Source organism: Papio anubis, chromosome 5 (genome assembly GCF_008728515.1).
Source record: "Papio anubis isolate 15944 chromosome 5, Panubis1.0, whole genome shotgun sequence".
Lineage (NCBI taxonomy): Eukaryota > Metazoa > Chordata > Mammalia > Primates > Cercopithecidae > Papio > Papio anubis.
Window position 1 is genome coordinate 30577115 of NC_044980.1, and position 288358 is coordinate 30865472.

The 288358-nt window shown below is 41.2% G+C and overlaps 3 protein-coding genes and 1 non-coding gene across 15 annotated transcripts; 2 read left to right on the forward strand and 2 right to left on the reverse strand.

The window, feature by feature from the left end:
- Positions 1 to 46181: 46181 nt before the first annotated feature.
- On the reverse strand, positions 46182 to 184380 carry DROSHA (drosha ribonuclease III). Of its 9 annotated transcripts, none has more exons than XM_009208203.3 (36): positions 184248 to 184380; positions 183072 to 183198; positions 181341 to 181406; positions 178059 to 178892; positions 173116 to 173208; positions 167405 to 167515; positions 166939 to 167170; positions 162769 to 162910; positions 160316 to 160470; positions 155931 to 156011; positions 146600 to 146686; positions 144178 to 144264; positions 137221 to 137292; positions 135596 to 135677; positions 134254 to 134328; positions 120816 to 120985; positions 116472 to 116572; positions 114689 to 114788; positions 112444 to 112551; positions 99163 to 99270; positions 96900 to 97038; positions 96152 to 96212; positions 84693 to 84752; positions 83236 to 83335; positions 79015 to 79117; positions 76953 to 77023; positions 70189 to 70233; positions 68539 to 68696; positions 67435 to 67551; positions 66956 to 67061; positions 56197 to 56338; positions 54691 to 54773; positions 54497 to 54600; positions 52293 to 52385; positions 51125 to 51171; positions 46182 to 46593 (listed from the first exon to the last, which is right to left on the reverse strand). In XM_009208203.3, exons 3-36 carry the CDS (start codon positions 181358 to 181360, stop codon positions 46463 to 46465), a joined length of 4218 nt encoding a protein of 1405 aa, XP_009206467.1. In that variant the 5' UTR covers positions 181361 to 181406; positions 183072 to 183198; positions 184248 to 184380; the 3' UTR covers positions 46182 to 46462. The 9 variants fall into 9 exon arrangements, 8 of the variants coding, with proteins under 8 accessions (XP_009206467.1, XP_009206465.1, XP_009206466.1 ...); XM_009208201.3 differs by having other exon boundaries at positions 116448 to 116572; XM_009208202.4 differs by having other exon boundaries at positions 116448 to 116572; positions 183072 to 183289; positions 184248 to 184356.
- A 143-nt stretch (positions 184381 to 184523) lies between these two features.
- On the forward strand, positions 184524 to 209445 carry C5H5orf22 (chromosome 5 C5orf22 homolog). Of its 4 annotated transcripts, none has more exons than XM_021939257.2 (9): positions 184524 to 184730; positions 186540 to 186685; positions 188011 to 188160; positions 190494 to 190923; positions 193156 to 193218; positions 193478 to 193599; positions 196659 to 196725; positions 203233 to 203372; positions 207233 to 207433. In XM_021939257.2, exons 1-9 carry the CDS (start codon positions 184650 to 184652, stop codon positions 207285 to 207287), a joined length of 1254 nt encoding a protein of 417 aa, XP_021794949.1. In that variant the 5' UTR covers positions 184524 to 184649; the 3' UTR covers positions 207288 to 207433. The 4 variants fall into 4 exon arrangements, with proteins under 4 accessions (XP_021794949.1, XP_021794950.1, XP_003899582.1 ...); XM_003899533.4 differs by lacking the exon at positions 207233 to 207433 and adding an exon at positions 207440 to 209445 and having other exon boundaries at positions 184525 to 184730; XM_021939258.2 differs by lacking the exons at positions 203233 to 203372; positions 207233 to 207433 and adding an exon at positions 198937 to 199231.
- Positions 209446 to 251707: 42262 nt separating this feature from the next.
- On the reverse strand, positions 251708 to 251814 carry LOC116275049. Its single transcript, XR_004184023.1, has one exon. It is a non-coding gene; the product is annotated as a U6 spliceosomal RNA (small nuclear RNA).
- A 13821-nt stretch (positions 251815 to 265635) lies between these two features.
- On the forward strand, positions 265636 to 266078 carry LOC101011079 (40S ribosomal protein S26-like). Its single transcript, XM_009208210.3, has one exon. It carries the CDS (start codon positions 265651 to 265653, stop codon positions 266005 to 266007), a length of 357 nt encoding a protein of 118 aa, XP_009206474.2. The 5' UTR covers positions 265636 to 265650; the 3' UTR covers positions 266008 to 266078.
- Positions 266079 to 288358: the final 22280 nt, after the last annotated feature.

The following is a 288358-nucleotide window of genomic DNA, read 5'->3' on the forward strand; positions in this document are numbered from 1 at the left end:
GGGTAGACCCTTATAAGAAGTTAAGACAGAGGCCGGGTGTGGTGGCTTACACCTGTAATCCCAGCACTTTGGGAGGCCGACGCAGATGGATCACCTGAGATCGGGAGTTCGAGACCAGCCTGACCAATGTGGAGAATCCCTGTCTCTGCTAAAAAATACAAAAAAACAAAAAAAAAAATTAGCCGGGCATGGTGGCACATGCCTGTAGTCCCAGCTACTCAGGAGGCTGAGGCAGGAGAATCGCTTGAACCCAGGAGGTGGAGGTTGCAGTGAGCCAAGATTGCACCATTGCACTCCAGTCTGGGCAACAAGAGCGAAACTCTGTCTCAAAAAAAAAAAAGAAAATTTAAGACAAAGAATCACACAGTGGAAAGACCCCATGAAGACACTGGGAGAAGGCGGCCCTGTACAAAGGAGAAAAGTCTCAGTAGAAACCAACTCTACCATCACTTCGACCTCAGATTTCTGGCCTCCAGAACCGTGAGAAAATAAATTTGTGTTATTTAAGCCACCCAGTCTGTGTCATACTTTGTTATGACATCCCCAGTAAACAAATACACTCTACTGCAGAGTTCAGGACCACTGGTAAATAAGGCTGGACACAGCGATGGGGCCAGAGTCAGCCATATTATTGATAAAATCCATTTGAGAACATGGCTTTAGATCAGCAGTCATAGGGCTTGCATGGAATGTATCCACTCCAAACAGGCAGCCTGCCCTGGAAACATGTCATACAGAGGAGCTGAGGAAGTACTCCATGGACGAGGGGAGAGACGTGAAAGAAAGAGGACTCTCTGGGAGGAGTAGGGGGATGGGGAGGAGCTGGGAGTGTTCCTCCTGTCGTTTTTCCTCTGGGTGGGGCAGCAGAAATCCCTCCCCCTCTCTGGAAGTGTGAGAAATAGGAAATGAGTGTCTCCAGGGTCCCACCCCCAGCAGATCTCAAGCTTTATTCTGCCATGTGCTTCCTAGAGAGGTGAAGTCAACTCTCGTCATCTTCACTTGGAAAGGCCATATTCAGCTAAAATGCCACAAGAGGAAATCTCACTTTCCCCCTTCAATGTGCTCATCTTTCTATAGTTCTTTCCCAGGAGGAATGACATCTTCCAACCCTGGGCCAGGCTGTCACTTGGGGTCATCTAGTTTTCTTTCTTCCTGTTTGATGGATTCTTCCTCTTAAATAGCTTGCAAACCTGTCTTCCCCACTCCAGCCCATGGCCAGTGCCTCAGTCAATCCCCTCATTAACCTCCCTGCTGAATTCCAGCCCCATCTTCCCTACTGGCTTCTCTGCCATGTGCGTTCTTCACATCATCACCAAAGTGAAATGCCTAAAAGCCCAGTCGGACCACAACATCCCATAAATTAAAATCCTTCTAGTTCCTGAGAGGTCTGCATGATCTGGCTTCCTCTACCACTGGGCCTAGGCAGAGCCAGGGGGAGCCAGAGTCCAGGGGTCCTCAGACATCAGAGATACCAGGCTTTGATGATGAACAACAGGAAGACAAGTTCTGCACAAGGTCTTGGGGGAATCTCCACTGGCAGTGAGGAAGATTTATCTCCCACACCACTGAGGTGAAACCCCAGCCTCCCTTCTCCCCTCTACTCCTTCCGTCCCACCAGAGCAAGAAATGAAAGAACTGAACCAATATATCCCTCTCTTTTCTGGCATCTACCTGCCCATAGATAAGGTATCATACTCTTAAGACTAAAGGTAAATTTTCATGTAGAGGCTTTGTCCCTGCGGGAGAAAGTGTGCATCCCAAACACCAGCTTAAAGCAGTGAGTTGTTTTAATTCTCAGGGGCAGCCTATGGAAGTCCATTTGACTCTCAGACTAAGCTTTGGCCTCTTAAAAGTTTTGTCAGCACTGAAGATAATTTGTTGATCTCCATCTACCTGACTCTGGAGTTTCCATTCTGAACCTGCTTAAGGAAAAATGATGTCTTTCAAACTCATTGAACCCTAACAGTTTTGAAGGCTTGTGATTCTGCCCCTGGGTTATAGGTCTGTGATGTTAAGAGATTATAAATGGACATGGTAGGAAATGTCACAGTTAATGTTTGCTTATGAAAGGTATGAATTATAGCAGAGGCCCCTTTGATTGTCAAGCAATTAAGGATCATCTGTGTCAGGGGCTTGCAGTCTTTATCACTCACTGTTTGTGGAGTCTGTTGCTCTCCAAAGTCTCCTCCTCTTGAGTTCCCCGTTTTCATCAATAATACTACTTTCTTGATAATCACCCAACATCAGAGCTCTGTCACTATCCTCCTCCTCTAATTCTTTCCAACGAATTTGTTAGCAAGCCAGGAAGATTCTGCATCATTCCATCAGCAACTTCCACTTAACTGTCACCTGTCATTGTTGCTTCTCATTGGAGTATTACAATAGCTTCCTAACCCGTCTCTCTAAATTTTGTCTCCCTCTTCTGCAGTTCATCCAATTCATTGCTAGCAGATTAATACTTCTGAAGGGCATACTTGGTTGTCTTTCTCCTATTCAAAAACAGTCAAGGAAAGGAAAGCCCTTCACAGTAAGTTCCAACTTCCCCCTTCAGCTCTGTTTCCCAACATTTTTGTATCATTGACTGGCATCACCATCACACAGCTCTACACTTGTCTGCCCTTTTGCTTTTGCTGATATGTTCCTACATCTGAGGATATCTTTTTTTTACCCTGAGATAGAGCTTCGAAAATAAGTAGAAGTAATAGGCAAACCACAACTATTTTGTGAAATCTCTTATCCTCCCAACCCTGACAAAAGGTTGAGCTTTTCTCCCTTTTGACACCATAGCATCAGAGTACTTTGTGCTTTTCTTACCACATTCATTTTACTCCACTACTGCAGACATATATCGATTCGCCTCTTCTGTCCAACGGCTCCAAAATTTTCTTTGGACAATTGTTCCTTTCCTATTCTCAGGCATGTGGTTTGGGTGGAATTTGCTTCCCATTGTTTTTGAGCAAAACATACTGCTTCCTATCTCCTCCTCTCTTCTGTTTCAGAGTCTTGATAATTTGTTTAGGGAAGAAGGTAAGACTTGATTAAGAACCACAAGGCCTAAGAGATATTGGCTGGGACTTTGAGAATAAGAGCCTCCATTATCTTCCAAAAGAACTCCAAAAAGACACATCCTCACTTTCTCAGATGTTGTAGTGAGGGTGTGAGGTCTAGAATTGCACGAGTCATTTTGGTGGCATGAGGGGGGCCAGCCCAGAGATAAATCGGGCACATAGAGGAGGGGACATGAGCTAAAACAGTCATGGAGAAATTGTGGTATTTTGAACCTCTGGGTAAAACAGCACTTTGAGCCAGGCCTAATTTTGTACTTTTCAATTAAGTTGACAAATTTCTAATTTTGTGTAAGCCCATCTGAGTTTGGTGTTCTGACTCCAGCAACAAATCTTCTGTCTTCATACTAGACATATGTTATCTTTTTGTTGGGATAGTTTAAATCTACCGTAATGGATCTCACAGTGCCCCTTACATAGCAGCTTTTTAATAGATCTCTTTTAATGGGATTGATTTGTGCAGTGGCAAAAAAAAATGTTTCCATGAACTTAGGCAACATTTTTGAAAAGAAAATAGAATATTCACTGTTTGGTGAATTGAATTGGATACACTGATACTTACTAAAAACACATTTTATCAACAGATGGATTGTGGAAAATAGCTTGCAACCCAGTCTTTAAAATTTCTGGTTGTTTAGGAAAGTAGTCAGAAGGTTCTTTTCCTTACAGTAGAGATTTTGTAAAATAAAAGATAATTCTCATACGTCATCTACAATAATAAAAACCTCCTGAAATTTGATTATCTAGGCCATTTCTATATTTAACTAAAATGGCCTAGACCATGGATAGAAATGGAGGCACATACATTTTTAATAACAAAAAATAAGGGTTCTGAGTTTATATGCTTAACTGCATAGAAAACAATCTATTATAAATTTCAAAGGCCCCAAGGGCCATTTCCAAGGCTTCCAAAATTTATTCTAGGTATGTTTTATCTTAGAGGCTGGACAGAGATGGACTCGCTGATAAATGTGTGGCTCCAAGTAAAAGACTAACTATTTAACTGAGTCTCATTCCTAGAATGCTGGAGTCTGCACAGAGGTGGAGAAACCAGAATAGTGCAGACTGCTATTTGGGTTTTCTGTTGCTGAATAACAAATTACTATAAATTTAGCTGCTTAAAACAAAACTTGTTTATTAGCTCATAGTTCTGTAGGTCTGGAGTTTGGCACTGCATAGCTGTGTTCTCTGTGTAGGGTCTCACAAGGCTGACATCAAAGTGCTGACTGGACTGAGTCCTTCCCTGGAGGTTCTAAGTCATTCATTCTGCCTCCAAACTATTCACACTATTTACAGGATTCAGTTCCTTGAAGTTGTAGAATAGAAGTCCCTGTTTCCTTGCTGGCTGTCAGCCAGGACTACTTTCAGCAGCTCAAGGCCACCCACATTCCTTGGCATGTGGCCTCCTCCATCTTCAAGCCAGCAATGGTGTGTCAAGTTGGGTTTTTTCCTTTTTTTCTTTTTCTTTTTAAGACAGGATCTCACTCTGTTGTACAAGCTGGAATGCAGTGACAGGACCACAACTCACTGTAGCTTCACCCTCCCAGGTTCAAGCAGTCCTCCCCACTCAGCCTCCTGAGGAGCTGGGACCATAGGCATGAGCCACCATGCCCAGCTAATACTTTTAGTTTTTTATACAGGCCTTGCTATGTTGCTGGGGCTGGTCTTGAATTTCTGGCTCAAGCCATTCCCCCACCTCAGCCTCCCAAAGGGCTAGGATTATGGGTGTGAGCCAGTGCATCTGCCTCAAGTCCCTCTTGTGCTTTGAATTATTGACTTCCTCTGTCTCTGACCTCTAGACCCAAATTTGAAGGGCTTATGTAATTAGGTCAGGCCCACCCACATACTCACCCTACCTAATATCAACTGATTTGGGAGCTCCGCAAAACTTCCTAGATCTGCAAAACGTCCATAGCAGCACCTAGATTAGTGTTTGATTAAATAATTGGAAGGAAGTATGTGTACATCAGGACAAGGAGTCTTGAGGGGCATCTTAAAATTGCCTATCATACTTGCAGTAATCAAACATCAGCCCCCTCCACAACAGGCCACCAGATCTCTTAAGGAAATAACAATTCTCCTGTAGCTTGGGTTTTCTTCTCAATCTGGACTAGCCTGGGTCTCTCTATTTCCCCTCCCTTCCAAGTGATATGGAAATCAAGCCTTACACCCTTCTCTTCATTTCCTCTCAGATTTGTCTTTGTTAGCTCAGGCTGCCATAAGAAAATGCCACAAATAAATTTATTTTCTCACCATTTTGGAGGCTGGAAGTCTATGATGAAGGTCCAGCATGGCTGAGTTCAGGAGAGTGCCCTCTTCCTAGTTTGCAGATGGCCCATCTTCTTGCTAGGTTCCTCATGTGGCAGAGAGACTGAGCAAGCTCTCTGCCGTCTCTTCTTATAAGAACACTAACTGTATCATAAGGGCCCCTCCCTCCTGACCTAATTTTAACCTGATTACCTTTCAAAAGTCCCATCTCCAAACACCATCACATTGGAGGTTAGAGCTTCAACGTATGAATTTTGGGGGGGACACAATTCAATACATAGCAGTATGAAAATAACAAAAATTTCACTCATCATGCCAGAGATAATGAACACTTTGAGTACAAGGCTGTCCCAAACCATACAGAAAAAAATATGTATTTTTGTCCTACCACTTCTTCCAGCCTGTTCTCCCACTCCACGCTATTCCCCACAAACAACGGCAAAATGTGTCTGGAGACACTTTTCTATCTAAGCTGGATTCAGAAACGTGTGCTCCTAAAATAGGCTTTTAACTCTTCAGTCTCAAACATCTACATCCAGGTTAGAGTTGACTTCAGCCTAGTCCTGGAGAACAGTTCCCCAAATGTTTTGACACCAGGGACCTGTTTCATGGAAGACAATTTTCCATGGACCGAAGGTGGAGGATGGTTTCGAGATGAAACTTTTCCACCTCAGATCATCAGGCATTAGTTAGCTTCTCATAAGGAGTGCACAACCTAGATCGTTCACATGCGCAGTTCGCACTGGGGTTCATGCTCCTATGACTATCTAATTCCCCCAGCTGATCCAACAGCAGGCAGTAATGCTCAGGCAGTAATGCTCACTCACCTGCTGTTCACCTCCTGCTGTGCGGCCCCATTCCTAACAGGCCGTGGACCGGTACCAGTCTGCAGCTGGAGAGCTGGGGACCCTTGCAATAATAGAATGAAGGGTGGGCACAGATTTACATCTCATATAGACTTTCAAAGTAACAAGTTTACCATTATGGCTCTTGAAAATTACACTACTTTGCAAACAATGATTCTTTGCATTAGTTTCCTATCTCTGCTGTCACACATATCCACAAATTGAGTGCCTTAAAAACAACACAAACGTATTATCTTCCAATTTCCAAGATGAAAAGTCTAAAATAGGATGGCAAAGACCACATTCCTTCTGGAATCTCCAGGGGGAAATCCATTTCCTTGCCTCTTCCAGCTTCTAGAGACACCCTGTCTGTATCCTCATCTAGTGGTTCCTTGCTTGCACTGCTTCTATCATTACTTTGCTTTCTCTGACCCCCTGCCCCTCCCCTACTCATAAGGACACTAGCAATGACAATGGCCCACCTGGATAATCCACAATAATACTTCCATCTCAAGATCCTTAACATAATCACATCTGCAAAGTCTTCTTTGCCACGTAAGGTAACATATTCATGAGTTACGAGAAATTTGACGTGGACATCGTTGGGCGGAGGCCATTATTCTGCCTATCACATGCCTTGTTTCAGTATAATGACTCTTGTATCCCAAAACGTAATAAATGAGATATACGAAATCATATTCTGAAATATATGTTCAGGCAAAGCCATATTCACCAATTTACTCAGTTCAATGGTTTCTAGTTATAGAATATTGACTGGAAAAAATCTGAATTGTGCGTGTTTAAATGTTTAGTTTTCTGTACATATAAACCGAGTAAAAGAAATGAAAAGGTGGCCTCTTCCACTATCTTCAGTCTGTTGCACCCTTGCACTATTTCCACATCTTCCAAAGTGCTGTCATGTTTAGCTCTATTTTGCCCTGAAGATGTTTGTGCTTAAACTTAATTTCAAATGCAGTTTGAGTGCAGCATAAACACAAGTCCCAAAATGGTTGAAAAACTGGTGAAGAAAGTGGTGCAGGGAAAAATATATATATACACTAAACCTCCATTACATTACATTTTATGTGCAAATTCTATGTGCTTTACAATTGTTGTTTATTAACTATTTAATCTTGTTTTCATTATCCAAATGATGTATTTATCTCTCTGAGAAAATTGTTTGTGAGAATTTCAGGTGAGGACAGAATTAATTACAATTAACAGAAATATTTTTCATGTAATAGCTTTTCACTTAATGCCAGGAAAGAATTTAAGCTGACAGAAGGGTGTTAAGGGTATTTGCTTTGAAAAGTTCACCCAGAACAAAAGAACCATCTTCTTTCTCTTTCCTCCTTCCTTCTTTTCTTTCTTTTCTCCTTCCTTCTTTCCTCCCTCCCTTCCTCCCTCCCTTCCTCCCTCCCTTCCTTCCTTCCTTCCTTTCTTGACAGAGTCTTTCTCTGTCACCCAGGCTAGAGGGTAATGGCATGATCTTGGCACACTGCAACCTCTGCCTCCCGGGTTCAAGTGATTCTTCTGCGTCAGCCGCCCGAGTAGCTGGGATTACAGGCATGTGCCACCACAGCCGGCTAATTTTTATATTTTTAGTAGAGAGGGGGTTTCACCATGTTGGCCACACTGGTCTCAAACTCCTGACCTCAGGTGATCCACCCACCTCGACCTCCTAAAGTGTTGGGATTACAGGCGTGAGCCACCCCACCCAGTTGAACTATCTTCTTTGGAAAGGAACTCTGAGACCTCCACTGAAGTAGACAACTGCTGGCAGTTTTTAAATGGCAGGTTTTCCAACTTCTTCCCAGACTTCAGAAACCCTAGGGCTGAATTTCAACCACAGCACCTGTTAGAGGTATAAATATGTGCATGGAATTTGATTTTGATTGATCCTCATTCCATAATGTTGGCTCTGAAGAAGTTTGCTCCTGGGTGGCCAGATGAATGGCCAGAAAGCAAAGGTGGTTTTCAGTTACTGCATTCTAGCAAAGCAATCTACCCCCAATGCTTCCAGGATACTGTCATTGGGAAAGCAAAATTGCACTGGAAAGGTGAGAAGCTCCTATTCACCTCTTCTTCCTAGTCACATGAAGAGAATTTTTTCTTTGGTAGAACCATGATATCATTGTGGGACAGCATGCTTTTAACTGTAGTGCCATGGGTTGAAGATATTTTTAGAAAATAAATCTCAGCTCATTTTGTGACTTTTTTGAGTTCCGTAAATACTTTCAAGGGACATCAGACTGAAATGTTTAATCACACTAATTGTTCCTACCAGTCCTAAACCAATGTGGGATATATACGTAACCCTTACTCACCTCTCCAGCCTCTAAGAATGAGCTCAGTAGCATGTTGAAAGGGGTACTGCATGTACTGCCTGAAGCACTGATTGGGGAGTGTCATGCATATCACTCATTCACCTGTCCCAGAATGTGTCTCTACTCTTTGGTTCCATTAGCCCAAGAAGATAATGAAGGATGTTGGCCAGAGTTGTAGGTACAAAGAACACCCAGACAAAGAAGTGATCTCAGTGCACAAAGGGCCATTTGCTTGACAACACTGCAAGGGTTTGCTGGGCTGTCTCCTAGACCTCCATAATTCACAGTTCTTCATTCCACGGCCATCATTTGTTTAAGCATGGGTCACATGACTTCAGGTTTCACTCATAACTTCCTATACTCCGTCAGTCCCCTGCCTCTGAGCGGACATGGGTTTGTCACAGACCATGACTTTCAAGTCCTCTAACTGTACTTCCAAAAGCCAAGGGCTGAGTGAGAAAAAGATAGTGATTGATGGGCTAGAGCTCAAGCTAAACCTAGTGGGGTATGTGTGTATAAGCCTTGAGAACCACTCCCACTACATTTCACAGAAGACAATCCAAATTCCAAATGTATCATCCCAAAGCTCCAATTGCCATGGCACAACCTTTGATACAATCCCAATAACTATTTTTGAAAAGCCTGTCTATCTAAGCTTTGCATGTTATTTGTCCTTCTATCTTGTCCATCATGTCTATTTCCTATTGTTCTGGTGGTTGCCATCTTTGCCCATGGAGTCTGGGAATTCTCGCAGAGCTCTGCAAAACCTCTTTATGATGCGCAGTATTTCATATTCTTAGAACACTTATCAGAGGTATTTTTATCTTTAGTATGCATATTCTATTAGCATAGACCACTGCAGCATATAGCACAAACAAATCACACAGAGGCTCATGATTATTTTTTTCTAGTTTAATTAATATAAAAGTAACATGGGTATATTGTAAGAAAAAAATCAAATAGGAAAAGACAATCTATGATGGAAAGAAACAGTCTCCTACCTTCCCCCCAGTTCCTCTCCCAAGAAACAACATCTTAACTGTTTGTTATTTAATTCTTATACTTGTTACTTTCAAAATACTGAATAACATGCATATGAGATTTCTGAATGTATCAAATTTATATTTAGCCTATTGTCTCCCAGAAATGAAAGATGAGGATTTAATTAACTTATACAACCATCCTCTCCTCTCCCACCTTTTCCTCCTTCTGATATTTGATGTATTATCATTTTTACTTCTTTGGTTGTTTATCTTTAATTACTTTAAATAATATACTTATGCCTCAATTTCTTTTGTAGCAGGTTCAATTTTCTCCAGCCATGTTCTTGGACATTTTTTTAAAAAAGATTAACTTTATTTTCTGTAACTAAAAGACCACATTTTACCAGCTGACATAAACCTTAATCATTGTCGATTCCAAGCAAGCTCAGTCATTTTACATTTAAACTCGATACAGTCCAGCGGAATTCCTCCCTTACCTCCCACTTTCCTGGGAGGGCAGTTCTTTTCTGGGGGATTTATGTGGTGCCAAAGCACTGGGGGGAGGTATCCTAGGTAGGTATGCCCTATATAGATATGGTTGACCTCTGTCCTACTTGGCATCTCCTGATGTTTGGTCATTAACATCTCTGTTGACATCCGCTGAGCTGTTCCAGGCACCGCCATGAACTCTGGTTATTAGTTCACGTGGTTTGTATCATCTGTGTTCTCATAAAAGATTCCCTTCAGATCCACGCACCATCTTAACCCTTCTGTGACCCTTTAAGGGACATGAACAGTTCTCCAACTGTCTTCTGTGTCTATGGGGACACAGGAATCTCAGCAGGGCTGGCTTATGCCCTCCCCTGAGCCTTGGCCCTCCCCACTACAATTCCCATGGTACACTCTGTTAGGAGGTGGGGGCACTTCTGTGAGGCTTGTGTTTAGCTTGCTGCCTCTCAGAAAGAGGTGTACTGCTCCTTTCTTCTCTTATTCTTTTCGAAACTACCCTCTCCCATTACCGGAAAGTGGTCCCAATCCAGATGCCAAGAGAGGGTTCTTGGACCTCTCTAAAGAAAGAATTCAGGGCAAGTCCATAGAGTAAAGCGAAAGCAAAGGAATAAAGAATGGCTACTCCACAGGCAGAGCAGTGGTATATGCGGCTGCTCGACTGAGTATACTTAGAGTTATTTCTTGATTATATGCAAAACGAGGGGTAGATTATTCATGAGCTTTCTGGGAAAGGGGCAAGCAATTACCAGAACTGAAGATTCCTCCCCCTTTTTTTTTTTTTAATTATTTATTTTTTTTATTTTTTAAAAATTTATTTATTATTATTATACTTTAAGTTGTAGGGTCCATGTGCATAACATGCAGGTTTGTTACATATGTATACTTGTGCCATGTTGGTGTGCTGCACCCATCAACTCATCATTTACATCAGGTATAACTCCCAATGCAATCCCTCCCCCCTCCCCCTCCCCATGATAGGCCCCGGTGTGTGATGTTCCCCTTCCCGAGTCCAAGTGATCTCATTGTTCAGTTCCCACCTATGAGTGAGAACATGCGGTGTTTGGTTTTCTGTTCCTGTGATAGTTTGCTAAGAATGATGGTTTACGAACGCCATGGCAATGTCAGAAAGTTACCCTAAAAAGGGGAGGAATCCAGGGACATGGATGCAGCTGGATTCCTCCCCTTTTTAGGGTAACTTTCTGACATTGCCATGGCATTCGTAAACTGTCATGTTACTGATGGGAGTGTCTTTTAGCATGCTAATACATTATAATTAGCATATAATTAGCAGTGAGGACAACCAGAGGTCACTTTCATCGCCGTCTTGGTTTTGGTGGGTTTTGGCCTGCTTCTTTACCACATCCTGTTTTATCAGCAGGGTCTTTGTGACCTGTATCTTGTGCTGACCTCCAGTCTCATCCTGTGACTAAGAATGCCTAACCTCCTGGGAATGCAGCCCAGTAGGTCTCAGCCTTATTTTACTTAGGCCCTATTCAAGATGGAGTCACTCTGGTTCAAACGCCTCTGACACTCCCACTCCAAGATTGGGGTTGGGAGCTGAGGGTGGCCAGGATACAAGCAAGCCTCAAGCACTTGCTTTCCCCCTGACTCTGTAAACCTCTATCCTTCTTCCTCACTTCAGGCAAACCAACCTTTATGCCCTAATTCCTTCAGAGATTTTTCCTTGGCTACTTAAAACAAAGCTTTTGGAATTCAATGACATATTTCTTTCTCTTGCAAGCAAAAGCCTTTGGATTTCAAGAAAATAAATTTCAAAAGCACACTTAGAATTTCAAAAGCCAAGAACTTGATTAATGCACGTAGCCTTGTCGGCCCTCCTCTAGAATGCCTCAGCCTAAAATATTTTATTAAATAGGGAGAAGATCTCAGGATTAAAAAACAAAAAAAATGTGGAGGTAGAGGAGCAATGATTAAATATTAAAACAGGCAAGATTCCAAGGACAGAAGCCAGTTTCTCAATCCTACCGTATGTAAAACAAGGCTATTAGCATCACTGTCCTTCATTCCTTCCTTCCTTCTCACTCCACTTCCTCCTTTTGTGTTATTAGCCAGTTGCTGTTCAGTCTCAAGTAACAGAATATTTCATTTATAATGCCCTAAATAGATATGGTTTAATTTACTCAAATATCAGTAAGTTCAGGCAATCCAGAACTGATACAGTGGATAATGATGTCATGAGAAAACTAGACTCTCTCTCACTATACCCTCTTTGCACACTGGCTTGTTGTCCCATGGCTGCAAGATGACTGCAGTTCTAGGAATTACGTCTGTGATCCAGGCAGCAGGAAGTGGAAAAGGGAAGAGAGGGCCAGGGAAAGCTGCATCAGTTACCTTTATCAACTAAGCAAATATTTTTCCTAGAGCCATTTCCTCCATAAATTTGTTTGTGTCTTACTGGCCAGAATTGTGTTGTATTGCTACCACTAGCTGTGTAGGTGACTGAGTGAGTATTTACAGTTAGTTACTCCCTCTACCACAAAAGCAAATAACAGCAAAGGGGGTTGTAAGCAGGTGTTGAGTAATCCAATTTATAGTGTCTGCCAAAGTCCTCCCTTTGGCTTCTCAATATTTATGTATACTCATAGAACGTACCTTACCCCACCACCAAGGGAGACAACCACAGTCTCATTCAGTTGCTGCATCAAGCTTGAAGTCCACAAATTACAGAAAAGCGGTCCCAATCCAGACCCCAAGAGAGGGCTCTTGGATCTCACGCAAGAAAGAATTCAGGGTGAGTCCATAGAGTAAAGTGAAAGCAAGTTTATTAGGAAAGTAAAGGAATAAAAGAATGGCTACTCCATAGACAGAGCAGCCCCAAGGCATCTTGGCTGATACAGGTTACCTTGGACTTTCTTTTCCATGTGGCTGATTTTTGCCCATGACTGAAGGGTCTTCCTATTTTTTCCCATGACTGATGATGTTCATTCTTATTTAACAACAAAAACCTGGGGGATAGGTGTAGCTTTCTTCTGCCATTGTGTGAGTAGTTCTATATTCCAAAAGGCTCTCTTGGAGGGAATTCTGACCGGGAAGTCTATTCAAATGAATGAAGCATATCAGTGACCGTTTTGCTTGAGCCTGCTTTAGAATAAATGAAGGGGCAGCCTCTGTTAGGCTGTAGGTCTACCACAGGCACTAGCACACAGCTAGGACCTTAACCTTTCCTTAGAGTTCAGTTTTGTTTTACAAAATACCTGCTCTGTTTTTGCTGATTGTTTGGATGGTGGGTTGGTGAGTTGGTTGGTGAGTTGGTTGGTGGGTTGGTTGTTGGTGGGTTGGTTGGTTGGTGGGTTGGTTGTTGGTGGGTTGGTTGGCTGCTTGGTGAGTTGGTTGGTGAATTGGTGAGTTGGTTGGTGGGTTGGTTGTTAGTGGGTTGGTTGGCTGGTGAGTGGGTTGGTTGGTGAGTAGGTTGGTTGGTTGGTGGGTTGATTGTTGGTGGATTGGTTGTTGGTGGGTTGTTTGGTTGGTTGGTGGGTTGGTTGTTGGTGGGTTGGTGAGTTGGTTGGTGGGTTGGTGGGTTGGTTGTTGGTGGGTTGGTTGGTTGGTTGGTGGGTCGGTTGGTGGGTGGGTTGGTGGATTGGTTGGTTGGTGGGTTGCTTGCTTGCTTGCTTGCCTGGTTGGTTGGTTTACAGATAAGTCTTAGGCATTTTGCCATTCTGCATACAGAGCTGTGAGAGAGAGCTGTACTTTGTACCCTGCATGAAACATGCCCAATGGGAAAACCAGTTCATGTTCACTTTCTTGATTCCATAAACACCCACATGTATTCATAGTAAGTAAAGTTTTAACAAAATTCCTATGAGAATTGCACCCACCTATGTAGTTGTTCCATAAGTTCTTTAATTAGTGCCCCTTACTCCTGTTCTGTCCTATGGTTTGATGTAGAACCGAAAGTCTCTTCAAGGTTCTTGGCTCTTATTTGCTCTGCTACTTCCCATAGCATGTTCTGGGCTTCTGTCCTTTCACACAGTTCTATTATCTTTCTATCTCCCAGAAATTTATTAAACTAATGAAACTTTCTTATCTATTGGCTACCCAACTCTCCTTGCCCTTATCCTGGCCTTCTCACTATGGGTTAGCAACCCCCAGTGGGCTTTGGTGACTCAAAAGGCAAACACGTGCTCAACCTGCCATCTTCTAACCAAAGCACATGTTTTAGAGTATATTGTGTTACACTCCTGCAGAGCATTTCTGAAAGAATGCATCACACGCTAATAATATCAATATCAAAGTCAAATATATTAAGTCAATGTCTGAGATTGGAATCCAGTTTTCCAAAGCTCCAAAAGTTTGAGTGGTTTGCAGGGAGTTTGATGGCATCTGTCTTTATATCATGGCCACGGACAGAACTTGGAAAAAGTTTTACCACTAAAACTCACTAAAACTTCTATGAACTCAAGAAAGAAAACACTGGCTATGTACAATGATGACTGTGATCTTTTAAATTTATCTCAAATAGCAAACCTATCAGTCATGGTAAGTATTTCATTACTTTTTAATTCAGTTACATAGTTTTAATGCCTAACTGTAAAATAATACATGACTCTGTAGAGGAAAAATGAAGTTGAAGTAGTCTACGGGATTTATAAATCCAGTCCTTGTGATTGGAATAGAGTTTGACAAATGGGTCTCCTGGAAACTCTTTCTTTCATTAGCAATGTTACTACGGCAACATGAACAGCAGGCCTGATTTTAGGAGAAACTAATCTCTAAATTTGAATTCCCATGATACTTAGATGGAGAGAGGAGATAGAAGAGATATTCTGAATAATTATTTTTAAGATTCCAGAACTATCATCTGTGCATTGTCCCAGCTTCCAACCTCCATTTCACAAATTTAAGTAGGACAGAGTCTAAGGGTTTGAGACAAATCCTGGTGCATTGGAGAATGCCACAAACTATGTGGCAAAACTCCATAGGATACTTCAGCACAGAAACAAAGGGTGGTGTCTGGAATTGTGGGTGAATTGTTTAACCTCCTGCTCTAATGAAGTACCTAGCAACAGGAGAGGATAGTGAAGGTCCAGAGGGCAACTAGCCTCCTTCCTCATACTAAACACTGCACAGTGAGCCTCAGAGTCATTCCTCCTGCCTGGGGAGCCTGGCCCTCAGGGGTGGACTTACAGTCCCTCTTTGCTTGCAGTCAAAGTCCAAAATTAACTGTCCCCTCTTCTGGCAGCAGCTGCCAGCTGTTCTGGTCATACCATCTCTACCATCCACCGCCTTTCCCCAAGGCTCTGACCTTAGTGGCTGCCTTTTCTATAAAAATCAAGCATTTCTGATCACTGCTATACTTTGTTCCCTGCATGAAAAATGCCTGATGAGAAAACCAGTTCACGTCCACTTTCTTGATTCCATAAACACCCACATGTACTCATGGTAAGTAGAGTTTTAACAAAACTCCTGTAAGAACTGCATAGATGCAATACTAAGTAAAAATTTTTTTAACCTGTCCCTTAAAATGTTTCCAGTGTGGACATATTTTAAAGCTCTCCAGGTGAGAGAGCAACTACTTATTTGCAAGGTGGTGCTGGGCACTTATTCCCCTACAGTCACTTGATGGCACATATTTATCTCATTACACTTAAATGGATAATGAGATGTATCCAAAAGAGAAAAGACCACATGGGAGGAAATTCTGCGTGAGACTGTCACAAAGCAACCTAGGCGGAAAATAACAGACTATTATGAAATGCTAAACTGGAAAATAAGTACCTGAACACCACATTTGCAGTGTAACGGAGATAGAGAGTGGAACTGAATGTTTAAGCTCTAATCAATCTAAAAAAGAACACCCAAACTATTCAAAACAAGGTTGGAGACCCATTTGAGTTGGCAGAGGGTTTGCTTTCAGTGAGTTGGAGTATTTGCTGCTCAGGTTTAGATTTCTTGTGTTTTTGCAGATGTTCATTGTAACTCCTTTTTCTCAGAGACTAATACTTATTCTTAAACAAATAGTGAGTGTGTGTGTGTGTTGTCTGCAAAGGGAAAAAAGAGCCAGTCGTAGTTCATGACCCTGCTTACACATGGTCAAGATGGCAATAGCACATTCCTGCAAGAGCTTCACCAACTATTGCTTTGGTTGCCTTTTCACACCTGTGATTTAAACTGTTCAGTCAGCTAAAATGGATAACAAGTGACCTGGTGCAAATTACTGGAATTGGCAGGACAAGCTCCAGAAAGCACTCAGCCAAATGCCTCCGTACTTCTATTAGACAACCCACAAATTCTTCTGGGAACAGGCCAGAGACCCCTTTGACAATGAGCATTTCTGATTCAGGGCATCTTGAAACCCATCTTCAAGTGAAGTGAGAGCATTACTTGAGAAGTGAGTCATTTCCAGGGCTGAGGAGTAGCTGTGCTTTTAATTTATCTATTGAGCTTCAGTCATGATGAGTAATAATCCTATAGAAAATATCAGTTCTTCACTAGGATGTCCATACCCTGAAGCAGAGGGAGTGGTTTGCGGCCTTCCTCACAGGACTCAGGAATGCCAGATTTTAAAGGGCTAAGAATGCCCACAGACCTTTTACATTCATGCTAATGCAAGAGAACAGTGAGACTTGGTACCTAGTTTTTGAGTTTGTTGATCTTGTTTTCTCTGGTAAGCACACTAAAATATAATTCATAAATGTGTTATTGATTTATAAGAGTGAGGAAAATTGAGTGTTTTTTGAATGCCTTTCATCTCCCATAATTAAATTTCTGAGTGTGTTGATGCTCACAGGAAAGGAAGGAAGGGAATGGAAGTTTTCTGAACAATTAGCAACATCTGATCGTATGTCCTGGGCTTCACACACTTTATCACATTTAATTCATACACCACTCTAGGAGATATTTGGTATTATTACTTCAATTTTGTGGACAAATTTAGCTCTCTAAGGTCACAACGTTAGTAAGTTTTGTATAAACTTTCTGATTTCAAAGACTATGCTTCTCCCATGATCTTTTTCCTTCAACCAACTCAAAACTATTATCTAGGCTGGTTGCGGTGGCTCACGCCTGTAATCCCAGCGCTTTGGGACGCCGAGGCGGGTGGATCACGAGGTCAGGAGATCGAGACCACGGTGAAACCCCGTCTCTACTGAAAATACAAAAAATTAGCCGGGCGCGGTGGCGGGCGCCTGTAGTCCCAGCTACTCGGGAGGCTGAGGCAGGAGAATTGTGTGAACCCGGGAGGCGGAGCTTGCAGTGAGCCGCGATCTAGCCTCTGCACTCCAGCCTGGGCGACTGAGCGAGACTCTATCTCAAAAAAACAAAAACAAACAAAAAAAAACTATTATCTAAAAATAAAGTGGTAATTTTTCTTCTTGAACCACCTTAAACATGAAAACACCATTGGTTGTATTCTTGTGGATTACATTATATTACATTAAGCCATGAAAGATCAGAGAAACTCATTGTCTTATTCTTTGTTTTATTTTTTGTGGGTGCAGCTTGCTTCTTTCTTTTATAGATTGAATTCAGGATTAATACTCAGTCTACTTCCAAGGTAACCCAAAATAATTGACAAACTAAAGCACCATATTACATTTACATCATAAATAGAACTGAGTTGGTCCAAAGGAACTAATTCATTCATTCATTCAGTCATTCAACAAGTATATATTAACTAAGCACTTCTCTGGGAGTCATCTTACGAGGACCAAGATTAACCTATTACTATACCTAAGTATGGAGTAATATCCTGGTAATAAAGGAGAAAGGGAAATATGATATATTGCAAAATTTGCATATTCTAATAAGTTAAAACTATATTGGAGGCCTCGCATAGTGGCTCACGTCTGTAATCCCAGCACTTTGGTAGACCAAGGCAGGCAGATCGCTTGAGCTCAAGAGTTGAAGACCAGCTTGGGCAACATGGCAAAACCCCATCTCTACCAAAAATACAAAAAAGAAAAAATAGCCAGGCATGGTGGCATGCACCTGTAGTTCCAGCTACTCAGGGGTCTGAGATTTGAAGATCACTTGAGCCTGGGAAGTCAAGGTTGCAGTGAACCGTGATCATGCCACTGCACTCCAGCCTATGTGACACACTGTCTCAAAAAATAAAAAATAAATTTCACATAAGAAATAAATGATTCCCAGAATAAAAAGTAAATTAGTCATATGGATCTTTATAGAAGGGACATTGAGTAACCCAGTGGATAAAACCAAAACTGTCATTTGAAAAGGACAAGACATGGTGTCCAAATAGATAGTTCTTAAATCGATCCTCCATACACTTATGGTTTATAGGAATTAAACTCTTAGTCATCAAACAACATGGATCAATAACTGGCACAGAAAAGCATTTCTGAACCATCAGACAACAGTACAAGTTTTCAATCCCCACATTACAAGGGAAAAGGATCTTCCCCCCCACAAATTTGTTTTTTCAAAAGTGAATTCAGTAAACGATGATACCAATCATCTATTTTTTTAAATGCTATGGTCTGCTGTCAAAAGCCAGATATGCATTACATTTAAAATATTCAACATAAAGCACATGCATTAGGGATTGTTTAGATTTTGTTTCGTGGGGTTTGAGTGACAATCCAGGATACAGGAAAAGGAGGGAAATGCCACAGACATTTACAAAGAGTACCATTCATTTCTTTGCAATAGAAATGATTCTTCCAACCTCCAACAGGACCCTACCTACTTTTTCCTAATTTGGAATTGAGAAGGGATAGAATGTAGTGAACAATTCTTCCAAAAATGCAAGAAAATACTATAATACAAATGTAATATCACAGTAAGATGAGGTCTGTGGGCAGACCTAGAAAAGTCTGTTTCCTGGTTCTTTTCTTCTTAAAACATGACTACTTTTCTGAGACCTCTCCCTACTTGACATTCTGCAAGCATTTGGCATTTTTGACAACCCCACTCTTTTTTTAGCCTTTGTCCTCATTGCTTTTAAGATGTGAGTGCTCTAGTGATTATCAGCTGCTCTTTTGGACCACGCCTCTCACTCTTGTCCTGGTTTCTCTCAACAATATACCTGGACTGTTACGCCCCAGTGCCCCCATCTGAAACAACGTCATCTGACCCTCTGCTCTGCTCAATCTCAACTCTTTTGAGGAAAACTTATTCATTCCTATTGTTTCCATTGTCGCCTCAATTTCTCTATAAACATGCTCTTTTACAGAGCTGCAGCTCGAGCTGTGTCATCTGAGCTTCTGGCATCTCAAACACAACATGGCAGAAACAAAACACTCGCTGGCACAGTGCCTCGTGCTACATGTCATAGAGCAGGTAGCATCATCGCCATTCTCCGAGGTACGCAGATAAATTATTTACACGTTGTTAGTTTTGCCGCAACAGTTTCTAGAAAGGTTTTAACCCCTTTTGGCTATGGAACTCTTTGAGGATCCAATCAAAGCCACGTGTCCTTGTGGTGATCATGAACAGGAGCCTCTCTGCTCTCCCGGCTGCTGGGCTTAGACACTGAGCGGCTGCATTGGCACCTAGCCTCTGCTTCTGACAGCCCGTTCCCAATCACTAAACACAGCAGGAATACTAAGCACAGCCATTCCTGGAAGATAGAGGCTCCTCCAATGGGTAATTTGCCTGGAGGATTCCCCCTTAACCCTCCTTCCTTCTATCTCTGAGAGCTCTCTCAGCCTCTCCCAGCATCCTCTGTTTTCTCCCACAGGCATTTCTCCTGTGAAATGTCTTGAATGTTTAATCCCATCTTGGCATCTTCGCTGGGGGATGCTAGCTAGCAGAATCCTCTCCCCAGTTACATTCGTATGTGACTTCCACAAAATTTGATACATAACCTTTGAGATTTGTGCAGCCCCTCAGTCCACCCATGGGCCTTGTTGGGATCACTGAGCCAACGTGTTAAGAGCCTTGTGCTGGGACCGGGCACGGTGGCTCGCGCCTGTAATCCCAGCACTTTGGCAGGCCGAGGCAGGCAGATCACCTGAGGTCAGGAGTTCGAGACCAGCCTGGCCAACAAGGTAAAATCCCGTCTCTACTAAATACAAAATTAGCCACCATGTTGGTGCGTGCCTGTAATCCCAGCTACCCGGGAGGCTGAGTCACGAGAATCACTTGAACCTGGGAGGCGGCAGTTGCAGTGAGCCAACATCATGCCATTGCACTCCGGCCTGGGCAAAAAGATTGAAACTCTGTCTCGAGAGAGAGAGAGAGAGAACCTTGTGCTGGAATCTGCCCTTTTCTTTCCACCTGCACCACCTCTCCCCTACACTTCTAGTTCGGGCTTTCACTTGGTACTTAGCACAGTCTTAGAATTTATCTTTCACCTCCAGCATCCCTCCTTTCCAATCCATTCATCATGGTCCTTCCAGAACTTTTTTTCTAAAGAGAAACAAAATCTATTTTCATCACAAACCACCAACTGCTTGTCATTACTTATAAGATGGCCCTCAAACAAGGTTGTCTCTGCTTCACCCAACCTTCTCCTTCCCCACCATCACCCCTCTACAGCCACAAGGAGATTCTTCTCATCCATCAGGTTGCTCTCATGCCCTAAAATGGACTTTCCCATGGTTTTACCAATTAAAAATTCTTCTCTTTCTTTTAGACCCAATTTGACTGCCACCTCCTCCCTGAAGTCATTTTCTACCTTTCTCGCAATGCTCATCACAAATGGTTCCATGAGAAGCTGCCTTTCCCAGTACCCTGTAGATTCCACAGACGATTTAGTCATCGTTTCCTCCCACACACAGCAGTGCCTTTCCCAGAGCAAGTGCTCAGTAAGTATTCATTGACCTGACTTCCACCCAAATGCATGGAGAATAAACTCAAGGCACATCGCATGGGCGTATAAGACTTTCCATAATCCTGTTCCACATAGCAGCCTCCCAACCCATGGCAAGGCTGTCCTCAAGAAGCCTCACACGATGATTTTTGTGCTGGCAAATTGACCACCATCCAGTGTCTGATACTTAGTCTCAGAAACCAAAAATGGATCTTTCCCGTTAGCCAAACTCCTTGGTATGATGTAGAAAACCAGAAAGACAGTTTACCATGTCACGCTAAGCAATTCCTGTTAAGGAGACTAGAATACTTGAAATGTCTCTGATCAGCACTTTTCTCTCCATAAGCAAATCTAGAAGGAAGGCTAAGTTACAATCAAAAGAATGCATGACGAGTATAAAAAGAGAAGAATTGGATTAATGGAGTATTTAATAACATCATTTATTCACTCCTTTGTTCATCAAATTGAGCATCTACTCAGGCTCTCTGATGCTGCCTCTCCTGATACTATGGTCTTCTTGCCAATGAAACCAAAAAATTAGAAATCATTTGGCTAAAACTCAGTCTTCGAGAGCATTAAGACAAATACCTAATGCATGCAAGGCTTAAAACCCAGATGACGGGTTGAAGAGTGCAGCAGACCACCGTGGCACATGTATACCTATGTAACAGACCTGCACATTCAGCACATGTATCCCAGAACTTAAAGTAAAATAAAAAATAAATAACATTTTTAAAAACTCCCTCTTCCCTGACAGGGTTGGATGGGGACAGCCAAATTTCATTTGCTAGGCTCCTTAGACTGGCTAACCCTTCTTCTAATTTTTTTTTTTTTTTTTTTTGCTATGTGTTAATTTTATAGATCGTATCTTGTTACAGTGCAATCCCCTGGGCCAGGGAGCAGCATGGCTTTTAGGGTGGCCTTGTGTATCTATGCTCTGACAGATTATGCACTGGCAGGCTTCTTTCCTCCAGTTTTTAGAGTGCATCACTGTGGCCTCCTTGCCATCCTCCTTGCTATTCTCCTTGCTATCTTCCACTTGTCCGCTTCATGGAGTTTGCATCCCAGCCAGCCTGCTAGGTTTATCCTGAAAACACACCTCACTCGGCTCTGCTGTAGTACATTCTTCTTACCTGGACTTCCCTCCCCCTGTAGCGCTCCAAAGCCTGCCCTATACTTCAAGAATCAGGTCAGACTACAGTTCCTTCATCTGTTCCCTCCAATTATTCCATCCCGTTTACAAATCCTCCCTTCGTAGAAGGTCCATACACACTGAATGCCATGTATTGGTCATTTTACCCTGTGCTGCCAGAGCTTTTATTTAACCCTCTGTTGAGTGAATATAATGCACCATCAGCTAAATCATAAAATGTTTAAAAGCATGGATATTGCCTTATAAAGTAGCCATTCAGAGAGCCATCATGCACTTGCAGAAACAGAGAATGTCTTTCCCAGTATTCCCCTGCTGGGGCTCTCTGTCGTCATGGTACTGTTCCTCCTAGAAGATTCCTCATGGCTAAGCCCCACTCCAACCCTGTCATTCTTCTCACCATGTGCCCTTCTGCTAAAGTCTAGGCTTAAACTTTACTGGCCCCACCCCCTGCCTCCTGTCCCCAGCTTCTGTCTTGCCCCCACACTTTTATTCTTTCTTATTACCTTGGAAACAATTTTTTCCTGCCCCCAACCAGCTCCGTGGAGCACTCTGGCCTCCAGCCTGGGAACTGTAACCTCAGGCTCCCCATCTTCCACCGCACCTGTGCCTCTACCCCCCCTCAAAAAATTGTGTTCTTGCTGAATGTGCTGCCCTTGAAGTAACTATTTCCCACCCTCCCTCCCCAACCCTAGCTGAGAGGAAATCACCACTGGAGAACCCAGAAGCATAACAATAATTGCCCCTTCCAAGTAGCAAGAAGTTACTTAGTCTTCTCATCAGGACAAGATTTCCAACTCTGTTGCCTCTGCAGGGATGGATTTGTGGATCCTGGATTCTGGCAGCCGTGTGATCAGCACCTTGGCTAGCACCAGAGGTCTCTGGCTAAGTGCTGGGACAGCAGGGATTCTCCTAGGCCAAGTCCATGGGGTTCAGGCCAGGGATGATCAATCATCAGGCAAATGTTCCAGGACATGAAGTGTATTATAGGTGCTCTCCAGGAACAGGTACCCGGCCATGCAGGACTAGGAGAGGCCCAGGGCAGCCCTGATTCTCACATGTCCACCCACTGGCAGGAGCTGACAACTGTGCACGACTAGCTCTCAAAGGCCCAGCTGCATCCTGCCGCCTCCTGCTTCTGTTGAGTCTGACAGCTACAAGCAAGAGTACGGGAAAGCAGAAGACAGGAAGACAGGTGAACTCATGGAAGACGGAGGCAGAGGGGGAAGTAGAGGCTCTGCAGACCCCATCATGGAGAACAAGAAACCAGTGGGAGCTTGTCAACTTCAGCCTTACCCCAGGACGCACTCTCAACCAAGTTTACTCTCTGAACAGCTCTGAAACTATTGGTTCAGTCGTGGCTGAACCAATAGGAAATCAAGGGAAATGGCACTTACTTATTATGCAGTCGTGGGCCAGTTCCCCAGATGTCATTATTGCACTTCCAGGCCTTTTGCTTGGAGAAAGAAACAGACTGAAAGAGACTTCCGAGACAACAGCCAGCAAAGAAGCTCACTGCCTTTTGAAGGGGTTCTCCTCCCATGGGAGAAGAGCTGCTCTGGTCATTTTTACAAGTTCTAGCTGGCCAGGCAGGGCCCTGGCTGAGATCTTATTTGGGGACTGATCCTCTACCCTCTTCTCTCCACAAATCAGTGAGCTTTCAGGGGAACTTGACTCCCACCAAACATGAGGATTTAGGACTAGGGAAGCTGGCAGACAATGGGATCCCCAGTGATACCCCTCAGATGTGGCACAGATATTCTCAACCACACCTCTGTCAATGGTATTGGTGGCTTTTAAAGGGTCTGTCCATTTTTTCATTAAAAAAAAAGACACAGTATTAAAAACTTGCCTGGAGTCAAACAGCTAGTAGGAGGCAAAGCCGGGTCTTGAGCTTGGTTTGTCAGGCACATAACCATTCTACATTACCTTGTCAAGGTCAAAGAAATTCTTTTCTGTTTATTGCCTTACATCTATTTTAATGGGAATCTTTCAGAAATGAAGCATTATTTCCGTAGATCTGAAAATAGAAAACACTGAAGATGTTGACACCCCCTCATTTCTATTCCCTAGCCACTGAGTGAAAACAGCGGTTTCCTTTCAGCAGCTGCTGTTTTGGTGTAATCCCAATTTAAGTTACTAAGCTTCAAAAATGCACCCCCCTGTCCTGCAGGCCTTGATGACAGGTGAAGATGAGGAGATGGAGGACTTAGCCTGCACTGCTTTCTTTTTTACTTTTTTTCTTTTTCTTCTTTTTTTTTTTTTTTTTGGAGACAGAGTCTCACTCTATCACCGAGATTGGAGTTCAGTAGCACAATCTCAGCTCACTGCAACCTCCATCACCCCAGTTCAAGTGATTCTCATGCCTCAGCCTCCTGAGTAGCTGGAACTATATGCATGTGCTGCCACGCATGGCTAATTTCTGTATTTTTAGTAGAGATGGGGTTTTGCCATGTTGGCCAGGCTGGTCTTGAACTCCTGACCTCAGGTGATCCACCCGCCTCGGCCTCCCAAAGTGCTGGGATTACAGGCGTGAGCCACCGCGCCTGGCTTTGCACTGTTTTCTTTACATCACTTGGTTCCCCTCTGATGTTCCCCAATGCACACGCCTGGGCTTGAATATTTACACAGCTGGTTTCCACCCAGTGCTGCCAACTTTTGTGCCCAAGTTTCACTTGTATAAGCGCCTTTTTGCATGAACACATCTCTCCTGAGTTTCCTTGATTGTTGCCTGGGCAGTTCCTTCTTGATGGAAACTCTACTACCAGTGGTTTCTTCATAGTCCTGGGTGCAAACTATGTTGTGCTTCTATGATCCAAACATTGCGAGAGGCCAGGTGCTTACTTTCTGTTATACCCTATGGAAGGGACTTACTATCAAAGCAATCTTTTTCTTTCTTTTTTCTTTTCATTATCCTCTTATTTTTGGTCTGCCTTTGGTGCATATCTGTTTTTCTTCAGATGGTAAAATCTGCTTCCTGCTAAAACATACATTTATTTATTTATTTATTTATTTATTTATTTATTTATTTAGAGATGGAGCTTCTTGTTGCCCAGGCTGGGGTGCAATGGCATGATCCAGGCTTACTGCAACCTTTCCCTCCTGGGTTCAAGCGATTCTCCTGCCTCAGCCTCCCTAGTAGCTGGGATTACGGGCACCGGCCACCATGCCCGACTAATTGTTTTGTATTTTTTTTTAGTAGAGATGGCATTTCACCATGTTAGCCAGGCTGGTCTCGAACTCCTGACCTCAGGTGATCCACCCACCTCAATCTCCCACAGTGCTGGGATTACAGGCGGGAGCCACCGCACCCAGCTTAAAACATTATTTAATCTTGAGCTTACCAATAAATTTATGATCAATTTTAATGTGTATCATGCATGCCCTAGAAAACAGCATTTAGCCAGGCCTTGATGCAGAATTGTTATCATGAATACACAGTATTTGATTTTTTTATAAAATATGGTTCTAGGTCTATAATTTTTTTTAATGTTAGAAATCTGGACCTAACCTAACCTGTCACTGGCTCCAGCTATGTCTCTAGCTATTCTGAGATATTCCTTTTCTTTTTCTGCCTTCGTACATACACTGCTTCCCATCTGAACAGCAGGAGAACTCAGACTTGCACACTTGTTGAAAAGCCTGGACAAGAAGAGTTAGTCTGAGAGAGAAACTAAGGAATTACATACCTGACTTTATTTGAGGCAGAGCTTCCTAAGTGAGGCGCTTTAAAACTCACTTCTTTGGCAGGGCGGTATTTTGGAGAGTTGGAGATGTAAAGCCGATAAGTGAGTCTCCCCTCTTTAGGTAATCCCACAGCATCCCAAAGGAACAGAGGTGACCTTTTGTTTACTGACAACCGACTCAGACTCCTAAAAGCCACCATCTACTTGAGGCCTTTCCTTGAAAAGACCTCACCTTTCTAGTTACGCTAGTGGTATTTTAGCTGAGCAAAAAAATGTGTGAACAAAAAGGACAGAGATATAATACACAGCCATTACAGCTTTACTCCCAAAACTACATTTCAGTCAGCAGAGTGTAAATGACCCCTCTGTGAAACCCAGACACATCTGGTGTAAGGTATCATTCCAATTCATTTGGGTAATGTTGGGCCTAGGAGATGTTCCTTCATATTTCTTTTGTGTCAGTCATCTCTCGTATCTTGACTTTCTTCTGCTAGTCCTGTCCACACATGCCTTGCATTCAGACTAGAGGTGAAGATTCCATTCAGAGTTCTCTTCCAAACGCTGTGGCTTCCACTCTAAAGTACCATGACTAGAGTAGAATAATCCTCACAGCCAATGATTTATGGCCCAAATCCCTCCAAATTACATTCGATAACAAGTAAACCTTTCTGATTCAGAGGCCCTGTGGTTAATTAATTATAGGACCCAACTAAAATCATTTTTGGCAGATGTTGTACAAAATGTAACTGGTACATATCCAATTACATAAAACAGGTACATTTATTTAGAAACTGAAATAAGGACATCTTTCAATTAATGCATCCTGGCAGAATCAAACTGCTTTGATCAAAACTATGTTATCTTTGGGAACATTATCCAGGTTTTATATGGTCGTTGAGGAGAGCTAGTAACAACTGCTCTAACGGTTTACAGGCACAAAGTTTCTTCTCATGCTCTGTAGAGTAAAATTTTCAGGGCTTCATTAATCATTTTCTCAATCACCAGAAAAGCCCCAGAACTATTTCCCAAGAACAATTCTAGCTTTCTGCATTTTGTCTCCGTGAAGTGGTCAAATAGCTATGAATCCAAGTAGATGCCATACTTTGCCTACTCACATTTCATTAAAAAGTATCAAATTTCCATGTTTTCTTTTTATTTCCAAAGGATAGAGTTCCATCCTCAACTGACGCACTGTCTCTCTAAAATATAAAACAGTGTCTGAAAATATAGCCAAACTATCAACTGGCCAATTGTTATCAAAACCACAGGTTAAGAAAAATGATGTCAATGGGCAATTATTTAAAATATATAAGATAGGTTGAGTGTGGTGGCTTATGCCTGTAATCCCAGCACTTTGGGAGCCTAGGAGTTTAAGACCAGCCTAGGAAACATAGTGAAATCCTGCCTCTATTAAAAAAAAAAAAAAATGACCCAATGCCAATGCCATATAAAGTCTATCCCTTGATCCAACTTGACATCAACACAGTTCGGCACAGAACAGAACTGAGCCCTCTGCAGAATTCCCTTCCCTGAGCTGTATTGTAGGTGTTAAGGCCCTGGCATTGATCAACAGACACTAGAAGAAAAGCCTTATGACACTAAATGCTATGTTTATTACAGGAATATTGCTTGAAGACACTGCCTTCTCGGTCACTCAGTGCCTCCTTTATGACCCTACTGTGAAGTGAACTTTGGAATTCATGCTAACGTAATCTATAGCCACCCAGAGATATATAAGCCTTGTTAAAATCATAGGTGTTACTTACTCCGGTTTGCAATAATGGGTAGATTCTTCCAGTCCAGATATCAATATGATGGTGCCTGGAGGAGCTCCTTAACTCAGAACTTTATGGATCTATTAAAAAGACCAGTGGGGACTGTATACTTTATACGATATAGTAAACTGGAACCTCAGTTATGATGACTCGTAATTCTGGACAACAGAGTTGGGATATCAGTTACCAGACCTGAATGAAAGGCTGGTTGGGGCTGTATTTTCTCCTTCCTCTTGCTTTGTTTCACTCTCACCGAAGGGTGTGTTCCTTCCACACCATTCTTGCTCCACCATGTCTGAGTTGGAATTTTCTTTCTGGTTTCAGAGCACTTTCCCTGAGATTCTGTTTGCTTTTTGGTCCAGTTTACTTCACCTGCAGCCTTTGGCAATTGTTGGCCAGGAGGCACCTCTGCACGTGCCTTCTGCGAAGTTCATTTACAAGCCCAGAAATAGCAAACCATCCCTTTCTTCCCTTGGTGTCCCCAGTCCATGCCCTCCATTAAGGATTGTTCTTCTTGGGCAACACTGAGATAATGGGAAGGGTTTATTCTGCTTCTTCTGCCTTGAAAAGTAATGTTTTGCTGATTCACATTTTGGGCAGAATTTGGGGGCACTATGACAGTCCTCTGACTAACTCTCTGGTGAACAGCTACAGGTCTCTGGTGATCCTACAGTTTCGGAAGGTCCTGGCTGAGCAATTTTATTCGGTGTGATGGGAGAGGAGTGAGGGCTTTGGTGCCTTCAGACTTGGCTCTGAATCCTGACCTTGCCTCATACTGCTTTGTGATCTCAAGCAGGCTAGGTAACTCTCTGAGCCTTGGTTTCGTCATCTACAAATAGTACTTACCTTGGCAAGGTTGTAGTAAGGATTGCAAATTACTGCTTCTGTGGAACAAAGGACAAGGCAGAAGATAAAGATGGAGTGGAGGGAAGGTAGGGAGGGGAGGCAGGGAAGATAGACCTGTATGCATTTATTTTCAATAAGAATGAAAAACCACATCACCGTGTTTTCCTTTTGACTCTCAGGAAACTTACAGATAAATCTGATATCCAATTTGAACAGTAAAGTAGACAAAGTCTTCTGACCTGTAATTTTAAATGTTTATTTCTCCTGGATCTTTTGTTCCTACTTTCACCTATTCCTGGATGCTCATTTTTAAATCATTTTTTTATGGTTCATTATTTTGTGTGGCTTTTTTATGTGAGTTTTGAGCTTTGCCTGGGGCTTGACGAATGTCTGGAATCTTTTCCGGGATGAGATGTGGTATATATAAATATGTACATTTAGATGTGTTGCTGTGAACATTTTTGTGGCACTATATAATAATCTAATCTAGAAAGTAAGCTCACACCCGGTCTGTCTTAATCCTCCTAATGACCCTGTGGGATAGATGTTATGAGCTCCAGGGCTGAGATGAGGCAACTGGGCCTCTGTGAGTCGCTTTCCTCAGATCACTTAACCTCTCCCAAGGGTCAGAATTTGACGTGCAACCCAGGTCTTTTGAATCCCAACCCAAAGCCTTTTCTTCTGCTACTGAACTGACTCTCTGCGGTCATAACCCATTCAGGTTTGCTACTGGGCCTAATAAATAACACTGATAACAATAGCACACATGTATCACCCACCTGCTATGCGGTGGACATTTTACGTGCATTATTGTATTTAGTGCTCCCCACAAGCCAGTGGCATAGCTACTGTGTTATCCGCCTTTATAAACCATCGGCCATGCAAAAGCAGGCTCCCCAAGGTCACACACCCAGAAGGGGAGGACTGGGGACTTGAACCCAGGTTAGCTCAACTCCAGAGGCCTTGCTCTTACCCACTACCATCCAAGGGCATCAGTTCTGTCACTGAGTGACACTTCCTGGGGGTAGTGTTCAAAGAACGCCGGGCCTGTATGATGTCACCGTGTGGCTGTGATAGAAGCAGACAGCAGCAGCAGGCTGTCCCCGCTTCCCTGACCTCTCCCCAGTGGGCAGCCGGATCACCTTTGCCACTAACCTGCCGCGGCTCATTAAAGCCTTAGGCCTCTGTGATCTCCTTCGGATCTGTGCGAAAGGGTCACAATCTCAAGCTTTGTTCAAGCTTTCCTTTGCCGCCTGTTTTAAGACCTTGACATATACGATAACAAAACACGCATACGAGGACTGGCCCTTAGAAGCATCCTGGGACTGGTTTTGGAAGTCTAATTATTACCTTGAAGTCTATTCTTTTTATCTTTTGGATTTATTCCGCTTTTACAGTCTTTTACCTTAAGATATGCTTTTAGGTTACAATAAACAAGGCTAAATATTTCTGGAAATATTCAAAGAAGGACGTGTTTCTTTTTCATCTTGATATGTGTGCCACTTCTTTTAATGTTAATAGGATTATTTTGTTTTCTTGGTTGGCTGTCTACCCTCTCGACCGAAGCTCCAGATCTGTCTTCTTTCAGGCTCTATCCACAGTTCCTAGCAGCACCCGTGGTCCTGTCTCTACCCATTCCCGGATGTCTCATCTTAGGCTGCTCCACAGCTTCTTGAAGCCTTGGTTTTGTTTATTTTTTGTTTGTTTGTTTGTTTTTTCTTCAATCATGAAATAAGGATAACAATGACTCTTTCTACCTCTCAGGTTGTTATGAGGCTAAAGTGAGATATTGTATGTTAAAGTGCTTTGGAACCACACATTGCCATAGAAAGGTAAGATCGCCACATGGTCCCTGGTGCAGACTTCTGATAAAGAGCATGTGCTTAAGGAACATGCCAACAGTAGTTACAAAGGCATCTGGGCCTGCAGCCTAATTACCTGGAAGAAAAGCAGAAAATTCTGTAACTCTATCGTGTTGACTACCCATCATGAATCACAGGCATTGATTGTGGAACTGAGGTTTTGATGACCAGCATTTTAATCCACATCACCATGATCAAGTCTGCAGGGATGATGGGCAGAACACAGTGTTTTAGTGCAGTTTCCTTTATGGTGGCAGTTTTCAATCTTCTTAGAGCAGGTGTCAGCAAACTATAGCCCCTGGGCCAAAGCCAGCCTGCCATCTGTTTTTATATATTCTGCAAGCTAAGAATTGCTTTTACATTTTTAAATAGTTGAAAAAAAAATCAGAAGGATATTTTATGGCATGTAAAAATGAAATGGAATTCAAATGCCAGTGTGTATAAAATTCTGAATGTTATCAATAAAAATTGGTGAAGATTTGTCTTATTATTGTTATATAAGTACCTACATAATAGTCTCAATTTTGCCTGTTGGCCCACAAAGACTAAAATAAGTACTATTCAGGCCGGGCACGGTGGCTCACGCCTGTAATCCCAACACTTTGGGAAGCTGAGGCGGGCGGATCACGAGGTCAGGAGATCAAGACCATCCTGGCTAACACAGTGAAACCCTGTCTCTACTAAAAATACAAAACAATTAGCCAGGCGTGGTGGCGGGCACCCGTAGTCCCAGCTACTCCGGAGGCTGAGGCAGAAGAATGGCGTGAACTCGGGAGGCGGAGCTTGCAGTGAGCCGAGATCTCACCACTGCACTCCAGCCTGGGCGACAGAGCGAGACTCCATCTAAACAAACAAACAAAAAAATAGTACTATTCAGTCCTTTATACACACCGTTTGTGGCCACTGTCTTAAAGCATTCATTCGGTACTCTGAATCCAAAGCATTCAAAATCCTCATCTGTTTGAGCATCAGCATGCCACTCTAGGGACTTAATGTGCTGAGACTCTAACAGACAGATGAGATCTATTCAGAGAAGGCTGAGACTTGGGGACTGAAAGAGCAGAGTGGTCCATTTGGGACCCAATCGGGATGGAAATGACCAAAAAGGGAAATGGGACAGAGAGGAGGAGAGAGATGGAAAAAGCTAGCAGGGGAAGAAAGCAGCTCCCCAGGCCCTTGGCGATGTGACTCAGCTATGGCTAGACCATGTGTGTGCTCTCAGTTCACTTGGTCAGTCTGGATGTTGGACTCAATGCCTGTTTATTCTGTTGCTTACTTCCATGATTGAGCAATAGGTGTTTTACTGATGCTCTCTCCGAGGAGGCAGAGGGAGTCTGCCCTGCTAAACATGTAGCATTTCGTGCCCCTGCCATCGCTGCCTAAGCTTTTCTCTGCCACGCCCCTACCCCATCCCTCCTCTGCCTGGATGGCACTCTCATTATCTGGTTTCCAGCCTCTGAAAACCAGTGGGCACCATTCTCATTCTCTTATTCTCACGCCTTCCCGCCAGGCTTTTGGTTTCTCTTTTCCTTCCTGTGCCATTTAGCATTGTCCTCCCAAAAGCAATCCTACGTTCCCTACCTTCATTGCTTAACTCTGCCTTGAGGTTTACCAGCAATTTGTCTCCCTGGGGAGTGAGCTATAAATGATGCATGAGGTTTCCCAGACCCAGTGGACACTGAGGGGTGAGGTGGTATTTGGGGCACTTCTGGGAGCTGTTGGGCAGCATTGGCAAGGGCTGCTGAAGACAAAGAGCATGGCTGAGAAAAATGGAGGCCCCATGCTAGAGGAGAGGAGAGACCAAAGCAAAAAGAAGAATTTCCCTGGCACCTGCCAAGACCAGGGCACAGAGTTGAGTACTGAAAAAAAAACTGGAAAGGTGACCCTAGAAGTAACCGTGATTGTGCCAGGCCAAGATAAAAACAAAAGTGCCGTGACTCCAGGGGGTGTGTGCACACCGAGGCTGTCCCGTCACTGTCAGGCCTTTATGGAGTCTGCAGTCTACATGTGCTGTGTGTGTTGTGCAATATTGCAACATCAATTACGCTTCTTCGTGTAGCTTTACTAAGAGCGATGGACCCAGGAGGGCTGAAAAAGTGGAGGGAGGTGTACAGATTGCCACTGTTCCGTGCAGTGGGTAAATTCACCAAGCGACTTTTTGATGAGGAAGGACGCATTCCCAAAGGAACGGGGAGAACAACTGAGCAGGATGAAGTTAGCTGAGCGACGGCCACCTGTGGCACCAAGGACAGAATGTCACTGATGACTTCCCGACAAGTGCCCTTTCCTGGGAATAATCTATTGTGAGAGAATGAAAGCTTATTCTGCCGCCAACTCCTTTAAGCAGAAATGAAGTCTTAGTGAGTAAAATAACACTGATTAGCACGGCACTGCAGAGCAGCCTCAAGGGTCGGATTTCACATCCCCCTTGGACTTTCTCTTCAGGCAGTTAAGCATTCACAAGAAAATCCCTTCTCTTTATGTGGCTTCTTCAGCCGCATCATTCGTGAAACAATTTTCAAGAGAGGAAACACAATGAACCACCACGTTTGTATTTCTCTTATCTGAGATGCCTCTTGAAATTTCCAACTAATCTTGAACATGGTTAATTTCTCCCCACCCTTCACGCCTCAACCATTAATTTTTTTTTTTAAAGGGAGAGAAAAAAAAAAAAAGAGGTCCCTTGTGTTACTCAGTGAGAGTATGTGATTTGTAAGTTTCTAAAAATCCTTCCAGCCCTGCTTATTTTGACAAAACTACTTAACACTTCAAGCAATGAACTACAGGGCCTAAAAGTATAATCTGCAGAGAAAACCTTAATCCTCTATAGTAACCTATTTGAATCTCCTCAAACACATTTCCGTGTGTAGGCCCAGAGAATTAAGTCAATTGTTTGATCTGAGAAGAAAGGCAATTAGGGCTCTCTCTTGATCTTTCTGGTTGAATTCTAGTCAGGGGCAGCCACTGTTCTCCACAGCTCCATTTGAGACCCCTATTATTATAATAATAGAGGTGAGCATTAGAATCGCTACAGTTGAGAGTCTCCCTGCATTTTCATTATAAGTTGTTTTATCCGGGAGTTTCAAATCATGATGGGCTAATATTCAGCATACAAATGATTAGCTAGCGCAGGTCTGGTTTTTCTTGTTTTGTTTTTTTTTTTTAAACTTCATTTACAACTTCTTCTTTAACCTGACAAATATTTCAGCAGAAATGAAAGAAAACTTCCAGAAGCAGCTACTGGGTGATGGGACAGCAGTGCTCATTCACTGCAGGGTTCCTGGCAGGGGTCTCTTCAAAGGGATGTCTCTGGGGCCACTGACAGTGCAAGAGAGAGACTGAGAATCTAGCTGGGGTAGTCTCGAGGAAAAACTGGGAGTTCTGCCCTCACTTGCTTACTCAGAGCAGCTCCCAAGTATCTACATGGGAACAGACCAGTGACAACAATCTAGCTGGAAATGAAAACTGGAGACGTGTTTACATAGTTTGATTATATAAGATTGAATGGAGATCACTTGTCCATAGCAAAGAATATTAGAGAGGGAGTTGTTCCTGGAGATGATGGGAGTCGGTGACTCAAGCCTGTCCCAAGCCACCCGATAGTGCTGTCACTGATGCCTAAGCCTTTCCTTGGGTTTCTGGAGCTCTGTCTTATCATCTAAAATAATGCTACGGGAGCTGTTATTCAGCTGCTTTGTCCATTTTATATGAGTTCCCTGCCTTGAAGAAGTGGAAAAGCCAGAAGACAGGAGAAGACAAGCTCCCCTGCTTCCTGCCAGATTCCACCAGGCTGGTGGGGTCTGTTTTAGCATTTAGCTCGCAGTCAAATCCAACGCAGAAATCCAGAGAGGGTGAACCTGCTCCTGTCTCCAGGGGGTCATTCTCTGCCTTAGCCGAGTCCCTGCAGGAGGGTTGCATCCAGGAAGCGGGAGTTCTGCTTTAGGGCAATTGAGGCTTGTGGAAGAATGGCAAGGAATGCCTGGCTATTTTTACTCAGCGAACAGTAATGCAGGGCTCATGAAGAGCCAGGCACTGTGCTAGGAGCCCATGGTTCCGAGGTGGGTCAGTGATGATCTTGTCCACCAGGGGTTTGTGGCCTAGTTGGGGAAGATGGGTAAGCCAAGAGACAGCGACAACTCAGTATGAAAAACGTGATTCAGGAAAGAGCCCATGAATATACACTGAACCTGGCTTTAAGGTCCAGAGGAATGTTTGCAGGAGATAGTGCCTGAGCTGAGGCCCGAAAGACAAGTAAAAAAATAATCAGCAAGGAGGTCGCCTATTTCAGGCATTGCCAAGTCCTGTAGGGGAGAGATGCAGAATGTATTTAAATATCTGCAACTGGCCAGGTGCGGTGGCTCATGCCTGTAATCCCAGCACTTCGGGAGGCCGAAGTGGGAGGATCACTTGAGCCTGGGAGTTCGAGACCACCCTGGACAACACGACAAGACCCTGTCTCTACAAGAAATAGAATAATTAGCTGGGTGTGGTAACACACACCTGTGGTTTCAGCTACTCAGGAGGCTGACGTGGGAGGATCACCTGAACCCAAGAGGTCAAGGCTGCAGTGAGCTGTGATCATGCCAATGCACTACAGCCTGCGTGACAGAGTAAGACCCTGTCTCAAAAGCAAAAACAAAAAATCTGCAACTGGTTCTGTAAGGCTGGGCTGAATATCTGCTCATGAGGCAATTAATGCCATCACAAGGAACTTGGGCTTTATTCCACAGGCTGTGGGAAGCTCTGGGTTGTTGTTTTGTGTTTTGCTTGCTTGTTTTTGTTTTTTTGGAGACAGGGTCTTGCCCTGTTGCCCAGGCTGGAGTGTGGCGGTATGATGATGGCTCACTGCAGCCTCAACCTCCAGAACTCAAGTCATCCTCTTGCTTCAGCCTCCCAAGTAGCTTAGACTACAGTTATGTGCCACCACACATGGCTAATTAAAAAAAAAAAATTAGTAGAGAAGGGGTCTCACTTTGTTGCCCAGGCTAGTCTCAAACTCCTGCACTCAAGCGATCCACCAGTCTCCACCTCCCAAAGTACTGGGATTATAGGCATGAGCCACCATGTCCAGCTGACAGAATATTTTAAACACAATAATAACATGAAGAGATTAGCTGTTTAGAAAGAGAACTGGTGTGTATTAGGTGTTTTGGGGGGAGTTTTGAGACAAGGTCTTGCTCTGTTGCCCCAGCTGGAGTGCAGTGGTGCTATCATGGTTCACTGCAGCCTCGACCTCTCAGCCCCAAGCAATCCTCCCATCTCAATCTCCCCAGTAGCTGGGACTACAGGTGCATGCCACCACATGCACCTTTTTGTATTTTGTTGTAGAGACAAGGTTTCACCATGTTGCCCAGGCTGGTCTCAAACTCCTGGGCTCAAGCAATCTACCTGCTAAGTGTAAGCCACCATGCCTGACTGGAATACATTAGTTTTCTATTACTGTGTAACAAATTTCCTCAAACTTAGGTGCTTAAAGCAACATCTCTAGCCTGGCCAAACTGACATATAAAATTAACCATCACAATCATCTATTACCCCAAAGAATTTGAGAGCTGGCACTATTGAAATAATTATTTTGGGGGGCATGGAGGGGGAGAGAATCATGAGATACACATTTGCCACAAATTTTGAACCTAAGCCTTAAAATCAAGACTTTATATCAAATACAGATGATAAAGGGAAGAAAAAGTAAATGACACCACAAGAAAGCAATGCATCATATGCCGAGTGTGGGACAGACTGTGGGACAACTGGCCCAGTTTCTTCAACTAGTCATGAAAAAAAAGGGAGTAGAGAACTGTTCTAGATTCAAATGACCTAAGAGACAAAAACCAAATGCAATGTGTGGATTTCTCTGTTTTGCAAAGTGCAAGACAGAGATCAAGAATCTAGTTAGGGTGGTCTCAAAGAAAAACTGGAAGTTCTGCCCTTATTTACCTCCTCGGGGCAGCTCCCAAATTTCTACATGGGAACAGCACAGCAACAACTATCTACTGGGAAATGAACCTGGAGATGTGTTTACAAGGCTTGACTATGTAAGATTGAATAAAGATCATTTGTCCATAGCAAAAAACACTGGAGAGGAAGTTGCTCCTGTAGATCATGGGAGCTGGTGAATCATTACTGGAACAAACTAGCTGTACATGTGAATATGGACCTTTTTTTTTTTTTTTTTTTAAAAAAAAAAAAGACAAGAGTTTCGCTCCTATTGCCCAGGCTGGGGTGCAGAGGCAATCTCGGCTCACCGCAATCTGTGCCTCCCAGGTTCAAGCGATTCTCCTGTCTCAGCCTCCCGAGTAGCTGGGAGTACAGGCATGCACCACCACGCCTGGCTAATTTTTTGTATTTTTAGTAGAAATAGGGTTTCTCCATGTTAGTCAGGCTGGTCTGGAACTCCCAACCTCAGATGATCCACGCCCCCTTGGCCTCCCAAAGTGCTAAGATTATGGGCATGAGCCACTGTGCCTGGCCTAGACTGATCATTTTAAGTTATTAAGGAGTTTTTTGTAATTTTGTTAGGTGTCATAATGGCAATGTAATTAAAAATAAATATATAAAATGTTTGGCCTGAAAACAAGCTTTGTGTCCTGGGGAGTATGGTGAGGTAGAGTCAACAGCATGGCAGACTAAAGTCACCCCTGAAGATTAAACTGATCTCTCTACCCTTCCAGAAGAAATGAGTCACTCTCTCTTCTATGACCCTCTATATGGCACCTTATATTCATGGATGTATGTTGTTTTCTTTTTGAACTAGAGAGCTCCTTGAGGACAAGGTCTCTGCTTTTAACCTTCCACGCCCAGGATATAGGAGATGTTACAAATACTGATAAAATAAATCACAGAATGCAACCCATCCCTAATTCATAAGAATTTGTTTTATATTTTGTTATATTTGTTATATTTTAAATTTGTTATATTTTAAATTTTCTTTTAATCTAAGAGTAGGGGCATTTCTGAACCACAGGTGAACAAGTCAACATTAAGGAACTATATTAGCCCATTCTTGCACTGCTATAGAGAAATACCTGAAACTGGGTAATTTATAATGAAAAGAGGTTTAATTGGCTCACAGTTCCTCAGGCTGTACAGGAAGCATGATGCTGGCATCTGCTCAGCTTCTGGGGAGGCCTCAGGAAAACTTACAATCATGATAGAAGGCAAACGGGGAGCAAGGTGTCTCACTTGGAGAAAACGAGAATGGAGGAGGTGCTGCATAAATGATATCTTGTGAGAACCCACTATCATGAAAACAGTACCAAAAGGATGGTGTTACAGCATTCATGAGAAATCCACCCTGCATTAGTCCATTCTTGCACTGCTATAAACAAATACCAGAGACTGGGTAATTTTTCAGGAAAAGAGGTTCAATCAGCTCACGGTCTGCAGGCTGTGCAGGAAGCATGGCAGCATCCACTTCTGGAAAGGCCTCAGGGAGCTTTTACTCATGGTAGAAGGCAAAGCAGAAGCCAGCGCTTCACATGGCTGGAGTAGGAGGAAGAGAGGGTGGGGAGGTGCTACACACTTTCAACTAAATGTAGGAAGAACTCACTATCACAAGAACAGTACCAAGAGCGTGGTGCTAAACCATTCATGAGAACTCCACCCTCATGATTCAGTCATCTCCCATCAGGCCCCACCTCCAACACTGAAGATTACAATTCAACATGAGATTTAGTGGGAGACACAGATCCAAACCATATCACAACCCCATAATTCAACCACTTCCCAATGGGCCCCATCTCCAACACTGGGGACACAGATCCAACCATACAGTTCCACCCCAGACCTTCAAATCCCATGTCCTACTCAAACTGCAAAATACAATCATCCCTTCTAAACAGTTCCCGAAAGTCTTATTTCATCATTAACTAAAAAGTCCAAAATTCAAAGTCTCACCTGAGACAAGGCTAGTCTTTTCTACCTATGACCCTGTAAAAAAATAAGTTAGTTACTCCACAATACAATGGGGGTATAGGCATTGGGTAAATACTCCCATTCCAAAAGGCAGAAATTGGCCAAAAGAAAGGGTCTGCGGGCCCCATGCAAGGCAGTAGGGCAGTCATTAAATCTTAAAGCTCCAAAATCTCCTTTGATTCTATCTCTCACATCCAGGGTGCACTAGTGCAAGGGGTGGGGTCCCAAGGCTTTGGGCAGCTCCACCCCTATGGCTTCTCAGTGTTCAGTCCCTGCGCTGCTCTCACAGGTTGTAGTTGAGTGTCTTTAGCTTTTCTATGTGTAGGATGCAGGCTGCTGGTGACTCTACCATTCTGGGGTCTGGAGGATGGTGACCCTCTTCTCATGGCTCCACTAGGCAGTGCTCCAGTGAGGACTGTAGGAGGGGGCTCCAACTCTACATTTCCCCTCCACACTGCCCTAGTAGAGGTTCTCCATCATGGCTCTGCCATGGACATCCAGCCTGTTCTATCCATCCTCTAAAATCTGGGTGGAGGTTCTCAACACTCAGCTGTTACACTCTGTGCATCTGCAGGCTTAACACCACATGGAAACTGCCAAGACTTACAGCTTGCACCCTCTGAAGCAGCAGCCCAAGGCATACCTGGATCCCTTTTAGCCACCAGCGGAGCTGGAGCAATTGGGCTGTGGAAAGCAGTGTCCCAAAGCTGTGCAGGGCAGTAGGGCCCTGGGCCTGGCACATGAAACCATTTTTCCCTCTTAGACCTCTGGGCTGTGATGGAAGAGCCTACCAGGAAGTTCTCTGAAATGGCTTTGAGGTCTTTTCCCCATTGTCTTGCCTATTAGCACTTGGCTTTTTTTTTCACTTATGCAAGTTTCTGCAGCCTACCTGAATTGTTCCCCTGAAAAAGGGCTTTTCTTTTCTACCACATAATCAGGCTGTCAAATTTTCCAGACTTTTACATTCTGCTTCCCTTTTAAGTTCCAACTTCAGGTCATTTTTTTACTCATGCATATGAGCGTAAGCTGTCAGAAGCAGCCAGGTCACATCTTGAATGCTTTGCTGCTTAGAAATTTCTTCCTGGCTGGGTGCAGTGGCTCACGCATGTAATCCCAGCACTTTGGGAGGCCAAGGCAGGCCGATCACCTGAGGTCAGGAGTTCGAGACCAGCCTGGCCAACTTGGCGAAACCCCATCTCTACTAAAAGTACAAAAACTAGCCAGGCATGGTGGCGGGTGCCTATAATCCCAGCTACTCAGGAGGCTGAGGCAGGAGAAGCTTGAACCCAGGAGGCAGAGGTTGCAGTGAGCCGAGATCGCACCACTGTACTCCAGCCTAGCTGACAAGCACGAGACTCCGTCTCAAAAAAGAAAAAAAAGAAACTTCTTCCACCAGATACCCTAAATCCTCACTCTCAACTTCAAAGTTCCACAGGTCCCTAGGGTAGGGGCACAATGCAGCAAAATTCTTTCCTAGGGCATCACAAAAGTGACCTTTTCTCTGGTTCCCAATAAGTTCCTCATTTTCCTCTGAGACCTCCTCAGCCTGGCCTTCACTGTCCCATATCACTATCAGCATTTTGGTCAGAACCATTCAACTAGTCACTAGGAAGTTCCAAATCTTCCCTCATCTTCCTATCTTTTTCTGAGCCCTCCAAATTCTTCCAACCTCTGCCTGTTACCTAGTTCCATCGTTGCTTCCACATTTTCAGGTATTTTTACAGCAATACCCCACATCTGGTACCAACTTTCTTTATTAGGCTGTTCTTGCACTGCTGTAAAGAAATATCTGAGACTGGGTAATTTATTACAAAAAAAAAAAAGAGGTTGAATTGGCTCACAGTTCCACAGGCTGTACAGGAAGCATGATGCTGGCATCTGCTTGGTTTCTGGGGAAGCCTCAGGAAACTTACAGTCATGGTGGAAGGCACAGGGAAAGTGAGGCGTCTCACATGGTGGGGGCAAGAGTGAGACAGTATAAGAGGGGAGCTACTGCATACCTTTAAACAACTACATCTTGCAAGAACTCACTATCACGAGAACAGTACCAAGGAGATGATGCTAGACCATTCATAAGAAATCTACCCCAATAATCAAACCACCTCCCACCAGGTCCCACCTCCAACACAGGACTGTGATTCAACATGAGATTTGGTGAGGACACTGATCCAAACCATACCAGGAACACATCAGCATTGGCTCAGAATAGCATTCAGTGACAGGTGCGAAAACATATTCATCTGGTTGGACTGGCAAATATTTTATTCGTGTTGTTAAGTACCTGCATCAAAGGGTGGTATCATTTAGGTTGACACTAGCTGCTATAACAGAGAAATCCCCAGACTAAGTGGCTTAACATATAGATACTTGTTTCTCACTTACACAGTCTAAGTAGGACCCCCCTATCAACAGAGGGGAAGGGGTAGGGTGGGGTATGAGTGGGAGACTGCTCCATGCAGCCATTCGTGTGCTCACTGGTGGTGGCTGTAAAGGTCACTCTCCCTGGGTATCGAGATCTTCTAGCCAACAAATCAGGACAAGAGGAGGAAGAAATAGCAAACCTGCTTCCTAACACCACAGCCTTAGTTCTTTACATTCCTTGGGTGGGAGCTAGCTAGCCACTCAGCCTCAATGAAATGCAAAGATACTGAAGTGTAGTCTCCAGTTGGGCCGTCATGTTCTGACAATAATTCTACAAGGGGAAGAGAAATCTTTGGGGGTCAAGTAACCATCTCTTGTGTAGGTTGTCCTTTTTTTGTTTGGTTGTTTTTTGTTTTGTTTTGTTTTTGAGACAGAGTCGCTCTTGTTGCCCAGGCTGGAGTGCAATGGTGCCATCTCGGCTCACCACAACCTTTGCCTCCCCAGTTCAAATGATTCTTCTGCCTCAGCCTCCCAAGTAGCTGGGATTACAGGGATGCACCACCACACCTGGCTAATTTTGTATTTTTAGTAGAGACAGCGTTTCTCCATGTTGGTCAGACCGGTCTCGAACTCTCAACCTCAGGTGATTCACCCACCTCGGCCTCCCGAAGTGCTGGCATTACAGGCATGAGCCACTGCCTCGGCCTCGGCCTAGGTTGTTCTCTTAAATGATCTGATATTTATAAGAAATATGATAATACCTAATATGCTTATCTTTATTTCATCTTTCATGAGATAATAAGTAATGAGTCTGGTGATGAATTTTGGGGCTGGTAGCTATAAGGAGTATTTCTGCAAGGCGTCTGTAAATATGTCTTTACTCCCAGTTCAGAACAATCACCTGAAGAATTCACAAGGGGTCTTCATTTTGTACAAGGTAGTTGTAGAGAAATTTCACAAAAACTTCACAAACTTATGGAAGAAGATGGAAATAATTCTTTAAAAGCCTACTGGTTTAAGAAAATCTCATCTAGTGATGAAATAATTCAAAGGAAAGTTGAGTTCCTTCGCCAGTATAAATTTATGTAATGTATTAAACCTAGTTTCAAAGCAATATGTCATTGAAATGGTTTTCTGTCTTCAGCCTGCAAAAACAATGCCCTCCCTTGTAGAAGTACATATGCCACTGATTTTTCTGTATCTGTTTCTAATCTATACTTCAGCCCAAGCATCTTTGTTGGGCTATAAAACCTTATATGAAACTGCTTGTTAAACATCTCCACAGAGCCATTCTACAGGCCCCTCAGGTTCAACAGAGATAACTAAACACCTTACTTTCTAATACTGCTTCTTTGTTTGAGACGGAGTTTCACTCTTGTTGCTCAGGCTGGAATGCAATGGCGTGATCTCAGCTCACTGCAACCTCCGCCTCCCGCGTTCAAGTGATTCTCCTGCCTCAGCTTTCTGAGTAGCTGGGATTACAGGCATGCACCACCACACCCCGGCTAATTTTATATTTTTAGTAGAGACAGAGTTTCATCATGTTAGCCAGGCTGGTCTTGAACTCCTGACCTCTGGTAATCCACCTGCCTTGGCCTCCCAAAGTGCTGGGATTACAGGCATGTAATCGCAGTGCCTGGCCTAATCCTGCTTTTCTAAAAATAGTTTGCATCTTGATTGCACAAAAAGTGGCCTGGTGCTCTCTCGCTTCCTTTCTCCTATGCTAGTGGTTCTTGACCGGGGTCATATTGCCCCCAGGGGATATTTGGCAATGTAGAAAGACATTTTCGGTTGTCACAACTAGGGGAAGGGGTGTTACTAGCACCTTGTGGGCAAGGATTCAGTTAAACACCTTACAATGCAGAAGAGGGTCCCCCTGCTCCAACAGAGAATTATTGGGCCCCAAATATCAACAGTATTAAAATTGAGATACCCTGCCATACCCCATGACCTGTAGATTTTTCTCTCCTATGTGTCTCCAATCTGTTCCATTCCAGCATCCATATTCCCAATGCCTTGTTTCAGACCATCACATCTTTCATGGAACATCATAATAGATTTGCTACAATCTGAGTGTTGGTATCCCACCACACTCCAAATTCGTGTTGGAAACCTAATCACCAATGTGGCATTAGGTGAGGACTTTTGGTATGTGATTAGGTCAAGAGGACAGAGCCCTCACAGAGATTAATGCCCTTATAAAAGGCCCAGAGGGCAACCTTGCCTCTTCTACGAGGTGAGGACACTGCAAAAAGTGGGCCTTCACCAGACAGCACATCTGCAGGGATCTTGATCTTGGACTGCTCAGCCTCCAGAACTGTGAGAAATACATTTCCCTTTTATAAGTCACCGAGTTTGTGGTGTTAGTATTTAGTTACAGCAGCACGAACAGACTAAGGCTCCTAACCCATTTTCTTGCCTCTCAATCCTGTTGCTTCCTTGGAAAGGCATGTCCTCCCCCACCTTGCAAACTCCCTCTCATCAAGCTTCAGTGAACTCAAGTATTAACTCCTCTGTGAAGCCTTCCCTGCCTGGGCTACTTTCCCTTCTTTCCTTCCCTGTTTAGAAGCCCTTTGTCTGCGCACACACACCATCATTTGTCTCCCCAGCCAGACCCTAAGTGACTTGTGAGAAGAAACCTTCATATTCAGCCTCTGTGACCAACAGCACTTAATACTCAGCTGAGTGAATATTTGAACACACACTCTTGCTGACTCTTCTAGTCAAACTGGAACATGTGAGAACATTGGGTCTGGTAGGAGGCGGGGCTGGAATCTGTGGTCACAGGGACCTGCTGAGTTGGCCTATGTGGCTAGCTAGTTACAGAATTTAGTGTCGGCCTCACTGTTGCTCTGTAGAACCCTGGGAGCTAAGCTGCACTGATGTGTGTGGCAGGTTCTACTGCAAGAGGTACTTTAGTATTTTCTGGACTTGACTTCTCCAGGTTTCAAGAGCCATTAATACGGACAGAGAACTTGAAAAGGGTCAAAGTGCTACAGAGAGTAAAAGTCAAGGTCCAACAGAAATTCCTGAAAAGCATGTTGGCTTTGACATTATTTTTATGCAATTCAAGAGTAGTAAAAGTGCTTATTTTAAAAAAATTCAACTATTTCCCTGGCTTTTTTGCTTTTGCTGGCAACATTCTCAAGGCCATCAGCGTTCTTTTCCTTCCAGTCCTGCTGTCTGCTGCTCATATAACTTAAATACAATGCTCAGAAAGAGCGCACCAAATAGGGTGGTAGATGTACCAAAACCAACATAGCTCAGAAGTGAGCTCTCTTGGCCAGGCGCGGTGGTTCATGCCTGTAATCGTAGTAGCGTGGGAGGCTGAGGAGGGTGGATCGCTTGAGGCCAGGAGTTCAATGCTGGGGTGATCAGACCCAACACCAGGTCGTGGGGGCAACGAAGTTCGGCGGAGTCAAAGGGTTAAGAAAAAGACAGTTTAAGAGAGAAAGGTGGGACACCAGGGGGGCCATCGCTATTGTGGAGGCTGTGAAGGCCCTGAGCTCTGGGAGCCCATGGTATTTATTGGTAATCCAACAAAGAAATAGGTGGTGAGAATGTGGCAGTCAAAAGGACACGTTGCATTAAGCACATGATTTACAGCTGTGATGGTTTATCATTTATATAGAACTTGTTCTGCTACTTGAGATAATGGGAATGGGAACCTAGGAGGGCTAGAAGCAAGGAGCCAGCAAGTCTAGACACATTCCAAAGGACATTATGCAAGCCCTGCCTCAGTTTTCCTCCCAACACTCAGCTTTTTCCCAAAGGTTCGAGACCAGCCTGGCCAACATGGTGAAACCCCATCTTCACTAAAAATACAAAAATTAGCCAGGCGTGGTGGTGCACACCTGTAACCAGCTACTTGGGAGGCTGAGGCAGGAGAATTGCTTGAACTCGGGAGGTGAAGGTTGCAGTGAGCCAACATCACGCCACTGCACACCAGCCTATGTGACAAAGCAAGACTCCATCTCAAAAAAAAAAAGAAGAAAAAATGAGCTCTCTCTCCTCCTTCCCTAGTGATCTCCTGGCATCACTGGTGGGGAGGAAGGGCATCAGGACAAGCTTTTTTTTTTTTTTTAAAGGCACCACCTTACATTTTTATAATTAGCAAATGAAGACATCTTAGAGGTATCTCTCTCTCCAATGTGTGTGTGTGTGTACACACCCTCAAAAAGGTATGTGGCAGCACTGTCTATGACAATAAATTGCTTACAACCTATACATTTTTTATGAGATTGGTTAATACAGTATATCTACAATTGGCATATAATTATGATGTGCATTACTATGTAGCCGTCAACAACTATGTTATGTAAATGTGAAATCGATGCACAAAGATATTCATATTATTTTAAGAAGTTAGAAAGGCTATGGAAACCATATGTATGGTATCCTGTTGTTAACACATGAGTGCATGTGTGTATTTAAGTACAAAGACAGTCCAACAGGACATAATTCTCTGGGTGATGGAATCATAAGTGATTTATCTTTCTGCTTATGCTTTCTATTTTTTCCGTAATAGTTTCTAAGCAACATTTGTTTCTTTCTCCTGCTAATAAAAGTAATATATTTTTCAACTTTTTTGAGACTGAGTCTTGCTCTATCACCCAGGCTGGAATGCAGTGGCGCAATTTTGGCTCACTGCAACCTCCGCCTCCCGGGTTCAAGCAATTCTTCTGCCTCAGCCTCCAGAGTAGCTAGGATTACAGGCACCCACCACCATGCCTGGCTAATTTTTGTACTTTTAGTAGAGATGGGGTTTCACCATGTTGACCAGGCTGTTCTCGAACTCCTGACCTAAAGTGATCTGCCCGCCTCGACCTCCCAAAGGGCTGGGATTACAGGCCTGAGCCACCGTGCCCAGTCCATTTGTCAAAATTTTGACAATACATATGTAACATTTAATATTTATACAAGAAATACTTCCAGATACCTGAAGGGTTCACTTCGTCTCCTCTTTCCCATCTTAAATGATACCTTTGTAGGGAGAACTCCTCAAACACCTCATTGAAAACTGCAAACACAAGTCCCTGCTTTATTTCTTGCCATTGGGCTCTTGGTCTGTTGTGAGTGTTCCTGCATTAGCACTCAAGCTCCTCAAGGACCTCTTCACTGCTATAGCCCCAGAGACTAGAGCAGTGTCTGATACATAGGAAGCATTCACTATATATATGCTGAAATGATGAATGAAACAGATTTGTTCTACAAAGAAGTTTTGCCTTTATTAATAAGAAACCAGTGATATTTAGTTTTAAATAACTTTTTAAAAAATATCATGTCTTTTAATGTCATGTTAGCCTTTTACTGCAGGGCCCACTTAGAGAGGCTGATAAAAGCTCTAAACCCTCCTCCTTCCTGCTCCCCATGCCCTCTCAAATCTCAAACACACACAGAAAATGGAATTTGGTATTGGGAGGTTTTGACTTCCCTGAAGTCTGTTCATTACCTTCTTAAAGGTTCCACTAACCTCAGGGTGAGAGCACTTGGTTTAAAGTGTGGCCTGGCTTAGAATCATGATTTCTCTCCTATTCTAATGATTCAGAGAATCTATGTGACTTGAATCATCAGTCTTTCCTCTTCTCCCATTAGCCAATTACTTGTTAAACGGATTCCTTCTACAAAACACTCACTGCTTAGAGACAGGTAAGTTCAATATTTGCAGCTGAGAACTTGATACAACAGCCACCAGATGAAAGCTGAACAATCTACTTAAAAATCCAGAGATTTGAAAAAGTATAGATGTTACTAGAGCATAGTCAAAATGTCTAGTAAAGTCAATTTTTTACTTGTCAGTTGAAAGTCTAGGGTCACAATCTGGGACAGAGATGGAAAAAACAGGATCTATTCCACATAGAATATGCTTCTTGAATTTTATTATTTAAAGAGCAAAACAAAAGGAAGTAATGCACATTCACCAAAGTCAAGTTTTCCATTAAAATAGAAGAAAAATCTAATCCTTTGTAATAAAGACCATCCAGCTAAAAACAGATCATTAAAACAATAGCAATTTGACTTGTATTTTATTTCAATGAGCACACTTCATTCATTGTCTGTAGGAAAACTAGGCTAGGTCTCAATAGACAACAGTCACAGTACTGAGCAAGTAAATACTCCACACTTGCATGCCCTCCTTTATTTCTTGATGTCTTCAGTCTCATCTGGCTCTCTCTCTTGATGCTCTCTTTCCCACCTCATTTCTTTTAACTCTTGTCTGTACTTCCGTTCGATGAACCGCTTCTGATGGGCCATCTGGGGAAAATTATCTGACACAAGGAAATATATTTTATATTTAATAAAGGATAGCCACTAGTGCAAAGAGTGATGCAACTAAACATATACACATACAAATATACATGCATATGAAATGTGTATAATTATATTTCGTAAGGCACAAGATAGAAAGTTGTTTTCTTCCCTTATTCTTTCATCACTCAAAGACACATCAGAAGTCTGGATAAGCACCCCCATTGTAAATTTCAATATCTGATGTGAACTTGAGTATAACAGGCACCGAACATACAGAAATGTCAAAACACAGACATGTGGCTTGGGAATGTTACTAAGCAGGTGCTTTAGCATCACTCTCCTAGCAACAGGTGACTTTCAGGGAGAGATGAAAGGATACAGTAAAATGGAGTCACAGTTTTTGAAAAGCTCAAACTAAAAACTTCAAACAAATGACATTATGACACCATTATTTACCAAGAATTAAAGTCTCAGAAAAGAGCAAAGAAAGATCAGGTGGACAAAAAGAGGCCACATTCTAAGTCGTATGTCTGATAGTGGTAGAGCCCGGTCTGGCTGTATCACCCAGGCTGGAGTGCAGTGGCGCGTCTGCGGCTCTGCAAGCTCGCCCACCGCGGTTCCGCATTCTCCTGCCTCAGCCTCCGAGTAGCTGGGGCTACAGAGGCGCCCGCCACCGCCCGGCTAAGAGTTTTTGTATTTTAGTAGAGGCGGGGTTTCACCATGTTAGCCAGGATGGTCTCCATCTCCTGACCTCGTGATCCACCCGCCTCGCCTCCCAAAGTGCTGGGATTACAGGCTTGAGCCACCGCGCCCAGCCCTGATAATTAATTTTTAAGCTTACAATGACGGGCCCAAAACTGTATCTGCAAAAGTAACTCAAGTAGAAAACTTATTGAGTCAAAGCGGACATGTAACTTCATGTTTCAAACACATGAAGAATCCAAGATGTAGGAGAGCATGGCATGCTTGGGGGCAAGTTCATTTATTTCCTTTAAGGATGATGCATAATGAAGTCGATCTACATATAAGACAGCAGGCCCCTCATCAGTGATCTTGCTCTCCATGGTTTCATTTACCCGTGGTCGACCATGGGCTGAAAACAGGTGAGTAACGTAAAATAAGATATTCTGAGAGACAGCAGACACAGCATACAATCAAGAGTACATTCACACAACCTTTATTACAGTATGTTGTTACTGTCCAATTTTATTTATTGTTAATCTCTATCTAATTTATAAATTACATTTCATCTTTCAATTAAATTTTGCACATGTAGGAAAAAATACAGCGTACATAATGTTCAGTTTTAGGCATCCACTGGGGTCAAGTATCCCCCAAGGATAAGGAGAGATGACCGTATAATATATCCTAAATTCTTTTTTCCCTATTATATTACACTATCCCTAAATTGTATAGTGTACCATCCTCACAGTAGGTTGAAGAAAGGACAGGGTAGTAGGAAAAGCATCTGAAAGACAGGTGGGGAATCAGCAAAGACCTGATATGTCTGAGAGTCAGAGATTGATTGAATTAATTAATTAATGTATTTATTTAGAGATGGAAACTCACTCTGACGCCCTGGCTGGAGTGCAGTGGTGCAATCTCGGCTCACTGCAGCCTCCGCCTCCCAGGTTCAAGTGATTCTCTGCCTCAGCCTCCCAAGTAGCTGGGATTACAGGTGTGCACCACCATACCCAGCTAATTTTTGTATTTTTAGTAGAGACGGGGTTTCACCATGTTGGCCAGGCTGGTCTCAAACTCCTGAGATCCTCCTGCCTCAGCCTCTCAAAGTGCTGGGATTACAGGCATGAGCCACCACACCCGGCCCAGAGATTGATTTTTAAAAAAAAAAGGAACATGACATCTGTATTTTGGAAATAAAACAGTAATAAAATCCTATTCCTGAACTGATCAAATTTATTCCTTATGTAGGTTTCAAATATAACTACTTTTTAAAAAATAAATCCCACTGAGTTAACTGTAAAGCAAGTCTCTAAAAAATGAACTCTATTTCCTCAGTAGTACAGAAGTATGTAATAATCCCCAGTAAATTCTACTGTAAAATCAAATTTGCATTTGAAAAACACAACTCAGATTTAACTATTGATAAAACTTTTTAAATATATCCTTATGGCCTTTATGAAGCTATACTACATATATATGCAGTGTAAATGTGTGTGTGTGTGTGTACATACACATGCACACACACACATATACCTAGACACTTGAACATTTAAAATCATTTTCCTATCTACTCTTTCGGAAAGTACAGTATAGGTATGTATTTAATAAGGGTATGCTTTCTTATTCTAGTATAAGCATTTTCTCATATCATTAGTTTTTAAAACCACTAATGGATACAACATTTGGATATAGCAAGGGTTGGTAAACTCCTACCCACAGGCCAAATACAGCTATCCATCTGATTTTATAAATAAAGTTTTATTGGTAGACATACCCATTAAATAGACACACTCATTAGTTTGCATACTGTCCAGGCCAGTGGGCTACAATGGCAGAGTTGAAGAATTGCGACAGAGACTGTATGGTCTGGGAAGTCTAAAATACTTACTATCCAGTCCTTTACAGAAAATGTTTCCTAACCCCGGGATATACCAAAATTTATTAAATATTTTCCTACTCTTAAACACGTAGTTTGATTTTTTTTCCTGCTATTTATAAATCAAGTTGTCATGATTCTCATGGTACAAACTTTTTTGGAGAGGAGGGGAAGAGACAGGGTTCTCACTCAGTTGCCCAGGCTGGAGTGCAATGGCATGATCATAGCTCACTGCAGCCACAAACTCCTGGGCTCAAGTGATCCTCTGGCCTCAGCCTTCCAAGTAGCTGGCACTACAGGTGCATGCCACCAAGCCTGGCTAATGTTTTTTGGGTTATTTTATTTTTTAAAATTTTTTGTAAGGACAGGGACTCACTATATTCCAGGCTGGTCTCTAACTCTTGGCCTCAAGTGATCCTTTCCTTGGCCTACCAAGGGTATGAACTTCTTTAAGGACCTGCTACATACTGCCCAATTGCTTTCCAGTAGTTTAAACAACTCACTCCTATCAGTATGGATATGCAGGCCTGTCTCAGAACAGGTGATCTCTCCAGTACTGTTTTATAGTCGAAAACAAAAAATGGAATCTCACTTTTATTTCACTCTGACTGCAAATTTATATGTACAATGGATGAAGTTCCTAATAGCCAACTTAAAACTCTCTGTGAAGAATCCATGGATGCTGGACCCTGGCAGTACCACCTTCTGTTCCCACTAACCTCCCTGCCCCCGAAGAGGAACCTTTATCTGCTGATTTCCACTTGGCTCTTAGCCTGCTTGCCTTTCCTGGAATCTCTCCCATGCCTGAAGATTCTGGGCCTCTTCACTTTTAGCTTCCCGCACTGTGCTGTCTGCTACCTCATTTAGCAGGGTACTTGAAGCATAATAGAATTGCACTGTCATGTTGTGCCCACAGGTTCTGCTGTGCAGCACAACAGACCTCAGAAGAAAAATCCCTTGCACTTAAGCCTTCAGTTTACAAAAGACTATGCAATTTCCTACAAGGTCAATCATGTAATTGAAGTTTCTTCAACCCACGCATCCCACTCCTGGGAACCTATTCCACAGAACTAAAAAGCACCAATATATAACATTTGTTGGTAATGATGATTAAAAAAAAAAGTGTCCACCAATAATAAAAAGGCTGAATAAAATATAGCACACCTCTAGCAGGAAATATTATGCAGCCAATAAGAATGAATTGGAGCTGTTTTCTATAATCTGCAGGGCTGCTCATGATACATTATTGAGCAAAAAAAGAAAGGTATAGAGAAGTATGTAATAACAGCCCATTTAATAAAACAATGGCCAAAAACAAAAAAGAAAAAACCTTCACATGTATTCTTTTCTGTTACAGGATTTTAGAGAATACAGAAATGTATGAAAGAAAACACAGACCAGGCGCGGTGACGCACGCCTATAATCCCAGCACCTTGGGAGGCAGAGGTGGGTGGATCATCTGAGGTTAGGAGTTCGAGACCAGCCTGGCCAATATGGTGAAACCCCGTCTCTACAAAAAAAAAAACAAAAAAATTAGCTGGCCATGGTGGGAGGCACCTGTAATCCCAGCTACTGGAGAGGCTGAGGCAGGAGAATCACCTGAACCCGGGAGGCAGAGGTTGCAGTGAGCCGAGATTGTGCCACTGCACTCCAGCCTGGGCAACAAGAGCAAAAGTCCATCTCAAAAAAAAAAAAAAAAGAGCAAGAAAACACAGCAGGTTATTCACACAGGTCACCCACGCTGAGATTAGGACTCTAAGCAAAAAAGGAAAATGCAAATCAAAAAGCATTCAGGAATACTTTCATTTTTAAATATAAGTCCATTTTAGAATGTCTCACATTCTACTATATTCTCTGTGTGAAGAATAATTATGAAGAAAACAAAATCACATTTTATCAGTACTTACCATTTTTCTCCCTCCTCATTTTCTTTCCATAAAACACTCATTACATGATGAACATAATTATAGAAAAAGAAATAGGCTCACATTTTTCAAGGGCATCCATTGCTGCTCCCATTTCCGCTTGCTGAATACTATTACATAAAATAAAAGTAAGATACACTTTAATTTTGAGATCCTTTTTTTTTTTTTTTCCAAAAATGCAACGTATGGCTACAAATTTTTCAGGCTGATTTTCACGTTTGGTGCATAAAATTTCCTCTGATTACTTCCACTGTCACACACTGAATTGCACAGATAGGAATATACACAAGAGCATGCAGAAATGTCGTTGATTTGCACAAAGCCTCCTTAAGTTATTCACTCCACACTTTAATACTGCAATAAAATGCCTTCCATTTATATTAGGTCTGAAGTATTTCATACTTAAGTTTGAATACCCTCACTGTAAAGTTTAAAGAGGAAAAGAATAAAAAAAATATATAGACAGGTTTCAAATCATTTCTCAGTTTAAGATATAGACTGGAGGGTTCAAAGAAAGGTGATAATATACATAATTCTTTTCACCTAAAGATGCTAGCATTTCTACACAGCTCAGGTGAGTAGTAGTAAATCAAATGTCTAACAGAGCTGGGCACGGTGGCTCATACCTAAAATCCCAACACTTTAGGAGGCTGAGGCTGGGAGGGGGGACCACTTAAGGTCAGGAGTTCGAGACCAGCTTGGCCAATATGGCAAAACCGTCTCTACTAAAAATACAAACATTAGCGGGCGTGGTGGCATGTGCCTATAATCCTAGTTTCTCGGGTGTCCGAGGTACAAGCAAAGGTTGCAGCGAATGGAGATCATGCCACTGCACCCCAGACTGGGCAACAAAGTGAGACTTTATCTCCAAAAAAAAGTCTAATGGCTATGTCATGTGCGACATGACACATCTTACATGCACAGCTTGCATCAAAGTGCACTCTGCTGGGTAACTAAAACTAGGCAGGCCGTCTTACCAGGTAATGTGGTTTTCTTAAGGTAGCTAAAGCCCCTTACACAATGGTATTCCCATTGTCCAGGGCTGATTCAGGGCTTGGCTTTGAGACAACTATGTGGGGGCATTAATCCCTGGAATTCACTTTGCTACTACTCTTGAACATTTTCTTCTCTGAGTTGAAAAAGACAGATGATTCCGTTTGGAGACACCAGCTAGGGAATGAGACACACAGGATGTTCATTAAAAGCAATTCCAGGTATTTTCTTCTCATACCTTGGTCCTTTCCCACAGCCTATTCTTTCTCCCTTGAAATAAACAGCCACAGTGTAGGTTCGGGCATGGGATGGGCCCACTGTCTGCAGAGTCCTGAAAGGGAAAAGAAAGAACATTTATTATGGTAAAGTGTTATTTGTCATGGTTACTATGAACTATGAGGAAAACCATGTACTTACTGCCTAGACAGAGGAAAGTAAAATAATAGGAAATGTGAAAATGGCAAAAAGGTAAAAAGCGTAAGTTTTTGATTTGCTAACCCGACAAATATCGAGAGCGTTTAAAATAGAAATTCTTAAAAATTCTGCATTGCATTTTAATATTTCTTCCCAAAGTAGTAACATCCAAAGGCTAACAGTGAAGTATAAAATATTTTTAAAGAGTTTCTAAGTGTGCATATTCATAAACTTTTATCACGAAAAGAGCGCCAGTCTATTGTTTTTCAGTGCTAATCACAGCCTAAAACAATAAATATTGGGGTAATACACTTCAAGCCACATCTAATTGCTTTCACATCCTTTATGGATTCTTTCTAATGTCTGGTATCTTATCTAAAAGATCAGAAAATGTATTTAATTTCTGAAACATCTGAGATCACTTCAAAGGTATGCTTTAATGCCAAGTACACAACACAATCGCCAAAAAAACAAAGCTCCAGGTACTCTGGATTTTAATGGCATGGTGCAGACTTCAAATGCAGTAAAACTGATAACTTCATGGAAAAGGGAAATTAAAAGTAGCCAACAAAGATAATGGAATGAACACAATAATCTTAAAAAAAAAAAAAAAAAAAAAACCATGTAAAACAACCCCATGATCTTGATAAAAAGAGCAAACTCATCTTGTACTTTCATTTGGGGGATTGATGAGAAGGGAGCATAGCAATTTCCTTTGTGTTCATACGCTCCATGGGATGAATGTGCACGAGTGGCTTCTTGAAGGTAGTACTTATTACAGTGATCACGCCTGTGCTATGGAAAGTTTAGCATCCTCATTTTATTTATTGAACCTTAATTATCACTCGGATGAGGAAATGCTATGAGCCTTTCATAGAATACAGTTTGGATATTCATTATGCTTATTAGGCACATAATAAAGTGCTATTTCTAAACATTTGGGGCTTTTTTTCCCCCAATAAATAAAGGAAACATTGTTTAGCAGTGACAGCTTCTTGGCATAATTTATAGTAGCTTGCGGTGGGGTGACTCAACCTCTTCTCCTGGCCTTCGTTTTTCTTTAGCAAAAAGGCCTATAAAGTGTTGTGACTGTTAAATAAAAACATGTGAAAGGACTGAAAATTCCCAACTGCCAGTCTAATGTTTTTCCTTGTGTATTATGAAATTTGAGAAAGTCCAAAGGGGAGCTTTTACTCCATACAGAACACACACACAGATGTGTACGCTTGCAACTGTGTATGCAGCCACCTGGGGTGAAACAGTTTTGAAATAATCTTTAAACATCCTTAAAATCACATACCCAGACAATACCTTGAGATGCAACCCGCCTATTTCAATAATCCTTTCATTTTGTAATTCCACTTTGAAAGCATCTTCTTAATCAACCTATGTGTGTCTCAAGCTACTCTACTTCAGAGCTGAACCTCCTGTTTTCATCAAAACGGGTATTAAGTGGTGTAGTGACCCACTACTTACCTACATTCCTTTTTAATGACTTTTGGCTACCACTCAAAGGATAAAGATATTCAAAGTACGTGATGGCTTTTGATACACATTCTGAGAAGAAAAGTTCCAAGTTGAAGCTAATAGGGGTTCAGGGAAAGTGCAGAGAGGCACCCAAATATTGCTACAAATAATCATACATGATCTTCTCATCTGGAGGCACAGCCCGGCAGAAGTTACAAGCAAGAAGACAAATATACAAATGTATATAAAAATCACTGAATCCAAATTTTCTTTTTCGATCTCATAATCTTAGTTTGTCTCCCTCTCAGGCAGTAGTTCACAGAGATTTTTAGGAATGGGAGAGAGCACAGAGATAATGGAGTGGGACCCACTTATTACAGCTAAGACTGAGAGCCCCAGCGAGTTTCCCTGTGGGGCCCAAAGTCACACTGACAGTCAAGAAGTCTGAATCCTGGGCTCCTGTCATGATCACCCCTCAATGACTCGTTCTTCAAGGCACATGGAAAGTCAATTCTAGGCATGCTGGATCCAACCAATGGCCTGCAAGCAGCAAGTACTTACTTGTACAGAGGAATGTCTGGCTCTTTTCCTTCTGTCCTAAGTGTCAAGCAACACTGCTGAAGCTGGGATTTGGGGTCATTCCAATCCTGATTCAAAATGAACTCCTGTGGAAGTCCCCAAAAACTCTTTAGTAACGGGTTCTGGAATCACCAAACATAAAGCAGACCACTAATTCAAACTTTATATGAGCTTACTTTCAATCGTGGAAAGAAGCAGACATTCATGAAAGTATGAACATATTCCAAATCCTTATCAATGTATAGCGCTGCAATAAATGCTGGGGAAAAAAGGATACTTTAAAATAAACCACAATCACTGCCATTTATCAGAAAGAGTAAGAGACCTAGACTTTTAAGCAAAATTTTAGTAACAGTTTCAACTTCCACGCCCTCTTTGTTTTTTAGCATTACCATTTCATCTTTCCCCACTTTTTATCATTAATATCAGAGCAGCAAGAGATGTGTAAGATGCAAATCATAGAGTACAAAAACCAAACTGCATTTAGCTAAGGGCTAAATGGTTAGTTTAAAAGGTACACAGAATGCCGCTGTATATCAGGGAAAACGTGCTATCTGAGCACCCAACCCTGTTCACATCAAATAAGTCAAAATACTACTTGAAGATTAGATATCATGCCAGAATATGCACATTCTTGGGTCTGATCATTGTCAACACCAATCCTGAGATCCCCTGTTTTATAAGGATTCTGTTAAATTTCATGAGCAGAAATGGGATAATTTATAGATTCAATCTGCCCAAAAAGAGAAAAACTTACTACTGATCTTAATGACAACAGTATGTCAAATTTTGCATGAATAAATGGTGACCCCCTAGGATGACTTCATTTAAAGGTACCTCAACAAAGCAAACAAATGGTGGATTTTCAAAAGAAGGAATAAAAATAGCTTTCATTGAGCTAAAAAAAAAAAAAAAAGTGAGAATGATCTCTCAATTTAATTTTTATGTGATTTTCATCTTTAAATTACTTTTCTTTCATTGAAAAAGAAGTTCTTTTAAGTTGCTTAGTCAGAATGCCTTTGCACTTTGTAAATAAGCTGGTTTTGCATGGCAGACTTTGATACTTGAATATAATTCCAATTGTCAAAAATACTATAACACTAAAAAAAAAAAGTTCTAAGGCTCAGTGAATGGCCCACTTATTTTGAAGTAATACAAACAATACAACATGTGTATAATCCTTTCATTAACTATAATAGGATTATTTACAATGCTACCAGACCATATCAGAAACTGCAAAAGATGACATTTGTCCGCAGAGCTTTGCACTCATTCAAAACAATGGATAATAGTTTCAGTATTTAGTGAATAAATTACCCTTCTTTCTTCTGTGCCCCTATATGAAGGCTGCTGGGTGGCAAAAAGGTTCTGATTCACAACAACTGATCTTCATATCCTATTACTGTTTCACACAAAGGGATGTGGTAGCTGAGTGTTAGGATGGAGGGGTATGTGTAGGGGGTACGCTGAGCATAGATTGAACATAAAATTCACTATTCACATGTCTTAGTTTCAAATTATTTTCCTTCAGAAAAGCTTTGGTAAAAAGCATAAATAAAAATTAAAATAGCAAAAAAGGTTTCTTTAGCCAGAACATAATAATAATGAGGAGGAGGACAAACACGGTTACTTGGACTTAAACTCTGAACCTGAAGGTTGAGAGAAAAGTGTGTGGCACTCACATTCCAAAAGGTCCGCCAAGGTCTTGGTGCGAAGGGCCACGGGCCTCTTGGTCTTGTCGTTGGTTATGGCATACTCCTGCATGCCCAGCTCCTCCGCTACCTTGGCCTGAGTTCTATTATTCACCAAAGAGCTTCGCAACAACTGCCCAAAAGGAATGGGGGTACATTGAGAACACATTTCATTTTTGACCTCTCTGATTCCTGGGTTGGACCCAACCAGCCTGAGAGGATCTCACTGACGGGGACACCAAAATAAGTGAGGTCTAGGTCCTCAACCATCACCCAGATGACGGTGATATGCTCCATGCCTGTCTACCCTCTCCTTAGTAACATGCTCCACTCTGCTATACTGGATTTTTACCTTACTAACATAAATGGCTCATTTACTTCTTTAGAAGCAGTGGGGCAGGGTTGTGCGGGGGACAGGGATGTATAGTATGACTTAAGGTCATAGCTTCTAATAAGTTTAATGCTACTAAATGAGGAAGCATTAAGAGTTCTAAAAATCAATTTTATTAAAGTATAACTTACATTCAATAAAATGCACCCATTTTTAGTGTACAGTTAGGTGAGTTTTGAAAAACACGTACGTTTTTATCACTCCAAACAAATTCCCAGCATCTCCATGCAGTGAATCCTTCCCAACCCCTGTCCAGGCAAACTCGGCCTGCGTTCTGTTACTGTACATTAGTTTTAAAGGATTCTTTTTTTAAAGTCTAAAATAAGCTTCAAGTTTCATGGCACTGATGCTAATTTTGATATTATAGGACTTAAGTGAGGTTTAAGTAAATATTATGAAAAGATTTATTTACATTTTTACTTTTATTATTATTTTAAAGATTTATGGTATCTAGCTTGAGTCTCAGTTTTTCATACTGATATCCATTTTTTTTGAGACAGGCTCTTGCTCTGTTGCCTAGGCTGGAGTGCAGTGGCGCTCCATCTTGGCTCACGGCAACCTCCACCTTCTGGTCTCAAGCTATCCTCCCATCTCAGCCTCCTGAGTAGCTGTGACTACAGGCGCCTGCCATCATGCCCAGCTAATTTTTGTATTTTTTTGTAGAGACAAGGTTTCACCATGTTGCCTAGACTGGTCTCCAACTCCACAGTTCAAGTGATCCACCCACCTTGATCTTCTAAAGTGTTGGGATTTACAGGCATGAGCCACTGCACCCGGCCCATACTGGTATCCTTTGTCTCTAATCAAATTAAAATATAATTTTCATATTTCAACTTTAGGAATTCAAAACAAAAATTTCTACTAGGAATTTCATCAGACAGCTAAGAGTCCTCCAAGAATTATCCAACTAGTAACATTATACGCTGCATGAAAATTATGCAACGAATCCATTATAGAAGTGTCCATAAAACACGTATGGTTTAGGCATTTAACACTCATTAACCACTCACTAGGGAAGAGGAGAGGAGGACAGCTGGGAGCAAGTAAGTACATACAAAGATGGGAACTCACCAAACAAAAATGGAACATAATCATCCCTGATCTCTTAAGATTTGGGAGAATAATGCATCTACAACTACAACTTTTCTTAGAATACATATAACAAATTCTTGGTCTATTAAAAAACTTCCTGCTAAGAAACATTCCTGAAAACAGGGACGAGGAGCAGGAAGCAGCTGTGAGTTGTGCTGGTATTCCACTCCCTGCTGTTCCATGTCGCACTTTCTTTATTAGATGCAAGTTTTATGCTCTGTGGCTCCATGGTGTCAACAGAGCTTATGAAAATCAAGATTTATTCTCAGTGTCTGATAGTGAATCCTTGACAACAGATAAATAAGAAACAATATGTTCTTAATTTGTCTGACAATGATTCATGAAGCAGAAATATAACTTGATCTTCATAAGCCATGCTTGCTGTTGAATTTCAGACTATTATTCTTTGCCTGTCTCTGCTTTCTTTCCTTCTCCTATCTCCCCCTTAGCCCCATCTTTTCTTCAATATAGAGTTTCACTGAAATTAACATCCATAGAGGAGCTGAAAATTAAAAGGCTAGCATATAACATTAATAGAAGACCCAACCAGTAAAGAGCCCACTAGCCTAATATCTTGTAATTATGGAATAATTGAGCTGACAGTGATATATCTTTTTTGGTTTGGATTTCAAATGGGGACGGGGAGCTTTCCTAAAGTAGAGTCTGTGGGGGAATAGGATGGCTACTATGGGAACAAGGCTATGCTGAATAAGTTGAGTCCTCTCCGAATATATGCTGTCGGTATGGGAAGAAAACTCTTTAAGCCATGGACATGGAATGTTCATGCCTCAGATACAACAAGCCCGACGTACACATGAGCACACACAAATTATGACACATCACTGGCTGCCAGGCCCCAGCTGCCACCTTCCAGTGTCAGGGCCCCTCACTCAGTGCTGTACTGATGGGGAAGGAGGAAAGCAGTGAGGATGGAATCAGAAATGCTTCCAGTTTTATTTCAGACAAGCCCTGACAGGTCTGAAAGCAGAAGGGTGGCCAATAATAAGTGAGATCTGTACGTTTTTGCCAAAAACCCAGAGGCTGAACCAAAAGTCAGTGGGGGAGAAGGAAGCTATACATCATCCATATTCTCATCGTCAGTTTAAATTTAGAAAATGAGTTGAAAAGAGAGAAGACCTTGCTCTTTACCTAGACAAGAAAGTCTGAATGGCAGTTCTCTAAATGACAACTTTCATCCTTGTCCTTTGCTGAACTCTACTTCATAATGAATCATGTTATTTGCCAAAGAACACGACCCAGGGGGATGAGCAAGAAAGAAAACCTGAGGTTACAGCAGTTCAGTGCACCAGTGGTGCAGGCCAATTACATGCCAGGCCCTGTGCTGACAGCTGAAGATCCTGAGAGGAGCAACATGCTGCTGCTGCCCTCAGGAACTGACACCCTCCTCGGAAGTCACATGCAGACTGGCTGTTGCAATGCACTGTGGTGGCCGCAGTGCCAGCACAGAGACTGCAGGTATACACAGGTGCTCCTCTAGACCTCAGCCTTCCAGGGAGGCCTCCTGGAGGAGGGCTGACATTTGAGTAAAAGCATTTCAGGGCCTCATTTCCCTGGCTGTACCACCAGAATCGTAAGGTGCTTCTGAGAAGCTGGTGCCCAGGCTTCTTTCAAGAACCAACGAATCAACATTTCTGGAGATCTAACTTTTGAAAAGATTCATGTAGGTGGATTCCGATGAACACAGAATCAGAACTGAAAAAGACTGAGTCAGCCAGTTGAGAGAAGGGTGGGAAAGGGTTTCCAAGGAAGAGAGAGCAGCTATGGCAAATGCAAGGGGCCATTACACAGCGAGGTGACTGCTGGGTGGACCTGGAGGGGAAATTAGAGCCAGGTGAGGAGAGCTGATGCAGTGCGGCTGGCAGGTGATGTAAAGAAGCCTGAGCTTTCCTGTAGGGGAAGAAGAATCCCAAAAGGTATCAAATGGGGGCAGTTGTGAGGTAACTTTTTTTTATTTTACGAAGATTATTTTGGCAGAAGGATTTAAATGGGGGCAAGACATGAAGTTGAAAAGCCTGTAGATGGTGACATTATAAATTACTATTTTACAAAGAGGAAATATCTATATATTTTAGTGGAAATCTAGAAAATAAACCTTAAGCACCCAATTGAGCAGAAAACAGTTATCAGACTATTTTGCAAACAATGCCTTATATTAGAGATAGCAAAAAGCAAAATATTTCGCACCAAGTTACCTGGGTTCAAACTGTGGCTCTAGCACTTCCTAGCTAAGTGACCCTGTCTAAGTTATTACATCTCTCTGAGCCTCAGTTTCCTCATCTATAAAATGGAGAATGTAGTGCCTAGCTCTCAGGGTTGTTTTGAGAATTAGAGTGAATGACATATAATCTAACTACAATGACTGGCACATGATAAACACAACAGAAATGTTAGCTGTTGCTGTGTTATCCACAACAGCATCATCACAATTAGACAAAATACGTTTGCTCTTCAGTTATGGGGAAAAGTTTCTAGAAAATTCCAAGAATTCCTCTGAATTTGTTTTCAATGTAAAATGTTTTCGATACCTGTCCTGTCCACTCACTGTCCTCAAAATTCCCCATTTTACCAGGTGCTAACCTGTCCTTAACAACTTTTAAAAAAATACTTCCAAAAAGACAAAGTTTAATTTGAAATCACCAGAAATGACTAAGAATGCTATACTTAAAGCTCTCTGTAAACCTGAGAAAAGGACTGCTGAATTCCTGGTGCAATGTCACAGACCAATGTAAATATCCCAGATCTCAAACTCTGGTATTGAGAATCCAGGATGTTTTCTATTATCCCAGCATAGCACTCTTTCATCATTACTTTAAACTTTCATAAGAAAAAGATTTATTCATTTAAATAAAACATACATATTGACAATCTTCCTTCAAGTTCCCTATTTCACTCTTGAATCTAAAGAGAAAAACCACAGTTGGCAGATGAGCTACCAAAGAGGGCCACCTAGTGTAAAATAAGCAGACTGTGATTTATTATTTTGAGGGCTTTAATATAAGAACACGGGGTGAAAGCAGAATATACTATTGAAAGTGACAGTGATATGCCACACAGGTCTATTATACCGAGAGTGGTCGCCAGATGGTCTCCATTTCCCGTGATAACTAAAGAAAAGGTACATAAATGCTAGCAGGCAAATACAGGTCAGATACAAAGAGCCAAATTATGTCAGTGACAGAAATCCTCAAACAGGAGGCTGTGGAATCTATCTTCTCAACGAGATCTTTTAGATAAAATACCTGTTTGTCTGAATGATTTATGCCCAGTGCTGTGTGGAAGCAGCAGGGCAGGATTAGATCACTGGTTCTTGAGCTTTGTATCTGTAATCCTTGCTCTCTTTCCCATTATCCCAAATCATTAAAAACAAACAAAAACTGTAGGTTTATCACCACTATAGTGCATGCCACCATTGGGTACAGTGCCTTGCACACAGTAGGCATGGAGATGAGCAACTATTTTTACCACTCACTAAAGGCTAAGAAAAGAAGAATGATACAGAGGAGAAAACTCCTATGGCTAAAGATTTCCAAGTGTTACATGACAGGCATCCTGGCCTGTGTAAATACTTTCTTTGAGGCGTTCTCACAATTTATACTTTGACCCTACTGCATACACCATCCTAAAAACTAAAAACTTCAGCATGTGAAACAGAACCTCTTCCCTCTATAGCCCAATGCAGACTCAATTATCCTAGAACAATTGGATAAGCCTAACACTCCTTCCCGAGTAGGCCTTTTTGAATAGCCAACTTACAGAACAGAATGTTTTTCCCCATCAGCGTTCAAAACTTGAAAACCATATTACATTTGCTCAATTGTCCTTATTCCCTTTAAGTGTGCAAGGGAATGGCTCAAAGCTAATTAATGCCTCCCAATGTGAATTACTGTAGCTGTGTGCTCTTTAATCACAATAATGAATCATCTGCCATCCCCCCACCAATCCAACTGCAATAAGTAATCCTCTCCAAATTTTAAATTAATTTTAATCCTTAGACACTCATAAGTAAGTCCTCTGCTTCTTCCCTTATACATAAAGCAACAGTCCACTTCCCTCCAGTGCCACTGCCTCTTCCCTCTTGACTTAGCTGACTGCACAATCGTCACTCTTTTATTTATTTAGCAAAGATGTACTGAGGGCCTATCATATGCCAGGATGAACAAAAACATGCTCTCAAAGAACTTCTAGTCTACTGGGGTATGCAAAGTGAAGTAAAGGCCAGGAAGGAAAACAACACAGAATTTTGATGGGGAGGGGACCAAGGGTGGGGAAGGATGGTCAGGGAAAGTTTCCCCCACATCCAGAAGTCACACCAGAAAGGACATCTAAAGGAACAGCAGAAGATACCAGGCACATGAGAGTAAGGGCTAGAACAGAACAGCTTCTGAGGGAGGAAGAGCATACACAAAGGCCTGCTGACAGGAGGAGGCCTGGAGAAACGCAAACAGCAGCCCAGTACAGAGGTGCAGAGCGAGAAGAAGAGCCTGTGGTATGAGGCTGGGCAGGCGGGCAAAGCCAGACCACCCAGGGCTTTGCCTGTTCTTTAGAAACTATCTGAAGAGTGACCGGGCGCGGTGGCTCAAGCCTGTAATCCCAGCACTTTGGGAGGCCGAAACAGGCAGATCACGAGGTAAGGAGATCGAGACCATCCTGGCTACCCCGGTGAAACCACGTCTCTACTAAAAAATACAAAAAACTAGCCGGGTGAGGTGGCGGGCGCCTGTAGTCCCAGCTACTCGGGAGGCTGAGGCAGGAGAATGGCGTAAACCCAGGAGGCAGAGCTTGTAGTGAGCTGAGGTCGCGCCACTGCACTCCAGCCTGGGTGACAGAGCGAGACTCCGTCTCAAAAAAAAAAAACTATCTGAAGAGCAACTGTAGAGAGTTAAGCTGGGATAGGATGATCATTCAGTCAAAGCATACTTGCTGAGCACTGATATGCCAGGTACTTCCCAGGGACCCAGGAATCAGGAATGGAGAAAACAAACAAAAATCCTGGTCTTCACGGAGTTTACACTCTGATGGGAGAAGGCAGATAGTAAACAAGTACATTACATACTATATGCTAAGGAGGAAAAAGACATGAGAGGTTCCAGGCTGAGGAGATGTGCTAGGGACAAGGGGAAGTGGTTGTCTATTTATTCAGGGTAGGTTAAGGAAGGCTTTATTGATAAGATGACATCTGAACAGAGACCTGAAGGAGGTGAGCAATTTGGCTGTATAGACTACCAGGAGAACAATACTGCAGCCAGATAAAATGCACGTGCAAAGGCCCTGGGGCAAGGGCTTGCTTAGTGTCCTGCAGGAGCTGGCATAGAGGCCAATGTTAACAGTCTATGAAACAGTCAGAAACAGGGAGCCAGTTCATATAAGGTGACTGTAACAACATTGTCTTTTACCCTTGAGATAGGAAGGTTTGAGAGGTTTTGTGCAGAAGAGGAATGTAATCTGGGTTCTCTTTAAAAATGATCCCTCTAGATGTGCTGAAAATTGACTAGGGCCCGGGGGATGAACCAGTTGGGAGGTTATGGCTAATAATCTGGACTACAGTGGCGCAGACCAAGTGATAGTAAAAGTGGTCAGAATCTACACAAAACTTAAAACAAATTTACAAGAAAAAGGAAAGAGAAAAGGCCAAAGACACAAATTAGGAAGTAGTGTAAAGATGTATTCAAAGCCATGAGACAGACAGAATGAGATCAGCAGAAGTTGACAGAGAGGAGGTCTGACGACTGAGAACTGGGCCACTCTAATGTTAATAGGTGGGGAGAGGAAGAGAAACAACCAAAGGGGACTGAAGATGAATGGCTGGTGTCGTCACAGTGTAGTCACTGTAGATGAAAGGCCAGTGTAGATTTGTTGTGAAGAGACTCCCTTGACTGCAGCATGTAAAATGGATTGAGCAGGGGCATGAGTTGACATAGGAAGACCAGGGTAGGAAGCTGCAAAAATGACTTCACAAAGGCCTGAGATCTGGGCCTCTTGAAGGATTTCTGCCTGAGAGGCTGTCCATCTCTCAGATAGAATTCAAAAATGCCCGTAAGAACAGCAAAGGCAGGCTTTTCAAATATTAGGATACATCCAGGAGAAACCTGGGGACTCCAGGAGCACCCTCCTCTCACGGGAAGATGCTGCACTGCCTTATGTTTTGCATGAACACAACCTTCAGATTCCTATCCTTTGCAATTTAATAAATGTCACTTCTTTCAACTGGGTCTCTATCAATCACAGTGTGTGTGTGTTTGCGTGTCTGTGTGTGTCACACACAGAGAGAGAGAGACAGAGAGAAGAGAGTCTTGCTCTGTTGCCCAGCCGGAGTACAGTGGTGCAACCACAGTTTCTGGGCTCAAGCGATCCTCCCACTTCAGCCTCCCGAGTAAATGGGGCTACAAATGCATGCCACTCTACCAAGCTAGTTTTTTTATTTTATTGTAGAGATAGAGTCTCATTATGTTGTACAGGCTGGTCTTGAACTCCTGGGCTCAAGCAGTCCTCCCAGGTTGGCCTCCCAAAGTGCTGGAATTACAGGCATAAGCCACCATACCTGGCCCTTGTGATGTTTTGATAGTTATGCAGAAATTAAACTGCAGTGGTCCAGGTGAGTAAGGATGGTAAGGAGGATGTGGGTGACAGAAAAAAGGTCATAAGAAAGAGGATAAATTAAAGAAATACTTGAGGAGTAAAACTGTCAGGGCTTGTGAATGGACTGGGATATAGAAAAGGGAGATAGAGAGAGGCATCCAAGATGCCTCCTAGGTTTCTGACATGCAACACTGAATGGGTGGTGCCACCGTTCAATTAGGGAATATTGGACGAGGACCCAGGCAGGAGACTATAAATTCGGTCTTACATGTGTTGAGACATTGAGAAGGCAGCTAGGGCTGGAACTCAGAAGGCAGAGAGAACTGAAGAGATCAGTTTAGAAGTCATCTGCCAGTAAGATGAAACTGATGACATATATTGAAAGGACTGGTAGCAGAGATTAAAAAGAGAACATGGCCTAAGAATGAGTGTTTTAGATATGGACTGTTTATTAGCCATAAGACTAAGATGTGTCTGCAAAGCAGGCTGAGAAAGAGTAGCTAAAGAGGTAAGAGGAAACCCAGCAAAGTGCACCGTGACAGAAGCCAACAAAGCTTGTATTTCAAGGAGGAGGGAGCAGCCATGTTAATGCTGATGGGAGTTGGTATCTGTTAGAATCTGTGTTTAGCTTATTCTTTGTCTTTGTCTTGCCCGCAGATCTGCTGGTCCTGATGATTTCTACCAAAGCATTCTGTGAATATAATTCAAAAAGCCTTCACATAATTTTATCATTTGTCAACACCATTCTAATAAGCTAGTCAAAAACTTTCTAATATTAAGACAGCAGGGCTGTCAAATTCATTTTGGATAAAACTACACTTCTGGCATTGCAGTGATTTTGGAAAGAACACAGAACTAGAGTCTCTCATCTAATCCTAGTTTTACCTTTCTCTAGATCATGGGCAGGACTCATGCCTTTCTGAGTTTTGGTTTTTGTTCAATGCTGGGGGTAGGGGAGTGGGGTGGGAGGAGAAATGTATGCAGTGAGCAGGTGGGAAACAATAAACTTCCCATCTCTGTAAGATCCTAGAGTTCACAATTAATTTTGTAGGAATACCAGGGGAAATGTGTGTATTTAAAGCAAACATTTTCAAAAGTGGCCTCTATAGGGCCCTAAGACAAATTACTACTTCAAACTATTTAGTTGGTTTGGCGATTTCTCAGGCCAACCAGATACTCTGACACGTATGAAGTGTCAGAGGATATTGAACATGCAATGTATTGTTTTTCTAATGAACAGTGAGATACTAGACAATAGTTCATTTCTCAAAAATGTTCACATTTTCTTATGAATTTAATATTGTCATGAAAAACTCTTTCTTGTCCACCTAAAAACAGTTAACTTTAAATGGTAATCAAACTGTTAATATAAAAAAGAGTACTGCTGATTCCTCAGCACTTATGATGGAACTCAAGAGATACTCATTGAGTGAATGAATGCTAGGCTTAGAAATTCCACTGAAAAATGACATCTAAACAGCCAAGTCACCATATTCTCTCTAGTTCCAATATTTATGTCTCGCATAAACTATTTCCAGGGCTCACAGTTACAAAGATAAAATCCTATTCAAAGCAGAACACACATAAAAACCGTACAGATGCAAAGTTTGAAAGACTTGTTATCTGCTTCAACATAATAAAGACAGACTGCACTAAGTATCTTGTAGTGTACCAATATTTTTCTTTGCCCAACAAAGTATTTGCTTTCTCAATGTCCAATCCTCAAGAGACTTCTCAAAGGTTACTCCTTGTGCCTTAAGAGATTATCATGACCTCCTTCTGGACGTTTTGTTCACTATTTCAGGATATTATTGACTGGTTTTACAGAGTAAAAAAAGTATGCAGCAAATAAAAAAGCTCACGAAAGTTTTATAAAATGAAACCAAAATTAAGAGGCATGGGGACCATTTCACTTTGTTTACAAATCAAACTTGTCTCTGTAACTCCCTTTCAACTCTGCCATGGTCTAACCAAACTAAGTCCCTACTGCCTCTCAGTCTTCTCATTGTTTTATGCCATGCCTTTTTGTTCTGCAGTCCCAGTGTGTGTACTGCCCTTGCATAGACATTTCTTCCCACCAAATCCCAATGGCCAAATCCCAACCGTCTTTAAAGCCTCAAACATCGTTATACCCATGAAGCTTTCTTTGAACTCCACAGATAGAAGAAACCTCGTATTTTCCTAAACTGCACAAGTGCAGCAATTTACCTAGGCTTCTTTATAATAATAAACATGTTCTACCTTGCATTTAGTTATAGTAACTTATGCTTTCTATGGTTCCAGGTTTATACATGTGTATCTATTTACATGTATAAACACATGATATATAGAGAGTATAGTCTTTATTTTGTGGTTATTTATTTAAGCTTTAATCTCTAATAATTTTTAAGCTCCTTGTAAACAGACTTGGTGTCAATTTATCTTTGCTCCTTCCATGAGGCCTAGCTCAATATTTTGCAGAGTAGGCGGTCAGTAAATAAAGGAGTATAAAATGAGCTCTCATTGCGTATGTGCTTTGTATACAATTTGCAAAATGAAATGAACAAAGCCATATGATAAGCTAAAGTCACTAAGAGTAAGAAATCAATCACATAGATATATATTTGACCCCTCTAATCTTCACTCTGTTTTACAGCAATCTTATTGGAGGAAGTGATTTAACAAACTCACAGTTAAGTGTCCTTCATGATGATCTGGGAAATGAATGAATAAGTACTCTGTGGCTACCAGTTGCATTATGGAGTCACCTAGGAATTCCATTCTCTGATTGTGGCCTCTGGAAAAAGAAATATCAAAGTAAAGGAATCAATAACCATTTATGGATTTCAAAAAAAACACCCAGAATTTTTAAAAAGGCATGACTTAAAAAGACAATGTGTTCATTTTGTTTTAAAGCACAAAACCAAATACAATTCCCTAAGGACCCTCGATTGAGAAGAGATCTGAGTTAATACAGGTTGAGTTTTAAAGAAGAATAAAGTGAATATTATCTAAGCATTAAACGATTGCCAAAATCAAGACTGGTAAACACTGCCTGGTCAGAAGCTGAAGAGCATAAATTGAAAAATCAAGCATAATACAAACAACAGTCTTGAAAGAAAGCAAACAGGTCCAAGAATTTTCTTTGCTAAACTTATTGAAATATATACTCTGGCCGGGTGCAGTGGCTCATGGCTCTAATCCCAGTGCTTTGTGAGGCTGAGGCAGGTGGGTCACTTGAGCCCAGGAGTTTGAGATCAGCCTGGCAACATGAAGAAACCCCATCTCTACAAAAAAAAAAAATACATACATACATACATATATATATATAAATTAACCATATATATATATAAATTAGCCATATATATATATATAAATTAGCCGTGTGTGTGTGTGTGTGTGTGTGTATATATATATGAATTAGCCAGGCATGGTAGCACACAGCTACAGTCATAGGGGACACAGCTATAGTCCCCAGCTACTCAGGAAGCTGAGGCAGGAAGAGTGCTTGAGCCCAGGAGGTCAAGGGCTGCAGTGAGCCGTAATCATGCCACTACATTTCAGCCTTGGCAACAGAATGAGATCTGTCAGAAAAAAAAGAAAAAGAAAAAGAAAAAGAAATAACATACTCCATTATTCAAAGCTGGAATCCAAATTTAAAAACAAAAAAACTATGATAATCTTTCATCTTTATAGTTTAAAGAGAGTTGGGAATATTTGGTTTGGAAGAGGGGAGTAAAAAAATGAACAAAAAACAACCCCAAAGAAGTAAAATTTTGCTTATTTTCTTAATTGTTTCACTAGCTCACCTTCAAATCATTCATCTACAGCAGGGGTCAGAGAGCCACATCCAGCCCACGGACTGTTTCTAAGGATAAAGTTTTACTGGAACACAGCCATGTTCACTCATTTCCATTTCATCAGTGGCTGCTTTGATGCTACTACAGCAGAGTCGAATCACTGCACACAGGCCACATGGCCCACAAAACCTAAAATATTTAGTATCTGTCCCTGCTGGGAAAAAGTTTATACTTTCTTCACTTTTCTCTTGCAACTTCACAGGGAAACCAAGATGCATGACAATGGAACCAACAACACTGGATTGGAGCATAACCCCGGGTCCACACTGGGGTCTGTCTGCTCACCCATCTCGCAGTGTGACTTTCCTGGAAATATATTTGAAATCCCAATTCCTTCGAAGGGCATGCTCCAAAGGTCTGGGACTGCCTCGTCTAAATGGTCACATTGGGACAACATGAGAACTTTTCACTCACAGGGTCAGATGGTTAAATCCCACAGTTCTCAATGTGAATGCCCTTGCCAGAAGTCGAACATGAGTAAAAATTACTCCAATTGCTTCTTCAAACTCAGTAAGTTTTTGTAGAACTGGAGAAGTTTCAATAAGTTGTCTATCAGTATTTGGCTCTTGTAGCTACAGGAAAATAGAAATAAATAAAAATCATTTTTTTCACTTTTGGTTATAAGTGTAATGATCAATTCTAGGATGGTGTTTTGTAAAATTCCTTCTCCCATAAGCAAAAATTTCTGAAATGCCAATAAAGCACAGAAGTTCCTTTCTCATCTCTTTGAATGGCAAACAAATCTAATATTTAAAGAAGGTTCAAATAATATTTTCCAATCTTCTATCAAATTTCAAGGCCAAGTACTGTACACAGATAGTTCAGAATCCAAGTATTACACTAACTCTCCAAGGAGATGCAAGCTGAAGAACAGCTGGTAGAGAATATATATATCTAGTAAAACAATGGTTCTCAAACTCTAGCATGCATGTTAAATGCAGTCAGCTGGGCCCTGTCCCCAAGGTTACTGATTTTCTATGTCTGGAATCAAGACTGGGAATCCACCTTCCTGACATGTTCCCAGGTGATGCAGATGCTGCTGGTCTGGGTCTGTCCTTCAAAAACTACTGCATTAAAGTAATTTGACTACTGTGTTTCCTAGGGACCAACCTATTTTGGCAATGAGAATCATTAAAACAGAATTCAATGTACATTGGAGATTATTATACCACTAGACAGGTGGTGCTCCAACAATGAGCCTTTAACAACTGGCAGAGAGCAAATATGAAAAGTGTGATTAAAATGAACATTTGCAACAACTTTGGGCACTCATGTATTAGTAAAACATTTTTAAAGTAAGCTGAATTAATGTCATTTCTTACTGTAAAGCCTCTTATGAGAGTTCAACCACTACTGATTATTCTTATATTTATTTTATATACATATATAAAAATATGTATATGAGGATACATATGCATGTTTACATATATGCATATATCCCAAAGTAAAACGAAATAAAAGCAAAGAATAGTAAGAATTCTTAAACCATCCGGGGAAATAGGTGTCATCACCATAAGTAGGGCTTTTAAATTCCAAAATCTTGATTGAAAAGCTATCACATTGTACTCATTTTTAAATTTATAGTAGGTTTTATACACTCTGAATTGAAGCTTTACATATCTAAGATCCAGATCAGATTATACTTTAACAATGTTAATTTAGTATTTGTTCTACTTTTTTAGTATCCTCAGATTTGCTTCCATACTATTAACACTTTCCCTGCAATAGCAAGTGTGTAGATACACTGGAGTCAACATTTTACACTTTGAATATCACCTTTTGGTGGTGGTGGGGCATCCATAACTACACAGTAGCTCTTCCTTCCTCGTTGAGGGAGGATGACTCCCAGTGCTCCCCCTACCCCTTTCCAGACCACATAAACACAATGCATGGGTTCATTCTACTATTGTTCCAAAGTTTCCCAGGTCTGACACCTCAGCTTAAAGGCATAATGCCACTGAAGATAATCAAAAGATAAAAGTGGGAGAGGAAAAAAAGGCAAAGGAAAGTAACATGAATAGTTGGAGTCATAAAGCTCACTGCAGACAGGGAGGTCATACTTACTTGGAGTGGGTGGAGAGGATAATTGAGCCAGACTTCGCGCAGGTCCTGGAAAATGGAGTGATGCCTTTAATGCTCAAGGGAGCCATTTAACGCACTCTAGAGTACTAAATAAAATGTCTTTATTTGAAATACTGAACTATTTCAGAAGCTGACTCCACTTATGGCAAATTCAGTAGTGCTGGCAAACTAATTTTTTTAAAGTGTATTCACCACTCAAACTGCCTGTAGTGGCTCTAATTAGCCTATTAAGCTAGGGGGAAAAAGAGCCACCTCTACTCCCACAAGTCAGACACCTTTTAAAACTAAGTTACACATTTGCTTAACCTAATACACTGCACTAAGCTGCTCTTTTAATCATATTTTTTTCTTACCATTATCCAGAAATGTGCATCAGCTGTGCCTTTTGTAATTAAAAATAATTTCAAATGTCCTTTATTTTAGGCACTAATTCATTATCATCTGAGCTATTTTAAGATGGAGTGGAAAAGGCCCCACATCATCTTCATAAGATCTTATGTTTATGAGATCATGCTTTTACAGTGGGTCACTACAAATCCTCACTTGAACTACTGGAATGAGTGAATTTTATGGAAACGCCTAGTACATTACTTTATCCACTGAGTTAAATCTAGAGGCAGTTATAAGGATAACTTCCTCAGGATTAAAGTGCTTTTCCTTTAGTTTCAGACTCTAGGGAGTCTCTGACTGAATTTACTTGCCGACCTTGATGTTAGATTTCTGAAATAAATAACAAAAAAATTCTTTAAGAGGAAACTTGTTTTTTTTTTTTTTTTTTTTTTTTTTTAGAGGGGAAGAAGTATAGGAAAATTTAGTACCACTTGTAACACACAGGGTGATAAAGTAAAATACCTAGTATTTCTTGTACTACTGATATCTTAATAAAATACACTCAGGATTTTTTAAATAATATTTTTTAAAAGCACTTAAACATCAAACTTTCTTTGGGGCACTTTAAAGGACTTCTCTTAACCAATTCAGAAGTCTTTCCTTTGAAATCTCTGTAGTGCAAATTATATTGATTGTTCTTACCTTCTTACAACTTTCTCTCAATACTTTTTTTCTTCCTCCTTTTACCCTAAGTGGACATTTATCAAACTTCAGCCCCTTGCCTGACCTATTCATTACCATTTCCACTGGAGAATTCCACTATTTTCAATGCTTTACTACTTCAGTTTGGATTACTCATTCATTTCTGCTGCAGCACTGACGTCTTACCTAAGCTCCCAGTCCATAACTCTAAATATCACATGGGCACCTATTACCCCATATGGAACATGACCAAATGATAACTTTTCACCTTTCTCCTTAAACTAGAGCAGCTGTTACAGAAGATGGCAGGCTCAGGAGTCAGGCTGCCTGGGTTCAATCCTGATTCCATCTTGGCAAATCACTTAACCTAAGCTTCCATGTCCTCAAGCTGAAGACAAAGATAATTGTAGGACCTACTCGAGCTGTTCTCTGACGAACACCCTGAGCAATGCACTCAAAGTATTAAACCCAGAGCTGGCCCACAGAAAATACTACTGTTAATAATGATGACAACAACAATGATAAACAGCTATCTCTTCCAACCAACCCCAGTGTCCAAGGCTCAAAATTCCCAGGGATCTTGATTCACCTTTCTTCTATCGCCTTCATGTCTTATACTCAAACAAGACTTTGATTTCTCCTTTCATGTCTGCTGCCACCCATCTTGGTGTAATCGCATAACACCCCATGACCAGACTAATGCACCTGTCCATTTCCTCTCTTCTACCCCGTAGACACTGAGATAGGGTTCTGCTGCACCTTGGTGTCAGTGGAAATATATTGAAAAGATCTAGACTGGAACCCCAGTGCTACCATTTATTAGCTCAAGGACCTTAGGCAAGGTCTCTACCTTTAGCTGGCTCTTCTGGAAAATATTCTGATCAGGTCATTTGTTCATGCAACATGTTTTTACTGAATATCTAGCCCTGTCCTAAAGGGGCCTACTGAGAAAGAATGAAGGTAAATAAGTGCAATTTAATACATTGTGGTAAGTCTCATAATAATGAGATAAAAACATGTAAGTGCTAGGAAAACTGCCTGTAGGTGTCAGATAAAGCTTCAAAGAGGAGATGACTCTTCAGATGTGTCCTGAGAATATGAAGATTTTGGCCAATCAGTAGAGAGTGAGAATCAAAAACGGGGCACCAGAAACATACAAATAAGAAGTCTTAAAGTACACAGGCACGAAAAGGTGATTCCTAGTGAATGACACAAAGAGGGATTTAAAACACAGCTGAGAGTCAGATTATGAAAATTATTAAATGCTATGTTATGTAGTATATAGAGCTTGGGAAGCTGTAACCAAAGATTTTAAGCAAGAAAGGCCATAACCAAATCTGCACATTGAAAAGAAGACAACACTAAATGTGGTATGAATGATGGACTGGAGCAGTGGGAGATAACAGCTGGTTAAAGAGTTCAAGTGAGAAATGAGGAGGACAAAAATGAAAGCAGTAGGGTAGCAATTCAAGAAATATTAGGGTCACAATTGATAGAATCTTGCAATTGATCAGATAAGAGGAGAAGAAAGCTTAGGGACAAAAATAAATCCTAAGGTTTCTGGTTTAGAAGATAAAAATAAGGAAAGAGGAACATGTTTGGGGGTTAAAAGTGATGGGTTCAATATTACACATGTTGAAATGAGGTATCTGTGGAACACCGATGAGAAGGTGCCCAGGGGCAACTTGAAAAGACACTTTTTCCTATTTCTGGAGCTCCAGAGAAAAGGCCTGAGTCAGAGGTACTGGTACAGATGTGTAAAGAAAAAAGGTGTGGAAAGCAGGGCACAGGAAAAATCACATTAACACCACTCTATCTTTCTAAGCGGGCTATTAACATAATCAAAATGAAACAATGGATCTGAATGTACTGGGTCAAACAAGAAGAGTTACACAAAGACCAAAATACAAAACCAGCAACACTGGGGCTGAAAGAGTAAAACTCAGTTCAGGGTGAAAAAGAAAAAACTAGCCCTGCTGTTTACAAGGCTGAGCAGACAGGCATAGATAAAGCCAGCAGCAAAGTGAACAGGAAACAATGTTTCCCTCAAGGTCTTGCAGCTGCTGAAAAATGCCATTATGACCCTCTGACTAAGGATCACTGCAGACACTCAATCTCCAAGCTGCCCTTGCCTTGTGACAGCACCCAATCCCAGAGTGATCTCTTGCTGCTCCTAAACTGGCCACAGCCAAGAACCTCCTGAGAATTATTCAGCACTAGCCCAGGCCTCACAAAGGATGTCTCTCTCCACCCCTACAACACAGCCAATCCACCTGACTTTGTTGCCTACAGGTTTGTCCCTGGCTGTCCTTGGCTGATTAGGCTTTCATGACGCCTTATTCAAAAAAGAATTACATTGGTTCACTAACATCTCTCACATGCTACAACTAATAGGTGGAAACCAAAATGGAGATGTCAAATGAGTTAGTGTCCAAGTTTGTGTACTTCAAAATGCTAGAGGAAAACCCATACATTTTGAGCCTTGTACAGTTTCACAAAAGACATACTAAAACAAATTCTGAATCTCAACCACCCCATTTGTAAGATAATATTCAGACTCTGCTTTTAATCCAGTCATTTACTCACTTCACTCTTCTAACAAATATGTATTAAACGCTGCACATGCCAGCATTGCACTAGGTACTGGAAACACAAGATAAGCTCACTAAGTAGACAACTGGGAGAGAGGCAGTTTAAAGAGAAAAGAATCTAAACACCGACTGATGCAATTAAAGACGACAAGTAGAAAACTGCAGCAAAACAGAACAACAGAACACAGTGGACTGGGGATGCAGGTAAGATGGAAGAAGGGGACAGGGAAGAGGTCAGGGTGGGGGAAGGAGTCTAAAGGGTCTGGGGGACACAGAGGCAAGATGGCAGGAAGGAAAAAGAGCAAAGAGGTTGCTGAAATGACCCACAAAAGGTGAAGGCCAGAACAAAGAAAATTTAAGATTTGAGAAAAGGTCTTAAAACACAAACCATCTGGTACAGATGCAAATCAAGATGCACATGTGTTTAGATGTGCAGGACAAAAATGGGGGACACAGAACATCTCTAGATAATCTTCCCATAAGGAGGAAATTCACACATAAAAATCACATATCTCTAGAAAAACAAATACAAAAATCAAATTCTCAGATATGAACATTGTCCAGGTCATATTTTCCAAAACTATTGATCCTTTTTTAAAAAAACTACCCAAAGTAATACAGTAATAACGTCTGACAGCCATTTAAGCTGAAGGTTTCACAGAGGCTTAAAACTGGCTTCCCGTGTACTTTATTGCTCCACGAGGGCTATTTCATTCAATTATAATGACATTTCAATTTGGAATACAGAGTTGCTTCTCCCTTTAAATGTTAAATTGACTTGTTTTGGTGCAGAAAGCATCCAGAGTGCTCTATTATATGCAGGATTAAAAAGGTATCTCTGGCAATATTAATAGCTTAATATTTAAGTTAACAACAAACTATTTTAGAATCTATCATTTTTTCTTAAACTATAATTTGCTTTTTAAACAAGTACTTTCATATTTATGACAAACCCACAGCCAATATCATACTGAATGGGCAAAAACTGGAAAAATTCCCCTTGAAAACTGGCACAAGACAGGGATGCCCTCTCTCACCACTCCTATTCAACATAGTGTTGGAAGTTCTGGCTAGGGCAATCAGGCAAGAGAAAGAAATCAAGGGTATTCAGTTAGGAAAAGAAAAAGTCAAATTGTCCCTCTTTGCAGATGACATGATTGTATATTTAGAAAATCCCATTGTCTCAGCCCAAAATCTCCTTAAGCTGATAAGCAACTTCAGCAAAGTTTCAGGATACAAAATTAATGTGCAAAAATCACAAGCATTCTTATACACCAGTAACAGACAAACAGAGAGCCAAATCACGAATGAACTTCCATTCACAATTGCTTCAAAGAGAATAAAATACCTAGGAATCCAACTTACAAGGGATGTAAAGGACCTCTTCAAGGAGAACTACAAACCACTGCTCAGTGAAATAAAAGAGGACACAAACAAATGGAAGAACATACCATGCTCACGGACAGGAAGAATCAATATCATGAAAATGGCCATACTGCCCAAGGTAATTTATAGATTCAATGCCATCGCCATCAAGCTACCAATGAGTTTCTTCACAGAATTGGAAAAAACTGCTTTAAAGTTCATATGGAACCAAAAAAGAGCCCGCATCTCCAAGACAATCCTAAGTCAAAAGAACAAAGCTGGAGGCATCACGCTACCTGACTTCAAACTATACTACAAGGCTACAGTAACCAAAACAGCATGGTACTGGTACCAAAACAGAGATATAGACCAATGGAACAGAACAGAGTCCTCAGAAATAATACCACACATCTACAGCCATCTGATCTTTGACAAACCTGAGAGAAACAAGAAATGGGGAAAGGATTCCCTATTTAATAAATGGTGCTGGGAAAATTGGCTAGCCATAAGTAGAAAGCTGAAACTGGATCCTTTCCTTACTCCTTATACGAAAATTAATTCAAGATGGATTAGAGACTTAAATGTTAGACCTAATACCATAAAAATCCTAGAGGAAAACCTAGGTAGTACCATTCAGGACATAGGCATGGGCAAAGACTTCATGTCTAAAACACCAAAAGCAATGGCAGCAAAAGCCAAAATTGACAAATGGGATCTCATTAAACTAAAGAGCTTCTGCACAGCAAAAGAAACTACCATCAGAGTGAACAGGCAACCTACAGAATGGGAGAAAATTTTTGCAATCTACTCATCTGACAAAGGGCTAATATCCAGAACCTACAAAGAACTCAAACAAATTTACAAGAAAAAAACAAACAACCCCATCAAAAAGTAGGCAAAGGATATGAACAGACATTTCTCAAAAGAAGACATTCATACAGCCAACAGACACATGAAAAAATGTTCATCATCACTGGCCATCAGAGAAATGCAAATCAAAACCACAATGAGATACCATCTCACACCAGTTAGAATGGCGATCATTAAAAAGTCAGGAAACAACAGGTGCTGGAGAAGATGTGGAGAAATAGGAACACTTTTACACTATTGGTGGGATTGTAAACTAGTTCAACCATTATGGAAAACAGTATGGCGATTCCTCAAGGATCTAGAACTAGATGTAGCATATGACTCAGCCATCCCATTACTGGGTATATACCCAAAGGATTATAAATAATGCTGCTATAAAGACACATGCACACGTATGTTTATTGTGGCACTATTCACAATAGGAAAGACTTGGAATCAACCCAAATGTCCATCAGTGACAGACTGGATTAAGAAAATGTGGCACATATACACCATGGAATACTATGCAGCCATAAAAAAGGATGAGTTTGTGTCCTTTGTAGGGACATGGATGCAGCTGGAAACCATCATTCTGCGCAAACTATCGCAAGAACAGAAAACCAAACACCGCATGTTCTCACTCATAGGTGGGAACTGAACAATGAGATCACTTGGACTCAGGAAGGGGAACATCACACACCAGGGCCTATTATGGGGAGTGGGGAGGGGGGAGGGATTGCATTGGGAGTTATACCTGATGTAAAGGACGAGTTGATGGGTGCTGACGAGTTGATGGGTGCAGCACACCAACATGGCACAAGTATACATATGTAACAAACCTGCACGTTATGCACATGTACCCTAGAACTTAAAGTATAATAATAATAAAAAAAAAAAAGAAAGAAATACCGGATCATTAAAGAGCAAGCGTCCAAATAGCTGCTTGGCTTCCTCCAGGCTTCCCTCCAAGTAAACAGCTCCTAGATGAAAAACAGAGAATGCCAAAAGAGAGTCTCCATCAACAGTCAAAGAAAATGACCTATCTCTATAAAAAGCAAAAACGCAAGCCAAAAACCACTCACAGAAAACAAATCAACATGTTCAGAAGCAATTGTCTTAAAGGTGACATATTTCCTCTTTTTGCTATGCTTTGTGTTACAAATTAGACTGAAATAATACGAAATTCAATTTACTAAAATCTAAATCTAATATTGTAAGTAAAAGAGGCCAAATATTAACTATCATGAAGGGTAAAGGTATAAACCTTACTAAGGGAACAATGCACAAATACTGGACTTTAGTAAAGAAAATGTTCAGTTTTATTTTATGTATTTATAGTTTACGTTTCAGATCAAATATATATAGATACCTAAGGGGGAAAAAAAAACCTGATAGACAAAACCTGAGTCTAGATCAATGAAGACATCTGCAAATAAAATATCAGAGGAAGCTTTACCTTTAATTTGGAAGCATTGGGCACACACACTCATGAATCATAACCAGGAAGTACTATGGTAACATTTTAACTGGTATCAATTACAATGGAGTAGTCATATTTTCTTGAAATCAAATGTTTACACTTGTCTTCAGAAAGGCTGCTTTTCCATGTAAAATGTTAAGGCACTTAGTTGCCAGGGCTTTTGACAACTAAAGACATTTATTATTTATTGACAGTTGTAACAATGATAGTCAAAGTACAGTGGTAGTAACTGTTGTGGTTGGGGAACCACTTATGTCCTGGGTACCATGCAAAGCATTTCCACATTCTTATCTTCACTAGCATGGGGTACCTCAGTCAGAGGACGTTAGAAAAGACTTAGAGGATTTAGGTTTATATTAGTTGATATGCGGGGACAGCTTAAGGAAGTAGAACTTTGCTCTGGATTGGATGCTGCCGGAATCAGATATTAAGATCATTACGACAACTCTGCAAGGTAAGTGACACCATCTCCATCTCACAATCTCACAGATGGGGAAACTGAGGATCAAAGAGATTAGGTAGCTTGCCAAAGACACAGATCTGATAAATGATGGAACAGGAAATTGAATCATGTCTGACTGGTTCTGGAGGCAATGGTAACACCAACTGTCAAAAATATTATGTGTATAGAGCAAAGTAATTCCATGCGACAAATTCTTTGAAAATAGACATATCTGTGAAAAACAGACATAGCTGTGAAAAGACTGCGGATAATTATTAAACATTCTCTTGCCACTATCATAAGCATGAAACTACAATGAGAAGCTTTTATATTCATTTTCAAAGGAAGAGGGCAAAAATGATAAGAACAAAGCCCTTTGAAAGCTAAAATGTACTTGATCATTACCTTAAAAAAAAAATCAAATTGTCAATCTACTGTAACATTTCACTGTAAAGCAAACATACTTGCAATCACCAGCTAATTAACTCTTCATAACTTTCCTGTACCAATGGCTAATTCTGGTTACAGTCAAAAAGAAGCCAAGGAAGTAAAGTGCCTGAGTGAGGAGTGAATCAGTCTTGCTTCAAGTGAATCAATAACAGTTATACAGACTCAAACCCTGGGTAAGGTTTTTAAAATGTGGTGTTTTCAAGATGTTTAAAACAGAAATATTACAAATAGTTTAATCAAAAGCAACAATGGAGTCTCTCAGCAACCTAATCTGTTCATTTATGTATGTGATCCTGACTCAAATCTGGAAAGTAATCCATCTCCATATTAATTCACCTCATTTCAATTCATGAAATGCTAAGCATCTACATGACATCAAGACACCAATTCAGGCAGTAAGAATGGAAAAAAAAAAAAAAAAAAGAGGCATGTTCACTGCTCTGAAGGAACTGAAATAACTATAAGGTGGTAGGTGTCATACTAGGAACGTCCTGTACTTTGGGAACAAGTAATTCTGTCCCAAGTTTCCACATAAAATTTTATGTGCTCTCCAGACTGTTTAGACAAGCAAGAAAGTAGACTATGAAGAGAGAAATTACCTATTAATGCTTCAAAACAATTGGCCATTGCATGTCGAAGGTCCGATTCTCTACAAAGGTCAGGCCCATGAGCATACAGCATAAATCGATCCAGTTCAAGTTTCTACAAAATTCACAATGACAAAATGTAAGAAAGTTTGCCAAAATCTTAACTATAGGAACTCCCCATCTCTTGCAGAGGGTTGGTGTGGAAACGAGATGGGGGCAGGGGAATGGTTACAAATCCATATGAGTATATTAAGAGACAGTTTAGTTTAACATGCATTAGAAGTCCTATAAATACAGTTCAGTTTTCACCAACTCAATTCTTTCCCAAACAGGCTTCTACAACCTCCACTAGTTCAAGCAGGGTTCAGAATTGATCAGATCTGAACTTTCCAATTCCAAGTTCAGACCAAGCACTAGCCCAGGCTGGAATAAGACTCTGCTATGAGACCATAATCCCCTGGGTTCATCCAATATGCCTATGGAGAGAATTACAAACCTAACACAAACTTCTGAAAGTCAGTTTTACATCTTTGACTCAAGTCACGTGGTACTGACAATGTCAGCACCATAAAAAACAGATTTTTTTTTTTTTTTTTGAGACGGAATCTGGCTCTGTCGCCCAGGCTGGAGTGCAGTGGTATGATCTTGGCTCACTGCAACCTCTACCTCCCGGGTTCAAGAGATTCTCCTGCCTCACCCTCTAGAGTAAATGGGACTACAGGCACCCGCCACCACGCCCAGCTAATTTTTGCATTTTTAGTAGAGACAGGGTTTCACCATGTTTGCCAGGCTGGTCTCAAACTCCTGACCTCAGGTGATGCAGTCACCTCAGCCTCGCAAACGGCTGGGATTACAGGCGTGAGCCACCACACCTGACCCAAAATAGATTTTTATGCGGTAGAGTGAGGATCCTCAGAAGACTTCAAAATGCCTTACACTTCTAAATCTTTATTTTTATTTTTATTTTTTGTGAGGATTTGGGGACCCCGATATCTCTGCACTTGTGTCCCCCTTATGAGGTTTCCATACTCATCTCTCTGTGGGTTCAGTGAGACCTTCTGAGCAATGAATTGGATTGATCTTAAGGGCTTTGAAAATAGCACTCGTAGTGCTTTGTGTTTCCTTTTCTGATTTGGCCTCAAAAGAGTTTAGAGCCAAATTTGTAGCCCAGTTCTAGGTGTAGGACTGATGAATATGTCAGTGTGTACTAACTTTACCTCTGGATTCATTTCACTATCTTACTCATAATTTTCCTTTACTTTGATCTCTGTGGCTGCTTATTTCTTATCCCATGGCATTACAACATACAAATCAATTCCAGCCTTTTAGAACTAGACACAACGTGAAAGAATATTTTTTATACAACTCCTGAGATTGAATAAATGGAAATCATAATTCTTTCCATAAAAAAGAGACAAACATTGCATAAATATGCAATAAATCCATTTCCTTTACCATGTAATTCAATTCAACAAATACTAAGCAATAACATGCCACATAACATGGAACAACTCACAAGTCAATGAACAGCCTAGGACAATATGAGTTCCACCAGTCCTCAGACAAAAGACATAGATTTTGTGTGTCTCAGTATGTATCTTAAATATCCATATTTACTCATAATGGAAAAAGACAAAGACAATAAAAATAAGACATATATGCTGTAGTATTTTGTACTGTTTGAAATCCGTGATTATAAAATACACTCAAATGAGTTTTGACTACCACAAATGCAATAGCAGAAAATATCTTTTTAAAAATTGATCCCAAAGTGCAAGAGTTTATACTAGAATATGTAAATTTCATCTGTTTCACAACTTCACTGGGAAAATCTAATTGTTTGCTACCTCTGGAGCCCTGCTTGCGAGCAGACTGCAAGCCATATTTTATCTTATAAACATCTACTGTATTCTGGAGTGCTGCGATGTGAATTTCCTTACTTCTTCTAGTCTCTACTCTATATCCTTATTTTTCCATGTAGGCATTAGTACAACTTTTTTTTTTTTTTTTTTTTTTGAGGCAGAGTCTTGCTCTGTTGCCCAGGCTAGAGTGCAATGGCGCGATCTAGGCTCAATGCAAGCTCCACCTCCAGGGTTCACGCCATTCTACCTCAGCCTCCGGAGTAGCTGGGAGCAGCTGGGACTACAGACGCCTGCCACCACGCCCGGCTAATTTTTTTGTATTTTTCAGCAGGGACAAGGTTTCACCATGTTGGCCAGGATGGTCTCGATCTCCCGACCTCGTGATCTGCATGCCTCGGCCTCCCAAAGTGCTGGGATTACAGGCGTGAGCCACCGTGCCTGGCATCAGTACAACTTTTAAAAAGAATAGAGTGGTATACTACTGTTTATGTGTTAAAATGTTCATTAGTCTGGAAGGTGACCTAGAGCTTTCATTAGATTCTCAAAGGGGGTCAACAATTCTCCATCAATTCCCTCCCCTCCCAAATGGTTAAGGACTACTGGTCTAGACAGAAGAAAGGTGGGACTGCCACAGGCTTCTGCTGCAGCCAATGGGTGCTGAGTACTATGGGAATGGCAAGTCTTGGGCTTGGTGGAAGAAGACCACATAGAAACCCCTGAAGGGAGAAACTAGCCACCTCTGTCATTAGTCATGGCTTTGTACAGCACCCAATGGGTTATATAATAGCTTCTGTTTCATGCTACGGCAATTCCCTACACTTCGTAAATATTCTCCCTATAAGTGTTTGAAAAATAATTATGCCATTCCATTACATCCTAAACTAAAAACAATAAGGAAAGGAGTGACAACCTACTTATTAATATGTATTTCCAGTGGCATTTACGTGAATGATCAGGAAGCATTGTGACAATTAAATCAACCAATCACTTAAGCAGTTTTACATAGAGTTGTGAAATTTCATTCATTGTGAGCCTGCCAAAACCAAGTTAGCTTGCCTGGTTGCTTACAGGTTTTCATTAAGACATCAGTATTTACTTTCTCAAATGCCACCAAAACCAGTTCCAAGCCTACCACTGTAGCTACAATGATGATGTTATCACATAAAATAAAACTGTGTTATTGCTAATACATAAGCTAAAATTAACCACATTTTGAATATAATTAATGCCTTGGCAAGATCAAATTAAGAAACCAGTCATAAACCTAGGATGAGCTTTACTCTTTCTATCAAAATCAAACTTTTATATCAAAATGAAGAAAAGACACAAATTAGGCAAAACCCACAAAAGTTTTTCCAGTGGCTCCTCAGTGTTTGGGGATTTAAGAGCCACCACTCTACCTACTATTAAATAAACCCAAAGGTCTATAAAAATGTAAGGATTTATCACAAGAACATGGGTCGCATCAATAAAAACAGCCCCTACAAAATTATTAACATCTTTGTGTAATTACTATAAACAAGTATTATGCCTAGCACTTTATAAATGATGTCATTAAAGCTCATAATCTCATTTAATTCTCACAACCAGGCTGTGTGCCAAGGGCTAATGTCATTTCCATTTTACAGATGAGAAAGCAGAGGCTTGGAGAAGAGAACAACAATTTGTCAATTTGTCCATAGCCACCTGTTTCTAAGAGAAGGAGTGTGGACTGGAACCCTGATGAGTCAGTGCAAGTGTCCATGTGCTTATCAGCTATGATTTATTCTAATAAGACATCATATGGAGATGGAAACATCAAATCAGAGCACGTTTATCTGAATTATAAAAAGGTTCTGTTAGTTACTGAGCTAAGTCAATGAGGCTAGGGGAACAGCCTAAGCCCTAAATCTTAATAGGATTTGTGATTTGGGGGATTCTCAAAGGTGTAGAAAGTACCCCTAGTGGATAAAAAATGGTCTGTAATCTTCTGTTCAAAACTATCATTCGGCTTGTTAACATAAATTAGAAACAAATGTACTACAGAAATATTACACAAAGGGAAAATACAGCATATTTCATTTCTTTTGCTTTGTTCCCATGTTCCTTTTCCTCAAATGTTTAACTCAGTTCATGCACATCTGTCAAATTTTTCTTCATCTGTTCTCAAGTTACCTCACTGTGGAGTTCATTAGCTGCTGGTGAAACTCACTAAGGTAACAAAACTAGTAAGACTGGATCCTTAAAACCCAACAAAAAATACTTCCTGGTGTGTAAAATATTAACACCCCTAATATATCCTAAAGAGTTACTTATTCAAATGCAAAATTATGCATGGGCCGCAGAAGAGCATGTCAGACATAACTACAAATGCTGCAGATGTTTTCTGTACCTTTGCTAGCATGGCAAGGTGCTGATTCTGAACAATGGCAGTTCGATAGGTTGCTAATCCTCCTTCTTCCAGACTAGGAAACAAATAGTACAAATGGACACTACAAAAAAAAAAAAAAGGAAGTACATTAATAAATACGCATCACAACATTCTGTCTGTGGCTCTGAGTCACAGAAACTGGGCTGGCACACAGTATCTGTGCAATGGATATCAGCTGAATCAAACTAAAGGATCTGATTAAAGTCTTTGAAAGTTAAATGGTAAGAACAATATATTTGAATGTGCTTAAACCTAGAAGGCACCATTCACTCATATGTTCACATTTATTTCTGTTAAAAGGTTTCTCTGAAATCTGTTCTCTGATGACAACAAAGAGCAGAATAATCAATTACACACTCTAGGAGTAAACACATTTAATACTAAAACTTGGGAGTGAAACAAATGCTTTTCCTTGGGCTATGTGTGGCCCCTGGAGAGAGGAGTCCCTTCTCCTGATTATGTCCATCTTGTGAAAAGAAATAACCTAAAGAGAAAAAAAACAGCTCAAGAGAGTTCCAAGAGAAGCATGTATTATCTCCCTTTAAAAGAGAAATTGTGTCAGTATAGAAAAGCAACACACACTTTCCTGCCCCTATTTCGTTTCTTTTTTTTGAGACAGAGTCTCACTCTGTAACCCAGGCTAAAGTGTTGTGGCACAATCTCAGCTCAATGCAACCTTCACCTCTCAGGTTCAAGCGATTCTCCTGCCTCAGCCTCCCAGGTAGCTGGGACTACAGGCACGCACCACCACACCTGGCTAATTTTTGTATTTTTAGTAGAGATGGGGTTTCGTCATGTTGGCCAGGCTGGTCTTGAACTCCTGACCTCATGTGATCCACCCGCCTTGGCCTCCCAAAGTGCTGGGATTACAGGCGTGAGTCAGCGTGCCTGGCGTCCTACCCCTACTTTCAAATTAAGGATCCTAAAACACTTCTGGAGAGAAACACACACACACACACACACACACACACACACACACACAAATCTGGTCATTAAAATTACTTGTAAGTTTTACTTCCCTTGAGATCAGAAAGAGTAAGAAAGGGATCAAAGACAAATCCTAGACGTTGAAATGACATTTTAAAATATCATCCCTTTCTTTACAAATTGAATATAAGCTCTGAAGCATCTAGACCAAGACAAGCTGATCTCTTGTGGCTGTAAGCAACTTTAACATATACTTGACAGGACAGAGACACCAGCCTTTCATCTTGTAATCTCACTCATTACAGCATCAGTGAGTGCGAGTTGTCAGGGCAAGAGCCACAGACATGTGGCTTTTGAGCTCGACAAAACAGATAAAATACATGGTGTATCAATGCCTTATTTGGCTAATTACAAAGAAAGCAATGTAATAAGTATGTTACCTATAAAATGTAATTATTGAGGAACTGTAAAAAACAAAAAAGCCTAATTACCTGGTCAGAAATTCAACAACAGCATCACCCAGGAATTCCAACCGCTCATTGTGGTTAATCCTACAATGGGAATTAAGAAGATTACTTACTATAGCATACTAACACTCCCCCCCACCCCCGCAAGAAAAGAGCACATGAGGGTTAGCTCCTTTAGTAATCAAACCACCTTCCCTATTCCTCATAATTAAGAGCACAGACCACCATCTTAGCCCAGAGGCACCTGGCACCTGCCTAATGGGAAGGAGGGGTGCACTCCTTCACACCACGTGGGTCAGGCTTTCTACCAGGGGGCTTCCTTCCCCTGGGAACCAGACTTAAAGCATCCAGAGCCTTCAAAGTGGTATCTCACTAACAATCGTGAGTATTTCCTTACTACTATCAGGTAGAAGACAGAAGAACACCTTCAGTGGATTTTCTGACCACTGAAAAATTCGTTTTGATACAATGTCCTAAAGCCAGTTCCACATCACTCCAACTCTACACTCAACCTAGCATCTGAAGTCCTTCAAAATAAGTGTAATCTACGTTTTCAGCCTCGTTACCCACTCCTATCCTATCCTATCTACTCATCGGGCCCTGCTCCAAAACCCCTGCCATTCTCTGAAAGAGGCATCACCTAAGACACTCAGTGTGCCTCTTCAGGCCAAGCTCCCTGCCACCCCAGAGCCTTCTACTCTCTCCCATACAATGAGCCACGCTGAAAATCTACTCACCCCTCAAGGCCCAGCAAAAATGTTATCTTCTTTATGAAGCCCTGCCCGATGCCACTCATCAAAATTAATACTTCCCCTTCAGTGCACAGATTACACTTTATTTACACTTTAATTATATGATGAAGTCATATCTCACAGGCTGTTATTTTCTCATGTCCGCATACAAGGCTGAAAGGACCAAGAAGGTGGCCCATGGAAAACCTCCTCCTGCGTCTCAGTGAAGCCAATGGAGCACCTCCTCTCAGTACTAACGTGCTTCTCTCACTGCCCCTTTGGTTGAGCACAGACATGACATGAAGTGATTTAGGTTTTCAACAGGCCACACTGGCTGCTGCTGTGTAGACACAGAGTGCAGGACACAGAAGCACTGAGGGGAGGTTGCAGCAGATGCAAGGAGACTTTCCCACATGGGAGGCTTAGGCTAGGGAGGTCACAGTGGAGACGAGGGAAACCGTCACATTTGGGATGTATTTTGGAGAAACAGCCGAAAAAGAATTGTTGATAGCTGGAGTTGGGATTTGGAAGCTAAGTGAAAGAAAAGAATGAAGGTCAATGTCTAGGCTTTAGCTTAAGTAGCCTGTGAGAAGTGGTGCTATTTACTGTGGAGGGGAGGACCAAAAGGAAAACAGGTTTGGGGTAAAAGCAAGAGGTGCATTTTGGACGTTAACTTTGAAGTGCCCATCAAATATCCAAATGGAAAGATCCAGTAGAGTGCTAGATACTAACTTTCTGCTCATGGGCTAGGACAAAGTTGCTAATGAATCTTTAGAGTTGGTCAATGTTAGACAGAATTTCAGGTGATGAATCATATGACACCACTTGAGAGGATGCAGCCAGAGGGAAAAAAAGGTGCCAGGAATGAACCCAGGGAGTGCTGAAGTTGAGAAGTCAAGCAGGAGGGAAGCCAGAAAAGGAGACCTGGCCAGGGAGGTAGGAGGAAAAGGAAGTCAGTATGCTCTCCTCAAGGACAGCATGTTATCCTGCAGCCATAGGGAAGAATGTGTTTCAAGAGAGAAGTGGTGAGCCATGCCCAATGTTGCTTAGACTCAAGTCAGATGAGAACAGACCACCGATTCAGTCCTGTGAAGTCACTGAGGCCCTTGATAGGCTATATGTGAAGTGGTGGAGACAAACCTGCTTGTGACTACAGTAAGCTGGAGAAATAATAAGTTGTATGGAATTGTATAGTAGCCCTCCCATACCCATGGTTTCACATTCCACAGTTTCAGTTACCCCTGGCCAACCACAGTCTGAAAACATTAAGTGGAAAATTTCAGAAATAAACAATTCATAAGTTTTAAATTGCATGCTGTTCTTTACCGCATGGTAAAATCTTGTGCTGTCCCACCCTATCTCACCTGGGATAATCCCTTTTTCTAGTATCTCTATGCTGTCACTTAATAGCCATGTGGGCTACCAGATCGACTGTCATAGTATCTCAGTGCCTATTCAAGTCATCCTTATTTTACTTAATAATGGTCCCAAAGCACAAGAGTCATGATGCTGGCATACTGTTATTTATTTACTTTTTACTTTTATTTTAGGTTCAGGGGTACCTGTGCAGGTTTGTTACATAGGTAAGCTGCATGTCATGGGGTTTGGCATATAGAAGGCATGTTGTTATAACTCTTCTATTTTATTATTGTTGCTGTTAATCTCTTACTGTGCCTAATTTATAATTTAAACTTCATTATAGGTATGTATGTGTAGGAAAAAACACAGTACGTATAGGGTTATGTACTATCTTTGGTTTCATGCATTCACTAGAGGCCTTGGAAGGATAAGCGGGGGGATGACTAAATATGAGGAAGAACCTGAATGTCTGATTCAAGGCTGGCTGCTGAAAGAGAAAATATGAGTCTGGGGATATACACGGGGAGAAAAACCAAAGGGATGCACTGAGGAGGGAAGGAGGACACATAGAGTCCCTGGGGTCTGAGCAAAGACAGCAAAGGACAGGCTTGGGCATGAGCAGAAACTGGCCTCACTAACTACAGGGGCTTTCTTAAATCTCTCTGACACCAAACCACATCTCCCCAAAAAACTCAATAGCTGCCTGTCGACTCTCAACCTATCTGGCTTTCAAGGCCATTCTTTATCTAGTTTCATCATACCCACCCCTTTTATCTACTTTTAACAGCAACTTTCAACTCCATGTTGATCAACCTGCACAACTATACCATGCACATACTATCCCCTCTCCTTTCCCTGCTACCTCTCCCAAATCGCACTCATTCCTACAGCCAACTGGGAGGCCGACCCTAAGTACTGGAGCTTCCAGGGGTGCGGGCTAACTCCCACCATCCCACCCCCATTCCCACAGAACTTTAACCCCTATCACTCCATTTACAACAAAATTAGATCATATCTGTATTATTCTGCTTCATGTGTGCCAGTTTAATTTCCATATGTAAAGTATCCCTATAGTTTCCATATATAGTAGAAAATTTAAAATATTTGTAAATTATTCTTAGCTACCAAATCATCTACTTAGAAATTTAAGCAGAACTGCTATCATTTCACTTACTGCATTAGTAAGTTTATTCTTCTACCCTACTATTCCTCCACATTTTGGAATTTTACAGCAAATAAAAGGTAATAGGAAAAATCTGGTAAGTTGTGAACAATGAATAAGTGATTCTGAACCCTCCTTTCAATTTATGGCCTTTAATTTATGTGAAAACATCATTTTTGGAAAGCAATTACAGGTGAAGCATCCATAATCCAAAATCCAAAGTATTCCAAAATTTGAAACTCTTGAGTGTCAATATGATGCCACAAGTGGAAAGCTCCACACCTGACCTTATGTGACAGGCTCAATAAAAACTTTGTCTATACAAAAGTATTAATAATGTTGTATAAAATTACCTTCAGGCTATGTTAGTCTAAACCCATCTGGTTTTCAAGGCCATTCCAAGGCCATCTTATATATATTTCATACATATAAAATATGTATGAAATATAAGTGAATTTCAGTTATAATTGTGTCCTATCCCCAAGATATCTCACTATGTATATGCAAATATTCCAAAATCCAAAAAAATCTGAAACACTGCTGGTCCCAAGCATTTTGGATAAGGGATACTCAACTGTAATAGCCAATAATGGGAAATGAAAAAGAGAGACAGAGAAAGAGAAAATACATTCATATCTAGCTGACAAATTCATAATCTCATAATTCAGTTAAAAAAAACGGGGGGTGGGGGGAGGCCAGGTGTGGCTTATGCCTGTAATCCTAGCACTTTGGGAGACTGAGATGGGAGATTGCTTGAGGCCAGATGTTCAGGACCAGCCTAGGCAACAAAGAAAGACCTTGTCTGTACAAAAAATTAAAAAATTAACCAGGTGCGGTGGCACATTCCTGTAGTCTCATCTACTCTGGAGGCTGAGGCGGGAGGATCACTTGAGCCTGGGAGGTCAAAGCTGCGGTGAGTTATGATTATACCACTGCACTCCAGCCTGGGTGACAGTGGGAGACCATGTCTCAAAAAAAAAAAAAAAGCAGTAGGTCCTAAAACAAACTTTTCTTACTTTTACCAAATATATACTAGACTTTAAAGGACTTTTTTTTGTTGCTACTCCACTAGCCAAGAGTGACTCAAAAGTTCCACAGTGGAGTATAACACATTATATTAACAAAAAAAAATTTCAAAACTTTTCAATACTGAGATTTTGCTTTCTGTCAAATACACCAGAACTTCAAAAGCATCTGCCATCATTCTTGGAGAAAGCATCAAGAAATAGAGGCATGATTTAATGGTAAGACGATGTTAACTCCTAAGTCTTCCTGCAATTTCAAGAAACCTATTAAGCTACTGTCCTGGGTAAGGATAGAAATAAGAAAGAAATAGTGAGTTTTAAAAAATAAATTCTTTTTCATGAGCCAGTAAAATAAAAATGCATTTTCTGTGGCACAGGCTTTATCTTGTTCCTAATAGTGCAAAGTACTATACAGAAAAATCTTCACATGGAAAGCAAGAAACTGGGGGCAAAGGAGTTGGGGACAAACCATATTTGGATGTCTAATGCATTTTTAAAGAATAATAAGACATTTGGCCAAATATGACAATAAGTCATATTTGGTATATGCTTGAAGTCAAATATTATTTTAAATGAAGTCATACTGGCTTTAAGTTTTACCTTAATTTCTTTTATAAACTTTCATGGAGACAAAAACTATGTCTAGCGTTTTAATAACCACAAAGTTGGATTATTATTCATTTTGTTGAAATACAAGGTCATGGTTCTAACCAGGTTTATTCAATAGAGAGTCTGCTATTTATTAAATATCCAACATATGTTTTTCTGTATCTACATTATGACTAAACTCTGGCAATAAGCCATAAATAAGAATGGGGATTAAATACCACTTTAGTTTATTATTATACTATACAATTCCTAAGCCAATGGTTTATCTGGAAAAATGGGAAGAGTGGGCTGCTAGTCCTCATAGCAGTAGCAAATCTTTTGTTCCTTCTTTCATTGCTTAGACTTTCTTTAATCACCCTCCTTATAAATACTAGCAGGTTCCAAGATGAGATGTTTACTGAGCAGTAAACACTCCATTTGTTTTTAAGAAGTGAATCAACAGAGGCATTATGAAATGTAGATTAACTGTAACATTTATACAGGACATTTTGTCTGAGGAATGCACTTTATAAAACACAACAATCTCCCTGTAACAGTAAGTACTGTAAGGTGCCATTCACTCCAAGGAAAGCCATCTCGGGATAGGCCAAATCCAGTGAGGGTAGGCAGAATCTTTCGCACTCTGGCATCCCAAGCCTCAAGCAGTGACTCAGAGAGTAGAGCTAGAGGGGGCCTTGGAGGTCAGTGGGAACTTCTACCCAATTCAGGATTCCTTCACCTCACCGCATCTGCCTGGACACTTGTAGGGAGGACAGGCCACAGACCCAGTAGATCTGAAACTACTGGACTTGGGAATTAACTTGAAGCATTTAGGGTGGTAAATTCATTCAGTGGAATTTATATATATTTAATATATATTATTGTGCTTTTAATGCAAAATATACTTGCAACTACCATTTCCTTAAATACAGAGACATTAACAAATAGTCCATATGTGTCTCTCTGTTGGTCCAATAATTTTTTTTTTTTTTTTTTTGAGACAGAGTCTCACTCTGTCATATGATCATGGCTCACTGCAACCTCCACCTCCTGGGTTCAAGTGATTCTCCTGCCTCAACCACCCGAGTAGTTGGGATTACAGGAGGCCACCACCATGCCTGGCTGATTTTTGTGTTTTTAGTAGAGACAGGGTTTCATCATGTTGGCCAGGCTGGACTTGAACTCCTGACCTCAGGTGATCCACCCACCTTGGCCTCCGAAAGTGCTGGAATTACAGGCATGAGCCATAGTGCCTGGCCAAGATTTTTATGCAATATATGTAGCAATGACTCTCCAAAAGAAAAAAAAAAATCAAATCAAACCAAGGCAGCTTGATTTTCCCCTTTTTTCCATTGCTACTCTTCTGGCCCCTCCTTCCCAAGGGTCTTACTGATAATACATGGATTACTTGAATGCCACCAAATGCCTAATCCTTCAGACACCCTTTTTGTGGTAATAGTTCATCACAATTTGCATGAATGAATTAAATATAACTATTCAGCTCACATTTAGTTGGTTAAACACTGACGTTTTTAAAATTATGGGTGGCATATTCGCTTGAGATAACAGCATCATAAAAGTTAATTATTTTGTAGTTTTCATGGGCAGCCAGGCTATCAAGAATTATTTATTAATTTTAAGGCTTCATGCCTTTTTTGTAAACCCTAGCCCAACCCAAATGAGATTAAGAAAGATACTACCCAGCCATTTAAACTGCTGACCATAACCCTTCTTGATCCCCACCGTTGCCCTATTTCTAGTCAATAAGTAAATAGCCTGGGATAAAGTAGTATGATGAATGGCATTCCTTCCTTTAATACTTATTTACTGAGTACTTGTTCTGTGAAAGGTCCTAGTTACAAAGAACGGAGAGAAAAAACATGGGTAGGACCATAGAACTTCAAAATCCTTACAGTCCAGTAAAGAAAAATAGCCCCATAACACAATTATGGGTGCACAGAAGAACAAGAATATGTACCATAAAATAAATACCAGCAGGATTTGAGCCGGATATTACAAGGTTACATGGGCATTACAGAGGAAGTTTTACAATGACGATCAGCACACAGGGAAGGGACAGGGTATGCTTGACAACCCAGGTAAGCAGCTCTGTCTTACTTGGGTCAATCTGTGAGAAGCTGTGCCCAGCTGTGGACTGCTAGCTGATAGCAGTCAACTAGCAGCAGATCCTGGCAGCCAACGCCAAGAGGCTCTCTCTGAACAGACACTTGGGGTCAACTCTGCATCAGCAAAAAAATCATATTCAGGGCAAGAGCCTCTCAACACAAGCAGCAAAGGCCAAATGTCAAAGGACAAGAGAGATTATTTGTTTATTCTCTGTCAATATCATTTTCAAAATGGTAAATTCAAACATCACACAGTTTCTCAAGCGTCATCCCTTCTGCCATGGTAAGAAAGCCACCTGTTTGTAACAGAGCAAAAGAAAACATAAATCATGGGGTTCGAATGATGTTACCAAAAGACATAATTTACATACCAACAACTGCGGTAGGGGAAGATGAGACAAAGACGATTTAAAGCCAGATTTTCATCATTGAAAAGTACATGTCTATGGTGTTTGTGTAGCCATGTTAGAGGGCTATGGGTATTTAGGATTCTGCTTATCAAAATACAGACTTTACAACATCACAGGAAAAGAAAACTACAAACCAGTATCTTGTGAATATAGACACACAAATCCTAAGCAAAATACTACCAAACTGAATACAGCAGCACATGAGAAGAATGAGATAACCAAACTGAATACAGCAGCACATGAGAAGAATAAAACCATGGTCACACCATCCCCAAGGGTGTGATTAAGAGCTGTTTTAATTCATTCTTTTCTGATCTTAGACTCTCACAGAATATCACGTGAGGTGTATGGGCAGATGATCATTTTCAAACAAGAATTTTAAAGCTCTATCCTGCTTTTCCTTTTACCTCTTGATTGAAGAGGTTTGGTTTATGATAACCTCAAAGGCAACAACTCAAGGCAAGTCAATTTTTTAAAAACCTGACAAATGAAGGAGATATTGGAAAAGGAAGCCATGTCAGCCATTGCTGGCAATTTTTGTGGAGGCCAGTGGGCAGCTGAAGTAATTGCCTCAATTTCCTGTCACTTCCAACCCTACTCTGTCCACCTTTAATCCATCTGTCTGGATCCCCAGAATGATAAGCATAGCTATTCCATTTTCCAACCCCCCATCTTAAAAAGAAAGCCACCCTCAAGTAATTTCCTCTACTGGCTTTCCAAATAGAACCTGCTGTACCTCACACACAAAGATAATCCTCCTTGCAAGCAACCCCAGAACCTCATCAGCCATTAAGCATTTGCTTCCATTCAGTTGTCAAACTGTGTTAATAAGTTTATATAGACCTACGCCATTCCATTCCCAGATTCTTCGAAGGCCTCAAGACCACACATAAATGAGAATATCAATATGGGAAGGTATCTTATAAAACCAGGAAATTAAATAAGAAAAGCTAACGTACAAAACTTTCTGACTCGTTATATGAGGCTAGTATTACCATTGTAATGAAACTAGACAAAACATCACAGGAAAAGAAAACTACAAACCAGTATCTTGTGAATATAGACACACAAATCCTAAGCAAAATACTACCAAACTGAATACAGCAGCACATGAGAAGAATGAGACACCACAATCAAGTGGGAGGCATTCCAGGAAAGCCAGGTTGGTTTAACACCCCAAATCAATTAGAATAAGAGAATAAAATGACATGATTATGTTAACAGCTACGGAAAAAGCATGTGACAAAATTCAACACCATTTCATGATAAAAACACTTAGCAACTAAGAATAGAAGAGACCTTCTTTACTCTGATAAAAAGCATCTATAAAAACCCAACAGCTAACATCATCCTCAATAGTGAAAGACTGAATGCTTCCTACTGAGATTAGGAAGACAAAGATCTGCTCTCAATACTTCTATTCAGTATTGTACTGAAGGCTCTAGACAGGGCAACTAAGTTAAGAAAATGAAATTAAAAGGATTACACAAGAAGAAGTAAAACTATTGCTATTTGTAGATAATATTAGTTCATGTATAAAAAAATCCTAAGGAATCCACTAAAAAACTATTAGACCTAATAAACAGGAGCAACAAGGTTGGAGGTCATAAGACCAATACACCAAAATTAACTGTATTTCCATACACTTTCAACGAACAACCTGAAAATGAAATTAAGAAATCAATTCCAGGCCGGGCACAGTGGCTCACACCTGTAATCCCAGCACTTTGGGAGGCTGAGGCGGGCGGATCACGAGGTCAGGAGATGGAGACCATCCCGGCTAACACGATGAAACCCCATCTCTACTAAAAATACAAAAAAAATAGCCGGGCATGGGGGCGGGCGCCTGTAGTCCCAGCTACTCAGGAGGCTGAGGCAGGAGAATGGCATGAGTCTGGGAGGTGTAGCCTGCAGTGAGCCGAGATCGTACCACTGCACTCCAGGCTGGGCGACAGAGCAAGACTCTATCTCAAAAAAAAAAAAAGACTCCATTTATAACAGCACAAAAAAGAATAACATACTTCAGAATAAATTTTGCAAAAGATGTGCAAAATGTATACTCTGAAAACTATAAAACATTTTGAAAAAATTTTAAAAGACAGATAAATGGAAAGACATCCAAGTTCATGAATCAGAAAACTTAAGATTAAGATGGTAAGCCTGGGCAACATAGCAAAAGCCCTGTCTCTATGTAAAAAAAAAAGAAAAAGAAAAAGAAAAAAAAAGGTTAAGATGGTAATCATCAACCTAAATGCCCTTCAATGATAGACTGCATAAAGAAAATTTGGGGCCAGGCACAGTGACTCAGGTCTGTAATCCCAGCACTTTGGGAGCTCAAGGCAGATGGATAACTTGAGGCCAGGAGTTGGAGACCAGCCTGGCCAACATGGCGAAACCTCGTCTCTACCAAAAATATAAAACTTAGTCAGGCACGCTGGTGCACACCTGTAATCCCAGCTACTCAGGTGACTGAGGTGTGAGAATCGCTTGAACCCAGGAGGCGGACGTTGCAGTGAGCCAAGATCATGCCACTGCACTGCAGCCTGGGCAACAAAATGAGACACTGTCTCAAAAAAAAAAAAGAAAAAAAATGTGGTACTTCTACACCATGGAATACTATGTAGCCATAAAAACAAATGAGATCATATCCTTTGCAGGAACATGGATAGAGCTGGAGGCCATTATCCCTAACAAACGAACACAGGAACAGAAAACCAAATGCCACAGATTACATGGACACATAGAGGAGGACAACACACAATGGGGCCTTTCGGAGGGCGGAGAACGAAAGGAGGCAGAGGATAAGGAAAAATAACTAATAGCTATTAGGCTTAATACCTGGGTGATAAAATAATCTGTATAACAAACCTCCATGACACAAGTTTACCTATGTAACAAACCACACTTTAAATAAACATTTTTTAAAAAGATGGTAATGATTTCCAAATTGATCTATAGAATCAACATAATGCCTATCAAAATCCCTACTGACTTCTTTGCAGAAATTGACAAGCTAATCCAAAAATTTGTGAGGAAATGCCATAAACTCAGGATAGTTAAAACTTCATCAAAAGTTTTGTACTTCAAAGACCATCATCGAGAGAGAAAAGACAACTCACAGAATGAAAAAAATGTTTGCAAATCTGATAAGGAATTTGTATCTGAGAATATATTTAAAAACTATTATAACTCAATAATTTAGAATAACCCAATTAAAAATGGGAAAAGGATTTGAACAGATATTTCTCCGAAGATGAACAAATAGTCAATAAGCACATGAAAAGATGCTCAATTTCATGAGCTCTGAGGGAAATGCAAATCAAAACCACAATGACATAATACTTCATATTTACTAGAATAGAAGGGCTAGAATAAAAAAGACAGACAATAACAAGTGTTGACAAAAATGTAAAGACATTGGATCCCTGCTATATTGCTGCTGGGAATATAAGATGGTGCAGCCACTTGGGAAAACAGTCTGGCAGTTCCTTAAAAGGTTAAACAGAGTTACCATATGACCCAGCAATTCTACTCCTAAGTGTATACCCAAGGGAAATCAAAATATATGTCCAAACAAAATCTGTACATAAATATTCACAGCAGCATTATTCACCAGCCAAAAAGTACAAACAATCTAAATGCCCATTAACTGAAGGACAGATACATAAAATATGGTATGCTCACATCATGGAATATTATTTAGCAATAAAAACAATGAAGTATTGACACATACCATACTATGGCCAAATCCTGAAAACATGCTAGGTAAAAGAAGACAATTGCAAAGAACTGACTTACATGATACCTTTCATATAAAATGTTCAGAAGAGACAAATCCATAGAGGTTGAAAATAAATTGGTGGTTGCCTAGGACTGGGCAGGCTAAGGAACATGGGGAGAGATTACTAATGGGTACCGGGTTTCTCTTTGGGGTAATGTCAATGTTGCAAAATTAGATAATGGACATGGATACACAATTTTGTGAACTTGCTAAAAACCCTGAATTGTATGCTTTAAATGAGTAAATTGTATAGTATGTGAATTACATATCAATCAAGTTGTTTTTTAAAAATCAACTTTACCTTGAGGGAGTTGGGTCATCTTGGCCAAGGCGTGACATAATATTTATCAAGGTGTTAATCCCTATTTAAAATAAAAACAAATACACAAGTAAATACGGATAGAAAAATTATAGGACCATCATATTACAGTAGAAAAAAATTATCTCATGTCAATGTGATTTTAAAAGATTTGGAATCTACCTGTCTAAAAGTGTAATAAACAATTATTTAAAACACTGGATAGGAAAAAGAAATTTTTCTAAAAAACTCATCAACCCTTATTATAGTTCTTGCTCAAAGTAAATATTATAAAAGAGTCCATGCGGTGGCTCTAGGCGCGGTGGCTCATGTCTGTAACCTCAGCACTTTGGGAGGCAGAGGCGGGTAGATCACTTGAGGTCAGGAGTTCAAGACCAGTCTGGCCAATATGGCAAAACCCTGTCTCTAATAAAAATACAAAAAAACTAGCCAAGTATGGTGGCATATGCCTGTAATCCCAGCTATTCAGGAGGCTAAGGCAGGAGAATCGCTTGAACCCAGCAGGCAAAGGTTGCAGTGAGCTGAGATTGTGCCACTGCACTCCAGCCTAGGTGACAGAGTGAGACTCTGTCTCAAAAAAAAAAAAAAAAAAAAAAAAAGAGTCAGTAATCACTAGAATATGAAATGGTGAAAGAGTCACCCAGAGAACCATTCCTAGAAGCGAAATAATTTACAACAGAAAACACAGGCCAAAATAGGATCTTCACATCTTAAAATCATCCAGACATACCTTTCTTCCGCATGTGCATGTGATGAACTTTTCTGTCTCCATATTTGGGCTGCCGAATTCCACAGTTAGACAAAGAATTCCTGGCATGATCAGGATTCATTCCAAAATTTAAATGATGACTTGGATGAGTCATGGCCAGCTAAAATTTCAATAAAATAAGTTCAGTCTTTAAAACAGCATAAACTAGATGCAATGGTTCACACCTGTAATCCTAAGGAGGAAGGACCACTTTAGCCCAAGAGATCAAGACCAGCCTGGCAACACAGTGAGACGCCATCTCTACAAAAAATAAAAAATTAGCCTGGTGTGGTGGCACGTAACTGGAGTCCCAGCTACTCAAGAGGCTGAGGTGGGAGGATCACTTGAGCCCAGGAGGTCGAGGCGGCAGTGAGCTATGATCACACCACTGCACTCTAGCCTGGGTGACAGAGGGAGACCCTGTCTCAAAAAACAAAAACAAAACAAAAACTCAGCATGGGGGCACCATCTTTGTATCATCCTAAATTAAGCAGGAAAGGGAGCTGTCTGTCCATTTGAATTTTAAGCCCTGATCTTTCCATCTTATCTCCCCAAGTATCTGCAAACAGACGACCTACAGAATGGCAGAAAATATTTGCATACTATATATCCAACAAAGGACTAATATCCAGAATCCACAAGGAACTAAAACAAATCAGCCAGAAATAATAATAATAATAATAAAATAATAATCCCATTAAAACGTGGGCAAATGACATGAACAAACATTTTTCAAAAGAAGATATAAAAATGGCCAACCAACATGAAAGAATGTTCAACATCACTAATCATGAGGCAAATGCAAATTAAAACCACAAGGAGATACCACCTACCACTTTGCCCCAGTCAGAGTGGCCATTATTTAAAAACCAAAAAACAGCAGGTGTTGGTGTGATGCAGTGAAAAGGGAAGGCTTATAATACACTGAACTTTATATAAGCTATATGAATTACTATAACCTCTACGAAAAACAGTATGGAGATTTCTCAAGAAACTAAAAGTGGATCTAACACTTGATTCAGTCCTCCCACTACTGTGTATCTACCCAAAGGAAAAGAAGTCATTCTACCAAAAAGATACCTGCACTTCTATGTTTACTGCAGCACAATTACAATTGCAAAGCTATGGAATCAACCTAAGTGTCTATCAACTGATGAGTGGATAAAGAAAACGTGGGATACATATACCATGGAACACTACTCCACAATAAAAATAATGAAATAATGTCTTTTGCAGCAACTCAGTTGGAACTACAGGCCATTATCCTAAGTTAATTAACTCAGAAACAGAAAACCAAATATTGCATCTTCTCTCTCACAAGTAGGAGCTAAGCTATGGGTACCCAGGGTCATACAGAGTGGTATAATGGATACTGGAGACTCAGATGAAGAGTGTTGGGAGGAGGGTGAGGGATGAAAAACTACCTATTGGGTGTATGTACACTATTCAAGTGACAGGTACACTAAAAGCCCAGACTTCACCACTATACAATTCATCCATGTAACCAAAAACCACTTGTACCCCTAAATCTACTGAAAAAAATTTTTAAGTGACCAAAACAAATTTCCAGATCTCTGACGCAAGCCCTGTTCTGGAAACAAACGTAAAAACCCACATCTTTAGGTTGAGCGCAGTGGCTCACACCTGTAATCCCAGCACTTTGGGAGGTCGAGGTGGGCCCGGCGGATCACCTGATGTCAGGAGTTCGAGACCAGCCTGGCCAACAGGGCAAAAGCCCGTCTCTACTAAAAATACAAAAATTAGCTGGGCATGGTGGCGGGCACCTGTAATCCCAGCCACTCAGGAGCCTGAGGCAAAAGAATCGCTTGAACCCGGAAGGCGGAGGTTGCAGTGAGCTGAGACTGCGCCATTGCACTCCACCCTGGGCAACAAGAGCAAAACTCTATACCAGAAAAGAAAAAAAAAAAAAAAAACTACATCTTTCAGAGAAGTTAGAATTCTCAGCACCTGAAAAGGAGAGACATAAAGGAGGAAAAGCGGAAGAAGGTACTCAGATTTGACAAATTTCAGTTTTAGTCAATTTTTTTAGGGATGATCTCAAATAAATGTGAGAGAATGGGCTGGAAAGTAGCAGAGGCAACCAGGGTAGAGCAATGGAGAGAACTATGTTTTTATCAATCCCTGTCACTTCCCAGGATAGAAAACCCAATGTACCACTTGTGACGTGCAAGATGAATTACTCCTATCTTGTTATGACGTGAGTTTACAGGAGAATAATTCTTACCTGTAACAGACAACGATCTTGGAAAGTATATCCTATCAACTTGTCCAAATGCATTAGGCATTGATGGTAGCGGATATGATGGGTCAGAACAGGTAACATCATTGCATGCTAGAAAAAAAAAAAAGTATTCAATATGTTTAACTTTATAAAAACTTATAAAGTCACTTCATTTGTTTTACAACAAGTCAGAACCATTTTCACATTCCAAATTCCATCTCACTAAGTCCTCAAACAGCTTATTGGCTTCATGGCATTCAGAGAATCCTCTGTGAGAGACTGTAGCTGTTGAGAGTATACAGTCTCTAGAATCAGAATGCCTGGGTCCAAATCCTGCTCTGCCACTTATTCACTGTGTGACCTGGGGCAAGTTATCTTACCTCTCTGCTTCAGTTTCCTCATCTGCACAATGAGAATAATAAATATACCTACTTTCAAGGACAGCTAAAAGGATTAAAAGAGGAAATACAAAAATCTTCTTAGAACAAGGTCTGTTAGCCCTCATTCCATTAGGAATAGCCCTGGTTCTATCAGTATTCAGCAGGGTAGCTTTGAGTAAGTCACATGCATTTCTGTGCCTCCTTGTCTACCTTTAATTAAAGGGGAATGGATTAGGATTCATTCATTTTGAAACTTTTTTAGGCTCAAGATATTTTTGAGAATCCAAGAAAAATGATTCTTTCCCCAGAAAAATGTGCTTGTGCACAAACATGCAAAAGTTGTACACAATTTTAATGGGTTCAAAAACCCCCTGAAGCCCATGATTATCCTTTAAGAGCTTCTCAACCAGATATGCCACCCTAGGTTTAACATTTAATGATCTAACATTCTGAAGACAATTTTTAGAAAGACACCAGTACAGTTAAGGTACCCAAGGACACAGAATTTAAATTTTTCCTTCAATCTCTTTTCATTTGGCTATAAATTCCTTATTGGGAGATAATTTCATGGAAGGCATATCTTTTTCTTTTCCTTAATACTGTTCCCAAGAACACAAAAGAATGTAGGGAGTCATTCTTATTCATCAGAACCTGGAGGATGGACCCAGCCCACAGAATGACTGACATATGCTTTATATTATTTCAGTCTTTGAAGTATTTTAAGCTAGCATTGTTTAAAAGTACATGAAAATGGATTTGCTTCAAACTATAGAAATTAGTTATGTTATTAACTTATAAAGAAAGATTCATTCTACCAAATAGGATCTCTAATCAACAAAAAATCTTTCTTGCCAGTTCAATTCAGTAAGTATATAATTGAGCACCTCCACGTGCAAGGCCTTACAATATGTGTGGGAGACAGAAAAGGTGAAGACATTGTTTTTGCCATTAAAGCTAGAAATATGCCATTAGAATTTTAATTATCAGCACTTTAACCACTTTGTTTTTATAAGTGCTGTATTGATAAACACAACAATATGGAAACAACATGCACAATCAAAGTATAATAGCTTTCCAGCCATTTAAACTGCAGGAAGCTCAAGAGTTGATGCTAAAAACTCAAGGTGGATAGGACATGGGTTAGGACATGAAGACTACTCAGTGCAACTGCCTTTTCTAAAGCATGAACTCAACCTGGTGAATTGTATACTTTCTTAATATTTCCTATGAGACATGAATCGCTGCCTGTCAGGAAAATAAAACCCTCTTTAGAGTCTGCTGATTATTTAAAAATTACCTTTTTTTTTTTTTTTTTTTTGAGACAGGGTCTCACTCTGTCACCCAGGCTAGAGTGCAGTGACACAATCATAACTCACTGCAGCCTCGACCTTCCAGGCTCAAGAGATCCTCCCACCTCAGCCACCAAGCCCCAGCAACTGGGACTACAGGTGTGCAACACCACACTCTGCTGATTTCTGTGTTTTTTGTAGAAATGAGGTTTCGCCATGTTGCCCAGGTTGGTCTTAAACTGCTAGGCTCAAGGTATCGGCCTGCCTCAGCCTCCCAAAGTGCTAAGATTACACAGGCATGAGCCAGTGCACCGGGCCCGAAAATTACTATTAACTTTAAGCCCAAATCTGTATCTTTGGAAGTTTTACCCCTTTAACCCGAGTTCTACCCAGAAACAAAATGCATTTAATGGCAGGCTTTCCACATCTTGTTTTAGCTAACCTACACCTTACTACCTTACTTCCTTTAACTTTTTCTCATGTAAAACAGCTTTGAATCCCTTAACCACTTTCTCTAAATCTGCTCCAAACAAAGCCTGTTTCTCCTTCCAAATAAACCTTTTGTGAGTACCATGGAAGGGTATAGATGACCCATCTCCATCTTGAATCCCAGACATCAAGTCTCAGTGTTACCTACAAGACTTTAAATTTCTAGCTCAGTTTTTAAAAGTATCAGTCTTCGCAATATTAAAATACAATCATCTTTATGTCTGGCATCTTTATGTCTGCCAACCGCTTTAATTAAAAAAAAAAAAAAAAAGAAACTCAAATTCTCCCACAAAAATAGAGCAACTAGACTAGCAAAATGAAAGACCAATGAACATTATCTACATAAAAACTAAATGACAAGGTACCCCCTTGAGTCCCTAACTAAGAGTGGATGAGGAGAAAGAGCTACGTCTCAGCGTCTGTGTGAGAGAAGAGACAGGCCCTGATAATGGAAGAAACTCAAAATTAACAACACATGTTCACCGGAAATAACCCAAACTGGAGAGAGCTCTGCCGAATCTAATTCATTAAGTGAACATGGGAGGACAGTCTAACTGTGCTGAAGACACCTGAGACCTACAAACACTGAAAACAAAAAAACAAAAGGTGAAGCTCCCTACAAGTAAAAGCCCCACAATGAGGAGAAAGTGCTGGGAGTGCAAGCCACATTTCGCTAGAGAGGGATAATGAAAGGCAAAAGAGAGAAGGTCCAGACAAAAGCAGAGGAGAGAAGCGGAGGGGGCAGATCTTAGTGTGAAGCCATATTATTTCTTTTATCACTGCAAAAACAACAGGAGGAGGAGCTCCAGAACCATGAAAAACTATCCTGGCTTATACCCCCTTTCTAAAAGTACAGGAAAATATTTCATTTAGTTTACTTAATTTTTAAGTTTCTTAAAGAGCAACAGAAAAGAATCATGATCAAATCCCATTCAAAGATGTTTCTAAGAAGAGGAGTAGAATAACATCCTTGCTGATAATAAAAACATTCCAGAGGCTGGATGCGGTGGGTCACGCCTGTAATCCCAGCACTTTGGGAGGCCGAGGTGGGTGGATCACGAAGTCAAGAGATCGAGATCATCCTGGCTAACACGGTGAGACTCCGTCTCTATTAAAAATACAAAAAATTATCTTGTTGGCGGGCGCCTGTAGTCCCAGCGACTCGGGAGGCTGAGACAGGAGAATGGCATAAACCCGGGGGGAGGAGCTTGCAGTGCGCCGAAATCGCAAGACTCTGTCTTAAAAAAAAAAAAAAGAAAAAAGAAAAAATTCCAGAGAAACATACCAATAACCTTCTAAGCAAAGAAATAAAACCATAGGAGGATTAACACAAATTACAAATAAATATTACATAAATTCGGAAATGAGATTAGAGGAAAGGAAGATTTGAAAAGAAGTGACAAAACTCAGGAAAAAGAAACATAAAAGGAGATAACCACTTCAAGACTAAACAAGAAGGAACACAAAATCAGATTAACCCAATGAATAGTGCTTTTGAAAAATAGAAACGAAGAATTCAAGAGAAAATGATGGATCCAGAAGAGAAGCAAAAAAGATATGACACATATATCTTATAAGAAGATATAAGATGCAAGAAGTAATTACTACTTCTTGAATGAAGAATTCAAGAGAACATGATAGATCCAGAAGAGAAGCAAAGAAAATATAAGATGCATATAAGTGGAGTACTTTAAAAATGAAAATAAAAGAAAATAATGAAATGTGTAATACAAGAAAAAGAAAACTTTCCTGAGATAAAAGACAACTTGAAAGTATATACTGAAAGTATATACAGCATACCTGAAAAAATTAACTGAAAAGAGCTGAGACATATTCTAGTAAACTATTGGTTTCTAAAGAAAAAGAAAAAATCCTTTCGGCACTCAGACAAAAGGACCAACTCACTTAAACTCATATTGTTATCACACTTTTTTTTTTTTTTTGAGATGGGTTCTCACTCTGTTACCCAGTTTGGAGTACAGTGGCATGATCTCGGCTCACTGCAACCTCCACCTCCCAGGCTCAAGTGATCCTCCCACCTCAGCCTCCCAAGTAGCTGAGACCACAGGTGTGCACCACCACACCCAGCTAATTTTTTGTAGAGCCAGGGTTTCGCCATGTTGCCCAGGCTGGTCTCAAACTCCTGAGCTCAGGTGATGCACTTGCCTTGGCCTCCCAAAGTGCTGGGATTACAGTCGTGAGTACCTATACCTGACCATATTGTTACCACACTTTTGACAGCTATGTTTCATGCCAGAAAACAATGAGAATGTATTTAAAATATTAAAGAAAGAAAATGTGATCCACAGATTTTATATCCAGCCAAACTGACCGTTAAAATAAAGACCACAGTCAAACTGTGAGGAACATGCAGAAACTCAAGGACCACTGTTTCTATAAGGCCTTCTTGAGGAATGGTTTAGAAAATGAGCTTCAGACAAATGAGAAAGGGGAGGTGGGAGATTGACAATGACATATGATCTGATGATTACTTGGAAATATATTTTTATTGGTAGATAATCACAAAGGAGTCAATATAAGAAATAATTAAACATTCTAATACTGATTAGTACAACCATCAGAAAACAAGGGAGAATAAGAAATATATAAAGAGTAGGATGAGTTTGCTGCCTGCCTTATTAACTTGCAACAAAAGGATATCACTTCAAATTAGATGCCAGGTGAGAGAGAGGATTATGGGAAGAAGCAGAGAGAAGCTACTTTTACTAAAAGACAACAAGATACACACACACACATACACATACACACAGAAAGAAAGAGAGGTAAGGGAGAAATGTAATTATACTATAAAGCTGTCAGTATAAAGGTAACCATTAGAATAAAAATACAAGTCTTCCTGAATACAAAGGATATAAAAAGGAAAAAAACAAAGCCAATATAATGGATTTCATAGTACCCACTAACATAAAACAGTTTTACAGACAGAAAGCCGAACATATCAATAAGCTCTACACATTGCTATGGAGTGACCTCCCAGACACATGGTTTGTTGTTATTGTTGTTGTTGTTACTGTTGTTTTGTTTTGTTTTTTAGAGATGGGGTTTCACTCTGTCACCCATGCTGGAGTACAGTGGTACAATCATAGCTCACTGCAGCCCCAAACTCCTGGGCTCAAGTGATCCTTCCACATCAGCCTCCTGAGTGGCTAGGACAACAGGTGTGCACCACCACACCTGGCTAAGTTTGCAATCCTCCTGCACTGGAGGAAGCACTGGAATTTATGGTCTGAGCCATCACACCTGGTCCAGATACATTGTTAATTGAACAAAATCTCAGTAGAGAAAAGTGTGTTTAAGATATCACCATTCATACAAGAAAGAGGAAAACAAACAAAAATACATATATATTTGCTTATATAAAAATAAAAAATTAAGCCTTTTTTTTTTTTGATGGAGTCTCACTCTGTTTCCCAGGCTGGAGTGCAGTGGCGTGATCTTGCCCCATTGCAACCTCTGTCTCCTGGGTTCAAGCTATTTTCCTGCCTCAGTCTCCCAGGTAACTGGGACCATAGGCACACACTACCACTCCTGGCTAATTTTTTGTATTTTCAGTAGAGATAGGGTTTCACCATGTTGGCCAAGCTGGTCTCGAACTCCTGACCTCAGGTGATCTGCCTGCCTCCGCCTACCAAAATGCTGGGATTACAGGAGTGAGCCACCGCATGTGCAGCCAGATCAAGTCATTTCTTTTTTTTTTTTGAGACGGAGCCTTGGTCTGTCGCCCAGGCTGGAGTGCAGTGGCACCATCTCGGCTCACTGCAACTTCTGCCTCCCAGGTTCACACCATTCTCCTGCCTCAGCCTCCCGAGTAGCTGGGACTACAGGCTCCCGCCACCACACCCGGCTAATTTTTTTTTTTTTTGTATTTTTAGTAGAGACAGGGTTTCACCGTGTTAGCCAGGATGGTCTCTATCTCCTGACCTCATGATCCACCCGCCTCGGCCTCCCAAAGTGTTGGGATTACAGGCGTGAGCCACCGTGCCCGGCCACAAGCCATTTTTAAAAGACAGTTACCTATCGGGGGTGGGTGGCAAGAAAACGATACAAGGAACAAAGATAGCAGTTAGACTTAAAAAAAAAAAATACACTTGACTTTGTAAATCTGACTGCAGAGTCATGCGAACATTTTACATAATTATAAAACAATCTTTAATTTTTAAAAGGAATCTAGGCCAGGCACTGTGGCTCATGACTGTAATTGCAGCACTTTGGGAGGCTGAGGCGAGAGGATCACTTGAACCTAGGAGTTTGAGACCAGCCTGGGCAACAAAGCAAGACCCCGTCTCTACAAAAAATAGAAAAATTAGCCAGGCATGTTGGCACACAGCTGTGGTCCCAGCTACTAGGGAGGCTGAGGTGGGAGGATGTGTTGAGCCTAGAAGTTCAAGGCTGTAGTGAGCCATGATTGCAGTGCCACTGTACTCCAGCCTAGGTGACACAGCAAGACCCTGACTCAATCAATTGGTCAGTCAGTCAATGGAACCCTTAAAATCAAAAGTAAAATGAAACAAATGAATTCTGTGTATCCAGTTTGTGGCATAACCACGAGATACAGAAAACTGAGTATAAATCTCCAGTGAGATACAGCTACAGATAATCAAAGACAAAAAAGAACAGTCAGTCCCCAACTTACAATGGTTAAGACTTAAAAATTTTTGACTTTACAATGACATGTAAGCAATATTAATTCAGTATTCTCCTCGACTTATGATAGGCTATGTCCCAATAAACCAATCATAAACTGAAAATTCAACTTATGATATTTTCAACTTACTCCAGGTTTACTGGGATGTAACCCCATTGTAAGTCAAAGACCATCTGTCCTCCCAAACAAACAAGCAACTATTTTGCATCACCATATTGGTGGTGGTGCTGTTAAATTGTTAATCTGGGACTACTAGTTGTGCTTTATGGAATAAATCAAACGAGTAATTTTTGGTGCTGTCCCACAGGATCTGTATCTCAGGGTAATCAAATAGTTGATGAGGAAAAGATCCTTTTTTAAAAGTATTTTAAGTAATAAATGAAGAAAGACAGAATTAGAATATCATTTTGGCAGACCTTAATTAATTACTGGGTCTAAGTAAACGATCCATCGATGACTGATAATGTCACATACAAATAAAGAGAGTCCTCACCACTACCTGTGAAAATATCTTGCAAAAAAACTGAACTTAAATTTGGTCAGTGCTATTCAACAGAGCACTCTACGATGATGGAAATATCCTATTATCTGTGCTGTTGTAATGGGCAGTAGCCACATATGTCTACTGAGCACTCAAAGTGTGGTGAGAGTAACTGAGAGGCAGAATTTTTAATTTCATTTAATTTATTTAAATTTAAATAGCCACATGCAACCAATGGTACTGGACAGTGCAGTTTTAGATCCAACTACCAATTTATAGGAAACACAAGGGGCAGAAGTACCTGGTAAATGACACCAGAAAGTTGCAATCAGCAAAACTCAGACTACACTGTAGGAACTCTATAGGACACATAACCCAATTTCTTCAGCAACAGATGTTTGCAAGGGAAAAAAAGGAGAAATGGAATGAGAACCTACAGATTAAAGAGACTTAAACAACATCAACTAATCACAATGTATAGATCTCACGTGGACCCAAATTTAAACGGACTAAAATAAATTTAATAGATGAGAAAAATGTAAACATTGACTAGGTATTTGATGATATTACAGAAATGCTTTTGATAACAGTCAAAGCTAAGTGATAGTTTACGGAGTTCATTATACTTTTCTCTTTCATCTTGTATGTTTTAAATTACTCCTAATAAAATATAATACTAGCCAGACAAGGTGGCATGCACCTGTAGTTCCCGCTATAGGAGGTTGAAGCAGGAGGACTGCTTAAGCCCAGGAGTCCAAGGCAACAAGGCCAGAGTGCGCTACTATTGCACCTGTGAATAGCCACTGCATTCCAGCCGGGGCAACACAGCAAGACTCCCATCTCTTAAAAAAAAAAAATTCTCTATCAGGTCAGTTAGTCTTTAAACAAATCTTTCCTTTCTTCATAAGCAGCACTATGCTCCAATTAAAAAATCAAGTATCTCATACAGACTAAAAATCAAAATTCCTTTGTTAACAATAACTATGAAGCCATTGCCCTCAAACACTCCGTCTTCCCTCTGCTACAAGATCTAATTTAGAAAATACATCCTTCAACTTGCTGTCCAAAGTCTGTGAATCCCTAGAGATGTTACTTTTCACTGTTGAGTCATTCCTTGACAAATCATTGAGCAAGAGAATCAGATAGTTTGATAATGCATGGCAGCCTTCCATCCCATTCCAGATGGCCACTCTAGGAAAACAGCACATTCATTAATTAGTCCAAATACAGCTCTCTGTCCACTCAATACAAATACCAACCACCACGACTCAGCTTTCCTCAAAGGCCAACAGTTCTCCAGGCACCTGTGCTTCCTTTCTTTTCCTTAAGAAGTTACAGTGTCCCCGCATTTGGCATGAGTCTCCTCCTGGTGATGTGACTGTGATGGTGTAAATTCTTTGCTCCTTTTTTCATGTCTTCCCAGTTAGTTTACTGATTTCCATGGACCACCTTCTCAGTATAGCACAGGGTCCAGGCGTCTCCCTCTACAGAACATACCAATTTAACCTCAGTGTGTGAAACCCTTTTCTTAAAAAATGCAGGTCCTATTGCAGCATGTTGCTTTTCTTCCTCTTCTGAGTCATTATGCTGAATTTTTTAGACTCAGATTCAGGTTTTGATTCCTTTTTCTTCCACATTACCCAGAATTCACTCTAACAAGCAGCAACACAGAAAAAATTATTCAATGATTTATCTACAAACATAGTGACAGGTCCATATTCGGTTCACATTTAATTACAAGTTATAGCACCTACTCCTAGGTTTTCAATCCTCTTAACACTGGCTGGGGCACCAGATAGAATTTTCTAATCTCCTAACAATCCTTGGTAACTTCTCTGGTTGGGGAAATGTACTTCCAGAGGGAGATGCTGGTACTGAGGTCACTCCATCTCAGATTTATCGCAATGGTTTCCACCTCCTGCAGCCACCAGATAGCATCTCAAGGCTTTTACTAGCAACCTACTAGCAATTATTACTAAAAAACAGTAGGTTCTATATCAATGAACTACTGAATACAGAGAAAAACTACCAAGGATTTTAGATAAATCCTTTCTTCTAAAAATTAAGTATGAGCCTATCTGTTCAAAGACTTTGAATAATCATAAAATTATTCAAAGTATTCGATATATAAATTCACTTAACTGCTATTTCCCAGTCAATTAGATTTTTATTCTTTATTACCAAAAATACTAAATGTTTTTATTTTGGAGGTGTTAAACTGCATTATGATATGCCACCAGCTTATGTGAGGAAAACACACCAAAAGAAAACATTTATTCTAATATAAGAAATTAAATATCATTGTAAGCCACAGCCAATTCCACTTGTAAAAAAACAACAAAAACACTCTTGGTCCCTTTCTCAAAAAATCACAGCTTTTATTAAACATCATCAAAATCTTTACATTAAGAAAAAAGGCCAAATAAACAATAAAAAATGTTAACATATATGACTTGTGACTAGACAAACCTGCACTGGACTAAACATTTATTAAGGATGCAAAAAGACCCTATCCTAAAAATATGACTAAAATGGCTTCTAAAATATATTCAGATGTTTGGTCATTAATGCTACATGATAAAACATTTTGTCTGATTTCTTTACAAGAAAACTAGGGGGAATGGCTTTGCTGCCTTCATTGTTCACTGAAGGAATTTCAAGGTTAAAAAAATTCAAACAAAATGTATGGCAAACATCAATAATTTAAGGGCAACTGTTCAGAACCTTTGTGTGATGCATGTAAAATACCTGAGAATTTTAAAACATAAAAATTCCAGGAAGAGCTAACATATCATCTGTGGCAAAAACTCTTAGTTAAAATGTACCCAGAGGTTCTCTACTTGTCAAAGGTTTTCTGTAAGATGTATCAGTAGAAAGGAAGACTTTCTGACCGTTAATATGCAATAGGACCGACTAAGAGAAAGCTCAGTGAGAAGAGTCAAGGGAGTTTCAAATTACTAGCACTGAAGGCTTCACCATGGAGCCCATGGCTTGCAGAGTCAGTGCTTTATTAATTCCCATATTCATAAAAAGAGTTACCACTTCAAAACAATTACAGAACAAGGAAAGGTGTAAATAAATGTAATGAAAATATTCATTGCAAAAATACTTATTTTGAGCCAAAAGTCAATTACACTAGTTTACTTTTGGTATCTTCCCCTAAACCTTACTGTAGGGTTTTTTTGTTTGTTTGTTTGTTGGTATTTAAAGTTTGAACTAGGTTGCTCCCGTGTCATGAATGAGTTGATGAACACCTCCAAATTTCCATATGTTGATGTTTTAAGCCCAATGCAGGTAACAATTTACTTTCTCAACCCCAAGAATATTCACTGATGGTGAAATAATATTTAATATGTCAAAATAAACAGATACTTCAACTGTTAATCTCACCTTGAGAGCTACAGAATGCCTTCAGGATAATTTGATTTTGGTGTGTAAGGAAATATTTCACCAAAGCACAAGGTTTTTTGGTTTTAATAGTTCACTCTCAGCCCCCATGTTGCCACTGTGTAAGATTTCTTTCTCTTCCACTTCTATGGACTTCTCAGGTAGCCTGCTGGCTCATTTTCATTTATTTATATGCAGACATATTTCTTTTCAAACCATAAAGCAATTCCTTCTGTATTCAGTATATGAACTTAGAGGCAACAATTCACATTTTTTTAATCAAGTCATTTACATATGAGGGTAATTTTATCAAAATCTGAAAAAGACTTCCATTCAGAGGACCAGAGAATGGAAGCATGGCTTCTAAACAGATGGCAGTTCTCTCTGGAAGAGTGAGAGTTCTACAGAGGGAGGAATGATTATTAGATCATAAAGCATTCACCTTCGCAGGGGTTTAATCAGGATCCCTTTTCTTCCACCAGTTAGGCAAGGAAACTGACTGAGTCCTTTTACCTACCAACCTCGAAACAGAATATAGCATATCACACAGCAAGAGACAAGATCACTTACTCCTCCAGCTGCTTCTCATCTAGCTGAGGGTAGAGGAAGACATTTGTGATATAGCTGAAGAATACAAAACTGTACTGCAACAGATAATTCAGCATTCTTGTTTGCTTTACAAAAAGAAAAAAAAAAGGCTCAAAGCTTCAGAAAAAGAAAAAGATACTGTATTCAGTGGCCTTAGGGACTGCTACAGGAGGTGGGGGAGAAATCAAGTAAAACAGGATACACTCTCCACTCCCATCTCCCACTAGTCAATCAGGCAGTTACTCTTTATCTTTTTACAAATAATGGCTCTAAAAGGGTTTTGTATGAAAAAAATTACTTTGAAGTTAACCAAAAACACAAGTTCAAAACTACTAACTAGAAGGTCTGGAAGGTACCGTCTAGTTCTTAATGCTCAACAATTTTATGATCTCTTAGATAATCAACTCTGATTTATCACTGAGATCATCAAATGTGGAGCAAACTGTCTAGGATTCTGCTCACTGTTCTGATGATGTCTACCTTAGGATGACATTATGTTGGTTTTGGGGAAACACTGACAAATAGAAAAACCGGGTGATACAGCTTCAAACGGCCCTGAGAGAGAATCAATGGAAGTAAAATATTCATCTAAAAGTACTGACAGTCATAAGATATTTGTCAATTGGTAAAATAACTGTGGACCTGATGAAAACAGCTGGTTACCACTGTAGATGATTACCCTGAAAATATCTGGCAATATTACACCAATAGCAGTTCATCTTAATGCAAAAATAGTTAGCTTTGGGCCGGGCGCGGTGGCTCAAGCCTGTAATTCCAGCACTTTGGGAGGCCGAGACGGGCGGATCACGAGGTCAGGAGATCGAGACCATCCTGGCTAACACGGTGAAACCCCGTCTCTACTAAAAAATACAAAAAACTAGCCGGGCGAGGTGGCGGGCGCCTGTAGTCCCAGCTACTCGGGAGGCTGAGGCAGGAGAATGGCGGGAACCCAGGAGGCGGAGCTTGCAGTGAGCTGAGATCCGGCCACAGCACTCCAGCCTGGGCGACAGAGCAAGACTCCGTCTCAAAAAAAAAAAAAAAAAAAAAATTGTTAGCTTTGGATATCGCTTAGTAAATTGTGTAGCAATACTTTTAAATTCTGCTAGTCAATATAATAATTAAATGCCAAACTGATTTTTTAAAAAATTCATTATGATGAAATGAACACTAAGAGGAAGCTAAGAGGAAGCTGCTTGAATTTACTGTAACACATGCTACCATTGAAACAAATAAATGGAAGCCTGGAAGTATTCTTCCAAAAGGATGAACACAGCAAACTGCATTACCTGACCGTAGCCTGTGTACTCATTTCCTTTACTGTAATTCTCATGGACTTCATCCAATATCAATTGTGACAAAAGAATCAAGTGAAAAAACAGAATGTGCTGGTTTGGGGGATCTTTAATCACATATAAATTCCACCCATAGGAAAAACAAAAATGCTTATTAGTCAGTCAGTTACATATAGCAGAAATGTTATTCTATTGAGTTCACCCAAAGAAAATATATTATCATTTGGTTCAAATATGAAGTATACACTGATTCTGTTCATTAATGCCTTCATTTCTCTGCAATATAAATTGCAACATAAATTTGAGTCATCGGTCTAGAAAACATACACTTCAGGAGTCTGCTTGTAGGGCTGCTGGATTATCTCTTTTGTACAAGCACCTATACATGTGCTGCAAATAGGCAGATGCATGAGCAGATGCATGAGAAGGACAGACTTACCTTCATCGAAAGAGAAGAGACTGAACTGAACACTACTAAGTAAGCTTCTCCCCGCCCCAATACCTACAAGCACAACATACACACACATACCAGTGTCAAAACAGACAATGAAAACAAAATCCAAATAATAGAAAACAATTTATAGTTGGTATTCCATTTAGCCTCAAGGTAGTATTTTCTACAGAACATTCTCAATTAAGAAACCCTCAGTACCAGATTTGTGTTAAAGGAAGAAAAGTATGGGCATAACTGTGTCCTCAGAAGTGTCCCCACCTGACAGACATCAGAACGGATGCCAGTTTTCCAGAATCCTTGGCTACTTAGCTCCACTGTTACTTCTCGTCTCATTGTGTTCTTCTGCCGTATTTTTTGGAGTGCTTCCTAGAAAAAAATTCATTATGAGTAACACAACTGCTATATAGCAATAGTAAGCCAAACATCAAGCATTAGAAAATAAGTTGGATTCATTTACTACTACCCTTACATTCAGATACTCAAACCTCTTCATACAAAATTACAGTATTTTCTTTAAAATGGAGGCTAGAATGCTCAGAGCTTGGGGTATAACGCAGCCCAGCCTTTCTTGGCAACTAGATAAGAAAAAATCTAAACCAAATCTACCATTCTGGTATTTTTGAAAAAAATATGCCCTTTCATTGATAAAGGAAGCAAAATGTGGTTTGGGATTTGAAATCAGCATGTAAAATTTTTATCATGCCTCATGTTAAGTATTTACATCTAAGAAAGACAATCAGTAAATTCTTTTTTTTTGAGACAAAGTCTGGCTTTCTCGCCCAGGCTGGAGTGCAGTGGCGCGATCTCAGCTCACTACAACCTCCACCTCCCAGGTTCACGCCATTCTCCTGCCTCAGCCTCCCGAGTAGCTGGGACTACAGGCGCCCGGCACCACGCCCAGCTAATTTTTTGTATTTTTAGTAGAGATGGGGTTTCACCGTGTTCGCCAGGATGGTCTCGATCTCCTGACCTCGTGATCTGCCCACCTCGGCCTCCCAAAGTGCTGGGATTACAGGCATGAGCCACCGCGCCCGGCCACACAATCAGCAAATTAACCTGAAACCCACATAATTCTAACAGTTGCCTTCTAACTTGCAAATCCCTTATAAAAACCCTTGCTGTAAGGGCATATTTTATACAAAAAAAGACTACGATCCAAAATGTCACCTGTGAGACATGATCAGGAACTAACTCTTCCCTTTCACGGTCCTTCGAATAATTGTAAAAATAATTGTATATTTGTATGCATGTAATTGAATCAAAATCTCATAGGAATTCATAACAATAGGAACCACCCCCTACCCTCACTATTGATTAAGTTCCTTTTACAGGTCACATACCACAAGAGGCCCATTAAACGGCGTATTTCGTGGAACTACCTTTTTTGTTGAGTGCAGCAACGGAGGAACATTTTAGTCAGCCTCTCAACCTTAGTTCCCTCCTTTATAAACAGGCTGACTGGCTTAAATCACAGTAAGTGACAAAGCCAGAATTCAAACACTTTTTCCACCTTCAAAGCTTTGCTCTTACACAACCCCAGCAGAATAAAACTTCTGAGACAAAAATCTATGTTGATACTGAAACCATTTTTTCTTGTAATTAAAACTAAAACATAAGTTATCCTGGATTACAGGGATACTACTACCCATTAGTAAGGAAATATGGAATTTGGGATATGAAACCTTACAAAATAAGTTTACCATGCTAAACTGGCAGACCAATGGAAGACAATCTTTTCCAACTTTAAGACCAAGAAATCTGAGTAAGGCCCAATGTTGTATAATGTGCAACCAAATTAAAGATAAAAGGCTGATTCATCAAATTTAAGCTTTAATATCTATAAAAGATATGTTTGATTCCCAATGGTAATAATCCATTAAGAAACTGGCATTTTAGGAGCTGATATAGATAGGATGTTTTGGCACCTCCAAATTTCACATTGAAATATGATACCCAATGTGAGAGATGGGACCTGGTGGGAGGTTTTTGCATCATGGGTGGATCCCTCATGAATAGCTTGGTGCCTTCCCCATGGTAATGAGTTATGTGAGATCTGCTTGTTAAAGAGAGTCTGGGACTTCCCTCCTCCCTCTCTTGCTCCCTCTTCTGTCATATGATGTGCCTGCTCCCCATCCACCTTCTACCATGACTAAAAGCATCCTGAGGACAACCCAGAAGCCAAGCAGATGCTGGTGCCACACTTCTTGTACAGCCTGCAGAAACGTGCACCAAATAAACCTCTTTTCTTTATAAATTACCGAGTCTCAGGTATTCCTTTAGAGGAATGCAGAACAGACTAATACAGGGATAAAAAGGCTCCCTTAAATACTAAAAGATTTCTTTAAATCAATTGGTATAATAATGTGGGGAGAAGGGTAAAGCATGATTTTTTTTTAAACATATTTTTCCATCTTGTACCAGAAGTACAGAGTGATACAACAATCGTGAAATACACCTGAACCACATCATCATTAATCACCTAGGAATGGAGTTTGATACAGACCTCCCTCTGTGCCAGCTTCTGTTTATCAGTTTGTTTGACTTTGGGACTATTTGCTAGGAGGTGGCGAAGTTTCACATAACTCTTCCACAGTTTTTGGTACCTAAGGAAAAGGACAGGCAAACATCTCAGGTAAACAGAAGGTAAATCTAAAGTGCAACAAACTCAGTTATTTTAAGAGGCCTCTTCAAATCATACATTACATTCTTTTGATTATTCTTAATGGCAGAAAGCTGTCATTCTAAGGAAGGTTATGACTTTGAGGTTGAGAGTCGGGATGGACAAAAGTCAACTGGAACCTGGTGATTAAGTTGATTATTGCTTATTTTGGTTGGAAATGAGGTGTGACTATATGAACGAATCTCTGGAAAGAATTCCAAAGGCACAAAAACACCTCAACCAATGGAATCATCCTGTTTCTCACTGTTACCTCTTGAAAATAACAGATTTTATTTAAATATATACTTTCTGATATTTATTGACAGACCCCTTCTTTAATAGGGAGCCTGTCAGTTGCTGAACTACTTATACCAAATATAAGAGTTGAAGAGTATTAGAATAGAGAACTCCATTTGTGCCAAAACCCAAGCTACATAGCTATATCCATTTTTCTACTGGAGAGGGTAAAAGACTAATGGTGTATACCAATTTGTATTTACCATGACAATATAAGCATATTTGTTGTAGCCAAATAAGTTATAACCTAGACCGGTGTAAAGGATACTGTCAAAGCGTCCTGGAAATGAAGCGAATATGCAGTCCTTTATCAATTCACAGTCCTGCCATCTGAGAGTCCATGAGAGCCTCATCACATTCTACTAACATTTTTCTAACAAGAAGGGATTTTCCAAAGATTTTCTGTCGTATTAAAACTGCTCCTTTCTTGGCCTTAGCTGGGCCTCTCCTTTTTTGAAAACTTTTTTTTTTTTTTTTTTTTTAAAGAATGGAGGAAAGAAAGAAGTACTTACACAGTGCCTGGTTCACTGCTTCATATTTTTATCCAAAGGGGGAAAAAAAAGAACAAAACCCTTTAGCCTCTTCTAATATATGTCAGCCAGAACTGTATTTATGAATTGAAAATCTCCCATGCCCTTTTCTCCCACTATGAATCCTTTTTTAAAAAAAAAAATTAAGTCAGGAAGCTGTTTGTGTATTTAGCAAGGTAGGAAATCCAAACAGTCCCAAAGAATCTAATGGTAATATCTCCATTCCCACACATCCTGAATCTTCTCCCAGACAACACTAACATGCCAGTTGGAAAAATCAAAATGTGGAAAGTTACATCAATTCTTAGAGTCAGAAGTCACGGCTCCTACTTCCAACACAACCTTGACTTTGCATGTGATCTTGAACTCTTAAGATGCCCCCAAAAAGAGAACTCTGCATAAATTCGGCAGTGCTAGGAACCAATATGTGCTACTTTCCTCTAGAGGGCACTGAAAAAATAAAAAATAATTATTATTATTATAAGGATGAATAAGGAAAAAGTTCCTTAAAGTTTAAAAACATACAAGGACTTATGTTGATCAAGTTTGCCAAAAATATTCTGTTGAATAATAGTTTCTTGCACTCAAATATGTAGAGAAAATAATTCTTCAGGAGCTACCACAATTGTTTCATTTGGGTAATCTAAACTGGAAGCATGGCTCATTTCAGGTCTTAATTTTTGAAAAGGAAACATCCACTACAGGGTATTTCTCTGCTAATTCAGCTGTTAGTAGAAGGTGAAATTGGCTAAGACAAACACTGAGAAATATCTTACTGTGGGTCTCCTGCATAACTCAACTGTGCAGGGCGTATCCCAAAGTGGACGATAATCGGAAAAGTAATCACATCAGGGTTGAACTGTTCACGATCCAGTTGATCGATACGGACAGAGCTTGGTTTCTAGAGAGAAAAATCAAAGCCATTTATTCCCATAAGAAGTCTTTATGTATTGACTTTAACCTAAGTAGGGAAGGAATAAATTGGACTTTTTTCTAGGAAAGCCTTGTCCCCAAAGGGAAAGGTCATTTAAAACCCTTTAATTACAGCAGCTCTACTATCTAAAAACTATAATGTCATCCCTGTAAATGAGCCTATGCCATTTGGCATAATGAACAATGATTTTGTCCTTTTTTGCAGTCCACATAGAAACCTTTAAAAATTAAACTTTTAAAAGGACACCTAGTCAGATATAACTTTTCCTTAACCTCTCCGAAGGCACAGGGGAAGGATTCCACATCACAGGCAGAGCCTGTTCTGCTTTCATTTCACATTTCAGGATTGCCTCTATTTAAGTTTTTCCCCCCACTTTTTCTCAGTGGATCTTATGTATTCCTTTAATTCTACATCTTTAAGTTAGATAGTACAGTGGTGCAAAGGCCAAATAGTTAAGCTTCTCTTATTATGTCCATGTAGGACATTTGTGTATTTTAACAGAGAGCCTCATATTTTTTTCTTCATGTCTAATAAAGGAAGAAGTGAATGGCTCATTCCTTCTGGATCATTTGTGAAATGGCTTTCATCTTGAAAGCTTAAATTTATGAAAAGATGGTAAAATCACAGAGAACAGGTTTCAGCAACCTCCTTATAATCATCTCTCAGGACAGTCTCAATTAGAGACTCAATTTTTACTAGCACACCGTAGAGGCTGTGGCTCAGTTGCTTTGGAGGCTGAGGCTGTAAAACTGATTCACACAGAGGCCAATAATCTTCATTCTGTCCCACAACAATGCCCAACAACTAGAGTCTGGGTGGCTGCCTGGTTTCTCTGGGACAGAGGAATTTCAATGCTAAAATCAGGAAATCTCTCAGCAACTGGGACAAGCTGGTCACTCTACCTGCAACTGTGACACCAGCCAGCCATCTGACAAATATTCAACGAGGTGTCAAAGGGGATAAACTTGGGTGAATTCATCCACATTACTTAAAACACTCAAACCTTTGGGAGGCCAAGGCAGGTGGATCATGAGGTCAGGAGTTCAAGACCAGCCTGGCCAACACAGTGAAACCCTGTCTCTACTAAAAATACAAAAATTAGTCGGGCATAGTGGCGCACACCTGTAGTCCCAGCTACTCAGGAGGCTGAGGCAGGAGAAGCACTTGAACCCAGGAGGCAGAGGTTGAGGTTGTGGTGAGCTGCGATTGCGCCACTACACTCCAGCCTGGGCAACAGAGTAAGACTCTGTCTCAAAACAAAAAAAAAACCTCAAACTTTTTAAGTGTCATTTAATAGTCAAAATTTCACTAGCTTCTTGAAAGTTGGTCTCTGCTCTCAAAATTTGAAAATCGAAAATATTTTATTCACATGTAACCTAATATAAAATTAATTAAATGCCCATCAACAGTAGCAATGTGCTAGGTCAAAGAATTGCTTTCATTATTTTGTACAACAAAACAGCAGGATACATTTTTAGAAGGGGAACTGTGGAATAGAATGCTATTGAATTATTCATGTTTCTGTGATTTTAAACACTATGCCATGGTACCAACAGAGGAAACAGTGATTTAAAATATGTATAGTATCTCTAAATTTATGGCAGGGGTTGGGGGAGCAGGAAATGAAATATATTCTAGACTTCAGCCATACCCTATAACATTTATTATACCATCTTTGTGTAAGAATAAAAAACATTCTCACTAATGACAAAAGTATTCCTTGGAAGATTAATTATTTTAAGTTCTGTAGCAATAAAGTATTTAGTGTGACCATAATGGCTTGAAAAATTTAATAAATTTTCCAATATTCTTGCCATTAAGCAATCTTTCAAAGCAAGTCCTACAGAGGATGAAACGTACTGTGGTGTCTCCCTTGTCATATGAGTAACTTGCACACTTCTCAGTAGGATATTTTCATAATACTGAGTTTTCAGATTTTTTTTTCCTCCTTTAAGCATATCTTTAGATAAATACTATAAAATAATTAACTTCAACACATTCCTAAGCCTGACACCAAAACTTCCAATATAAATCTTTCATACTGACTAGGTCTGACTTCATGTTTTTAATACTGGCTTTACAGCATCTCAAGTATTAACGGTTAATCATGCCAATAATTTCTACAATTTCTCAATTCCTCAGAGATCTTACTGTTTAGGAAGCACCCCCGGCAAGCCTATCCCAGTGATCTCTCCTAAAATGAGTCTTTCCTGATGGGTCCATAGGCTCAACCACTCATCAAAGACTCCCTTCATATGTTAGTGGTCTTTGGGTTTTCACCTGGGCAAGCATCATACATTAGTTTGGTGCAAAAGTAGTTGCGGTTTCTCCCATTACTTGTAATATACCTTCAGGTATATATACCTTAGGTATATAACAACCTAATATATAACGTCCCTAGCACCTGGCTCATATAATAGTCCCTCAACAAATTAGTTGAATGATGATCATGGTGATCATAAACTTCATCTAGGTCACTGGCTCAAAAACAAGCGACGAGAAAATCAAACTGTTTGAGGATTTTTTTTTAACTACAGAAAACTAGACCTCACTGCCTGGAGCATATACGGTAGGTATATCCTTAAGCCAGGGTATCCTTAAGTTTTTTTTTAAACTCTCCAGCTGATTCTAGATTTCAGGAAAACGTAACTATACCATGGAAGGAAGCCCAGGGTGAACGTGCTCCCGCAGTGTCTACCACAGAACATGGAACTCTCTAAGTGGAACCACCCAGCTGAAACTGGACATCTCCCACCACCATCACCCCATCCTCTGACTCAGCATGAAAAATGACAGAGGGAATATCAATATATACAACTGTTTTAAGAATAAAAATAGAATTCACAGTCTTACTCTGAGAATGTTATTACTTCCATATTTCTTTTAAAGTTAATAATTATGTGGCTTAACAGTATAACAGTAAAAATTATATGAATTTTTGGTTTTAAACAAGTTTTATGTTTAAACATATTTTTATTAAACAACTTTACTTTCTGGATTTGTTTAAAAGAATCCATACTAGCCAGAATGTTTTATTTGCAAATAGCAACATTTTGTTTGTGCAGATGTTACTGTCATGCTACAAAAATTTGATCCAGAGTTTTTAGTTTATGAATCAAAGCTATTAAGCAATTGGCAGCTTTTTAGAAAACAACAGCTTTGTTAAATAGATTATTCCATTTATTTTCATGGAAAATTTTAATTCTTCATTTCTATAAAATTTTATCCTTATGCCAATATGTAACTATTTTATGAAACAGTAACACTATTTTAGAAGGAAAAAAATTGTCTTATATAAAGAAAATGTTATGTCTTTATATAAGAACTAGTTTTCTTTTCATTATCTCCTTTTAATATTTACATTTTTTACTTCTAAAATTGAACATTAAAAGCTAATTTTAAAACAAAAAAATCAGCACCCAAAGAAATGGAAAATATTTATAATAATTATGGTGAAGGATCAATAAAAAAGAATACTACAAAAAGGTTCAGACAAAGGATATTAATAGGCAAGTATCAAAAGAAAACATGAATGGGCAATAAACATTTAGAAATCAAAATAAATACAAAACTGAACTAAGTAGTTTCCCGCCCCAACCCCATCAAATTCCCTTAGTATAACCAGCATGAAGATATGGTTGCTCTCATACGCTCCCAGAATACAAATTTTACAGCCCTTCTGGAAAGCAATCTGCAACATGCAGAAAAATGTACCTATCTTCAGGTAGAATACATTTACTAAATTAGGTGAATTTAGTAATTATAAAAAATTTTATAATTTTTTATTAATTTATAATAAAATTTTTATAAATTTTTATTATAATTTATAATAACCACATTACTGTTCTATGGCCACTATATACACAGGCATGCATTCACTCATTCATCCAAATATTCATTCATGCAACAAATATTTATTGAGTGCCTTTTATGTAACAGCCACTGTTCTAGGACCTGAGAACACAGCAATGATGGAAACAGCCAAAGCCTTGCCTTCCTGAAGCTTATAATGCAGTAGAATTATAAAAAATTTAGTAATTCACCTAATTTAGTAATATTTTCTTATTTATGGTTATAGAAAAAATTATCCAAGGACAAGAAGCACTGAGTACCTAAAACTTTTAAAATGTGCTGTTACTGTTTTCATGAAACATTCAGATCTGGAAAAGAAGGTACTCCAGCCTCTGAATATACAGATACCAGAACATACCGTCCCAGGGTTGGTAACAATCATGCCTTTGCATTCTTCTGCATATTTCTGCCACTCCAGCTCCTCCCACTGAAGCATATTGGCAATCTCCTCCTCGGGCACCAGGGCTTTGCTGCACCTTAACAAGTACAGGAGAATCTGGTGCATGGACAGCACTTCCTTTCCTCCATCTTGGGTGGGAGTGGACAGAAGGGGAAAAATAAGGCTACTCAACTTACAGCAAATCAACAACTGAATAAGGAAAAAACAAGACAACGGAGGAAAAAGAGCACGTACAAAAAGGTAATGTAAAATTTACACTGTTTAACCAGGTGCCAAATAATATGAAAGCCATTTGTTTCATTGATGAACTGTGCTCATAAAGCATCTCGTTTACTAAATTGGCAACAACAACATTATAAATGATAAAAGGCTCCATTTGTGAGGTATGAATATAAAAAAGGTGCCTATCTAAATAAATTTAAAACCACCTAACATAAAGAACCATAGTTTATAATATACAGAACCATGTTATGTCTTAAATATTTTATCATTCTTTCTGAGGTAACAGATGAAAGCTCTTTAGAAGTGATGTTACCATCTTAAGGAAATTCTAAGCTTTTGTGAGATATTTATGAATGTCTTCAATAAGCTATTGTTGCATTATGGTCTAATTTTTTGGTGCTAATGTGCTGCACCTGCCATGATGAACAGAGCCTGTGCTAATATCATGGAAGATCATTATGGGGTTAGTACATGGAAAAAATACCAAGTGTTCTGAGGCCTACAGAAGCATATAGCACCAAGTACAGGGGATAAAAATAACAAAGGGCATCATTCAAATACCTTGGAAAAAGCCAATTAATCTAGTACTTAATGAACCAAAGACATCCACTTCATTTGGGCATTAATGTGGGGTCAGAGGCTTCTGCCTTCTCTTTGGACTTAACTTCTGGACCAACATGGGCAACCATTTGATACCTCTTTTCTTTGCCTACTCCCACCCAAACAAATGACAAGAGCCCTGAAGAGGACAATCGTTACCCTCTCCCAGGTCATGAGATATGCTATTAACAGTAGTACAGGACCAAACACTTCAGGGAAAAAGAAAGGGACCAAGAACACAAGATGGCAGCAAAGGGATGGCACAAAAGACAGTGTCCTCCTTGGTCAGAGGAATTAGTGTACCCAGTTCGAGTCTGAGGCACTAAACAATTTTAATGCGAATTGCTGTGGGCTAAGAACTTAAACAAGACTGCATGTCTGAGAGAAAAGAGAGTAGGTATCAACATCTCTATGTGAGCTGTGTTACTCCAACTGAGATGTTACCCTGGAACTAGACCACATTGTTGTTCTACAGCCACTATATATGTAGGCATGCATTCATTCATTCATCCAAATACTCATTCATTCAACAAATATTTATTGAGTGACTTTTACGTAACAGCCACTGTTCTAGGCCCTGAGAACACAGGAATGATGAAAACAGTCAAAGCCTTGCCTTCCTGAAGCTTACACTGCAGTAGAAAGAGACAATAAAAAAGAGCTACATAAAAGATCGGGTTGAGATGAGTGCTACAAAGAAGAATCAAACAGGGCAAGGAACTAGAGTTGTATCTAAAAGGATGGTTAGGAAAGGAATCTTCTGAGAGGTTTCATGTAGGCAAAACTTGAAAGGAGCAAGGGAGGCTACCATGCAACAGTCTGGAAGAGGAGAAGAAAGAGCAAATGCCCTAAGGTGGAGTGGAACTGTTGTGCCCAGAAACTGCTAAGAAGCCACTGTGGAAGATGTGAAGTGAGAAGAATGTGAGAGAGGCAGCAGGGAAGTCAGATCTTACAAAGCTTTACAGCTCATTGAGAGCTCTGGAGTTGACTCTGAGATGGGAGCATGTTTTTCACCATATGTGCCAGGCACTGAGTGGTCCCATGTCAGCACCATTAGGGAAAAAAATGCCACAAGCTCTAGGCGCTCAAGAAGCATATAGGCTAATAATGATAGATCACAATGGTTCCTAAAGGAATCTTTGTAGATAACACTCGGAAAATAAAGTTCTCTCAATCAAAGTTCTAAAGACACTGTGCTTCTAAAAATATATAATAATTGTCCAAGAAATGACAAAGTCACAAAATACATCAACCCACATTACGATATGTTCTATCTACTAATTCACAGCAGTGACATTTTTTTATGCCTCATTACAAAGCAACCGCCTTAAACACAAAAGTCATCATTAATAAGCAAACTTGCATAGTGTTATGGACTCAATGTTTGTGTTCCCCCAAATTTCATATATTAAAACCCTTTTTTTTCTTTCTTTTTGATTCAGGGTCTCTGTCACGCAGGCTGGAGTTCAGTGGTGCAATCACGGCTCATCACAGCCTCAACCTCCTGGGCTCAGGCGATCCTCCCATCTCAGCATCCCGCGTAGCTGGAACCCCACCATACCTGGCTACTTTTAAAATTTTTTTGTAGAGACAGGGTCTAATTATGTTGCCCAGGCTGTTCTCCAACTCCTGGGATCAAATGACCCTCCCACCTCAGCCTCCCAAGGTGCTGGGATTACGGTGTGAGCCACAGCACCCAGCCATATATTAAAATCTTAACCCCCAGTATAATGATATTAGGAGGTGCGGCCTTTGGAGGTAATTAGGTCATGAAGGTAAAGCCTTCATAAATGGGATTAGAGACCTTATAAGAAGGAACATGAAAGAGCTTGCTTCCTCTCTCTTTTATCCACCAGGTGAGGATATGAGAAGATGGCTGGCTGTGAAGCAGTAATAGGACCTTCACCAACAACCCAACCACAATGACACCCTGATCTCAGACTACCAGCCTCCAGGGCTGTGAGAAATAAGTGTTTGTTGTCTAAGCCACCAGCCTATAGTGTTTTTGTTAGTATAGTTCAAACGAAGAAACATGGATAGGGACATATTTCTCTGAGTCAGTCTCAAAACACATTTCCAGCTGGGCATGGTGGCTCATGCCTGTAATCCCAGCACTTCAGGAGGCTGAGGCAAGCAGACTGCCCTAAGCTCAGGAGTTCAAGGCCAGCCTGGGCAACATGGCAAAACCTCTCTCTACAAAAAATACAAAAATTAGCCAGCATGGTGGCAATGGCCGGTGGTCCCATCTGTTCAGTAGGCTGAGGTGGGAAGATCACCTGAGCCCTGAAGGTTGAGACTGCAGTGAGCCGTGACTGTGCCACTTCACTCCAACCTGGAGAACATAGTAAGATCGTGTCTCAAAACATAAAATAAAATAATACAAACATATTCCAATCCACCTGCATGTGACATGTGTTCCTCAATCAGTAATGTTCCTCTCTTTGCTAAGGAGCCCAGCAAACCCCTAATACCCGTCTCTCAGTCTGAGTCCATGATAATCGCTAATCTTCTAAGGGGACTGAGGTGAACAGGTGGATGAGAAAATTCTAATGCTAGAATGCGTTGCCTATACACTTCACGTGCATACACACCGAACAGCAGGAATAAAAGAAACCTAGAGAACCTTGGAAAGAATCACCACACTAACTAGGTTCACAAAGAACTAAGGAAAGAGGAAAATAGTTTTTGGCTTATAATGCCTATACTTGGTGAGATTACTTAAGAGTACCAGGGACTTTAAGGACACAATAGGGGTCTAAAATACCGTAAGAAGGAGCAGAATGTTGCTTTGTGTAAGGATTAGAAAAAAGATTCATATTTTCATGGGGGGAGAGGAGCATGATGGAGGGAGTAAATATACACAGGTCCAGGTATATAAAACAGCACTAGAATCTCCACGCATGCATTTACAGTTGCCTGACTCCATGGCACTTCAGATAAAAGGGAAATGGACTGGGGACAGCAAATTTAATGTGAAAAGACTTTTAAAAGAGCTAGTGGGAGAGAGGAATACTTAAGACTACAAACCAAGACTCCCTTAAAGGCTTCAATTCTGTAGAAAATGATTAGCATAGATACTGTCCAATTTAGGAAAGGCATAACTAGATTAAGAAATAAGGCCATTGGCTGGGTGGGGTGGCTCACGCCTGTAATCTCAGCACTTTGGGAGGCCAAGGTGGGTGGATCACCTAAGGTCAGGAGTTCAAGAGCAGGCTGGCCAACATGGCAAAACCCTGTCTACTAAAAATACAAAAATCAGCCAGTCATGGTGGCGGACTCCTGTAATCCCAGCTACCCAGGAGGCTGAGGCAGGAGAATCGCTTGAACCTGGGAGGCAGAGGTTGCTGTAAGCCGAGACTGTGCCACTGCACTCCAGCCTGGGTGACAGAGTGAGACTCCCTATCAAAAAAAGAAAGAAAGAAAGAAGATCACAAGGTGCTTATATGAATGCCAGTTATCCATCTTCTTATTTAGGTGCAACGCTAATGATGAGGCAGGAGTGAGTCACATAGCAGCATAGAAACTAGACATAATTAAAAATACACACATACACACATCAGGTGCAAAGTTAACAACACTGAAGGAGAAACCACAAATCCATGTTGAAACCTGCTAAATATTTTAAATGGCAACTAAGCCTTAAAAGAGATTTTATTTACCACTATAAAAAAGTAGAAACTCAGGGCAGATAACCTGAGGTGAAAGGTATCTCAAGGAAGGTGGACTGAGACTCTGCTCCCTGTCTGGTTTTGGGGTTCAATTTCCATGGAAAAGTAGGAGGAGATCCATAAATTAGAGACTCCTGCCAGAGCCCGCAGGGCATGAGCTGTATCTCTCACACTCAGCCTGGCAAAAAGACACTCCATAAACATTTGTGGAATGACTTTCTAAAGCAGACTAATAACTTGGCCACTTGCACTCAGGCTGCCATGAATTCACTAATGTTAATGAATTGGCTCTTTTGGTTTGTCTGCTTTGCCACTTGTTTATGTTGGGGATTTATGGAGCCATGTCACTGAGGGCTAGGAAGTAATTTTTATCTTGTTGGCTGAAATAAATAGGACATGATATAAATGAGAAATGAGAGCGGGTAAGCTAAGGTTAGCAGGAATTCCGCCAACTCTGGGACTGGAACCGTGACAACAGCTCATTATTCGGGAAGAACTGGAGTTTGTGTTTCAGGGAATGAATCTGGACAGTCATTAATGAACTGACAGACTTTATAAACTGTTTCTTAGAGACCCAATTCTCTCAGTTTATATTGCTTGATTATTTATATGGTTATTTGGGGAGGGGGATAATTTGTTAGGGAATCTGTATTAAGTATATGGCTGCTTATAAGAGTATTTCTCAACTATATAGTACTCAACTTTAAGAAATACAAAAATATTATCCCCTTTCTCTACACTGACAGTAACTGTATGACTGCATTTCTATGTCTTCTGGATATTCCCGCCGAGACATCCTAATAATCTTATTTTCTAAAACATGTATTAACAGGTCTTTTCTAAATTTTCCAAATGTATATTAAGTTGTGGTACTAATAGATGGTTTTGCAAACTACACTTGCCTCCTGGAAATTTTGCAATACTCTCCCACCTCCCAGCCCCCTGCCAGACACACCTGAGAACTACTGCTCCAAATGGGGCAATTTCAAAGAATCAATTTTCTAGACAGTCAATTTGCAAAACTGATTCAGGATTTGCAATGCTTTACTAGGGCAGTAATATAAGCAATGAGTAGGCTTTCCCCTAAGCGTGATCTCACTATCTTGAATTATGACCTACTTTTGCCCCAGTTACACTCAGAATAAAACCTTATACTCAGTCTAGTTCATATCAACTATTTTGCGGCCAAAGGTAGAGAGTTGGATAGGAAAGAAACAAAACTTTGAGAAAAATTTTTAAATCTCAATAAACTGATTGCTCTATGATTTGGTTTCTGGTAAACTGGTCAGCACTGAATAATCCTTGGTTTAAACTATCAAGCTTACTTTTGGGTTAAAATTGCTTAAAGCAACTGGGACAGCTATCTTCAAAATGGATAAACTGAAGAAATAGAGAAATATGATGATGACTTATAAAACTCGAATTTTCAGTTAGATATTATAACAAACCGACATAAATAAAAAGCAAGTAAGAATAAGAAGACCACAAAATACTTGAAAAATGTGGAAAGCTACTCATTCTCAAAGAAGTTCAAGAAACATGCAAATAGTAACATCAGACTTTTTGCTTATCAGATGGACTAAACCAGGAATGTCCAATCTTTCAGCTTCCCTGGGCCACAATGGAAGAATCGTCTTGGGTCACACATAAAATACACTAACGACAGCTGATGAGATTAAAAAGAAAAATCGCAAAAAAACTCATAATGTTTTAAGAAAGTTCATGAATTTGTGATGGGCCATATTCAAAGCCGTCCTGGGCCATATGTGGCCCCTGGGTTGCAGGTTGGACAAGCTTGGACTAAACTGTAAAAGACTAGTAACATCCTGGCCAGGTATAATGGCTCATGCCTTTAATCCCAGCACTTCAGGAGGCCAAGGCGGGCAGACCTGAGGTCAGGAGTTCAAGACCAGCCTGACCAACATGGCAAAACCCTGTCTTTACTAAAAATGCAAAAATTAGCCAGGCATGGTGGCAGGTCCCTGTAATCTCAGCAACTTGGGAGGCTGAGGCAAGAGAATCGCTTGAACCTGGGAGGCAGAGGTTGCAGTGAACCGAGATGGCACCACTGCACTCCACCCTGGGCAATAAGAGTCAGACTCTGTTTCAAAAAAAAAGACTCATAACATGCAGTATTGGCAAGTGTATAGAAAAAGAGTACTTTCTGTTGGTCAGAAAGAATACTGTTGGTCAGAATTACAAATTGGTATGTCCTTTCTAGAGAAAACTTGGCCAACATCATTCTTAATTTAAAATGTGCATACTACCTTAACATGTAATTTCACTTCTAGAACTCTACCTTACAGAAACAAACAAATGCAACAGGATAGACATAGACTATTTCTGAAGCATTTATATGAAATGGGGAAAAAAATGGAGAACCCCAAAATATTCGTCACCATAGGAATTATAAACAAATTAATGTCTATCCATACTATAAAATGCTAAGTATGTATCAAAGAATGAAGCAAAGCATTTACAGTACAGAGAATGCCTGAAGTATCTGAGTTAAAAAAAAAAAAAAAAGGAAGTTGTGTAACATATTTAGTATTCCACTTGAAGAAAAAAAGCATAATTCTCCTCACAGCAGTTAAAACAATACAAATCAAGCCATTTACAGCATTTACTCATTTTCACATGTTCAGAAAGAAGTGTTCACTGTTTTTACTTTACATACTTTTGTACTGTTTGTATACACACACATACACACAGACAGAGTCAATTCAATCAAAAGCAAAAGCAACACTTCCATTTTCTAAAGAAAGAAATTGTTCTTTTCAATAAATGGTGCTGGGTCAATTGGATACCCACATTGAAAATACTGAGTTTTGACCCATATCTCATACCAACTGTGAAAACAAATTCAAGACTGATTACAGTTCTAAAAGTGAAGAAATATAAGTGAGTATCTTGACTTTAGCGTAAGCGAAAATTTCATAAATATGACACAAAAAGCTCTAATCATAAAGGAATATGTATCTATAAATTGGACCACATAAAAATTAAGAATGTCTATTCATTAAAAATCATCATTAAGAAGATCAAAAAGCAATCTGCAGAGAAGGTATTGGCTATATATATATACATATATATATGTATCTGTCAAAGAACTCGTATACAGTATATATTTCTAAAAACCTAAAAAAAAAAAAATCTACTTTAAAGTTCATATGGAACCAAAAAAGAGCCCACATTGCTAAGACAGTCCTAAGCCAAAAGAACAAAGCTGGAGGCATCATGCTACCTGACTTCAAACTATACTACAAGGCTACAGTAACCAAAACAGCATGGTACTGGTACCAAAACAGAGATATAGACCAATGGAACAGAACAGAGTCCTCAGAAATAATACCACACATCTACAGCCATCTGATCTTTGACAAACCTGACAAAAACAAGAAAAGGGGAAAGGATTTCCTATTTAATAAATGGTGCTGGGAAAATTGGCTAGCCATATGTAGAAAGCTGAAACTGGATCCCTTTCTTACACCTTATACAAAAATTAATTCAAGATGGATTACAGACTTAAATGTTAGACCTAAAACCATAAAAACCCTAGAAGAAAACCTAGGTAATACCATTCAGGATATAGGCATGGGCAAGGACTTCATTTCTAAAACACCAAAAGCAATGGCAGCAAAAGCCAAAATTGATAAATGGGATCTAAATAAACTAAAGAGCTTCTGCACAGCAAAAGAAACTACCATCAGAGTGAACAGGCAACCTACAGAACGGGAGAAAATTTTTGCAATCTACTCATCTGACAAAGGGCTAATATCCAGAACCTGCAAAGAACTCAAACAAATTTACAAGAACAAAACAATCCCATCAAAAAGTGGGCAAAGGACATGAACAGACACTTCTCAAAAGAAGACATTTATGCAGCCAACAGACACATGAAAAAATGCTCATCATCACTGGCCATCAGAGAAATGCAAATCAAAACCACAATGAGATATCACCTCATACCACTTAAAATGGCCATCATTAAAAAGTCAGGAAACAACAGGTGCTGGAGAGTGTGTGGAGAAATAGAACACTTTTACACTGTTGGTGGGATTGTAAACTAGTTCAACCATTTTGGAAGACAGTGTGGCGATTCCTCAAGGATCTAGAACTAGAAATGCCATTTGACCCAGCCATCCCATTACTGGGTATATACCCAAAGGATTATAAATCATGCTGCTATAAAGACACATGCACACATATGTTTACTGCGGCACTATTCACAATAGGAAAGACTTGGAACCAACCCAAATGTCCATCAATGACAGACTGGATTGAGAAAATGTGGCACATACACACCATGGAATACTATGCAGCCATAAAAAAGGATGAGTTTGTGTCCTTCATAGGGACATGGATGCAGCTGGAAACCATCATTCTGCGCAAACTATCGCAAGAACAGAAAACCAAACACCGCATGTTCTCACTCATAGGTGGGAACTGAACAATCAGATCACTTGGTCACAGGAAGGGGAACATCACACACCGGGGCCTGTTGTGGGGTGGGGGGAGGGGGGAGGGATAGCATTAGGAGATATACCTAATGTAAATGACAAGTTAATGGGTGCAGCACACCAACATGGCACATGTATACATATGTAACAAACCTGCACATGTAAACATATGTAACAAACATGTACCCTAGAACTTAAAGTATAATAAAAAAGAAAAAAAAGTTCCTGAAATTTAAAAAAAAAAAAAAAAAGGGAAAAAGGCTGATATTGCCCAATAGAAAAACGGGCAAAAGACTTGAATGGACACTTTAAAAAAAAACACTCTCTAGGTACCCAATAAGTATATGAAACGGTACTCCATTGTATTAGTCATTAGGAGAATGCAAATTAAAATCATAATGTGATACTTCTGAACACACATCAGAATGGCTAAATTGACAAAGAAAAAAATAAATGCCAAGTGGTGAGAATGTGAAATAACTTGAATTTTCATACACTGTGAATAAGAAGGTAAACAGCCCAGTCACTTTGGAGAACTGAAAGTGTCTACAAAGCTTAATATACACACACCCAGAATTCCACTTGGTATGGTATATATGTAACAGAAAAATATATATATGTGCTCACTAAATGATATGTACAGGTCTTTGGTGAACGTACATATGCTATTCAAATATACAGATTCAGATATATAGTGAATATATGTACATATATAGGAATATATAACATGAATATAAATGTCATGAATATATACATACACACACATATATATATACTGAAAATACCCAAATGTCCATTAATCATAGATAGGTTTATTTTAATTTAGTCATCCCATGTAATACTACATAGTAGTGAGAATGAGCCAACTACAGTTAAGTGCAACAGGATATGATTCTGAAAAACATTAAACAAAAGATGGAAGCAAAAGAGAATATAAAATTCTAGTTTTCATAGTTCGAAAACAGGTAAAACTAATACATGGTGTTTCAAGTCAGAATAGCGGTTACCCTTGAGGGTCTCGGCAGCGACTGGAAAGGGGTCCTAAGGGGGTTCTCTGAAGCTACTAATCTTGATCTGGGTGCTGGGTGGATGGTCATATTCACTTCGTAAAAACTCATTAAGGTCCTATATTCATGATACATGCAATTTTCAGGATTTATGTTACAGTTAAATCAAAAGTTTACTTTATAAAAATGAGAGATAATACCAAAGACTATTTGAAAAGCACACTCACTAGTAACCAAAAACATGAATATTTAGATAAGGCATTATTATGACCAATTAAATAAAATCTGTAAGCAAGTATTTACTGAGTCCCTGCTACGTGCCATAAAGTATGTTAGGACTAGGGATACAACAAGACAGACAAATGTTTACTCTTCAGCCTCATGTAACTCACCACTGAAATGTTTTAAAAGAAAGAAAGAAGAGAAGAAAGATGAGCAAGCCTAAAATGCTAAAAATGAATAATAATGCATTTTTCATGGCAGCACAAACTGATGTTATTCTTTTGACAAGAAATTTGGCACTATATATCACGATATTTAAAAATATCCATCTGCTCAATGAATTATTAAAAAATAGATGCAAATCGTATCTAGTAGATGACAACTATGTAAAAAATACCCTTATGCACAGAAAAAAATGAAAATATATATATCAAAATGTCTTTTTTTTTTAATTCACCATTTTCTAAAAGATCTTTAACAAGGTCACATTATGAAAAACAAATCAACCATAATTTCCTATCTAATACCAAAATGCATTTTATATATTAGATATTTTTCAGTATCCTTCAGGGTCTTCCTAACATGCATATTTTCAAACGGGAGTCTAATGAAAAGGTAAACCCTGTTTAAAAACAAATCAATAGACCTTTTTCTTTACGACAACCTAAATGTTATCCCTACATAGTTATGTGAGAGTTGAAATCCCACAAAGTAAATATCCAACATCAGATTTTTCTTTAAGGAGATTTTAAAACTGCCCACTTTCTCTCAGACATCTGTTTGGTCATAAAATGCCTAGAGGAAAGTAGATATAGAAAGGAAAAGGCTTTTCAGCAAATTCACTCAAACACCATTTTCTAGTAAGTTTACTGCTGAAGCTCCAGTCTAAAATCAAAAGATTCATTCACCAGAAGAGAAGAAAGGGCATCTCAATAAAACAAAACCAGATATAAAGAGGAGAAAAGCTTTTGAATGCATTTCTAAACAAAATAAACATGAGGAGTAATACTAAAAATCTGAGTAATGCTAACCTAAAATAAACTAAGCCATTTTGACTGTCTGGACTGAGGAAACAGTATCAGGAAAAAATCTTGACAAAAATCTAAACCAGACAGAGCAGAAACTAAAGCCACACAAGAGGAGTCAAAGAGACAGGAGGAAAGTAAGGAGCACCCAGGCACCAGAGCAGGGAAGAGACTAACACTGAGGCACGTCCTCTGTACTTGGTCTGCAGGAGGCTGCCTTTGGCATCGGCAGCTGCAGTGGGCTAGGGACAGTTAGAGGGGGTCTGGCACTGAAGCAAAACTTGGTTGTGAATGGACAAGGGCACTGGAGAAAGCCAGACTCTGACAGGCTCACTGCAGGGCTCTCAGGCATGAGGGAGACAAGGGTTCCTGACCGAGGGAGACAGGGGCTCCTGCCCATGGGAGGACAAGAGGCATAAGGAGGACAGCATGAACACAGGATTGAAATTCTTTAACTGCTGATACTGGGTGGAAAGGTTACACAAAGAAAAGATCCCCAACCAAGATTATAGACCGCAGATTTATAGCAGCAGCTATGTTTTATTCTCCAGTATTACTGAGCGGCCCACACACAGAAGAAAAGGCAAGCAGTTGGACTGATGACATTAACCTGGAGATGGTGGCCATATAAGCAGCTGAGACAGCTAGGACTGACAGGATAAATGTCAGAGCACAGGACCTGGTGGGGAAGGCAAAGGAAAGTAGCCGTACATAAGGAGAAGATGGAAGATCCAAGTAGAAGCAAAAGGCAATAGGGACACGAGAGGCTAGACTGAAGGATGTCACCAGAAAGTGAGACACTGGAGTCAAATTCTAGGGAGAAATTAACGTAGGGTGGTGGCGTGGTCCAAGGTTTTTTTTTTTTTTTTTTTTTTGAGACGGAGTCTTGCTCTGTGGCCCAGGCTGGAGTGCAGTGGCGCAATCTCGGCTCACTGCAAGCTCCGCCTCCCGGGTTCACGCCATTCTCCTGCCTCAGCCTCCCAAGTAGCTGGGACTACAGGCGCCCGCCACTGCGCCCGGCTCATTTTTTCTATTTTTAGTAGAGACGGGGTTTCACCATGGTCTCGATCTCCTGACCTTGTGATCCGCCCGCCTCGGCCTCCCAAAGTGCTGGGATTACAGGCGTGAGCCACCGCGCCCGGCCTAGTCCAAGGTTTTTATCTTAAGATTAAGCGACTGAGTGGTGACAATCATTACAGTAGAAAAAGTCAAATAATTATATAGCTCAGGGTAGAATCGTAAGTGAAGTTAACCAGGCTGGTAACAGAACCTTGTAGAGAGAGGAAACCGTAAGCCAGATTTCACAGCACTTGATAAAGCAGGTAATTGACTAGGAAATAAATAAAGAAGGAGTGGGAATAGGGTGGCAGAAGCCTCAAGGAGAAAGATTTTGCAATCAAAAAGGCAACCAAAAGATTTCATTAAAAATATATATATATATATATAATTTTTTTTTTTTTTTTTTTTTTAATTTTAGAGACAAGGCCTTGCCATGTTGCTCATGCTGGTCTCAAACCCCCACTGGGCTAAAGTGATCCTTCCTTCTCATCCTCCCAAATAGCTGAGACTATAGGTACATGTCACTAAACTGACTCTAAGCATTTTTAAAAATACCAAATATAATGCCAAATATTACAGTTGGATTCTTTTTAAAAAATTAGAAAAGTTAAAATATTGCTTTTAAAAACTGTCATACATTTCCTTATATATTTTATTGGGAGAAAAAATTATTTTATATCTTTTTTTCACTGCAAAATGAATTCAAACACATGTCAAAAGACAGGAAAAAAATCACTATAATCCTACTACCTTAATGCAACTATTATTACAGTATCTTTTGCGGCACAGTTATAATCATATTACATTTAAAATGTTATTGTTTTCCAATTAGCCATATACATTTTTTAAGCCACAATCATTTTTCCACATTAACACATCTGCATGATGTTTTGTCAAGTAGATTTCTAAAATTTATAAATCCGTTCTTCCGTTGTTCATCTAATTTGGGCTACCATAATTTATGCAGGGACATAAATCCACATGTATATTTTACATTTCCATGCCTAACCTGAGAAGTAGATAATTAACAGTACCTAAGGTGGGAAAGTTGTCCCTGAAGATTGAAAGGAAAACGGCAAGCTTATTTTCAGATGCACTATCTCACCAGGTCACTGACAAGCCAGAAGATTTACCTGGAAGAAATCTTACAAAACGTGGCATGAAATGAAATCTTGGGCAGCAGGGAGGACTGTCTTCAAACAAAGGACCTGAAGCAAACAAATGAGAGAAAAAAAAAAAAAGAAAAGAAAACTCAAACAGTCTTAAAAAACAAGCACTGCAACTTAATTTCTAAGATTTATGATAACCACAAAAACTACCACCAGAAATAAAGGCATAAAAAATACCACCACCTCCTGCCACTCCTCCTCAGTGGCTAAATCAATCATTGGTAACTGCCACAAGTACCCAAGGACGACTGCAATGAGGAGACTACGCGAAGGCAAGAAGAGGATGAAAGCCCCAAGCGCAAATATATATAGTAAAATTATTTTTAAAATTCAAAGTTATCAAGACTAATTATAATTGAATTATTACATGATATAATGTGACTATGTGTTCATTCTTTCCCATTTTAATCACTACACTAAAAAATGTTGAGAAATGCTATCAGTTTGAAAAGCCATTCATCAATAAATAAGTAACTGTTTGTTAGAATACAGATACTTCCAAAAGAGTAAGCTACTATCCAAGAACCAAGCATCAAGTCTTTGAATTAATCTAGTTCACTCTAAGTATCTGCATGTGTGCATCTGTGTGTGTGTGTGTGTTTTTGTTTTTTGTTTTTTGTTTTTTTTTGAGACGGAGTCTCGCTCTGTCGCCCGGGCTGGAGTGCAGTGGCCGGATCTCAGCTCACTGCAAGCTCCGCCTCCCGGGTTTACGCCATTCTCCTGCCTCAGCCTCCCAAGTAACTGGGACTACAGGCGCCCGCCACCTCGCCCGGCTAGTTTTTTGTATTTTTTAGTAGAGATGGGGTTTCACCGGGTTAGCCAGGATGGTCTCGATCTCCTGACCTCGTGATCCGCCCGTCTCGGCCCCCCCAAAGTGCTGGGATTACAGGCTTGAGCCACCGTGCCCGGCCTGTGTGTGTGTGTTTTAATGACTAACCAAAGTTTTGCATTTAAATAAACTTCCATCTTAGAAGATTTATTGCAGCAAAGTTTACTAGATTTAAAATATTAACTAATGGTAATTTCCCAGGTACACATATATCGAGGTAGTTACACATAATAACTGGTATCATCTTTAAGCTGCTACCAGCTAATAATAAGCACTGTCAAACTGTATAAAGTAAAATCCATAGAAACTTATTCATGTCAAATGATAACAAGCATTCCTGTGAATAACACTTTTCTCTGGGTATTTAAAAAGTAAGAGAAATTTCAACTATCTCCCTACAATTTTTATAAGAGTTTTCACATATACCATAGCATTCTTCTATAAGCATTACTCTCTTCTTTAAATCCTATTACTCACCTTTAAGATTCCAGTCATACAATTCCAAAATATCTCTGAATAGGAACAGTGAAAAGAGTTCAAGCCCTTTCACACAAAAATTCTGAAAAATAAACCAAAATTAAATTACTGTAAATTGGCAAAATATGTATTAATTGAAGGTTCAACTTGTTCTTGTCAAGTGTCTTTAAAAATGTCTGTTAAAACTATACTAAGACCATATAGTTTTCTGAAAAGTTTAGCCACTGATCACTAGTTTCAGACGGAAATGAAATAGACAATAATGCCATTAGGATTCCTTAATGTCAACTTAGCCCTTCTCAGTATACAAATAAAATGAGAAATTTTTTAAAAAGTAAAGTCTCACTTATATTAATATATTTTTCTAATTCAATTATAAACTGTGTGAGAATCTTCTGAGGATGTTTTGTTAATTCAGATTACACATATGCACCTGATAGGCTTGTCCCCGACCCCTGCCTCACACATCCAGAATAACGGTCATGGAGTTACAAAAAAACAGAGGTCATGTGTACCCAAAAAGTTCAAATTCATAATGAATGCAAATAAAGGGCTAAGAAAAACTATACAACTCTGCACCAAAATTTCTCCTGTAAACAAGCTAAACAGATGATATATTTGCAAGTGAGACTTATCTCATAATTCTTCCTCCTACTTGTTTTGCTCGGGGTTCATAAATTACCCTGCGTGAGATCACGCCAAAAGTCATAAACTTTTACAATAGCAAATGAAGGTATATGACCTTAAAAACCAAAAGGAAGTTAAAAAAAAAAAAAAAAATCCCTTCTAGAGCAGAAGAATGAAGGGGTGGTTCTTTTTATTTAATTCTTTTTGAAAGGAAGGTACAATGAACAAGACTTGCTCAGAATGAAACAGGTGCCAACTAGGCACACATGTCATGCCCATCAATTTCCCCCTCCATGCTCCCTGCCCATGACAGAGCTGTCCCATTAAACAAGGTTTGTAAGCAGAGCCAGGGGCTCCGGAAATTGACCCTGACTCCAACACAATGGTAAGTGCACAAGCTTGTTTGCTGTCTAGTTGTTATTTCTTAGTATGATTTGTCGGCACCACTAAATTCAAGATCAGACTATGAATCATTCTGAGATTCACATTAATCTTCCTTTGGAATTTTAAATCTCTTGCATGTATTTAGATAAATCTGCTGCTGAGCACCCGCAATGAAAAACAATTAGGAAAAATATGTAAATATATGGGAAGAAAAATGAACCAAGCATTGATCTTGTCATTGGAGATAATGAGTGAGATGATTACAACAGCTATCAGATTGTTTCACTATTCCAATCTCCCCTCTGATAACGACCAGTAACCAAAATCTGTCCCCTACGTAAAAGAAACTAGAAACAGATGTAAAGTTAATATCAGCAGATTTAACACAAGGAGAAATGGGTTCAAAAACAGGTCAACAAGTTGAAAATTGGCCTGAATTTTAACCTTGATATTAGAGCTACATTTAACTGACTCTTTCAACAGTGAATATCATGATACTTTAGAGATATTCCTGGCAAAAGCCAGATCTGGCCAAGTTCAATGCTTTAAAATAGTAGTGTGGAATAAGCAAAAGAGCAAACGACATCAAACCATTACACAATCTTTTCCCTTACCTCTGGCATCATCTCTTCAATGAAATGAATCGTGTAGTCTATGTTGAATCTAATTACTTTACACAGTGGAATCTGCAATAAAAAGAAGTGAGGTTCAGTTCCCCAACATCTCCCTGCAGGCTCATATTACACACGTTTGTTACCTGACCCAAAAGGCCACAAACCAAATGAGAAGGCTTCACCTTCATCTCAGTGGCTAACAACACTGCACATGAAGCCTGACCACAACTGCTGGATTTTAATGACAAGAACCTAGCTGTCCTGGCCTCTCCAAGAAACCTGCATAATGTAGTGCTTAATTAACAGGATTAGCAGCAGCAACACAAACATAACAAGAGCCCATTAAAACCACACATATCACATCTAAAGAATTAATAAAACCATAACCATAAACATTTCTGTTTCTCAAGTTTTTAAAATATTTTAGAATCTCTGGCTCCTTAGGCAGATCAGGGATAGTAGGGTGATAACTCATCAATTATGGATTCATAGGTCACTGAAAACACCCAATTCATGCTGCCCAGCTGGTTCGTGAGCAAAGGCAATTGTGGTAATAAATATAATAATAACAAGTGATAATAAAAATAATAATAGCTAACATTTTTTGAGCCAGGCACTGTCCCAAATGCTTCACAATATTCATTCATGTAACCATCACAACATCCCTATGACATAGGTTTGGCTACCATGTCCACTGAACAGTGCAGGAAGCTAAGGCAGAAGTACCATCCCTAAGATAACAGCTAGCTCAGTGACTGGAAAGTCTTCCTCTAGACCCCAGCTCTTAGCCACTAGAGTATACCCTTCTCATTACCTGTTCTAACACTCAGGATACATGTGAAAACGAAGGAAGGCTAAGCATAAAATAAATCCACACCTATCTTACTTTACCAATGTATCATCAGACAATTGCCTACTGCCTACAAATAATAGGTTTTCCGTAAATATATTTTGGAATGAATTAAAGAATAAGAAAGGGAGGGAGACAGATTACTGCAGAGAATTGGCTGGCTAGCTGGGGAAAATAACAGACTCAGAAGTCCCAAAGATGCGTTAACTGAGTTTTTCTGGCTGCTTAATCTGTCCATAAGATGATTTTATATAGATGTAATCATTTTCATAAACCATAGCAATCAGAAAGAAACAAACTTTAATTCTATCAGTGAAAGGGATGGTAAGAAAAACATAAAAATAGTCTTATAATGCCATCTACTGGAAATCTTTTTCTGAGATACAAAGTTTAGTTATTGGGGGCTTTTCCTTTTTATTCTAAAGAACAGTGGTTAATTTGAGTGAAATTCATAATAGCCATTATCATTTTTAAGTTCTACTTTGTTCTTATAATCATTTAAAAATATTTAAGAGTTACAAAATTTTGCATGATTCAACATATTTTTAAAATACCTATTCTTTGCTAACAACTACATTAGATTCACAGGTACTCTAAAATAAGTTACGGGTCCTATCTTAAGAGGTAAAGATGTATAAGAAGAAAGGCATGTAAGTAAATACAAACAGAATACAACGCAATGTAACTTCTAAGTTCAATTAAAAAACAAACAAGCAACCAAAAAAAGTATAAAGTGCAAAAGAACCAAAGAGGAGGTAACATATGAGTTGCCTTCAGAGATGGGGAGGGGCTGGGCACGGTGGCTTATGCCTATAATCCTAGCACTTTGGGAGGCTGAGCAGGGTGGATCAACTGAGTTCAGGAGTTCAAGAACAGCCTGGCCAACATGGCAAAACCCCGTCTCTACTAAAAATACAAAAATTAACTGGGCATGGTGGCGGGCATCTATAATCCCAGCTACTCGGGAGGCTGAGGCAGAAGAATCGCTTGAACCCAGGACGTGGAGGTTGCAGTGAACCAAGATCGTGCCACTTCACTCCAGACTGGGCAAAAGAGCGAAACTCCATCACAAAAAAAAAAAAAGATGGGGAGGGGAGGAATTTTCCAGGCCATCCAGAAAAAGTTGAGGCAGAGCAGCTGTTTAGCTTCTAGCAAAATGGAGGAAAGGGAGCTGAGGAAGGAAGTAGTAATTTCACGGTTCAGACAGAAGTACGTGGAGAGAGAGATGCCAGGTGATCTAGAGAGGAAAATATGAACTCTATTATGCAGCCTTTACAAACCATGTTAAGGTCAGGGCTTATGGATATATGGCAAGAAGAAATCATTCAAGTACTTTAAGTTAGAGATTATCATCATCTACATTTCAGAAGAGACACTGTGGAAACAGTGTTGGAATGGCTTGTAAGGGAACAAAGAAGACCAGACTGAAGTCTAATGCAATAGTCCAGGAGCCAAATGAAGGGAAGACTGGAAAGGAAGAAAAAAATTTTAAACACAGGAGATATTACTGAAATATACAGTGACCATTCTGATGTGGAAGGAAGAGTGAAGAAAGAATTGAGGATCATTTCTGGGTTTCTGGCTTAAGTGACCAACTAGGTCACTTAATTCAGGAGGGTGTCCCCTGAGTACCTCAAATTCAATATGCAGGGAAGATGACGCACAGGTTGAGGGTAAAGTATCTGAGGAAACATCAAGGAGGTTCATTTCAAAAGGCAATCTAAAATGTGAGAGTGGAGTATTAATACAGAGGTACATGTCACAGCTATAAATATTGATCTGGTGGGGATCAGAATATGCATGGGTGGAACTGAATTACTCAGAGAGTACATAGGAGAGAAAACAACGGGAGCTCTTGGGAATTCTCAAGAGGTAGGCAGAAGCAAATGTGCAAACTTTCCTCCTTGCTATCATAGGAAAAAGCACCCTGCTTGATGATTTATGCATGTACAGTCCTTTTCTTATTTCATTTTAAGTAAAATCACTTCTTGGAATTCCTTCTCTGACCTCTTCTCTTTGTATATACTTTATTTTCTTTTGGGCTTCCATCCATATCACCAGAGCCATTCTCAGACACACAAATTTGGAAAGGCAGGATCTCCTCATCTATTCAAACTGTGATCTCTCTAAGTGTCAAGGAGAGCTTGTTATTTTGCTACACAATGGTCAACCAAAAAACTGTAATTTCAAAGATCACCAAAATACCTCCCAACAAATGCCATCAAATAATATAAATGACTACTATCATGTTTGAATACTTAAAAGAAAAGACTATCCTATACTGACTTATACTCCTATCTCACCCTAGCAAAAAACCCAAAAAACTAAAAAACTCTCCAAACCTCCATCTTCTAACTCTATTATTTCCACATACTGATTGACCAAATCCAGGCGTCAGCAAGTCCACTCCAAATGGGAAGCCAACTAAAGTGGGAGGGAAATGATCCAGGGGTTTTCCTGTGCTTTTGGGAATATGACAAAATACTATGTAACTCATAAATATATCTTACATTTTTTTTCTTTTTTTGAGACGAAGTTTCGTTCTTGTCGCCTAGGCTGGAGTGCAGTGGCGGGATCTCAGCTCACTGCAAATTCCTCCTCCTGGGTTCAAGCGATTCTCCTGCCTCAGCCTCCCGAGTAGTTGGGATTACACATGCCTGCGACAACGCCCAGCTAATTTGTGTATTTTTGGTAGAGACGGGGTTTCACCATGTTGGCCAGGTTGGTCTCAAACTCCTGACTTCAGGTGATCTGCCTGCCTCAGCCTCCCAATATGCTGGGATTACAGGCATGAGCCACTGCACCTGGCCCTTTTTCTTTTTTTTTTTTTAAGAGATGGGGTCTAGCTCTGTCACCCAAGCTAGAGTTCAGTGAGGCAATCAGCTCACTGCAGCTTCAAACTCCTGGGCTCAAGTGATCCTCCCACATCAGCTTCCACAGTAGCTGGGACTCAGGCCATTTTGAACTCCGGGCCTCAAGCGATTTGCTTGCCTTAGCCTCCCAAAGTGCCAGGATTACAGGTGTGAGCCACCGCACCTGGCAAATACACATCTTTAAAACTTCAGATAAGTTGTCAAAGCTCTTAACATCAGGTATTATAACAAATGTGCTACATAAAAAGGTAAAATTCTCCCAGAATGCTCTATACTCAGCCAACAAGGCTTTCAATCCACTTCAAGACCTTAAGAGAACTTGTAGAACTAGATTTGGTGGAGATTCTATCATTACCATCATTTGCATGACATTCTTGCTGACATTCTCTCTCTAGCAAGAAAAGGAATCAGACTGGTAAAGCAGTTTAACAATTTTTTTCCTTAGGAGGCTATTTCAAATTCAAGAGGCCTTTGATGGATCTAATTCCTATGAACTATACAACACTCAGCTTAAAACTCAATTTATTTTTATCAGCATCTCTAATATAAATGATGGGGTTTGTCATAGAATACAGTTCTCATCGAGAACTTGAACATTTACATAAAACATATGCTGAACGGCCAGGCGCGGTGGCTCAAGCCTGTAATCTTAGCACTTTGGGAGGCCGAGACGGGCGGATCATGAGGTCAGGAGATCGAGACCATCCTGGCTAACATGGTGAAACCCCATCTCTACTAAAAAAAATACAAAAAATTAGCTGGGCGTGGTGGCGGGTGCCTGTAGTCCCAGCTACTTGGGAGGCTGAGGCAGGAGAATGGCGTGAACCTCGGGGGCGGAGCTTGCAGTGAGCTGAGATCTGGCCACTGCACTCCAGCCTGGGTGACAGAGTGAGACTCCGTCTCAAAAAAAAAAAAAAAAAGAAATATATATATATGCTGAAGTCAGAAATTTTTTCTGTCCTTTTGTTTTATAATGACAGTAATGACTGTGACTAATTTAGCATCAGTGGCCTCTCAAGTCAAACCTTGTGCTGGGGAACGTTTTTAAAAATGATGTTTTCTATTCACTTTTGCTATAAACCTCAAACTACTGTTTGTTTTTTATTAAAGTCCGTATTTTTTAAAAATTATGTCTGATTCTCACTAAAACCCCAAGCATTGCTATCATTAATGAAGTTCAAAGAATTCACTTGTCCAAGGTAAAAAAAAAAAAAAAAAAAAAAAAAGGATTAGAAGATTCAAACCCAACTCTGTCTGAAATCCTTTCCAAAGAGAGAAGTGCCAATACTTATTATGTGCCAAACACCAAGATAAACACTTTTCATGTGCCATCTTATTTATTTTTCACAAAAGCCAATGAGATTGCTCCAACTAATACCCTCATCTTACAGATGAGAAAGCCAAAGCTTACACAGATTGAAATGTCAAATCACAGAGCTATCACTAATTTTAAACCCTGGTCTCTCTAAAGCCACACTGCTATCCTTCTTTGTTTAAGGTGATCCTAAAAGTCAAAATAAGATCTCTATTAATTCTAGGGAATCAAGAAATAAGATGAAGAGTAGTTTTAAGTATTTTCATGCTAACTAAATTCTGTGTATTTATAAGCCCTTTGTGGGGAAAAAGAGACAGGCAGTAGATGGTTGGGGGTGGAGGGTAATCAACTCTAAGGCTACGAGATTTGGTGAAACAAAGAGTTTGAAAGTTTGTGACACTTAAAAAAAGAAAAAAAAGCAAAGAAATCATGAAAATTCAGAAACCTCTTAGTACCTTTCCATAAAGATTATTTAACAATGGCCTGATATTATTGCTTTTCTATATTTCTTTATTTATTTGAGACACAGTTTCACTCTTCTGCGCAGGCTGGAGTGCGGCAGCACGATCTTGGCTCACTGAAACTTTTGCCTCCCAGGTTCAAGTGATTCTCATGCCTCAACCTCTCGAGTAGCTGGGTTTACAGATGCACACCACCACCCCTAGCTAATTTTGGATTTTTAATAGAGACATGGAGTTTCACCATGTTGGCCAACCTGGTCTCGAACTCCTGACCTCAAGTGATCCACCTACCTCGACCTCCCACAGTGCTGGGACTACAGGCGTGAGCCACCGTGCCCGGCCCATATTATTGCTTTTCTACATTAGTGAACAACAGATGGTCCCCCTTGAAGAAAAACGTAATATATATTATCAAATGATTTTATTTTTACATTTACAATGTAATCATCTTCTCAAAGAAAATTCTCTAGAATAAAAAATACTGTGAAATAAAGAAAATCTCATTAGGAAAACAATTTGTCTTAAATTAGCATCACTGCTATGGAATCATATCTACTTATACGAAAAAAAATGACAAAAAAGGCTAAGGTAGGGCAAAGATCTGAGTCTTAACTGTACTCTCCAATGGAACTGAATTTCATCTGTGAAGTAAACAGTACTAAAATAATTTTTCAAATTGCAGATGTAATTTCATGTAACCAAACCAGAAAAGGTTAAACAACATTCCATTTGATGTGGATATATAATAGCTACAATTCAGTAAGTTCTACAACAGCATCTGTACTGGGTCAAGTACACTGCCACACATCTCTTCCTGTGCCACTGCCAGCCAATTCACTCTACATCCAACTGGAGTAAGAAAGACAATTCCTGGGACTGCCAGCATGGAGATTGAAAGATTCTGACTCATGGATCAGGAACTTCCATTTGAACCAATTACCAACAAAGCAGACTTAATACCTGTATAAAAATATCATGAATCCATATGTCAAAGTCTCTTGAAGACACACTCCTGGGATTCAAAAGCAGAAAATGTACTTCATGAATTCAGGCTCCAAATGTCCTGAATAAGCTCTGTTTCTTTTGCTCAGAGACTAAACAATGGCTTCTCCTTAAAACTTTCCAACTTTCTTTTGAAGGACAACCAACCCAAAATAGCTTTAACACATTACTCCACAGTTTATCCTCCTTTTCCAAGCTTTCACACTCTCAAAATGTTACTCTGACACATGTTTACTTACAGCATTTAATGCAGACCGAACCTGTGACTCATTAGCATAGACGTCACACTGCCACCTGACGCACTGCTGCAGACTTCCTGCAGCTCATTCACGTTACAGAGGGACGCAGAGGAAACGTTTCTTAGGAGGCAGATGACAGGAAATGTTTTGACTTTTGGAAAGAAGGGATGAAGGAGGTAGAAGGAAAGAGAAAAGCAGCCAACTAGCACATACTTACATTGGTCAGGGGGGCATGTGCAAACATAGAAAATCCTTCAAAGATATACTCGTGATCATCGTATTCTATGACAGTTGGCCTGTCAGTCTAAAAGCAAACAGAAACATGAACCCCAAATTAAATAAATGACACGGTTTGCATGTGCAGAAATCCATCAGGACTCAAAGAAACCAACAGAACATAAGGACTTCCTTTCAGACACCAGAGAGAACTTTATACAAAGTTTAATTTTACATGAAATTCTCTGGCTTCAGATAGTAAGTATAATATTTACGTACTTAGACAATTAATGATGTAATATTATGGGTGCCATAAATAAATAAAAGGCTATATTAAGCTTCATTTTCTAAGAACTTGTTTTATTTAATCTCACAATACTACCAGTTCTGTTCTTAATGAACTATGTTTCTGAACTAACAGAAGTCCTAACAGGAGCAAGGTAAATAATACAGCTGACTCAAATGCGAAGTGGAAAAAGACTCAGCATCATAGAGTGGAGACTAGCAACAGCCTAGAAGTCTCTGAAAGACCTCTGGGTGCCAGAAGGTCAACCCCTCATAGCTCTACTCCCAGCCTCTCCAAGAAGTCAACCAACCAAACACTGCAAAAAATCAATTCCCATACAAGTTCAAAGGCCTTAATTCCCAGAAAATTGGATTTGTAACTAAATAATACATATATCAATCTAAGCATGAGGGACTCTATTCCTTATGCCATTCTTATAATCCAACATTGTGTGTGTGTGTGTGTGTGTGTGTGTGTGTGTGTGTGTGTGTGTGTGTGTGTGTGTTTGAGATGAAGTCTCACTCTGTTGCCTAGGCTGGAGTGCAGGGGCATGATCTTGGCTCACTAGAAACTCCGCCTCCCAGGTTCCAGCAATTATCGTGCCTCAGCCTCCTGAGCAGCTGGGATTACAGCCATGTGCCACTATGCCAGGCTAGTTTTTGTATTTAGTAATGGGGTTTCACCATCTCTACTAGGCTGGTCTCGAACTCCTGACTTCAAGTGATCTGCCTGCCTCGGCCTCCCAAAATGCTGGGATTACAAGCATGAGCCATGAGGCCCAGCCATTTTTAACCTTAAATGCTAAATATGGCAATAATTATTAAGACTGATGGCCTATAAGACAAATTTCTAACACAGATACTAGATTTCATTCTTTTAAACATTATCTATTAAGAACAACTTGGAATAAGGGGGAACAAAAGAATATCGAAATATGTATTATTTGTTTTGCCAATATTATTGTTAATTTATATTTGAAAAACTTAACAAAGACGGTCTAAATTAAATAAAAGAGAGCCAGGCACAGTGGCACATGCCTGTAATCCCAGCTACTTGGGAAGCTGAGGCAAGAGGATCACATGAGGCTGGAGTCCAAATTCAGCCTGGGCAACAAAGTGAGATCTCACCTCTGAAAAAAGAAAAAAATAATGAGCAAAAATGGTATAGCCACTTTGGAAACAGTTTGGCATTTCTTCAAAACATTTTTTGTTGTTGTTGTTGTGCAGGCTGGAGTGCAGTGGCGCGATCTTGGCTCACTGCAAGCTCTGCTTCCTGGGTTCACACCATTCTCCTGCCTCAGCCTCCCGGTAGCACAGGTAGGTGCCCGCCACCATGCCCGGCTAATTTTTGTATTTTTTAGTAGAGGCGGGGTTTCACCATGGCAGCCAGCCAGCACATACAACTAACTTTTTATATTTTACCCCAGTAGAGGCCGAGGATTTCACCGTGTTAGCCAGGATGGTCTCGATCTCCTGACCTTGTGATCCGCCCACCTCAGCCTCCCAAAGTGCCGGGATTACAGGCGTGAGCAGCTAGGCCTGGCCGCTGTTCACTAATTTTAAGGAGTGTGGGCGGTGGCGGTGGCTCCAAGCCTGTAATCCCAGCACTTTGGGAGGCGAGGCAGGCGGATCTGAGGTCAGGAGGTCCCGAGACCATCCTGGCTAACTGCAGGTGGCTCGTCTCTAAAGCCTATACAAAAATTAGCGGGCGAGGTGGCGAGCCTGTAGTCCCAGCTACTTTTCGGGGAGGCTGAGGCAGGAAAATGGCAGAACCGAGGCCGGAGCTTGCAGTGAGCTGAGATCCGGCCACTGCACTCCAGCTGACAGGCCGAGACTCCGTCTCAAAAAAAGAGATGTGGAAGTGTTCTATATTTTCTTCCCACTCCATAGCTCCAACATTGTTGGCTACTATGAATTTGGCTATTAAGTGATGCCAACAATATTTAATGAAAAAAAGATATAGTAGTATAGTGAAGAGGAAGCTGAAAGAAACATCATCGTGATAAAGATCAATTTCTGAACATAAAAATATTTTTCAAAGTAAGAACATTTAAGAACGGAATCAAGAACTTTAGCCTATTCACATTTTACTCTATTTACATTTTAAATGATATGCATGTGATTCTTCAGAAACTTACTAAAAAGTTCGTAGGCGGGGAGACTGTGATCCGGTAGTGGAAAAGTCTGCCAGCATTGTTGGTCATAGGACGACAGGGCTTGATAGCCTGAGGGGAAAAAAACAAAAATCAGTTTACAAGTAAAACAACAGAGTATTTTTACTTAAAAATATATTGTATTTCTTAGATTCACATCTAACAAAAGAGATTTTATGTCTGTTCCTTCACAGACTGGTAGGAAAGAACAGTACTGGCTTTGCCATACCTAGACCAGTAAAAAAGGGCTGGCCAGTCTCCAGCTCTCAGCGACTTCCTCAGGTGCTGGTGAAGCAGGGATGTCCAATAAGGCCATAAATGTCTGAGGGTTTGGGGGCCTCCAAAATACCGTGAACTTAGCAAATGAGCAGTTATGAGGGTGCCGGGGGACACCCGCTGGACCACGAGTACACATAGGGGGCCTGTCCTTGATGAAGACCTGGTGTTCTTCCATCTGACGTGGCGAGTAGGCCACGTCAGTTGTAACGAGGGTCTGAAGGAACTCATGAGGCTTGCCTGAGATGGGCCCATTTGGGAGTCCCCTTTATTGCAGCTGCCAGTAGAAGTAGCTCTGACCTTGCTGCAGACCGCTGGACTGCATCTCGTCCTGTGGGTGATGGGCCTGGGAAGCCCAAGGAGAGTGATGCCAGCTGTCAGACCTCTGGCTAGAGGGTGCCAAGTTGGGGCTGGGAGAGGTGTGAGCTGCAGCTGGGAACACTTGGCTGGGTGGTTGTGTCTTGGCATTTTCCAGCATGGCAAGGGCCCATAGAGCTTGATTAACTTCGGAGGCCAAGAGAGCTCGTTTGGCCTGTGATGGGGCTCCCCTTAAAAACAACTGTAAAGTAGGGCCAGGCACAGTGGTTCACGCCTGTAATCATAGCACTTTGGGAGGCCAAGGTGGGAGGTCTGCTTAAGCCCAGGAGTTCAAGACCAGCCTGGGCAACATGGCAAAACCCTGTCTTCACAAAAATTAGCCTGGTGTGGTGGTGCATGCCTATGGTCCCAGCTACTCAGGAAGTTGAGGCAGGAGATCACTTGAGCCCAGGAGGCGGAAGTTGCAGTGAGCCAAGATTGCACAACTGCACTCCAGCCTGGGTGACAGAGGAAGACCTTGTCTCAAAACAAAAACAAAAAGAAAATCATAAACATTTGGCTGCAAGGTGGCCTATACAGGGCTCTCCCAGCGGTGCCCCGGTCCCATGGAGGTGGCAGCTGCATAAACCCACTGAAGCATGCTTACATGTTCCTTCCTGAACTTTACACCAGCCACTTTCAGTCCTTGATGGGGAGGTTCATGCTGAGGTGTGCTATTCTCCAAGTCATGAACAGCCACTGCAGCAGAGGACAGGGACAGCTTATGGCTGTCTGCTCTATGCCCACAGCCCCATCAAGTTGTGCTTCCTGGATAAACTTGACTGGGTGTTGAAGTCATGAGAGATCTTACCATCTTTGGAGATAGCTACCATCATATTTTTCAGTCTGTGAGTTACAGACCACTTCCCGTGTGATACACACAGTACAGCCAGTGACAACTTTTTCACTGAGTCCTTGCATCAGGTCTTCAAGGAGGCTCTGAATTTCTGTCCTTGACAAAGGGTAAACCTCTTTGCAGACTTCTACGGTGTCTGGGGCGTGCTTCCTCATCTGAGTAGGTTGTGGAGGTGACAGCCACTGTCCTAACCATGACCCAAGTGGTGACTGGTAATGCCTGTAGTGCAACCAATGGTTATCCCGCAAACTCAGGATCATCATTCCACAGCTTGAAGGCCTATGGATCAGCCAGGCCAAGTGATGTGACTCTTGAGTTGAGCCTGTGTGACTGGAGTATGCGGCACGCAGCGGGCATCTGAGGATGGAGCACATCCCTGGAGAAGCTGCGCAGTCCCATCAGGAGTGCAGAGGGGATAATGTGCCCTTCAGTGATTGTACAGACTTGCAGGGGATCATCTTCTAATTCCCCTACTGGCAGACAACAACAGAGAGGCTTTCTGCCGATAAACCTGACCTACGACTTCCTGGCCTATGGTGTCACAATCACAGGATCCTTCAGGCTGAGATGCTCCTCTGGCACAGCAAGGGCTGGAGACACACCAGCTGGCAGTCAGCTCTTGAAGCCAAGGGTGTCCCTGGCATCCAGACCGTCCTCTTCCACTTGGGGGCCTGTCCCCCCTTACTAGGGGCCTGGAAGGATCTTAAGAATAATTTTGGCAGGTTTTGCCTGGTGGCAATTTCCATAACAGAGGTGGAAAGTACACACAGTAGGTAGCAATTGGCCAGAAAGCAGAACAAAAACTGCCAGACCTGCTGTGGAATAGTCCATAGGGCTCACCCGATAGCTGGATCAGAGCTAACTCTCACGATTCTCTCATAGAAATGAGTGCCACTACTCACCTGCTTAGGCAAATCCCATCACCATCCCCAACTGTTGTGTTGGTGGGTGGGGTGTTTCCAATGGACCTAATTAACCAGCTCTTTCAGGAGGGACTTCTCCCTTTCCATCTGATTCTCCTCAAAGATAAGTCTTAGTCACCAACCGATGCTCAAGCAGTTTGTTCTGCTTATTCTCTTACAAGACGGACAGCAGATGCAGGCCAGATACAGCCAGGGAGTCAGATGACCAAGTCACCAGGAAGGTCTTCATCCGGAGACCAGCCTCAAGTTTGCAGGATCCTTCTCCTTTACTTATACCTGTATTCAGTCCAGATCAGTTACCAGATGTCTCTTTTCTGAAAGGAGTTTAAACTATTCTTATAAGGGGAAACTTTGTTTTAAGACTTATGAAAGCTGCATCTGTGCCGAGGTGGCCTTGTCTCCTGGAAATCTCCAGGCTAGGTTGTAGACTGCTGACACAGGCTGACACGGACAACACTGCTGACATGGAGTATCAGCCCTGTGAGACACCTGAATGAAGTTATGGCTACCCTTAATCTTATAGCCACAATATGCCACTTACAGTATGCTCCAGAGCGGGTTCAGACCACAAGATTTAAGGATCTTTCTAGATCTACAATCCTATGACCATCTTCCTTTTACTTGTAAAATAACACAATAACTGACCTTTGGTTACACTTATGAATAAACTGAAAAAAAAAAAGTGGGGAAATTAATCTGAGAACTAACAGCAGTGAGAGTTAATAGGAAATTTTAAAAGCTGGAAGGAATAAATATGCTGGGTAAAAATCAAAAAGGTCAGAAATGAAGAAAGCATGAGAGGTGGTGGAAGAGAATATGCATGGATCTTAAGACGGGAAAAAGCTGGCCAGACACGGTGGCTCATGCCTGTAATCCCAGCACTTTGGGAGGCCAAGGTGGGCAGATTGCCTGAGGTTGGGAGTTCAAGACCAGCCTGACCAACATGGAGAAACCCTGTATCTACTGAAAATACAAAATTAGCCAGGCGTGGTGACGCATGCCTGCAATCCCAGCTACTTGGGAGGCTGAGGCAGGAGAATCACTTGAACCTGGGAGGTGGAGGTTGCCGTGAGCTGAGATCAAGCCATTTCACTCCTGCCTAGGCAACAAGAACAAAACTCCATATCAACAAAAAAAAAAAAAAAAAAAAAAAAAACACAAGAAAAGGCAAACAAAGCCAGCAAAAGAAGTGTGCTGTGACAGCATCAGTTGTGATGGCATGATTGGGTGTACCTGTGATAGACATGGGGATGTGCCGCACAGACCCATGTTCAAGGAAAGACTTGCTGCCTGGCTGTGGAGGGCACAGATAGCAGGGAGCTTCCAGCTATAAGCTTCTTCAGGATCTCTCTCCACTGCAGATCTCCCTCCTCTGACCTCAGGCATGGCCCAACATCAGGTACTGAGCAAGGCAGAGGTATAAAGGCCCAGCCATTTCAGCCCAACTCAAACGGGCAATATGCATTCCACAGATCACCCCCAGGCTGAATGCAGCTTTCAGTTCAGCCAATCCTTCTGTCCAATCCTGCTTCCACCTTTCGTTGATGCCTAATAACCATCATGCACCCAAAACTCCATCTTAGCATCTGCTTCTAGAGAACCCAAGATGCAGCTGTTGGTACTAGGAGTGACCCAAGAAAACAGCAAATAAGATGGTGTTTCGGAGCTCAATCACCTCCCAACAAGCAATGAAGATGCCATCACTAGTGGTAAGCGGAACACAGACAACCCCTGGCACCAGATGGCGAGCAACTAAACTTGAAAGATGGTGAATTAGAAGCTGTACACTGGAAGCAGGCCAAACACCCAGGTGTTTAAAAATGGTAGCTATAAGAACAATGGTTATGATCCTTCGGGGATGGATGGCTGTCGCTAAGCACCACTGATGCTCTACCATAGTCCCCAAACCTTAGTCTGCCCAGAAATCACCTGGAGGGCTGGTTAAATCTCAGAGTGCTGTTCCCCACTCCCAGTTTCTGATTCAGTGGCTGGGATGGGCTGAGAATCTGCCTTTATAACAAGTTCCCAGGTGAAGCTTGTGTGAGTGTCAGTTGGAAGCCTTCACTTAGAGAACCACTGCACTATAGAAGTATAACAGCAGAGGAGGAGAAAAGACTATTGGAAACCAGATGTGAAAGCCAGAAGAAACTCTCACTACCTACAGTGGGAGGTCACAGCAAGGACCAAGCCTAAGGCTTACCTGTGAGAGTGGCTGAACCTCAAAGGCAATTAACCACGGTCAGGGCCCAGGAAACCAGAAATGGGGACACTTAGGTTTTGACTCCCCAGATTCCTCTAAACCGTCTGACTGCAGAGATGGCACATCCCTCCCAATTAAGAGCAACCGCTCAATTGTGCCAGAAGACAATGGAAGAACCTGCAAGGCAACACTATGCCCCCTCACACACCCCTCAACCAGTCTCCCCCCCAGGCCAATACCTATAATTGGGGTCATTTCAGGGCCCCAAATGGGGAAGTGCTGGAAGGCAACAGATTATATTTCAAAAGAATTGCAGGAACTAACTAGCATGTAGCAACAGCCAGAGAAGTCTGCAGAGGACATGATAATGAGAGCGCTTGATCAACAGGGCCAGAACATAAAATTGTTTAGAGAAGAGTATATTGACTTGGGAGTACTCAGGATACACCACCACCAGGGTATGTTGAGAACTCCCTACTAGCATGGCTCCTAAAAGCATGAAGAAGCAACAACCCACACTGAGCAAAGCTGAAATACCAGAATTGCCGTGGTAGACAGTGGAGGAAGGAATTCAAGGACTCAAGGAAGTTAGAATGGATACGGTATCTTTGGCTGGAAAATATGCCAAACAATCGTGTTGCATGGGAAGCCCCAGAGGACACACTAAAACGAATGTGCAGGTGATAGGAGCACAAACATCATGAGGAAGATCAGTGGCGACCTCCTCTGCAGGCCAGGGCTGACCACAAAAGTGGTCAGAGAGCAGAGCTCGCCAGCAGTAACAGGGATGACAGAATCCTGAAACAAGAGATGCCAGGTGATAGGGCTAAGTACTGGAAGCCAGGCCACAGTGGCAGCCAAGGGGGTCTGACCCACAAAGGTCATGGAAATAGTTAATAGAACATGGTGTCCTTGGGTACAAAACAAGTGGGTAACCAACACGAGTACTACTTAGTTTGTACAAACATAAGAAACCAGGAATGGATAACCAAGAGACTGAAGGCAGGACATTCCAATAAACAGTCACACTATTCCTTGCCCAGTTCCAGACCTGATCACATTTTTTGGACTGAAATCCACTGACTAAAGAGGTGGTCAGATCCCAGGAGGAAGGACTCTGTAACAAAATAACAAGCAAAAACGGCCTTGACAACCCTGTCATTCCCCAAAGGGGCTTATGGCCATTTACCTGGGGAGCTGTACACTGGGAAAAGAAGAATAGCAGACAGTTCAAGCCATGTTAGATGCAGTATCTGAATCATCATTGATACTTGGAGACTGGATACATCACTATGGTTCCCCAGTTAGAGTAGAGAATATGAGGCCAAGGTAATAAATGGATCTTGGTCAAGGTCTGACTTACAGTGGGTCTACTGAATCACAGATCTACCCAGTGGTCCTTACCCTGGTCCTTGAATGTACCACTAGAATTGACATTCTTGGCAGACCCAATGTGCTACTCAACACTGGGTCCTTGACATGTGGAATAAGAGCTATCCTAATGGGAAAGTCAAGCAGAAATGAAATTACCACAACCCCCATCAACCCAGGCATCAAAACCAATATTACACTGGAGGGATAGAGGAGATTAGTGCCACTCTTAAGGATCTGAAGGATATAAGGGAGATGGTACCGGTCCTATCTCTGATTAATTCACCTGTCTGGCCCCTGAAGGTCCTGAAGGATAACTGCAAACTACCACAAACTCAACCAAGCAAGAGCGCTGAGTGTAGCTGCCAGGCCAGGTGTTGTAGTTTAGCTGGAGCAGATATAAAGTATGTGGCAACTGATTAGGTGAATGGGTTATTTTCTATCCCAATCAGAAATAAGGATCAGAATGGTTCACAGACATTTATAGTTTTGCCCCAGGGCTGTGTTAATGCTCCCACCCACTCATAATACCAAGGAGTTCCCAACCGTCCAGGCACACTGCAGAACCTGCCCCTGCTGAGGACAGCCCATGTGAGAAAGGGCCTCAGCTGTTCCAGGCTAGAGTATAAGCAGCACTGCTGCTGGGGCCATATGTTTCAGCAGATCCTACAGTGTTGGTGGGAAAAGATGCCAAAAGGAATCTGTGGCAGGCCACATTGGGAGAATCACAATGCTGGTCCCTGACGTTCTGGAGCAAGACCTGCTATCTATAGTGAAGACGTATGTGCCTTTGAAACTGCAGAACCTCACACTGCTCCATTACACCTCTGACATGATGATGATCAGGCATGTACGCATGCACCGCAGTGGATGTGAGATTAGCCCTACAAAGATTTAGGGGCCTGCCACAGCCATACAATTTTTAGGAGTCCAGTGGTCTGGGGAATGCCAAGACATCCCCTCCAAAGTAAAAGACAATTATTTTATCTTCCACCTCCTACAATGAAGAAAGCACAACACCTAGTGCGCCTTTTCAGGCTCAGGAGGCAAGAGAATGCACAGGTAGAAACACTGCTCCTATCCACTTACAGAGTGGCACAAACAGCTGCCCCTGCTGAGGACAGCCCATGTGAGAAAGGGCCTCAGCTGTTCCAGGCTAGAGTATAAGCAGCACTGCTGCTGGGGCCATATGTTTCAGCAGATCCTACAGTGTTGGTGGGAAAAGATGCCAAAAGGAATCTGTGGCAGGCCACATTGGGAGAATCACAATGCTGGTCCCTGACGTTCTGGAGCAAGACCTGCTATCTATAGTGAAGACGTATGTGCCTTTGAAAGAATATTCCAGATGTGCTACTTGGCCCTGATAGAGATGTAAGGCCTGGCCAACAGATACCAGATACACATGTGGCCAGAATCACCCATCATAGGCTAAATTCTGTCAGTCCCACCAGGCAATACGGCATCAGCAACAATCCATCAAAAGGCAGGCATGGTACTGCCACAGTCAAGCATACCCAGGAGCCAAGAGCACAAACAAGCTGCCTGGGCAGGTGGCCCGGATCCCCACAGCTCCACCACTGTTGCACCAGCTCCCCTCCCTCAGCTGATGACCTAGGGTGTATGGATGAAAGCAGAGGAAAAAGCCCAAGCTTGGTTTACAAATGGGTCAGTTGGCAAGAGTGGGTGAGCCAAAAACAGATGGCACTACAGCCTCATTCTGGGATGGTTCTGAAAGAGCGCTGTGGGGAAATCTCTCCCAGTGGGCGGAGTTTCAGGCAGTGTACCTGGTCATCCACTTTGTGTGGAAAGAGAAGCGGCCTGAAGTTAGAATAGAGAGAGACTCATGGGCAGAAGCAAGTGGTGGCCATGCCAGCTGGTCAGGGGCCTAGAAGAAAAGAGGACGGATGAGAAGGTCTTGGGGCAGAGACTTGCAGGTGGACAAATGGAAGGGAGCATGACGAGCTCTATCTCACACATGGAGGTCTGTCAGACAGCACCACCATGGAAGAGGTACCAAGGCACCAAGCAGACAAAATGACTGGGGCAGTTGGTGCCAGCCACCCCCTGACCTCAGCCACCCCAGAGTGACAGGAGGGGCACATGAATGAAATGACCACAGCAGCAGAGAGGAGGCTTCCCATGAGCCCAACAGCATGGACCCCGCTTATCAAGGCTAAGCTATATAATTAAGCTAACTTCCACTGCCAAACATCCAACTAGCCAGATACAATGACCCACGCTGAGTCCCCAGAATGAGACCATTCTTCCAGGAGACCAAACTGTCACCTGCCTTTCCTGCCTACGGGTCCCCAGCTGGCACCACTGCCCATCTCCTCTCCCTTCAAGGAAGAGCCTGCTGTCCAAATGTTCACTGTGTAGTCAGCACACAGCCTATAGCTATTGGCTCCTTCAGGGTCAGCCTCAGCTGCAGAGCCCCCTCTCCCAGGGTCGTGCCCTTCCTGGGGCACCTTGCTGTGGGGACTGAGACAGATGGGGGTATGACGGCCATTCCAGCACAACACACACAAATTCTGATAAGCCAGGCCTGATCAGACCCACATCACAGGGGAATAGTTCCCACCTCTGCTCTTTTCCTGTCACAGGTGTTGATCCCTCATCAACATCTCAGAGCTCCCAACCTGAGGCATGTGCACAAACGCTCACAAGATGCCACCCTGTCCCACAATTGCTCGCTACACTTGCCTACTTTCAAAGACAAATGAGCAGAAGTGATGCAAGTATTTCAAATTATCAGGCACCATCTCCTAGTCTTTATTCCCATTATTATTGAGCCCTCAAACAAGTTTTAAATAGAAATTAAGGTTTTATGTATACTGTGTTTAAATATAATGCGCTGAATTATAAAGTGAGGAGCCTGGGATTAACAAAAATAGCTTATAAAAATAAAAGATAAAGGGAACAAATGAGGGACAATAATTGAAAGGGACAGACTAACAGAGAGAAGACATGCGCCTCAGAGCACTTTAGTAAGAGCGTCTCTCCAGGGCCATTCATAGCCACTTATGATGAAACATAAAACTATAATATGTACAGTTGAAAAATACTTAAAATGGGAAACACATATCAAATACACCATGCCTATTTTAAATAATAAAACTACTAAAACTTTTGTTAATGTTTCCTCGAGAACACTCCCCACTCCACCCCCAAAACCCAAGTGCTTTCCTCCGCAATTATCAGTAACAGAGACTATCAGGGAATATGAAGAGAATTTTGATGGTATTATTTCATTTATGGGGGAAAGAACAGCAACAACATCTGTCGACTTCTGGCTTCTCGGCATTTACAAACATAATAACCCAAACCAGTTACCTCTTCTCCAGGATAAATGCTGTGCCTAATTCCTGTGCGTCTTGCCTTTGCGCTGCATTTGCAGAGTGGTCCATCATTCATCTGTCAGAAACACAATGTAATTCGTTTTTATTGGAGGGAAAAATCCACACCATGCACAATGATGCCTCTGAAAATGTGTGGGTTTTAATGTCATGAGCACTGAAGCTCTGAGAGGCTGTCACGGTTAGAAGATTAAACGGATGTTCCAAAACCAATAAAGCTGCAAACTCTCTATATTGTCTGATAAAGGGAAACTGTATGACAACCCTGCATTCCCGAGTTATTTGTGCAGCCAAGCAGAAAATATCAATGTCAGCACACTGTTTGCCCCCATCTTCTTCTACCAATTCCCAGGACATTTTTGTTTCCCTATTTCTTATCTCAAGAAAAATGACTCTTTCACAAAAGCAAATTTTATATCCTGGAGGAACACATAGAGTGTTTTGAAGGTGACCTGCGGATTCGATGTTTTGAAAAGAGAAACTGTAAGGTACCTCACTAGCAGAGAGAAGAAAATGCTACTAAGCCAGAAAAACTTCCCCCACTGGTCAGGTTAGATTACATCTCTTTCCCTGAATTTGTTTTAGTGCCACAAACTCCGCCCACAAGGCTCCACAGGCAAGCAATTCTTCAAAACTTCTGGAACGGATGAGTGCTAAGCAAGGGGATGATAAAGAACAGCGGGTCCATGTGCTCAAGGAATATCTGTTCTAGACAGGAGAACAACATATATATGATATGCTTCATAATTTAAAAGAAAAAAAAATCACTCGAAAGTAGGTAATGCTGGGGTGTCAAACAGATGGGATGGACAAGAAAACAAGAGGGCTGCTGCACTAGAGGCACCAGCACCCATCAGAAAAGGAGAGAAGGCAGGAAGTCCACGTCATGCTCTGGGCCACGAGATCCATCTAAATAAAATGGACCATTTATGTGGGGGAGAAGACCAAAAGAAGCAGAACTAACATCAAAATCTGAAGGGCCTCACAAGCCAGGTTCATGAGTCTGGTACAGATGGTAATACTGAATGAAAAACAAGACCAGAGCTCAGATAGGGAAAATGAAGAAGTGGAGTTCCATTTCTCTTTCTCTGTAATAATTTAAAAATATAGGCTGGTCAGAGTGTAATGGTTTTTACAAATAATTGATCACAGCCAGTTAGACTTCTTCATTCCTTCTCCACTCCCACTGCTTCTTCACTTGACTAGCCTTAAAAGAAAATATATATATACATATATACACACACATTTCTTTAAAGTTATTGAGATTTATAACTCAGTATGTCCAATTAAAATGTAAAAGTCAGTAAGACTTTTTGAAAAAAAAGTGTTAAAGTAAAAAGCTGTAACTTTGCTTTAGCCTCTTGGAAAATCTAAAGATCCAGGTGGTATAGCAGAGGAATAATATTACTACCAAAAAGAAAGATTCTGTTAAGATATTATCTAAAGTAACAGCTGGCAAATAAGAGATGTAACAGGATTTCATCAAAAGTCATAACACGGCTGTGCACAGTGGCACACGCCTGTAATCCCAGCACTTTGGGAGGCTGAGGCAGACGGATCACCTGAGGTCAAGAGTTCAAGACCAGCCTGGCCAACATGGCAAAACCCCATCTCCACTAAAAAAACACAAAAATTAACTGGGCGTGGTGGCGGGCGCCTGTAATCCCAGCTACTCATGAGGCTGAGGCAGGGAGAATTGCTTGAACTAGATATGCAGAGGTTGCAGCGAGCTGAGATTGTGCCACTGCGCTCCAGCCTAGGCAATAAGAATGAAACTCTATCGCGCAAAAAAAAAAAAAAAAAAAGTTATAACACACTCCTAAGGCCGGGTGCAGTAACTCATGCCTGTAATCCCAGCACTTGGGGAGGCCAAGGCAGGCAGATCACTTGAGGTCAGGAGTTCAAGACCAGCCTAGCCAACATGGTGAAACCTCGTCTCTACTAAAAATACAAAAATTAGCTGGGCGTGGTAGCACAAGCCTGTAGTCACAGCCACTGGGGAGACTAAGGCAGGAGAATCACTTGAACCTGGGAGGTGGAGCTTGCAGTGAGCTGAGATCACACCACTACACTCCAACTCCAGCCTGGGCAACAGAGCAGGAGTTTTTTGGAGACTCTGTCTCAAAAAAAAAAAAAGAAAAAAAAAGTTATAACACACTCTTAATGCCAGTCATGACTTCCGTGATGAAAAATATAAAAAATTAACTTAGTGCTCACTGATCTCCAGGGAAGTGGAGACATCCTACATACTTGCCTTTTATCAAGGTCTGGGATCCTACATATTCAGCCCTTCACAAGGCTCAACTATACAGAGAACACAAAACCAGTAACACTAAACAGCATTACAGAGACTGTATACAAAGCACTGTTGAATTTCTGATAGAAACAGGTATCCACAGAAATCAGTGTAGAGGCTTCTTGTGAAACAGGAAAACAACAGTCAAGTAAAAAGACTAGAGGGCCAGGTGCAGTAGCTCACACCTGTAATCCCAACACTTTGGGAGGCTGAGGCAGGAAGACTGCTTGAGCCTAGGAGTTTGAGACCAGCCTGGGCAACATAGCGAGACCTCATCTCTACAAATAATTTTTTAAAACTAGCCAGGCAGACCAGGCGCAGTGGCTCACACCTGTAATCCCAGCACTTTGGAAGGCTGAGCCAGGTGGATCACCTGAGGTCAGGAGTTCAAGACCAGCCTGACCAACATGGAGAAACCCCATCTCTACTAAAAGTACAAAACTGGCCAGGCGTGGTGGCGCATGCCTGTATTCCCAGCTACTCGGGAGGCTGAGGCAAGAGAATCACTTGAACCCGGGAGGCAGAGGTTGCAGTGAGCCAAGATCGCACCATTGCACTCCAGCCTAGGCAATAAGAATGAAACTCTATCTCAAAAAAAAAAAAAAACAAAACTAGCCAGGCATAGTGGGGTGCCCCTATAGTCCTAGATACTTGGGAGGCTGAAGCAGGTGAATCGCTTTGGCCTGGGAAGTCAAGGCTCCAGTGAGCCATTATTGCGCCAGTGCACTCCAGCCAGAGAAGCGGTGTGAGACCAGGTCTCAAAAAAAAAAAAAAACCATATACGGAGGAAGTTTATTTTAGGGGGGACAAAAATGTCCTAAAATTCAATTGTAGTGATAGTTGTGCAGCCCCATGAATATACTAAAAAATGCTGGATTATAAATTTGAAGTACAATTGTATCATATGTAAATTATAACTCAACAAAGCTGTTTAAAAAGAAAACCAAGTTTTAAAATGCATTGGCAGTTTTGCAAACATTTCTGCTCGATTCCAAGAGAGTAAAAGGAACACACAAAATACATTTCTCCCAGACATTCTATAAAAAAAAGATGGATAGCTGTCGTCTAACAAGAACCAGGAGAAAAGCATTTTAATTAATATAGAACGTTATAAATTTACTCATGAAATATAAATTTTAAATTATCTTTTTATAGCTATGCTTTATTATGCTTCCTAACTTTACATGCATTAAAGATACAATTTTTGTACGTATTATATATCTGTGTGACACAAATCTTTTTTAACAATGCTAATTTTATTATGTATTACTTCATATTAAGACAGTAATTAAAAATAAAAATAATGGCCGGGCACGGTGGCTCAAGCCTGTAATCCCAGCACTTTGGGAGGCCGAGACGGGTGGATCACGAGGTCAGGAGATCGAGACCATCCTGGCTAACACGGTTAAACCCTGTCTCTACTAAAAAATACAAAAAACTAGCTGGGCGTGGTGGCGGGCGCCTGTAGTCCCAGCTACTCGGGAGGCTGAGGCAGGAGAATGGCGTGAACCCGGGAGGCTGAGCTTGCAGTGAGCTGAGATCCGGCCACTGCACTCCAGCCCGGGCGACAGAGACTCCGTCTCAAAAAAAAATAATAAAAAAAAAAAATAATTATGTCCACCTATTATGTCATTAGCTCAAACATGCTTAACAAGGAAGAGAACTTGTGACTGTTACCAACTAAAAAAAATGAAATTTTATAGGACTTATTTACTATTATGCAGCAAGATACCTTCCAGGTGAACTACTTCTAAAAAGACCTCCCAGTTCTCTCTCATCCTACCATGTGTCTTCTTCCATCTACTCCAAGTTTAATGAGGCAGGGCCATTACTCCTTTCCCCAACACGGAATTTACAAACATCATCAAAAATGATTCAAGGGAAAGCTGCTCTGGTACTTATGCTTTGGAACTGAACCCGAAGCTGAAAAAAAACAGCTCTGAAGGACACAAGCCTGAGAGTAAAATTCAGTTTCAATACAAGGCAACATGCATCTTCTGAGCCCAGAGCAATAACCGTTATGTCTGGGTTTGCAACCTTCACAGCAAGGGCATAAAAACACGCACCTGGCCTGGATCGTTGTACCAAAGTTCATCATGAAGCCGGTCAGGGTGGGCCTTTTTGCGTTTGATTTCTGCAATGACGTCAAAAACTTCAGAGTCTGAGCTGCTAGAACAGGTGCTGTCCTCATCAGACTCACACTCGGATTCACTGGAACTCTCTAACAGGGGTTGGGAGAAAAACACAGAAACTGATGGAATTAACAAACTGGGTTTTTTCTTTTCCTTTTTTTTTTTTTTTTTTTTTGGAGACAGAGTCTTGCTCTGTCACCCAGGCGGGAGTGCAGGGTGTCTCACTCTGTCACCCAGACTGGAGTACAGTGCATGATCTCAGCTCACTCCAACCTCCGCCTCCCAAGTTCAAGTGATTCTCCTGCCTTAGCCTCCCGATTAGCTGGGATTACAGGTGCCCACCACCAGACCCAGCTAACTTTTGTATTTTTAGTAGAGACAGGATTTTGCCATGTTGGCCAGGCTGGTCTCGAACTCCTGACCTCAGATGAAACGCCCGTCTCAGCCTCCCAAAGTGCTGGGAGTATAGGCATGAACCACCACATCCGGCTGACAAACTGGTTTTTGTGGAGACTTCCAAATGACCTAAACCTCTAAAGGTAAGAAGAGTTCTTTATTCTTCTAGAAAATACTTAAGGGCCTACTCTACACCAAATACTCTACTAAGCAATACCACAAAAAAAAAAAAAAAAATAGACAATGCTAAGTCACAATCTAGTTGGGGAAGCAAAGAAAATAAACATCTTTAGAGAAAAAGTAAGACTCAATGAGCAATGTCAGATAAAATGAAAAACCATAGTAGTAGTATGTAGTTTAACACTTGAGCTATGTAATGATCCACAAAAGGGCTGTTTCACTGGGATCCAGAAAGGCTGGTGATAATTTCAAAGAAGGAGCACATGTGACCCAAGCACTGCAACGGGATGGGAGAAGCATGATAAGGAGGAGAGAAGAAGAAAGGAATGAAGAGGGAGCACCATAGGCAAAAGCATGGAGCTAAGAATACAGTGGACTAGCTAGAGCGCGGGCCACACAGAAAAACACTGGGAGGTTAGGGCTGGGAGTGCTGAGAATGACACAGTGAAGGCTGGGAATGCAAGACCAAAGACTTGACATTTTTTTCCCTCAATAACAGCAAGAGAAGATGTTAGTCCTTAAAGTGACTGAATAAAAACAGACACAGACTTACGCTAACTGAAACAAGCCAGTCACAAAAAGACAAATATACATGATTCCACATATATGAGATACCTGAGAGTCAAATTCATAGAGAAAGAAAGCAGCATAGTAGTAATAAGGGAACAGGGAATTGGGGTCTGGGGAGTTATTCCTTAACAGGTACAGAGTTTCAGTTTTATGAAAGGAAAATAGTTCTGGCAACTGGTTGCAAACAATGTCATGTTGAACCCTATTGAACTGTATGCTTAAAAATGGTTAAGATGGTAAATTTCATATTATGTGTATTTTACCACCATTTTTTTTTAAAAAGACCTAGAAGTTAATCCTACATAGTGAGATTCCATCACTACAAAAAGAAAAATAATTAGTTTTTAAAATAAATTAATCCTATAAGAGATTAACGTAGTAGTAGCATAATAAAATCCAACATGGAGTTGTATTTACATGTACTGCATGAGATAGATGCTACTGTCATCCCTATTTTACAAATGGGAAAAATCTGAGATGGAGACGAACTTCTGGACCAAGGTCACATATCAAGTAGGTCGTAGAGCAGGGATTCAAACCCAGGCCATCCAGCTCCCGACTCAGGTGTCTTTGCCCAGTATGGATAACTGCCTCTCAGCATGTGGGATGTCATGGAGGTGGGCAGATGAGAGCCAGAGAGAACATGCAGGTAAATGCACACTGAATGTCTCATCTGTGCACGGCATTCTGTTAGGGTCTAAGGATACAAAGTGGTAAAAAGTAATTTCCATCCTCAAAGATCTCACCACCTACTTGGAACCTCAGAACATACAAATGAAAAAATAGACCACTTTATGAAAAAGCTATGCAAACTGTCTACACGAGTGGAGAGAAACCTTCAAACAGAGCTGGGCTATAGTCGTCGTTTCCCTCATCAAACCAGGCACACCTGGCAAAGGAGAGGGCCAAGGAAGGACGTCTGTCCTCATGAGAGGCAGGGGGCACAGGCTCCTTCTTTTGGAAAGATGCTGAACTCTTCTGACTGGACAACTCTCCAAGGGGCACCCTTGTTGGCAAGCCTTGCAAATGAGATCACGGCTGTATTCTGCCAAATATAACTAAGGAAAAATATGATCAAAAAGAAGGAAGTTCCACTTCTATGTATCTTACTGACTGTAATTAAGAAAAATAAAATGAAAAAGAAGAAATCTCAATGTGGGACTCTCAAGGGTATTTCCCCAAAATTCAGGAATGAAGCTATAACAGCAACGGTCTCAGACTAGTTAATGACTCTGACTCACCTAAATCTTCATCGAGCTTCGTCTTCGGAGGTTCCCACGGAGGCCGAGCAGCTTTGGCCTTTTCTTGCCTGCTCCCCAACTCCTCCTCAAATTTGTCATATAAGTCACGAAGCCTACTTGTTCCAACTACTGTAGAATCTCCCTTTTAAAAATAAAGGATCACTATTAGGAACTATATCAATAACAACCATATCAAAGATATGTAAGATCTCACAGGAAATCAAAGCATTTTTAACAGCAAGATGCTATTCTTCAACCCTCAATTTAACAAACATTTAAAAACAAAACGCTCAAGTACTGGCAATCATACTCTGAATCAAACACACACTTATCGCTGACACAGTCCTCAGGTAAATGTGCCTTGCCAACATTCAGAAACATTAGAGCAGGCCAGGTGTGGTTGCTCATGCCTGTAATCCTAGCACACTTTGAGAGGTGGAGGTAGGAGGATTGCTCGAGGCGAGGAGTTCAAGACCAGCCTGAGCAACATAGCAAGACCCTAACTCTATGGAAAAGAAAAAAATTAGCCAGGTGGTATGTGCCTGTGCTACTTAGGAGACTAAGGCAGGAGAACTGTTTGAGCTCAAGAGTTGGAGGAAGCAGTGAGCTATGACTGTGCCACTATACTCTAGCCTGGGTGACACAATGAGACCTCATCTCAAAAAAAAAAAAAAGAAAAGAAACATTATAACAGTTCATCTACGCCCTCTTAACATGACATTTTTAAAAAAATCATGACCTCAGAGAATTGTAACAACTGACACCAAATACCCTCCTAGGGAATGTACACTTCCTACTGAAAAATCACTGATAATCTGTCTTCTCCTATACTAATCCAACAAGGAACAAGGAATATCATATATATCCTCTTTGTCTCTCTCTCTCTCTCACACACACACACACTCATGCCTTAAACACGAGGATATAAACATGCACACATTCTCTTTCACACACACACACAAACACATAGAACAAACATGGGACTCTACGAAGCATTCCTAGAGGAAATTTTCCACTTTTCCTCACTCATTTTCCAGGCTGAAAATCATTTTACATGTCCACACTCTGACTTAGTAGCCTTAAAACGTAAAAACCAGACCTGCCAAATGTAAAATTAAGGCAAATCATAAAATCTGGTACCCAGAAGAAGGGATAATTCAGGCCGCATCTCATTGTTGAGAGTGGCAATGCCGGTATAGCTTTGACATCCTCACCACCTTCTCTGCACCACAGATGACAAAACTCAAAGGCAAATGTCAGCCTTTTGAGTTTATCAGTCTTCCTCCTACACTGGAGTTTCAATATACTCGTATAAATATGTAATAAAAAAACAACCAGCTCTGCCTGTTTAAACTCCCTGAACTTCAGTGTCTTCATCTTTATTGTTTTAAGAATAATAACACCTATGGCAGCCATTCTTTCCTTCTTCCTAATAGAAGCAGTATTCTATCAGATTTGGGGCAGAGAACTCCTGATCTCTGGGAAGGTAGACTGAGCCACCCACCCCCCCAAAGATGTCCATGTCCTAATCCCCAGAAATTAAATATATATGTTAACTTACATGGCAAAACGGACTTGCAGCTGGGTGGACCCAATCTTAGCACAGGAGCCCTTAAAAGCAGGGAACCTTTGCCAACAGGGGTCAGAGATGTAACAGAAAAAGAGGCAAGAGATATTTAAACCATGAGAAGGACTCAACCACCATTACTGGCTTTGAAGACAGAGGAAGGGATCCACAAGTCAAGGAATGCACATGGCCTGGAGGAACGAAGAAGTGCCCTGACCTTACAGCCAGCAAGGATACAAGGTCCTCTGTCCTCCAGACACAAGGAACTGAACTCTGCCAGCAACCTGAATGAGCAAGAAAACAGATTTTCTCCAGAGCCTCCATAAAGGAACACAGACCTGCTGACATCCTGATGGAGCCAGTGAGACCCAAGCTGGACTTCTGGCCTCCCGAGCTGTGAGAGGACAAATGTGTGTGGTTTCAAGCCATGCTGTTTGTGGAACTCTGTCATGGCAGTAAGGAAAAACAAATCCCTGGGGTAGGCATGTCACATGGCTCTGGTAAAGGGATGGAAGGGGAGTCAAGGGATGAAAGGAGAGCTTGGGCAAGACACTGGAAGAATGCTCATCCAACATGCCCTCTGCATCCTGCATGTGGGGACACAGGTGTATAAGGACCTGAGGCCTGCTGGTCCTGCATCATCCTGCAACTGTGGAAGATGCTCAGGAAGACAGCAGGGCCTGCCATCACTAAGCCACTCAGTGAACACCAGGCATGGCCTCCCTCCAGGTACCTTATCATGAGAAGAACAAACCCAGCTTGTTTAAGTCCCACTTAGTCAGGTGTTATTACTCCCAGCAGCATTTCTAACTGACAGAAAGACCCTCTTGCCAGGGGTATTTTCAGGGTTAACTAAGACAACATGAGAAGCATGGACTAACGTTCTGGCACCGTGAAAGCGCACAGTATGTGAGCTTTCCCTTCCCTATACCACATCAACTATGACTTAAAAGCCTGCTCTAATTTGTCAAATAAAATATCACACCACTATGAGAGACTTCTCAAATCCTTTGTTTCCAAAAACACAGAAATCTCAAGTTCCCCACAGATCGAGTCCAAACAGAAGCTATTTTCGGCCGGGCGCGGTGGCTCAAGCCTGTAATCCCAGCACTTTGGGAGGCCGAGACGGGCGGATCACGAGGTCAGGAGATCGAGACCATCCTGGCTAACATGGTGAAACCCCGTCTCTACTAAAAATACAAAAAACTAGCCGGGCGAGGTGGCGGGCGCCTGTAGTCCCAGCTACTCCGGAGGCTGAGCCAGGAGAATGGCGTAAACCCGGGAGGTGGAGCTTGCAGTGAGCTGAGATCGGGCCACTGCACTCCAGCCCGGGCTACAGAGCAAGACTCCGTCTCAAAAAAAAAAAAAAAAAAAAGCTATTTTCACAAAATTCCAAACAAAACCCTCTCTTATCTCTTACCTAATCCCATGCACTAAATCTAACATCTGCAACTTTTCATGCCCTAAATCTGTACATGAGTTCATTGATTAAATGAATGAGATGTCCACTCATGCCTACTCTGTGGCAAATATGCCTAACAGGATGGAGGCATAATGCCTAAGGGGAAGAGAGGAAGAGGGGAAGAGAGAGCAAAAAGGAGACAGGGACAGAAAATAAAATGGAGATGGAAGAAAGAAAAGAGAAGTGAGCATGTAGAGATAGTGGTGGAGTCTGCGATGGCAATGTACCACCACAGGCACCCCAGCCCTGGCAGCATATGCTCTAGGAGTCCTCCCTCCAGCCCATTAAGGGTGACAATGGCTCTCCCTTTCTGCAAAACTAGCTGATATGCATGGGCAACTTCCTAGGGTTGGTGCTCTTTTGGTCAAGGATACACTTCGAAGAGACAAACTCAAATTCTTCCTTATTTCTCATTTTGGAGGAAAAAAACACATACATATACACATACACACCACAAACTGCATAAACTAGTTACACATGAAACCTTATGAAACCACCAGTATCAAGACTACCAGTATCATTAAAAATGTAAAATAGGCTGGGCACAGTGACTCACACCTGTAATCCCAGCACTTTGGGAGGCCAAGGCCAGAGGATTGCTTGAGCTCAGGAGTTAGAGACCAGAGTGGGCAACAGTATGACCTCATCTCTACTAAAAAATAAATAAATAAATAAGCCAGTCACGGTGGCTCGTGTCCCAGTAGTTCTAGTTACTCAGAGGGCTGAAGTGGGAGAATCACTTGAGCCTGGAAGATCAAGGCTGCAGTGAACCACGATCGTGCCACTGCACTCCAGCCTGGGTGGCAGAGCGAGACTGTCTCAAATAAAAAAAAATTCATTGTAAAAAGATACTTTAATTAACCTACTGCACTCTTGGCCTTTCGCTTTTTAAAACAGCTTTTGTCTGTAATAGTGATTCTCAACTGGGGGTGATCTTTCCCCCCAAGGAACATTTAGCAATATTTGAAGACAACTGGGGAGGGGTACTACTGGCATCTAATAGGCAGAGCCCAGAGATGCTGCTAAACATCCTGCAATACATAGGGCAGTCCCCACAATCAAGAATTATCCAGCCCCAAATGCCAATAGTGACAACACACAGAAACCCTGGTCTACAGCTTGTCTGCTACTTCGGACCTACCACCTGATCCATGGGGTCACTAGAGTAGTAGTTTTCTGAATGAGTGCATCGAATCCACACAGGCTTAAGAAGTTCTTCTTCCTCCTCCTCATTCTTGTCAGGCGTGGTCTCCTCAGGCTCTTTTTCCTTGATTGAGGTATAGTTCTTGTCTTTGCCAGAGCTCTGGTTGTCACTCCATCGGTCTTTTTCTTCCTCCCAACGAGCTCTCTTCTTCTCCCTACTTGGGGAGCGACTTCAAAAGAGGGCAAAGGAGATTAATTATTAAAAATACTCTGCCATTATAAAAACTATTCTATTTCACCTACTTGGTGCATTTTTCGCCTAAAATACGAATACCATGCCAAATCACCATGTGTACTTTTGTTAAACCAGTGATTCCCAAATACCAGTCTGGTGGCATCAGAATCACCTGAAGTTTACTTGTTTAAAAATACAAATTCCCAGGCCCCACCCCAGATCTACTTACTGATTCACAATCTCCAGGGGTGGGGCCCAAGAATCTGTATTTTTAATAATCTCCCCAGGTAATTCTGGTGTGCATCCAGCAGGTTCAGGAACAACCGATAAACCATAACTCCTAAAAGAAAAACATATTTGCGAAATGTTTGGAAATGTCCACGTATGGACAATTTCAGAAATGAGAATACCAGTTTTGAATCCTCCACATCTGTCTTTGCCAGGAAAAAAAGACTTTAAAATTTCACAAAACAGGGTCTCAATATGGCCATAAATTTAGCCTGAGGACTATAATTATAATCCAAGAATGAACCAGTTATGTCATCCCTAACTATGTCTCTGGAACCCCAGTGTTGGGCATTACTACTTGGCGAACCAACACTTTGCCTAATTTTGGTCCTCACAAATATTAATATTAACTCAGTCAATAAAGAAGGATGAAAAAACAACTCCATCTCCTTGACTTCCTGGGGCTTGAAATCTGCAAAGACCCATCCGATAGATGTACTTGGAGGGAAAAACCTATAGGATCAGCTGGGCATGGTGGCTCACGTCTGTAATCCCAGCACTTTGGAAGGCCGAGGCGGGAGGATCACTTAAGCCCAGGGGTTCCAGACCAGCCTGGGTAACATGGTGAAATCCTGTCTCTACAAGAAATACAAAAATTAGCCAGGCATGTTGGTGCACACCTGTAGTCCCAGCTACTCAGGAGGCTGAGGTGGGAGGATCACATGAGCCTGAAAGGCTGAGGCTGTAGTGAGATATGATCGTACCACGCACTCCAGCCTGGGCAACAGAGCAAAACCCTATCTCAAAACAACAATGATAACAACAAAACCTATAGGGTGGATTTTAATTTAAGCCCAAGAAATTTAGGTAGAACACAGAGACCTTGAGAATCCAGCTAAGTAGAAAAACTGCTTTGTAAGCCCAGCTGGTAGCCTTCACAGCTCCACTAACAAAGTTACTACTGTCCATGAAAGTTTACATCCAGATCAAAGTAACAAGTATTCTCATTAACTCTACCACTAACTTGTAATTTTATAACAGGCAAAGTCTGTATGTATATATGTGTGTGTAGGTATGTATACTTGGGGAGGATTAGAAAGAGTATATATATTATTTATACAACTTCTAAACATTACAATATGCATCATTAGTTTTGTTACCAGAAAAATTACTGTCAATGTACATTCACTGTAGAAAAAAATAAAGCACAAACATAAACAAAAATAAAACAAAAACCACACATAACACCACTCAGAGGTAATCACTATATTTCACAAATGTTTTAATGTTATAGCCTGACCTTCTCATTCAGTAGTAAATCAGGAACAGCTATTTCAATAATTCTATATTTGGAGCATTTTTAATAGGTGTATTATTATTCTAAGTATATACCATAATTTAACAAATTTAATAATAGTCATTTAGGTTAACATTTACTTTTCTTCCACCATAAACAATGCTATCATGAACACATTTGTGTTCTTTGCACACTTGTCAGATTCTTTCCCAGATGTATACTTTTTAAGGCTTCTCTCTAGTTTGGTAGTACTTGTTTAGACTACCATCAAAACCACATAAGAGTTCCCATTTCCACACATCCCGTCACCACGGTTATTTTTCATCTTTGCCATTCTGATGAAAAAGTATTTTCATATAATTTAATTTGAAATATTTTATCAATACTGAAATGAATACATTTCATGCTTACTTCTTTTGTGAACATTCTGGTCATAGGCTATGCAAATATTTTTAAAATTATGATTAGAGTCTTTCTTTGTTGAAACAGTTTTCATTAAGATATCTGTCCTCCCTCTGTCATATGCATTGTAACTGTTTCCAGTTTCTTGCTTTGAAATCTGTTTGTTTGTTTGTTTGTGGCTACATACAACTTTTATAAAGTTAAATCTAGAGATCTTTTTATGCTCCCTGCCTTAGTATGCTTGGAAGTCATTTCCTATCCCAAGGTTAAAAAAAGATTTTATATTTTCATCAGTTACTTTTAATACAATTTTTAAATTCTCTCTCTCCAAGGTGTAAGGCAGAAATCTAATCTCAATTTTTCCTCCAAATGGCTCACCAACTGCCAATTTCTCCTCTGATTTGAAAAAAAAAATATTCTTTATCACATGTAACTTTATATATTATTTATTAGGTGTAATATATATTCTTGAATGTTGCTCTACAGTTGTTTCATTGATCTATTTAACCTGTATCAAACTTTTTCAATTATTATATATTTCCAGAACATTTAATACTTCCAGAGTAAGTATCCTTGCATTACTATTTATCTTCATTATCCTAACTTCTATCTCAAGGAAAAGTTAAAGAGTCATTACGAAGTTCTAAAGTCAGTATTCTGGGTCAGACATGGTGGCTCATGCCTGTAATCCCAGCACTTCGGGAGGCCGAGGTAGGAAGATCACTTGAGGCCAGTAGTTCAAGACCGACCTGGCCAACAAAGTGAGATCCCTATCTCTTTTTACATTTTTAAAACTACAAAAAAAAAAAAACACAGTACTTTAACTGAAGTTACAATAAAATTATAGATTACAGTCATGTGTCACTTAACAACAGAGATACATTCTAAGAAATGAGTCCTTAGGTGATTTCATCACTGTTCAAACATCACAGTGTGCCTACACAAACTTAGATGGTATAGCCTACTACATGCCTAGGACAGGTGGTATAGCCTGTTGCTACTAGGCTACAAACCTGTACAGCATGTGACTGTACTGAATACTGCAGGCAATTATGATACAATGGTAAGTATTTGTGTACCCAGACACATTTGAACATAGAAAAGGTCCAGTAAAAAAAATAAGGTATTATAATCTTTGGGACCAGTGTTGTATAGAGTCTGTCACTGACTGAAATGCCATGTGGTGCCTGATTATATTGTGAAGAAAACTGGTATTTTTACAACATGGTTATCCACTACAGGAACAGGACATACCTTCCTTTCACTACATCACCTTCTTTGTCATCAGCTACATTTTATTAGTTTTCTTCCCATTGGTCCTATGCATTATAAGATGCTTAATTAATTTATTAATAACTTTCCATAGTGAATTGTAAATTTAATTTTTCTTTGCATTACACTTTCTAACCAGGTAGTCCCTTTTATTAAAAAGGCTATTAAATACTGTCAGGTAATAATGGCAACTCTAGTGGCTCTTTTTTGTTTGTTTTGGTGCTTACTCTGAGGCTGGCACTCTGCTGAGCACTTTACTGACATTTCACATTTAATCCTGACAGCAACCCTAGGAGGCAGATATAAACACCCCCTACAAAGGAGGAAACAGCCTTGAAAATCAGTCACTTATCTAATATGATAAACCTAGGAAGTGGTAGTTAAATGCTAATATGGTTGATATAGACATTTCAGCATGTTCTGAAAAGAAATCCCACCAAATGTTTATTATTATTGCCAAGAAACACAGGCAAAAGACATCCTCACCCATCCTTTTAAGCAGGCGTTGTGAATGATGTAATGAATGGTCAGGGTCATCTGTTGTAAACATCACTTAATATTTCTTTTTAACACTTTGAGAAGGGCATTTCAACACAGAACAAAAGATCTTTTTTAGGTAAGTGTCTCAGGCACTCCAAAATTCAAAATCCAAACTCCCAACGTTTCTTCTTGCCACTATGCTATAGGGCAAACTGGTAACTTTTCCCCTTCATAGTTTTCCATCTCTCATTTTTATTTTCTACTGCATTAGTCAGAACTCATAGAATTCAAGTCTACCTTCTCTGTAAGCTACCAACCATTAGAGAAGAAACCATTAAACCGAGGCTATTTCCAGCACTTATACCTTAAAAATCACCCACCTCAAATAGGTCCTCAATGATGTCCACTGACACAATACCCTCACTTTTCTCCTATCTCCTCTCCTTCTCCTCCTCCTCAGGCCCTCTTTTCATGCTTCCTAATTAATCCCATCTAATCCATGGCATTTCATCCTTCCTAATTAATCTCATCTAATCCACAGCAATATGTAAGTGTCCTATCAAACGCACTTACAGCACTTAACTTTCCTTTTCCTATTAAGTGGGGGCCTTTGTTAATGACTCTATCACCCATACCAGTACAATACCCGGGACACACAAACACACCATGTTTTTAATTAGCATGTTGATTGTATCATAAGGATATTCAGTAACAATTATAAGCAATGGGGTCACCTTGCCTTTTTTCAAATTTGTATGGGAAAGGCCTGCAGGTTTCAACACCACATTTGACTCTCTGGGGTGGTATCCATCAGGTTCATCATGAGCTAGCGTTCTTCATCATGTTAAAGACGTCTGCTAATATTTCTAGTTTACTAGTTTTTACGCACAAATGGATGTTGGTTTTACTTTAAATATCTAAAAGGCAAGTACTGAGATAACCCTACAGATCTTGACACAAAGAATACAGATTTTCTAATATTAACTTTTCTATCCATGCAGTCTTGGAATAAACTCTATCAGTTATTTTAACAAACTACTGAAAACATTTGCTAATATCCTAATTAGTGATTTTATATCCATATTTGTAAGAGAGATTGCTGTGTCATTTTTGTGCCATTTTTTTCCCTTGGTTAGGTCTTGCCATCTGGTTTTTCCTGCTACCACAGAACGATCTGAGCTTTCCTTCCATCTTTTTTTAAGTGTTCAAGATCACTTTAAAACTTTTTTTAGAGGTGGTGCAAAGTAAGCTTTTTCCATTTTTTCCAGTTATTGACCTATTAAAGTTTTCTGCTTCTTACGTGAAATTATTTTTGTTTTCTTAGAAATCAACCCATCACATTCAAGTTAATTTTTATACTGTTTTAAATTTTTAAATTTCCTTTCATTCCTGTAATAATACACTTTCTCAAACCTAATATTATGTAGATTTTTCTTTTCTTGATTTCCCACTTTAAAAATTGTATTTGCATTTACTTACAATATAGTTATATCACTATAGTTCTGTTTTCATTTCATTAATTTATCTTTAAATACCTTTTTCTGCTTTTCTTAAGTTCCACCAATTTCTATAGCCAAGTGCTCAGATAATAATTACATATATAGTTACCACTTATTTGGCACTTACTTCAGGCCAGTTCTAAGTGTTTGACATGCATTATCTCAATGACCCCTTATCACTCAAGAAGGTACATATAATGGTCCTTATCTTACAAACAAAGAAACTGGTAACTGTGCCCAGTAATAAAGTTGGGAAAGCTAGTAACTGACCCCGAATCTGTCAGATTCTAGAGTGCTGTTATTCATTACCATTATATTAATGTAAGACCAAAAATTTTACTTTGGGATATAGAATTGATTACACCCTTTAAGTTGTGGGTGATAGCAATCTCAATGTCATTTTCTAATGAAAATATGACTGCAGTTTTGCTCTTTTTTTCTGAAACATGTAAATTTAAGAGCATAATTATAAATTTCCAAGGTTTTCTAAAATTATTAATGTATAGTTTTATAGCACTGTGGTCAGAAAAAGTGGTCTGTATAATTTCTAATTTTTGGAAATGTATCAAGATTTTCCCTGGGCATAATCAATGCATCTTGAAAGTAAAGTTTTTTAAATTAAAGGCTGTTTAGCTTTTCGCAGGTCACCTTGGACAGACTCTGAGGCCATTATGAAGACTTGGCTGCTGCTCTGTACAAGCACAAAATTTGAATTCAAGGAGATAATCCTACGACTTCTTTCAGTGTCAACTCCTTGCTTACCTTCCAGATCTCTTATACTCTTTTTTGTAGGACCTTTCCAGAGATGGTGATCTTCGGTTGTCTCGATGCCTGTGTCTCTCCCGTTCTCGCTCTCTTAAAGGAATTAATACACAGAGCTGTTTTCAACAGAAAGACTCAAAAACACCATCTCTTTTCACTGAATTCATCTTCTAGATAAATGGACCACATCTATGAATTTTTCAGGCACTATTCACTAGGGGACATTTTTATGCCTTCTTAATTTATTAGAGGATAAAGGAGCTTTTCACTTTACAGAAGTTAACTAACTTGGACAATTTTTGCAGTTTTCTTTAAAGAAAGCAGTCATACGTGATGCTATGCAATAATGGGAATCTTATCCTAATCTTCCCTTAAGACCTTGCAATCAGTCAATCCTTGGTTATTTAACCTAGAGGGAAAACTCTAAAGAACTCCACATCCTATTGATTTCTAGAAAATGCTCTATCTCACCCATCAAATAAATATAAATTATAAAGCTTTTATAGTGAAAATTAGGACAAGATTCTATAATGAAAGAGTTCTTAATGCTTATGGCTTATATGCTTGAGTTGTAGTTCCAGCTATCACTAACCTGCCATGAGGCCATGACTAAGTCACTTGAATGCTATTTTTCATCTGGAAAAAAACTAAATGGAGATTTTGGGCTTACTTAATGTAAAAAAAATAGATGAGGAATTTTTAAAACCTTCCAATGTAAAACTGGGGTTTAATAATATTAATAGCTTTTGAGCCTATTTAACAATGAGGATCTAGAAGAGAAATCTGAACTCCCGTGTGACTGAATCAGAACTACAAGTCTAAAGGAAGTAACCTTCCAATCTTAAAATAGGAAAAATAAAATGCTAGATTAACCTGAGTCCAGAAAGAAGACCATAAAAATGTTTGAACTCAAAAATATTCCCCAACCTATCGCCAAACAGAAATGTCGATACATTGAAAATAGAACTTACAAAACTGACAGAGATCAGTGAGTGCTTAAGTATTAAAATAGAAATTGTTTTCCACTTAAAGATTCCCCTGTTCTAAAGGAAGACTCCTTTGAATAATGTTTCTGATATATACACAATCCTCAGATATACACCAGCTGACCCAAATAAAGCAGTCAGAGATTCGGATTCTACATTCTTCATCTCATACATTTCTAAAATCACAGTTTACATTTGGGCAGTAAATTTTAGTTATTGTATAGAAATTAGTGAACCACGCCACATGTCAAAGATATATGTAATTTGTAATGACATGGCTGTTGAAAAGAATAATTGCCTACATTTCTAAATAAAAATTCTAATTAGAGAATATTTCTAATTTTTGTTTTTTAACATATAGCCAATAGAATTTTGCATTTAAGAATAACACTTCTAATGATGATTAGTACCTCTGAGTGGGTAGGACCTGAAAAGACCAATTTGGATATAAATAACATTAGTAACACTATTAAGACAAATTCATTTAAAGCAAGGAAAGCTATGTTTGTGTTACTTTTCCCAAGATGCTTCCTCGTTTGCAAACATTAAGATATTCCTTAGGTACATTAGGCTAGTTCTCCAATAGCTACACATTTACCGTTCCAAGGACAGCGGTGAGAATTCCTGCGTGGTAGTGCTCCCCAGCTAGTTGAAGCCCAGGGCACACTTCCTTACCACTCTGCTCAACAGTGTACTTGGTGCACTACATTTGCCTGTAGCGATTTCTTTCCTTATCCCCTGGAGTAACTTTCATTTTTCATGACAACAAATATATATACCCACTTCTTCACAGACCTTTTCTAAACACAGTCCACCCTAAGACAATCTTGCAATTATTATTCAACCACATTTTGGAGGCAGAGAAAAATAGGGAAGACAGAATTTGTAAAAGGATAGATTCACTTACCCCAAGAAGCAGGGGAGGAGCAGCCAGAGAACAGACTATAGAATTTGCATAAACTTAACACAGTCCAAATTTATGAAGATTCCGTTTTCCCAATATACTTCTAGAAGGTATATTAGGACTTCATGTGCTCCATGTTTGTTTCACAAAAGCATGTCATATAAGACAAATGGCTGATATTCCACCTAATTAATATCCCAAAGGGAGCCAATTCTAATGTAGCTATGCCACTAGGCAGCTCCAAAACAAATTCCCCAAGCACATTATAAAACAACTCGAATATAAATAAAGACCATTTTAGAAAGATATAGATCCTCATAGTAAAGGAGTGTGGTTTAGAATAAATCAGGTTAGAAGTAATTCTTACGACACTTGATTTTACTGAGATCCTCAATTCACAGGACATTCGAGTTTCTTCAAACAAAAACATAACTCAAAGTTGAAGACTTGATGGAAAAATTTAGGATTTACAGCAGAGCCCTGACAACTCCTCTAATTACAGCATCTCAAAACGGAAGGGGAAATAAAACACTATCTAGAATGCTTGCTGCAAAATGTTTCCCCAGAAACGAAATTATTAACAATTACTTTGGAGTCTGAAGAGAACTATTTACAAACTATTTACCTATTACTCTTTCCAGTTTACGTTTGCACTACAAAACTATCATAAAAATGATAGTAACATTAACTGTCACATGCCAGCCAGGAGTGGTGGCTCACGACTATAATCCCAGCACTTTAGGAGGCCAAGGCAGGCGGATCACTTGAGGTCAGATGAGACCAGCCTGACCAACATGGTGAAACCCCGCCTCTACTAAAAATACAAAAATTAGCCGGGCATGGTGGCAGTGCCTATAATCCCAGCTACTCGGGAGGCTGAGGCAGGAGAATCGCTTGAACCTGGGAGGCAGAGGTTGCAGTGAGCTGAGATCGCGCCATCGCACTCCAGCCTGGGGGACGAGAGCAAGACTTTGTCTCCAAAAAAAAAAAAAAAACTATCACATGCCTATGACTCTGCCAACTCTGTGATGTATTCTGTACATCACAGAATATTGACCAGAAACAGTAGTTCATGCTGAAAAGATTTTTAAAGTCTACCAACTCTCACTCAGCTTTGGCCCACCAGAAATCAGTCATCCCTACAAGAAACACATTCCCTTCTACCTTCTACCAGGCCACCAGGGAGAGGCAACAAAGCATTTTCCTTCTGAACCTTCTAAGCACTAATCCCTCTCTTCAAGGCAGAGAATGACCACTATCATTTAATTGACTGGCAAAATGTTTAGTCAGAGCCAAATTGATAGAGCCATGAGAAAAGTGTGGAAACAGATGTGAATTGTTGCTCTTGTTTGGCAGAGCAACAAGAGCCAAGACCAGCTCTCTGCAAACCCATAGTGAAGTCACTTGGTCTGGGGAGCTCAAACACTTTCAGCACAAAAGTTCCACAAGACAATGAAAGTAAGTACACTACTGGGGAAAGAAAGAGAAGCACCATTATTAGCTTGACAATAGAAGACCTCAAATCTTCATCAACGTAAGAGTTCACCAAGGCATAAATAAACATTAGCACAATTGATATGTGTCTTTTATTTTTCCATATAAACCAATGGTTCTTAGGCTTTTGGGGTAACAGACTCACACCCTCCTCTTTAAGAATCTGATGTAAGCTTCCTTATAGAAAAACACACACACACAAAAGTTGCATATAACTTCAGAGTATTTCTGTAAGCCCAGCTAGAATCCCAGTTTTAGAAATGCCTCCTTGAAACCTTATTTCTCTCATATTTATACATATTTGGTCTTTTGAAAAAAGAAATGTAATATAGAATAAAACAGTATTTTTTAACTACAACTTTCTTCAGTAAGAATCCATTTCAATGCAACAAAATCAGATTAAAAGCAATTTTGGGCCAGGTATGGTGGCTCACATCTATAATCCCAACACTTTAGGAGGCCGAGGTGAGTCGATCACTTGAGTTCAGGAGCTCAAGACCAGCCTGGCCAACATGGTAAAACCCTGTCTCTGCTAAAAATACAAAAATTAGGCCAGGCACGGTGGCTCACACCTGTAATCCCAGCACTTTGGGAGGCTGAGGGGGGCTGATCACCTGAGATAAGGAGTTCGAGACCAGCCTGGCCAACATGGCAAAACCCCGTCTCTACTAAAAATACAAAAATTAGCTGGGCGTGGTGGTGCACACCTGTAATCCCAGCTACTCAGGAGGCTGAGGCAGGAGAATCACCTGAACCCAGAGGCAGAGGTTGCAGTGAGCGGAGATCGCGCCACTGCACTCTAGCCTAGGTGACAGAGCGAGACTCCGTCTCAAAAAAAAAAAAAAAAAAAATTAGCGGGGTGTGGTCGTGTGTACCTGTAATCCTATCTACTTGAGAGGCTGAGGTGAGAGAATCACTTGAACCAAGGAAACGGAGGTTGCAGTGAGCTGAGACTCGCCATTGTACTCCTGCCTGGACAACGTAGTGAGACTCCATCATAAAAAAAAGAAAGAAAAACACTAACTTTCATAATGTGTAAATAATTTTACTTCATTTTACAAAGAAACCAACCAAGAAGGCAACAATGTACAATAAATTTCCATTTATCCTAAAAATCAGAAAGTCCTGCCTGTTACCTAATTTGATTCTTTATTAACATGCAAATCGCCAGTTCCAAAAACACTCAAATGCTATAACCTGATATGATGATCACACTGAACATAATTTAATCTATGCTAACACAGAAAATACAAGATCTTTCAACTCATGGGATCATCATTAAAATGCCAACTGTATTATGCAGAGTGAAAGTCTTATATTAACTGAAATGAATCTACACTGATATATTTGGAATGCTTTTTAAAAGCAATTTTTTCTGACATCAACTTATTTACTTGTCAGTTGTTTCTTCCTCTTGAAAACAGAGTCCAAAGTGTGCTTCCTTTCCTCATATAAATCAAAATGCACTACTGGACCCTTTCGGTTTGGTTGCCATAAATGGAGAATGACTGTGTCTGGGCCTCTGTAGTTCATTAAAGAACTACACACAAGTGGTTTACCTGCTCCGCTCGTAGCTGCGGTGGCGAGATGGTGTTCTCCCTCGGTCATAATCAATTCTGTACCGGCTGTCTTGTCTTCTCCTGTCGGGACTGCGGCCTCGCTCCCGCCGATCCAGGGACCGATGCCTCTCACCTCGCCCATGACTGTGATCTCGGTGCCTGTGATCATCATAGTGTTTCAGCCTTTCTGGGGACCTTCTCTCACTGGGAGCCTTTGGGAGTGGGTATGGAGGGAGATGTCTGAAATGAGGACTACTGCTGTTATTAGCACTGGGCAAGAAAGAACTAGGGTTGTTCTGGAAACTATTAAAACTGGGAGGTGGGAAGTTGTGGTGAGAATAGCCCGGAGGGTACTGATAATTAACCTGCTGCGGCATTACTGGAGGGGGCGGGGGATGAGGCATGGAGGGAGGGGGCATCATGAAGGGGAAAGTGCCTTGTCCAGGAGGTGCCCCAGGGACTGGGGGGTTATTAGGACAAGGCATTGGTGGTGGCATGGGAGGAAAACAAGGAGGAACTGGGAAGGGATGCCTCATCTGGTGGTTGGGGAAAGGAGGCCTGATTGGGCAGGGGGGAAGAGGGCCTTGTGCTGATGGAGGCATGGGTGGGGGGAAGGGTACAAAGTCTGGTCGTGGAGGGAGAAAATTAGGGGCTGGAGAGTTTGAGAAAGTGGTGGAAGGGACACTTGGAGGTTCATATTGATATTGCACAGGAGGCTGCTGAGGGTGAAGCAGTCTTAGATTTTGGGGCCTAAAGGATGGTGCTGAGGGTCTGGCTCCATGTCCTCCTCGTCCTCGGGGACACCCTCGTCCCGGGTGGAATGACATTCTGTGACTTCATGGCATAAAAGAAAAAGGGAAAAGTTTTTTTTAAAAAATAATCCTCACTATGTAAACAGGGTTTCACAAATGCCTGACCATCTTGATGAGCAACTCAAAGACCGCCTAGTCAAGCCACTGGAATATACCACCCATTTAACACTGAGTTCCTGCTAATATCTGAAACCCTCATGCTCAATAAACTCCTCTTCCCCTTTCTTGGCCACACAGCCCACTGCCATGTTTAGTCCCTGGACCGACCATTCCTTAAAGCTGCTCCATTTCCAAAATGACGAATTCAATATCCCATTGTTCACCATTCGCTATTATGCCTTTGCTCAAGTTCCCCTCTGATCTTGACCTCACAAGAACAAGGGGGCTTGCCTCCCCAGACCCCACTCCCACTTCCAAATGCATATTTGGGATTACCACCCTCCCTCTGCAATCCTCCACCTCTCCCTGCTACCAGACCCATTACATCAGCATTTGAAAGTGCTTGGGTCTATTCCAATATAAAGTACTTTCGTTGGCCTCCAGGTCTCCCTTGACTTTGCCCATTCTTTGCCCTTCCCTTCACAGTCAAATGACCTGAAAAAGTTGCTACAGACTGAATGTTTGTGTCCACCCCAAAATTAATGCTGATGAAACCCTAATGCTGATGTGATGCTATATGGAAGTGGCGACTCTGAGAGGTAATTATGATAGGATTAGTACCGTTATAAAGAGAGGAAGAAAAAAGAAGCCCCCGCCACCCACCCCTTGCCAGGTGAGACTACAACAAGAAGGCAGCTACCTACAAGGCAGGAGGGCATGCATCAGAAACCTGGCTGTGCTGGTACCCTGATCTCAGACTGCCAGCCTCCAGAACTGTGAGAAATAAATGTTTACAGTTTAAGTTACCCAGTCTGTAACATTTAGTCATGGCAGCCCAAGCTAAGACAAAACCGTATATACTTCCAACTCACTCCAATCCAACTTCAGCTTCTACCAGCACTCCAATAAGTGACATGATCAGTGTCCACCTTGTCTTGAAAACCAAAGGTCATTTTCAATTACCTTGCTTGATCTCTGTGCAGCAATCACCCCAGATACCTCCCTACTTGCCTCCCTAGCCCCCACCCCCATGGATGCGTTTCTTGGCTTCCTGACATGACGCCTTCACTGTGGCCTTCCTACTCCTCAGGCTGTTCCTCCTGGCAGTCTCCCATACCAGCTTCTTCTCTGCTAGCGGGACTTTAACCCTCTGGTATTCCTGGGGTCTAGCCCAGGCACTCTGCTCACTCTCTCTTCCAAAGTGATGCTACCCACCTGCACTGCTTCAATTAACACCAATCTGTCAGTAACTCCCAAGTTACACCTTTAGCCCACAACTCCTGAGTTCCAGACCCACCCTGCCAATTGCCAACCCCATCTCTCTCCTTGAGTGTCTCACTGACTCTGCAAATTCAACATACCATATGCTAAAAGGAATTAATGACCTTCCCCTCTAAGACAAACATTTGCTCTTTTCCTAGTATTTCCTATCTCAATAAATGACACCATTAATGGTCCTAAGACATATACCAGGGAATCATCTGACTTGTCCTCCCTCACCCCCCATCCTTAGCTAAAAATTTATTTTAAAATTGCTATCACTTATACGGCAACTATCCCTTCATAAAAAAATAAAGAAAAAAATCCTATTGTTTCTGCTTCATAAATATTTCCTGAATTCAACTACTTCACACCATCACCTCTTGCATGGCTATTACAATAATATCCTTGCTGGCCTTTCTATAACCACTGTCACTGACCCCAGGGCTTCGTTAGGTTCCTTGCTCTCACAATCCTCTGTGCTGCTTCTTGGCAGGTCCTACAATAATTACAATCCACCTACTAAGGACCTAATTCCACCTTCTTTTTTTTTTTTTTTTTTTTTGAGATGGAGTCTTGCTCTGTGGCCCAGACTAGAGTGCAGTGGCACGATCTCCGCTCATTGCAAGCTCCGCCCCCCAGGTTCATGCCATTCTCCTGCCTCAGCCTCCCAAGTAACTGGGACTACAGGCCCCCACCACGACGCCCAGCTAATTTTTTTGTATTTTTAGTAGAGACGGGATTTCACAGTGTTCGCCAGGATGGTCTCGATCTCCTAACCTCGCGATCCACCCACCTCGGCCTCCCAAAGTGCTGGGATTACAGGCGTGAGCCACCACGCCCGGCCCTAATTCCACCTTTAATGTCTGCCTGCACCTCGGAACTGCAAGCGCTATCAGGGTGGTGCTCTGGGATGTCTATTAACTGTTCTGGTCTGGCTTCCTAGCCCTGTGCATGGCCCTCTGTTGTATTGTGCCCACTGCTGAAAGAATGAGCACATCATCCCCTCTCCCCATGTATCTAAATCCTTTCCACCCTCCATAGCCCAGCACCAATGTCTGCTCCTCTCTCGGTTCTCCCAAACTACTGCCATTCCCATCACAGCACTCACCATGTGTTGCCCTGCATCATGACGCACCGCCTGGGTATGTCACATCTTCCACAGAGAATATAAGCTCTAAAAAACAGAAAGAATAAAACAGACATAAATATGTTTCCCAAACTTCCAATGCTACAAAATATTTCTGCAATTACCATAACACTGATTTTGCAGTTTCCAATACACTTAGCCTACTAACAAAATTCAAAGTATGTTGAACTGTATTAAAGTTTCCAGCTAAATTTTTAATGTCCTTAAATTTTAAAATGTCATTATTACCAGTTTTGCCAACTCAAAACTATCAGCAGCTAAAAAGACTTATATCATAGGCATAGATCATCTCTAATTTGTTAAAAGACTTGGGAAAAAAATCATTTCCCCTCTCCCCCTTCATACTCTCACTTCCTTCATGGTAAAAACATGTAGGCATAGGCCGGGCGCGGTGGCTCACGCCTGTAATCCCAGCACTTTGGGAGGCCAAGGCAGGCGGATCACAAGGGTAGGAGATCAAGACCATCCTGGCTAACACGGTGAAACCCTGTCTCTACTAAAAATACAAAAAATTAGCCAAGCGTGGTGGTGGGCACCTGTAGTCCCAGCTACTCGGGAGGCTAAGGCAGGAGAATGGCAAGAACCCGGGAGGCGGAGCTTCACACTCCAGCCTGGGTGACAGAGAGAGGCTCCGTTTAAAAAAAAAAAAAAAAAAAAAAATGTAGGCGTAGACCAAACACAAAAATCACAGTGCGACCAGCATTCAAATTCAAACATAACCATAATCTTGTTAACACAACAGTTATGATTCTTGATTTTCATTTTCAGTTCCTCCCACAGAAAAACACTGTAAACATGAATGATTTTCCAAATACTTGAACTTCAGCAAAACATTAAAAAAAAACTCACATAAATATTGAGTACAAAAAGCTTTAACATAGAAACATTTTCCTAAAGTCTTTCTAACTAAAAGTCTCACCAATAGAACTTAACTATGTAGACTTTCAAATGGCCAATGAAAATAATTTCAGATTATCTTAGCAATCAGTGTGCTTAATAAATAATAGGCACCAAATAATATCTTTTTTTTTTTTTTTTTAGAGACAGAGTCTCACTCTGTCCCTAGGCTGGAGTGCAGTGGTGCAATCATAGCTCACTGCTGTCTCATACTCCTGGGCTCAAGCAATCCTCCCATCTTAGCCTCCGAAACAGCTGGAACTACAGGCGTGAGTCACTGTGCCTGACTCCTGACTATTATTATCTAGTCCAGTACCCTCATGATAAACCTAGGGCCCACACAGGTGCTCCTGAGGCTACTTACCGCCAACAGAATCAAGTTGAAAGCCTGTGCTTGGCATTTAAGGCCCTACAGACTCTGCACCCAGGCTTGTTCTCCAGTACCTTCCCCACAAAGACCCTACTACCCCATGTTTTCCCAACGGATTACCATTCGAGTACAAAGAACCAGTTAGTTCTTTGCTCCCGTTCTACTTCTAAAATTTCTCACCCTAGGCAGAGGTTGCAGTGAGTTCAGATCGCACCCATTGCACTCTAGCCTGGGCAACAAGAGCGAAACTCCATCTCAAAAAAAAAAAAAAAAAAAAATCTCCCAACATATGAATCTGCCCAGTGATTTTTCTATCTATCTACCAATCTTAAATGCCACCTCCTCTATGAAGCCCTTCCTGATTCCCTTAGGTAATCCCATTCCGTCTAGACTTAGTCTATACTTAATTCTTCTACAGCACTTACCAGAGGCTGCCTCACATCACAGTGAAGTATGCACATGTCTAACTCCTCCACTAGATTATCAGCTCCTTGATGATATGGGTTGATTCACAGTCATTTCTGTATCCTTCACATCCCCAGGAAAAGGAACCTACACACAGTTGGTGGTCAATATATGTTTACTGTCTCACCAATAGTATATGTTTCCATGTTGCTACTGTACATTTCCCTTCCATGTATCTCTGCAACAGAAAGCAGACCTTTTCACTGATTCATGCAATATTTAATGAGCCATACATGGGAAGTACTATCCCTGGCCTTGTAGACTCAGAGATAAGTAAGACACACAGCCTGTAGGATTCAAGGAACTCAGAACCCACATACAAGTATTTTAAAATTACTTGCAAAATAATGCAATAAACACACAAAAAAGAGGTATGTTCAGGGCTTAAGGGAACACAAAGGTGTGTGCTGCACCTAGGGGTGGGAAAAGTCATTGTCATGAACACTCTTGCACAGTGTGAAACCGCCAGATCCTCATGGATGTTTCTGTAGTTAGAAAATCTAAAAATACTAATCATGAAATTGACCTATTGAAGGCATAGTCCGGCTATGTTGTGGATGCAGACTTTAATTCAAAAGTCAAGGAATTCACTGCAACTGGAAAAGTAACTCTTTTCTCCGTCTGTCTCTTCTCGGTTGCGGTTTGGAAGCAGAGACACTGAGGGAGCTGTCTTGAACAGTTAACACAGCCAGGAACGTCAGTGCATGTAAAAAGAATTGTAAAGTGTGACTACATTTTTACTGAGAACTCCCTCTTTCCCCAGGTGGATCTGCAGGGCAGTCACCTTCATCCTGATTCGTAACTGCATATTTACTGTTTGCATCTCCCGCCAGACGCTGCGCCCCACGAGGCAGGCGCTGAGCTCAGGATCTCGCTCCCCTCCGAGAGCCGGACGGCCCCAGGCCTGGACCATAGTGTGTGCTCCACAAATGAAGGAAAGGTCTCCTTTTTCACTTCCACCTACTTGCGGGATCCAGGCCTAGGGTCGCTGTTTTGCCCTTAAGCTGCAGATCTGAAGTAGGGCTTCCCGACCCCAATTCCCGGACGCCTTTCACCCCAGCCCCGGAGACTCCAGCCCCATTTAAATCCTGACACTCGGAAACTCTCTTTGAACACTTGCAAGGTCCCCTTTTTACCTATAAAAGGCTCTCGGGCCACGAGGTCGCCGTCAGAGAAAAGCCAGGCTACTACTCCAGGCACCAAGACAGTGGCGCCGCCCGCGCCTCCGGAACAGGAAACCGAGGGAATTAAAAAGCAAACCTGAGACAGCTGGGCCAAGGGAGGGAAAACGCTTCAGCCCACCACAGGGCCTTGTACGCGGTGATTGGCGCGTCAATGAAAGCGATGGACGTCTAGACCAATCGTCAGCAAAGGACCATTTGGAGCCCGCCCCCCTCCTTCTACGTCCTCCAATCCAAAAACACAACCGGGTGAGGGAGCGCGTCCGCCCGGAGAGGGAAGGCCGGGTTGAGGCGCCGGGTTTCCCGGGTCTTTTCCAGCTGCCACCGCTTTGCTGCAAAGCTGACGGGCGCAAAAACATGAGTGACTCCGCGGGAGGGCGCGCTGGTCTTCGGCGTTACCCCAAGCTCCCAGTGTGGGTGGTGGAGGATCATCAAGAGGTGAGTGGACGGCGGCCGGGCTCTGGGGCAGAATCAGCGGAAACCGTGACGCTCAGAGGGCCAAGCAGACGGCGCAACCTTAGCATCGGAGGCCAGAGAGTCTGGCCTCCCGATTCAGTTAAACTGCCCGATTCCGTTGCTGTGGGGAGGACCCCAAAACAACTAACTAGGAAGAATGAGAACTGACATTTATGGGCGCTTCCTACGTGTCGGGGCAACTTATTTACCTCGGTTTGCCCCCAAATCCCAGGACCAAACAACTGGTGGCGTCGGGATTCAAACCCGGACACGCTGGCTGCAGAGCCCTGTGACCGTAACCTGCAATTAACTGTGGCTTCCAAGTGTCTCCTGGAATCGCCACCACAGCCCTGCTGTTTAGATGGGAGGCCTTATGCTTGAAACGTGGGCTCTGATCTGAAATGGGGACAGTAATCGTAGGACTCACAGGGCTGTTAGGAGTATTATTGTGTGCATATTGTGTTTAAAACTCTTTTTTCTTTCTTTCTTTCTTTTTTGAGACGGAGTCTCTCTCTGTTGCCCACACTGGAGTGAGTGGCGCGATCTCGGCTCACTGCAACCTCCGCCTCCTGGGGTCGAGCGATTCTCCTGCCTCAGCCTCCTGAGTAGCTGGGATCACAGGCACACATCACCGTGCCCAGCTAATTTTTGTATTTTTAGTAGAGAAGGGGCTTCGCCATGTTAGCCAGGATGGTCTGAACGTCTGACCTCACATGATCGGCCCCCGTCGGCCTCCCAAAGTGCTGGGATTACAGGCGTGAGCTACTGCACACGGCCCATATTATGTAAAAAAATATATATTTTAAGACAGTGCCCTGCATAGATAAACACTAAAAGGGGTTTCCATGTTTATGGCCGTGCTGATCTACAGTAGCTAAATTGGTGTCTTAATCTAGACTTTTCCAAGTCAACAAAGGAGGCCCATGGATCTAATAAATTTGTTTTAAAGTAGCATCAGTAGGCTTGGGATGGGAGGCGGTTTTATGGATGTTAAAACATAAGAGGGGTTTACTGATAGTGACAGTTAATAGGAGAGGAAGATAGGTTTCTCAGGACCTGGATATAGTGTCTATGACCTTGAGAGAATGAGAAAGCCTAGGTTAGACGGTGCTTTCAAATTAGGTATTAAACCTAGAATTAGAGAAGATGTAAGAGGAGAAATGGCCTTTATGGACCACCTAGCCCAACTCCACCATTCTAAGGGTACCAAAAAGACCCTAACCAGTCTGGACAGCAGAGCGAAATCCCATCACTACAAAAATAGAAGTGAAAAAATTAGCCGGGCGTAGTGGTGCATGCCTGTAATCCCAGCTACTCAGGAGACTGAGGTGGGAGGATCGCCTGAGCCCAGGAGTCCAAGGCTGCAGTGAGCCATGATCACACCACTGCTCTCCAGGCTGGGTGACTGAGCAAGACCCTATCCCTTTTTAAAGGAAAAAAAAAAATACTTTGAGACCTAGGATACCTTGAACACCTAGTTAATGTTAGAACAGGCATTAAGCGGTAGTTTGTTCCTAAGCCCCAGTCCTGGTCTGTTTCCCCACATGACCCGTTGAGTTGGAGGTGGCAGCAGGAAGGCAGCTAGAGGTGCAGGTTGGAAGTTCTGAGGACAAAGTAATGCTGGAGATTATTATCATCTGCACCATCTACAATAAATTTTATCTTTTTCCACTTTTCAGCAACATAATATGCTTTCAATTATGTGCATTACTTAGCATTTTTCAGTCTGCAGTTGAGTGTGTGCTCATGGTTTCAGTGTTAATTCTGATTGTGTGCCTGTGTCTTTTACAGGTTCTACCCTTTATATACCGGGCCATAGGCTCAAAGCATCTTCCTGCCAGTAATATAAGTTTTTTACATTTCGACTCACATCCAGACCTCCTTATTCCTGTGAATATGCCAGCAGACACTGTGTTTGATAAGGAAACACTCTTCGGGTAATATGTGATTTTATTCATGGTCTTTTGTGTTTGAAGTACAATTTGCGGTAGATAATAAGTAATTATAGGAAATAGACTTTGCAAAACTCATGGGTTTGGGGGTTTTTTGTTTGTCTTTTTGCCTTTTTCATTTTATTTAGAACAAGTGTTGACAACTTTCTTAAAGAGCCAGGTTAGTGAATATTTTAGGTTTGCTGGCCATATGGTCTTTGTTGCAGCTATTTATCTTTGCCTTTGTAGTGTGAAAACAATCACAGGCACTGTGTAAACAAATGACAGTAGCTGTGTTCCAATAAAACTTTATTTACAAACTGGGCATGGTGGATGAGCCTGTAGTCCCAGCTACTCAGGAGGCTGAGGTGGGAAGATCACATGAGGCCAGCAGTTCCAGGCTGTGGTCAAGCCTGTGGATAGCCTCTGCACTCCAGACTGGGCAACATAACCAGACCCCATCTCTTAAGAGAAACAAACCAAAAAAACTTTGTTTACAAAAATAGCCTGGCCAATGTTTAATCCTTTTAATATTTGCCTTTATAGAGACCATTGGATTCTCATGTCTATTTCTGCATTTAATCCATTGCCATATGTTGTTTTGGTTGAAAACTATGATGAAAATTCAGGCTTTCACAGACATGTAATTGGAAAAGGAAAGCGTATTTTCATAGCCTCTTCAGATAATTGTGAATATTCTTTGATAGTGCACCAAAACTTGAAAAGTAGTAGTTTTTTAAAGCTTATTTGAAATGTAGAATTCAGCAATTCAGTATCAAGTGTGAATAACCATAGTTTATTGATCACTCCTTTCAAGATAAATGGTGTTCACCTCAAATTTCAGTCACAAGTGCTTTTTGTTGAGACAACTGTTGTGCTTCAAACTACATAGCAGGAGAGCTTTCTGTGCATCTCTCATTTTGTCACACAGAATATTTTAAAATGTATACTCAAGATGGAAATTTAATAAAATCAAGATGTTCTCAAATGAAACTTTTATATTTATTTATTTATTTATTTTGGCAGTGCTTGGTAATGAGGAATATAGTAACTACTAACAGTTTGGTGCTGCTGCCTTAATTAATGTTGGAACATTAACCCACCAGTGCCTTTGTACCATCTTTGCAAATGTCAATAAATGAAAACAGGAAATAATACCTTAGTATTTTCATGAAAATAGTTTTGTAATAGTGATGTCCCTGAAAAAGTCTCAGGAACCATTCAAGGGACCACACTTTGAGACCTGTGGTCTTAAAATGTTGTGGATGAAATTACACTTGGGGGAAAAAAAAACACCTTTAAAGTTCTAATGTTGTCTATTTCTTTTCCAGAGAATTAAGTATTGAAAATTGGATTATGCCTGCGGTTTATGCTGGCCATTTTTCACATGTCGTATGGTTTCATCCCACATGGGCTCAGCAAATCAGAGAGGGAAAACACCACTTTTTAGTAGGTAAAGACACTTCTACCACAACAATCAGGTAATTTCCTCATATTTGTGAATATGGACGTGATTGAATGTTTCTTATTTCGGATTCCTATAATAACTTCATAAGTCTGTGCACACAAATAGGATCAGATTAAGCCTCAACTTCTCCAAAGAGTTCTCAAAACATGAAGAACAAACTTTTAAGTCTCTTGATGTTCTTCATGTACCATTTATATTTAGTTGCTGGTCAAATTAGATTTTGAATGGGATCTTTATCCTTTGGAATTTGGGCTTCATTGGTGATTAACTCCTTAAGCCATTGAAGTATTTTATAGATTTATATATTCAGTAGTACATTTTACTGTTTCCTTTCAATGTAACTGTTGTCTGCTGAATTTGCTGCGGTGGCTCACACCTGTAATCCCAGCACTTTGGGAGGCCGAGGTGGGCGGATCACGAGGTCAGGAGATCGAGACTATCCTGGCTAAAATGGTGAAACTCCATCTCTACTAAAAATACAGAAACAAAAGTAGCCAGGCATGGTGGCGGGCACCTGTAGTCCCAGCTACTCGGGAGGCTGAGGAGGCAGAATGACGTGAACCTGGGTGGCGGAGCTTGCAGTGAGCCAAGATCGTGCCACTGCACTCCAGCCTGGGCAACAGAATGAGACTCCATCTCAAAAAAAAAAACAATAATTAGTAGTGAAAGGGCAAAATTATCTCACTTTGATTTTTTTATAAATCCAACTGCTGAATAAGTAGATTTGGGGCTTTAATTTTCTTGATTATAATATAAGTAGTTTCAGATAAGTACTTAATCTAAAGTAAGTTACAGTATCCTCTGACTTGAGATACATGTGCAACTGTTTTTATTGTGTAAGCTATGTAACCAATGTTTTGTGTATCTTGTGATACTATAATACTTTTAGAAATGTCAATATGTTCTTGACTTTAAAATTCTCTTGTAATGGGATAAATATTTTAAGCATTATAGCCATAACATTCTAGAACCTTAGGGATAGTAGAATGAAATGGTAATACGTTGAAAATCAGATGGTCTTCCTTATTGAAAATGATACTTTATTTCTAATTTATTCTTAATGACACAATTAACTTTTGTAGTATATATTCTTATCATTCACACAAATGGCTTTGTTGTGATATATGAAAATTGTATTTATTTCAGATATAATTCAAAAGAAATAATTAAGACTCAGCATATAAATATTGTACATACTACTGGTATGTGTGAAATAGTAGTAGGGTTTTTATTGAGTACTTCCGTGGGTAGGCCTGATTTAACCTACAAAATCAAATAATTTTCAGCAATCTGACACAGACATTTGAAACTCTGTGTCTGATTAACAATTTTGGAAGATTTTGATTCATGATTTTGGTTAATCCTGCAAGTAAAACTTTATGGAATAGACACATATACATGTAGGTGTTTAGTTTGACAAATATTTGTATGTTTGTATGATAGGAACATGGGAAAACTGCTGTTATTAAAAAGAATATTAATTTAGGTTGGGGGATACAGCCTCATCTTAGGGTTGTACAGTTTTAATAAGCTTGGACATTAGTTTTACTATGTCATTAATCTGTTTTTGGAAAATAGCTTTTACAGTTTACAGCTGTGTATGCTGGGAGAAGGCAAGTGGGAAATAAATATTAACCATTATTTTAGGTGGGTAAGGCATGCCTCTAGAAGAAGTATTTGGCTTCACTGTTTATTTACCTAGTCACCTTTCATATTGAAAATATTACGGTTATATAGAAATTAACAAAGCTGTAAAATATGTCGGGGAGTTTCTATGAAGAGAAATTATTTCCAGATGAAATTTTTCTCTTCAATGATTTTTTGGATAAAGATTCAGCTGGTATGAGAGAGAACAAAGGAACACTGGCTTAAACAAGAGTTTATTCTTATATTAGAATTCAGTGTACACAGTCCAGGCCTATGTGGCAGCTCTAGAGTTTGGGGAACCCTAGTTCCTTCTATCTTTTTGCACCACCGTCTCTAGAATACTGCCCTTGTCTTTATAGTCCAAGGTGGCTTGCCACCTCTGTGTTCATATGCCAGTCAGCAGGAAACAGGAGAGCAGAGCTCTGTATGCTTTTCTTCCATTCACAACCACTGGCCTGAATTTAATCACATGGCCACACCAGGCAAGGCAGACTGAAATGTAGTCTTTATGTGGGGCAGCTGTGTGTCCAGCTAAGAATTTGAGGAATGCTATTTCTACAGAAGAACAGGAAGTACAAATACTGGAGACTGCTCTCAGTTTTTGTCAAATGGGTCCATTCTTATATTTCTGCCATCCCATAGTGAAATGTCAACTAATTTTCCCATTCTTCTTAAAAATCGTTTTTTCCTCTGATTCAGGGTTACAAGTACAGATCATTACTTCCTAAGTGATGGTCTGTATGTACCTGAAGACCAGCTAGAGAACCAAAAACCGTTACAATTGGATGTAATTATGGTAAAACCTTATAAACTCTGTAACAATCAAGAAGAAAACGCTGCAGTGTCTTCTGCTAAGAAACCAAAGCTAGACCTGGAAGATTCGGAAAACACTGCCTCTACTAACTGTGACTCTTCTTCAGAAGGACTGGAAAAGGACACAGCGACACAGAGAAGTGACCAGACTTGCCTAGAACCATCATGTTCATGTTCTTCTGAAAATCAGGAATGCCAGACTGCCGCCAGCATTGGGGAGATTCTGGAAATTTTGAAGAAAGGGAAGGCATTTGTTTTAGATATTGACTTGGATTTTTTTTCAGTGAAGAATCCCTTCAAAGAAATGTTCACTCAGGTAAATATTATATTTTTAACACATAGATCTTGAGAATTGTGTGGCTTTTCTCTAGATGAGGAGTCAGCAAACTCTTTAAACAGACAGCTAGCAATTATTTTAGGCTTTGGGGTTCACATTCTCTACTAATACCCTTTTCTGTTGTTTTCTAAACCTGTTGAAGTTGTATATACCATTCTTAACTTGAGGGCCATACAAAAACAGGCTCTAGGCTGTGGATTGCCAACTCCTGCTGTAGATAGTATTCATTATTTTGCATTTATTAATTGGGGTAATGTATACATGGGTGATGGATAAAAATTAAATCATACAGTACAGGTATATACAGTCAGCCCTCTGTATCCGTGGATTTAATCAGCCACAGATAGGAAATATTCAGAAAAAATAAAAAACAACTAGAAATAACAATACAAGAGTAAAAAATAATACAAATAAAAAACAATACAATATAACAACTGTTTACATAGGATTTACACTGTATTAGATACCATAAGTAATTTAGAGATGACTTAAAGCATATGAGAGGGTATGCATAGGTTATATGCAAATACTACACTATTTTATATCAGGGACTTGAGCAACCACAGATTTTGGTATCCACAGGAGGTCCCCGAACCAATCCCCCACGGATACCAAGGGACAAGTGTACATTGAAAAACAGCACTCTCTTATCCCTATTCCCTCAGTTCTTTGTTTCAGAAATGAATACTGTGGTCAGTTTCTTGTGTATCTTTCCAGAGATATTCTATATATAAATCCTGTGTAACGGATTATTCCTTAAACAGTGACGTGCCTGATTACTCACCTAAATATTTGTAGTAAATATTTGTAATGAAAGTTTCTAGAAGGTTACATAAGAAATTCAGTGGCAGTTATTCCTTTTAGAGTGCTATCAGGAAACCTGGGAACACTTTTAGACCCTTTGGTACAATAGACTTTTTTTAAAACATGTATTACACTCTATTATTTAGTGGCAATTTTTAAAATATCATTAGGAAAGACAGGTGTTCATCTTTTTTTTTTTTTAAGAGCATGTTCAGGCTGGGTACAGTGGCTCACACGTATAATCCCAGTACTTCGGGAGGCCAAAGCAGGAGGACCACTTGAGCCAAGGAGTTTGAGAACAGTGTAGGCAATGTAGCAAGACTCCATCTCTATGAAAAAAAAAAAAAAAAAAAATTTTAATCTAGCCAGGCCTGTGGTCCCACTACTCGGGAGGCCAAGATGGGAGGATCACTTAAACCTGGGAGGTCAAGGCTGCAGTGAGTGATCACACCCCTGCACTCCATCCAGCCTGGGTGACAGAGCAAGACTCTATCTCAAAAAAGAAGAAAAAAAAGAAGCATGTTCAAAAGTAGGGGAGTTAAGTTCTATTGTTACCTCTACTGTTTATTAGCTATATGATCTTAGGAAAATTACTTAATCTTTCTGACCCATAGTTTCTTCAAGTACCAAATCAGAATAATAGTCATACCCAACTCAGGATTGTTATAATGAATGAATAAAGCGCTGAAGATATGCCACAACATTGTGCTTAATGAATTTTAGCTCTTGGGTATAACCTCTTTCCGAGAATACTGCTAAATAGGATTACTGGGGCCAGGTGTACCCACCTATATAATGGATCCATGTAGCTGTGCTAAACAAGGGGAAACATTATCCTACAAAGTTTGTATAGCAAACCTCTTTCTCCCCTTAGTGGAGCCTCCTGACCGAGGTTCTATGTCTTTGACATTCTGCCTCCAGTATTGCCTTTGTACTTCAGAGTTCTCTTCTGTTGTTAGAGAAATGGCTGCAAAGTGGACATGGGGAGTTCTTTGTTGTTGTTATTAAAGATACGTATATTTCCTGTAAATAGCTAAAGTCTGTTTATATCCTAGGACATGCCATTTATATAGTGGAATATTATTTAAAATATTTTCATGTCATGACCCATTAGCCACCAAGTATGCTTCCTTAGGTAATTTTTACATAGTATTGTCATGCCTAGCTGGATAGAGTTGCCTTGAAGAAGTGATATTTACAATAAAATAAATTTTACAATATTTACAATAAAATTATTACGATAAAAATCAAAAGTATACATTTTGCCTCATTCTCCCATACAAACTTTTAAATAATTATCTAAGATGTTCTTGTATCACAAGCAAGGCTGTCTCTTCCTTAAAGCATATCATTAAAAATTTTTAACTTTTTTTTTCTGGTATGTGGATTTTTTGTTTTGTTTTCCAGGAAGAGTACAAAATCTTACAAGAGCTGTACAAATTTAAGAAACCTGGCACCAACCTAACAGAGGTATCCTCTATTTGTTTCTTTGGGGTTTTATTCATTTATCATATAACTAATAGTATCTTGCAAATTACTACAGTGATCTCAAAGACTGCTCAAAGTGAGTGTGTGTGTGTGTGTGTGTGTGTGTGTGTATTGGCAAAGCCCATGGTTAGTCCTTGAAAATTATGTTTTAACTAATAGAGCCAAGTTTTTTTTGTAATGGAATGTTGCTCGTTTTTTGAAAGAATAACTATGTAATCTCAGCTTTTCAATGTATTTAAAGGAAGATTTGGTAGATATTGTTGATACTCGAATTCATCAGTTAGAGGATTTAGAAGCCACTTTTGCCGATTTGTGTGATGGTGATGATGAAGAAACTGTACAGAGATGGGCTTCAAACCCTGGGTAAGACTCTCAAACATTTTTTTCCCCCAACTCTACTAACTTTCAGTCCTAGATATGTTCCTAAATTTGCAAGATACATTGCTTTTAAAAACTTAGTATTCAGCTACTTGGGATGCTGAGGTAGGAGAGGATCACTTGAGGCCCGGAGTTCCAGACCAGTCTGGGTAATGTAATAAGACCCTGTCTCTAAAAAAAAGTTTTTTAATTAGCCAGCTATGGTGGCACCTACCTGTAGCCACTACAGCCGCTGCTCCCAGCTACTTGGAAGGCTGAAGTGTGAGGATTGCTTGAGCCTAGGAGTTTGAGTCTGCAGTGAGCTGTGATCATGCCACTGCACTCTATCCTGGGTGACAGAGACTTGTCTGAAAAAAGAAAGAGAAAAAAGAATTAGTATTAAATTTCAACACATTTACTAACAACAGTAGACATTATTGAGTATTTTCTGTGTACCCTTTATCTAATATTTTTCCTTGCCTTATCTCATGTACTCCTTACAACAGCCTTATGGTTTTATTCTTATTATGTCAATTTTATAGATGAAAAAACCAAGGTTAAGGAAATTGGCCAAAGTCACATAGTAAGTAGGCATGTTTTTAGTCTTTGTGCGGTAGCTGCCCCTAAATATGAGATACTGTACGAGGTCTTAAAGAGAATTAAAGATGAGTAGTACATAGGCATTCCCTGTCCTAAGTAGAATAGGAAAAAAATACTAATCTAACAACAGAAAAGTAAATTACTTGACAAGTAAATTACAATGCGAAAACTTGGCTGGGCTCAGTGGCTCACACCTGCAATCCCAGCACTTTGGGAGGCTGAGGCGGGCAGATCACGAGGTCAGGAGATCAAGACCATCCTGGCCAACACGGTAAAACCCAGTCTCTACTAAAAATACAAAAAAAAGAAAGAATTAATCGGGCATGGTGTCAGGCGCCTGCAGTCCCAGCTGCAGGAGACTACAGGAGGCAGGAGAATGGAGTGAACCCGGGAGGCGGAGCTTGCAGTAACCGGGGTCACGCCACTGCACTCAGCCTGGGCGACAGAGTGAGACTCCATCTCAAAAAACAAACAAACAACACACACACACACAGAAAAACCCCAGTGCAAAAACTGACATGTAGGAACAGTATTTGAAGGCTAGATTCTCCATCAGGTCATTTATTTGACTGACTGTTCATATTACCTTGAAAGTGTGAAGAGAGTTCTTTTTGAGTGAAAGCCTTTGGTATTGAAGCTGGCGTGAAAGAATATTGGCATAAATATTACAGTGATTTTTCTCTAAAATAAGTCTTAAATCATGTAATCTCAAACGGCCAGAAAACTAAAATAAAACCGTCAGACAAACCTTTTGGTCCCCATGAGCATAGGAAAACCAGAACTAGCTTATTTTAAAACTAATCTCCCACAAACTGTCATATTATTCTCTGTAGTGTAAACAAAAGAAAATCAGTTGTAAGGTAGCAAGATAAAATGGGAAATTAGAATCAATAATACTTTAGGCCAGAACATGAACAACCACTAAGATTTGTCATGTTATGGTTATTAAAAATAATTCAGCAGATCTCTAGAAGAATATGGAAGAACCTGGAACAGTGGTTGCCTCTGGGGAAAGGAATTCTATGGCTAAATGACGAAGTATACGAGTGAGAAATTATTTCTTTTGCTATGTGCATGTATTATCTATTCAAAATACTCATTGTAATTTTTACTTAAAATATTCAGAAGCATCCCTAAAATGTAAATATCATAAAGCTTTAATTATTGACACTAACAAAGCAGTGATGTGGAGGAATAATTCACAGTAATATTAATCACATCAGTAAGTATTGATTAGGCACTTTAACATCAGTTAATGGCCAGGCATGGTGGCTCACGCCTATAATCTGAGCACTTTGGGAGGCCAAGGTGGGCAGATCGCCTGAGCTCAGGAGTTCGAGACCAGCTTGGGTGACATGGTGAAATCCTGTCTTTACAAAAAAATACAAAAAATTAGCCAGGCATGGTGTCATGCACCTGTGGCCCCAACTACTTGGGAGGCTGAGGTGGGAGGATCACTTGAGGTCAAGGCTGCAGTGAGCTGAGATCGCACCACTGCACTCCAGCCTGGGTGACAGAGGGAGGCCCTATCTCAAAAAAAGAAAAAAAAAAAAAAATCAGTTAATGCTTTTTCCTCTTCAGTATAGGGTTCTAAAATGATTCCTTCTTTTTTGAAATGATAGAAGAGGGAGATAGAGAAGTAAGTCACAGGACAGGAGTCTTCCTAGAAATACTGAAAAATCCTATTATTTTGTTATTTCATGAAGTCTCAAGCTAAGTTTAAAACTTTAACAACAACAACAAAATAAGCCTGGGAACCTTGGAATCCTAAGTCTAGCCCACAGACTTCCACTGAAACCCACTCTGCCTACTGAGCATGCCCGGTTAGCTTCTCGTCACCAGCAGAGAGTTCTAATACAGACTTGAAGATATGATGAGACTGCAACAGTAGTGAGTTTAGACTGTGCTTGGTATTGAAGGGAGAAAAAATAGCATAAAGGAAAAGTAGATGACACTGAAAGAAAAGTCTCCCCAAACTAACCATGACCCTAAAGAGCCAGACCCTCGGCATAGAGGCTTCACTATGTCTAGGGAAGTGAGGTGGTTGGTTAGGGTCCAGAAGCCTAGAAAATGTCATTAATAAAAAGGAAAAAGTAACAGGACAAGTGGGCAAGCAGGCAGGCCTCCATGCCTCCTTTTTTCTTTCTTTTTTTACTCCCAGCAAATTAGTGAATATTTGTGGAGGAGGAATTAAAACACTAGAAGCATTAGCCAATCAGAGCTTCCAAAAGGTCCACCTAAACTTAATACCTTAAAAGCATCAATGGTTATATCAATGTTTTGGGTAAGAAAACAGGAAACATTTATTTCTTAATATTTTAAGATATTTGGACAGCATCTTTTATTTCCCAAGTACCATATGAAGCATGTTATTATGGTAAATGTTAGTATAATGTATCATTTACTATTGTCATTTTAGTTGCGGTGGTTGTGATGTTTAATTGAGTGGGATTGCTTTTTTCCAGAATGGAATCACTAGTTCCCCTTGTACAGAGTTTGAAAAAACGGATGGAAGTACCAGACTATGAAATGGTAAATATTTTATATTAACATGTAAAATTGACCCTTTGTAAAGACAATTTTCTGGGTAGAAGAATTTGCTTTTTGTTAAAGTGGTTCGTTTTTGTTTGTGTTCCTGTGAAGTGTGAAATAATTATTAAGAAAAGAAATGAGTGAAAAAAATACATACATTGAAACAGAATACTGTTTTCCTGGAAAAGTTTTCCAGGAAAAACATTTTTTCCTCAATTTTACTTATGAAGCAAAAGTCCTGTGTATTTTTTTAGTTTTGTCTGGGGTCAGATCTCTCTTCACCAGACAAAAGAAAAGTACACAATTTCTAAAATGGTCCATTTTTTATTGATGACTATTTATACTCCCTTCCTCCTTCCTTCTTTTCCTCCCTATTTAAAAACTTTTCTGTTTGTAAAAACCATAAGAAAAGAAAAAAGAGAGAGCTGTGACTAGCACGTTTTAAATGTGTTAGCTATTTGTCAACAGGGTTCTGAATGCTATAGCCAAAGATACTTTTAGTCATAATTTATTTGTATATCATTTTGCAGTCTTTGAAGCATATATTTTCCCATTTGACCTGGTACTTGAGATGAGAAAGCTACAGCTTAAAATATTCAAGTGTCCAGGCGCGGTGGCTCACGCCTGTAATCCTAGCACTTTGGGAGGCCGAGGCCAGCAGATTACGAGGTCAGGAGATCGAGACCATCCTGGCTAACAGGGTGAAACCCTGTCTCTACTAAAAATAACAAAAAATTAGCCAGGCATGGTGGCAGGCGCCTGTAGTCCAAGCTACTCGGGAAGCTGAGGCAGGAGAATGGTGTGAACCCGCGAGGCAGAGCTTGCAGTGAGCCCAGATCGTGCCACTGCACTCCAGCCTGAGTGACAGAGTGAGACCCTGTCTCAAAAAAAAAAAAAAAAAAAAAAAGTTCAAGTGACTTTTCTCAGATTTGATGCCAGGGCTAAGACTTCCAAGTCTCCTGCCTCTTAGTGTGGTCTTTCTCTTACTTCAGTAAGCTGGGTTTGCATATTTTATTTACTTATGGAATACAGTCAGACCACTTTGACTAAAACTGAAGTATTGATTTAAGTATTGATTGCATTTATAAGAATTTGCTGGTATTCTTTAAAATAAGAGATATCTGTTTTCACACTGCTGATAAAGACATACCCAAGACCAGGCAATTTACAAAAGAGATTTAATGGACTTACAGTTCCATATGACTGGGGAGGCCTCACAGTCATGGCGGAAGGTGAAAGGCATGTCTTACATGGTGACAGACAAGAAAAGAGAGATTGTACAGGGAGACTCCGGTTTTTAAAACCATGAGATCTCGTGAGACTCATTGACTATCATGAGAACAGCACAGGAAAGACCCACCCCCACAATTCAATCACCTCCCATCGGGTTCCTCCCACGACATGTGGGAATTGTGGGCGTTACAATTCAAGATGAGATTTGGGTGGGGATACAGCCAAACCATGTCATTCTACCCTTGGCCCCTCCCAAATCTCATGTCCTCACATTTCAAAACCAGTCATGCCTTCCCAACAGTCCCTCAAAGTCTCAACTCATTTCAGCATTAACTCAGAAGTCCACAGTCCAACATCTCATCTGAGACAAGGCAAGTCCCTTCCACCTATGAGCCTGTAAAATCAAAAGCAAGTTAGTTACTTCCGAGATACAATGGATGTACAAGCATTGGGTAAATACAGCCGTTCCAAATGGGAGGAAGTGGCCCAAACAAAGGGGCAATGCAAGTCTGAAGTCCATCTTCAGTCAAATCTTAAAGCTCCAAAAAGATCATATTTGACTCCATGTCTCACATCCAGGTCACTCTGATGCAAGAGGTGGGTTCGCATTGTCTTGGGCAACTCTGCCCCTATGGCTTTGCGGGGTACAACCTCCCTCCTGGCAGCTTTCATGGGCTGGTGTTGAGTGTCTGCAGCTTTTCCAGGCACACGGTACAAACTGTCAGTGGATCTACCATTCTGGGGTCTGGAGGACAGACAGTGGCCCTCTTCTCACAGTTGTACTAGGTGGTGCCCCTAGGGACTCTGGGTGAGGATCCAACCCCACATTTCCCTTCCACACTGCCCTAGCAGAGGTTCTCCATGAGGGCCCAGCCCCTGCAGCAAACTTCTGCCTGGGCATCCAGGTATTTCCATACATCTTCTGAAATCTGGGCAGAAGTTCCCAAACTTCAATTCTTGACTTCTGTGCACTCGCAGGCTCAACACTAACTGGAAGCTGCCAAGGCCATCTGAAGCCATAGCCCGAGCTCTATATTGGTCCATTTCAGCCATGGCTGGAGCAGCTGAGACACAGGACACCAAGTCCCTAGGCTGTACACATCACTGGGACCCTGAGCCCTGCACATGAAACAATTTTTTCCTCCTAAACCTTCAGGCCTGTGACAGGAGGGGCTACCGCAAAGGTCTCTGATATGCCCTGGATACATTTTCTTTATTGTCTTGGGGATTCACATTTGGCTCCTCGTTACATATGCAAATTTCTGCAGCCAGCTTGAATTTCTTCTCAAAAAATGGAATTTTCTTTTCTTTCACATTGTCAGGCTGCAAATTTTCCAAACTTTTATGCTCTGTTTCCCTCTTAAAACTGAATGCCTTGGCCAGGTGTGGTAGTTCACGCCTGTAATCCCAGCATTTTGAGAGGCCAAGGCGGGTGGATCATTTGAGGCCAGGAGTTCAAGACCAACCTGACCAATGTGTCGAAACCCCTTCTCTACTGAAAATACAAAACTTATCTGGGTGTGGCAGGACACACCTGTAATCCTGGCTACTCAGGAGGCTAAGGCAAAGAATCGCTTGAACCTGAGAGGTAAAGGCTGCAGTGAGCCGAGATGGTACCACTGCATTCCAGCTTGGGTGACAGAGCAAGACTCCATTTCAAAAAAAAAAAAACTGGATGCCTTTAACAGCACCCAAGTCACCTCTTGAATGTTTTGCTGCTTAGAAATTTCTTCCACCAGATATGCTAAATCATCTCTCAAGTTCAAAGTTCCACACATCTCTAGGGCGAGGGCAAAATGCCACCAGTCTCTGCTAAAATATAACAAGAGTCACCTTTGTTCCAGTTCCTAGCAAGTTCTTCATCTCCATCTGAGACCACCTCAGTCTGGATTTCATTGTCCGTGTCATTATCAGCATTTTGGTCCAAGCCATTCAACAAGTCTCTAGGAAGTTCCAAACTGTTCCACATTTCCCTGCCTTCTTCTGAACCCTCCAAACTGTTCCAACCTCTGCCAGTTCCAAAGTTGCTTCCACATTTTCAGGTACCTTTTCAACAGTGCCCCACTCTACTGGTACCAATTTACTGTATTACTCTATTTTCACACTGCTGATAAAGACATACCCAAGACTGGGCAATTTACAAAAGAAAGAGATTTAATGGACTTAGTGTTCCACATGGCTGGAGCAGCCTCACAATCATGGCAGAAGGTGAAAGACACGTTTCACATGGCAGCAGACAAGAAGAGACAGCTTCTCTGCAGGGAGACGTCTGTTTTTAAAACCATCAGATCTCTGACCGGGCACGGTGGCTCACACCTGTGATCCCAGCATTTTGGGAGGCCGAGGCGAGTAGATCACCTGAGGTCAGGAGTTCGAGACCAGCCTGACCAACATGGAGAAACCCCATCGCTATGAAAAATACAGAATTAGCAGGGCGTGGTGGCGCATCCCTATAATCCCAGCTACTTGGGAGGCTGAGGCAAGATAATCGCTTGAACCCAGGAGGTGGAGGTTGTGGTCAGCCAAGATTGTGCCATTGCACTCCAGCCTGGGCAACAAGAGTGAAACTCTGTCTCAAAAAAAATAAAACCATCACGCCTGTAATCCCAGCACTTTGGGAGGCTGAGGCGGGCGGATCATGAGGTCAGGAGATGGAGACCATCCTGGCTAACATGGCGAAACCCCATCTCTACTAAAAAATTAGCCAGGCGTGGTGGCAGGCACCTGTAGTCCCAGCTACCCTGGAGGCTGAGGCAGGAGAGTGGCATGAACCCGGGAGGCGGAGCTTGCAGTGAGCCGAGATGGTGCCACTGCACTCCAGCCTGGGTGACATAGTGAGACTCCGTCTCAAAGAAAACAAAACAAACAAAAAAAAAACCCATCAGTTCTCCTGATATTCATTCACTGTCATGAGAACAGTGCCGGAAAGATCTGCCGCCATAATCACTTCCCACTGGGTTTCTCCCATGACACATGGGAATTGTGGGAGTTACAATTCAAGATGAGATTTGAGTGGAGATACAGCAAAACCATATAATGAGCAAAAGAATATTTTGGTGAAACCTGAGCAAATCCAAGACTTACACTGTTTTGTTTAACTTTTTTTTTTTTTTCCAGGAGCATACATTCAAGTTACCCTGAATAAATGCTTCCAAGACCTACATTTTATTTTTTTTTTATTTTTTTTTTTTTATTTATTTATTTTTTTTGGAGACGGAGTCTCTCTCTGTCACCCAGGCTGGAGTGCAGTGGTGTGATCTTGGCTCACTGCAAGCTCCGCCTCCTGGGTTCACGCCATTCTCCTGCCTCAGCCTCCTGAGTAGCTGGGACTACAGGTGCCCGCCACCACACCCGGCTAATTTTTTGTATTTTTAGTAGAGACAGGGTTTCACCGTGGTCTCGATCTCCTGACCTCGTGATCCACCTGCCTCGGCCTCCCAAAGTGCTGGGATTACAGGCGTGAGCCACCATGCTCAGCCAAGACTTACATTTTTTTAAAAATGGTATTTAAGATTATTACAAGATACTTAAGGTTTGAAAATATTTTGAGGCCAGGAGCAGTGGCTCACACTTGTAATCCCAGCACTTTGGGAGGCCAGGGGTAGATCATTTGAGCCCAGGAGTTTGAGACCAGCCTGGGCAACATGGCAAAACCCTGTCTCTACAAAAAATACAAAAATTAGCCAGATGTGGTGGCACACGCCTGTAGTCCCAGCTACTTGAGATGCTGAGGCAGGAGGATTGCTTGAACCTGGGTGGTTACGGTGAGCTGAGATCGTGCCATTGCACTCCAGCTTGGGCAACAGAGTGAGACTTTGTGTCATATTTAAAAAGAGAAAGAAAATGCTTTGAGCTCATACAATATTATCAAATATGTCTGCAGGCAGGTCTGCTTTAATCATTACATTGCATCTGGATTTTTTTCGCTGGGTGGGTTTGATGTTTTTTGGGGGACAGGGAATGGCTAGGGTTCAGTCACAGATTATATAATCAATTATGATGTGCCTACAGCTGCAGAGATAGAACGCTAAATAGTTTTACCATTTTGGCAAAATGAACATTCAGAATTCATCCTTTTATCACACTGACTGATTATTGCCAGTTAAATTGTTGATGTGTATCCAGAGCCTCTAGTAAAATAGTTGATTAGTGTGTTTTTTCATGCTTTGCACTTGTATACTCTAGGCAAAACTATGACATAGTTAAGTTCCATTTTTCAAAACATTAAAGTTAAGGTTGCAGAATGGTAGTGTGTGAGCCACTTCTAACTTTCAGGCAAGTTTAGTTTAGTGCTAAGACTGGACATCATTCATTTAAATTTAAAACACATATGTAGATAGCAGTAGTCTATGGTTACACATAAAGGATACACAAGAAAACAGTTGGTTAAATAAGGTAAGACAAATATATTTTATCTTGTATCCTCTCAAAGCTTGGAATATAGTATTAGTTGCATGTATTAATATTTTAAAAGTAAGTAAAATAATGTGTTAAAAATGAGATGAGAATATTGTATAGAGTTTTGTATCAACTTTTTATTTATTTATTTTTTTTGATACGGAGTTTCACTCTTGTTATCCAGGCTAGAGTGCAATGGCACGATCTCAGCTTACCGTAACCTCTGCCTCCCGGGTTCAAGTGATTAGAAGCTGGGATTATAGGCATGTGCCACCAAACCCAGCTAATTTTGTATTTTTAGTAGAGATGGGGTTTCTCCATGTTGGTCAGGCTGGTCTCGAACTCCTGACCTCAGGTGATCCACCCGCCTCAGCCTCCCAAAGTGCTGGGATTACAGGCATGAGCCACCATGCCTGGCCTCAACTTTTTAGAATCTAGATGAAATGGATAATTTGATAGAAAATGCGAATTACCAAAATTAACTCAAGTAAAGACCAATAATCATACAATAAAGAAGTAAAGAATTATTCTAAGAAGAGGCATCTGGCCCAGACAGTATATAGGTGAGTTCTACCAACACTTCAGAGAGCAGATAACTTTTATGACATAGAAACTGTTAGAGAAAAAATAATCCCAAAGCATAAAGATATTAAAAAATAAAAGTTTGTCATATTTAAGGTGTTGGATAGTCCAGTTACCCTGATTTGATCTTTATATGCTAGTATGAATGTATTAAATTATCACATATACCCTGAAAATATGCACATCTTTTATGTATCAATAAAAGTAAAGATTTGTCAATAAGGCCATTAATGATTAAAGAAGCTTATAAAAACAACTGTCATACAGTGTAATTTTTAATTGTCTTATTTTCAGGTTCACCAGGCTGGTTTAACCTGCGATTATTCAGAACTTCCTCACCATATCAGCACAGAACAAGAAATAGAGTATCTTATTCAATCTGTGCATTATTTACTGAAAAATTTACCAAATCCTACTCTTGTGACAATTGCAAGGTAAGTGTGTTCGGTAGAATAATGGCAAACCAGAGATGTGCACATCCTAATCTCTGGAACCTGTGAATGTGTTGCATTATATGGTAAAAGGGAATTCTCAGTGTGATTAACTCAAGGATTTTGAGATGAGATTCTCCTGGATTCAGCAAGTGGGCCCAGTGTAATCACAAGGGTCCTTAGAAGAGAAAGGCAGGAGGGTCAGAATCAGAGAGAGTGATTTGAAAATTCTGCCCTGCCGGCTTTGAAGATGGAGGCCACGAACACAGGCAGCCTTTAGAAGCTAGAAAAGGGGACAGATTATGCCTGGGATCTTACAAAAAGAATGCAGCCCTGTTGGCACCTTTATTTTAGGACTTCTGACCTCCAAAAGTATATGATAATAATTTAGTGTTGCTTTAAGCTACTAAGTTTGTGGCAATTTTTTATAGCGGCAGTAGGAAGCTAATACAATTTCTGTAGGTAAATGTAATGATTACTAATAAAATAATACAATTTTTTTTACCTACTCAGCTCAAAATTTAGATGTTGTATTTTCTCTTCCCTGGTTTTTTTTGTTTGTTTGTTTGTTTGAGAGGAATTTCGCTCTTGTTGCCCAGGCTGGAGTGCAATGGCACAATCTTGGCTCACCGCAACCTCTGCCCCCCGGATTCAAGCAGTTCTCCTGCCTCAGCCTCCCAAATAGCTGAGATTACAGGCATGCACCACCACGCCTGGCTAATTTTGTATTTTTCATAGAGACGGGGTTTCTCCATGTTGGTCAGGCTAGTCTCAAACTCCCGACCTCAGGTGATCCACTCAACTCAGCCTCCCAAAATGCTGAGATTACAGGCATGAGCAACCGCACCTGGCCTTTTTCTCTTCCCTATTAGTGATGATATGCAAACAATGTAGTTATTGTTATCTTGTCTTTGCAGTTGGTAAGATTCAGATGAACACAAGAATTCTCATTTCTGTGTCCTACCAATTAATATTTAGCTGCTGCCATGTTTTAAATTTGAATATAATTGCTGAATAGTTATAACAATTTAATAATGCTTTCCTATGTTAATTTTTGGGCTGGTTTTGTATGGAAGTATGAGGTTCTAAAATAAGTACTTTAAGTACTCAGGCTAATAATACGTAATTCATGACAAACATTTTGTAACATCCTTTTATCATTCTGAAACCTCATATAATGTAACCTACCTATATGTAATTTAAATATATATAGATAATATTCATAATATACATAGATAATATACATTATATATGTAATATAACCTACTATACACATAATACCTATACACATAGGAGGAATTAAAGTAATTGATAATAAAATATATTAAAATGCCAAACTAGACTCACATATTTAAGATATGCAGTTAAAAATGTACTATAGCAGTTACACTACATGATGTAAATGTAGCAGTTACAAATGCAGATACCATGTGTTGACCAGATGCCATAAACAGCACTGCCATAATGACATTTTTCAGTCATTGAACAGCCTCTTCATAAGGATCTGCAGTTAAAGTCCAGTCTTTCCCCAATTTACAGAGTAGTTGCATTCCTGGAAAATTTAGTTCATATTTAATGCATTTTTAAAAAATACTTTTCTATATAATAAAGTGTTCAGTTCTAGGCTGTATTAGTCTGTTTTCATGCTGCTGATAGAGACATACCTGAGACTGGGCAATATACAAAAGCAAGAGGTTTAATTTAACTTATAGTTCCACGTGGCTGGGGAAGCCTCACAATCGCGGCAGAAAGCAAGGAGGAGCAAGTCATGTCTTACATGGATGGCAGCAGGCAAAGAGAGAATGAGAACCAAGCAAAAGAGGTTTCTCCTTATAAAACCCTCAGATGTCATGATATTTATTCACTACCACAAGAACAGTATGGGTGAAACCACTGCCATGAGTCAATTATCTCCCACCAGGTCCGTCCCACTGCAATGGGAATTACGGAAGATACAATTCAAGATGAGATTTGCATGGGGACACAGCCAAACTATGTCATAGGCTCAAAAAATTAAAAATCACTTTTTCACTTACATGAGTACTCAGTAGACTTTGAAAACATTCAAGACACGGGACAGCTATTCATATTGCAGGATGATCCTGCCTGTTGCAAGCCCTCTAGCAGCGCAGTCCTGTTGTCCCAGTCCCCTAAATGTCAGTAGCGTCCCCTATTCATTGTGTCAATCAAAAATGTACTAAGAGATTTTCAAAACACCTTCATGGGAGTAGCTCCCATCAAGAACCATTCTAATAGTGTTTAAAGAAGTCAAAAATTGGCCAGGTGCAGTGGCCTCACACCTGTAATCCTGGCATTTTGGGAGTTGGAGGTGGGTGGATCGCTGGAGCTCAGGAGTTTGAGACCAGCCTGGGCAACATGGCAAAACCCCGTCTCTACAAAAACACACACACACACACACACACACACAAAATTAGCTGGGCGTGATGGCATGTGCCTGTAGGCCCAGCTACTTGTGGAGCTGAGGCTGCAGTGAGCCAAGATCACACCACTGCACTCCAGCCTGAGTGACAAAATGAGACCCTGTCTCAAAAAAAAAAGTCAAAAATCTTTCCAAAAGTATTGCAGTACGCTTTATTTGTTAAGACTTATAAATTGAGTTTTTACATATGACACTTTAAAGTAGGTCTTGCTGAGCATAGTGTCTTACACCTGTAACGCCAGCACTTTGGGAGGCCAAGGTGGGTGGATTGCTTGAGCCCTGGAGGTTGAGGCTGCAATCAGCCATGATCATGCCACTAAACAACAAAGGAAGCTCTTGTCTCAAAAAATAAACTAGGCCTTTGTCCATATGTATATGTTAGTATTTAATAAAGTTTCTCAAGCCAGACCTGGTGGCCCACCCCTATAATCGCAGCACTTTGGGAGGCCAAGGTGGGCAGATCACCTGAGTTCAGGAGTTCAAGACCAGCCTAGGCAACATGGTGAAACCCTGTCTCTACTAAAAATATATAAATTAGCCAGGCATGGTGGCAGGCACCTGTAATCCCAGCTACTCAGGAGGCTGAGGCAGAAGAATCGCTTGGACCCAGAAGGAGGAGATTGCAGTGAGCCAAGATTGTGCCACTGCACTCCAGCCTGGGCAACAGAGCAAGACTATCTCAAGAAAAATAAAAAATAAAAATAAAGTTTCTCTATATTATTTTTTGTGTCTTAAATTTTCACATCAAGCCACAAAAATAGCCTGGTTACCAGAGTATGGAGTTTATCAGTGGTCTTACAGATTATCTCTTTAGGTTTGAAATACTTGTACTAAGGAGTAGGCCAGATAACTAATTCCAGTTCCTTCTATAAAGATTTCTGTGCTGCTCTTCTCACTCTATCCTCTAGAAGGCTTTATTCACCCTTATCCAGAACTAGGAGACACTGGTTAATCCAGTTGTAATTGGCAGCAGCATTGTAACTGCCCAGTGCAACTCAGGTTGTAGTTGGTAAGTTCTGGAAAGACTCCCAAAATACAGATATCTGCCCCAACCTACTTTGCTCTTTTCTGCTTCCTACTGCCTAGGAAAGTAAATCCAACACCAGCACATCGCCACATTTCACTTTGGACCAAGCCGTGGATCCTTTATAATTTTGTGGTTAACAAATCATTTTTAGAAATAGAATCCTTTTATCAGTTGGAAAACCTCGACTCTCATCATTTCTAGCCCTAGCGCACACATAATAAAAGATGTCTCATCACTAAGATACTAAGCCCCTGTATTCCCAAGCAACATCTCACTTTCAGGCAAACAGTGGTCTAGCAATCAAGCACTAAGGCTCACGCCACATTTCACCTTGCACAGGTTAATCTCTTTGTTTCAGATATCTTTAAAGGGATACTGATTGTGCCTCTTTCATAGAATTGCTGTGAAAATTAAAGAACATAATTTATGTGAGGTGCCTAACATAAGGTAAACCTTTACTAGCTTTCAACTTTGATATTGATCCAAAATTCAGCACACCTTACTTTCTGTTTTACATTGAAATCAACACATGCAGCTTTTCCTCACAGTATGATTTTATCCTATGTGTATTTTTCTTCTTTCTCTTTCTCTTCTTGGTTCTAGGTCAAGCCTGGATGATTACTGTCCTTCTGACCAAGTTGACAGCATTCAAGAAAAGGTCCTTAATATGCTACGTGCCCTCTATGGAAATCTAGACCTCCAAGTGTATGCAGCAGAGTCTTCTCCATCTTGAAACAAACAAAACATTGGGCTCCTGTTGTATCTTGGTTTAGTAACAGGCCTTTAATTAATTTATTTGTAAATGAGTCTTCCAGAGAACACTTTTTATATTAACTTTCAATTGAAATCTTTCAGATATTTTGAATCTCTAAACAACTATTTTCAGTTGTGGAATGATGGTAAATTTTTTGGCATCAAATCTAATAACCCCAACTGATAGAACTGTTGTTTATCTGTCTTCCTTAAGTATTTTTTTAGGGTTTTTGTTTTTTCCACTTTCCCCCCAGGTCTATTGGACTGTATGAGATTCATTCATACTTCATTTATTCATTGAACTAATATTTATTGAGCACTTACATGTACCAGACATTATTAAGTGCTGGGGTATATGGTAATGAACAGAATAGACAAGGCCCCTGCCCTTTCAGGGGAGACAGATGAGAAATAAATTATGGGTTATGAAGGAATGGACAACAACAGGCATGTCTTAGTACTTAAGACACCCTGGCCTTATAGGAAAGTAACATTCTCTTTTTTTTTTAATTTTATAAAATTAGAGATGGGGTCTCACCATGTTACCCAGGCTGCTCTCGAACTCCTGGGCGCAAGCAATCCACCTGCCTTTGCCTCCCAAAGTGCTGGGATTACAGGTGTGAGCCACTGCCCCAGCCAGAAACTAACATTCTCAAAAGCTGCTATGGGAAAAACCCACAAATTTGCCAATCCGTGAAATTATCACAGGAAGTCTACCTTTCCAAGGAATTTGGCATTGTGGTCCTGCTCTTGCCAAATGCTCTCCAGCATTGTTGGTATCAAGGTGGTCTGGTTGAGTAAACTTGACCAAACAAAAATTAACTGTTTTTTGCTTTTCTGATTTTGTTTTTGTTTTTGTTTTTGTTTTGCTAATCAAAAAAGTCCTTCAGGGTCTTTTGTGCCTCCAGGCGGTCGTTGTAGATCAATAATACAGTCCCTAAGTGCCACTTTATTGGCAAGTCTGGATTGATACTTTTTTCAGATAAACCAGCTTTTTATGTAAATAGTAAGGGAAAAAGTTAAATCTTTAATTCTGACCTGCCATAAATACCCAAAGATATAAACTGTCTTCCACCACCCCCTTCATGACTGAGACATCCTTCCTGAGTCACTCTTGTCATGAAACTGGATTTTCTCAATTTGCCAGTCTTCTGATCTTTAGTATCTCTTTAGTTCAGTAATTTTTACCTACCTACTTGATTTATTTTCCTTTAAAAGGTGAAATGACATTTAAAGAAAAACAAACACCCATCATTCCTCAGTCCCAACACAGCAGTTCTTTTCACCCTTGCATGTAACTTTCAGGCCACATGTGTTCCTATAGAGTTGCATGTAGCTAAAATTATAGTGTGCTGCCTGACTTTGTGCTAATAACCAAGGACACACATTATCATTGCCTCTCAGTGGATGGCACCTGACCCCATTTTTCCAAGGATTCTATTTTCCAGTGAATTTTTTGTCACTGAGTTAATTTCCCAAGTGTGATAGCATGAATGCTTATTTATGTTGTGAAAAGCAGAGCAGCCTGACTTAGCTTTCCATTTTGATAGAACAACATGTGCCAAAAAAAAGGTTTATTTTCTTGGTAAAATCAGAATCGTAGAATTGTGCTATTTTTAATTTTTAAAAATTTTGGTTAGAGCATATAGACATTACTTTTATGGTTACTTTGCGTGCTAAATAAGTTAAAGGGTATGTTTTGAACTATAGCACTAATCAATGCGTGTTATCTCAGTATGTCGATGGCTTTGATTTTGTGAGTGGTTAACTATTCATTTATTATGATTCCCATGAACTCTGATATGATTCATTGTGGTTTTAACTCAAGTTGAATAAAAGCATCCGTTTCTTTTATAGGAATGTTTAATTCTCATGTTCTTTGATCATCTCTTTGAGAATAAAATTCAGTCCCTAATAGTTGAATCAACTTAGTAAATTATGTCTTGCACATTCCAAATAGGAAGATACTTTATCAAGATGTGTTTCATTTGTGTTCTAAGTACCAGTGAGGGGATACCATGGTACAGTGTTTTGAATTGTGTACTAATATCATTAAAGCATGGGATTTTAGTGGCTTTTTAAAATATGTGACTTAAGTGTAAGCAAATACTTCAACTTAATAAGTTGTGTATTTTCTAGTATCTAGGGGGAAAAGATTTAAGTCCAGCCTTTCACAATAACCTTTTGACTGTCAATTTTAGATCTCTTTAGAAATATTTCCTATAGGCATGGGTCTCTGTGTGTTCTAGCTTCTCAAGGAGCTCTTAGTCAATGTCCTTCACAACTTTTTTTTTTTTTTTGAGGTAGAGTCTCGCTCTGTTGCCCAGGCTGGAATGCAGTAGTATGATCTTGGCTCAATGCAGCCTCAACCTCCTGGGTTCAAGCAATCCTCCCACCTCAGCCTCCTGAGTAGCTGGGACTTCAGGTGTGTGCCACCATGCTAGGCTTTTTTTAATTACTATTTTGTAGACATGAAGTCTCATTATGTTGCCCAGGCTGGTCTCAAACTCCTGGGCTCAAGCGATCCTCTTGCCTCAGCCTCCCAAGGTGCTGGGATAACAGGTGTGAGCCACCATGCCCAGCCTTCTTCACTCTTTTTATGATAATCTCTCCTAGTCTTGACTTTGTTTTTGCAGCAGCGGCCCTGGATTGCTGGCAGTAAATTCATCATACTACCAGTAGTTTATAGTCAGTGGTGTGTTTCTCAGTACAAGATTCTCTCATTCACCGCACATCTCAAGAGAGAGCACTTTAGTGAAACTTCAGGAGTTTTGTTTGATATCTTTCAGAAATGCTTGACATACAGTCTTGCCTTCTCAAAGCATACTGATACTTTGATGAGGATCAGCATTTTTTATTGTAATTTTTTTTTGTTTTTTGAGGCGGAGTCTCGCTCTGTCGCCAGGCCGGAGTGAAGTGGTACCATCTTGGCTCACTGCAAGCCCCGCCCCCCGGGTTCATGCAATTCTCCTGCCTCAGCCCCCCAAGTAGCTAGGACTATAGGCACCCACCACCACGCCCAACTAATTTTTGTGTTTTTAGTAGAGACGGGGTTTCACCATGTTGGCCAGGATGGTCTCGATCTCTTGACTTCGTGATCCACCTGCCTCAGCCTCCCAAAGTGCTGGGATTACAGGCACGAGCCACCGCGCCGGGCCTGTTGTAAACATTTAAGGTGTACAACATGATGTTTTGATATACATATATCAATATATACATATGTATACTATGTATACAGTATATACGTAGTAAAATGGTTACTATAGTCAAGTAAATCAACATATCCACTTCTCACATAGTTGCCCTTTGTGTGTGTGTGTGTGTATGTGACAAGAGCACCTAAAATCTCTTAGTAAAATCCTGAATTAAATGCAGTATTATTAACTGTAGTCCTCGTGTGCACATTAGATCTCTAGGCTCACTCATCCTGTGTGCCAGCCACGTTGCATCCTTTGACCTACATTCCCCATTTCCTCCTCCCCACTGCCTGTTGGAACCACTGTTTTATTCTCTATCTCTGTGTGTTTGACTCTCTTTTTTAAACTTCACATGAAAGTGAGGGTCAGTTTTATAAATACTCATTGTCCTACTCTGCTGTGTCAACTTCAGTGGTAGCACTTTTGTTGCAGTTGCAGTGCTTGTTTCTGCACTAATTGGTCTTGGACTGCCTCTTGCTTTTGCTGTTCTAGCTGCACTCTGGGATTCCAGACATCAGCACCATCCTTTCCCTTTATTCTCATTTGCATTCACAAATGAAGTTATAATAACTAAGGAGGTTCCCACAAACCTTGGTTCTTAGAAAAAGTTCTCTCAACAGTCAACATTCTGGTCACTCACTAGGAGGGTCTATCTTAACATTGCAAATTAGCAAATTGGCATTCTATATATTAATATCTTGTCAGTTTGATTCCTGTAATTCAGAAACAGGAGTTCTGTTATGGAGACTAAGACAAGGCTGAGATGGCACATTTTTACTTCCTTGGAGGGCCTTCATTGAATAGTCAGCCAACCTCCAACTACAGCATCTTTACTATTTTGCTAACTTCACAATGCTCCTTGACAGTAAGCAGATCTCTGAAGCCTGTCAGTCAGCCATCAGCACTATTAAGAAGCCCCTGCACCCCATTTCAGGTGACTCATGCCAAGATTGAGCTGAGTGAGAAGTTCCATGACTGCATGCAGGAGAACATAGTGGTAAGAATGTGGGCTCCAGGGGCCAACTGCCTCACTCCAGTGTCTCCTTCCCCATGTTCAAGCTCTGTGACCTCTCTAAGCCTCAGCTCCCCTTTTACAAGAAGAGAACTTAACTTAGCAGGGCACAGTGGCTCATGCCTGTAATCCCAGCACTTTGGGAGGCCAAGGCAGGCGGATCACGACGTCAGGAGTTCAAGAACACCCTAGCCAACATAGTGAAACCCCATCTCTACTAAAAATACAAAAAAATTAGCTGGCCATGATGGCGGGCACCTGTAATCCTAGCTGCTCGGGAGGCTGAGGCAGGAGAATCGCTTGAACCCAGGAGGCGGAGGTTCCAGTGAGCTGAGATCGCACCACTGTACTCCAGCCTGGATGACAGAGCGAGCTGCTGTCTCAAAAAGAAAAAAAAAGAAGAGAACTTATCAGGACATTATGAAGAAAAGTACATACAAAGCCCTCAGCACTGGAATCATTCAGTAAGCATTGGCTGTTGTTTCCAAACTCAGCCCAAATGAGAATATCCTGTGGTGGCTAGAAGTAAGAGATCACTTTAGGCAGAGTTACTGATAATTTAAAACTTTTTTCAGTTGGTGCAAGCATTCATTTATTCACAATTTTGAATCTTATACTCTCGTGCAATTACAGAGGGTCAGAGAAGTCAAAACTTGCCCCAGCTGCTGCTTTATACCTTTCCTTCTGCATGCTTGCAGATAAAACTCAGATTTGTGATGCCAAATTTTTGATGTAGACAGTGTTTGGAAGTTGCTACCCCTGGACTTACGAATTACCTTCATAGAATCTAGGGTTATCCTTACCATTTTTGGTACAGCTGATTTATAGGCAACTTGAAATAACAACAACAAATCCCTCATGAATCAGCCGAAGCATGACAGGGAGGTGGGGTAAAGTGGGATCCTCCAACCAGTTCACCAGTATTTCCCAACCACTCCCAAGCATTTCCTTCACCTGGGCCTCAGCCTGATCAAAGATCAACCTCAGGTTGTTGAGGGGTAAGGAAAATGGGATCATTAGAAAAAGGGGGAATGCCTTTGTCAGCTTGGCTTAATAAGGTCACAACCCCTCAGCTGACTCAAGGAGGGAGGCCGAAGTCAGGGTTAGCGCTAGGCTCAAAGGCCAGCTTTTTGGGCAAATTACTCTGAGAACTGCATAGCCACACCATCTGCCCTCTGCAGCACTGCCCCATCTGGAACAGGTACAATGAGGAGCAGCAGCATCACAAAGTGGCACCTAAGGTATCAGTGGCTTTGGAATCAGTCTAAGTCCAAGTACTTCCTCTGCCAGTTACAAGTTATATAAAGTTAGACAACTTGAAGTGTCAGAGTCCCTTGAATTAGGCATGATTCAAGGCCCAGTTTGTGTTCCTACAGGACAGCTGTGCTCTGTCAATGCACTTCAGTGAGCTATTTCTGCCCTCCCCATCTGTCCATGAGCTCCTAGAGTGCATCCTCACACATCTTTGTTGCTCCAGCCTCTGGCATAGTCCCTGTCACATAAGGCCTCTAAACATGTATAATGAATTAATAAATACTGAAAATTGTGATGGTCACTGGAGGCTCGGTGGCAATAAACCTTATTATCTGCCCTATATTATACATCCTATTATGAACGTGCCATCTTTGAGAGCACATTAAACAAATGCATTAATGCAAGGATGAACTTTACCAAGGATTAAGTGTATTGAATACAAGAATCCAGAACAGCTAAAAGAAAGATACTTGTAATATAATGATCGTGTCCATAGAACAACTGTGTTATAAACAAAAGAAGGCCAAGGCAAATTGTGTCATTTTCCCAACAGTTTTGTGATCTGTTTTGTGTTCTTACAGTAAGGCCTGATAAGAACCATGTTCCACAATGCATGTGTAAGCATGACCTAAAAATACATATAGTTTAAATTCCTGCCTAACATTCAAAATCTAACATTTGATATATCCAAAAACTGTATGAACTTATGATCCCTAAAAATACATTGTTTTTCCATTAAAGGAGTGACAATTGTTCTCACTTCTGATACTTACTTCTATTTTGAGGTACCTTCTGTTACAATCCTGCTTTGTTCTGCCCTTTTACTCCTTCCTGAGTGAGGAAACATGAAAGAGAATTACAAGATGCCTTCTCATAGAAAAATGTATTCTGTTTTGCCTGTCCATGCCTTAAGTTTGTAAGGATGGACTCCATGGGAGAGGCTTACCGTTGTCCCGTGCTGCCAGTGCATGACAAAGTCTGTCTCGGTGCAGTATTAGGAAGCTAGTTGTTGCCACAGACATAAACCATGTTCTCTAATATCAGTTTTATCAGTAATAGTGATATAACCATCTGCCTGAAGGCCTGCACCTATTTCTGAGTTATTAGAAACAGGGGAGAATGGTGAGGTTTCCTGTGCTTCCTCAAACCCCAGCACAACAGTGCTTGCTCGTTAAATAGTATGGACAGTTTATAAAATAGCAGCTCTTTGGAATACTGATGAAAAAGGAGGGCAACTCTGACCATTGTGAATTAACCCAGAACAACATGCCTTCTCTGAATGCAGTCTGTTTTTCTGCTATACAGTGTAAACGTTTTTAAACTTGAGATTTATTTTGTTTTTAGATGTTTTTCTTGGATGTGTGACTGGTCATTTCGTTTTTATTTGACATCATGCTAAAACAGGTAACACAGCATCCTTGTAGGCGTCCTGTATAAGCAACAGCCAGTTATAAAATATTATAGAAAAAAAAGATCCTGTTTATAATACCATAACTTCAGAAAAAACTATGAGTAAACAAAATAAAAAATTATTACCACCTATGCAAATAAAACTTTATAATACTACTAAAGAATATAAATGAAGACATGACCATCTATGAAGAGAATAATAGCACTTATATAAGATGATTCAATATTATAAAGGTGTCACTGCTTCTTATATCAAATTCTAATGTTTATAATTTCCATAAACATACCAAAGGAGGTTTTATTTTAACTAGTGAAGCTGATTCTAATATTCATATGGAAAAATGATCATGCAAGGAGAACCCAAAAAAATTGTGAAAAATTAATGAAGTTATTAAATCCTACTAAGTACTAAAATACATTATGAAACTATATAAATTAAAACAGTATAGTATGGGCATAAGAGCAGAGAAACTGAGGAATGGAACAGAATAAGGTCCAGAAATAGACCTATATTAAAGTAAGGACTAAAGTAAGGACTGATTTAATAAAAAGTAACTAATGCCTCATACAAAGTGCAAGTTTATTTCTCATTTTCATAAAGTCCAGAATGTGTTCCTGCTCAGCAGACTTTCCTCTTCACGAGGATTCTGGACTCAGGCTCTTTGCATCTTTGGCTTTGCCATCCTTAACATGTGGCTTTCAAGGTTTTCTTAGAGAATATCTCTAATCCACCTAGCAAGAAGGCAAAGAGGATGGGGCATCTTTTGGGAGGCTTTTATGTACCAGGCCTATCAGTTTCTAACTACAGGAAACCTGGGAAACTTACTCTGTTGTATGCCTGGATAGAAGAAAGAGCAGGTTTGGAGAACACCTAACTTTCTCTCCCACAAGACCCAAGTACATATGGAATTTGGTATACAATCCAGGTGGCATTTTATATCAGTGGGGAAAGATGAGTTAGGAAGTTGCATTCCCAATTTACTCTTTACAGCAAATTAATTGCAATTGAATCGAATTTTAATAAAGTAAAAAAGAAAAGAAGGAAGGAAACTATTTCTAGATCAAGGAGAAAAGGAAGGATTCTTAATAAATAAGCATGCTTGGTTTTTTGTTTGTTTGAGACAAGATTTCACTCTGTCTCCCAGACTGGAGTGGTGTCATGATCACAGCTTACTGCAGCCTCCACCTCCCAGGCTCAAGCAATCCTTGCACCTTGGCCTCCCAATAGCTGGGGATCACAGGTGCATGCCACCACACCCAGCTAATTATTATTATTATTATTATTTTTTGTAGAGATGGGGTCTCACTATGTTCCCCAAGCTGGTCTCTAACTCCTGGGCTCAACTGAACCTCCCACCTTAACCTCCTAAAATGCTGGAATTACAGGCATGAACCACCAGAGCCAGCATGCTTTTTTTTTTTTTCTTTTTTCTTTTTTTTCTTTGTAAGATTCAAAGGAATGTGGGATTCAAGATTGTGTAGCATGACAATTCCAGGTTTCACAGTCCTACTGCTTCCCTTTCTGGGCCCTGATGTTAACATAGGACATCTGCCCTAGCTGTGAATTTGGTATCCATTGCAGTGCTGACATTTTTATGATTATATTCTGAGTCTAATATGCAGCATACTCTGCACTCCTGCAGCAAGAGATGAGGATCTAATTAAAGTTGGCCATGAAAGCTTTTTGGCTTTCATAGCATGCCCTGAGTTGATAGTTGGCTTACCTGCTGTTCTCTGTGCTATTCTCTTCAAGAACTCCAGAAAAGTTCACAAAAGTCAGCCACCTCCACAATCCTTCCCTAGCCAAGGCTTCCCCTTCTGCCTGTACCTCATCCTAAACAATCATTGGTGAAATTCTTAGTAAATATGCTAAGCCATGGGCCTTCACTTCCCGCACTTAGACCAGCAGTGAGGTTGTTGCTGCTTCTAACCGGGGCATAAGCAAATTCTCATATCCCATTCTGAAGGTCTCCTTTCTAGGACCAGCTCTAGTACCATCCATCTTAGTTTGGATCTCCCCAAAAGCAGACATTGAGGTAAGGATCTGGGTGAATGTAGTTTATTTGAGAAGTGATAGCAAGAAGTGAGGGAGTGGGGAAATAAGGAAGGTAGCAAAGTGATTAAAGGATGTGCTAACAAGATTACTGCTCTAACCAACAAGAGCTCAGTTTCACTAGGGTCCCCGGAAGAACTGGCAGGAGCATGCTTCAGAATTGCCTGCTGAGGCCGGGCGCGGTGGCTCAAGCCTGTAATCCCAGCACTTTGGGAGGCCGAGACGGGCGGATCACGAGGTCAGGAGATCGAGACCATCCTTGCTAACCCGGTGAAACCCCGTCTCTACTAAAAAATACAAAAAAACTAGCCAGGCGAGGTGGCGGGCGCCTGTAGTCCCAGCTGCTCAGGAGGCTGAGGCAGGAGAATGGCGTGAACCCGGGAGGCGGAGCTTGCAGTGAGCTGAGATCCGGCCACTGCACTCCAGCCTGGGCGACAGAGCAAGACTCCGTCTCAAAAAAAAAAAAAAAAAAAAAAAAGAATTGCCTGCTGAGAGATGGGGAAGTTTGCACATTTATCCGTTAGTTCTTTCCTCTTTGGTTGAGGGTTGCCTCTAGAAGCGGATAGGCTGTTAATTCCCAGCCACCCTGGGAAGCCCACCCTTGGATGGGCTGAGCAAGTTCCTGTGACACCTCAAAATAACTCAGGAAAAGAAGCAGAAAGATACAGACACTATGTCAGATGCTGTCAGGATGGGCGGGAACCATCCTCTGAAGGTAAACTTGGAGGGAAGATGGAAATACTGGATGGGACATCCACAGCATCTGATACAGCAAGAATTGAGAGGCCATTTCTGTATTCCTTTTGGGCAATTTTAAACCAAGTGTGTTCCTGAAGGTGGGGGAAAACAAGCATGCTGATATATTACGGTTAAAAATACATATTGGTACATCTGGAGGGCACTTCAGTGGTAGCTATTAACACTGAAGTATATTGCATACACTTTTAAATTCGGGTTTTAGGAATTTCACTTCTAGGAATTTATCCTGCAGATACTTGTCAGAGACTGACACCACCTTTGCAAAGATTCTGACAATGAGAGAAACCTGACATGGCTGGCTCCATCTTGCTTCTAGCCTCACAGTCTAGCTGTTTCTGCTCATTCCTGGGTGTAGGCCAAGCTAACCATGAAAGGAATTTAGTTTACAGTTTAACTTGGAAGCAAGGACGATAATAGTCCCTCCCTAAAACTAAACTTCTCCTTGCTCAGGGACCAAAAACTAATGAAAGACTATGAAATTAGCATTCTGGGAGGGGCCGGAATTCTGCTAAAATGTGGGCATAGTTTCTATAATCCCCTACTGCTCAGTTGTGGCCAGAGGTCACAAGGTTTGTGACTTCCTCAATTGCTCCTATAGATAACATCACTATTGTGGAACCTGAGACTGGCTTTTTTTTTTTTTTTTTTTTTTAGATGGAGCGAACTCTATCACCTAGGCTGAAGTGCGCACAATCTCGGCTCATTGCAACTTCCACCTCCCAGGTTCAAGCAATTCTCCTGCCTCAGCCTCCCAAGTAGCTGTGATTACAGGTGCCTGCCACCACACCTGACGAATTTTTATATTTTTAGTAGAAATTGAGTTTCATCATGTTGGCCAGGCTGGTCTCGAACTCCTGACCTCAGGTGATCAACCTGCCTCAGCCTCCCAAAGTGCTAGGATTACAGGCATGAGCCACCACACCTGGCCCCAAGACTGGTCTTTTGAGATGCTTTTCAGACTTTTGCATTCTGGCAACTGACTGACCCCACCCAGACTCATGACCCATAACTCAACCAGTCCTGTGGCCCCACACCCAGAGGAAGACTCAGCACAAAAGGATCATTTTCCACACACCTATGATTGCATCCCCAACCAGTCAGCAGCATCCATTCCCTAGTCCCCTGTCAATCAAACTATCCCTGAAAAATGCTTATCTTAAAGCCTTTGAAGAGACTGATTTGAGTGATAACTCCAGTTCTTCTGCTTGGCTGTATTAGTCTGGTCTCACACTGCTATGAAGAAATACCCAAGACTGAGTAGTTTATAAAGAAAAGAGGTTTAATTGACTCACAGTTCTGAATGACTGGGAAGGCCTCAGTAAACTTACAATCATAGTGGAAGACAAAGGGGAAGAAAGGCACCTTTTTCAAAGGGCAGCAGGATGAAGTACCAAGAAAAGGGGCAGAAGCCCCTTATAAAACCATCGGGTCTTGTGAGAACTCACTATCACAAGAATAGCATGGGGGTAACAGCCCCCATGATTCAATTACCTCCTACTAGGTCCCTCCCACAACATGTGGGGATGATGGGAACTACAATTCAAGATGAGATTTGGGTGGGGACACAGCCAAACCATGTCATTCTGCCCCTGGTCCCTCCTAAATCTCATCTCCTCACATTTCAAAACACAGTTATGCAACTGGGCGTGGTGGCTCATATTTGTAATCCCAGCACTTTGGGAGGCCAAGGCGGGTGGATCACCTGAGGCCAGAAGTTCAAGACCAGCCTGGCTAACATGGTGAAACCCCATTTCTACTAAAAATACAAAAATCAGCTGGGGGTAGCACATGCCTGTAATCCCAGCTACTCGGGAGGCTGAGGCAGGAGAATTGCTTGAACCCAGGAGGTGGAGTTTGCAGTGAGCCAAGATCGCACCACTGCACTCCAGCCTGGATGACAGAGCGAAACTCTGTCTCAAAACACACACACACACACACACACACACACACGTCTTTCCAACAGTCCCCCAAAGTCTTAGCTCATTCTAGCATTAACCCAAAAGTCCAAGTTCAAAGTCTCACCTGAGACAAGGCAAGTCCTTTCCGTCTTTGAGCCTGTAAAATTGAAAACAAGTTAATTACTTCCTAGATACAATGGAGGTACAGGCATTGGGTAAATATACCCATTCCAAATGGGATAAATTGTCCAAAACAAGGGGGCTAAAGGCCCCATGGTAGTCTGAAATCCAACAAGGCAGTAATTAAAACTCTGAAATAATCTCCTTTGACTCCATGTCTCCTATCCAGGTCATGCCAATGCAAGAGGTGGGCTCCCATAGCCTTGGGCAGCTCTGCCCCTGTGGCTTTGCAGGATACAGCCCCCCTCCTGGCTGCTTTCATCAGCTGGCATTGATTATGTGGGTTTTCCAGGCACTCGGTGCAAGCTGTTGGTGGATCTACCATTTTGGAGTCTGGAGGACAGTGGCCCTCTTCTCTCAGCTCCACTAGGCAGTGTTCCAGTGCGGACTCTGTGTGGGGGATCCAACCCCACATTTCTCTTCTGCACTGCCCTAGCAGAGGTTCTCCATGAAGGCTTCATCCCTGCAGCAAACTTCTGCCTGTACATCCAGGCATTTCCATACATCCTCTGAAATCTAGGCAGAGGTTCCCAAACCTCAATTTTTGACTTCTGTGCACCCGCAGGCTCAACACCACATGTAAGCCACCAAGGCTTGGGGCTTGCACCCTCTGGAGCAACAGCATGAGCTGTACGTTGGCCCCTTTTAGCCACAGCTGGAGCTGAAGCAGCTGTGACACAGGGCACCATGTCCTGAGGCTGCATAGAGCAGGGGGGCCCTGGCCCAGGCCTACAAAACCATTTTTCCCTCCTAGGTATCTGGGCCTGTGATGTGAGGGGCTGCCACAAAGATCTCTGACATGCCCTGGAGACATTTCCCCCATTGTCTTTGCTATTAACATTCAGCTCCTCGTTACTTATGCAAATTTCTGCAGCCTGCTTGAATTTCTCCCCAGAAAATGGGTTTTTATTTTCTATCGCATCTTCAGGCTGCAAATTTTCCAAACTTTTATGCTCTGCTTCCTCTTGAATGTTTTGCTGCTTAGAAATTTCTCCTATCAGATACCCTAAATTATCTCTCTCAAGTTCAAAGTTCCACAGATCTCTAGGACAGGGGCAAAATGCCACCAGTCTCTTTGCCAAAGCATAACAAGAGTCACCTTTGCTCCAGTTCCCAATAAGTTCCTCATCTCCATCTGAGACCTGCTCAGCCTGGGCTTCATTGTCCATATCACTATCAACATTTTGGTCAAAACCATTCAACAAGTCTAGGAAGTTCCAAACTTACCCACATTTTCCTGTCTTCTTCTGAGCCCTCCAAACTGTTCCAACCTCTGCCTGTTACCCAGTTCCAAAGTCACTTCCCCATTTTTAAGTATCTTTATAGCAGCACCCCACTCTCTGCAGTACCAATTTACTGTATTAGTCCATTATCATACTGCTGTGAAGAAATACCTGAGACTGGGTAATTTATAAAGAAAAAAGTTTAATTGGCTCACAGTTCTGCATGGCAGGGAAGGTCTCAGGAAACTTACAATCATGGTGGAAGGCGATAGAGGAGAAGGCACCTTCTTCACAGGGCAGCAGGAAGGAGAAGTGCTGAGCAAAAGGGTAAAAGTCCCTTATAAAACCATCAGATTTCATGAGAACTCACTCACCATCACAAAAACAGCATGTGGGTAACCACGTCCATGTTTCAATTACCTCCCACTGGGTCCCTCCCATGGTGTGTGGGGATTATGGGAACTACAATTCAAGATGAGATTTGGGAGACGCAGGCAAACCATATCATTGGCCTTGTGTTAAACTTTCTTTACTGCAGTACCACAGTCTCAGTGAATTGCATTTGTCTGTGCAGCAGGCAGGAAGAACCCATCAGGCAACTGCAAGACTTTTATACAAGGATTTTCATCGTGACAATCTTGACAAAAGACTGGGGGGAAGATCTTTCAACAGGAACTGGTTAAGTTATCAGACATCCATACAGTGGTACCCTTACATAAAAGGGGGCTCCCGTCTGTGTACTGATACTGAAAATTCCTCTAGGAGGAAGCAGAAAATATAAAAAGATTAACAGTATATACACAATGCCACTGTGTATTTTCTGTTTCTTTTTTTTTTTCTTTTTCATGTGTTCTAGGAGACAGGGATGTATTTTATTTTTCTTATAATTTCGCTGTCATTCCTATGGATTTGAGATAAAAGGGGGACACTCCAGGGTATGATTAATCTACCACATAATAGATTACGAAAACTAATATGGTGAAAACTGACAAATAATAATGAAGTTCAACAAGGTGGCTTAGATAGCAGATGGACATTCATAAATTAGTAGTTTTCTGATACACCAGTGATGTGGTTTGGCTGTGTCCCCACCCAAATCTCATCTTGAATTGTAGTTCCCATAATCCCCATGTGTCATAGTGGGGACCCAGTGGGAGGTAATTGAATCATGGGGGTGGTTACCCTCATGCTGTTCTCATGGTAGTGAGTGAGTTCTCATGAGGTCTGATGGTAAGGGGCTTTTCCCTCTTTGCTCAGCACTCACTCTGTCCTGTCATCCTGTAAAGAAGGTGCCTGCTTCTCCTTTGCTTTCTGCCATGATTGTAAGTTCCCTGAGGCCTCCCCAACAATGTGAGACCGTGAGTCAATTAAATCTCTTTCTTTTATAAAATACCCAGTCTCGGGTATTTCTCCATGGCAGTGTGAAAACGGACTAATACAACCAGCAATAGATGGAAAATGTAATGGAAAGGAATTCACAACAGAACCTAAATAATAAATATAGAAGATCTTTACAAGGAAAAAAAGTAAACTTTATGAGATATAGAAGAAATCCAAAATGGAGAACATTATTGGTTATAGACGGTAAATCTCAGTACTTTAACATGCCAAGCTGGGTGCAGGGGCTCATGCCTATAATCCCAGAACTTTGGAAGGCCAAGGCAGAAGGATCACTTGAGCCCAGGAGTTTGAGACCAGTTTGGCGAGACCCTTTCTCTACAAAAATACAAAATTTAGGCCAGGTATGGTGGCTCACACCTGTGATCCCAGCACTTTGGGAGGCCGAGGCAGGTGGATCACTTTGAGGTCAGGAGTTCAAGACCAGCCTGGCCAACATAGTGAAACCCTATCTTTAATAAAAATACAAAATTAGCTGGGCATGGTGATGCACACCTGTAATCCCAGATACTCAGGAGGCTGAGGCAAGAGAATTGTTTGAAACCAGGAGGCAGAGGTTGCAGTGAGCCGAGATCGTGCCATTTCATTCCAGCCTGGGCAACAAGAGTGAAACTCCACTTAAAAAAAAAAAAAAAAAAAAATTAGCTGGGTGTGGTGGTGCATACTTGCAGTCTCAGCTACTGGAGAGATTGAGGTGGGAGGATCACTTGAGCCTGGAAGGTGGAAGTTGCACTGAGCAGAAATCATGCCACTGTGCTCCAGTCTAAGCAAAAGAGAGAGACTGTCTCAAAAAAAAAAAAAAAAAAGCCAGCTCTCTGCAAGTTGATAAGTAAAATGTAATCCCTAAAATAACCCAACAGTCTTTAGCATGCAGTTTGGCAAGTTAATTCAAGAATTCATAAGTAAGGCTAGAAGTGTATGCATGTATGCACAGCTTAGACAATTTTAGGAGGAAAAAATGGGAGAAACTTGCCCTGGCAGATATCAAAGCATGTGTTTAATATTGTTTAAAATGTCATATTGATGCATGAATAAACAGACAAAATTAATGAAACACAATGAAGACTTCAGAAAAAGGTTTCCACGTACATAGGAATTTAATATCTAATAAAGGTTGAAATTTATCAGCGGTGAAAGGCTGGACTACTCAAGAAATAGTATTGGGAGAATTGGTCATGGATTTAGAGAAAAAAAGGTTGGTCTCTCACTCACACTTAATAAAAATCAATTGCATATGGATTATATATCTCAGTAAGATTATAAAAGTATTATATAAAAACATAGGAGACTGTGTTTATGACTCTGGGGCAGAAAAGCCTGAATTAAGCAAAGTTGCAAAGGAAGAGATTTGCATAACCATGTCTAAATTTAAACCTTCTGTAAAAACCTAAAGACATAAGCAAACTTAAAATATAAGTACAAAAAAAGTACAAACTAGAAATAAATATAACATATAACAAAAAATTTTAATTTGGATATATATAAGAATAAGACAACTCAGCAGAAAAATGAACAGAGAATGTGAACTGTCAAATCACAGAAGAGAAAATACAAATGATCAGTAAACAAAGAAATAAATTTTATTCTCCCTAGTCATGTACAGACATGTAAATTAAAGTAAGATGTAACTTTCACCACATAACTGGCAAAACAATAAAAAATATTGGTAGTACTAATCTAGAATGTGGAGACGGCCGGGCGCGGTGGCTCAAGCCTGTAATCTCAGCACTTTGGGAGGCCAAGACGGGTGGATCACGAGGTCAGGAGATCGAGACCATCCTGGCTAACACGGTGAAACCCTGTCTCTACTAAAAAATACAAAAAACTAGCCAGGCGAGGTTGCGGGCCCCTGTAGTCCCAGTTACTCCGGAGGCTGAGGCAGGAGAATGGCTTAAACCCGGGAGGCGGAACTTGCAGTGAGCTGAGATCGCGCCACTGCACTCCAGCCTGGGCGACACAGCGAGACTCCATCTCAAAAAAAAAAAAAAAAAAAGAATGTGGAGAAATGGTACTCTCCTACTAAAACTGGAATAAATTACTTCAGCTTCTCTGAAAAGCAACTTGGCAGTAACTCAAAATAGTAACTATTGTCAGTGACCCAGTGATTTCATTTCTCGGTATCTATCCCATGAAAATACACAAACATGTATTTGAGGTAGCATGCACAAAGATTTCTTTCTGTATAGTTTGTAGTTGAAAAAAAATGGACAACAACCTGAACATTTATCAATACGTAATACAGCAAAGTTTAGAATAATGTGTTCAATAGCATTGCATTTATGAAAATATAAAGACCTCAAAAACGATATTATATGTTTGTACAAGTACTTACATACACAAGTGTTGGGGCTCAGAAATTGATCCCCCAAAGTATAGTGCTTTGGCATGCTGAGTGCTTTTCACTAAAGGAAAATCAAGGTCTGGCTCCCCTCCTTCCCTCCCGAAGCGCCAGAGTACGACTTTCTCTGAAGTTGCTCTAGAAGGAATGCAATTGCGAACCCCTCCCTATAACCTCATTGAACAGGGAAGATTAACTCACAGGAAAGGAGCCTAAACACAGGCCTAACGTATTCTTTTGAAGACTGCTACCTGGAAGACTATCAGCATAACAAGACAACCTCTGTTTGCCAGACATTTTCAACCTTATCCTTCCACAATGTGATGCCACCTCCCCGCCCCTGGAAACCCCAAGCTACTATTTCTTTCTGTAGCCCAAAATGCTATTTAAGCTTCAGCCATCTGGTCCTTCTTTGAATCTCATAGTCTGTGGGACCCCCATGCATATGCACATAATCAATCTGTACGCCTTTTCTCCTGTTGATCTGTCTACTGTCCAATTTATTCCAGAGATTAAAATTAGCAAGCCTTCAGAGGGTGGAAGTAAAGTTCCCTTTGCCCCTGAGCATGATACACACACACACACACACACACACACACACACACACACACACACATATACACACATATTATTTTATTTTATTTTATTTTTTGAGATAGGGTCTCACTCTGTCACCCAGGCGAGAGTGCAGTGGCACAACCTACAGCCTCAACCTCTCTAGGCTCAAGTGATCCTCCTACCTCAGCCTCCCAGACTGCTAGGACTGCAGGGGCAGGCCCCCATCCCTGGCTAATTTTTTATTTCTGTATTTTGTAGAGACAGGGTTTCACCATGTTTCCAGGCTGGTCTTGAAATCTCGGGCTCAAGCATCTTCACACCTCAGTCTCTGAAAGTGCTGGGGTTACAGGCATGAGCCACAGCACCCATCCTATATATATGCATTTTTTTTTAAAGGATATTCACTGTTTAGGGTGATAGCCACTAACTGTATGTGGCTATTTTCATTTACACTCAATTTAATTTAAAATTCAGCTCCTGGTCTCACTAGCCATAATTCAAGTGCTCAGTACCCACACAAGGCCTGTGGCCACTGTATTGGGCAGTACAGACATAAAGCACTTCCGGTATTTCCGAATATTCTATTGAATGCTGATCTCAATACTTAGTAAAGATCTATACTCTTCCTTGTCAAAGAGCGCTCCATAAACCTGGAGCATCAGCATCAGCATCACCTGAGCACTGGTTAGAAAGACAGAATTGCAAGCCCCTCCCAAACTTACTGAAACCAAAGTCTACATTTCAACAAGACCCTTGGGTAATCTGTATGCACATTAAGGTTTAAAAGCACTGCACTAGCATCATCCTCACGAGCTTTGAGAAGCTCCTTTAGCGGTCGATCCTCTTTTGCACCCGGCAAAGACTTTCCAGAGACAGAATCCGGCCATCACCCACTGCTTATCAAGCAGTAGCATCCTGGTTTGAATTTCCTCAATTATATGAATTTGAACAACATTGCATGCTTTGTAGGATGGAATTGATAAAAAGGAGGTAAAGAAATTTACACAGATTTACTAATTATTCCTAGAGGATGGCTTCACAGTTGCAAGATATTATAAATAAGCCATTCACAGAGATCGTTGAAAAGAGATACAGTAAGTGGTTGTTTTGTAGATAATGAACAATATATGAGTACTTGGCTCAGAACAAAATTTCCAGCAATATCATCACATACAAATTTGTACTCTCTTGAAAATTTAGATGGAATTGAAGATGATGGCCTCTTGAAATGTGTTAAAAGACTCAAAAAGTGATGATGAAGCTACTGATAACAGGCATTTCTGCTACTAAACAGCATTCTGTAAAAGGCTTATCTTCTGCAAACTTGCACACTAAAAATAACAGGGCTTATGGGGAAAAGTGTTGAAGCAGGACACTCATAGCCCATGCAATTTTATAATGAGAATTTTTTTTTAAAGCAGAACCCAGTAAGAAATACTAGCATAATAATAAGAGACACATTAAACTCTCAATAGAAAAATACTACAGTAAGTATAGAATCTTACCTTTAAAAAAAAAAAAGCTGAAAGTAGCTTGATGGAAGAAGGTGTAGTAAGGAATTGGGGCTTCTGGGATGTAACAACAAAAACAAAATGCACAAAGATGGTGGAAACAGTATTTTGCACAGCCAAGACACAGCATGTGACCGACATGAGCAAACAGGAAGAAGAGGGTGTGAAAAAATGCAAAGTACAAAAGAGTTAACTATGCTGAGTGCAGTGGCTCACGCCTGTAATCCCAGGCACTTTGGGAGGCCGAGGCTGAGGGGATTGCCTGAGCTCAGGAGTTCGCGATCAGCCTGGGCAACACGGTGAAATCCCCATCTCTACTAAAATACAAAAACATTAGATGGGTGTGGTAGCGGGTTCCTGCAATACCAGCTACTCGGGAGGCTGAGGCAGGAGAATCGCTTGAACCCAGGAGGCAGAGGCTGCGGTGAGCCAAGACCACACCATTGCACTGCAGCCTGGGCAACAAGAGCAAACTCAGTCTCAAAAAGAAAAAAAAAAGAAAAGAAAAAAAGAGTCACTATAGCATGCTACCCTTCATGTAAAAAAGAAGTGGGGGTGGGGGTGGAGGGAGCCAGGCACGGTAGGCTCACGCCTGTAATCCTAGAGATTTGGGAGCCCAGGCAGGAGGATTGCTTGAGCCCAGGAGTTCAAGGCCAATCTGGGCAATGTGGTAAGACCCCATTTCTAAAAAAAATGTTTTTAAAGAAAAAAGGAAAAAAAATTAAGAAGGGAGTATAAGAGAACAGATTTCTTATTGTGCAAAAAGTATACAGAAAGATAAACAAGAAACTAAAGATGTTGGTTACCTACAGGGTATGGGTAACAAAGGGGTGAAAAACGGGGAAATTTGAAAGGAGTTATAGAGAAGGGAAGGAAATAGTAATGACTGAACAAATTAAATATACTACAAATGACTAATGACCATACAGAAGGGGATGAGGAAAAAAAAAAATTAAGTAACTTTGAACAAGAGTATTTTGCCTGGATACTGAAAAGCTAATGGCAAAATGAACTATTTACAAATACTATACTCAGCTGGCCGTGGTGGCTCACAACTGTAATCCCAGCACTTTGGGAGGCCGAAGCGGGCAGATCACCTGAGGTCATGAGATCGAGACCAGCCTGGCCAACATAGTGAAACCCTGTCTCTACTAAAAACACAAAAATTAGCCAGGTGTGGTGGCACGCAGCTATAGTCCCAGTTATTTGGGAAGCTGAGGCAGAATTGCTTGAACACGGGAGGTGAAGGTTGCAGTGAGCTGAGATTGCGCCACTGCACTCCAGTCTGGGCGACAGCAAGACTCCATATCAAAAAAAAAAAAAAAAAAAAATACTGTAGTTAGTAAATCAGTTTCTCATAGGGCTACGGATTAGCAATTCAATAAATACTTTGTGTATATACTAGTATTGAATAAATAAATTAACATTAATATATGAGCCTTGTGTCTCTCAAAGAAATAAGTTACAAGGAGGGAAAGGGAGATGGCTAGAATGAGCCTTGTGTTAAATTGGAATCAGATATATCAGTATTACGATTTTTTTTTTTTACATTTTGTATTTATTATTTTTATAGAGATGGGGTCTTGCCACGTGGCCCAAGCTGGTCTCGAACTCCTGGCCTCAAGCAATCCTCCCACTGAGGCAGGACTGGTAGTCAAGGAACTGACCATGTTCTCGGGACAAACAACCATGGTGAGCATCCGGTCAACACAATAAGCCTCAGCGTTTGCACTGGGCTCACTCAAGCAAAGTATCTTCAGCAGGGACTCTCCCTTCTAGAGCACATGCACATTTGGATTTTACCCATCCTCAAACTGACCCTTTGCTCATTATAATAGTAAAAAACACACCCCGGGTGAAGATTTAAGATGCTAATGAGACATGCAACATATGAACAAGCATGTACAGTTACTGTGCACGTGCACCCAGAGGACCCCCCAGTACATGCTTACTAGCAACACCTCTTTCCACCTCCTTATGAATAATCATGGGAGACTCCCATAAAGGAGTCTCCCTAGTGCCAGTCTCCACTGTCTCATCCTTACGAGCAGCCCACCCTGAATCCTCTCTCTCGGTGTACTATCCATTCTGCACTTAACTTTCAAAATATTCTTTTTTTTTTTTTTTGCAATAAATTACTCTATGCTGCACTTCTATTGCTATGTGTCTCTTGTTTAAATTCTTTTAAACCAAGAAGACAAGAACCGAGGTATCACATCAGCTATCAACACCACCTCGGCCTCCTAAAGTGCTGGGATTATAGGCATGAATCATTGTGCCCAGTCCAAAATAATTGTTTTTAATATATCGAATATACACATACACACACATACCTTTACATTTAGATGTGTGTATATGCATGAGTTAGTATACATACATAAATGTCCTTAGCTCTGTCTGCTAAGAGTGCCTAAAGGCAATGGTACTCCAATGGCTATGAGCATACCTGGATCCTAAGTCATGAGTTCCAAACACCATTCTCCTGTGAAAGGAACCAAGTCTCCTTTGCAAAATGCAAAATGAGCCTGGAATAGGTTGTTGCACTAGAAAATAAGGAGGTGCTTGAAAGGATGGAAGCATGTTGAGAAGACACTGGAACTAATGTGAAGGAGAGCTCTCAATAGACAAAGCTGGAACAACTGGAGCAACCAAATTAAAATAGTATTGGATTTTAGCTCAGAATAAAATAAATTTCCATGAGTCCACACTGATACAAATAAGTAATTGAATAAATAAATAAATAAATAAATGGGAGAAACAGGGTATCTATTCCTTACAAATAATTCTAATTTAAAAACATAGAAGGAATAATAGAAATACAAAATTACTAGGCAAACACCACCATAATTGCTGCAGGCATGATTCATCTGATAGATGCTAACATTGGTCATGAATATTGGAGGAGAAACAGAATATTTCACAGTATCAAATTATCTCTCTAAGATATTTATCAATTACAGAAGACATTTTGTGCAGAACTTTATTGAGAAACCACAGTAACCAAATTACCAAGGTTAACATCACCAGTAACAAGTCTCATTGATGTCATTATGTACTAACATGCACACAACATTACTTCTGGGGTAATCTTACCAAAAATGCATAATCTCAATATAATCATGAGAAATCATCAGAGGAATCCAAATTGAGACATTCTGCAAAATAATCATTAGGTCATGAAAGACACGAAAAGACTGAGGAACTCTCACTGATTGGAGGAGACTAAGGAGACACACGATTTAGTAACATGGGATCCTGGATTGGATCCTGAAGCAGATACGGCACTTTAAGGGAGGAAACTGGTGATAATGTAAAATCTGTAGTTTGGTTAATAGTATGGTACCAATGATATTTTCTGGTTTTGATAATTGTCTAAGTTAAAATTGGAAGAAGCTGGGAGAAAGGCATATGTGAACTCTTTGCGCTATTTTTGCAATAATTTGGAAAATTATTTCAAAAGGAAAAAGGAGGGCATGGAGAGAAAACGCATTGGTTTCAATACTGTACTCCTTTATATTTGGGGTATTCAGCTGTGCTTATGTGCTTGCATCCTGCTGCTCTTTCTTGGTGGCACAAAATACTACATGCTGGGTAATTTTGCAGATGAACCAATACAGTTTCCAAAGCATACTGACCTAATTTCTCTACTTTCAATCTCATAGGAGCTAATCCACCTTAAATAATTGTAGCAGAATAAACCATATTAAAATTACATGTGAAATGTTTAAAATGGCATCTTTGGCTGGGCACATTGGAGGCTGAGGCAGGTGGATCACTTGAGGCCAGGAGTTAGAGACCAGACTGGACAACATGGTGAAACCCCATCTCTACTTAAAAAATACAAAAATAAGCCAAGCATGGTGGCATCCACCTGTGATCCCAGCTACTCAGGAGGCTGAGGCATGAGAATCACTTGAACCCGGCAGGCGGAGGTTGCAGTGAGCTGAGATCACACCACTGCACTCCAGCCTGGGTGACAGAGTGAGACTGTGTCTCAAATAAATAAATAAATAAATAAATAAAAATAAAATGACATCATGAAGAATAAGTGGAGGAAAATCAGTATTTGAAAGTTAATATATGAGCACAAATAGCCAAAACAATCTTGAAAAGAAGAACAAATTTGGAGGACTCACACTTCCTAATTTCAAAACTTGCTACAAAGCTAAAGTAATCCTAACAGTGTGATCCTGGCATGAGGGCAGACATACAGACCAAAGGAATAGACCATACAGACCAAAGACTAGAAAGCTCAGAAATAAACTCTCACATATTGGTCAATGGATGAAAATCGACCATATGTAGGTGGGTGCCAAGATCATTCGATGAGGAATGAACAGTTTTGTTTTTTTTTTAACAAAAGGTGCTGAGAAAACTGTATATACATATGGAAAAAAATGACATGGAATCCTTACCTTACACCATATGCAAAAATTAACTCAAAATAGATCAAAGACTTAATCTTAAGAGTTAAAACTATAAAACTCTTAGAAGAAAATATAGGGGAAAATCTTCATGACATTAGCATTTGCTAGTAATTTCTTGAATATGACACCAAAAGCATGACCAACAGAGAAAAATTGGACTTCATCAAAAACTTTCGTGCATCAAAGGACATCTGCATTAGGGTTCTCCAGAGAAGCAGAACCAACAGGAGGGAGATACACAAGCACACACACTCATGCACAGAAGAGAGGGCAGGAGACGATAAGGAATTGGCTCATATGTTTATGGAGGCTGAGAAGTCCCACAATGCAACATCTGCAAAACCCAGTGGTAAGTTCTAGTCCAAGTCTGAAAGCCTGAGAATCAGAAGAACCGATGGTGTAAGTCCCATTTCAAGGACAGGAAAAGAGCAATATTCTAACTCAAGCACTCAGACAAAGAGAGCAAATTCTCCCATTCTCCACCTTTTTGTTCTATTCATTCCTTCAGCGGATTAGATTATGCCCACCCACATTGGGCAGAGCATTCTGTTTTACTCAGTCTATCCATTCAAGTGCTAATCTCCTCCAGAAACACCCTCACAGACACACTAAGGACTATCTGGACACCCTGTGACCCAGTCAGGTTGACACATATGCAATCAAGAGAGTGGAAAGAGAATCCATGGAATGGAAGAAAATATTTGCAAATGATATATCTGATAAAGGATTAATATCAAGAACATATAAATAGGGCCAGGCACGGTGGCTCACGCCTGTAATCCCAGCACTTTGGGAGGCTGAGGGGGGCAGATCATGAGGTCAGGAGATTGAGACCATCCTGCCTAACATGGTGAAACCCCGTCTCTACTAAAAATACAAAAAAATTAGTGGCGGGTGCCTGTAGTCCCAGCTACTCGGGAGGCTGAGGCGCGAGAATGGAATGAACCTGGGAGGCGGAGCTTGCAGTGAGCCGAGATCGTGCCACTGCACTCCAGCCTGGGCAACACAGTGAGACTCTTCAAGAAAAAAGAAAAAGAACATATAAAAAACTCCTACAACTCAACAGCAAAAAAGAAACAATTCAAAAATGGGCGAATGTCTTGAATAGATGTCTCTCCAAAGGATATACAACTGGCCAATAAATACACAAAAATACGCTCAGCATCATAAATCATTAGGGAAATGTAAATCAAAACTACAATGAGGTATAACTTCAAACACATTAGGATGGCTATTATCAAAAAAGCAGAAAATAACAAGTGGTGGCAAGAATATGAAGAAACTGGAACTTTCATGAATTACTGATGGGAATGTAAAATGGTACAGCTGCTGTGCAAAAAAGTCTGGCAGCTTCTCAAAAAGTTAAACATGGAATTACCATATGGTCCAGCAATTCTACTTTTACATATATACCCAAAAGAATTGAAGGCAGGCACTCAAACATATACTTGTACACCAGTGCTTTTAGCAGCAGTATTCACAATATTCAACAGGTGGAAACAAACCAAGTGTCCATCACAGATGAATGAATAAATAAAATGTGGTATATGTGTGTGTGTGTGTGTGTGTGTATAAAATGGGATATTATTCAGCCACAAAAAGGAATGAAATTCTGATAGGCTACAACATGGATGAACTTTAAAAGCATATGCTAAGTGAAATAAGCCAAACACAAAAGGACAAATATTGTGTGAAGTACCTATAATATGAGGTACCTATGATGGGTATATGATATGGTTTGGCTGTGTCCCCACCCAAATCTCATCTTGAATCGTAGCTCTCATAATTCCCATGTGTCATGGGAAGGACCCAATGGGAGGTAATGGAATCATGGGGGTGGGTTTTTACTGTGCTGTTCTCATGATAGTGAGTAAGTCTTATGAAATCTGATGGCTTTATAAACGGGAGTTCCCCTGCACACTCTCTCTCACCTGCTGCCATGTAAGACGTGTATTGCTCCTCCTTTGCCTTCTGCCATGATTGTGAGGCTTCCCTGGCCATGTGGAACTGCAAGCCGATTAAACCTCTTTCCTTTATAAATTACCCAGTCTTGGGTATGTCTTTATTAGCAGCATGAAAACATTAATGAGGTACCTATAGTGGGAAAATTGATAGAGACAGAAAGTAGATAAAGGCTAGCAGGGGCTGTGGGGAGGGAGCATGGGAAATTATTGCTTAATGAGCGCAGAATTTCTGTTTGGAATGATTTAAAAGTTCCACAAATGGCCCAGGCACAGTGGCCCACACTTGTAAACCTGGCACTTTGGAAGGCAGAGATGGGCGGATCACCTGAGGTCAAGAGTTCGAGATTAGCCAGGCCAACATGGTGAAACCCCATCTCTACTAAAAACACAAAAATTAGCTGGGTGTGGTGGTACACACCTGTAATCCCAGCTACTCCAGAGACTGAGACCAGAGAATCACTTGAATCTGGAAGACAGAGGTTGCAGTGAGCAGAGATCACGCCACTGCACTCCAGCCTGGGTGACAAAGCAAGACTCTGTCTCAAAAAAAAAAAAAAAGTTCCAGAAATGGGGAGTGGGGATGGCTGCATGGCATTGTGAATGTACTTAATGCCACTGAATTGTACACTTAAAAATGGCTAAAATGGTAAATGTGTGTGTGTTTATATATAGTATAAATACATGAAAATATGCTCAGCATCATAAATCATTAGGGAAATGCAAATCGAAACTACAATGAAGTATAACTTCAAGCACATTAGGATGGCTATTATCAAAAAAGCAGACAATAATGAGTGTTTTTGTGTGTGTGTTTTTATACAGTAACACAACTAAAAAACTCAATATATAATTTGATTTAAAGTGCATATGTATAATCATAGTAATAGTAATTACAAGTTGATATTTATCTGTTTTGTCCACATCCCCCAAAGTCTATACATTCTCATGTCCAAAAAACATTTTGGGGAACCTATTATGGGGAAAATGAGGAATGTCCCAGATAGCGTCTGTTTTATCTGTAAGCGTGCAGGGGTTTCTAGATGATAAGAAATAGAAGAAAGGGGAAGAGGGTGCTGGCCTCTCCGTAACTGAAAGAAGATCATGCTTTTCGCCCTGCCTGCGAAAAAGGACACTGCTGTGGGAGACTTTGAGGATGCTCCAGAGAAGAGGGAAAGCACACATTCCCAACCTCAAACAGAAGGAGCGGAGATCACCACAAAGCCTGCAGACGGTAACTTTATGCTGATAAACATGACAAGTCAGGTGAAAGCGGATTCTTGAAAAACAGCTTACCAAACTGATGCAAAGAAAAAAGAAATTGCAAATCTGAATAACTATATTAATTTTAAAAGTTGAATCGAGAATTGAAAGCCATCCCTCAAAGAAAACTGCAGACCCAGATGGTTTCCCTTGGGAATTCTCCCAAACATTTAAGGAAGAAATAATACTAATCTTACACAAACTCCTTTTTTTTTTTTTTTTTTTTTTTGAGAAAGAGTCTCCCTTTGTCACCCAGGCTGGAATGCAGTGGCACGATCTTGGCTCACTGCAACCTCCGCCTCCCGGATTCAAGGAATTCTCCAGCCTCAGTCTTATAGGCATAAGCCACCGCTCCCGGCCACAAACTCCTTTAGAAAATAGTTTCCTGGCCAGGCACAGTGGCTCACACCTGCACTTTGGGAGGCTGAAGTGGGAGGATTGCTGGAGCCCAGGAGGTCAAGGCTGCGGTGAGCCATGATCACGCCCTGGGCAACAGAGGGAGATCCTGTCTGAAAACAGAGAGAGAAGAAAGAGAGAGAGAGAGAGAGACAGAAAGAAAGAAAGAAAGAAAGAAAGAAAGAAAGGAAGGAAGGAAGGAAGGAAGGAAGGAAGGAAGGAAGGGAGGGAGGGAGGGAGGGAGGGAGGGAGGGAGGGGAAGGGAAGAGAAAATAGAGTGTTGAAAGGAGCAATACATAAAAAGGAAGGATAATACATTATGACTAAGTGGGGTTTATTTTAGGGATGCAAAATTGCTTTAACACTTGAAAATCAATTGTTGCTATTTGTCACACTAACAGAGTCAACAGAGAAAAATCATATGATCATCTCAATAAATGCAACAAAATGCCTGTGACAAAATTCAATAATAGCCATCATGATTTAAAAACGAAAATCTCTTAGTAAACTAAGACCAGAAGGGAACTTCTTGATGAAAGTCACCTAGGAAAAAACCTGAAGATAATAGCATACTTAATGGTGAAATATTGGCTACCTTTCCCTTATGGCTGTGAACAAAGCAAGAATGTTCACTTTCCCCACTGTTATTCAATATTATACTGGAGGTCTTACCAGTGTTACAAGGTAAGAAAAATAAAGTTACACATATGGGAAAGGAAGAAATAAAACCATTACTAATTTTTTCTTTTCTTTTTTTTGGCGGGGGGCAGAGTCTCGCTCTGTCACCCAGGCTGGAGTGCAGTGGCGCAATCTCGGCTCACTGCAAGCTCCACCTCCCGGGTTCACGCCATTCTCCTGCCTCAGCCTCCCGAGTAGCTGGGACTACAGGCGCCCGCCACCACACCCGGCTAGTTTTTTTGTATTTTTTAGTAGAGACGGAGTTTTCACCGTGTTAACCAGGATGGTCTCGATCTCCTGACCTCGTGATCCACCCACTTCGGCCACCCGAAGTGCTGGGATTACCGGCGTAAGCCACCGCGCCCGGCCAGCATTACCATTTTTAAAAGCATTAAAATTTACAAAATACTTAGGAACAACTTTAACAAAACACATGTAAAACCTCTACAATGAAAACTATTTAACACATACTGCCAAGACTTATGCTAGCAATTTAATGACTGCTATTTATTAAAATACTTTAATAATTTTAATTATTAAATATTTAATTAAATTATTAAATTACTTCAAATATTTATTGTTATACTTATTGTTAATTACTAAATTTAATAATTAAAAGTATTGAATTTTAATTAATACATAACTTCAATTAAGGAGGTTCTTGGAGGTATTTTCATGCTTTCATGAAGCCTTCCTCAAACTGGACAAAAGCCTTACATAGGTCCTGGAAAGACTCTCTTTACTACTATCAGTACTATTCACAGTTGTTAAAGCATTTTTACAACAGAAATAATTGAATACTCAATTATTATTAATAGTTAAATATTCTAAAATGATTCAATTATTTTGAATAATTCAATTCTCTTTTTTCTCATTTACCTAGACAATACTGATGTCCCCTTACCATAGCCCCTTATATATGACATTCCAGAAAAGGCAGGGCAGCACTATTGAAAACCCAAGCATTTTTTCTGGCTGATTTTCCACTGAAGTTAGATGAGCATACACTGCCTACATTCACAGAAGAGAGAAGGACCGTGTTTATCTTCCGCACTCTGAAGGCCACTTCAGTAGCAACCGATTCAAATCTCCTGGGTATGGAGGGTCACTCCTGCCCTTGCAGGCCAATGACCAACATATGCAGGGTGTTCACCTGCTACTGTAGTGAAGAGGTACAGGTAAAAACAGACCCCTGTTATCTTCCTCTTTTCTCCTCCTTTATCCCTTTCAGAGGTCCCTATTCTTCCATTTTTGTGAGCTTAATTCTAACTAGTTTGCAGATAAAACCATTTTGCCCAGTAAACAAACAAACAAAACCTTCTACTTGTATGTTTTGTGTACTATCAAGCAGTATTTGGGCTTATACCTGTAAAGACAGGTCAACTTGAATTAATTTTAAGATTAACATTTTTACATATTTAGTTTGGGTTTTTCTAGCTAAGATTAGTAAAGAAAGCATAAATAAAAATTCACTGTGGGGGTTTTTAAACCGTTGGTTAATTTTACAGGCATTGGCAGAAGCAATGTTTCTCTTCCTGTTCACTGATTCCAAGTTATAAATAGGGACAGAGAATTCCAAGTTACAAATAGGGAGAGTTTAATGTCTTTCCCATTCAACTGAAACTTAAAAAGTAGCATATTTGCCTCCAGCAAAAACTAACGGACTCTATGATAGGCAAAATAATGTCTTTTCCCCAAAGAGATCCTCATCCAAATCTCCAAAACCTGTGAATAGGTTATGTTACAGGGCAAGGGAGAATTAAATGTGCAGGTGCAACTAAGAAATCCACTGACGACCAGGTGAACTGGCTCATGCCGGTAATCCCAGCACTTTGGGAGGGCAAGGCGGGAGGATTGCTTGAGCTCAGGAGTTCAAGACCAACCTGGCAACACAGCAAGACCCACCCCCCCCCATATCTGTTAAAAGAAAAAAATCCACTGACTTTGAGATGGGGAGAGTAGCCTGGATCATCTAGGTGGGCCCAGAGGTAGTGTCAGAGGGGTACATCATGGAAAAGACTCAACAGTCATCACTGGCTCTGAAGACAGTAGGGGACTGCCAGCCAAAGAATTCAGGCAGCCTCTAGATGGTAGAAAGGGGAAATAAACGAATCCTCCTCTAGGGCCTTTAGAAGGAACAGAGCCCTGCTGACACCTTGATTTTAGAGACTCATTATGAACATATAATCCCAGAATTATAAAATAATAAACTTGTGTTGCATGAAAACACCAAGTTCGTGATAATTTTTTACAGCAGCAATAGGAAACTAATACAGAATCTTTCTTCATTAACACGTGCGTGCCATCACACCTAGCTAATATATTTTGTTTTAATTTTTAATTGTGAGGAATATCTTCTTTTAATTAGGGAATTTCAAGTTTAAAAGAGTAAAGCACTACCCTGCTTTCTGTTTCTATGGATTTGCCTGTCTGGACATCCCATAAATGGAATCATACCAGAGGAAAAAAAAAAGTACCCTTTTTATCTGTTAAATAACATAATTAAATAGTTTGGACACCAGGTGGCACTAGACTACCAAATTTATCAAAGGAGGGCTTTTCAGTTTTGTGACATTAACATATTACTATAAAGGCAATGATGTAATTTTCTTTTAATAAGAGAAATGTTAAAAAAACATCCCATTACATTTGCATCTAAGTTTTTTGACTATTGTTGGTCAGTCACTTAAATTAGTCTTGAGAAATCTCTAAGTTGGTTTCTGACAATTTTTTTTAATCTAGAAAGATGAACTAAAAATGAATAGGTGTCACTAGAATATGACACAAGGGTAAGAACTTTTTTGGTTCCCAGTGCCTTGAATACTGACAGTATCCCATAGCTGGCACCCGATAAATAACTGTTGAATGAAAGAACATCTCTTGTCCAATTTGCACATATAAATTTGTTTCTGAATAATCTGGAACTTGAAGAAAATCCTTTTGTCCAAGAATTTTTAATTTAGCACTATTCATACAGCACTCGTTTCTTTAAATGTGCTTGCGATGCATTCTCCTTTGTGCTAGAAATGAACAGCCATTCCTCATTACATGGAATCTGCCCTGCCCCCCCAACCCAGGTGTTTCCAGTTCTAACCCAACAGCCCTAGGCTTCCTATTCTCCTCCCAGTGTCTGTGAGTGATCTCAGGGGAGACTGTGAGTGTGGTCAGGTCAACAGTGGACCAGAAGTCACACACCTCTCTGGATGCAGGGGCTTGCACGGTACCTACCTGTGCCCTTGGACACTTTGTGCCCCTCTGCTGCAGGGCATTAAGCCCTCTCCTGTTGCCTGTTGCCTGTTATGCCCTCCAAGTCAAAGTGAAAAAGTGTCCGCTTCAGAGACTTCTTTCCAGTTGTAGGGATGGAAAAATAATTTTCTCTCTACCCTTAATAGGTCTTAATTGGGACTACCTATAATAAAAGAGAGATTAACGTGAGAAAAACAGTTTATTACCATATATACCTCATGTATATTTGGGAGAAAACTCTGAGAAATGTGTCAACATTTAGAGTGGATCTCAAAAGAAGCGTTTAAACTTCAAGCTTAAATATCATCGTTCCAGGGAAAAAAGAAAGAAGGGTATAGGGAAAGGTCTGGAAAACACCCTAAAACAAAGGTAAGGTTTTTTCATGCAGATTTAAATTCAAGCCTTCTCCCTTGGTTATGAGTCTCTACTGATTTACTCTTTTTCCCCGGTGCAGAGAGAGACACCCTTACAAGTGGAGACTGCCTTTAAAGATGTAAATTTCTCTTTTAAAGGGTAACTTTTCAGAAATACTCCTGTGTCTGCAGTTTCTCAAAATAACCAGCTCAAAATAAGCAACATGCCAAGAAGGCATATTTTGGGGTGGCATATTCTGATCTCTTACAGTCATATTTGGTGTGGTATGTTCTGATCCCCAACACAGTATACTCTGTCCCCAGACATCGTGTAAATTCTGATTCCTTCATAGTACTTTGTTCTCGCTGTGTTCACATTGTTTTACATTTAGAAGTGTACAGTGGCACCAGATTATAATTTCTGGAGATAAAAGGTAATACTTTATCCTTTTTTATATTCCCAATACCCAGACAATACTGGGAATAAATAGGAAGAAAAGAGAGGAGAGGAAAAAGGAAAGGAAAGGAAAGGAAAGGAAAGGAAAGGAAAGGAAAGGAAAGGAAAGGAAAGGAAAGGAGGAAGGAAAGGAGGAAGGAAAGGGGGAAGGAAAGGGGGAAGGAAAGGAGGAGGGAAAGGAAAGGAAAAAGGAAAGGAAAATGAAAAGGAAAAAGGAAAGGGAAGGAAAAGAAGAGAAGGCTGTCTCATCATCAGGCTCAGATTGCAGATGGGTAAAATAACTGTTGCTGATTTCTTAAAATTTAAATATGGGTGTGTGGCCAGTGCGATAGCTCACACCTGTAATCCCAGCACTTTGGGAGGCCGAGGCAGGCAGACCACCTGAGGTCAGGAGTTCGAGAACAGCCTGGCCAAAGTGGAGAAACCCCATCTCTACTAAAAATACAAAAATTAGCCAGGCATGACACGTGTAATTCCAGCTTCTTGGGAGGCTGAGGCACAAGAATCGCTTGAACCCAGGAGGTGGAGGTTGCAGTGAACCAAGATTGCGCCACTGCACTCCAGCCTGGGCACCAGAGCAAGACTCCATCTCAAAAAAATAAAATATATATATATATATGGGTATGCGCATATATGTTTAATCCAGGAAAAGCATAAACAGAATTACATTTATCATTTCGATATAATTTCCATTTGCAAACTCTTGGATGGTAAATATAATGAAACCTAAAATTAACGCTGTCTTTCCTCTTTAAAAAAGATAAGGAATTTGAATGCAAATTGTAATATTTTTCTTCAAAGGGGAATGATTTGCCACTCTTTAACTTGATAAAGTTCTTTATGCTTCAAATACATATCCAGGCTTTAAATATTAATAAACTTCAGAAAGCAGAAATAAAATCCTTAACCCTTCATGAATTAATTACCACAATTTAAAAACTCCACTTTTACAAGGCATATCACAAAGTGCAAAATGGATTTTCCAAATCATGTCTTCTTTGTGGTAATAACGCATATGATTAAATAAAATTTTACATGTGTTAAACTGAACATTAATACTATAATTCAAACTTCTGATTTTGTGATATTATATAATTTCACCTATAAAGTTTTGCATTATATGAAATAACTATAATTATTTTTAATCAACTTTTATTTTTTATTACAGTGCTATACTTGAATAGTATGAAAGATCAAAGATTGACCAGTGCAGTGGCTCAAGCCTGTAATCCCAGCACTTTGAGAGGCCGAGGTGGGCAGATCACCTGAGGTCAGGAGTTCAAGACCAGCCTGGCCAACACGGCAAAACCCCGTTTCTACTAAAAATACAAAAATTAGCCGGGTGTGGTGGTGTGCACTTGTAATCCCAGTTACTCCAGAGGCTGAGGCAGAAGAATTGCTTGAACCTAGGAGGTGGAAGTTGCAGTGAGCCGAAATCATGCCACTGCACTCCAGTCTAGGTGACACAGTGAGACTCTGTCTCATAAAAATACGAGGTCAGGAGATCAAGACCATCCTGACTAACACAGTGAAACCCCGTCTCTACTAAAAATACAAAAAAAATTAGCTGGGTGTGGTGGCGGGCGCCTGTAGTCCCAGCTACTCGGGAGGCTGAGGCAGGAGAATGGTGTGAACCCGGGAGACAGAGCTTGCAGTGAGCACTCCAGCCTGGGCGACATAGCAAGACTCCATCTCAAAAAAAAAAAAAAGAAAAAGGAAAAAAGATCAAAGATGACGAATCTTGATTTTTACAAAATAGCCCCTTCTCTTCACTGTCCTACTGCTACTATTCACCAAGTAACTAATTTCAATTTTTGTAAGTTGTTTTCACTGATTTTACTTTTTTATTTCTAAGCAATGTGTACATACTGCTGTCTCTTGGTTCATCTCAGTAGACATATCCATTGATTTCCAGTTAGGAGTAATAAGGATTTTAGCTTACTTATATCTTTTCTTTTCCTTTCACCACCTTCCCAAAAAAATAAAACCTTAAATACCTATTTATTTATATGTATTTTATTTACTTATTTTTTGAGGCAGAGTCTTGCTCTGTCACCTAGACTGCAGTGCAGTGGCATGATCTTGGCTCACTGCAACCTCTGCCTCCCAGGTTCAAGTGATTCTTATGCTTCAGCCTCCTAAGCAGCTGGGATTATAGACATGCGCCACCACACCCAGCTAATTTTTGTTTTTTTAGTAAAGACAGGATTTTGCCATAATGGTCAGGCTGGTCTTGAACTTCTGACCTTAAGTGATCCACCTGCCTCAGCCTCCCAAAGTGCTGGGATTACAGGCATGAGCCATTGCGCCTGGCCAAAATCTCAAATATCTATAAAATTTATATTCAGTGTTTTTATAATTTTGTCTATGTATATGTGATATGCAGTTTACTTTTGAGCCTAGTAGCACGATTATATATCCTTCTTTATGCAACTTGGTTTTTTCTAGAGTTAATGATTGCCTCATTTTAAGACAGTTTCTTAATTTTCTTTGGACAGCTGACTATTTCCACACCCTCAACAGCTCTGTAAAATGACTTTCAATTAAATTTTATACATGCCAGATAATTGAAGAATTACATCACTGTCTGCCCTGCTTCAGTTCCAGACTCTTCCTAGTGCCCCCATGTTCCTATTCCAATCTGGATGGTTCCACTGTGGGACTGTTGCTTAGTTGGTGTATTGGAACTTCCATTTCCCATCACCCTGGAAATTCTTTTTGCCTCTCTAGGATCCTCTGTTTCTTCAATCCCATGTATTCCAAAATCCCAATATCTTCCTCTTAATTTAGTTTTTTTTTTTTTTTAAATGTGTGAGAGCAAGTGTGTGTGTGTGTGAGTGCATGTGCATATATGTGAATGTTCTGACACATCCTTAAACAGCTTTCTAAGAAAGGCGATTGGGAGTGTCAACCTTAATAATGAGATTCAGAAAATATGATTAAGAACAGAATTTATTTGAATACAAAACTTGAGGATGACCACCCAGAAACACTGACTCCAAACTAACAGGATCAGTATTCCAGAGTGGAGAAGTTAAGGTTTCACTAATACATGCAGAGACAGAGAAATTTTAGCAGATTACATTTTCCTTAAAAGACCAGTGCATGCGGCCGGGCGCGGTGGCTCAAGCCTGTAATCCCAGCACTTTGGGAGGCCGAGACGGGCGGATCACGAGGTCAGGAGATCGAGATCATCCTGGCTAACACGGTTAAACCCCGTCTGTACTAAAAATACAAAAAAATTAGCCAGCCGTGATGGCGGGCTCCTGTAGTCCCAGCTACTCGGGAGGCTGACGCAGGAGAATGGCGTAAACCCGGGAGGCGGAGCTTGCAGTGAGCTGAGATCCCGCCACTGCACTCCAGCCAGCGCGACAGAGCCAGACTCTGTCTCAAAAAAAAAAAAAAAAAAAAGACCAGTGCATGCATTACAGTGATTTGATTGGTTATGGATTGTTACATTCCAAGGCAGATTACTTTATACTCTGTGAGAAGGAGTAGTGATCTGAGAGGGTCTTTTCTCTAGTGATATTTAATCTTCCTAATTATTTACAGAAGAAAAAAGGCAGAAGTTGCAGCTGCGTGTGGCATGACTCAGGCCACATAGCCACATTTCTCTCAAGGCTCAGAATAATTTAAAGTGCCAACAGCTTTAAGTTTGAATTACTTAATTTTACATTTCCTTCTTTTCATCGATCTTTTGGAGAAACCATCATAGATGAACTCAAATACTTTTGCTTCCTTTTAAGTTCAGGAGCTTAGTCCTGCGTTGCCAGGTAGGCTCATACCTAGAGTGTCATATCCCATGGCAGGGGGAATTTGTCAGGCAATAAAACTGTTGGGGTGGTGGGGCGGTAGCTCCTGCTTGTAATCCCAGCACTGTGGGAGGCTGAGGTGGGCAGATCACTTGAGGTCAGGAGTTCGAGACCGGCCTGGCCAACATGGCGAAATCTTGTCTCTACTAAAAATATAAAAATCAGCCAGGTGTGATGGTATGCGCCTATAATCCCAGGTACTCAGGAGGTTGAGGCAGGAGAATTGCTTGAACTGAGGAGGCAGAGGTTGCAGTGAGCCGAGATTGCACCACTGCACTCCAGTTTGGGAGACGGAGTGAGGCTCTGTCTCAAAAACAATGAAAACAACAACAAAAAACTGTTGGGGTATAGGCTGAATTTATTTATTTATTTTTATTTTCATTTTTATATTTTTTTGAGACGGAATCTTGCTCTGTTGCCCAGGCTGGAGTGCAGTGGTGCAATCTCAGCTCACTGCAAGCTCCAGGTGTAGGCTGAATTTAAAGCAACATGAAGGAAGTGATTTTGTAACCTGAGTCACACAGTAGTTGCAGAAGATGCAACTACACAGTTGTATCTTCAATTAATGCAATTCTTTGAGCAACCATTATTTTCGTTTTTTCAGTTGTATGTTGACTCCATTGCAAACAAATGCCACAGAAGCAATAAAGACAAAAACAGGACAAAATACAACAAATGCTTATAATTCCAAGAATGTATAACAGCTTCTGTGGGCAAAGTTCCCCAAGATTCAAACCTGCTTCTTGGCCAATCATTTAGAGTGGGTGTAGGATCTTAAAGTTTAGTTATTTAGGTTTTCATATCAGCCATTAATTTAGTGATGTTATCTGACTCTTCCAGGACAGAAACACAACACTTCGTCTTTATGATAACATGGGTTCCCCATGTGTTATCACAGGGGATACAGTGAGTATGTCTAAAGCCATATGGTTCTGTAATGCAGCCTTTCTCTCTCTCTTTTTTTTTTGAAACAGAGTCTCATTCTCTTGCCCAGGCTGGAGTACAGTGGTGCAATCTCGGCTCACTGCAGCCTCCACCTCCCAGGCTGCAACCTCCACCTCCCAGGCTCAAGCGATTCTCCTGCCTCAGCTTTCTGAGTAGCTGGGACTACAGGCATGCGCCACTACACCCAGCTAATTTTTGTATTTTTGGTAGAGACGGGGTTTCACCATGTTGGCCAGGCTGGTCTGGAACTCCTGGCCTCAAGTGACTCACCCACCTCAGTCTCCCAAAGTGCTGGGATTTGAAGTGTTGTCGTTTTCCTGGGGTGATACCGGAGGTTTGTTGTCCCATGACCATGGAAAACTAGGATGCACACACACAGAGTGAAGTTAAGAGTGGATATTCAATAGGCCAAAGAGAGAATAGCTCTCTCTTCTGCAGAGAGAGGGGTCCCAAATGGGCTTTTGCTACCACCGTGAAATGCAGAAGGTTTTATAGATGGGCTTGAGGAGGCGGTGTCTGATTTACATAGGGCACGAAAGATAGGCCAGACTGTCGTGTCATTTGCATAGCACACAAATAACTGGTTAGGACTAGATGTGCCGTTTTTGTAGTACCCTGAGGAAGCTGGCCGCCCCACCCTAGTCTTTTACTATGCAGATGAGTTCTCTACCCAGCTGGTGCCATGTTGCCTACCTTTTTACTATACATGTAGTGACAAAGAAAAGGAAAGATGAGGCCTCCATGTTGAACATACCTGGCTTCCAAGTAGCCCTTTTCTATTGGCACAGCTGCCGGCATTCACCTGTGCAAGTTTCCAGCTTGCTTATCTGTGTCTGCAGCTTGATTTTTTCAGATTGCTCTTTGTTAGAAAAGAAATAATTCTGTGGCTGCTTTTTGTTAAAACGGAAATTCCACCAAGGACTGTTGCCCTTACTATCTAAATAATTTCTCTCTACCTCCTGTTTCAGCGTTACAGGCATGAGCCACTGCACCTGAACAATGCAGCCCTTCTCATAAGAGAAACTTTATTTTTTAGTAACAAGATAATCATGCAACTATCATTTAATGTCTTCTTTGTGTAATTGGTTAGGGCCTTTACATGCCAAAGGACCTCTTCTATATCCCATTGTGGCGGAAAGATGGAAGCTAATTGATCATACCAATGAAATACAGAACAAACCCAATAAGATTATAAATGAAGAAGATTTGCAGGCTTTGTAATTCACAGGATTGTAAATTATTCAATCTTGTGCCCAGGCATAATGCAAAGAACACTGCTGTAACCATCCTGGGTGTAACCATGGCCATAGCTTGATGCCACATAGCCAAGATGTCCAATTTGGAGCTAGCCAGTGTTGGAAATAATTGCTCAGTGCCACAAAGAAGAATCAGCCCTCTGGCAAAAAGTTTTCTCGGCAAGGCAATTTACCTTTACAGAAGGGTGTCACTTGTACCTGGCGTGGTCACAAGAGCACACTGAGTGGGATAGGGCAGGGGTTTTTATCTCTAAGACAGCGGCTCCTGTAGGTGTGTCCTTTCCCCATTGGCTGGAGTCGTACCACACAATCTAAGCTGACCTGATTGGCTACTGTTTAAAATTGAATAGGGCTAATTAGGCGGGAAGGGAGAGGCTGTTCATTACAGTAAAGGCAGAAGGATAGTTTTGGCAGGAAGGACAATTGCAGAGTGGGTAATTGAGGGGATAGATGTGAATTACAGATTAGGGCTGGCAGGAAGGTTATTTACCATAACTAGGGGTAGGGAGAGGTACAAAGAATGAGGAAATTCGGCTTAGAAAATAGAGAACAAGGAACAAGGAAGCTGAACGAGCTGACTCTTTGAAGAGGAACTTACTGTACCTCACACCAGTTAATACCTGTACCCCTTCAGTGGCACATCAATCAATACTGTGTAATATAATGATGTGGATGCACTGTTCCTTGGGTATCCATCCCATATCTCTTGTGCTACTGGGCTGTGTATCCTTGGTGTAATTCTTTCATTCTCAACATTTAGGGGCAAGCTGACTGAGCTGACCAAATAGGGAGTAAGCCAGATAAAACCATCCCAAATTTGTGTTATACTATCTTGAAATAGAGTTGTCTTATCTCTCATTTGGGGCAGTACCAGCAATAAAGCTAATGAACTGGTCTCTTTTTCTGAAAAGCCTTCCTATGTCCCTATGTACCTTTGCTCCTTTGCTTTTAAAGTTTTGTTTTGTTTTGTTTTGTTTTGTTTTGTTTTAAGATGGAGTCTGGCTCTGTCACCCAGGCTGGAGTGCAGTGGTGCAATCTCCTCTCACTGCAGCCTCCACCTCCTGGGTTCAAGCAATTCTCCCACCTCAGCCTCTGGAGTAGCTGGGATTACAAGCATGCCCCACCCTACCTGGCTAATTTTTTTTTCTTTTTATATTTTTAGTGGAGATGGGGTTTCACCATGTTGACCTTAAGTGACATGTCTGCCTCGGCCTCCTATAAAATATTATTAAAAAGGCCCGGACACAGCGGCTCACACCTGTAATCCCAGCACTTTGGGAAGCCAAGGCGGGCGGATCACTTGAGGTCAGGAGTTTGAGACCAGCCTGGCCAACCTAGTGAAACCCTGTCTCTACTAAAAATACAAAAATTAGCTGACTGTGGTGGAGCATGCCTGTAATCCCAGCTAACACTCAGGAGGCTGAGGCACAAGAATCGCTTGAACCCAGGAGGCAGAGGTTGCAGTGAGCCGAGATCGTGCCATTGCACTCCAGCCTAGGCGACAAGAATGAAATTCTGTCTCAAAAAAAAAAAAAAATTATTAAAAGGCCAGTGATACTTATTATTTCTAGTCATGCTAGTGTTAAGTACCAATGAGTATTCTTGAGAAATATAGATATATTTCTTTCTTTCTTTTTCTTGCTCTGTTGCCCAGGCTGGAGTGCAGTGGCATGATCTTGGCTAGCTGCAACCTCTGGTTCCCGGATTCTAGCGATTCTCCTGTCTCAGCCACCTGGGTAGTGGGGATTAAAGACACCCGCCACCACGCCCAACTAATTTTTGTGGATATATTTCTGACATTCTATCCAATCTTGTTCTTGGAAAGGAGATGCCCACCATGTTAAGCCAGAACCACCAGAAAAGGGCATAAGACCACACACCCATTAAGTGTTTTCTGTAATCCATTTGCATTGTCCTGAGCCTATTCCAAAAGAGGTTTGCTTCATGGACAATAGCTGGTGACAGTGGCAGCAAAACATAAGAACTAGGAATGAAAAGAAAGAAATTTGACAGGTGGGGCATGGTGGCTTACACCTGTAATCCCAGCACTTTGGGAGGCCAAGGCAGGCAGATTACAAGGTCAGGAGTTCGAGGCCAGCCTGGCCAACATGGTGAAACCCTGTGTCTAATAATAATACAAAAATTAGCCAGGCGTGGTGGTGAGCACCTGTAGTCCCAGGTACTCAGGAGACTGAAGTGGGAGAACTGCTTGAACCCGGGAGGTGGAGGTTGCAGTGAGCCGAGGTCGTGCCACTGTACTCCAGCCTGGACGACAGAGTGAGACTCCATCTCAAAAAAAAAAAAAAAAGAAAAAGAAATTTTGTGAGAACTTGCAAGTGAACACCTTCTCCATCTATTAGTTATTATTAACATTAAACATTTACCGGCAGTAAATGAGTTTAATAAAATAAAATTAAATATTCACTTAGAGATGCAGGCCTGGTCCAGTGTCTTGGGAACGCTGACTACCTCAGATGTCATCTTTTTCTTGTTCTTGTTGGTTCTGGAGAATTTCCATTTTAGCTCACTGGTTTGAGATGAAGTCCAAATTGGCAAAATGGCTTTCTTTACATGGTGATGTATATCCAGGAATCATTGGTTGGCACAAGAGTTTTTGGGGCACCTGATAAGATTCCTTCCACCTTGATTGGTAAGAGTCCTTTAAAAGATAGCATTTCCAATCAACAAAATCTCCTGGTTGAAGTCCATGGTCCTTGAGTTTTTTGTCTCCTGGGAGCTCAGTGTGGAAAGAGTCTTTCACTAACTTACAGTTTTTAGTTAGCTGCCTTATAAGGCTACTGCAATAATAGAACACATCCCCTTTTAATATCATAGATTCACAATTTCCTACAGACAATTTAATAGGTATGCCTGTAATAATTTCAAATGGAGACAACTGACATTTACCAAAAGAGGTCAATCTTAGGTTAAGCAAAGCCGATGGAAGAGCTTTTGGTCAAAGGAATTTCTTTTCTTTTCTTTCTTTTTTTTTTTTTTTTTGATGGAGTTTCACTCTTGTTGCTAAGGCTGAGTACAATGGCATGAACTCAGTTCACCCCAAATCCCTGCCTCCCGGGTTCAAGCAATTCTCCTGCCTCAGTCTCCCAAGTAACTGGGATTACAGGCACGTGCCATCATGCCCAGCTAATTTTGTATTTTTAGTAGAGATGGGGTTTCTCCATGTTGGTCAGGCTGGTCTCGAACTCCCAACCTCGGATGATCCACCCGCCTCAACCTCCCAAAGGGCTGGGATTACAGGCATGAGCCATTGCGACTGGCCTTGGCCAAAGGAATTTTTAAAACCTCAGCACTTGCTAATTGAGTTTTGGCATTCCATTTGTGCATTTCCTCGGTCCCATGATCAGCGACACAATGGAAACATTGGAGAATGAGTAAGATTTTACATACTGACTGGACTATTTGTCCAGTAAAATGAGCACATCTGTCCTCTGTCACTGTGAAGTTCTAAAGGGACTACCCACGTTGCAATAATTTTTTTCTAAAAGAATTTTACTTATCACTAAAGCTGTTGCTCTTCTGCATAGAAATACTTCCACCCTATGACAAAACATACAAACTGTTACTAGAACCTACTTATATTCTTGCAATGGTGGTAGCTGAACAAAATCTAGTTGCCACACCTCAATTAGGCTTTCTGGTAAAGGAAAATGACCCGGAGAACTATGTAAAGATTTCCCTGGATTATGTTTTGGACAGATGTGGCAGCAATTTTATATCTTATAAGCAACAGTTGGAGATTTCTAATAATCTTGTTTTTCCCAAGCAATCATCTTATCAGGGCTCCAATGAGTTAAATCATGCACATGAGTTAAGAAAGATAACTGTAATTTGGTTGAAAGCGTGAGTAGACCATTTGGTCCATATCATAGCCCAGTCTCAGAGAAGTACATTCCCCCTTTACTTTCCCAATTTTCTTGTTCTGTTTTTGGAGCTTTGGATTGAGCTAATTTTATATCAAAATCAAGTGCTTTCTTAAAAGCTAAAATGGGTTTTCTTGTTCAGATGCGCTTAGTACAGCCCTTTTTGCTGTACTATCTGCTAATTGATTTCCTTTGCTTTTTGAAGTATTTGACTTTGAATGGCTTGGAATCTTGATAAAGGGTAATGATTTGGGCAATAATATAGCTTCCAATAATTCTGAAATAAGGGGTCTATTTTTTGCAGACCGACCAGAAGAGGTTAAAAATCATCTTTATTTCCATAGCATTCCAAAGTAATGAGCTACTCTGAAAGCCTATCAGCTCTCTGTATATATATTAGCAGTTGTTCCTTTTGCCAGTTGACAGGCTCTAATTAATGCTATTAACTTTGCTTTTTGAGCTGAGGTCTCTCCTGGAAGATAAGCATTTTCTATTTCCTCAGTCAAGCATACTATAGCATCACCTGCATGGTAAATTTCAGATCTACCCTTTAAGTAAGATCCATCTGCAAACCAAATAACATCAGCATTAGTAAGGAGGGTTTCTTGCAGGTCCTTCCTAGGAGAGGAGCTGGTTGGTTAAGATTATGCAATCATGTGATGTTTCATCTGAAGGCAGGGGCAGTTGAATTTAGAAAAATTTAGACTTTTACATCTGGAGATTGATTGGGGAGCAGAAAGAAGAACTTTTTATAAGAAGCCAGTCTACTAACTGAATAGTGTTAAATGTGGTGCAAGTTGAGAAGTGCTTCCACAGAATGTGAAATGAAGACAGTGAGGGGAGATCCTATCGCTCTTTGTTTGGTCGCTGTAGGGACAGTAGCAGTTATTGCTGTCATGCATGGTTGCAGTTCTTTAGCTGTGGGGTCCAGTTGTTGACTGTAGTATCCCACAAGTCTATTTTGATCTCCATGTTTTTGAGTCAGAATGCCTAAGGCAGTTCATGAACAAACAATGAAAATGAAATGTTATAATTCAGATACCCTAACACTGGGGCATCTATAAGACTCTTAAATTTCTTCCAGTGTTAGCCCAGGGTGGTGGCTCACCCCTGTAATCCCAGCACTTTGGGAGGCTGAGAAGGGCAGATCACCCAAGCTCGGGAATTTGAGACCAGCCTGGCCAACATGGCAAAACACCGTCTCTACTAAAAATACAAAAATTAGCCAGGTGTGGTGGTGTGCACTTATAATCCCAACTACTCGGGAGGCTGAAGCAGGAGAATCACTTGAATCCAGGAGGTGGAGGCTGCAGTGAGCTGAGATGGCACCACTGCCCTCCAGCCTGGGCAACAGCAAGACTCTGTCTCAAAAAAACACAAAAATTTCCAATGTTAACTGATTTTCCTCTGTTCATTCCAGGGGGTCTAGTTCACCTTATTTAAAAAAAGTATATAAAGGTTAAGTTTTTTAAGGAGAAGTTTGGAATTCAGTTTCCTCAGTATCCTGTGAACCCCCAAAATTCTCTCAGTTGTTTCTTAGTTTTGGGGTAGAGAAGGCCAATATTCCTTTTATTCTTTTTTTTCTTTTTCTTTTTCTTTTTCTTTTTTTGAGACAGAGTCTCACTCTGTAGCCCAGGCTGGAGTGCAGCGGCGCGATCTTGGCTCACTGCAACCTCCACCCCCTGGGTTCAAGCCTCAGCCTCCTGAGTAGCTGGGATTATAGGCACCTGCCACCATGCCTGGAAAATGTTTGTATTTTTAGTAGAGACGGGGTTTCACCATCTTGGCCAGGCTGAATCTTGAACTGCTGACCTTGTGATCTGCCCACCCCTCGACCTCCCAAAGTGCTGGGATTACAGGTGTGAGCCACTGCACCCAGCCCAATATTCCTTTTATTCTATCTGAATTGATAAAGAGGCTTTTCTTTGATACTAGATAACCTAAATATCTTGCTTGTTTTTGACAGAATTGAAGTTTTTTCTTTGAGGCCTTGTGTTCCTTTGAAACTAATCATTGTAATAAATAAATTCCATCCACTATGGAGGCTTGTTTATCTCCTGAGCAGAGAAGTAAATTGTGCCCATACTGTATCAGTGTGTATTTCTTAAGGAAGTCAACATCTGAAAGGTGTGCTATTAATATTTGTGAAAAATAAGTTGGACTCTCAGTATATTCCTGAGGCATAACTGTCCATGTGTATTGTCTATCTTCCCAAGTGAAGGTAAAGAGAAATTGATCATCTTTATCCACAGAAATGCTGAAGAATGAGCTACATAGGTCTCTTACAGTAAGGAACACACCTTCAGTTGAGATGGCAGTCAGCACGTATGCATGTTTGGTAACCATTGGATGTTGAGGAATGACGATGTTATTAATTGCTCTCAGATTCTGTACAAATCTCCATCCTCTACTGTTTGGAGTATGGGCTTGTATATAAAATAAGCTCCTTTTCATATAATCCAAAATTATAGACCTTTTCCCTTCCTATGCCTCTGATCTTAGAGAATATTGTTTAAGGTTTGGAAAAGGTTTTGATGGATTTATTTGAATTTTAATTGTGGCAGCTAAGATAATTTTTCCAATATTGGTGGAGAATTTTGACCACAATTGATCAAGTACTATTTTTAATCTTTAAAAAAAATTTTATTAATATAAAATATGGAACATTTCATGAGTTTGTGTATCATCTTCATACAGGGGCCATGCTAATCTTCTCTGTATCATCCCAATTTTATTATATGTGCTGCTGAAGGAAGCACTCAAGTACTATTTTTAACAGCTCTTGTTAAATAATTCTTCATTATTTAACAATCTAGTTTCCTTCATGACAATATTAATTGCTATTTGTGATTTAAAAGCATCAGAATTTGAGAAAATTTTGGACCTAATCTATTTTATCTTCTAATTCTAAGTACATCTCCCACTCCCGCTTTTTTTTTTTTTTTTTTTTTTTTGAGACGGAATCTTGCTCTGTCACCATGCGGGAGTGTGGTGGCACAATCTCAGCTCACTGAAACCTCCGCTTCCCAGGTTCAAGTGGTTCTTCTGCCTCAGCCTCCCGAGTAGCTGGGATTACAGGCACATGCCACCACGCATGGCTAAATTTTTTTATATTTAGTAGAGACAGGGTTTCACCATGTTGGCCAGGATTGTCTCGATCTCCTGACCTCACGATCCACCCGCCTCAGCCTCCCAAAGTGCTGGGATTACAGGCATGAGTCACCACGCCCGACCCTCCCCCTTTTGAAAGAAAGATATGTAAGTATTCTGTAACTCTAGGAAGTCTCTCCCTATCAAATGGTTGGAAGCTGAGGGGGCAAAGAGGAAGACATGTTAGGTTCCCTCTAGGGGACCTAACTGAAAAACTATAGGTTGAGATTGATATAGTGATATAGGAGTATTTGTTTCACCCATGATTTGTATTGGTTTTTCACTCTGAGGAATGGAACCTCATAATAAGGTGATAATATACCTTCCAGTATCATTAAGAGTTTGTGTTTTGTCTCCATTTAAATTAATTCTAACCTTCCCTAAGGTATTTATAAGGAGGTAAGAAAAGGTCCATTTGGTTTCCTCAGAGCATCCTTATTCTTTTTCTTTGACCTGCTGCTGTCCTTTCCTTTTTTTTTTTTTTGAGACGGAGTCTCGCTCTGTCGCCCAGGCTGGAGTGCAGTGGCGCGATCTCGGCTCACTGCAAGCTCCGCCTCCCGGGTTCAGGCCATTCTCCTGCCTCAGCCTTGCGAGTAGCTGGGACTACAGGCGCCCGCGACCACGCCCGGCTAATTTTTTATATTTTTAGTGGAGACGGGGTTTCACCATGTTAGCCAGGAAGGTCTCGATCTCCTGACCTCGTGATCCACCCGCCTTGGCCTCCCAAAGTGCTAAGATTACAGGCGTGAGCCACGTGCCTGGCCTGGCTTTACTTTGTAACACTAAATGTGAACCAATTGATATAAATCAGAAAATCTAGGATCATAAGTGTGAATGTTTAATTCAAATTCTCTAGCAAATTGTGCTCACTTCGGTAGCACATATACAAATTCTCTAGCAAATTAACCAGGCATCGTGGTGCACGCCTGTAATCCCAGCTACTTGGTAGGTTGAGGTGGGAGGATCATTTGAGCCCAGGAAGTGGAGGTTGCAGTGAAGGGAGATTACACCACTGCACTCCAGCCTGAGTGACAAAGCAACACCTTGTCTCCAAAACAAAACAAATTCTCTAGCAAATCCAGTAGGGTCCTGAAGAGGATCCAGGAATTCCTTAAGCCAAGGCAGATTCTCCTCTACTGGACATAGGGTATTCCCAAAATGGAGTCAGAACAGCAGAAGGAGGAGGGAGAGGAGGAGGAGGCAGAGGTGAAGGAAGGAAGGGAGGGAGGGAGGGAGGGAGGAAGGAAGGAAGGAAGGAAGGAAGGAAGGAAGGAAGGAGGGAAGGAAGGAAGGAAGGAAGGAAGGAAGGAAGGAAGGAAGGAAGGAAGGAAGGAAAGAAGGAAGGAAGGAAAGAAGGAAGGAAGGAAGGAAGAAGGGAGGGAGGGAGAGAGGGAGGGAGGGAGGGAAAGAGGGAAGGAGGGAGGGAGGGAGGGATGGGGAGGGAGGGAAGGGAAGTCCAAACAAAGAAGTTTTGACAAAAGAGAAAGAAGAGCTGAAGAAGGAGAAATTTCAGCAGTCTTTTTCAACTTAAAAATTGTTTTAGGCACTTTTGTTTTCTTCTTGCAAAGAAATGATTTTATCAGAACCTCCTTTAGATGCTTCCAAGTACCACTGAAAATCAATCTGCCAGTTGTTTTATTTTATTTTAGTGCCAGCCTTTTCTAATTGAGTGTGCAAACTAGTTTAGGTACTTAAAAGGTACCACCGTTTGGCCATTACAATTTGGTTGTTGTGAGTTATGTAAGACCATTTTTCTAAATATTTGCATATAAAGGTACCATAAGTATTAAACATGAATCTAGCTGGTGTTCCTAAGGGTGGATCTCTCCATAAGGAAGAAGACTCAGTTTTAGAAATATGATTGCTCATAATTTAGACTTTACTTTTGAATGACCAAAAAGACCTAGTGGGAGGTGTTTTGGATTGACTGTGCTGATTGTGGGAATAGCTCTTCAAAGTATCACCCTTGAGTCAGTTCTTCTCGTTTACGTGTCTTGGTGGTCCCAAGAGACGAGTGCTTAAGGCACTAGGCAATCAACTTGTATGTATGCTTACAGGATTAAGCAAAATTCCCTGTATATTATTCTGAAGGGATTCCCTCTAGAACAGTTTATGTCATGAGCGATAAGCTCCAACACTCCCTCAAGACCTTACTCACTAAAGGTGCCTTTTGGCTGGGAAAGACAATGTCTCTTATCTTCAGGACTTATCTTGTCCTCATAGAGAGCCTTTTATAATATTGTCACTCAAAAACAAAAAAAGTTTAGATTTGTTAATTGAACCGAGCTTCAGAATCTGACCTGCTCTAAAGTTTACAAAATTTTCACCTAAGCCACAGAGATTCACTTCCTCTTTTCAAAGAGAAACTGTTTTCTCCCTAACCAAAATTTGGTACAAGAGAAAGTTTGAAAACCTCCACGCAGTAGTTCCAAACAAAACCTTAAGCTCAGAGAAAAGTGAAAATCACAAATCTGCAATTAGCAGAATCTCTAGAGAATAACAAACCAAACTCCCACCTTGTTGTAGAACTTCAGTTCCAACCCCACTGAGTTAGGAATGTGTATAATGCAAATAAAGTCTGAATCCTCAACCAATCCAGGAGAACTCAAACTTGAAAGGGGCCTTACCAGAGATTTGCATGGCCTGTGAAGTCAGGAAAATGAAAAACATTTGTGCTGGTACCAAGGCTCAAGTTGTTGACAAAGCATGGTTAAACAAAAAAATAACTTTCCCTTGGAAATTTGAAGGTGTAGCTCCGTTATCTTCTACCTTCCATTTGAGAAGTTTGATGCCATTCTTATTCACAATCTTCTATTCATTAATTTTCTGTCTCCACCCTATTTCTCCACACCTACCAGACCTTTCAGAGACTTCTGTTTATCCCTAGGGTTTGAAATTTCGTGCTCCTTTGTTTTTTTGTTTTGTTTTGTTTTTTTGTTTTGTTTTGTTTTTGAGAGGGAGTCTCGCTCTGTTGCCCAGGCTGGAGTGCAGTGGCGCGATCTCGGCTCACTGCAAGCTCCGCCTCCCGGGTTGACGCCATTCTCCTGCCTCAGCCTCCCTAGAAGTTGGGACTACAGAAGCCCGCCACCATGCCCAGCTAATTTTTTTTTGTATTTTTAGTAGAGACGGGATTTCACCGTGTTCGCCAGGATGGTCTCGATCTCCTGACCTCGTGATCCTCCCGCCTCGGCCTCCCAAAGTGCTGGGATTACAGGCGTGAGCCACCGTGCCTGGCCAATAATGAGTCCTTTGTTGTCACTGGTTTATATTATTTGGTGGGAATATTTTTATTTTTATTTATTTATTTTTTTTGAGACAGGGTCTCACTGTGTCACCAAGGCTGGAGTGCAGTGGCATGAGGATGGCCCATTGCAGCCTCGATCTCTTGGGCTCAGGTGATTCTACCACCTCAGTCTCCCAGGTAGCTGTGACTACAGGTATGTGCCACCATGCCCAACTAATTTTTTGTATTTTTTGTAGAGACAGGGTTTCACTATGTTGCCCAGGCTGGTCTCGAACTCCTGGCTCAAGCAATCCTCCTGCCTTGGCTTCCCAAAGTGCTGGGACTACAGGTGTGAGCCACCGTGCCTGGCCTTGTGGATTATTTGTTTGTTTGTTCATTTGTCTTTTACTCATTGGGCTAGATACCAAAAAGGCCTTTTTAAGAAGAGGCTCACGTTCTTCAGCTCTGAAAAATTATCTTACATTATTAATACTTTTATCCACCAGTCTTTTCTGTTCTCTTTCTGGCACTCCTATTAATTAGCTGTCAGGCTTCCTGGATTGAGCATCTAATTTCTTATGTTTTCTCTCTTATTGTCCAATTGTTTGCCACTTTGCTCTGGTTTTGGATTCCTTAACTATATCCTCTACTTTACTATTGAGATTTTCATTTCTGCCATCTCATTTTTATTTTCCTGATGTTTTTGTTGTTGTTATCTTAATACTCTAAGTCCATTTATAATTGAGAATGGGACACAGAAAAGCTGAGAGCTGTGTTCGTGAACAAGTGTGTCGAGAGTGTTCAGGTGTGGGCAATGACCATTATCTCAGGGAACTCCCAAAGGCCAAAATGTGGCGGTCTTTTCCCTATGACTATTTAATTTCTCTAGAGGAGGAGCCTGTAATTTCTTGCCTACCTGGTAGATACCTTGCTGCTGGCCTTCTGAGAGAGAGAGGGAGAGTTACGGTAGAGATGGGAAGAATAATAGTCACGTTTCTTCTTGATCATCCTACAGCAAAGAAGAAAAGTGACAAGCCCCAATAACAGACCTAGACTTTCCAATTATCTGTTCAATACCTCATTTTTAAAAATGCGTACATTTGTACAAATAATCAGGGACACTAGACATCTGTTTTCACATCAGTTCTGTTTTGAGCCCCACTTCTTACTCTTGTCCACCAGCGCATGTCCACTCTTTGCTCCCAAAGTTTTTAAGGGTTCTATAATCAAAAATTATAGATCAAAAATTTTTAAAAAGTCAAATAATCTTCCTTTTTTCCCATAAGTTCCTCTGGAAACCCTTTAAGATATTCCTACCTCTCACTCTACATCAACAACCGCTCCTTTGTCTGGTGTTCATCCACTGATGCCCTTTCTACCCTTTATATCATCATTTGGGCTTACATATTTTCCTTTCATTAGCTGTCATTACAGAGGAGTCTCAAAAGAGACAAAAAATAAACAAGTGAGTCAACTATTTTTCATCAAAAATATTTAGAAACAATAAGATTTTTTTGCAGAGGGTCGTAGTGTGTTTTTTGTTTTTGTTTTTTGAGATGGAGTCTCACTCTGTCTCCCAGGCTGGAGTACAGTGGCACAACCTTGGCTCACTGCAACCTCCGTCTCCCAGGTTCAAGCAATTCTCCTGCGTCATCCTCCCGAGTAGCTGGGACTATAGGCACGTGCCACTGTGCCCAGCATCCCAGGCTTTCTTGACAACTGGCTTTCGGTAGCCAATGCGATACCCTAGCAGGAGATCAGAAGGTAGGAGAAGAGAAATATATGGGTTATTTGTTCCCCTCTTCCTCTCTGTTCTGGTGTTAGGCCTCTGATAGTAGTGACACCCCTCCGCAACTATAGATTCTGCTGGATGGCACCTTCCCATCTCCAGCTCTCACCGGACTGCAGGAATTCTGTTTCCTCCCCCTTGTCTCCTTTGCCCTTGGTGTGGTCATGGCTACCCTTGCTTGCTAGCCTCTGGGTGTCTCCATAGCCTTTGTTGGTTCCTTTATCCATATCTCTGAAAAAAATTCCCTTACTAAAGTTCCTTCTTTGGAACTAGTTGAAGTGAAGCCTGCTTCCTGCTGGGATCATGGCTGACACACTTCATCTCTCTTTATTTCAAACAAGTAAGACTAGTGAAGTAGAAAAAAGAAGGGAGAAAATGCTTGAGGAAGAGAAAGGAACAGTGTGGTTTTAAAAGGCAATACTTAACAAGAAAACAACTAGAATAAAACCCACCAAAAAGAAAATGCTCTTTTCTTTGCAATGGACCCCCTAGTAAGATGTCACTAAGTAAAGTGGTCATCAACCTACTCTTGAGCTTTGCTTTTACCAAAGAAGTCCAGTCTTGATGAGCTTTATCACTCCTTGTCATCTTTTGTTTGTTCATTTCAAAGCAAAAAGGGAACTTATATTGACTGAACACATTCTACATGCTCATAACTCTTGACAATACTTGAGGTATTATGAATTGCATTTTAAAGAGGAGGAAACCAAGGCCCTTGAGAAATCCAATAATTTGCTCCAAATCATATAACTAGCAGGTAGTAAAGCCAGAATGAATAACTTAGCATATATGCTTTCATATAGAATATTGCTTTCTTTAAAATATTTCTCTTTGACTGCAATCTTAAGACACCACGGGCGTGGTGGCTCACGCCTGTAATCCCAGCACTTTAGGAGGCTGAGGCGGGTGGATCATTTGAGGTCAGGAGTCTGAGACCAGCCTGATTAATATGGTGAAACCCCGTCTCTACTAAAAATACAAAAATTAGCCAGGCATGGTGGCAGGCACCTGTAATCCCAGCTACTCGGGAGGCTGAGGCAGGAGAATCGCTTGAACCCGGCAGGAGGAGGTTGCAGTGAGCTGAGATCATACCACTGCACTCCAGCCTGGGTGACAGGAGCGAGACCCTGTTCAAAAGAAAAAAAAAAAAAGAGAGAAAAGAAAGAAAAGAAAAGAAAAGAGAAAAGAAAACCTGGGAGATATCCTCCCAGGGCCCTGAGCAGAGCTGAGAGAGCCTCTGCAGGGGACAAAAGGAGAATGTCAGTACATGAAGATTCTAAAAATATCTGTTACATTACTTGGGGGGGAAGCAAGATGTGTGAAAAGCCTAAACATTCTCAATAATATAAAGTGGTTGAAATAGAAAACCCATCTTGTGGAAAAAAAAAAAATTCTTCACTTTACTTTTGATGCCTGTCATATGTAGAAATAGATTAGAACAGAAATGCAGGAATTTCTATTTAGCAAATAAGATTGTTTCATATTGCATGCTTCATGCCTTAAGGTGACTCCTAATTTATCACCTCAGTGAGGGAACCAACTGCCACTCAGGGAAAAAAACTCAAGAGCAAAAGAGTCAGCTCTGAATAGCGGAACTGACCAGGCTAAGGTGTCAAGCAACTGTTTCTATGAGTGCAATTTTAGGAAATGTCTCAGCCCTGTCATGGATGTCTCTAAGGATTTGTTTAAAGATTCAAATGCCATTGATTTATCTATTGTATGCTGAGAAATCCACTGTGCCTTCAGTCATAAATTCTAGATGATGCTTGGTTTAACATGCTCCTGGAGGTGAGACAATTTATTCCTTGCATTTTACTTAAAGCCTAATGGTATGCCAGGCTACTTTCACCTTTATTGACACAAAAACTCTATTACAGTATTTTATCTAAAAAGTATACCCCGCCTTAAAAAGCTGTGGCTGACATTTCGGCACGCTGTATCCAGTAAAACTATCTGTCAAGCAGTGTGTCCTCTTTTAAGCTGGTGGTGTTTTGGTTTTTTGTTTTTTTGTTTTTTGAGATGGAGTCTCAGATCTCAGCTCACTGCAAACTCCGCCTCCCGGGTTTACGCCATTCTCCTGGCTCAGCCTCCCGAGTAGCTGGGACTACAGGTGCCCGCCGCCTCGCCCGGCTAGTTTTTTGTATTTTTTAGTAGAGATGGGGTTTCACCATGTTAGCCAGGATGGTCTCGATCTCCTGACCTCGTGATCCGCCCGTCTCGGCCTCCCAAAGTGCTGGGATTACAGGCTTGAGCCACCGCGCCCAGCCTTGTTTTTGTTTTTTAACTAGGAATCAATAGATGGGACACAGAGGCTGGGAAACTCCAAAAATTGATTGCAAAATGTTTGGCATGCATGCAGTTTTTCTGGGAAAAAAGCTATTGTTCCCATAAATACTCAAATGCTATGCCTTCTTCTGCCTCTAAATCAATTAGCACTCCTCTATCAAGTTTTCATCAACCTATGACCTGTGGACCTTTTATTTCATCATTTGGCTTATATAATTTTCATTCATTAGCTATCATTACAGAGGAGTCTCAAGAGAGAGGAAAGATACACAAATGTGATCAACTCTTTTTAATGTTAAGAACCATGGCTGACTATAAATATATTGAAAGGAAAACATGGGTGAAGGATGAGAAAGCTAGAAAAAGCTTTTTTTTTTTCCCCAAAATGGGAATAAAATTTGTAAGATACCCTTCCTGACAGTCTTATCAGCTGGCCTTACAGTACTTTATGTAAGAGAGTTTGGAGTATAAGAAAATAGCCAGGTGTGGTGGCTCACACTTGCAATCCCAGGACTTTGGGAGGCTGAGGTGGGCAGATCACTTGAGGTCAAGAGTTCGGGACCAGCCTGGCCAACATGGTGAAACCCCGCCTCTACTAAAAATACAAAACTTAACCAGGCATGGTAGCGTGCACCTGTAATCTCAGCTACTCGGGAGCCTGAGGCAGGAGAATCACTTGAACCTGGGAGCTGGAGGTTGCAGTGAGCCGAGATCAAGCCATTGCACTCCAGCCTGGGCGACACGGCAAGACTCTGTCTCAAAAAAATAAAGAAAATAAAAAGTGGCCCGGTGCAGTGGTTCACATCTGGTGCAGTGGCTCCCAGCACTTTGTGAGGCTGAGGCGGGTGGATTACCTGAGGTCAGGAGTTTGAGACCAGCCTGGCCAACATGGTGAAACCCCGTCTCTGCTAAGAATATAAAAAATTAACCAGATGTGGTGGTGCGTGCCTGTAATCCCAGCTACTCGGAGGCTGAGGCAGGAGACTCTCCTGAACCTGGGAGGTGGAGGTTGCAGTGAGCAGAAATCATGCCACTGTACTCCTTGGCAACAAGAGCAAAATTCCATCTCTAAATAAATAAATAAGTAAATCAAATGAAAAGTGAGATAACATTTTTGCTGAAAATAATGATTTGTCCCTGAACAGGAGTGGTCTCATGATTCTAGATTATGACCCATTCTCCTGTTGAGACTTCCATCATATTTATTCAGGGGTTTTACATGATGGTTGGGTGATATTCCTCACCCTGAAGAGATAACTCTAGGCAGTCCCATTGATAAAACAGTTTGTATACCTAGGACTAGTACATTGATATAAAGTAATTGCTTTCTGCTTTGGCAGGTATTATATAGACCTATAATAAGAAAGGGATCTCAAACTCAAATGCCTATTGGGAAGTGGGGCCCTTATGAGGTAGGCAAGTAGTATTAAATTAGAGAATTTATGCTGTATCTGAAGGGGGCAGCCTTTACTCAACACCATCTTTTTGGGATAAAAAATTACAATGTGCAGAAGTTGGCAACTAATTCAAAACATTTTACAACACTGTGTGGGATGAACATATGTTTTGAGGGTGTGTTTGGCCCAAGGGCTGCTGGTTTGGGTCTTTGGTGTAAAGTAGTTGTTCCCAAGCCTGGCTGCAGATCAGAATCATCTGTGGAGCTTAAAAAACACAGATGCCCAGTCCCCTCCCCAGACTTGCTGAATTGAATCTCTGGGGGTGAGGCTGAGGCACAGCCAAGATTAAGACTCACAAGAGCAAAGAACCAGTGGATGAAACAGCATTTACCATCATTAAAACTATAAAACTTAAAAATGATCTCAGTAAACAGTATAGGCATATAATCTCAGTACTTTAGAGGCTTCCAGGCAGGCGGATCACTCGAGTTTGTTTCTGAGACCAGCTGAACATGGAGAAACCCCGCCTCTCAACTAAAGATACATAATTAGTTTGGCTTGGTGGTGCATGTGCCCGTAATCCCAGCTACTTGGGAGGGTGAGGCAGGGATTGCTTGAACCCAGGAGGCGAGATGGTAAGCTGAGATCATGCCATTTCCACTGGGGCTGGGCAACAAGAGCAAAACCTCGCCTCAAAAAAAAAAAAAAAAAAAAAAGATCTCAGTAAAGGAAGTCAGAAGACAAATGAACAAACTGTCCTGTGGAAGAGAAAAAAACGGTGAAGGCCTATAGCAATTCCTTTAAACATTTTCCTGTTTCAAATTTTGTTTTTCTTATCTTTTTATAGAGCTATGCTTTCCAATATTGGAAGCCACTAGCCACATGTGGCTACTTAAATTTAAATACAATTTAAAGTTCAGTCCTTAGTTGCACTAGCCACATTTCAAGTGCTAAGTAGCCACATGTGGCTAGTGGCTCCTGTATTGGACACAGATATAGAGATTATATATGGAAAACTGTTATAGAACCTTTATAGACCTTTGCCATTCCCGTGGGACGCTGTTAGTTTTTTGTTGTTGTTGTTTGAGACAGGGTCTTGTTCTGTTGTCCAAGCTGCAGTGCAATGGTGCCATCTCAGCTCATTGCAACCTCTGCCTTCTGGGTTCAAGCGATTCTTGTGCCTCAGCCACTCTAGTGTCTAGTAGCTGGGAGTACAGGTGTGCACCACTACACCTGGCTAATTTTTGTATTTTTTTTTTCAGTAGAGATAGGGTTTCACTGTGTTGACCAGGCTGGTCTCGAACTCCTGGCCTCAAGCAATCTACCTGCCTCAGCCTCCCAAAGTGCTGGGATTACAGGCATGAACAACCACACTTGGCCAAGAACTGGTAATTATTAATAGAAAATACAGCATTTCTAAAGCCTGCAAGGACTTTTCCCCTTAGAAGCAGTAACGCTGGCTGGACACAGTGGCTCACATCTATTATCCCAGTAATTCCAGAGGCTGAGGCAGGAGGATCGCTTGAGCCCAGGAGTTCTAGGCTGCAGTGAGCTATGATTGCGCCACTGCACTCCAGGGTTAGCAACAGAGGGAGACCCTGCATTTAAAAAAAACAAAAGAAGAAGAATAAGGCCTCATTTAAGGCAAATTAATTAGTAGATATGGAGATATTTTTAAAGTAAAAGAAGGATTGGTGCAATCGCTGGATAAATATCTACCAAGTGCCTCCTAAATGCCAATCACTCTGCTCTTTGTATTTTCATTCATGAAATCAAGGTTACAAAATTGGCTTGGGCAGCTTCCAAGAGATATTCCCAGGTATGCATATTACCCTAGTTTTTGGTCTACATTTCCCCTTTAATTACATGGAATTTCCCTTAATACAATAGCTTAAATACAATAGGTTAAAACATGTTGTTTGGTGTTGTAAAGTAACCTAATGATTAAAAGGAAGATGAGAAAAGCAGCAATGGCTAACAGCAAGGAAGTGTTCTCTTTGCCAAAAAGTGCACCTTTCCTGGTGATGAGTTTTGATCGGAGATGTAGACATGACTCTCCTCTACCCAGCAGTGACCTTCTAACACCATCTAACTAGAGTAGCATTCCACATAGTCATTAGCCACAGCCAATACATATATCTGACTCCTATTCAAACTATATTCTGGAGGATAGCAATCTACAAAGACAGACAAGACAGGTAGAGCCCTAAAGTTAAGGGCTTCAGGCCTTGGGGTTAAGTGTACACTTTTAAATTTGTACAAAAATCTGGATTCTTGGGAAGCAGAGCATCTTAAATATAAAAGCAGAATTTAAGGTACAAAAAGAAATCATAAAATGATACAGGAGAAAACACTGCTGGATAAAAAGAATTGCTTAATATAATACATCTTTATGGAGATCCTGATTAAGGTAAGACCAAGGTGAGTGAGAAATAGCTGCAGGGCACAGGATAGGCGCAAAGGTGATGCTGTGCGGTGGCTCATGCCTGTAATCCCAGCACTTTGGGAGGCCAAGGTGGGCGGATCACATGAGGCCAGGAGTTCAAGGGCAGCCTAGGCAACATGGCAAAACCTCGTCTCCACTAAAAATACAAAAATTAACCGGGCATGGTGGCGTGCACCTGTAATCCCAGCTACTCAGGGGGCTGAGGCAGGAGAATCGCTTGAACCTGGGAGGTGGAGATTGCAGTGAGCCGAGATCGCACCACTGTACTCCAGCCTGGGGGACAGAGAGAGACTCTGCTCAAAAAAAAAAAGAAAGAAAAAGAAAAAGAAAAAGAAAATGGAATGGCTTGGTGCCTGGGAGTCTTTTCTAGTCACGAACTGTTAATAAATTCCTCAGGGACACATGGACTAAATTTTAAAATGGCCTAACAAGTTAATGTATTCTTTGTTGGTGGTATAAATTTCATTGGGTATTTTATAGTCTCCATGTGGCTCTTCGGATAATGATAAAGGCTGAGGCTGCTTCTGGGATGCAGTTAATACTGGAGTCCTTATGTTTGTCATGGTTATATGTCTCTGATAGTTCATTACTAAGGAACTTAATTCTGGAGTTTTGCTGCTAGTCTCCTTTTATATTAGAAACTTTGGTTATCTAATCTTATTTGAAGTATGAGCGACTTTTTTTTTTTTTTTTGGTGACGGAGTCTCACTCTATCGCCCAGGCTGGAGTGCAATGGCGCGATCTCGGCTCACTGCAACTTCTGCCTCCCAGGTTCAAGTGATTCTCCTGCCTCAGCCTCCTGAGTAGCTGGAATTACAGGCATGTGCCACCATGCCCAGCTAATTTTTTGTATTTTAGTAGAGACGGGATTTCACTGTGTTGCCCAGACTGGTCTTAAACTCCTGAGCTCAGGCAATCCACCCACCTCAGCCTCCCAAAATGCTAGGATTACAGGCGTGAGCCACTGTGCCTGGCTTTTTTTTTTTCTCTTGGTAATGTCAGCCAGATCTATGGGTTCACCATCATCAATGAATGACTTACACAAAATAAGTACCATTGTCACTTGCATCTCTCTCATAAACACATGCATGCTTACATCTATCTGTATTTATAATTTATAAATTATAAATACATTATAAATTATAAACACACCAGGCTCAGTGTTAGGTGATGGGGAAAAATATTCACAAAGTACAGACCTTCTCTTGAGGATTTCATATTCTTAAAGGGGAATTCTATGTGTGAACAAATAATTACAATATGACGAGGCACAACATTGAGGGGATGACATAAATACATATAGGTGGAGATTGGAGATTGTGGAAAGTAAGTCCTCCTTGACTTGATGTTGAGTTTGCAACAGAGATAAAGAACAACAAGGATAGGGAGTATTTTGGTGTATGTTCGGTCTAAAGCTGCACAATCCTGATTGAAATCTTGGTCCTCATCCTGGATTGAAATGGCCCTTAAACCTCTTGCCCATAGACTGAAACCAGCTGAAGGAAGAACCTGAAATGAGGCCAAGAGAGAACTAAGTAGTGAATGGTAACTAAAGTCTTAAAACCCAGAAATGTCAGAGATATAAAACACCAAATAGGTGAGCCTATGATTTTGGCAGGGCAAGAGAGGGTGATAGTGGCAATGTGGAGTGGCACATGGCGAAGGAGGACTGTCAGGAGTAGTTCCGTGGACTTGTCTTTCGAAATAGCAAGTGGGGAGCTGACTGGTTTGTTGTGAGGAGCAGTGACATGAAACGGCACAAAATGCAGCTAGATCCATTGAGCAAGTTTACACAAATATAATTCAAGAAACAGAAGCAAAACCCTGGGTTTTGGCTAAATTGCTAAGTGACATTATTCATGTTAGGTAAACTTGGCCATTGGTGAACAGTCATGTTTGTATTGATAGTATGAAAACTAGTGCTATCGGCTGGGTGCAGTGGCTCACGTCTGTAATCCCAACACTTTGGGAGGCAAAGGCAGGTGGATCACAAGGTCAGGAGTTCATGACCAGTCTGGTCAAGATGGTGAAACCCCGTCTCTACTAAAGATACAAAAAAATTAGCTGGGTGTGGTGGCCGGCGCCTGTAATCCCAGCTACTCGGGAGGCTGAGGCAGAGAATTGCTTGAACCCGGGAGGCCGAGGTTGCAGTGAGCCAAGATCACACACCACTGCACTCCAGCCTGGGTGACAAGGCGAGACTCCGTCTCAAAAACAAACAAACAAATAAACAATAAACGAAACAGAAAACCAGTGCTATCAGCTGTAATTATAAAATATGGGTGAGGGCTCTCTTCGGTCCGTATGACCAAGATGACAAAGAAAAGAAGGAACAACGGTCGTGCCAAGAAGGGCCGCGGCCATGTGCAGCCTATTCGCTGCACTAACTGTGCCCGAAGCGTGCCCAAGGACAAGGCCATTAAGAAATTCGTCATTCAAAACATAGTGGAGGCCGCAGCAGTCAGGGACATTTCTGAAGTGAGCGTCTTTGATGCCTATGTGCTTCCCAAGCTGTATGTGAAGCTACATTACTGTGTGAGTTGTGCAATTCACAGCAAAGTAGTCAGGAATCGATCTCGTGAAGCCCGCAAGGACCAAACACCCCCTCCCCGATTTAGACCTGCGGGTGCTGCCCCACGTCCCCCACCAAAGCCCATGTAAGGAGCTGAGTCCTTAAAGACTGAGACAGACTATTCTCTGGAGAAAAATAAAATGGAAATTGTACTTAAAAATATATATATATATATATATGGGTGAGGTAAGAAGCTTACATAAATCTTTTTTTTTTTTTTTTTTTTTTGAGACGGAATCTTTCTCTATCGCCCAGGCTGCAGTGGAGTGGTGCAATCTCGGCTCACTGCAACCTCTGCCTCCTAGTTTCAAGCGATTCTTCTGCCTCGGACTCCAAGGAACTGGGATTACATGTATCCACCACCAGCCCCGGCTAATTTTAATAGAGACGGAGTTTCGCCATGTTAGTGAGACTGGTCTCCAATTCCCGACCTCAGGTGATCTGCCTACCTCAGCCTCCCAAAGAGCTGGGATTACAGGTGTGGGCCACAGCGCCCGGCCTTAAACAAATCTTTACTAACTGTGAATATCCTAAGTCCTTGACTTTTTCTCAGCTAGACAGCAAAAACTCTTGCTAGGAACTGTTTGTTCCCTGAGTGGTCTTGTCCCTGCCACAGTTCATCTAGTGTTATCACATTGTCTAAGATTGGGTGTTCTCAAAGGTAGAACTTGTCCTTCACATGTAGCACTAAGCTTTAAATATCCCCAGACAAGGCATGTGAATCCTGTTATCTGTTTTTCTGCCCAGTATTCAACCAGCATGCCCTGGCACCACATTAGGCTAGGTGTGTTCTGACGGCTGGGTGTACTCACTGTGCCGATGTTGAATATTTTGAATATGGTAAGTGCTCACATAATGTAGTTGCTAGGTTCTTAGAAACTGCAACTTTAAGTGAAATGACGAATAATGAAACTGATTTTACCCTAGGCTAATTGATATAAACAAGAATTAAGATGCTACGGCATATTTCTGGTAACAAAAACATTACCAAATTTCTTTTTTTTTTTGAGGGGGGAGACAGAGTCTTGCTCTGTCTCCCAGGCTGGAGTGCAGTGGTGCGGTCTCGGTTCACTGCCAGTTCTGCCTCTCAGGTTCACGCTATTCTGCCTCAGCCTCCCGGGTAGCTGGGACGACAGGCGCCCGCCACCACTCCCGGCTAATTTTTTGTGTTTTTAGTAGAGACGGGGTTTCACCCTGTTAGCCAGGATGGTTTTGATCTCGTGATCCACCCACCTCGGCCTCCCAAAGTGCTGGGATTACAGGCGTGAGCCACCACGCCCGGCCCCAAATTTCTATTTTTAAGGTAGGGTCTCATTCTGTTGCCCAGGCTGGAGTGCAGTGGCATGATCATGGCTCCCTGCAGCCACAACCTTCTGGACTCAGGTGATTCTCCCACTTTAGCCTCCAGAGTAGCTAGGACTACAGGCTCACACAACCACATCTGGCTAATTTTTTAATTTTTTGTAGAGATAGGGTCTCACTATGCTGCCCAGGTTGGTCTCAAACTCCTGCCCTCAAATGATCCTCTCTCCTCTGCCTCCCAAAGTACTGGGATTACAAGAGTGAGCCACTGCACCAGGTGCAAACGTCTAAAAAAAGACCAAAACACTTCAATTTTAAACACTGAAATAAATGTGAGCTATCCATACATTTAAGAAAGATGATAAAAACAAGTAAGATCATCGCTTATGCCAGTTCAGAGTCACAGGTGGCTGGAGCATCTCCCAGCAGCTCAGGGTCCAAGACGAGAACTAGCCTGGACAGGACGCCATCCCATCACAGGGCGCACTCACACCTCCACCCTGACTGGGACCTTCTAGACATGCCAGCTCACTTACTTTCACAACTTTCAGATGTGGGGGAAACTGGAGTTCCCGGAGAAAAGCCACATATACAGGGGGAAAACATGTAAATTCCAGACAGACAGTGGCCCCAACCAGGAATCCATTTTTCTTCTTATAGGCATTATAATGAAACAGTGTTGAATGAAATAATGTGATTTGAGGACCTGCTGTGTTCACCTCACTGTATTAACAATAGGTAGGGATGTATATGATATGGAAGAATAAAAGAAGGCAACTGCTGGGTTTTTTTGTTTGTTTCTTTGTTTGTTTTTTTGAGACAGTCTCACTCTGTCACCCAGGCTGGGGTACAGTGGCATGATCTCAGCTCACTGCAACCTCTGCTTCCTGGGTTCAAGCGATTCTCCTGCCTCAGCCTCCTGAGTAGCTGGAATTAGAGCCGTGCACCACCATGCCTGGGTAATTTTTTGTACTTTTTGTACAGATGGGGTTTCACCGTGTTGGCCAGACTGGTCTCAAACTCCTTACCTCAAGTGATCTGCCTGTCTCGGCCTCCCAAAGTGCTGGGATTACAGGCATGAACCATCGTGCCCAGCCAACAACTGCTTTAACAGACACACTTAAATTTGTACTTTCAACTTGACAAACTTTAAAATAATTTTCTTGGATGAGTCTTCTTCAGAATATGTTAAAAACAACTTTAAATTTTTTTCCTTCAGATATTTCTGGAAGGAAAAGATTCATTTGGATAAGTTGTGGCCCAATGGTTAAGAAAAAATGATTTATAGTATTTAAAGTTGTAAGGCCGGGCACTGTGGCTCATGCCTGTAATCCCAGCACTTTGGGAGGTCGAGGCGGGTGGATCACTTGAGGTAAGGAGTTTGAGACCAGGTCCACCCATCACCTGATCCATTGAACTTGGGAGTTCAAGACCAGCTTGACCAACATGGAGAAACCCCGTCTCTACTAAAAAATACAAAATTAGCCGGGCATGGTGGTGTACACCTGTAATCCCAGCTACTCTCCCGAGTAGGCTGAGACAGCAGAATCGCTTGAACCCGGTGGGTAGAGGTTGCAGTGAGCCGAGATTGCGCCATCGCACTCCAGCCTGGGTGACAAGAGTGAAACTCCATCTCAAAAATAAGTAAGTACATAAAGTTGAACTTGTATTAAATCTCATGTTGTTAGACTATGGTCAGATCCTGTTGTTAGAAACTGCAAACACCTTTCTTTTGAGCTGCACCTTATGCCCCAGAGATGGAAAATAGATCACACATTGTGACAACGTTAAGTCGCACCTAAATATAAGCACTAAAACAAAAAACAAAACAAACACTGGAAGAGCTAAAAATGTGTAATTTTTCATCTTTATGCTGGGGCAGATATATTTGTGGCTGAGAAAAAAACGTAAGAAGCAACTTTATTGTCTGTAAGTTTAGCTCTCTGCTAACTCAGGTGCTATCATAAGGATCTGTACTCCTCATGCCTGCTATCTGAGGAAGTAAGCATGGATTCCCATTATGAGAGGAGCAAGAAGAGAGAGACGTTGGCACGGGGTGGTGGCTCAAAAATCCCAGCAATTTTTGAGACTGAAGCAGGAGTACTTGAGCTTAGGCATTTGCGACCACCCTGGGTAATATAGTGAGACCTCCTCTCTACAAGAAATTAAAAAATTAGCTGAGTGTGGTGGTGCACGTCTGTAATCACAGCTATCTGGGAGGGTGAGGTGGGAGGATCACTTAAGCCCAGGAGGTGGAGGTTGCAGTCAGCCATGATCATACCAGCACTCCAGCCTGGGCAACAGAATGAGACACTGTCTTAAACAAACAAACAAAAAACCACACATATACTCACATAAAATAAAATAAAAATAAAAAACAAAGAAGAGAGATATTTAAGACCCTAGTAATAAGGCTTGCAAACCTGACCATCCTCTGTATTTGTCTCTGTGGAAAATGGTATAAAATGCACTTGTCCCAGGACCAGACATGTATTAAGTGACAGGCTCCACTCAAGTGATGAATCTAGATCTGCATAGGTGTACAGTGCTTATGGTTTTCCAAAAATTTTTCCACCCACTATCTTGGTATGGAGTACCCTCTCTTTTTTTTTTTTTTTTTTGAGACGGAGTTTTGCTCTCATTGCCCAGGCTGGAGTGCAATGGTGCGATCTTGGCTCACCACAACTGCCACCTTCCAAGTTCAAGTGATTCTCCTGTCTCAGCCTCCTGAGTAGTTGGGATGACAGGTGTGCACTGCCACACCAGCTAATTTTGTATTTTTAGTAGAGACGGGATTTTTCCATGTTGGTCAGGCTGGTCTCGAACTCCTAACCTCAGATGATCTGCCCACCTCGACCTCCCAAAGTGCTGGGATTACAGGCATGAGCCACCGCGCCCGGCCCTTTACCCTCTTTTTATAGATAAGGAACCTATGACTCATGGAGGTTGAGGGATTTTATTCATGGCCACACATTCCATGTGCAGCTGAGGACAGACCCCGGACCCCAGCTCTCCACAGTTCTACAGTGTTCTATGGAAGTGAGCAATAAGGAAGTCCAACCCCAAGGTCCATTAGTTAACATGGCTGGTTCTGTACTGGATCTGTGGCTACTGCCGTGGCAGCCAACTGGGCTACCCTTTGGTATGGAAGAGTTCCACGCTTGCATCTCAGGCTATTCCCTGCCCTCTTGCAGAGTCAGGACTTACACTGTCTTAGTATATGCCCCCTAGTTCCTAGCACAGTGCCTGGCACATACAAGGCACCTAGCAGGTGTTTGAATAAAGGGCTTGAAATGTTGCCAGGGCATGAAAGAGAGAGCTGGCCTTGCTACTGACCTCACACAATCCAGGCCTCAGCTGTTAGCACTGTATGGGTGGACCCACATTTTGCCAACTCAAGACATCTCCTTCCTTGGACACTGGGGCAGGAAGGAGAGTTGCTTTCCTTTTTAACCAGAGGAGAGTAATTGTGACTGGTCTCATCACTGCCCAAGTACTGGCAGCCACTTGGGAAATGAAGGAAGTCCACTGAGTAAGTTTTCATTCATTTGGAAATTGGCTTTATTTACTCGGTAAGACCTGTAAATGTAAGATGAAAGAACAAGGCCTCCAGAAGTTCCCTGATTTACAGTAGGCTACTTGTGTGTGCATTTAGGGATGGGCCTGGGAGTCAGATGTCACCCTCTGTCTTTTGGGAGAGCACACCCCGGAGGCTGTGGGAGTGTCTGCAACACCAGCTCTGCCAAATGAACTCAGTGAGGGATACCTCATTCACAGAGAGAGCTCGCAGAAGCAGGGACAATCCTCTATCCTACGTCACATCAAACTTCACTTTTTAACTTGCTGCTCTACATTGCTACCTAGTCCTAGACCACTAACTGCCAAGCTGTCGCAATAAAATATGCCTGTACCATTAACCCAGTTTCACCCTGTATAAGCCGAAAGTTACTCGGAGAAAAGTTGAAACACGGGCCAAATTCCATTTTGCTAAGAGTGCTTTGACAGTCTCTAGCTTCAAGATAGTACCCCCGACACAGACACCTTTTACGTGACATCGGTAATTCTTTTTAAAAACTGTTTTAAGTCACTGTTAGTGTGCGCTTGTAGGCAATCAAAACTCACTGCAGCCTCGAACTTTTGGGCTCAAGTACTCCTGCCTCAGCCTCCCAAGTAGCTGGGACTAGGCGTGCACCACCACACCCAGCATTTTTTTTTTTTTTTTTGAGACAGGGTCTCAGGCTGGTCTCAAACTCCTGGCCTCAAGCAATCCTTTCCAAATGGTCTCCCAAAGTGCTGGGATTATAAGTGTGAGCCATTGCAACCATCCAGTTTTTTTTTTTTAAGGGCTAAATGTTTATTTTATTTGATTTTTGATTTTTTAAAATTATACTTTAAGTTCTGGGGTACATGTGCACAATGTGCAGGTTTGTTACATAGGTATACATGTGCCATGCTGGTTTGCTACACCTATCAACTCATCATTTACATTAGGTATTTCTCCTAATGCTATCCTTCTCCCAGCCCCCCACCCCTGACAGGCCCTGGTGTGTGATGTTCCCCACCCTGTGTCCATGTGTTCTCATTGTTCAACTCCCACTTATGAGTGAGAGCATGCAGTGTTTGTTTTTTTCTTCTTGTGTTACTTTGCTGAGAATGATGGTTTCCAGCTTCATCAATGTCTCTGCAAAGGACAGGAACTCATCCTTTTTATGGCTGCATAGTATTCCATGGTGTATATGTGCCACATTTTCTTTATCCAGTCTATCACTGATGGGCATTTGGGTTGGTTCCAAGACTTTGCTATTGTGAACAGTGCTGCAATAAACATGCGTGTGTGTGCATGTGTCTTTATAGTAGAATGATTTATAATCCTTTTGGTATATACACAGTAATGGGATTGCTGGGTCAAATGGTATTTCTAGTTCTAGATCCTTGAAGAATCACTGATTTCCACAATGGTTGAACTAGTTTACACTCCCATCAGCAGTGTAAAAGTGTTACTATTTCTCCACATCCTCTCCAGCATCTGTTGTTTCCTGACTTTTTAATGATCACCATTCTAACTGGCGTGAGATGGTATCTCATTGTGGTTTTGATTTGCATTGCTCTAATGACCAGTGATGATGAGCATTTTTTCGTAAGTTTGTTAGCTGCATAAATGTCTTCTTTTGAGAAGTGTCTGTTCATATCCTTCACCCATTTTTTTGATGGGGTTGTTTTTTTTTTTTTTTTTCTTGTAAATTTGTTTAAGTTCTTTGTAGATTCTGGATATTAGCCCTTTGTCAGATGGATAGATTGCAAAAATTTTCTCCCATTCTGTACGTTGCCTGTTAACTCTGATGATGGTTTCTTTCACTGTGCAGCTCTTTAGTTTAATTAGATCCCATTTGTCTATTTTGACTTTTGTTGCCATTGCTTTTGGTGTTTTAGTCATGAAGTCTTTGCCTATCCCTATGTCCTGAATGGTATTACCTAGGTTTTCTTCTAGGGTTTTTATGGTTTTAGGTCTAACATTTAAGTATTTAATCCATCTTGAGTTAATTTTTGTATAAGGTGTAAGGAAGGGATCCAGTTTCAGCTTTCTAAATATGGCTAGTCAGTCTTCCCAACACTATTTATTAAGTAAGGGATCCTTTCCCCATTGCTCGTTTTTGTCAGGTTTGTTAAAGATCAGATGGTTGTAGATGTGTGGTGTTATTTCTGAGGCCTCTGTTCTGTTCCATTAGTCTATATATCTGTTTTGGTATAAGTACCATGCTGTTTTGGTTACTGTAGCCTTGTAGTATAGTTTGAAGTCAGGTAGCATGATGCCTGCAGCTTTGTTCTTTTTCCTTAGGATTATCTTGGCTATGCAGGCTCTTTTCTGGTTCCATATGAAGTTTAAAGTAGTTTTTTCCAGTTCTGTGAAGAAAGTCAGTGGTAGCTTGATGGGGATAGCATTGAATCTATAAATTACTTTGGGCAGTATGGCCATTTTCACAATATTGATTCTTCCTGTCCATGAATATGGAACATTTTTCCATTGGTTTGTGTCTTCTTTTATTTCCTTGAGCAGCTTTTTGTAGTTCTCCTTGAAGAGGTCCTTCACATCCCTTGTAAGTTGGATTCCTAGGTATTTTATTCTCTTTGTAGCAATTATGAATGGGAGCTCACTCATGATTTGACTTTCTGTCTGTTAATGTTGTATAGGAATGCTTGTGATTTTTGCACATAGATTTTGTATCCTGAGACTTTGCTGAAGTTGCTTATCAGCTTAAGGAGATTTTGGACTGAGACGATGGGGTATTCTAAATGTACAATCACGTCATCTGCAAACGGAGACAATTTGACTTCCTAATTTTTTAATAATAAAAATTTGTTTTTATTATTACAGCATTACCATTTGTATCTTCAAACTACAACACTTCTCAGCAACTACTAGCAGCTCACAATGATTGGCTTGAGCCTTCTAGCATGAAGTCATTTTTTATTCTTCATTTTTCCTCTCAAATCCCCACTGGAACTCTTCAGTGGATTCTACGGGCATGGAAAGTCTTTTGAAGGACTGATAGAAAATAGGTAAGTGGAAGGAGAAATTATGCTTAAAAAAAAAATCTCACTGTGCTCATCTTAATTTCTGGGTCAGTAGATTTCCTTCAGGGAGCTTTGATTTTTAATTAACAGAAAAAGCATGAGCCTTGGTCAAGACCCCGGGTGCACATATAAACCACTATGGGAAGATCCCGCAAAAATCAGTGTCATTTGAACATTGTAAGGCACCTAGCCACAAAAACACAACAACAAACCCCAGTGCATTGTGAACGCCAGAAAGCCCTGCCTTCTGATGTGGGCAGAGTGAGATGTGGCTTTACCGTGTGCCCCTGGGTCGTGCAGCCCCTACAACGTTAGTGAAACTGGCTGGCTGTCTACATCCGTAATTGCACTAAAAGGCCATTAGCCTCGGCCGCTTCCAATATTTTTCTCTCTAGGCAGCTATACCAGAGAGTAGAAGCAAGGAAAACCCAAGGTTATTTCTTGAAAACAAAACAAAACAATGAAAAACTGGGATTATTGTGACAGGCTGAGCTTTACATACTGGTCTTGGTGGGGAGTTGTGGGGAAGATTCCCACAGGATAACAAGCTGTTCCCAGGCATGGGGCTGGCAAAGGGGCTGGACTCATCTTTGAATATCTCACAGGGAAAATACACAGGGGTCCTCTCCCCCAGCGATGAGTGTGAGATGCCCTCGTTTCCAGCCATGGGAAACCAGAGTGACAGGCAGGGCACCTTGTGTTGTCAACTCTTGATGCCTGCTCCAGTTGGGAGCCACAGGGAGCTGGCACAGGGCTGAGGCTGCTCACAGCAGCACCTTGTTCTGAGTTTGGAAGGGCTGTGGAGCTCTTTGTTTTTTGGGTGCCTCTGAGGAGTTGCCCACACCTAGCAGAATTCCTCAGAGGCTCAGGAGAGAAAAAGGAACTCTGTTCTGTGCCCAGGATCTGTGGCTTTGGTTTACTGAACCACCTGACCTAGCTCACACTGGATCTTACTCCGAACTTCTATCCCCTATCCCCCTGGGCCATCCAGCTACAGCATTTGCTTCCCCACTTCCTTGCTCAGAGGCTGCCCTCCCCTACCTTCTCTGCTCATGGCAGCCTATCTCCTCCTGTTGTTTGACCTCAACACTACCCCGCCCCCGCCCCGCTTTCATGCAGTCATTTCTTTTCTCAGAGTTTTCACACCCTGGGAAGAGTCTCTGGGTCCTGCCTATCTCTGGCCCCTGTTGTGCTCTTCTATTCTTGTTAAAAGTTGATTCTCTGCTGGGCATGGTGGCTCATGACTGTAATCCCAGCACTTTGGGAGGCTGAGGCAGGCGGATCACTTGAGGTCAGGAGTTTGAGACCAGCCTGGCCAACATAGTGAAACCCTGTCTTTACTAAAAATATAAAAAATTAGCCAGGCGTGGTGGTGGGCGCCTGTAATCCCAGCTATTCGGGAGGCTGAGGCAGGAGAATCTCTTGAACCCGGGAGGCGGAGGTTGCAGTGAGCCAAGATCACACAGCTGCACTCCAGCCTGGGTAAGGGTGCAAGACTCCATCACACACACACACACACACACACACACACACACACGAGTTGATTCTTACAAAGGCAGCACAGTTGTCACTTGATTCTACTCGAATGCCTCTCTAGGTGCTAGAAACTGCTCTTTTCACATGTGGGCAAGTATAGAGGATTTGTGCCACTTGGCTTGCTGTGCCAACTTAACATGGCCACCCAGGTAGGTAGCAACAGGTCTTGGCCAAAGATATACAATGGAAGCTGCCTAAGGCTGTGTATAACCTTTGTTTTTTTGTTTTGTTTTGCTTTGTTTTGAGACAGAGTCTTGCTCTGTTGCTCAGGCTGGAGTGCAGTGGTGCCATCTTGGCTCACTGCAACCTCTGCCTCCCGGGCTCATGTGATTCTCCTGCCTCAGTCTCCCAAGTAGCTGGGATTACAGGTGCCCACAAACACGCCCGGCTAATTTTTGTATTTTTAGTAGAGACGGGGTTTTACCATGTTGGTCAGGCTGGTCCTGATCTCCTGACCTCAAATGATCCACCCGCCTCGGTTTCCCAAAGTGCTGGGATTACAGGTGTGAGCCACCACTCCAGGCCTGTGTATAACCTTTGGCTCAGGAATGATTAAAGATGGGAAATCCCACCTCCTAGTAAGCTGGGAGTTCTGGGATGGGTTGAGCTACTAGAGAGATAGATGTTCACATTGGCATTATTCCTTCCCAGCCCACAGCCCAACTCCACCAGGTCACTGGGAAGCTTCAGGTGGAGGTGGGACATGGTGATGCCAGGCTGGATCTTTCTTCCCTTTGGCAGAATGAAGTGGCTAATCACGCATAGAGGGAGGGGATCTTTTCACTGGGAACTGGAGATCAAAATGGCCAAGGACCCAGTGTCGGTGAGGCCAGGAAGTCCATGTAGAGAGGAAAAAACCAAGAGCGGCTGGGAAAAGTGGGCCTTCATGGCAGGTGGTGGAGCTGGTAAATGGAGAAGGGAGTGTGTCCTGAGCTGAGCCCTCTAAGAGGTGGACTCTGACGTGGAGATTTGCATGCGGTAAGTTGATCAGGGAGTGCTGCTGGGATCAACACCCGTAGAAGGCGGGGAAGGAAGCAGAACTGGGCAGAGGAAGGAGTTAGTCTGTGATGCAGTCTCAGCAGAGACTTCAGCTAACCTTCCAGGGAACTCAGAAGCTGGGATAACTCTGGGACAGCTCTTCCTGAGCTGGGGCAGGCATGGGGCCTGGATCTTTATTGTGCCTTAGGAAGGGGGGTGTGTCCTTGGGCAAGGCAGTTCTTTTTAGCTAAGGTAATTCCCAAAGAGGACTGACACCTGAGCGTTATCCCTGAAAGGCGATCACAGAAAGCAGTGCATGGCAGTATTCACTGCACTGTGGAACCTGAGGACTCGCGGCCAGGACACTCAGAAAAAGGAACTCTCTAGAAGCACTGTAAAGAATTAACAAAGAGGCCAGGCGTGGTGTGTCACGCCTATAATCCCAGCACTTTGGGAGGCTGAGGCAGGCGGAACACCTAAGGTCAGGAGTTTGAGACCAGCCGGGCCAATGTGGTGAAACCCCAGCTCCACTAACAATACAAACATTAGCCTGGGTGCAGTGGCTCACACTTGTAATCCCAGCATTTTGGGAGGCCGAGGTGGGTGGATCACCTGAAGTCAGGAGTTCAAGACCAGCCTGGCCAACATGGCAAAACCCTGTCTCTAATAAAATACAAAAATTAGCCAGGCGTGCTGGTGGGTGCCTGTAATCCCAGCTACTCAGAAGGCTTGAACCGGGGAGGCAGAGGTTGCAGTGAGCAGAGATCGCGCCATTGCACTCTGGCCTGGGCGACAAGAGCGAAACTCCATCTCAAAAACATAAAAATAAAATAAAAACAAAAATTAGCTGGGCGTCATGGTGCACACACCTGTAATCCCAGCTACTCAGGAGGCTGAGGCGCAAGAATTGCTTGAATCCAAGAGGCAGCAGTTGCAGTGAGAGTGAGCCGAGATCATGCCACTGCGCTGTGACCTGGGCAATAGAGCAAGATTCCATCTCAAAAACAAACAAACAAACAAACAAATAACAAAGAGTTTAGAGAACCGTGGGGGCCAGAAAGGTCTCCCCGACCCTGTCTCTCTGTGTCTCGTTTTCCTTGGTAATGGTGGCAGTGGCAATGTGGTTAGGAGGACAGTGGCCTGCCAGGATTTTAGCCTGCCTGGGATCCACAGACAGTTTTTGACTTTATAATATGCAGGGAGTCACTCCCTGCTGCCCAGGTTCCTGACATTGGGTTGGCCCTTGTATGACATCTCTCAAACTGTCAATACCACAGGTTACTAGAAGATTGCCAGTTTTCTATTGTTTAGAGGGCCATTTTGGGAAGATGAATCTGAATGAATTCTTTTACCACCCAGCTTCCATGTGCCAGGATGTGCATGTGAAGAAAATGATCATGCCCTGTTTCATCTCTCTGTCTGTCTCCAAAGTAACCTCCCAACCTCACCTGTGATCAGGATCAGGGCTGGACTGGTAACTTTTCACAGTGCACTTTAATAATTCACATCACAGGGCTGGGCATGGTGGCTCACGCTTGTAATCCCAGCACTATGGGAGGCTGAGGCGGGTGGATCATGAGGTCAGGAGTTCAAGACCAGCCTGGCCAAGATGGTGAAACCTGTCTCTACTAAAAATACAAAAATTAGCTGGGTATGGCGGTGGGTGCCTGCAATTCCAACTACTCGGGAGGCTGAGGCAGAGAACTGCTTGAACCTGGCAGGCAGAGGTTGCAATGAGCTGAGATCGTGCCACTGCACTCCAGCCTGGGCAACAGAGTGAAACTCTGTCTCAAAATAATAATAATAATAATAGTAATAATAATAATAATTGATATCACCTATGTTTCAATTGTGTGTGTGTCTAAAGCAATGCTTGTCCTTCACAAGAAATGCCACAGCCTTCACTTTGTGTATGATTTTCTAACAGAAAGTTCTTGGCAAACATTAGACAGCATCATTCATTTTTCCAAGGATCTATTATAATTTTTTGACATTCAAATCATTGTTTTTTGAAACCCACATTCCGTAACCATCCTTGTTGATTTTTCTTCTCTGAAAGTGAATTATTTTACCTAGTTTGTCAGTGTTTTTTCTCTGCATTGCCAGCAATACTTTAAAACTTTTATCTACTTACCAGATACTTCCCAAACACATTTGTGTTTTTTGAGATAAGGTCTTGCTTTGTCACCCAGGCTTGAGGATAGTGGCATCATCACAGCTCACTACAGCCTGCCTCCACCTTCTGGGCTCAAGCAGTCCTCCCACCTCAGTCTCCTGAGTAGGTGGGACCGCAGGTGTGCACCACTAAGGCTGACTGATTTTATTTTTTCTAGAGACAAAGTCTCCCTGTGTTGTCCAGGCTGGTCTCGAACTCCTCGACAGGGACACATTTGAGAATGTTCTCCCATCTGGTTCCTCCAGGTTTCTTCCACCACTCCACACCTGTGTCCTCCCACCCCTCACTGTAACGTACTAGTCTCTGTCCATATCATTTGCTACTGATAGTTTCAAATATAAGGAGCTCCTTTCTGATGATGGATGTTTCCTTTCTTCAGTCTTTCTAGCCTCTTCATGTCTCACTTTAAAACATCACAAATCATCATTTTGAACATTTTAAGCGTTTTTAAATGATGTTATTGGTTTCTGAGCTAGGATTCAGTCAGTTTTTATGAAACTGAATGTCATCTGTGAGCTTGATGGGTCTTAGAGAGCCAAAGGGTAGATATTTCACAGGTGCCACACACACACGGCCGATGACACTCATGTGCACATTCACTTCTGTCCTCTGCCTTGTCTTCCATTTATTTATAGAGTTGCCCATTTATTTGTAGAGTGTGATAGAAAAGAAGATAGTCGGCCGGGCACCGTGGCCCACGCCTGTAATCTCAGTAATTTGGGAGGCCGAGGCAGGTGGATCACCTGAAGTTAGGAGTTCGAGAGTAGCCTGACCAACATGGTGAAACCCCGTCCCTACTAAAAATACAAAAAGTATCCAGGTGTGGTGGCACACACCTGTAATCCCAGCTACTCGGGAGGCTGAGGCAGGAGAATCACTTGAACCCGGGAGGTGGAGGTTGCAGTGAACCGAGATGTGCCACTGCACTCCAGCCTGGGCAACAAGAGTGAAACTCTGTCTCAACAACAACAACAACAACAACAACGACATTCCAGGGTGCCTTGGCCTCACAAAGGGCATGTAACTTGTTTCGGGTGACTTAGAGGTAATGGAAACAAAGGGAAGTCCTCTTCTTTGGGACAGAAATAGTGCAGTGGTTAAGAGTGTGGACTCGAGGGTCAGGTTTCTGAGGCTGGAATAGGGCAATTAAAGTCAAGCCATTTAAGATGGATTAAAATTTCAAGTGAGGCTTTTTTCTTTTAATGAAAAATGAAGCTATAAATTATAAAAATAACATTTCATCTCATCCAGTAGAACACAGATTATAATTGCAACTATGTGCTCATTCTTAGAGTGAATAAAAATAAATCTCATGTGGATTTTTTGGCATAATTTTTAAACTAAAATTATACGATGGCATGATACAACAGCCTTCGCTTTGTCTATGATTTTCTAGCAGAAAGTCCTTGGCAAACATTAGAGAGCATCATTCATTTTTCCAAGGATCTCTCATCATTTTTCGACATTTAAATCATTGTTTTTTTGGAAACCCACACCCTGTTACCATCCTTGTTGACTTCTCTTCTCTAAAAGTGAACTGTTTTACCTAGTTTGTTAATGGTTTCTTTCATGCATTTCTAGCAATACCTCAATGTTTTTATCAACTTCCTAGACTTCCACATCTTTTGAAGTAATTGCAAAGGTATTTTGTAATCAATTTGCATTTTATTTGCATTGCATTGTTTTGTTTTTCTCCTTTTTATTTTGAAATAGTTTTAGACGTACAGAAACCTGCAAAAACAGTAGAGTTCCTATATACTCCTTTCCCAGATGCCCCAAATGGTAACCATTTTCATAACCAGAGAATGATGATCAACCCCAGGACATCAACACTGGCACATAATTTTTTTTTTTTTTTTTGAATCAGGGTCTCACTCCATTGCCCAGGCTGAAGTGCAGTGGCACAATCTCGGCTTACCACCTCCCAGGCACAAGCAATCCCCCCATGTCTGCCGCACATCACCATGCCTGGCTAATTTTTTTGTAGAGATGAATTCTCACTATATTGCACAGGCTGGTCTCGAACTCCTGGACTCAAGCAATCCTCCTGCCTTAGCCTCCCAACGTGCTAGGATGTAGGCATGAGACACTGTGCCTGGCTGCTGGTACCTAATTTGTATCTGAGCCACAGGCCTTATTCGAATCACACCCATTGTGACACTAACGTGCTTTTTCTGTTTCAAGATCCAATCCAGGATCCCACGTTGTGTTGAGTTGTTGTGTCTCCTTGTCTCTCTCAATCTGTGACAGCTCCCCAGGCTTTCCTTATCCTTCTTGACTTTGGCATTTTGGAAGACTACGGGCCGGTTATTTTGTACAAGGTTTCTCCATGTGGGTATTTCTGAAATGTTCCCGTGACTAGATTGAGGTGACAGATTTTTGGTAAGACCACAGAAGGGATGTTGTGTCCTTCTCTGTGCATCCTGTCTGGAGGCATGTGGTGCTGCCACATTTTTACCACTGATGAGGTTAACCGTCTGCTGGGTTTCTCCACTGTAAAGTTACTGTTTTTCTCTTTGTAATTAATGAATATCTTGAGAAAGATATTTTGAGAGTATAAAGTAGGCAAGTATCCTATTTTTCCTTAAATTTTCATTCTCTAATTAATAAGGTAATGAGGGAAATAGAACATGCCAGAACATGCCAGAACATGCCATGTAATGCACGAGTGGACCTTGGATGCACCAATTATTACCATGCTCTTTGACAAATGGTGGTTTTCTATCCATTTCCCTCATTCCTTCTACATTTGTTTTGTTGCTGTTGTGTGTTTTGTTTAGAGACAGGTGTTACTCTGTCACTTGGGCTGGAGTGCACTGGCATAATCATAGCTTACTGCAGTCTCAAACTCCTGGGCTCAAGTGATCCCACCTTAGCCTCCCAAGCAGCTAAGACTATAGGTGCGTGTCACCACCCTGGCTAATTTTTGATTTTTTTTGTAGAGACAGGCTATGTTGTTCAGGCTAGTGTTGAACTGGGCTCAAACAATCCTCCCGTCTTGGCCTCCCAAAGCAAGAGGCCTGCTGGGATTAAAGGACTGAGCCACTGTGCCGAGCCTTCTACATATGTTCATTGAAATTTGGATTTTGAAGACTTAGTACAAAATGTGAATATAAAATAGCTTATTAATAATTTTAAATTGAGTGCATATTGAAGTGCCAGTTTTTAAGATGTATTTGGTTAAGCAAAATATATTCCTAAAATTAATGATCATGCCACTGCACTCTAGCCTGGGCAATGGAGCTAGACCCTGTCCCTAAAAAAATTAAATTAGCTTTCCTTGTTTCTTTTTACTGTTTATAATGTGGCTACTAGAACACTCAGAATTACATCTGTAGCCCAGATTTGTGGCTCACATTATGTTTCTATAGGACAGCACTGTTTTAAGGACTTAGATAGTGAACTCTTGTGCCTATTTCATAGGACTACCGTGAGAATTAAATGTGAATTTTATATAAAGTATTTGACATAGTGCCTCATAATAAATGCTCAATAAAAATCAGCAATTAGTACTAAGATATGAAAGGACAGCCACTCTTAAGGACTTTTGACTGTTCTCTGGGGAACCAAAGTGTTTTCATTAAGAATACCAGATGATCAGGACTACCCTAAGAGGAGGATTGCTGAAGACACTGAGCTCCTCCTCAGACCTGGAGGCCTTGTGTTGAACTTGAAAGCCAGTGAGTGGCTGGGCAGAGTGACTCATGCCTATAATCCCAGCACTTTGGGAGGTCGAGGTGTGCAGAACACTTGAGGCCAGGAGTTCGAGGCCAGGAGTTCGAGACCACTCTGGCCATCATGGCGAAACCCCATCTCTACTGAAAATATAAAAATTAGCTGGGCGTGGTGGCCCACACCTGTAATCCCAGCTGAGGCTGAGACAGGAGAATCACTTGAACCCAGGAGGCAGAGGTTGCAGTGAGCCAACATGGCACCACTGCACTCCAGCCTGGACAACAGAGTGAGACTCTAGCTCAAAAAAAAAAAAAAGAAAAGAAAAGAAAAGAAATGAAATGAAATGAAATGAAACAGAATGGAAGGAAGAAAGAAAGAAAGCCAGTGGAGAAAAACCAAAACTTGCTTATAGAAAGCTGGGCAGGTTATTGATCTGAAATGGGAAATTGAAGAAGAGGACAGAGGGAAGAGCACACAGTAATTCAGCCTGTTAGGAGTGGAAAGATGCATTTGCTCGTGGGACAGATGCCTAAGTGAAAAGACCTTTGTGTACGATGGATGGGGAATCACACTAGGCCTTCAGTCAGCAGTGATGGATGTCTGCTTAAAAGGCCTCTCTTCATTCTGCATCAGGCCTGCAGGTAAGGCCACCTGGTGCTTCACCTTATTCTTTGGGCATAACTGATTAGCTGCCAGGCTGAGGCCATGGACCAGAATGAGCTTTTCCAATTATCAGCATCCACTTATATTCTTTTCCTGATGACAGCTAAGACACAAGCCAAATTCCCTTGATCTAACAATTGGCAGTGCTAGCACAGCGGATCTGTTATTTCATCCCAGAAGTTATTTGGGCTACAGCCAAAAAATGTTAAAAACCGGATCAACATTCCAGATAAGTCTATCTAAAGATACATGAATAATTACTAAAATCACTATGTTACTGAATGACTTACACAGTCTTTACCATATACTAGGCATGTTCAAAGTGCTTTCCTTATAATAAATCATTTAATCTTCATATCAACCCTATGAGGTAGACATGATCATTATTCCTACTTTACAGATAAGAAAACAGAGGCACAGAGAAGTTACATTACTTTTCCAAAATCACACAGCTAGTTGCTAGCAGACTTAGAATTCAAATACAGGCAGTCTGGCTTTAGAGTCCATGCCCTTAATTACAATTCATACTGCCTCTATATGGGACCTACCTCCTGCTTAATAAAGGAGATAAAACAACATTAGTTTTGCATTTGAGGTTCTTAAATTGAGGCTTGTGGAGATTTTTGCTCACCTTAGTGGGTGACTGCTCACCTTTCTGCCAATGGGTAGAAGAACCCCATTTTTTTCAGAGGGGGAAATTGAGATACGCAATAGAGAGATGGGTTGTCTGTGATTTGCTTGAAGCCTTGGACAGTTGCTTTTAAGACAGAGAATTGATTTGTTAGGAGGATAGAGGACCTTCCACACTGGCTGTCTCTTGGCTCTAAAGAGTGAATCAGTTCAGCTGGGTGGATAGTCTCTCTCTAGTTCTTTGGCTGTCTGTGTTTTGTGTGTTATCATCTGCTAAAGATATGACAATGTGCTCTTTGCTTGGGTTTGCAGCTAGGAGACCTATGTGTGTTTTCCCACTTCCCCCGGGAACGCAGCCAGAAAAAGCAATGACATCCAGGAGCCATCTGGGAATGCTTCCCAGACCTGCTCTAAATTGGGGCACGGAGCCAGCGGCACACTCCCGAGCTTCGGCGTTCACCTGGATTAGACTCACCGCAGAGGGGTTTATCATCAAGGATGATTTATCTGGGGTCCCAGCTCTCCAGCTTTTGGTGGGTGGTCCCCTTAGAGGGAAGTAGCCATGATGTAGCTCTGAGCTCAGTGGGTAGGGTTCAGAGAGGAGAAGCAGCTCTGACTTTGCCACTGCCCGCCTCTGGAAGTGTGGGTACATGCCTCAGATTGCTTCCAGACTCCTTTGGTCTACTGAGAAATGGGAATAATGGCACCTAACCTCATGTGACATTAACCAAGCTTGCAGACATACTCAGACTACCAGAAAGATCTACAGAAGCAGCAAGAACCTCTTGACATATTTTCATTCTATTTACTTAGGTGATGGAATTGTATGAGTCAGGGTTCTATCTGAGAACAGAACGCACACTCAAGCAGGGATAATTGAGGAGAGTTTAATTGGCAAAGGTGTGGACAAGTTGAGAGAAACCAAAGCGATAATGAAGCTTGCCACATCTAGCGAGGGCAGGGAGCTGTAACTACCACAGGCTAGCACAAGCAAGAGGAGGGAGTACCTGCAGAGAGAGGGCCCGTGAGGGTGGCGGGTTAAGGAGCCTCCTGGTAGGAGCTATGACCTTAGGTAGTGGGGCAGTCACTGTCAACCTGCAGCCCAGGGGAGGGGAGGAGTGGGGGAAGATTAATATTTTCTCCTTGCTCTCCTTCTTCCTCCAGTCTCTGGCCAGTGGTACACATTGCTCAAACCCAACCAGGAGGCAGAAGTCAAAGGAACATAACAGGAGGTCAGCCTCCTAGGGCATACAGCAGGGTAGAGAATAGAGGCCAAGCAGAAACCGTTCCTCAGAAGAGCCACGCATTATTATGATTTCAGGCTCCTGGGCTTGGACACTTTTTTTTCAAGGTCTCACACTCTGAAAAGCCAGTTATGCCTGTTATAGATGGCCAAAGAGAAGAAATCAATTGAAGAACAACTCACACTCCGTGTTACAAGAATAAAACACATTATTGGTCCTCAGTTTTTTGCCAAATCAAGAAACCCAGAAGTAATTCAAAGTCAGGGCCTCATGATCATCACCATCATTAAAAATATAAATGTTCTCTGCTTTTGCCAGGACTAAGCAATTAACTAAATTGAATGTGTATATTTCCTCCCATTATTCTCACCACAACCCTATGTTATTGCCAATCATCCATTTATTCAATAAATATTTTCTGAGTATCTGTCATGTGCCAGGCTGTGTGTCAGGTACTGAAGATTACTTTTCTGAATCAGATAAACAAAGATTTTTCTATCATGAAGTCTTCAGTCTAACCACAGAAGCAAGTATTAAATCATTTCAAAAAATTAAGAGCATTTGAGACAAGAGCTTTAAAACAAAAGTGCAAGCCAGGGATGGTGACTCTCGCCTGTAATCCCAGCGCTTTGGGAGGCCAAGATGGGTGGATCACTTGAGCCCAAGAGTTCATGACCAGCCTGGGCAACATGGTGAAAACCCTGTCTCTACAAAAAATACAAAAATTAGCCGGGCGTGGTCGCATGTGCCTGTAGTCCCAGCAACTTGGGAGGCTGAGGTGGGAGGATCGCTTGAGCCCAGCTGGTCAAGGTTACAGTGAGCCATGATCATGCCACTGCACTCCAGCCCAGACAACAGAGCAAGACCCCATCTCTAAATAAATAAGTAATAAAAGTGCACGCCCGAGGCAGTGGCTCACACCTGTAATCCCAGTACTTTGGGAGGCCAAGGTGAGGATTGCTTGAGCCCAAGAGCTCAAGATCAGCCTGGATGACCTAGTGAGACCCAGTCTCTACAAAAAAAATTTTTAAAGAAATTAACTGGGTATGGTGGTGTATGCCTGTAGTTCTAGCTACTTGGGATAATGAGTCAGGGGAATCCCTTGAGCCTAGGATTTCAGGGCTGCAGTGACCTATGACTGTGCCACTGCACTCCAGCGTAAGACCCTGCCAATAAAATAAATAAACAAACGGGCCAGGCACGGTGGCTCACACCTGTAATCCCAGCACTTTGGGAGGCCGAGGCAGGCAGATCACCTGAGGTCAGGAGTTCGAGACCAGCCTGACCAACATGGAGAAACCCCATCTCTACTAAAAATACAAAATTAACCAGGCGTGGTGGTGTGCACCTGTAATCCTGGCTCCTCGGGAGGCTGAGGCAGGAGAATTGCTTGAACCCAGGAGGCAGAGGTTGCAGTGAGCTGAGATTGTGCCATTGCACTCCAGCCAGGGCAACAAGAGTGAAACTCCATCTCAAAATAAATAAATAAATAAATAAATATTAAATAAAAGTACGTAATGCTCTGAAACAGGGCACCTAACCTAATTTGGGAGAAGACTTCCTGGAGGAAATAAGGTTTAAGCAGAGTCCTAAAGACTAAGTAGGAATTGGATGAGGGACAAGTTAAGAAAGAAAAAAGAGCCTCCAAGGCAAAAGAAACAAAGTATTCCCAGTTCTGTGGTGTGGAAGAGCATAGTGCATTGGAGGAATGGAAAGGCAGACAGCACTCCAGCATTGTTGGACTTGGCGAGCAAGGAGCATACATACAAGGTGAGGGTGGAGAGGTAGACAGGGCTAATCATAGAGAGCCGTGCAGGCTGGGCTAGGGACACTGCATTTTATCCCAAGCGTGATGTTTGTGCTCTGATGAGTTTCCAAGGATGGTGATAAGACATTTTAAAAAGATGTGTGAGAACAGAGTACAAGGTTTGGTGCAGGATGCATTCAGGAAGTTCTTGCAATTTTTCCCGTAAAGGAAAAGCTAGTAAATATTTTCATCTTTATGGGCCTCATGGACTCTGTTGCAACTACTCAACTCTGCTCTTAGAGTGCATGCAGCCATAGACAGTCCATAAATGAATGAGCACAGCTGTGTTCCAATAAAACTTGTTTGCTGGCCCGGCGCGGTGGCTCACTCCTGTAATCCTAGCACTTTGGGAGGCCAAGGCAGGCAGGTCACCTGAGGTCAAGAGTTCGAGACCAGCCTGGCCAACATGGTGAAACCCCATCTCTACTAAAAATACAAAAATTAGCTGGGCGTGGAGGTGCACGCCTGTAATCCCAGCTATCCGGGAGACTGAGGCAGAAGAATTGCTGGAACCTGGGAGGCGGAGGCTGCAGTAAGTCAAGATAGCGCCACTGTACTCCAGCCTGGGTGGCAAACCAAGACTCCATCTCAAAAAGAAAAAAAAAAAAAAAAAAAACTTGTTTGCTGGAAAAAAAAAAAAGCTTTGTTTTGAAACAAAAATTAAAGAAAAAACTTTAATTTACAGCAGAGGAACCTCTGCTGTAAATAAAAGATAAAGGTAGCTTGGACCAGAGAGGTTTAACCAGCAAGTGATTGAGAAAGAACTGATAGGATGCACTTTTTTGGATATGAGACGTGAAGCACACTGAGGCTTTTTTGGTTTGGACAGCTCGGAGTATTAGGGCCCTCTTTACTGGAATGGCTAACAATAAGGGATAGGTTTTGGGGAGGAAAGAGCATGAATTCAGTTTGTACTTCAGTAGTTTGAAGCATCGGTGGAATATCTAAGTGGAGAGATGCCGCCTCCAGGAAGGAATCGGGAGGTGGTCGCTTGAGCCCGGGAGGCGGAGGTTGCAGTGAGCCAAGATCGGGTCGTTGCACGCCAGCCTAGGTGACAGTGAGACTCCATCTCAAAAACAAACAAACAAAAAACCAAAACCAAACAAACAAACAAACAACAAGGGAGGTGGGTGCTTATTCAGGGAAGACCTACTAACCTGGAGGTAGGAAGTTAAGGGGCTCCTATCTGATAACTTTTATCTGGGCATTTTAAAATAAGGTCATCTTCAGTTAAGAAGAGGGTAAGAAAAAGGTAATACAAGAGCAGTCAGAAATTTTACACTATGCAGAAGGTTTGAAATACTTATTTCATACACGGGGGAATGGGTTGATTAGAGAAATGGTTCCTGGACATTGTCGAGAGCCAGTTGAGATGGGCAACCAGGAATTTGTCATTTACCCAGGTATGTATTTTCTTCCATCAGTGCTTTAACTTCAAGGTACAAGCCCAGGGAGGGCAGGTTTCATCCTGGATTGCAGTTCTTCAAGTAGATGCAACCAAGGCACAAGAGAATTTAGATAAGAAAGTGATGGAAATGACAGGCCATGGAATATATGGGCATGGGAATCCCTCACACCACTCCTGACCTTGAGTTATAAGGTAATGTGTATTGTGATCAAATAAACAGACTACCTAGAGAGAGCTGCAGGCGAGGCCATGTCTTCATTGGAGGATGAAGATCTAGAGATGAGAAGGAAGAGGAAATGGGATACGTGTTAATTACAGAGAGGGAGTGCTGGTTGGTGCAGGGGTTTGGGAGGCAGTGAGGGAGAGGAAACTGCATCAAGGTCGAGACAGAGCATTATGGGGATGAAAACAAGGCAGACGGTGCAAAAGCAAGGCGTACAGCAGGCAT

What these genes read in the sequence shown, in the direction of transcription:
- DROSHA (XM_009208201.3), bottom strand. Translation starts at nt 181,360, where the DNA reads ATGATGCAGGGCAACACATG. An exon ending in GTATGACTGGAATCTTAAAG is followed by an intron (nt 134,329 to 135,595) that starts GTGAGTAATAGG and finishes TGTTTGCTTCAG; the next exon opens with GTCCTTTGTTTGAAGACAGT. An exon ending in AAGATCGTTGTCTGTTACAG is followed by an intron (nt 97,039 to 99,162) that starts GTAAGAATTATT and finishes TTGAAATTTTAG; the next exon opens with CTGGCCATGACTCATCCAAG.
- C5H5orf22 (XM_003899533.4), top strand. Translation starts at nt 184,650, where the DNA reads ATGAGTGACTCCGCGGGAGGGCGCGCTGGTCTTCGGCGTTACCCCAAG. An exon ending in AGATGGGCTTCAAACCCTGG is followed by an intron (nt 193,600 to 196,658) that starts GTAAGACTCTCA and finishes GCTTTTTTCCAG; the next exon opens with AATGGAATCACTAGTTCCCC. An exon ending in ACTCTTGTGACAATTGCAAG is followed by an intron (nt 203,373 to 207,439) that starts GTAAGTGTGTTC and finishes TCTTGGTTCTAG; the next exon opens with GTCAAGCCTGGATGATTACT.
- LOC101011079 (XM_009208210.3), top strand. Translation starts at nt 265,651, where the DNA reads ATGACCAAGATGACAAAGAAAAGAAGGAACAACGGTCGTGCCAAGAAG.